Consider the following 243,443-nt stretch of genomic DNA (forward strand, 5'->3'; position numbering starts at 1 on the left):
TGTCTCCATACGAGGGGTGGAGCTATGCTAATTAGGTAGGGCTTAAGAATTATACCCAGTGTGTAATTGTCCCTGTGATTTTTCCCTTTGTTCTTATAAAATTGACTCGGCCAGCCATGCATTCGGCACATTGCCACAACCACACCGACAAGCCCGACAGAAACCCAGCACATTGGCCGATCAGTCAGGGAGCCCCACCCCCAAACATTCTCGATGGGCAGTCAAGAATGGTCATGAGGTCAGGCCCTGAATGAGGATTGGTTGAGGAACAATGGGGTGATTGAATCACGCTTGGTGATTGGAGCGAGCGTGACGTCAGATTAACGATCGAGAAAGGAGGAAGAAAAGCGAAGGGATCGCCATTGTTCTCTCTCTCTTGTCCGGAGTTTGGTGGCAGGTGGACGTTGTTGTCTCTGGCTCTCGGGGCTGGCTCGTGTGCGCTTTTTGTAAAGAGAACATTTTCGGAGCTTTGGGGAGCCTTTGCCACATTGGAGGAGGGGAGGTTGTTCGACTTGGTGCTTTTTGGGGGAGCTGGGGACTGTGTTGTGCTGGCTGGCCCAGGATTGAGCGCTGAGACGTTTGGCTGCATGCTGCACAGCTCGGTGTGCCCTGGTGATTGACCGGCGCCATTGTTCGAGTGCTTCGACGTGCGGTCCTCTCGTTGACTCACCCCAGCAAAGTCCTCTTCGAGACCAGAACTGAGTACTGGCCAAAAGGGGGGATTTTATTTTATTTTATGTTTGCATTCCCCTGTCTGTTTTCGTGTCTGAGTGGAAACGTCTCACATTAGTAAATATTCAATTTACCTCACTGTTCATTTTTATTCTTTGCTTAATTTCATTAAATTCATCTGTGTTGCATTTTCAATTGTTTTTCGTGTTCTGTGTTCATGGTTTCGGATAAACCCTTGTCACACCCGTCCGTTCAGGTAGGGACCTCGTTATCTCTCTCCCGCGCATGCCAAAGAGATAGCACCGCCATATTTTTGGGTATACGCCTCGGAGTTAAGGCTCGTTTGGTCATCCGTCGCCTTGAGGTCCTCACTACAAGGTCGACACTACAATATTCACATTCTGTTACCTCCTGCCAAGTTATTTCAAGCTATCCACAGCACTTCCTCCATTCTTTCAAGCGATAAGTACCCTAACACTTTCAACAACAAAAAATGTTTTCAAAACAACAATTCGAACAGTTATGTTCAAAAGGCAACTTTGCATGTTATAATGATGGTCACATGTCTATGTGATAATGATCTTCACACCATTATGAACAATACTCACTTGAAAAAGATCACGTCCATCAGATTTGTGTCCAACAAATAATTGCGTGGACAGAATGCCGAGTGCCCACACGTCGGCTGGGGGACCTTCATATATCTCCTTGTTGAATATCTCGGGTGCCATGTAAGCAAATGTTCCGCAGTGGGTATTAAGCTTTTCATGTGGCTTGCAAATTCTGGCCAAGCCAAAGTCAATGACCTTCACCAACCACTGATTATCACAAAGCACATTGCCAAGCTGGAGAATAAACAGAAATCAATATATATTTAAAAAAGGTGAAACCTTTGATGATAAAACATGTTAAAATCAAAATTCAAAGTTTAATGAGAAGGGCATGCAGGAAAATAAAATTCCAGGAAGAGAGAAAAAAAAACATCCTCTATAAATATTAGGAGTTTATCTATAATAATAATAATAATAATAATAAAAGGCAGTGTGGTGTGTCTCTGTGTGTGTGCGTGTGTGTGTGTGTGTGTGTGTGTGTGTGTGTGTGTGTGTGTGTGTCTCCTCCATAACTCCAAAACCATGAAACCTAACGGCCCCATTCTCTGCATGCACATTTCTTCAACTCAAAGGGTGTGCACGAATGAAAACTGGGTGTTTGCGTGTGTTAAAACACCCTTATTGAAGACAATTACCGGCCTTGTTTAATTTAAACAAAAACAGGCTTTATCTTTGGTCAGTACCCTATCCCTCACAGGGGTCTTGTGCTTTTTCAACCTGCTCAAAAACGCCTTTCCTTGGAACAGGCCACAACAGTTTCTGCACAATTACGCGCTCAAAATTTATGTTTTCACTCTCCTCACTCACATCATCGAATGTCTGGTCTTCATACCTACAAATCGTTGTTTACATCACCATTGTAGCTGCTATCGTTTTCAAATTGGGAGCTTCAAATGATTTGATGCATTATAATATTATATGATGCGATTTTCAACAATGGCCTCTCACGGACGAATTAAAGCACATTATCAAAGTTCTGGTATTTAAAAAAGAGAGCGGGAAATCGATATAGTATTACATATTACATAAAGGCTCATTTGTTCACCACTGTTATGTCTGGCTGTGTAGCGTATATAGACACGTGAAATAATGCCGTAAAAGCAAGCACGATGTTTGGACACTATGGCAATAGTCACAAGTGGTGTAATTGTCTTTTTATCACAGCAGATGTCGTTTTTAAAATTAAAATTACAAATGCCTTTTTGATTTTAGATGGAATACCCCCTGCTCCCTCCTCCTGAGTATATTTTATTTATTTCCTTCCTTTAAAAAGGACATCAATTGACGAACAAAGGCCTGCTTTCCCACTTGCATGCATTGGGAGCTGCGGGCGGTGCCACGTCTGCTAAAAACGTGCTATTTTATTTGCCCTTTTTGTGCAATTTGCTTTCATTATGTCAATAGTTATATTAATATAACTTATAACTATCCTTATATTAATATAACTTATAAATTATAACTATAACTATATTAATATAACTATCGGGACTTCCGCTCCGGGTTTTGCTGGCGAGGTCGTGTGTTTTTCCAAGCTCTCCACGCTACCTAAGTTAATAATTTTTGCCATTTGTATTTTTGTCAAAACTGTATTTTTATTTTATGGTGTGAGTGCCGACTGTGTGTTTCTTGTTAGATATTGGTGTGAATCATGCATACCTGTGTATCATCATCGGTTGGTTCCCGCTGCATTTTCAGGCCTGGTTTTCCAGGCCTCGAGGCTTTGTTGTCTCCTCTCGGCGGTCGTTTGTGGTCCATTTACTTTCGTTCTTTCACTGTTTTTTCCAGTCTTTTTTTCACCCTACACATCTTACCCTTTGCCCGAACATCTTACCCTCTGTTTAAAGTCTTAATTAAAAAAAATATATGTCTAATTTCTTTCTTCAGTGTTCGTTCATTCTTCGACCACATGTTTCGCCCCACCCGTTTTTTTTCTCTCCTTCCTCCATAACTCAATCCTCTCCAGCCGACACCTTTCCAATTCCAGTTCTCACCATACTTCTTCAACTTTATCCTTCTCACTCTGATCCACTTTCACCTAACCTTCAAAAAACATATTAACGAAGAATTTAAAAAGCAGACCTCTCCTCCCGTACTAACACATTTGCTTATACACCTGCCTGTTCCTTCGCTCTCTGCTCTCCAGGCTGTCAATCTTCTATTCTTCTGAACCTGTGCTGGATTTCCTCAATCCCCCTTAGGAATCCTTCATGCCCTCATTTAGGGAACTAGGGCATGCCCGTACTATATCTATATCTAAAATTATATCCCCCCCTCTATTTACATGAAATGGTTTGGTCCATGAAATGTTTTGGTCCATTCGCAACGCCAAAGCGAACGGCGAACGCTTTACATGAAATGGTTTGGTGCATGAAATGTTTTGGTCCATTCGCAACGCCAAAGCGAACAGCGAACGGCTTGCGAGTACAGTGACAATCCCCCCCCCTCTATTTAGATGAAATGGTTTTTATTAGTTTTAAAACATTTAATTTGCAATTTAAGCGCAAGGAATCAATCAATTCAATAAAAAAAATGAAAAGGAAAAACACGCAACAACGTGTCCCGTGATTGGCTTCGGGAAGTGAGGTCTTTGGCTGATGGGTGATTGGCTGCCGGAGGAAGGTCGTATATCGCAGTTACGATGAATCGCAAATTCGTTTTTATTAGTTTTAAAACATAGTTTAACGCCAACATAGCGCCAACATAGTTTGCAAACGTGAAATAAATGAATACGCTCTCAAATGTGCCATCCGAGGCAGAGTGTGTCCGCCACGTTCGGCACACGCGATAGTTCGCTGCTCTCTGATTGGTTGAATCGTTTTTTGGACATAGCTCGGTAAGTAATTGTCCGATTAATATGAAACCTTGAAAAGGCACATCCTCGGGTCCCCAGCAATATACCTGGCAAGTTAAAAGTATATCGGACCCGTGGTTGTCGAGAAACAGCGGTCACAGACAAACGTACAAACAGAGATTACTGGAATTATAGATAGATTTCCCCAGAAAGTTTTCACTGTTTAGTTTTTTAATGTTTAAACTTTCCCCTGAAGTGTTATATTCTGTTGTATTTTATAACACACTTTTCTTCTTCTTCTTTAAAAGGCTGTTTTCGATTTGCTCACCAAATCTCTTCATTTGAAATAAAAATTCAATCTATTACAGTTTTTCCTTCCTACATTCCCAAAACTCACCTGCATTCCACCCCTCATCTAACGTTTTTAAACAGATCTCTGACTTGAAAATCACAAGAAAGTAATTTTGCAATAATTGTTCGGTTTCTATTCATCGTCCAACACTTTTTAAAATCCAAACTCATCCTTCCCCTCCTAAACTCCCCCCTCACCCATCCCTTTCAAATCTCCTCCCTTGCCCCGCCCCTCTTAAACTACCCCTTCCCCTCCTAAACGACCCCTCCTCTCCTCCTCCTCTCACATCACCTCATCCTGGGAAGAAAGCTTGCAGAATCATTGGAATCTCTTGCGATGAAGCTGATTCTGGGGGCCTTTCACTCACTCACTGCGTGTCTGCCCTCAGGAGAGCCAGGAAACAATATCTCTCCACTCTCAAGAGTGAGCTCTCAAACCTGTCTCCCTCTTCCAAATCCTGGTGGTGTCTTGTCAAATCCGTTTCTGGTGTTTGTTCCCCCTCCATCCCCTCCCTTACCTCAAATGGCTACACAGTGAACACCGCACGTGACAAAGCCAAATGCCTCAACTCTGTGTTTGCCTCAAAATCTTGTGTCCCAAACCCATCTCTCTCTGTTCCCACCTTTCCCAGTCGAACCCAACTGCTCCTGGACTCTGTGTCCATCTCTCCTGACAAGGTGGATAAGTTTTTGTCAAACCTCGACTCTGATTCTGCAACTGGACCAGACGGCATCAGCCCACCGGTCCTAAAATCCTGCTCTGCCACTCTATCTCACCCTCTCTCTGTTCTTTTCACCCTCTCTTTTGCTCAAGGTCATCTGCCAGCATCTTGGAAATCAGCAAACATTACCGCTTTACACAAAAAATGTGCAAAAACAGATCGTTGCAACTACAGACCAATCAGCCTGCTCCCAATTATCAGCAAAGTCTTGGAATCCATCAGTGCTTCGGATATCAAATACTTCCTCTTCTCCAATGGCTTGATCTCCGATCATCAATTTGGATTCAGACCAGGTCATTCCACTCTGGACATGCTGCTTCTGCTGTCTCAACAATGGATGGAGGTCCTCAATGCCAAACAGGAAATTAGAGCTGTCTCCCTTGACATATCACGTGCCTTCGATACGGTTTGGCACCCCGCTCTGCTCACCAAACTCTCCTCCTATGGTATCCCTGGAAATCTCCACGCATGGCTTGCGGACTTCCTCTCTGGTCGTAGTCAACGTGTGGCCCTGAATGGATTTCTCTCATTTAATGTTAGCTCTTTCACGAGCCTCGATGTTGTATGCCAAAAAAAAGAAAAGAAAAAGGAATGGAGTGTTAGACCTGTCATGTGTGGTGGAGAACTCGAATGTGGTGGAGATGGTTGAGGTAGAACCGCCTTAATGGACAGGTGACCATAACATAGCGTGTGCAAGGGAATTCGGTTTGAGATTGCAGAATGAGGATAGTAGATGTGAGGAAGGCCAATTTTGAGAGTGCAGGGAGAGAGGTGCAAAAGATGAGCAGGAGGGGAATCATTAGCAGAGAAATGGGCAATCCTCATGGAGAAAATGTGCAATAACATGTTCACAATGTCGCCATGAATCGAGATGTAAAGATGAAATACACACTCCGACAGTGGGTGGTTCAGTGTGGCACACACCTTCACAGAAAGGTCTAATGAATTGTGTGATGAGCAGAAATGGGGTGGACATGTGACCGCCCTCCCACCCCCCCCCCCCCTTGTTGGTAATTATACAAAGATATACATTTTGTTATTTCCTCCCGTCTCCACTTCCCACTCCATTCCTTCCTTCCTGTGCTGCCCAAAGGAAATATATATTTCATCGCAGTGTTACACAGGACATATCACGGTCCATGGTGGTGCCGTTGGTTACCTTTATATCCCGGTGCACAATGTTCTTGTTGTGCAAGTACGTAAAAGCAGAAGCCATCTGGAAGGTGGAGGTAGAATATCAAAACATGGAGACAGATTTTACAATTTCGAGTTCAATGTTTTCTGTCATATTTAAAAACACGTCAACATTACACTGAGGCTGAAAGATGTGTCAGCTCACCTGCTTCATGACACACCACGCTTTAGGTGAAGAGAATGTTTTCTGCAACTTAAGTTGGCGAGAGAGCGAACCTGCACGCATCGAACACAAACATACAAGGGCAATGAGATCATTGATTTTTAACAAAACACGAGAAGAGGAACAAGGGGAGGAACGATAAACAAAACAATAAAGATAAATTTTGTTTGCAAAATCGAAGGTCATGGAAAAGAAAACTGACAGACAGTCACAATTGGACATAAGAAGGAGCGAATGAAGAGGAAGAGGAGTGAGGGAGAACAAGAGAGGAAGAGAAAGGGGAGGAACTGGAAGAGAGTGGAGTGAAAAGAGGGTTCACGGAGATAGGAAAAGGAAGGTGGAGGATGACTCGAGATGGAGGTGCATCCCTGCTTGAGGTGTTGGAGGGGAGAATGTGTTTGAATCGTTTTCCGGAAACACAACTCCATAAACATTGTAAAATAGCTACTTCTTATACATTTGGTGGCCATCTTGGAAATGGTGGCCAATTAGATGCGGTTCTCATTGGTTGCTCTCCTGGGTACCAGTCATTTGTAGTTCTACATATAATAATGAACATTTCCACCAAATTTCATGTTTCTATCATGATTTTACCAATTAGGGTGAATTTGGCCAGGTAACCGCTGTACTACCATGGCTGATGGTGAGGCCTATAAAGTCAAGAGACCAAACCACTTCTCATGTGGTTTCCCAAACCAAACTTGTCCAAACCACTTCTCCAAACCACTTCCCAAACCACTTCCCAAACCACTTCTCATGTGGTTTCCCAAATCAAACTTCTCCAAACCACTTCCCAAACCACTTCCCAAACCACCCCCTTCCTGCCACGGCTGCCCTCCCTCTGCTCATGAACTGATCTGCTCGCTGTCGGGCCCAACACCGCGCACCTTCCTGCGCCCCTCCGCCCGCTGCTTGGTCTGCATGTGCACCTTGGTGTTTGTTCTCTGCTCAATGTTCATGCGACTTCTCTATTTTTCTGCACAAACACCATGGATATTCTCTTGGGAATTGTAAGAACTGAAAGAAGTGCCAGATATCAGAGTAACAGGCCTCAACTTCAAATGCAATTTATTTACTTTGCTCCTCTGATCAACACTCATGGTTGAGCTCAATACACCTGGTTATCGGGACATCAGATTGAGAACACGAGAAGATGAAACAAAACATGTTCACATGATCTTTTCTGCTCTTTTTGTTCCCATAACAAATATTCATGGTCGAGCATGAACCTAAAAAGTCCCAACAATCAAGACATTATAATTCAAGTTTGCCAATTACTAAGTTATTTGTCTCCTCAAGTAAAAGTGATGGACACAAACAGCGGAGTTTCAGCACAACAACTTCAGCAACCTCACCTGCAGCGACATAATCCATGGCGATGACCACTTCCTTCGAGATCTGATCTTGATGAACGCCAATCAGCTTCACTGTCAGGAAACAACATGGCGGAGCACAAGTTAAGATGGCATAAAGAAACTCGTCCAAAGTTAAACACCTTTAAACATTCATGATGAACACATGAATTTAGTGTGACCCTTCCGATGACAACTGATCAACAGTGTGACAAGTTCGTGTTTCACAGGTGATTCTGTGTGCTGTCCCTCGGATGGACGTCAAACCGGCATCCCATCTGCGGACATGAGTCCGTGTGCGTTGAGGATCCCACGGTGTCCTTCATGAAGAGTGGGCGAGTTATCACTGGCACTGGTGTTGGCCTAATGGTTCGGGCGGTGGCCTTGGGATCCTGAGGTCTTTTTTTGATTCTTTTTAGTGAAGATCCGGATCCAGATACGAGAATTTTAATTTCTAAAGCGATTCTTCATCATTGATAGAAATGGCCAAAAATATGTACCGGATATTGCTGTGGATTTGGAAAATGTATCGATGAGGGAGCGCATCCATGTGCACTATAGGAATCCCAAGATAGTTATTTCTTCATCCAGGTAAAGGTACACCTTTGCCCATTGTCTAAGGGGTTCAGGTTATGGGAACATGTGTTGAAGTTAGTTTGTCGATGTATTCCCAGTGTGGTGTCTCCCCAATTCAAACTGTCTGTTTCTTTCAATTCCCATTCGGTTCGTTCCAACAATTCCCACTCCGTCCGTTCCAGCAATCTTTATTCAATCCACATTTGGTCGATGCTTCAATCCACGGACACATTTGGACAAAACTTGGTGGATGAGTTGGGTTGGTGACAAGAACAAGCTCATTCGATTTTGGAGGTCTGGATCCAGATCGGGCCTATCAATGGAATAGAAAATGTAAAAGGTTCAACCTGGCGGAGGTATGCACTCACTCGAGTGACGTCATAGTGCATATTGCAATAAGTTTGAGTGAAATCCAAACTTACGAATGTGTGGATGGTCAAGTCGCCGCAACATCTCAGCTTCTTCCAACAGCTACAAAAGAAGAAAAGAAAACCTGTATAAAAGGTAAACTTACCCCGTAGCTGCACCCACAAAGTTGTAACTCACACAGTGGGACTCACATCATCATGGGCCAATCGACAAGGATCCAGCACATCAAAAGTTCTATCAAGACAGTTCCGAGTTACATTAAACTGTTGGTTCAGCAGTTAAAACATAGTTATCTCCACATTCACACAAACTTACGTCATCGTTCCCCTTCACATATATCGCTTTCTTCAAAGCAACCTGGAAGAGAAAACAAAAGGTCCACATGATAACACCTTCGACCTTTCTACAATGCGCAAAAACGATTACAACATATGATATTTGTGCAGCAGCCAAGGAGTTTATGTTATTATTCTTAATCAAATGTGTAATTCAAATTACCTCTAAAATACCAAAACACCTCAATGCACTGGAAAAGGTGGGGACAGGAACACGACTGTACTATACTGTACTGCAAAGAGTGGGACTTGTAATACCCTCTCCCACCTGAAGGTGGCGCTGCATGACACACATTTACATTGAGGATTTGCATCATCTCCACGAGAAGATGGAGGTGATGTGGGACGGGCAGCAGAGAAGATAATTGAATATCAGGTTGGAAGAGAAAGAGATCAGATCAGGAAATAGGTTTGAGTATCCGGGGGGAACAGTGAGCGGGGATGGTAAGTCAGAGGCAGAGGTGCGGAAGAGGATTCAGGTGGGTACGAATGCGTGGAGGAGGATGGAGCGTGGAATGGCAGACAGGAATATTTTAAGAAGAGTGAAAGGGAAGGTTCTGATGTCGTGTGTAACGCCGGCCTACCTTCACTGTCTTTACATCTTTCTTGTTTGTTACTTGTGAAAATCGAAGATTTTTCAAGTACAGCACTGTATATTGGCTGGTCGCGTACGTTAATCTTTCTGTCTGTCTGCCTGTCTATCAATCATCTGCAGGTCACAATTTTAAGCCGATCTTCACAAAACTTCACGAATGGTACGGGTTCGTCCTAAGCAATAAGCCTATTGTTTTTGAGGTCAAAAGGTCAAAATATGCCAAAGATCAACAACTTAGGTCCAATTTTGAAAAATCTTCAATTTTCCTCTGATTGATTTTGAATTTCAAGAGGATTTGTCACTGAATTTGATTTCATAATAGGTCACTGAACTCAACCACCAATTCTTTATGAGGTCAACAAAGGCCAAAAGGTCAACATACACCGCATTTCTAAAATCATCAATTTTCATCTAATGTGATTATTTGGTCATTGAATTCAACAACCAATTATTTTTGAGGTCTCAACACAAACTAAAAGGTCAACATAGGCCAAATATCAACTCATTGGATTGACTTGAAATTTGAAGAGGACTTGAATATCAAGTCAATTAATTCAACAACCAAAATATTTTTGAGGATAAATTTGTTTCATGGATTTTGCAAGTATTGTGCTGTCCATGACATCATTCTTGTTTGTTTGTCTGTAAGCAGGATATCTCTAAAAAGTTAGAGCTGTATTTGGACGAAACTTTGTGGACAAGTTGGGTGTGTGCCAAGGACTAATTGATTCAATTTCGGTGAAGATCCGAATCCAGATATGGATACCAGATTTTAAGTGATTCATCACCACTGAGAGATGGGGCCAAAAACGATGTGGAGAACGATATTTCAAACACCTGGTGGATGAGTTGGTTTGGTGAGAAGAACAAGCAAATTATATTTTGGTTCAGGTCCGATCCGGCCGATCAATGGGCCTGGTGAAGGTGGGCGCTCTGTCGAGTGCCGTTCTGGTTTGTTCATTGTAATTACATCTTTGATGGAATCTTCCACAGGAATTATGTGGAGCTGCAAGTCGAAGGAAAAAGCATCTTTCATCGAGACAGAAATGAAGGAGACAAATTCAGATGCAGGAGAATCTCCCCATTCCCTTCTTCCGTTTACCCTCCGTCGTGTCCCTCCACGGTGTTCTATCTAGCTCTCCCACGAACTGTTCCAGCTCCCAGAAAGTGAAAGGAAGACAGAAAGTATACCACAAGTTTGTACCTCCACTGCAGACTTGATGTCCTTTGCTTGATAAACTTTCCCAAGGCCGCCTTGTGCAATTTTGGAGATGACCTCCCAGTCCCCAATCTGATAAAGGCACAAACAAAACTTCACAACAATGCTTCTGTTATAATAATAAAAGGCAGTGTGTGTGTGTGTCCACGCGCGTATGTGTGTGTGTGTGTGTGTGTGTGTGTGTGTGTGTGTGTGTGTGTGTGTGTGTGTGTGTGTGTGTGTGTGTGTGTGTGTGCGCGTGTGTATGTGTGCGCGTGTGTGTGTGTACACGCGCATGTGTGTGTGTGTGTGCACGCGCACGTGTGTGTGCGCGTGTGTATGTGTCCTTCATAACTCCAAAACCATGAAACCTAGCGGCCCCAAGCTTTGTATGCATACATCTCGACCTCCAACAGAGTGCAGCGGAAGGGAAGGGAATGGAGAGAGGGGAGGGAGGAAGGGGAGGATGGGTGGAGTGTAAGAGAATCAATCCCACCACAAATAAAAGGTTACTCCCGCCGTTTACCCGCCCTTCTGTTAATTTCTACACGAGCCCGAAGTATGATACCTCAAGGATTTAACATGGGAAATACTGACGATCATTGTCCATTTTCCTTCAATTCTTTGAATAGGTTCCCGGCAGTTCCTGATTTGTGGAAAATTCACGAATCTCTCGGCAAATCCCATAGATGTCGAGGAAAATCCCACGAATGTCGAGGAAAATTCCGTGAATGTCAAGGAAAATTCAGTGAATGTCAAGGAAAATCCCGTGAATGTCGAGGAAAATCCCGTGAATGTCGAGGAAAATCCCGTGAATGTCGAGGAAAATCCCGTGAATGTCGAGGAAAATCCCGTGAATGTCTCGGAAAATCCCGTGAATGTCTCGGAAAATCTGCGCTTGTCTGGTAAATGTTTCAATGGAGAAAATGGGGATAGCTAATTGCACAAATACATGTGGTGGAATGTTTTAATTCTGTGCAGTAACTCATGGGGGATTACGTGTTAAGCAGCTGGTGGGATACTCCCATGAAGCAGTTTACAGTGTGAATGTTGGAACATCCTGCAAAGCTACGTTTACAGTGTGAATGGTGGGATATCCCGCAAAGCTTGCTTCTAAGTACTGTAATGAAGTACTCTAAGTATTCTAAAAAAAGTACTCCAATGAAAAAAAGTTTCCTCAAACCTCAACATTTATTTAAATTTTTGTCTCATCATAAAAATCCAATTGAATGAATAACACATGAATGAATGAATATGAATGAATAGCAGAAATTGCATGCAATTAAACAAGTGACATAATGATCAAAACAAATCAATGTCTGACATATTGAACATGATTTGACATGGTGGAAGTAACCTTCAATCAGAATTATGGTTTTGCGGTTACATGTTGAACTGTTACAATGTTGAACGTTTGAAACACATATGTTGAACGCTATGGTCAACATCAGCTGTGGTTTGAGGAATACCGGGTGATCCCACCTCAACACATGTGAAAAAAAAAGATCGCTTTTTATTGGAGGTGAGGTATTTGTGGGGGGAGGCGGCCCAGGTGTGCCCCACCCTACTGGATTCGCCCCTGCATATCTTATATAATATGACAAATTAGTGTTTGCATTTGCGATTGTAGAATGTTTGGCATCGATTTAAGTGGACTCATACTTTTGCACAACACTGTAGGAGATCCAAAATCTTGCTTACCAGGTGATGATCCTGAAATTCCTCAGTCTTTGTTTTCCGCTTGGAGGAAGGACCCAAATCACCTTCAAAAATGAAGCAAAAGTCAACACAATAGTGATATTGTGACGGAACATCAATGGAGAGAATATCAACATGTTCAGATGTGCGCGTGTGTACGTGTGTGTGCGTGTGTGTGTGTGTGTGTCTGTGTGAGTGTGTGTATGTGTGCATGTGCATGTGCGTGTGTGCGTGCGTGTGTGTGTGTGTGCGTGTGCATGGGTGTGTGTGTGTGTGTGTGTGTGTGTGTGTAAGCGTGCACGTGTGTTTGTGTGTGTGTGTGTGTGTGTGTGTGTGTGTGTGTGTGTGTGTGTGTGTGTGCGCGCATGCTATTGTGGAAATTAGACGTCATTTTCATTATTTAATCATCTTCTTCTTCTTCTTGGCCAGGTAGCTGCTCATATACCATGTCACCGAGTGAGAAGTCCAGTGCTCAGAACATGCAATATTGGCTCGAGTCTTTCAGGAACCAGTTTGCTAGGCCTGACATGATTGAAGTTGGTAAAGACAGGAATTTGTAACTTGTTGAGGGTGTCGGTGAAAATTTGCCAACTCTTCATGAAAGACACCGAGAGATGTCTAATGTCTCCAAAATAATGCCATCAGACGGGAAATCCAGCAAAAGTTTCATTTTATGGACTGCACACCTGTGACCAAACGCCCGACCTGTGAAGCACCAATTTGATTTTATGAAACATGGATGGAACATGGATTCTTCAAGCAGCCATCAAACATCTGAACTGTTCTCTGATCTCTACTGCCTCTGACATCAACTCATTCTGGGAATTCTTTAAAAGAAATTTGCTCTCTCTCATGCACAGATTCATCCCATCTCGTCTTCCCTTGTCGTACCCTTCCTCCCGTCCATGGTACACTGAAACTTGTGGTGAGGCAGTTGCCCAGAAACAACTTGCCTTCTCCTCATGGAAGGCAAATCCAACGGAAGGCAATCTCCGTTCCTTCCACAAAGCTCAGATCAAGTGTATGTCTACCCTCAGGAGAGCGAGGAAACAATATCTCTCCACTCTCAAGACTGAACTCTCAAACCTGTCTCCCTCCTCCAAATCCTAGTGGTGTCTGGTCAAACCCATCGCTCTCTGTACCCACTTACCCAGTCAAACCAGCTGCTCCTGGACTCTGTGTCCTTCTCTCCTGACAAGGTGAAGAAGTTTCTGCCAAACCTCGACTGGTTCTGCAACTGGACCGGGCGGCATCGGCCCACGGGTCCTAAAATCCTGCTCTGCTTTCTCTATATAGAGCTCTGGAAGCTCTATCTCACCCTGTCTCTGTTATCGTCAGCTTCTCTTTTGATCAAGGACTTCTGCCAAAAGCACATTTCGAAGCTGGCCTCCAAAGCAAGTCGCCGACTGGGCATCCTCCGTTGTGCAGTCTTTTCTTGGCACACCTGAGCTCCTCACCACATACAAAGTTTTCATCCCCAGCTCAATGGAATACTGCTCTCCCCTCTGGGCTGGTGCTCCTGCCTCACACCTCGCTCGGCTTCACGCTGTTGAAACGAAAGCTTTCAGAATCATTGGAATCTCCCATGATGAAGCTGATTCTGAGGGCCTTTCTCTCTCTCTCACCGCAGGCAGGTTTGTGGTCTTTCTGTCTTCCACCGACTCCATCTACCTTCAGTGGCGGAGGTAACAGCAACCATTTCCATGTCTCTCCTCCTAAAGGTGCTTAAACATCCAAATGCATGCAAAATACTTGCAACCGAGATAACTAATTTATTAGAAGGAAATATTTATTTTCAACACTCACCAGATCGCTGCTGTTTCTCAACCGGTTGTATTGACATTTCAGACACATCATTCCTGTAAAAATGAGAAAGATTTTGTGAAGCTGAAGTTAAAAAAAGTTACAAAAAGAAACAATGTAAAAATAAAAATGCAATGGGTCGGACTGCATCAGTTTTTTATTTATTTTCTGCATTGAGAGAGCAAACAAGACTGGACTGCTCCCTTCTAAGTACCTTCACCCACAGTTGGCAATGAAGAGAAGAAATGTGACGTGGTGAAGAGGGTGTGAAGTTCACAAAAACCACAATTTTGTTTCCCCTTGGTTTCCCAATCTTCCACACTCGCCTCCAATCAGTCTAGCCAGGGTTTGAATCCCGACCCAGCTATAAAATGTCATCCTGGTGTTTCACAGGTAGGGCAATTCATCAATGTGTGTGCTCTCCTTCAGATGGCAGTTTGCTCCTTTGAGAAAAGTAGGTGAGCTATCGCAGACTCCCTGAACAAATTCCTACCCTGACCAGCAGAGGACATTGCACCAGCGGCACATCCACGCTTCCAGCAATGATGCAAACCAGCAGCTCCCATGAAATGATGATGGCTGAGCCTCAAGAGGAAAAGCGGTCAAATAGGGAGTGGAAACAGCCCAACATGTCATCAAAATGGGAAATTCAAATCCTCACTTTCAGGAATCCGCCACGTCTGTGTACACTGAGTTTGAAAGTTAAAGAATACGTGGATGAGGGAAGCGCAGTGGAAGTTGTGTATCCAAACTTTCAGAAGCCAAAGAACTAACCGGATGTGTGATCGAAACCAGCACCACAAGGTGGTATCCGGTATTGGAAATCATCGTTTTCTTATTTAAAAAGTTTAAACAATTTCTGAGTTGGAGTAAATCTGAGTAAGAAAATGTTTAAGTTCATTTATTTTAAGCAGAGGTTCATCCCAAAGCACCCAACGCAGCTTTGCAGGGAAGGAAAAGAGATTTTTGAAAGCTCCAAATATAAGCAGCAAGATTGTCTGACAAAGGTGATGGAAGCTGACTTTGAAGAAGATAGAAGATGCCATAAGATATGACAAGATCAGCTTCCATTCTCTTTGAGGAATGCCATTATATCGTTACCACAAATCTTGTCATGACATCCTGAAAAGGGATTCTTCTTTTACTTACATATGTGGAATGTCGCCACATGTAAACATGTAACGTCGCTTCTTCTTCTTCCCAGTTCCTCCGAGGATGCGCCTAAGTTGAAAAAGATTGAAAAGTCAATTTATTGTACATTCCCTGAGGTAGATATATCCAAAATCAAGTTTTCAAAAGTACAGATGGGGGGTGAATGAATTTATTTACTTCACACGCTTCCACGGCGTGGTTTTCTTCTTCCTCTGTGGTGAATCGTGCGGTGGACCCTCCATGAAAACCGCGTTTTCATAACTTCGTCCACGTGACGGGTTCGCGCACTTCGCTTGAGAATCAGGAGACTTGTTCTTGTTTGTTTTCCTGGTAAAATAACATCCACAAGTTGTTGCAAGTTTGTTATACCAAATAACATAAATACATTCTCAATTTCAACAAATCTTTTCTTTTCACAACTGACGCTGCAATGTCCCCAACACAACACGCCACAGAATATAAAACATGATCAGGAAAAGGAGTAAAATGTACAAAAGTAATTTGGTCGAGACGAGTGAATGCGCTTTCGATGTCGGGGATGTACCTGTACCTCCTCCTCCTTCACAGCCACAACTCAGTCCTCCCCTCCTCACGCTCATAAAAGCAAAAGGGCATTCCACACTTCGATTATAACACATTTCTTCATAACCTCCTCGAAAGAGCAGAATATTTAACGCTTTTCCCTTCCTCTATCATGCTGTCATGGATTTCACATAAAGCATGTTCAAAAAACAGCTCTTACATGTCATGGGCCACCACAGTCACCTGTCCAACTGATAATCCCGCGAGATACGCGGAAACCCCGTGGAGTTGGGTTTTATGGTCCTTGTTCGAGTTTTTTTTAGACAAAATAGTCGGAAATAATAGTATTGACCCACATAAGGTCCACGGTAAAAGCCCTGCTTGAGGGAATGCCAGTTATTTGGGCGGTGTATAGACGACAGAGCCCTGCCTGGTTCGCTGAGGCTGATACGGACCGTGATCTTCATATGGCTTGGGATACATATCAGCCCCAATCTTTGGATATTTGATGATCCTTTTAATGGTCACTTTGCTCATTTTTAAAACATCATTGTCTGAGACACCATTGTTTGTCTGATTCATCATTCATCATTGTCTGAGACATCATTCATCATTGATCATGAGACATGAGATATCATCATTCATCATGAGACATTCATCATTGTATGAGACACCATTGTTTAAAACATCATTGTCTGAGAGGGTCTGTGGGGGGTTTGAGTGATTGTAGCTCGTGATCCAGGTGAGCTTCAGGACCCACGGTCCTACTTTTATGATTATTATACAAGCAGGGACAGGTAGAAAAGATATGCAACAATAAATGACCAAAAAACAATTATCTTCTTCCTGATGTACATATAGTGGGTGGCGGTAATATGGACCCCAGGGGAATATGGACCCCACTGAATTTCCCATGATGCACTGCATCAACCCTCGTCTCCATATCACGGGATGAACAAGTATGGCCGACCAGCAAGTGACCAACTGCAGTTGATTCAAACTCTTTAATGATGGTAAGTGCAAACTTCCAAAAGTTTTCATCTCAAATTTTACAATTCATAAGCATGCAGTACTGTGTATGTACATGTAGTCACTAGCTTGTTTGATGAGTGGTGTCCCTGGCTGAGTACACGTGAGAGCTGTCTACAGCACCACTGTGTGTAGAAAACTCCATCCCAGCCCATATGTACTGGGCATGCTGACATGATCGAGAGGCATGGTGTGGGGAATATGGACCCTTTGGTAGTGTCTAATATGGACCCATGTCCATATTCCCCACGGTCAATGTCCATATTCCCCACACAGGAAGCTTATCGAATAAGTCCACAAAACAGCATGTTCACTGTCAAAATTTGAATCAAATAAATTTTTCTGCACCGAAATATGTGACTAAGCAAAACTAGGCATGGTCCAAGTAGCCGTCAAGTATCGGCTGTTTGTTAACAGCCGATAACATGTACACTTGATTCTGTATAAAAATCCGACAGTGACTATGCACTGTCGGAGATTTAACTCGCCCCGAAAACGCGTAATCATCACATCCTCTCCTTCTAAAAGACGTTTCATCGTGGAACATCAAGAACAAGAGAGAAGGGCATTGAAGAAAGGGCCAACACGCGAGAAGCAGAATCCTATATCCCCAACTAATTTGAAAGCGAAAAAAGGCAACAGACCACGAACAAAGCGCGGTCCTCCAGTTCGAAAGCAGGTTACCAAGTCTGCCAAGCAACACAGAAAAGGTCCTGAAAACTGCATGAGTAATGTCTCCTGCATATATTGCTATGAGTTATTTGTTGATCCACCTGAATTTTCTTGGATCCAATGCAGTGAATGCAAGCAATGGGCCCACGAAAACGAAACTGACAATGAGGGTACAGGTGCTTTCGTCTGTGACGAGTGTCGCTAAGGTTGTTGTTCACTGAAAATTCCGAAAGTCACATTTGTGCCAGGGAACATTTGTCTAAAATAAACTAGACTTACCACATTGAGGTAATATGGACCCGAGGTCCATATTACCCCATAGGGGGCGTCCATATTCCCCACGTTGTTTGGAATATGGACACTGATGGCATATTTTTATTTGTCCCCTCAATCATATGTCTTTGATTTTATTCAACCCAAACTGCACGGGGATGTAGTCTGTCTGGTTGTCGAAATAAACCATTATTTGGAAATATTCCTTATCTATTTGTATAGTCTCTATCGGGACTTTGGCTTAGGGGGTCCATATTACCCCCACCTACCCTATATACAGTCACGTGAAAAAGTAAGTACACCCCATGTAAAGTTTTGACTTTTTCAACATATTTCAACATACAGCTATTTGATCTTCATTTCAACAATATTGAGAGATAAAGGTGATATAATATAACAAATATCATGAAACATTTACATTTTGTAGTCCATTGTATAATTTAAATAAACATAAATGCAAATTTCGCATGTGGAAAAAGTAAGTACACCCTTGGCTCTAATAGGTGGTATTGATCTAATTGGATGATCTCGCGAGATCTTGGAGACGGCGGCAGGGATTTTCGAAGCTCCACACGGTCTCCACGTTTTTCGAAGTTAAGTCTGTTCACAATTGTATTTTGTCGAAACTGTATTTATCTTTCGGTGTGTGAAGTTATTGTGTGCAACTTTGGTTGTTTCTCGGTGTTTATCTTGCATAAATTGATCGTCTGTTTGCCGTGTCGCGAGCAAGGCCTTGTACAGTGTGCACTGTACAACCTTGAGGCTTTGTTTTTCTCTCAGTGGTCCGTCGTTTGTGATCCAATAACTTTCGTTCTCTGTATTCCCAGGCTTTTCACCCATAGCCTACTTCCTTGTGTAAATCTCAACTCAAAAAAAAAAAAAAAAAAAAAAAAAAAAAACATTTCCTTCTCTGTTCTCATTCGTTTATTCATTCGTATTCGTTCGTTCGTTCTTCGACCACGTGTTTCTCCCCCATTTCCCCAGATAGTTTTCACTCATTAACCTTCAATGTTTACACTTTCCCCTCAAGTTATGTATTCCGTCATATTTTATAACACCTTTTTCTTCTTCTTCTTTAAAAGGCTGCTTTCGACTTGCTCACCAAATCAATTCATCCCCAAAAAAATATCCATCTCCTATAGTGCCTTTTTTCTACATTCCCTAAACTCTCCTGCACTCCATCCTCCATCCAGCGTCCTTAAACGTATTTTTAACTCGAAGGTCACAAGAAACTCATTTTGCAATAAATGTTCGTTTCCCATAAATCGTACACTTTCAAAAATCCAATCTCACCCCTCCCCTCCAAATCTTCCCCATAACCCCTCCCCTCCAAATCTTCCCCATCACCCCTCCCCTCCAAATCTTCCCCATCACCCATCCCTTTCAAATCTCCCCCCTTGCCCCCTCCCTCCTAAACTACCCCCTCACCCCTCCCCGCCAAGACGCCCCCTCGCCCCTCCCCTCCTAGACTCCTGCCTCACCCCTCCCCTCCAAATCTCCCCCATATCCCATCCCTTTCAAATCCCTCCCCTTGTCCCTTCCCTCCCAAACTCCCCCCTCACCCCTCCCCTTCAAATCTCCCCACCCTCATTGCTTCTCAATTTCCCCCCGCTCACTCCCCCTCCTCAAAGCGTCCTCCCCGCTTCTTCCCCCTTCAAACTCTCACCTCCATCTCCCCCAACCTTCTGCCTCGCTCTTCCCCCTCCTCAAATAACACCTCATTGTGACTCACCCAATCACCATCAAACCTTTTGTCCGCCCCATCCTTCCCTTTCTCCAAGCTATTCTGAAATCTCTGACACACCTTCAACAGCTCTCCCTACCTCTTCCACCTCTTCCACATCTTACCCTACCCCTCCTCCCCCCTGTTCTGTATCTGATGCTCCCCCTTCCTCTTCATTAACGGAATGGACCTCAAACATCCGGGGCCTTCGTTCAAACTTAACTGATCTCTCCATACAGGTTGCTTCTGTCAAACCAGACGTGATCTGCTTAACAGAAACTTTCCTCCTTTATGATGTCTCTGATTCCATAGTATCTCTCCCGGGCTACTCCCTCCTCCGGTATGATAGACCTGAGCCTCGTCCTGGAGGCGGGGTTGCTATCTTTATCAAAAACTCTCTTCCTCACTCGCCCTGCACTGCACTCTCTCCACCTCACCCCCAGGAATACCTCTGGCTACGGCTTCCCCTTCGCTCCCACCTCTTGTTCATATGTGTGTTGTACCGTCCACCAAACAGTGATGACTCCATCTACATCTCGCTGTCTGATGATATGGACCAACTTCTATCTACTCATCCCAACTCTCTCTTCCTCATATGTGGTGATTTCAACTGTCATCATGCCAGTTGGCTGGGTGTGGGTACCTCTCTCACCAGCCATGGCTCCTCAGCAAAGGACTTCTGCGACTCACTGGGACTGACACAATCTGTCAATTTCCCGACCCGGATCTCAGTCAACGGAACATCTTCTCTTCTGGACTTGGTTATGACTAACTTCCCTGAAAATGTCTGCTGCTCTTCTTCTGCTCCGATCGGATCATCTGATCATGTCCTTGTTAAAGTGGACATCTCTCTGACCATCCTCAGGGAGCCTGCTCAGCGTCGACGAGTCTGGCATTTCACTCAGGCCAACTGGCACGGTCTTCAAGCAGCCATCAATCATCTGGACTGGTCTCCCATCTCTACCACCTCTGACATCAACTCATCCTGGGAATTCTTCCAAAGTAAATTGCTCTCTCTCATGCACAGATTTATCCCATCTCGTCTTCAGTTGTCATACCCTTCCTCCCGTCCATGGTACACGGAATCTTGTGGTGAGGCTGTTGCCCAGAAACAACTTGCCTTCGTCTCCTGGAAAGCAAATCCAACGGAAGGAAATCTCATTTCCTTTCACAAAGCCCGAAACAAGTGTGTGTCCACCCTCAGGAGAGCCAGGAAACAATATCTCTCCGTTCTCAAGACCGAACTCTCTTATCTGTCTCCCTCTTCCAAATCCTGGTGGCGTCTGGTCAAATCCGTTTCTGGTGTTTGTTCCCCCTCCATCCCCTCCCTTACCTCAAACGGCTACACAGCTGACTCCGCACGTGAAAAAGCTGAATGCCTCAACTCTGTGTTTGCCTCTAAATCTTGTGTCCCAAACCCATCCCTCTCTGTACCCACCATACCCAGTCGTACCCTGCTGCTCCTGGACTCCGTGTCCTTTCCTCCTGACAAGGTGGAAAAGTTTCTGTCAACCCTCGACTCTGATTCTGCAACTGGACCCGACGGCATCAGCCCACGGGTCCTAAAATCCTGCTCTGCTGCTCTATCTCACCCTCTCTCTGTTCTCTTCACCCTCTCTTTTGCTCAAGGTCAACTGCCATCTGCTTGGAAATCAGCCAACATCACCGCTTTGCACAAAAAAGGTGCAAAAACAGATCCTAGCAACTACAGACCAATCAGCCTTCTCCCAATTATCAGCAAAGTCATGGAATCCATCATTGCTTCTGATATGAAATCTTTCCTCTTCTCCAATGGCTTGATCTCTGATCATCAATTTGGTTTCAGACCAGGTCACTCTACTCTGGACATGCTGCTTCTGCTGTCTCAACAATGGATGGAGGTCCTCAATGCCAAACAGGAAATTAGAGCTGTCTCCCTCGACATATCACGTGCCTTCGACACGGTCTGGCACCCCGCTCTGCTCACCAAACTCTCCTCCTTTGGTATCCATGGAAATCTCCACGCATGGCTGGCGGACTTCCTCTCTAGTCGTCGTCAACGTGTGGCCCTGAATGGGTTTCTCTCATCTCCTCTTCCTGTTCAGGCTGGAGTTCCCCAAGGCAGTGTTCTGGGCCCCGTGCTTTTTCTGGTCTTCATCAATGATCTCTCTGACTCTCTCGAAAATCCTCTCTATCTCTTTGCTGATGACTCCACTCTCTGCCGCTCCATTCCTCTTCCCTCAGATCGGCAGTCTGCTGCCTCCTCACTCTCTGAAGACCTGGACAAAATCACAGACTGGTCAAACAAGTGGAACATGTCTTTCAATCCTGACAAATCTCACACTCTTACTATGTCTCTCCGAAAAGATCGACTGGACAACCCTCCCATCTACTTTCTCAACAATCCTCTCCAAGAAGTTCTGTCGCTCAAGATTTTGGGTCTCACTATCTGCCATGATCTTTCTTGGGAAAACCACATTTCCAAGCTGGCCTCCAAAGCCAGTCGCCGACTGGGCATCCTCCGTCGTGCGAAGTCCTTCCTCGGCACACCTGAGCTCCTCACCACATACAAGGCTTTCATCCGCAGCTCAATGGAATACTGTTCTCCCCTATGGGCCGGTGCTCCTGCCTCACACCTAGCTCGGCTTCACGCTGTTGAAACCAAAGCTTTCAGAATTATTGGAATCTCCCGCGATGAAGCTATCTCTGAGGGCCTTTCACTCACTCACCGCAGGCAGGTAGGTGGTCTTTCTGTCTTCTACCGACTCCTCTCCGGCCTTGCACCCCCAGCTCTCTCTGTGCTCTGTCCCCCAAATATTCCTACAGGTCGCACAAGATCTGCCAGCAACCCTCTGATGGTTAAACTGCCGAAATCTCGGCTCTCCGCTCACCTTCACTCTTTCATTCCTCTTTTCTCCCGCCTCTGGAACAAACTCCCTCACTCCCTTCAATCCCACTCCTCCCTCCAGGTCTTTAAAACAGCTGTTCACCACCATCTCTTATCTTCCCCCATCCAAAACCTTGATCTTTTCTACCCCCGCTAATTCACCCCAGATCCACCTTGTTTGAAATTCCAACTTCTTTCCTGGAAGTCCTGGCAGTGTCCATATGTTTTATACCTCTCCCACTGCCCCCTTCCCACGCCCCCCCCCCCCAAAGCCCTCGCCCTCTCTCAGATCTCTCGATGTCTCCATGTCTCTCGGTCCCTGCTCTCAAATGTTGTGTTTGTGTCCTTCCCCCTCTCTCCCCATCTTGTCTACCGCTCCCTATGTTATATGTTTTATGTGTCGGTTTGTCTTTCTGTGTGATTAATGTTCGCTCTTTCACGAGCCTCGATCTTGTATACAAAAAATAAAAAAAAAAATAAAAAATTGCCCCCTTTGGCAGAAACAACCTCAATTAGGCGTTTCTTATAACTGTCTACCAGTCTCTGACATCGACGAGGAGAACTTTTTGCCCTCTCCTCCATGCAGAATTCTTTCAGCTGTGCAATGTTTGAGGGGTTTCTTGCATGCACAGCTCGTTTCAAATCCCCCCACAACATCTCAATGGGATTTAGATCCGGGCTTTGACTTGACCATTCCAGAACCCTCCATTTCTTTCTTTTCAGCCATTCCTTGGTGTATTTACTGGTATGTTTAGGGTCATTGTCATGTTGCAAGGTCCACCTTCGGTTGAGCTTCAACTTTCCGACAGATGGCCTCACATTATCCTCAAGCACCCTCTGGTACAATGAAGAATTCATAGTGGATTCTATGATGGTGAGCTGCCCAGGCCCTGATGCAGCAAAGCTGCCCCAAACCATTATATTTCCACCACCATGCTTTACAGTTGGTATCAGGTTCTTGTGGTCAAATGCTGTCTTTGGTTTTCGCCAAACATGTCTTCTGGTACTGTGGCCAAATAGCTCCACCTTTGACTCATCTGTCCAGAGCACATTGTTCCAGAAGTGCTGGTCTTTGCCAGGGTGTTCATTGGCAAACGTTAGTCTTGCCTTGATGTTCTTTCTGGACAGCAAAGGTTTCCTCCTGGCACACCTCCCATGTAGATCAAATTTGTGCAGCCTCTTTCTAATGGTAGACTCGTACACTTTGACATCAACCGTGGCAAACGCTACCTGTAGGTCCCGTGATGACATTCTGGGGTTCTTGGAGACTTCTTTCAGCATCTTGCGGTCTGCTCTCGGGCTGAACTTGCTCGGGCGGTCTGGCCTGATCAAGTTGGCAGTTGTTTGGATCTTCTACACTTGAAGATGATCTTCCGGACAGTCGATTGATTGATTTCAAATTATTTGGAGATGTTTTAAAATCCCTTCCCAGACTGGTAGGCATCTATAACCTTCTTTCTGAAGGCCTCAGAGAGCTCTTTTGATCTAGCCATGGTGACGCCGCACACTTCAACAACAAAGAGCAAACCAAACGAAATGTCTGAGGTTTAAATAAGACAGGTTCCTCCAAGATCCTTTCCAACGATGTTCTAATCATTTGCACCTGAGCTGGTGCACCTGATTCTAATTTTAGGTATTTGAAGTAGTGATAAATGTAGGGGTGTACTTACTTTTTCCACATGCGAAATTTGCATTTATGTTTATTTAAATTATACAATGGACTACAAAATGTAAATGTTTCATGATATTTGTTATATTATATCACCTTTATCTATCAATATTGTTGAAATGAAGATCAAATAGCCGTATGTTGAAATATGTTGTAAAAGTCAAAACTTTACATGGGGTGTACTTACTTTTTCACGTGACTGTATATATATACATATGATAAACTCGCTCTTCATACAAAACACCCGCATGACCCTTTATATCTGGATCAAGATTCCCACCCCAGGTAAACAACTCGATGGAGGCACGTCAAAGAAATCCCACAGCGGTGAAACCTCCAATCGATAATATAGAAAATAATTATGGATCAAAATGTGATCGAAACACGACAAGATTCACATTAGTTTCCTCAAAGGAATACCATTTCTATTGCGAGCACAATGAATGTCATGACGTCCTGAAAGGTGATTCTCTTACTTACACGGAATGTGAAACGTCCGCACAACGCTCCTTGTTGTTGTCTCTTCCGAAGATGTGTCTAAGTTGAAAGAGATTGAAAAGTCAATTTATTGTACATTCCCTGAGGTAGATATATCCAAAATCAAGTTTTCAAAAGTGCAGATGGGGGTGAATGAAATTATTTACTTCACACGCTTCCAAAGGGTGTTTTTCTCCTTCTTTGGTGAATCGTGTGGAGGTGAGGAGTTCACATCAACGTCTTCGATTGATGATGACGGAAACATCTCTGATTCCCTGAAAAAGAACATTTTCTTTCATCCACAGCTTAATACAGGTGTGCTCGACCGGAAAACATGAACACATTCTCCATTTGAACAAATCTTTTCTTTCATTTAGACACCATAATGACACATAAAACCAGGTAAAACAAAACTATAACGGCACTCGGTAGAGCGCATACCTCCATATCCGGATTCGGACCTTCACTAAAATATCATCAATTCGTCCTTCACAGCACCAACCTGTCCAACATGTTTCGTCTGACTTGTTCTAACTCCCTCACTCACTCTCTTCAATCCCACTCTTCCCTCCAGGTCTTTGAAACACCTGTTCACCCCCATCTCTTATCTTCCCCAATCCAAAACCTTGATCTTTTCTACCCCCATTAATTCACCCCAGATCCACTTTTTGAAATACCGACTTCTTTCCTGGAAGTTCTAGCAGTGTCCATGTGTTTTACACCTCTCCCACCTGAGTTATGGTTAAACTCGACATTAAAAGATTAAATTCATTTGATGATGAGAAACAAAACCGTGTGAGGCACGTTACCTTCGTTGCATTCTCTTTCGTAATCGAAAAATAACAGGTGCTTCAGGAAAACCGTCCAATACCTGCTCACGTTCAAAGAACGAGTAACGTAACCAGCTGTTTGTTGCATTAAAGCCGATTATTGTGACGTCATACATCATGTGGGATTATTGCTAGGTTACCAGTTTTAAGTTGAACCAAACCTGATTATTGTGTCGTCACATCTCCGTTGTTATCACGTGGTGCATTGTCGTCAAGGAAGACTCCATCGTACAGTACATCAACAATAACGTTGTTAAAGTAAAAACCACAACATAATTTACTGAATTCGCAACATAATTATCTCTTCCCTTTCACATCATAATTATCATAAAAAAGGGGCGTACCTGTGCTGAAAACTTCCTGTCAATCAGACCAACGGTTGCAGAGAAAAGCAAGGCACTCGGTGGAGGGCATACCTCCACAGGTGAACAGTTTACGTTTTGTATCCACTGATAGGCCGGATCTGGATTCAGACCTGAACAAAAATCAAATCGGCTTGTTCTTGTCACCGAACCCACTCATCCATCGAGTTTTGTCATAACTCGTCCACGACTTTTTGAAATACCAGGCTACATATCGTTTTTGGCCCAATCACTCATGGGTGAAGAATTACAGAGAGAATGAAAAAATTCCCAGATCCCGATTCGGACCTTCAACAAAATAGAATCAGTTCGTCCTTCACAGCACCAACCTGTCCACCATGTTTCGTCTGACTTGTTCTAACTCCCTCACTCTCTTCAATCCCACTCTTCCCTCCAGGTCTTTGAAACACCTGTTCACCCCCATCTCTTATCTTCCCCCATCCAAAACCTTGATCTTTTCTACCCCCATTAATTCACCCCAGATCCACTTTTTGAAATACCGACTTCTTTCCTGGAAGTTCTAGCAGTGTCCATGTGTTTTACACCTCTCCCACCTGAGTTATGGTTAAACTCGACATAAAAAGATTAAATTCACTTCATGTTGAGAAACAAAACCGTGTGAGGCACGTTACCTTCGTTGCATTCTCTTTCGTAATCGAAAAATCACAGGTGCTTCAGGAAAACTGTCCAATACCTGCTCACGTTCAAAGAAAGAACTAGTAACGTAACCAGCTGTTTGTTGCATTAAAGCCGATTATTGTGACGTCATACATCATGTGGGATTATTGCTAGGTTACCAGATTTTTGTTGAACCAAACCTGAGTATTATGTCGTCACATCTCCGTTGTTACCACGTGGTGCATTGTCGTCAAGGAAGACTCCATCGTACAGTACATCAATAATAACGTTGTTAAAGTAAAAACCACAACATAATTAACTGAATTCGCAACATAATTCTCTCTTCCCTTTCACATCATAATTCTATAAAAAGGGGCGCACCTGTGCTGAAAACTTCCTGTCAATCAGACCAACGGTTGCAGAGAAAAGCAAGGCACTCGGTGGAGGGCATACCTCCACAGGTGAACAGTTTACGTTTTGTATCCACTGATAGGCCGGATCTGGATTCGGACATGAACCAAAATCTATTACCGAACCAACACCTTGTTCTTGTCACCGAACCAACACGTCCACCAAGTTTATTCATAACTCGTCCATAACTTCTTTTGATATCATGTTATACAAGAGAAATACCCGTGCTACGCACAGGTGGGAGGCCAGAGGCAAACAGGCGATGCAGATACGGTGAATGCTAAAGCATGAAATCAATAAATTCCACATTCCTGTAGCACCTTCATTCGCACGTCAGACATGGACAGCAAGTTCGTGAAGGACTTCCATGAAAAACGTACCTGTTCGCAAACAAACGGGCACGTTCACGTAGAGAAACATCGATCGTGGGTCCGTGGCGAATCTGGATATGGCGATGGGAAAATATCAGAAATTGAAGGCTTTTTTTGTTTTAAACGATTCATATAAACATTCGTTGAATCATATCACACGCGAATCATCAAAATCTAAACAGTATCTTGAGAATTTCAATAAAAGCCACATCACTGTTCATATCGGTAAATATTATTTCATCGTGTTTCAAATAGTAATCGATACACTGTGATCGTGATGATCGTGATGATCGTGATCGTGAATCGTGATCGATAAGTGTTCACATCCGCCATGTCGTATGTACTCCCGATACGTGTACCAAATGCCCGATACGTGTAACTGTACCAAATCAACAGTGAAAAGGATTTTGAGCCGATCGGTGTTACGGCCTTGGCAAGATCGATGGAGACAGCGATCTGTTAGATCTGATCCTCCTTCATGCCGAAGTGCAGATCCTCCTTCACGCTACATCCGATCAATGCAGCTGTGCAGCGATCGGTGCAGTCGTTTGTGCGGCACACGGTGCAGCCGTTTGTGCGGAACACAGTGCAGCGATCGGTGCAGTCGTTTGTGCGGCACACGGTGCAGCAGTTTGTGTGGCACACGGTGCAGCGATCGGTGCAGCCGTTTGTGCGGCACACGGTGCAGCAATCGGTGCAGTCGTTTGTGCGGCACACGGTGCAGCGATCGGTGCAAACGTGGGCTGCCACACTGCCACATCCTGCTGATACTTGCTCCCGCATGACGTTTCCGCATGGCGGATGTTTATAAAAATCATTTAAAAGAAAAAAAGGCTTCAATTTCCGATATTTCGCCTTTTCATTTGGGCCTCCCAATTGAAGCCCCGCCCATAGGGTGGGTGCCGTTGCTAGTTTTACAAATTTGACCGATGTTGACATTTTGGCGGATGTTGACCTTTTGGCCTATGTTAACCTTTTGGCCTATGTTGATCAAAAAAATAGTTGGTGGTTGGTTGGTACCGTTGGTACAAAACGGTGGTTGGTACAAAAAATAGTTGGTACCGTTGCTCGACGTAAGAAGACGTCGCAATGAACGTCATGCAAACGCGAATGTTATGCGGGCGTCCAAACCTGAGAATGCTGGAGACGAAAGCTGAAATTGGGAAAACTAAATAGCCTATTTTACTCCTGGGAATCCCAGGATTATACACCCAAAATATCTTTGCGATCGTTTCAGCAGTTTTTACGGTACCCTCGAACAGACAGACAGACAGACATTTGGTGAAATATAGTAAGATATCTGTTTTCACCCGATCTCTCAATGGTGAAGAATCCACCTTCGGTGTCGGAAGTAAACAAACAAACAGACAGACAAATGAAAAATCACTCAAAGAGCGACACTTGGTAAAAGAGAACAAAGTAGAATGGCGCTCGGAAAAGCATCCTTTTGACTTCACAAATAGTTAGTGGTTGAATTATGTGATCTGATATGCAAATCTTATTCAAATTAAGTTAATCGGTTGAAAATTGACTGAAATTGCTGAAATTGGGAAAACTAAATAGCCTATTTTACTCCTGGAGATCCCAGCATTATCCACCCAAAATATCGTTGCGATCGGTTCAGCAGTTTTTACGGTACCTTCGAACGGACAGACAGACGACGGACAGACATTTAGACAGACGAAAGACAGACGTGGCCTGTCACACAGACGGACGGACATTTGGTTAATTACATTAAGAATTTACCTTTCCATTTGGGCCTCCCATTTGAAGCCCCCGCCCATAGGGTGGGTGCCGTTGCTAGTTTTACAAATTTGACCGATGTTGACATTTTGGCGGATGTTGACCTTTTGGCCTATGTTAACCTTTTGGCCTATGTTGATCAAAAAAATAGTTGGTGGTTGGTTTCAGTTGGCGGACATGAAAATCCTATTCAGATTTCAAGTCAATCGGATGAAAATTGAGGATTTTAGAAATTTGAAAAAAGTTGTTGACCTTTGACCTATCTTGACGGTTTGACCTATGTTGATCAAAAAAATAGTTGGTGGTTGAATTCTGTTCGATGATATGTAAATCCCATTCAATTTTCAAGTCAACCGGGTGAAAATTGAGGATTTTAGAAATTTGAAAAAAGTTGTTGACCTTTGACCTATCTTGACGGTTTGACCTATGTTGATCAAAAAAATAGTTGGTGGTTGAATTCTGTTCGATGATATGTATATCCCATTCAATTTTCAAGTCAATCGGATGAAAATTGAGGATTTTAGAAATTTGAAAAAAGTTGTTGACCTTTGGCCAATGTTGATCAAAAAAATAGTTTGTGGTTGAATTCTGTTAGCTGATATGTAAATCCCATTCAAGTTTCAAGTCAATCGGATGAAAATTGAGGATTTTAGAAATTTAAAAAAAGTTGTTGACCTTTGGCCTATGTTGACCTTTTGACCTATGTTGACCTCAAAATAGCTGTTCATTTCATTCAGTTCGCTGATATATAAATCCCATTCAATTTGCTAATCACTCGGATGAAAATTGTGGATTTAAAAATTTTGAAAAAAGTGGTTGACCTTTGGCCTATGTTGACCTTTTGACCTCAAAAATATATAGTATTTTGTGGGACCACAAACTCTACCATTTAGTGAAGTTTCGTGAAAATTGGTTTAAAATTGTGACCTGTAGACAAGTATAAGTGAGCGAACAGACAAACAAACACACAAACCGGAGTGATCAACATCGTTGTCAAAATGTTTTTTTTTTTTCCAAGTCACAAATTGACTCAAATTCAATACCTTCCTTGATAGTGTAGGCTGTTATGTCATTGAAGCAACTTTCGTGTCTATTGTTTGTTTAAAGCAAATTATCACTTGATTCTGTATTAAGGTATTATTGAGGTCTAAAAAAGGGAGGGTGGCATTTTTTCCAAATCCAAGATGGCCACCAAAACAAAGATGGCAACCACTATAAAGTTAAATCCATTGCTCCGGGAACATGGGGAGCCTTTAATTCCTTGTTGTCTTCCACCAACTTCCAGACCAATGTTGCACTAGTACCACCTTTGATAAGATCACGTCCTACAGATTACGGCACTCTGTCGGCCTTCACCGGTCTCATGAGAGCACATGGTGTCACGACTGGTGTAATGGGAAGTGAATCGATCACCGTGATGACCCTTGATCTTCAGTTGCACGATATGGCAATGAAGCTGTGGGTGGAGAGAGATGACATCAGGAAGCAGTTTATATTCTGCCATCTGCTTGGAAATCAGCCAACATCACCGCTTTGCACAAAAAAGGTGCAAAAACAGATCCGAGCAACTACAGACCAATCAGCCTTCTCCCAATTATCAGCAAAGTCATTGAATCCATCATTGCTTCGGATATGAAATCTTTCCTCTTCTCCAATGGCTTGATCTCTGATCATCAATTTGGTTTCAGACCTGGTCACTCTACTCTGGACATGCTGCTTCTGTTTTCTCAACAATGGATGGAGGTCCTCAATGCCAAACAGGAAATTAGAGCCGTCTCCCTTGACATATCACGTGCCTTGGATACGGTCTGGCACCCCGCTCTGCTCACCAAACTCTCCTCCTTTGGTATCCATGGAAATCTCCAAGCATGGCTGGCGGACTTCCTCTCTAGTCGTAGTCACCGTGTGGCCATGAATGGGTTTCTCTCATCTCCTCTTCCTGTTCAGGCTGGAGTTCCCCAAGGCAGTGTTCTGGGCCCTGTGCTTTTTCTGGTCTTCATCAATGATCTCTCTGACTCTCTTGAAAATCCTTTCTATCTCTTTGCTGATGACTCTACTCTCTGTCGCTCCATTCCTCATCCCTCAGATCGGCAGTCTGCAGCCTCCTCACTCTCTGCAGACCTGGACAAAATCACAGACTGGGCAAACAAGTGGAACATGTCTTTCAATCCTGACAAATCTCACTCTTACGATGTCTCTCTGAAAAGACCGACTGGACAACCCTCCCATCCACTTTCTGAATAATCCTCTCCAAGAAGTTCTGTCACTCAAGCTTTTGGGTCTCACGATCTGCCATGATCTTTCCTGGGAGAACCACATTTCAAATCTGGCCTCCAAAGCCAGTCGCCGACTGGGCATCCTCCGTCGTGCGAAATCCTTCCTTAGCACACCTGCGCTCGTCACCACATATAAGGCTTTCATCCGCAGCTCAATGGAATACTGCTCTCCCCTCTGGGCTGGTGCTCCTGCCTCACACCTAGTTCGTCTTCACGCTGTTGAAACCAAAGCGTTCAGACTCATTGGAATCTCCCGCAATGAAGCTTACTCCAAAGGCCTTTCACTCACTCACCGCAGGCAGGTTGGTGGTCTTTCCATCTTCTACTGACTTCTCTCTGGCCTTGCCCCCCCCCAGCTCTCTCTGGTCTCTGTCCCCCAAATATTCCTACAGGTCGCACAAGATCTGCCTGCAACCCTCTTATGGTTAAACTGCCAAAATCAAGACTCTTTGCTCACCTTCACTCCTCTTTTCTCCCGCCTCTGGAACAAACTCCCTCACTCTCTTCAATCCCACTTCACCCTCCAGGTCTATAAAACAGCTGTTCACCACCATCTCTTATCTTCCCCCATCCAAAACCTTGATCTTTTCTACCCCCGCTAATTTCACCCCAAATCCACTTTTTTGAAATACCAACTTCTGTCCTGGAAGCCCTTGGTGTCCTTGTGTTTTATATTTCTCCAACCCCCCCACCCTCCCTTCCCATGCCTCCTCCCCCCAAGCCCTCTCCCTCCCACACATCCCTGCTCTCAAATGTTGTGTTTGTGTGCTTCCCCTTCTCTCCCATCTTGTCTTCCGCTCCCTCTTTTTATATATTTTGTTTGTCTGTTTGATTTGTTTGTGAAATAAATGTCAGCTCTTTCACGAGCCTCGATTCTGTATACAAAAAAAAAAAAAAAAAAAAATTCGTCCCGGTGAACTGCATGTTGTGTTCTGGGCACTGCCTGCATTGGGAAAATATGTGGAAGGGAGTAGAATTGATTAGGCTTGAGCAGAAGCTGGGCTCTAAGCAGATGGTTGTATCTGCTTTTATTTCAACACAATGGAAAGGGAACTAATCTTTACATTTAATAAGAAATAACTGACTAATGCAGGCTACATGTTGTCGTGTAATTCACTTGAGGGATGTCCTTCATTGCAAACCCATAACACTTCCCCCTCCTCTCACCCAGACTCGTCCCAAGTCGTCCACACAGGAGCGGCTGGGGGAGCTGGCACTCATTTAACATTACCATTAGTGTGACACGAAGATGTAATTCCCCTAACATTTTAAACTCTAACCCCAATGTGTGCGACTATTTAAACTAATACGTATGTCCCGCCGAATGCGTTGACAAACTACAGTACAGATTCACACCCACAACCTTATACTGTTCGCGTATTGCCGAAATTTTGAAACAAAACACATATCCAGTGAGCAACATTTTTACTTTTACACACGACACGATTTATTTACAAAAACTAAGACCCAGGACCTGGACTCAAGGAATAAAGAATGGAGGACTTGTTGCTGGAGTCATCTTGTGGCTTCTTGCCTTGGTCGGCTTCCTAACAAAACCAGCTGGCCCTGACCGGTATACAGGCCATGTCAAGATCATAAGGCCATCTAATTTTCGCCTTTCCACACATGGGTCATTTTATTTTGTGAACAGGGCCACTGACACGTGGTCCAAAGGTGTGGCATCAATGCCACCCAACAGGTAGGCCATCCAGCAAGATGATGGGGGCAGCGAGGAGCTGCAACAGCAGGAAGGTGTGGCCACAGGGCGAGTGGTCCATAATGTGATGGATGGCAGCAAGACGCTGCGACAGCAAGGTGAGACCTCATGATGGTCCTGGGGCGGGGAGGAAGACAAAGCGCAAGGAGCACAAGGAAAGGGCACTGTGGCACATGCAAAACAAGGCAAATGGAACGGGTGAGAGGAATGCCGGCAGAGTGAACTCGAGCCTGGCCCTAACCTTACGTACCCCCACCGTCTACTACACTACCCTAGCCCTCCTTGTATTTACAATTCGTCTCGACGTCTTGTCTCCCACGTCCCCTCTTTATTGCCAAATTCGTCCAACTCCCCCCAGGTTCTCCCAGGAAGGAAAGACGGAATGAACACAATGTTTTGCACCCACGTCATGATGCATCTCACCCATCAAACTTCGAGCCCCGTGGTGCAAAATGTTTCCCCTTGTGGATGGTTGTAGGTGGTACGAAGGGGTCTTCACAAATTCTAACTACACCAACATCATTTACACATTTAACCTCCCCGGGGTCGTACCCTGCCAATCGGCCTTATTTAAACGATGTGGTTCTAAGAACCCGAATTCCCATTGCCCACACAGTAGTGCCCCCTCCCCCCCCGAATTTGGGTCTCACCCCACGACTTTTCTATCTGTGCCCTTACACAATTTCAGGGCTGGGTCGTGTGGCTTAACCTGGCAGGTCTACCTGCCTACGACCCCTCGTCCACCGGAGCTGCCTCCCAGGCTTGCCTACTCCTCGCCCTTACCTATTTGGGGAAGGCCCTCATTGGCACTTAGCACCCGATGCCCACCTTGGCATTTGGCACCCGAGTAATCTCCCTGGATTCTCGGGCCCCACTCACACACTAACCTAACTGGCTTCCTGAGCCTACCTACAGCCTTACCTGGCCGACGAGCTCCCAGTGCCCGGGGTGCCTCGGTCAACCATCTCTCCCAACCAAACCACACGCCCAGCCATTCTACTGCCTCCTGCATCTCACAAAACACTACATTCTACAATCAGCACCACAGGTGTCAATATCCATTTAAATTTACCTGCACCCTCGATCTAACTTTAAACAACCCCCCCTCCCCCCCCCCCCCCCCCCCCCCCGCGGGCGTCCGTCTCCACGAGAGTGACCATCCCCCCCAGTAGGGTGACCATCTTTATGGGAGCGACCATCCCCCCCAATAGGGTGACCATCCACTCCCCCCCCCCCCCCCCCAGAAGGGTGACCATTCCCACTAGAGCGACCATCTCCCATCTCCCCCCCACCCCCCAGTAAGGTGACCATCTCCATGAGAGCGGCCATTCACCCCCCCCCCCCCCCCCAGTAGGGTGTTGTTGATACTGTTTGTGGTGAAATTGTCATCTAATTTACGACTCTGGTGTAAATGGGAAGCCCTCAGAGATAGCCACTACGCGACTCCCACGCGGCTCATCTAAAAGAGACTGCCGTTCAGCGCAGAAGGTAGTTCTGTGCTATGTAACCCGAGAGCACCTCTGGGCTTCCGGAGAATGGTAAGGATTCTGCATTGTGTGCTGCATGCTCACTTGACGAGATATCAACTGTATGCACCTGTATGCACCTGTATGTGCCTGCAGTAACACTAATACTATGATTGCTGGTTCTCTCTTTCGATGCTGTCTAAGATCGATCATGATTCAACTCTACTCTGAGACAATGTTGTATCTCTGATGATTACAACAATTAATCGTGATCCTCTCCTGACATCGTTCTGAATCGAGATGATGCCCACGCTCCTGCGACTACCCCTCCTCAGGGAAGAACGTCAAGCGGAGGACCCGCCGAGCCAGCTCTAGCCACGGAGCGCCAACTACCCTCGCTACCAGTCTGCCACGAAGAGACCGGATGCATTGGAACCCCTCAAGCATTTCGTTCAGAAACTACGTCGTCTGAGCACGTGATGGTCACCGAGGTCCGAACGCCGGAGCAGTTGTGACGAACTCCGGCAAGACGCCTGGAAAACGATGCTACTGGGAAACGTCCTGCAGCTGAAACCCCCTCGGGTCGATGGACGTGCTCGGAGCCAAAGGTTCGAGTCTAGCTGTGACTGCCTTGGTTGCGGGAAACGCAAACGGCTACTTATGCGAGAATCCTCCTGGATTTTTGTTGTTGTTGTTGTTGTTGTTGTTGTTGTTGTATACAAGATCGAGGCTCGTGAAAGAGCGAACATTAATCGCACAGAAAAACAAACCGACACATAAAACATATAACATCGGGAGCGGTAGACAAGATGGGGAGAGAGGGGGAAGGACACAAACACAACATTTGAGAGCAGGGACCGAGAGACATGGAGACATCGAGAGATCTGAGAGAGGGCGAGGGCTTTGGGGGGGGGGGGGCATGGGAAGGGGGGGTGGGAGAGGTATAAAACATATGGACACTGCCAGGACTTCCAGGAAAGAAGTTGGAATTTCAAACAAGGTGGATCTGGGGTGAATTAGCGGGGGTAGAAAAGATCAAGGTTTTGGATGGGGGAAGATAAGAGATGGTGGTGAAAAGCTGTTTTAAAGACCTGGAGGGAGGAGTGGGATTGAAGGGAGTGAGGGAGTTTGTTCCAGAGGCGGGAGAAAAGAGGAATGAAAGAGTGAAGGTGAGCAGAGAGCCGAGATTTCGGCAGTTTAACCATCAGAGGGTTGCTGGCAGATCTTGTGCGACCTGTAGGAATATTTAGGGGACAGAGCACAGAGAGAGCTGGGGGTGCAAGGCCGGAGAGGAGTCGGTAGAAGCCAGAAAGACCACCTTCCTGCCTGCGGTGAGTGAGTGAAAGGCCCTCAGAGATAGCTTCATCGCGGGAGATTCCAATAATTCTGAAAGCTTTGGTTTCAACAGCGTGAAGCCGAGCTAGGTGTGAGGTAGGAGCACCGGCCCATAGGGGAGAACAGTACTCCATTGAGCTGCGGATGAAAGCCTTGTATGTGGTGAGCAGCTCAGGTGTGCCGAGGAAGGATTTCGCACGACGGAGGATGCCCAGTCAGCGACTGGCTTTGGAGGCCAGCTTGGAAATGTGGTTTTCCCAAGAAAGATCATGGCAGATAGTGAGACCCAAAAGCTTGAGCGACAGAACTTCTTGGAGAGGATTGTTGAGAAAGTAGATGGGAGGGTTGTCCAATCGATCTTTTCGGAGAGACATAGTAAGAGTGTGAGATTTGTCAGGATTGAAAGACATGTTCCACTTGTTTGACCAGTCTGTGATTTTGTCCAAGCCTTCAGAGAGTGAGGAGGCTGCAGACTGCCGATCTGAAGGAAGAGGAATGGAGCGGCAGAGAGTGGAGTCATCAGCAAAGAGATGGAGGATTTTCAAGAGAGTCAGAGAGATCATTGATGAAGACCAGAAAAAGCACAGGGCCCAGAACACTGCCTTGGGGAACTCCAGCCTGAACAGGCAGAGGAGATGAGAGAAACCCATTCAGGGTCACACGTTGACGACGACTAGAGAGGAAGTCCGCCAGCCATGCGTGGAGATTTCCATGGATACCAAAGGAGGAGAGTTTGGTGAGCAGAGCGGGGTGCCAGACCGTATCGAAGGCACATGATATGTCGAGGGAGACAGCTCTAATTTCCTGTTTGGCATTGAGGACCTCCATCCATTGTTGAGACAGCAGAAGCAGCATGTCCAGAGTAGAGTGACCTGGTCTGAAACCAAATTGATGGTCAGAGATCAAGCCATTGGAGAAGAGGAAAGATTTCATATCTGAAGCAATGATGGATTCCATGACTTTGCTGATAATTGGGAGAAGGCTGATTGATCTTGAGCAAAAGAGAGGGTGAAGAGAACAGAGAGAGGGTGAGATAGAGCGGCAGAGCAGGATTTTAGGACCCGTGGGCTGATGCCGTCGGGTCCAGTTGCAGAATCAGAGTCGAGGGTTGACAGAAACTTTTCCACCTGGTCAGGAGGAAAGGACACTGAGTCCAGGAGCAGCTGGGTACGACTGGGTATGGTGGGTACAGAGAGGGATGGGTTTGGGACACAAGATTTAGAGGCAAACACAGAGTTGAGGCATTCAGCTTTTTCACGTGCGGAGTCAGCTGTGTAGCCGTTTGAGGTAAGGGAGGGGATGGAGGGGGAACAAACACCAGAAACGGATTTGACCAGATGCCACCAGGATTTGGAAAAGGGAGACAGATAAGAGAGTTCGGTCTTGAGAACGGAGAGATATTGTTTCCTGGCTCTCCTGAGGGTGGACACACACTTGTTTCGGGCTTTGTGAAAGGAAATGAGATTTCCTTCCATTGGATTTGCTTTCCAGGAGACGAAGGCAAGTTGTTTCTGGGCAACAGCCTCACTACAAGATTCCGTGTACCATGGACGGGAGGAAGGGTATGACAACTGAAGACGAGATGGGATAAATCTCCGAAAGGTAGGGTAAGATGTGGAAGAGGAGGAAGAGGTAGGGAGAGCTGTTGAAGGTGTGTCAGAGATTACAGAATAGCTTGGAGAAAGGGAAGAATGGGGCGGACAAAAGGTTCAATGGGTTGACCCATCAATTGATGGGTTTCAACCATTGATGGGTTTCAACCCATCAATGGGTTGACCATATAGAGCACAGAAGAGGGCCTGTCCTGCTTCCATAAGTTCTGCATAGGTGGCATCAAGTTCACCCAAAATTGAGTACAGGCCAGGGACGTCACCAGCTCGAAGTGTCTTCAAAGCTGACGCTTTTCCCTTGCCATACATGTATGAGGTGGCATCTGCGCCAGTAAGATAGTGCATCCCCAGAATTTGTAGGCATTTCGAGCTGAGTTGTGCACAGGTCGCGTTAATGTCCCAAACTGCTCCATCCCAACGCTACATCTGCACTGTGGCCTGGATCCTGTTCAGCAACGTCAAGGAGCATATCTTTCATAGTAGGGAGGGGATTGCCTTCTTTGTCAAAACGATCGTTCGTCAAACACTGACGAACACGGTTCCATCTATCAGGGTGTCTTTCATCAATGGGCAAACATTCCTCGGCACAGAAAATACAATCCCGTGTGTACTCAAACGTACCTTTGTCAGCTACCTTACTTTGAGATCTTGTCGTTGTCTTAACACCCTCATCTTCCGTTTTTCTTTTCTTTGACTTCTGAACCCTTGCCATTTTCTCTTTTGATTTTGAGCAACTTTTGTGGCAGACGATACAATATACCTGCACTATTAGTATTACTACCACCATTAACAATGTTCTGCAGCTTCGCCTGCAGATCTCCATCACCACGGATTTTGGCGCGTGAGATCAGCTTCTTGATTCAGACTTAAGTGAATTTATTTTCTTCTCCACCTCCGTGACACAATGGGACGATGCACTTTGAGGTAGCCATATAGTATTATGATTCTGTGAATAAAAATAGAGGAATATGGGTATGGTGTCTATATAAATGAATATATATATATTATTCCTAATAGGAATCTATCGTCAAGTCTTTACTAATCCAGTTGTCAGAATGATGGCCTTGTTTATGTGAAATCTATCGTTTCTATTTTTGGCTGCAAATGTTTGAATTTGAACTTTTACCCTGAATTTTATCCCAAATCACAAAACTGCCTCCAGATATCCGATTCCTGAGGTGAAAAATATATGGAAAACACATCATATGCGATTGTAAGTTAGTTGGTTAAAAAGTCATAACTCATAATCCACCGCCATCCGAGGCGGCCATTTTGGATTTATGCAAATTACGGGATTTCCCCAAGGGTGCCGATCTGGCAACCAAACTAAATTTTCTCTTCAGATCCGTATTCCTAAGAAACCATAAAAAATAATGCACTTCTCACAACAACAAGGTCATCAATCTGGCAACGAGACGAGAAGGCAAATGGCGGTCCGAGCGATCTTAGGGCGTGAGGTCAAAGCGCGACACACGAACACTCATCCAGGTTCTTACCGGCGGCGGAAGCAGCCGCGAAGCGACGATATTCGGTCGGGCTGTTCGATCCGGGCCGATCCGCAGCTTCCACCTCCGCGGCGAGCTGAACATGCGGCGCGTTGCAGAGATTCGACCTCATCGCAGGGAGCACAGCCGAGAACATCGCGATCCTTCTTTCCTGTCAAGAGATGAAGAAAGGCTCCTCAGTGAGAATACCAAACAAACCAACGTAACGGAAAGATCCAAGTAAAAGTAAACGGTCCCAACCCGGTGACTTCCCATTGACCGGAATGTCCAATCGCCAAGATGGCGGATGTTATGTTAGCCACGTTCGAGCCCGGGTAAGCGATTTATAATTTATAGAACACCTGAAACATTACTTCCTGATTTTACCACAACATTTATCTTTTTAATCAAATAACTTTAAATCTGTAAAACCAAAGTGTAGACAAAAAAAAAAAAATATATATATATATAAAATATCCCATTCATATTGAGGCAGCACGAACTCCACAATATGGAGAAACTACCCGGTCCGAAGTGTGCATCTGCTGATGAAGCCACGCGGCCGCCATATTTGGACTCCCAACCGGCCCAGGAGAGTGTGTTTGCTGATGTCGGCACGTGGCCGCCATATTTGAACTCCGTACCGGCCCAGGAGAGTGCGTTTGCTGATGAAGCCACGCGGCCGCCATATTTGGACTCCCAACAGGCCCAGGAGAGTGTGTTTGCTGACTTCGGCTCGTGGCCGCCATATTTGAACTCCGTACCGGCCCATGAGAATGCGTTTGCTGATGAAGCCACTCGGCTGCCATATTTGGACTCTCAACCGGCCCAGGAGAGTGTGTTTGCTGATGATGCGACGCGGCCGTCCCAAGAGCAGGTTTTAAAATAAACGGAGTTGTTGTTTTTTTAAAAATAGGACTTTTCCATGTTGTGGTGAGTACCAAGATGCTTCTTCTTCTTCCGTTGCAATGTCATCGACGCAATGTTACTGTTGCTAGGTTACATTTGATCAGTCGGCGAAGTGATCGTTATTTCTTCACAAATCCAACGGATTTCAGAGGAGCCGGTTGTGTTTTTAACGACTCCGCGATATTCGTGAAGTTTGTTCACTTTTTCCTTCGAGATGGGAAACAACGAAACGAGGCAGCGGGAGCCGGCGCGTTCCGTGTGGAGGAATCTCAGCACCAGGTTCCGAACAAACCGGGTGCAGTAACATCCATTTCTCTTCACCTTTTGCTAATATTTGTGATGAAGTAACCGTGAGGAGAATGAATATAAAAATAGGTGATGAAGCTCGGTTATTGTTGTGAAGACTCCCACAATGCAATGAATGATTATATAATAACACATGTATTTATTATCTGACTATAATCCACCAAATGTCCGTCCGATTGTCCGTTCGAATTTACCGCAAAAACGGCTCAACCGATCGCAGCGATATTTTTGGGCGGGAATTCCTGGGACCCCCCACCCCCTACCCCCCCGGAGTAAAATAGCCTAGATGTATATTGTTTTTCAAATTTTTCCAAATTTTCCAATTTTCCAAACACGTAGGAATAATATTTACCGATATCAACAGTGACGTGGGTTTTATTGAAATTTTACAAATACCGTTTAGATTTTGATGAGAACTCCGAACCTGCAGCGGATCCGGAAGTGGGCAGATGGCGGCAATGCGCCGGTTTGATAATATCCAAACACAACCGTCATCATTCGGAATGTTAAATCGTTAAACGTTAATCGTGTTAATCGTTTTGTGAAAGTACCAATTGATGATTGGAATGGAGTGAATACAATTGCGATTTTGAATTCGTAACGGCGCTCACACAACCGGAAGGAAGTTCACATCTATGATGGTCTCACGCCAGTTGTGTGGACCCGGAAGTGCTCGCTCGCGTTTTGGAGAATGAAGAGGACTTCCGGCCAGGGGGCAGGCGGTGTGTGCACGGGGTCGTCGCCATGAACCTCATTCCGGGTGCTGCAACAAATGATTGTTCTCTTTGTCGTCGCCTCGTGATCGATTCCACATCAGAACTTTACATGGTGGCGGCGGTTTTACGAGGCATATTCGAGGTACAAAGCCGGTGTTTCCCGTCCCTCTTGTAATCGGTTCATTCCTCGTCGACCTCGCACCCCCGTTCACAATGGCGGACCTGGCGGGAACTCCGTGCATGGATTGGACCGCGCCGAACACAGCGGCGGCTTTTTAAAGATGTTTAGGCAGCGATTGGAGCTCTACTTTGACACCGAACTCCTCCCTCATTTTTGGTCCTATCGAGGGGAAGCTTCACAGGTGTGTTCAGCATATCAGTCTCTACTAAAATGACCTTTTGGAATTTGCGATAGGTGACGTGGTTTGGCAGATATAAATAATTAAACGAAAATATTAGAAAATTTTTATAACTCTTGAACCGCTTCATTGATCGACGTGAAACTTCATATTATATTCGAGGTAATGAAGTGCCTCGACTATAATATAGCGACATAAATTAAAATAAATGTATGTCACGTGGTCTGGCAGCCATATTGGATCAAAACAACAGAAACTTTCAAAAATCGAAGAGTTGGCTCACACCAAGTTGACTGCGCAGGGTAAGTATTCTATGAATACCATCGAGTTGATGAATAAAGGAATGACGATTCTTGGTTTATTTGAACCTGAAGTTTTATATTTCCTAATATTTCACATTTATGACGACACATGAGCTGTATTATTTTATTATGTTGAACTAGATTTGTTAATTAACGACAGATAAATTGTACATTCGTGTTTAATACACGGAGTGCGGGGTTTGCTTGGGACAGAATACTACAGCAGTCGAGTCGTCGTAGTAGAGTACCTTGCAGATGAATAACTTTGTTTACTGAGCTGGGACAGACTCACTCCTCTCTCCTCTTCTTAAAATGTCATCACTGAAAGCGCCGAGCAGCCATCTCTCTTCAGGACTGGTCTCCCACATCTATTGTTGCTGACGTCAACTCAACTTGGGAATTCTTCCACAGAAACCTGCTATCTCTCGTGGACAGATTTATCCCATGTCATCGTCGGCTATCCTCCCCTTCTTCCTCCTCATAGTACACTGAATCCTGTGGTGCCCCCAGGAAATGATGCAGCCCAGCAGCCACTGGCTGCATGCAAATAAATAATAATAATATCTCTCTGACTCTCTGGAAAATCCTCTTTATCTATCCTGATGACTCCACCCTCTGCCGTGACATCCCTCATCCTTCAGACAGGCAGGCTACATCCTCTTCCCTCTCTTCAGATATTGAATAATATCACAAAATGGTGAAGCACTTGGACTACAACTTTCAAACCTGACAATTCTCACACTCTCACCATCTCTCTACGAAAGGACCGTCTGGCAACCTCTCCATCTGCTTTCTCAACATTATTTTCAATACCATAATCAAACTCTTGGATTTCACAATGTGCCATGATCTTTGTTAAGCAGATCATGTTTATAAGCCTTCATCCTTCAAGGTTATTGGAATCTCCCACGATGAAGCTGAGTCCACAGGCCTATCACTTTCCCATCGCAGACAGATCGGTGGTTTCTGTCCTCTACCGCCTCCTTTCTGGTCTTGCACCCTCTGTTCTTTTCATACTCTTAACACTTCCCCACCCAGCTTTTTGCATGGAGCACACGGTCCGCCATCAACCCCCTTCTGGTGAAACTCCTAACATCCAGAATCACTCCTCACCTCCACTCATTCATTCCTCTTTTTCCCCACTTGTGGAACCAACTTCTACATTCTCTTCAATCTCATTCTTCCTTCCAGATCTTTAAGACAGCTGTTCACCACCATCTCAGATCATCCCCCATCCAAAGCCATAATCTTTTCTATCCCATTAATCCCCCACATTCCCCCCAACTCCCCAAAGCCCACCTCTGTCCTTCCTCAGATTTTGCTTCTGTATCCATGTTTTCCACCCCATGCATGTGGAGGACGTGACTTCATATTTTGAACACCACATGGGATTTTTCGACACCCGGTAACATCGCATTGTATGGTATTCATACGGTTTACATGTAACATGTTTATATGTTTTATACCCAGTTATTATCATGATATTTTTCCCACCAGTCCATAAATTGTTGTAATTATTGAAATTGTGTGTTTGTTGCAGAATATTCCATCAACAGAAGCTGTGACTGAAGTTGAGCATGTGACGTCTGATAATGAGGTTTGTGTGCAAACATAACACCCATGACAGTAACACACTGAACACTCGTTCACAAACAAGAGGACAATGTTTCATGTGGACGGATCAATGTGGCCGATAAAGAGCCATGCTTCCCAACACCGAGTGAGGAGAGAGGGTGGAGGGATGTTGGGATTTGGGGTCGTGATTATATTGGATACTTGCAGGGATACCCGGCGTTACTCGGTGCTGTTCTCATCCTGTTGGTATTTTGACGAAATAAAAAAAAAAAAATCTATATTTTGTGGGGGCCTAAAACATCTCGCTGCACCCTCTAAGGAATGGGGTCAGGGGTCTAATGGGGTCAGGGTAAACAAACGTTTTGACACTATCGAGTGATTAAAAAGAAAATCTTGTATTTTATTTATTGTTGTTATTTATTTATGTTGTTATTAATCTGTTGTTTTATTTTTCAACACAAAACAGTGCATTCATTGGTTCGTGTACAAATTCATTACAAAGACTAATCCACTCTCTGAACAAATACAGCTGAGCTCCACAGTCTGTACCTTTAGCCAATGACTAAAATACATGTATCCATTCGGCAAATGCAGACATATTGTGGTGAACCAGAACACATCTGATTGATTTTTCTCTATGACAAAGCACATGCATTGTACACGTGCCATGTTGAGGGACACATGCTCTTTGTTCCACATTGCTCCAAAACATATATATATATTGTTACGGATCCGGGGGACGGCACTCCCGTTAACAAGGGGGAGGGGGGGTTAATCCCCGTGTCCTGTTAAGCTGGCCGTCCGACCGGTCCTGGGGGTATGACGTCACTTTCCGAAGAAACTTTCCTTGTCAAATATAGGACAAGACGTCAAAGTGCGTCATCAGCACCTTCAATTCCGTTAGCAACGAAATACTCGTCCAGTCTCTCGCAAAAATCAACCGTCATCTGAACTCTGATTGAATTCACTCAAAATCCCGATCCTAGCGACTGCCATCGTGAAAATAAAACACCACACGTGAGCTCAAACACACCACACGTGACCTCGAACACACCACACGTGAGCCGGAACACACAGTCCAGCTCCTCGTCGCCACTGTAAAGTCCTTACGAGACTGATGGCATCACAAATCGAAGGATTCAGAGAGACAGAGCAAACGTCCAAACAGCGTTTTATTCCCGGAAGTGACGACACAGGAAAAAGCCCTCGGGGTGCTCAACCACTGATCTCTATAATAACTGGATGGGCGGAGACGCCTCATTAGATGATGCAAAACCGCCGCCATCTTGGAACCCCCAAAAAGAGCGATGCCTTGTACTAACTATACGATGACCGTCACCAAACACTGCACGCAAATGACAATAACTATTATTATAATAAACATAAAAGATATATAATATTGTTATAGATCGCGGTTAGGATGTTATAGACCGAGCGGTGGTTTAAAACCGCGACCTAACAAAACTCACCCGATTCCACCCGAACGTTGGTTGTATCGCACCCTAGCTGCTCAATGAGGGAAAAGACAAAAGCGACGCAATGCAAGAGGAAAACGGAGACAAAAAAAAAGGTTTGAAATATTACTACTGAATTTATTTCTACTATTTACACACAAGCAACAAAAAGCAATTCAGTTTATTTACAAGTACAAGACGCAGGTGACACAGTGCAAATTTAGCTTATCTACAGACTTAACTTATTACCCAGGACAGAACAAACAAAGACGACTCACACGGGGAATGCCAGGGATGGCAGAAGGTGGATGGCTGGCGGGAGAGGAAAGGTCCAAGGGGGGGTCTTGCAGCACAACCGGCGCGTTCAGCAGCCGCCGTTCCGTTTCGGCCCTGCTCCGAACCGCCGTTCAGGCCCCCTTTGGCGGTGGGGTGGCGCGGCTGCGGCGGCCTCCGTCCGCTGCGTTCCCAGGACTTGTCTCACTGGTCTGGTCCCTCAACCCTCAACCCTCAACTCTTTCTTGCTTCTCTCACTTCTCACCACCGACTCCCCTCTCTGGCAACCGACTGTGACCAACTCCTTGCAACCAACTCCTCCTCTCTTCACAACCCTTCTTTTTCCAACCCAGAGTGCATCTCTCTTTCTTCTTCTCCTCTCTCCACTTCCGGTTGCGCCCTTTTATAGCGCCCCCCAGCGATCACGCCCCCGGCGCTTTGGACACGCCCATCGGGGCGCTCACCTCGGCCCTGGCTGGTCGCACGACCCTCGGGCTCCGCCCCGGACGACGACGGGCGGGCGCGCCCCTCCCCTCCTCTGACGAGGTGGAGACACGCCTTTCTTCCCTGACTCGAGCCTCGTGGTCAATGGCGGTTATTGGAGGGGAGGTGATTGGGAATCGAGGCTCAGCAATGACGAGAGGGGATGTAATATGGCAATCGAGGGTCGGCAATCACGAAAGGGGGGATGTGAAGGAAATGGGGATTTTTGGGGATGGGAATGGAAGGGGATCTATTCTCTCTCACTGGTGCAATGGAGTATTTCAATTAATGGGAGACACAGCCTTATCTTAAAACACAGAATAAGATATAACTATCGAATATGAATATCCTATGATTGGCTGACGTGTATGCTTGTGGACTATGGGACGCCCTTTTGATCTTACACAGCTCCGGAGGCAGGAGGCACAGCACAACAACAATAATAATAATCATACAGCACACAATAAAAAAAAATATATATACAGTCCTCATATCCACAACACTGCACTCTCCTCCTCTTAGGCACGTCCCGGGCCTACAACTTTTAGCTTTAGCGTGACACGTAGGTGTAGTTCCCTCTATTTTTAACCTGACCCTGAGTGCGACAGTTTAAACATAAATAAATGTGTCCCGCTGCTCCATTGCACCCTGCCTAACAGACTTTCGCCCACAGTTATCCGAATTGCGGAATGGTCTTCAAACTATACACTGACGGTGGGGAGCATTATTTACAATGACTCTGCTTTTATTTACAAAACTAACCCAGGACCTGTAATTGTTCTTTCTGGGGGGAGGACAGTCTGCTCTGCATCAATGCACCATTAAAGCACCCAAAAACGCACCAATACACACCCAAGCACCAATCGGTGCAGTCCCCATTGTTCAATGAATAAAATAAAACCAACAAACCCAACCCTGCAGGTGTCTCTTGCTCTTCGGCTCCCTCTGCTGGTTATCATTATTTCTTCCAGTTGTTGTCATTTTCTTTGCTTTGCTTACTGGCGGCCTATTTTCAATAAAACTTGCACCCAATGTGTCCTTTTTATTTATTTATGGCCCACCAGGCCGACTATGTGTATGGTTCACCTGTGGGGCATTGGTGCCCTGTGGCCAAGGTCCGCCAGCAAGATTTCGGGCCCTCATGGCCGGTTCCAGCAGAGGGGCCATGCCCCAACCCATGGGGTCCATAAGTGGTGCTCGGCCACTGACATGTGGTCCATAATGTGGTGCATCGATGCAGACAGCTGGTTCTGGGAATTTCGGGCGCACAATGGCCGACCCACGCACGCTCCCCTCGGCGCCCAACGGCGCTCAGGTCCTCATGTGGGAGACAAAAAAAGGGGGGACAAGACAGATGAGCGAGGGGTAAGGTCTCAAGGGTACACATCAAAAAGGCAATGCAAGGCGAAATGCGTACGGAGGGCGAAGTGAGAAAGCTCGTCCCTACCGTACGTCACCCCCCTGTTACCTAGCCCACCCTTGCCCTTACCCCATATGTACAAAACCTACACATTACCAATTCGTCACTACTGTCACGTCTTCCCCATATTTCCCCTATATCAAATTCGTCACCACAATCCCTCTACTTCAAAAATTTGCCATCATCAATTCATCATCAATCCTCATAAGGAGGCAGAGATGGAACATCAAAGCACAATGTCACACCCACGTCATGATGCGTCTCACATTCCAAACATTTGCACAATAAAAAATAATAAAACATGGCATGGTGTGGAGTTACCTGTCACCTCCGGTGAGTGGGTGCAGATGGTGCGAGGAGATCCTTCATCCTAACTATCCTCTAAATGACTTTAACACACTTTACACTACCCGGGGTCTTTCTCCGGCCAAACCATTGGCCCTCTTACACTATGGGTTCTAAAAACCAATTCCCATTGGCCAAACTGTGGTGCTTTTCAATTTGGGGTCTCACTCCCCCGATTCATCTCCCGGTGCCCTCGCACAATTTCTGGGCCGCGACGTGTAGCTCTCCCAACAGGTCTACCCACCTGCACACCTCCACCACTGTAGTTGCCACCCGAGCTTACCTAGCTCCTCACCCTAACCTATCTAACTGGGGGCAGCCCCTCTCCTGGCTCTGTCACCCCATGGTGCCCTCTGGCACTGGGCTACCCGGGTCCGTCCTCCGGATCCTCGGGCCCCATCCACAACAACTACTACTGGCTCCCAGAGCCCACCTGCGGCCTCACCTGGCCGACATCCTCACAGTGGTGGAGTGCCCAAACCAACTACACACACTAACAGGCTACACGCCCAGCCATTTCCACAACACTAATGCACCCATCCAAATACCATTCTTTCACCTCGCACCACAGATGCCAATATCCAAACCACAATTTACCTGTACCCTCTACCTAACACTTACACTACCCGCCCCGGGTATCCGTGATGGGGGTCCACTCTTCCCCCATTCACACCTTCGCACCATCCACTCCACTCCACAATTTCCACCCTACTCACTCCACGACCATCCATTCCAATACTCCACACCATTTATTCCAGACTCCTGTCTTTCATTCACCTGTCGTTGCACACCTGTGCAATCCTACCTGGTGCCACCTGCACCCTCCTCCTCTTCCTGGACCAGTTGGTCAACACAACACACAATCACCACTACTCACTCATACATTGCTCCATCCACCTGTTCAGTTGCACACCTGTGCAATCACACCTGTTCCATCCTCACACACACGGCATCATCTCAGCTAACTACTCCCCTCTGAAACTTGCGCTTCCCAGTCGTCCCTTTAAACTATTGCGCTCCCACGTCATTATCATCCATACTAATCTACCTGCGTCCCCACTACAGGTATCAGTCACTAACTAAACTTAACGTTACCTAATGTCAATCTTCGCTAGATCCCTACACACCATATCCTAACCCACCCGGGCTAGTTTTCACTGCCATACACCCCATAATCTAGTGCTCCTTTGCCCCCACCTGTGAGGGATGGTGGATTTGCCATCCCACCACATCGGGGGTCTCTCACTACCAATTTCGCTCGTCCAAATCCAACAATTCAAAAATTTTCCATTTACTGCCAATTCTATTCACTTTTCTAAATTTCGTTTTAAATCACTATCACTATCACCATCACCCGTCTACTTATTACATCCTCTCGGTGCGCCAATTTCCTTCGAAAGCTCGGCTTCGTACAGCCGAGCCATGAACGCGGGTTCTTTTGTGCCAGCGGCTGGATACGTCCCGCATTCGTGGCAGGGATGGGGGCTTACCCGGGCCGAGATCCCACGCATCACCTCGGCGTGGAGCCATCCAATGTCCCGATCTCGACCTGCCGGCACGTCTCAACAAAACGTGGTCGCCATAGCGACCCTTCCTATCCAGCCGCCCGCTCCGCTTAGTGGAGCCCGGCCGCGGCCGTTCAAAGCGAGGCCCAGCACGCACCGAGGGCCCGATTCGGCTATAAGTCGTTCTAAACTCTACCCCGTCTAACGTCGATGCTTCACCTGGACGCTTACACCCCGCAGCCCGTTCCTTGCTCACACATCCAGCTGTGCCCATGCTCCTCGTACCTTTCCTTACACACCCAGGTACACCCATTCCACTCACAGCCTTGGTCACACACCTGACCACCGAACACTTTGGCACACATTCGTTGCTCGCACACCTCACCAATACACCGCTTCGCGCCCCCTCCTCGGTCACCTCCTCTGTGACAATCACAGGTGTGCCCTCATTCGCACACCCAACCACGTGCCTCACCACCAACTCCAGCGCGCATTCCCACTCACGCTCTACCATTCCAGGTGTGCATCCTTCTATTCCAGGTGTACATCCTCGCTCACCTGCCACAACCAACTCACGCTCCGTTTCACTCTCACTACTCTCACCTCCACTCTCGGTCGCGCACTCACCCTTACTCTTGACAGCATGCGCTTTCCCCATGCACCCGTCCGTTACACACCTTTCTCGCGCATCCTCCCGCGCACACTTCTTCGTTACTTCCTCCGTAACACTCACCACACCGCGCTTCCCTGCGCTCCCTCGCACACGCGCTTCGACCAACTCACTCTTGACGGCACACTCACTCCTCGGCGTGCACTTTTTTCTCACACACCCCATGGTCGGACATTCTCGCACACCTCTTTTTTCGCACACCAGACCTGTCGCACACTTCACCAACGGCCTCTCACGAACACCCGGATCCAAACCAATCCCCAAGCCGACTGAAGCTTTCCTCACATCATATACATTGCCACTCACCTCCGTACTTCGTCTCACCTCCTCCGCCACCTGCAAACTTTTTATTTGGTTAGTGAGCATCACATCATGATTTGAACACAGACCTTGTACATATTCCATGACTTCCTCCTTTATCTCCCTCTTAGTTTCTGTCCGTCCCTTCTTAATTTCACTCACCTCTTCTCCCACTTCCTCTAGTTTTTGTTTAACCTCTTTTATTTCTCGGTGCGTCTCCTCAAGTTCGTCCTCTAAGGCTACCGTGACCGTTTCTACGTGCGTCCTTACCTCCCGGTCCTTCGTCTCCATTGCTTCTGTCACCTCTTCCACCCTCATTGTCAGTTCCTCCCGTACCATCTGACATTGCCTCTGCGTCGCTATTAATTCGTTTTTAATTTCTTTTTGTGTCGCCTTTAACCCTCCTAGTACCGCAGTGTTCTTTTGAACCTGCTCCACTAACTTAGTTTGTCCCTCTGTCAGCTGCTCCACCTCCTCCGTCAGATCTTCTATTCCCCCTTGTAACTTAGCCGTATTATTCCTCACTTCTTTCTCTATACGCTTTTCGCCTCGCTTTACCTCCTCGCGTAGCCCCGAGACCTCCTCACTCACCCCTCGTCGTATTTCCTCCATCTGGTTCCCCATCTGTTCGATTTCCCGGGCGGATTGTTCCCCTATTTCCCGCAATTTGTCCTCCATCCTATTTTCTAACCCCATTAACCCATTTTTTACCCCCTCTAACTGATTCTCCTGGGCAGCCATTCTGTTTTCCACCCCCGTTAACCCATGTTTCACCCCTTCTATCCCATTGTCTAACCCCTCAAATTTCTTGTCTAATCCCTCAAATTTCTTTTCTAATCCCTCACCGGTACCCCTCGCTTCGTCCCTCATTACCCCCATTTCGTTTCCCATTACCCCCATTTGGTTCCCCATTACCCCCAATTGCTCACTCTGAGCATCCATCCGGTTCCCCATTACCCCCAATTGCTCACTCTGAGCATCCATCCGGCCCTCCAATCGCTCACTATTCTGGGCCATAAGGGCCTTCATTTGTATAAAAAAAAGGTTCAAATCCATTGGCATCTCCGGTTCGACTACCGCGACCATGGGCGTGGCTAAATGTGGCGCCGCTGTAATCACGTGCGCTAGAGCGCCATTTTGTGCACCTGAAATTCCCGCAACCACATTGCCATTTTCCTCCTCCCTTTCTTCCCCGAAGTCCTGGGTTACTTCTAACCCCTCTATCTCTCCCACCGGCATCCCGTCGCCTTGGACAGCCATGGCGCGATTTCAAAATTCGGGCTCTTCCTTTAAAACAAAACAAATTTCGTACTTTATAATTTTGAGCGCGTGAAGCGCGCTCCGGGTCGATCTCACTCCCCGACACCAATTGTTACTCTAATAGTACAATTGGTGTTCCAAAATTTGGGCTAAATAAATTTAGTCCCAGGTTCGAATCCAACTCCTGACAACCAATTGTTATAGATCGCGGTTAGGATGTTATAGACCGAGCGGTGGTTTAAAACCGCGACCTAACAAAACTCACCCGATTCCACCCGAACGTTGGTTGTATCGCACCCTAGCTGCTCAATGAGGGAAAAGACAAAAGCGACGCAATGCAAGAGGAAAACGGAGACAAAAAAAAAGGTTTGAAATATTACTACTGAATTTATTTCTACTATTTACACACAAGCAACAAAAAGCAATTCAGTTTATTTACAAGTACAAGACGCAGGTGACACAGTGCAAATTTAGCTTATCTACAGACTTAACTTATTACCCAGGACAGAACAAACAAAGACGACTCACACGGGGAATGCCAGGGATGGCAGAAGGTGGATGGCTGGCGGGAGAGGAAAGGTCCAAGGGGGGGTCTTGCAGCACAACCGGCGCGTTCAGCAGCCGCCGTTCCGTTTCGGCCCTGCTCCGAACCGCCGTTCAGGCCCCCTTTGGCGGTGGGGTGGCGCGGCTGCGGCGGCCTCCGTCCGCTGCGTTCCCAGGACTTGTCTCACTGGTCTGGTCCCTCAACCCTCAACCCTCAACTCTTTCTTGCTTCTCTCACTTCTCACCACCGACTCCCCTCTCTGGCAACCGACTGTGACCAACTCCTTGCAACCAACTCCTCCTCTCTTCACAACCCTTCTTTTTCCAACCCAGAGTGCATCTCTCTTTCTTCTTCTCCTCTCTCCACTTCCGGTTGCGCCCTTTTATAGCGCCCCCCAGCGATCACGCCCCCGGCGCTATGGACACGCCCATCGGGGCGCTCACCTCGGCCCTGGCTGGTCGCACGACCCTCGGGCTCCGCCCCGGACGACGACGGGCGGGCGCGCCCCTCCCCTCCTCTGACGAGGTGGAGACACGCCTTTCTTCCCTGACTCGAGCCTCGTGGTCAATGGCGGTTATTGGAGGGGAGGTGATTGGGAATCGAGGCTCAGCAATGACGAGAGGGGATGTAATATGGCAATCGAGGGTCGGCAATCACGAAAGGGGGGATGTGAAGGAAATGGGGATTTTTGGGGATGGGAATGGAAGGGGATCTATTCTCTCTCACTGGTGCAATGGAGTATTTCAATTAATGGGAGACACAGCCTTATCTTAAAACACAGAATAAGATATAACTATCGAACATGAATATCCTATGATTGGCTGACGTGTATGCTTGTGGACTATGGGACGCCCTTTTGATCTTACACAGCTCCGGAGGCAGGAGGCACAGCACAACAACAATAATAATAATCATACAGCACACAATAAAAAAATATATATATACAGTCCTCATATCCACAACAATATGATGTTTTATATAGCGCTTGAATCATACTTGAAGATCAAAACGCTTTGGAAGGATATATTTTAGGCTTTTAGTGAGAACTGTCCAACTCACTTTGCGGATGTTCATTAGCAACGCATTCAAATACGTGTTTCATAACAACCAATGCTATATTAAAACATAAATTGCACCTACTTCATATGGTGTATATAGTGTATAATAGTTATGGTTACTATAGGTTGTTTGTTCTTGCCAACTCCAGGTTATCCTCATTAATAATTGTCTAAGTTTCAGTTAAATGAGGAGGTGCATTTTGGTTTCTATTCAGCGTCAGATATCTGAAAATTTATCATAATGATGTATACATGGATTGAGAAGATGTTGTTATTCTGTGTATCCGAAGTGAATTACAAGGTTAAGTTCAGCTTAAAACGCCATTCAAACAAGCATTTTAACATACTTTTGAACAATCTTGGAAAATGCAGCAACAAAACTTAATTATTATTTATAACAAATTTATTGTATGATTTATTGTGCAAAAGAATTTGTCTTGTAGATATAGTACCAATACATCAAGAGCGAGATTCCAACAATTACAAAATGAAACAAAGTAATTACAAAACACATGTATAGGAATTATTAATAAATTTGGCAAGATGCAACTTTCACTGAAACAATAATAACAAACCCAAATATTTGTGCAAATAAAAATTACATGTGCAAAAATGATGTCACGATATTAACTAGGTAAGTAATAACAAACATATACAACATCCATGTCACATTTGACAGTATATAAACAGGACTTGTGGACATTAATGTTCCACAAAATACTGAAGTTCACAATGATGAACACTACATGGACGCAAACCACTGATCTCTATAGTTATTATAGAGATCAGTGCACAAAACACACAACTAGATTCAATTCACTGATGCTTGAACAGCACTAATCTTGACATTTGCTTTCGCACTTTTATCACCAGTAATAATTTCTGTGTGTTCTTTTCCCATGTGGAAAAGCTTTATTTTGCTGTAGCAGGATGAAGCCATGGTCACCAGCTTGTGGATGTGGTTGTCTTCCACTGCTGTATCGAACTGGTGCGAATGGAGATCAGGAAAAAGATTCATTGCAGATGAGTTTTTTAGTACACTCCTTGCCACTGCGGAACAGATTCCTTGACCTTGTGGAAGTTTTCCATCCGATATTTTCATCATACGTTGAAAACATTTCTCAGTTTCCATGCATACGGAGACGATGCTTGAGGATGCCTTCTCCAGGCCTCCACGGTCCTTAATGGCCACAAAACTGGTGGCTCTCTACATTGATAGCACCCAATGCTTTCGTGCACTGCATGCAACTTGTTCTTTTCCACATCATGCGCACCACAAAACCAGCAATGTAGTTGACAGCAGCTTCTTTGTACTCTGACACCTCCTCAAAATTCGGTGTATCTGCATAATCATGTTCATCTGCAGTGGGATCTCTGATGAGCAGGTCATATTTTCTTGCCACGTTAACTGTGGATTGCGATACGTTGTCAATGTGGAGAACATCAGTTCTGTCCAAGATTGCACAATTTCCTGTTCCGTTCTTGACTGCATGTCGGACCAGAAGGCGCTTGTACGCCGCCTTGAACTGTCTCGCTGTGGGATTGTTGTTGAAGCCACCTCGTGCCCGTACAGCTGCAAAGAATAGTTCGATGTGATCCTGACTGAATTTGTATGTCAGGAGATATGTCAGAGGGGCATTTGGTGAATCAACAAGTTCAGAGAACAAGTTGATTGTGCTCTCCATGCTAACAATAAAACCAATGAACCCTGTCTTCCGAGGACCGAGATGCATCGGAGAGCCTGATCTATCTTTCAGACTGAGGAGGAATTTTTTGGCTCCTTCCATTATTTTCCACCATCTGTCTTTGTTGGTTTTCCTCATAGGTGCTTTGAAGCCTTTCCCAAGGGGATTTCTGCTGTTCAACACATCAAAGGCACTGTCGATGTGCCTGATAAATTCCACTGTCGCTTCACATCCCTTGAACTGTGGCAGTTGGAGACCCTCATTGCAGTATTGCAATGCATCAGCAACACTGGCACTGAAAACTTGCGCAGCAAGATTTACCTTCATCTTCTGCTTCTTCCACTGTATGTGAGCACTCCTCAGTTTATTTCCAAGACGAAGTCCTTCGGATTTTTGGAGAGCGTTCAACTCTTCAATGTACTGCCACCTTACAGTCCTGCAATCACTGGTCTGGAAAAGTCCACCGTCTGCCAATGCATTCCGCAACAGCTTCAACATGTGGCAGGCATCCAGAATCACATGCACTCTTTGGGTTGGATCAGCTGGATGGGCGAAAGATGGATCCAATGCAGTGACATCGATTTTTGCACCCAAACAACGCATCATGGCCAGGTGACAAGAAGGTCCATCACATGTAAGCGAGACGGCTCGAACACCTGCCTCATGTAGACGGTGAAAGCATTCCGTGACAACATTAGCGCGGTGCTCGCCATTCATGGCAACTATGAGGAAATATCCCAAGGGTATTTTCCAAGATTCATTCACCGATACGGCCATGAACACCAGAGCATCTCTTGCCACCGGTGTAGAATCATCAAATTTCCCACTACCGATGTCGACATATCCATGGTATCTTCCATTGGCGAATTCAACATGCTTGCGAATTGCAATCTCATCAAACATGATGGCACACACAACCTCCTTCCCTTGGCTTGCGTAGTCTTTGGTGCGCATTTGTAGGGCATTAAATGCAGCCTTGGTGAAACCTGGATCTCCTTCGATGCCCTTGTACCATGACCTAATTTGACGTGGATGTGGCAAGGCCAAATCAAAAGACTCACATAGTCATATGCTTTACTGGAGTAAAACTGAAGAGTCATAGCAAATGATCTTAGTTCCTCTGGATAGGATGCAGATTTATTCGTATTGCTCAGAATTCTCTTCATGACTTCTTTTGGAATACCACTGAATGTTGTCTCCAACATTTCTGCACAATTTGTGGTGATCAAGTTCTTATCACGCAAAGATGTCACAACCACACTCATATCATTCACTTTTTGCAACAAACGCCTTGTTTTCTGCTTTTCAAGTTTTAGTTTCTTATTGCAACTTTGCAGCTGAGCACTGGCGTCATCCAATTTGTGTTTCAATTTTCTTGGAGATGCCATCGTGGCATAGGAGTGGTCTTGGTGGCACATGGACTCAGATGTTGGATCAGGTTGAGTGGACTCTGTGCTGGAGCCTGGTTCAGTGGTGCAGTCGTTCTTGACTTTGGTTTGTCTGCGAGTTGTAGCTTTCTGGAAATTAAATATTAAAAATAATTATATTCCAGTATATATCTATCCAGAACAACTTTACAAATGCTCTGGTGCTTTATAATACGAGCTGTACGAGATCAGGATCTCAAAAAACCTTAGAATCACATTTTGCGTAATATCTCAGGAACTAATTGACATAGAAACACAAGGCTGATTGCGTTGGAATCGTCTCAAGAAGGCATCCTGAGACTGCTGAAATCACATCGTCTTGTGTAATGCAGTGAAATCGATAGCAATTACATCAGCTAACATCAAATGACAAAAGACATGAAACTTAATTTGTTGTTGAAAATGTACTCATGAGATTATGACATTTGCATTTACCTTCTGAAGATGGTCAGGAAATCCAAAAATGGTGGGAACTGCATTTGGCCTCAGACGAACTGTTTGACCAGTCCTGTCAAAACTGTCGTCTGTGAAATGGTCGGAACAGAGACGTGATCTTGAATTAGGTAGCCACTTGTCCCTCTTTGTGTTCAACACCCACCTCCGTAGCCTTTCTGGATCACAGTGTGGGAACCTGCATGCCAAATACATTCTGTTAACGTCATCCTTGCATTGGTTGACAGATGTTGTCATGAAATATAACAATAGTCGGTCATGATAAAATGAAAATGGGAATTCCCACACAGGGAGAACAAAATTTACTATAAACAATACTTGTCGGTTGACATAAAAATAAAAGTAAAATTTGAAATTATAGTCTGTATTTTTGTTTGCTGCTAGGCCAAAATTATTTTGTTCTTTGCCTGATTATCAACAGCAGTTCTGCGAGTTGAAGATCTGTTATAACAAGTTAAAACAGACCAGGGATAAACCCATGCAATTAAATATTTCCTGCTCTAATATGTGCCTCTGTGCGCTGATACATTGAGATCACTGTCAACGAGTCATTCCACAAATGAATAAACAGTCAACAATTACATTTTAGTGCATAAATTATACAATTGCTGGTCAACTTAGTCCTAGCGAACTAGCAGACCCGGGCATTGTCACTGTAAAAAAAAAAAACACCTTTAGAGGCCATTTTTCCCCGCAAGCGGGGGTTGGCCTTTTTCGGGAACCGTGGTTGTTGTTGTTTTTGGTCCCCTTTTTGAAGCAATGTTTTACGGCCGGATGCCCTTCCTGACGCCAACCCTTTTTGCCGCCTTTAGCGACAAACAGGGAATTACCAGTGAACTGGTACTCAATTAGCCGACCTCGGAAGGATGACAGGCTGAGTCAACCCCCCTGGCGTTAATTCAGCGATCGACCGGGATTCGAACCCAGGATCCTGGGATCCTAAGCCGGCACCCTAGCCGCTAGCCCAACACCAGGGATTGTCACTGTCAATTTTGTCACATTGTCACTGTGCAGGTTAATATTTCATCAATGACAATTCACAATATGCGGTCCGCTAGGGCTACGTGAGCCTGACGACAAGGCCCGACAGACATTGAAAATCAAAGTCATGAAGAAAAAATTTAAAACTTACTGATGGAAAGTCACTCCTTTCTCTCTTTTGTTGCGCTCATCGCGGTTTGTACAACCAAACGAAACCCACGCAGGCATCCTGTCGCTTGTCACAATAAAATTCTTAAAAGAGTTGATTTGCAATTCAAAATTACTATAAATATCTAGCTTTTATGGCAGCATTCACCAGGTCCGCAAGCACGCGACAAGTCGAATGAACGATTGTTTTGGGGGTGTCAAGATGGCGCCAGGTCACTTCCTGTTGCCTCAACGAGAATAGGCCAATCACCATTAGTCCACCCATCCAGTTATTATAGAGATCAGTGCGCTCAACAGGTGGGAACCCGGAAAAGGATATGACATCACAGTATATAACAAGATCTGAATGTGGGATTCGGATGTGAGAATTATTTAATCATTACGTGTTTCTTCACCATTGAGTGACGGGGCTAAAAACGACACATAGCAGATATCTCAAAAGGTTATGTACGGATTTGGACGAAACTTGTTGGACAGGTTGGGTGTCTGACAAGGACGATTCGATTCGATTTTGGTGAAGATCTGAATATGGATTCGGATACGAGTATTATTTAATTTTGCTAATGATTCGTCACCATTGAGAGATTGGGCCAAAAGTGATATGTAACATAATATTTTAAAAAGCTGTGGATGAGTTATGCCTAAACTTGGGGGACGAGTTGGTTTGGCGACAACAACAAGGTGATTAGATTTTGGTTCAGGTCCGAATCCAGATCCGGCCTATCAGTGGGATACAAAAGTGAACCATTCAGCCTGGTGGAGGGATACGCTCTACCAAGTGCCGTTCTGGTTTGAATTGTGTTTGACCTGACACTGCAAATTGTCTTGTAAAAAAAAAAGTTTTCATGGTCGATGGTAGGTCATTAAAAATGTGGGGGAGGAATATATCCACTATGAAGATGCAATGATAAGAATTTTCATGTTATTGAGTTGAATGGTTGTTACTTTGTGTATTTCTTCTAGTTTGGAATTCCCAATTTGAAAATTCTCCATCGTCTTGGAAGTGGGGCATGTGGGACCGTCTGGTTTGCGCAGAATATGCTGACTGGAGAAGAGGTACGTACACGCGTGTAGTTCTACTTTTCACGGGAATGAAGAATGAAAGGTTTGTTGACCTTTTCAGCAAATTTTGCTATTCGGGGTAAAAAATGAAAAAGATATAACAGCAAGATGAGAACAATCGGTCATGTTGAATTGTAAGTTTGAGTTTTAATACAGTGCTGTTAGTGTAAATTCAAGGAGATGAGCAAACCACATATGATGCTGTGAAAAACTGGGAATTTTTAACCCTCTCCTTTTCCCCTCGTGTGCTTTACCTCCCATTGGATGTTGATGTATAAGCACGTCCTCGAACTCACAAACTGCCTTCTCGAGCGCGATGGGATTCTTCTTCAGGTTTTTGCTGCAAACAATCTCAAATCTCATACGATGGTGCTGAAGAAGCTCATTGTGAACCAGACGTATGGTGGGGGTGGGGTTTGTGTGGCTGACAACAGGTCCATCCAATGGTCGAAGCTCTATGCATAAGCGGATCAGAGCATCACACAGTGCGTCATCACATTCGTTATCCACGGTGTGGTGTATGAGGTGCTGCATTCCCCTATGAGGAGTATCAACTGGCGGTTCATTTTTATGACATTAGTTGCAAAAGGCACACCAACAGCATCATGGGAGTCTCCAGCTGATTGTTTGATGATGGTGTGTGCTGCGCATTGCAGCACAGTGGTGACGACCAGACGTCACTTGTTTGGAACGACATAAATAGTTAAAAGAATAGATATAAATTACGTTTCCTTTAGAACTGTTAGACCTTTTTCAGAGCTTCACACCCTTCAAACCTTTTAATACCCCTTTGACACTTTTGACTCGTTTGACCTCTCGACCTCTTAATACAATTCAGACCCTTTAGTCCTTAAATTACACCATCGGAGACCCCTTAGATATTGTCGCATCCGTAGCAAGTGAACACCAGCCTTGGATGGATGAGCCGAACCAGCCTTAACTCCTGAGGCGACCTCCCGATTATGGCATTTATTGCGCGCGTGAAAGGGAAGAGACACGAAGCGTTTGACGACAGAAACACGGGTTTAATCCGAAACCCAAACCAATAAGACAAATAACATGCAACAATAAGGATTTATATTTTTAAAAAGGCGCGCAAGGCAAAATAAGGCTGAGGTAAAAATGGTAACTTGAGGTACCTCCACGCAGTTACACAAACAAACGCAGTTACAAACACACACACACACACACACAGAGAGGTAAGAAAATAAAAGTTGACGATCCGGCACACACAACTGGCCCCAAAATGGATCCTGTAGTATTGGAAGTTGGCGAAGCCTCAGGGCCACCAAGCGGGCAGCGGCAAAGAATGGTGGCAACGCCGTGCGTGCGAAGGCATGCCCGGGATAAGGCGAGTCATGAAGACGGCCCTCTTTGTGTCTCCACTTCGGAAAAGACAGGGCAGCCTCCAGCCATTGGACGTAGTTCGACTTCTCTATTTTTGGGTGGGGCGGGGGGGGGAGGGGGGGGCAAGGGCTTAAAATTAATAATAATACCAAGGTCTGACTTCTAGGTAGCTGGGTCTGACTTCCAAAATTACCGTTTGTTGGTGTAGTTACAATGTACGTGAAATCATAAATGCAGTTTACATTCATTATTGTTACCCACGTTTAAATACGGGATGTTTTTATCTTAATTGTAAACTACTGAAAAAATAAAGGTGGGGGCATTGCTCCCCCCTGCCCCTCCCCAAACTCTGCCGGTGCCTCCAGCCCACCAAAGAGCCCACCAGTCGAAGCTCCCTCACGATCCCGTCGCACCAACCACTCTTTTCAACCAGAAACGATCCCGTCGCACCAACCAAAAATTAACCGTGAACCCTACTCTAATTAACATGGCATCATCCCCCGTATGATGACATTTAAACACAACCTTAAGCTAAGCTACATTTTTCCTACTTAGTACATCAAAATGCTCCTACACGTCACACGGCCCATACTATTTCTATATAATTCCACCTTTCCTGCTGTATTTTCTTACTTAACCCAATAATCTTAACAGTATTTTAAGACCCTTTCGACCCTTTAGATCACTTCATACCTTTTCAACCTTTACCCTTCACACCCTTTCAAACGTTTGCCCTTTAGACCATTTTATGCTTCATTTGCAATCAATTAGCTTTCATCCTTCCATTTATATGCCACACAAAATACACCAATACATCCCCAGTGAGGGTCTGCAATATCTGATTGCGTTTTCTACTTATTTAACTGAAATAACCCTGGAAACACTTTTCTCACAGGTGGCTTTGAAAATAATCCATAAAGACGATGCATCGGATGCACAAAAGGAAAGTGTAAGTCAATACTGTAATGATGTGTTATTTCATATGTACACTACAAGTCAAAAGTTTTAGAACACCTCAATTTTTCCAGTTTTTATTGAAATTTATGCAGTTTAATGTCTCAATGTTCTCTGAAATTAAGCATGGAACAAACAAACAATTGGAGACAAAAAAAAGAAATCAAAGAATCATTTTGTTTAACAAAATTTAATTTAAAATTTTGACTCGGCAAAGTAGCCACCTTTTGCAGATATAACCACCGAACACACTGGCATTCTTTCTCCAATGGAAATAAAATATTGTTCGGGAAGTTTTTCAAGAAAGGGAAGGATGGGGAGGACGAAAGGTTTTTTTTTTGGTTTTTCGAGGCTCGTGAAAGAGCTAACATTTATTTCACAAACAAATCAACCAGACAAACAAAATATTTAAAAAGAGGGAGCGGCAGACAAGATGGGGAGAGGAGAAGCACACAAACATAACATTTGAGAGCAGGGAGATGTGTGGGAGGGAGAGGGCATGGGGGGAGGAGGTGTGGGAAGGGGTGGGGGGTTTCTGAACGCTTTGGTTTCAACAGCGTGAAGACGAGCTAGGTGTGAGGCAGGAGCACCAGCCCAGAGGGGAGAGCAGTATTCCATTGAGCTGCGGATGAAAGCCTTGTATGTGGTGAGGAGCTCAGGTGTGCCAAGGAAGGACTTCGCACGACGGAGAATGCCCAGTCGGCGACTGGTTTTGCAGGCCAGATTTGAAATGTGGTTTTCCCAGGAAAGATCATGGCAGATAGTGAGATCCAAAAGCTTGAGTGACAGAACTTCTTGGAGAGGATTATTCAGAAAGTGGATGGGAGGGTTGTCCAGTCGGTCTTTTCGGAGAGACATCGTAAGAGTGTGAGATTTGTCAGGATTGAAAGACATGTTCGACTTGTTTGCCCAGTCTGTGATTTTGTCCAGGTCTGCAGAGAGTGATGAGGCTGCAGACTGCCGATCTGAGGGATGAAGAATGGAACGACAGAGAGTAGAGTCATCAGCAAAGAGATAGAGAGGATTTTCAAGAGAGTCAAAGAGATCATTGATGAAGACCAGAAAAAGCACAGGGCCGAGAACACTGCCTTGGGGAACTCCAGCCTGAACAGGAAGAGGAGATGAGAGAAACCCATTCAGGGCCACACGTTGACTACGACTGGAGAGGAAATCCGCCAGCCATGCGTGGAGATTTCCATGGATACCAAAGGAGGAGAGTTTGTTGAGCAGAGCGGGGTGCCAGACCGTATCGAAGGCACGTGATATGTCAAGGGAGACAGCTCTAATTTCCTGTTTGGCATTGGAGAGGATGGACAAGGAGGGAGATTTGGAGGGGAGGGGCAAGGGGGGAGTTTAGGAGGGGAGGGGCAAGGGGGGAGTTTAGAAAGTGGATGATTAATGAAAGATGAACATTAATAACAAATTGGGTTTATTGTGATTTTCAAGTTAGCGATCCGTTTAAGAACGATGGAGGAGGGGTGGAATGAATGAGAATTTAGAGCATGTAGTGAGAAAGAATTATAAGAGATTGAATATTTTTTTGAAATGGAATGAGTTGAAGAGGAAATTGAAAGGAGCCTTTTAAATCGGAAGAAAAACAGCGTGTTGTAATAAACCACAGAAATACAACACTGCAGGGGAAAGTTTAAACATATTTAAACAGAACCGTGAAGAACAGTCTTATATTCACAAAAATACCAACAGGGAGAAGGAGCCTTGAGGGACAACCATGAGTCACTTGAACAGGGCAAAAGGTGGAAGGCAAGGCGATAATGGGGGCGGGCGGGACAGCGCATGTGGACAGAGGCGCACGATGGGACAAAAGCACACGAGGAGAAAGGGAAATGTTTTTTTGGGGGGAGGGGATGGGGGGTTACAACGTTAGACAAAGAGTAGATGTCCGGGAAGTTTGGGGGAGAAGGGAAAATCAAAAATCCTCGCAAAAACAGCGAAGGAAGGAACAAACTTTGATGGGGGAAGCCTGAGGCAAGGCCGCACACGCGCGGCAAACATGAACGATTAATTTATGAAAGATAAACACCGAGAAACTTCCAAGGGGCACACTATAGGTTCACACACCGAAAGATAAATACAGTTTCGACAAAACGTAATTGTGAACAGTGACTTAACTTTGAAAACGTGGAGACCGGGTAGAGCTTCGAAAATCCGTGACGTCGTCTCCAAGATCTCCCTTGACAATCAGTCATTCCAAAGTCATGTGGGCTTTATTTCAGTAACTCGCAAAGGTGCCTGGCGTTACTGGGCAATGCAGTCGCTTCGCTGATGGGAATATTAAGAGATGGGCAAGAGACAGGAGGGAGATGGGGGCGGGGAGAGAGGAGGGGAGGAAAGGGGAAAGGGGGGAGGGGATAGGCAGTGAGAGGAGGGGCAGGGGAGAGGGAGTGAGAATAGGGGTCGGGGGTGGGAGTGAGAATAGGGGGAGGGGTTGGGCAGTGAGAGGAGGGGGAGGGGAGAGGGAGTGAGAATCGGGGGAGGGGAGAGGGAGTATGAATAGGGGGAGGGGAGAGGGAGTGAGAATAGGGGGAGGGGAGAGGGGGTAAGAATAGGGGGAGGGGATGGGCAGTGAGAATAGGGCGAGAGGATGGGCAGTGGGGGGAGGGGAGAGGGAATGAGAATAGTGGGAGGGGTTGGGCAGTGAGGGGAGGGGAGAGGGAGTGAGAATAGGGGGAGCGATGGGCAGTGAGGGGAGGGGAGAGGGAATGAGAACAGGGGGAGGGGAGAGGGAGTGAGAATAAGGGTAGGGGAGAGGGAGTGAGAATAGGGGTCGGGGATGGGCAGTGAGAATAGGGGGAGAGGATGGGCAGTGGGGGGAGGGGAGAGGAATGAGAATCGGGGGAGGGGTTTGGCAGTGAGGAGAGGGGAGAGTGAGTGAGAATAGGGGGAGTGAGGGGAGGGGAGAGGGAATGAGAATATGGGGAGGGGAAGGGCAGTGAGATGAGGGGGAGGGGAGAGGGAGTGAGACATGTAAATTAATTGTCACCATCTGGTGTAGTGATGATGTTGAGCTGTGTTTAGTTTTCATCTTGTCTAAAATACATGCCCACATCTTTATTCACAGTTTCACAAAGAGGTCCGAATTCTCCAGAATCTCTCTCATCAGAACATCGGTGAGTTCATGGCACTCATTATATAACAGCTGAGAAAGGACATTCACGTCGTTTTTATTACATTCGTCATGAGCTGCTAATTGTTTGCACCAAATCACAACACCTCTGCAGCTGGTGTTATTACCTAGAAAAAGATATCATCATCTTTGTCCGAAATATAACCTCCACCAATAAAACTAATCCACACTTGTGAAAGAGCTCCATTGGAAGTTTAAATGCTGATCTCATGACTTGTTTCTACAATTTTACCTTCTGTCCACAGTGCGACTTATCGACTATGGAGAAAATGACATGGTCTTTTACATTGTCCTTGAGTTCGCAGCGAAAGGTTCGTTTTCATCTCGTGATTGACGACATATTGAAGTCCACAAAAATGGAGAAAAAAACATTATGTTGCAGTCTTTCCAACATTTTCCTGTCTCATTTACAGTGATTCTTTAACTTCTCAATGTTTATTTTGTTGTATTTTTACCTCCGGCACCGAAGCTGGATGGAGGTTATGTTTGGATTAGACTGGGCCAAATCGGAGGTGATTTTCCTAATTCAATGTAATTTACCTAAAAGTTGTGAGTGAGTATCAGGAACAAAATCATGAAAAAGAATTTCAAAAATATTGACGTTTTACGGTCAGACAGCCCGTTACCATAGCAACAGTTACAGACGACTCAAAAAATGCCTAAATTGACGATTTCTCAAGCTGTGTTTGACCCCCAGAGTTGATTCTGGTACCAAAAGATGCAGAATTGAAAGCCAAGGATGATTGGATAGCTTAACAATGTCTGTGACACAATTCAATACCACTTTTATCCAAAAAACTGATTTTTGTCTGAAATTTCAAGCATATTTATGGAAAAAAATTGAAAATTTTGCTTTTTAATCATAGGATAACCATTAATCAGATTAAATTTACTTTAAATTGTCTTTTACAACCTTGTATTGTCCAGTTTTTATAACTGTTATAACATTGTTTAAATTTGGCCATCTTAATTTCAATAAAAAAAAGTTAACAAAAGCAGCTTACAATCATTAATGTTAATGCCTGCTTTCGGTTGTTACTGTAACCATTCATCAGGCAAGTATGCTGTTTTTGTTTACTTTTCTCATTCAAACATTATATTAATAATTGTTTTTTTTATTGCAGTGCATCACATAGGCAATTAGGCATGGATACAAAAGCTAAGACCGTGTTGTGGCTCTTCGAAAAGTGTCCCCCCATCTTCAATCTACCAGGAAACCAGGGATTCACTGGCCCTTATCCACCAACAGGGGAACTGGTTGTTCTCCAGTACCATGGGTATCACAGACATCTGCAGGAAACCAGCCACCTTCAGTCTAGCAAAAAGGATGCAGTCAAGCTTGTAGTGAAGGACTTGCAGGACTGGTGGGGAAATACCGGTTTTACCCTCAAGTCGTGGTAAGCCATAGAGAAGATGATATTTAGGGATATTGAGGAGTTCAAACTAAGGAAGAGTAAGAAGAGTAGGACGACAGATGCAGAGACCAAGAAAAGGAAGGATTTCTTAGCAAATATGAGGCAGACATTTTGGGTCGTTCAACCTGACGTTGAGAAGAAATTGGAAGCAGCACAAGCTGTGGAGAAGCAAGACAAGAGAGATAAAGAAGACTGGCTTTACCTAAAAGGTGTATGTGGGGATAGCTGTACACGTACAGCAACGCTTGGGTCTAGCGATGAGAAATTAGCAAATAGGAGGAAGCGCAAGTTTCTTGATCAGCAGGCAGAGCAGGTGAGAAGAGATAAGGATTGTCTGCGCACTGCCCCTAATGTAGATGTATCAGAAGATACTGATGACTCTGAGGAGACCACTGACACACCACTCTACACTGTTCCTGTGCAATCCCCAAAGGTCATCAAGAAGCTGGAAGGAGTTCCAAAGGATGCCTGCTTGATTGCAGGCAAGTACGCAATTTCAAATAGGGCAATCACAGAACTGGCTGCTGCCTTTCACAAAGACGACGGGAAGAACCTGGAGCAGTACAACCTATCAGTGAACACAACGGGGAGGAGGAGACAGTCTGTGAGGGTGGAGAAGGCGGGAGACATCGCTAAGTGGCAACTTGGTGACAGCACTTCCAAAATGTATGCTCTGCACTGGGACGGGAAGCTGATCAAGTCCCTAACCCATGTGGGCAAGGACATGGAGCGAGTGGCCGTGATACTGACAGGGACAGATGGCCAGGAGGTACTGCTGTCAATTGTTGGGATGGAAGGGAGGTCAACTGCTGAAAATGAGGCGGCAAAGATTATTCAGGTATTTATGCTCTACAGTTCTGTTAAGTTAATAACAATCCTTATTTTTCGCTTTTTAGTTATACAATTTAGATTTGAGTTTTGTAAATTTTGGAAGTTTCTTATGTTTGTTCATTGAAGACAGTAAAACTGTCCAACTTGAAATATCCAAAGTCTAAAAGTGAAGTAACAGTAGCGGTGTAGTTGTAGGTACCACAGCCAAAGGGTGTTGTGGATTTTGTTTAATTATACAAAAAGAACTACTTGTAAGTAGCTACATCAAATTAAGAATTTACTTGGAATATGTTAGTTATTTTTAATATAATAATGAAGCAAATTAGCAATTTGGCATTCCACACTAATTTGATCAATGATAAAATTGATATTAGTCTATAAAGTATATTCTAACTTATGTTCTATTATTAGTAGAATATAAGTTATCATTTGTGTCTTTACCTTATTCTATTTATTTTCTATCCAGGTCCTCAATGAGCACCCAATCGACACATCAAGGATAGGCGCTCTTGTCTTCGATATAACGGCAGTGAACTCTGGGGTCAAGAGTGGAGTCGTAGTAAGACTGGAGACTGAGTTTGGCAGGAGTCTTCTGCAACTGGCGTGTCGGCACCACATCCACGATTTGGTTGGAGGGGCGTCTTGCTCAATAGTGTATGGCCCCACCACAGGACCTAATGAACAGCTGTTCAAGCGACTGCTCAACACTTGGAGTGAATTGGACCGGGGCAACTACACATTGGTCGAGGTGTCTGCTCAACAGAGAGAGCTGGCTGGCCATGTACATGCCACCATCACCTTCCTTCAGACGTGGATGGAGAATAGCACAAAGGAGACTCTTCGACACGACTACCTGGAGCTGGCACACCTCACACTGCTGTTTCTTGGAGGGACTGTCCCTGATGGTATGAGGACCATCACTATCAAAGCTCCTGGGGCATTCCACCACGCCCGTTGGATGAGCAAGACTTTATACACTATAAAGGTGGCACTCTTCCGTCAGCAGCTGGGAGATATCTACACACCCGAAGAGCTGGAAGACATAACCAGTCTCGCTGCATTCATGTCAGTCTTCTACACTAAAGCGTGGTTGACATGTACCAGTGCTGCAGATGCACCATCTAACGACCTGTACCTGATGAAGAACCTCCTCAAGGCTGAGGCCAGTATTGCAAAGAATCCAACAAAGTGGCCTGCCAAATTTCTGTCCTTTGTGACTGTGGCCCGAGAGAAGCTACAAAACCATTTGTGGTACCTCTCAGAGAGATTGGTCTCTTTGGCACTCTTCTCGGACAGAACGTCATCTGACAAGCAGACTATGAGAAGGGCTATGCTCAGGTACCATGGGACTGCACATAACATGATACAGGAGATGCCAGCCTCACAGCAATTGGGGAGTAAAGCCCTCAAAGACTTTGTTGGTTACGACTCTTGGAGCATGTTTGAACTCTTGGGTATTGACTCCAGTTTTGTCAAGCTCCCCGTTGCACAGTGGCCCACCTCAGACAGCTATCATCATGGCAAGGAAGTTGTGGCCAACCTCCCAGTTGTCAATGACGCAGCAGAGCGGACACTTGGACTCGCCACAGATTTGAACACTAACAAGGCCCCCACATCTGAGGCGCAGCTCCAGGCTCTATACAGGGTTGTGAAGGGCGTCAGGGAGAAGCTGCATGGACTGGCAACATCCACTGAGGTTGTGACTAAGAAGTCATTGGCCTCCATTGATTACAATTGGGACTAGGTTTTTTATTTTGTTATCAATGTTCAATGTCAGACCTTAAATTTGAGACAAAAAAGCTTAATCAATGACAAAAGTTAATTTAAAGTACATTTCATTTGACTATAGCTCTGATTAATGATTATCCTATGATTAAAAAGCAAAATTTTACATTTTATTTTTCAAACAAATGCCTTAAATTTGAGATGAAAATGAGTTTTTGGGATAAAAGTTGTATTGAATTGTGTCACAGACATTGTTAAGCTATCCAATCATCCTTGGCTTTCAATTCTGAATCTTTTGGTACCAGAATAAACTCTGGGGGTCACACACAGCCTGAGAAATCATCGATTTTAAGAATTTTTTGAGTCGTCTGTAACGGTTGCTATGGTAACGGGCTGTTTTACCGTAAGACGTCAATATTTTCGAAAAAATTTTTCATGGTTTTGTTTCTGTTACCCAGCCACAACTTTTAGGTAAATTACAACCTTGTAGTATGAAAAATTGAGAATCACCCCTGATTTGGCCCAGTCTAGTTTGGATGGATGGATGCAAAAAGCGATATATAACATAGTTAAACAAGAACGGCACTCTTCGACGTCACGACATCGACTGATATGCCTCCGCCCACATTATTACATCATCATAATACTTTTATCAAATTTGATTTAAATCCATTCAGCTGTGCTCCAGTTAGCACATTTTTACCTGACATGACAACTGACCTTTGACCTATTGACCCCAAAATTTAATCATTTAATGTTTACATCATTATACATACCTGTACCAAGTTTTAATTTAAAGCCCTTCAGCTGTTCACAAGTTCTCACATTTTTACCTGACAAGACCTGTGACCTTTGGCCTTTGACCTCGGCACCCCCAAAATCTAATCGGTTAATCTTTACATCATTATACATACCTGTACCAGGTTTGAATTTGATCAGTTCAGCCATTCTCGAGTTATAGACCTATCACAGACTTTGACCTTTGACCTCTTGACCCCAAATTCTAATCAGTTAATCTTTACAACATTATACACTACCGGTCAAAAGTTTTAGAACATCTCAATTTTTCCAGTTTCTATTGAAATTTATGCAGTTTAATGTCTCAATGTTCTCTGAAATTACGCATAGAACAAATAAACAATTGGAGATAAAAAAGAAATCATAGAATCATTTTGTTTCACAAAATTTAATTTAAATTTTTGACTCAGCAAAGTAGCCACCTTTTGCAGGTAAAACCACCGAACACACTCGTGGCATTCTTTCTGCAATGGAAATCAAATATTGTTCGGGAAGTTCTTCCCATCACTGTTGCAGAAGTTCCCACAAATGTGTTGCACTTGTAAGTTGCTTTGCTTTCACCTTCTGTCCAGTTCATCCCAAACCAGGTCGATGGGGTTTAAGTTTGGAGACTGTGCTGGCCATTCCATGATTTGAAGCCTACTGTCTTGTTCTTTTCCTCGAAGTTAGTTTTGACATAGCCTGGAGGTGTGTTTAGGGTCATTATCTTGCTGTAGCATGAACCCATGACCAACTCGGCGTATACAACAACAACAACAACATGCATTTTAAAGGCCATTTTCCCTGCAAAAGCGGGGGTTAGCCTTGCTGTCCCCATGACAATCTTCTCCATTTTGCCCTATTTTCTGCATCTCTCCTTGTTAACTCCCTTGCGCGCATTTCTTTTTCCACCATCTTTAGCCAAGTCTTTCTCGGTCTTCCCCGTCCTCTGCTTACTTCTACATTCATTTCCATCACTCTTCTCAACCAGTCACTTTCATCCTTCCTCAACACATGACCAAACCATCTCAACCTGTTCCTCTTCACAGCATCAATCACAGGCTCTATTCCCATCATCTTTCGCAATTCATCATTTGTCTTCCTCTCTCTCAACGATACTCCACACATCCACCGAACCATTCGCATTTCCACCCTTTCCAACCTTCGTTGCTGCTCTACGTTCATTACCCATGTCTCGCTCCCATAAATCATAACACTTCTCACACATGCAGCATACACCTTTCCCTTCAGCTTCAACGACACTCCCCTCATCATCAGCACGCCACTCAATTCCCGAAACTTCTTCCATGCACATCTCACTCGAGCAACCGTTGCCGAGTCGGATCCACCTTCTCCATTCAGCATGTCTCCGAGGTAGCAAAATGTTTTCACACCTTCCAGCTTCACGCCGTCTCCAAGATCCAACTCAACATTTCCTCCATCTGCAGCTCCCTCTGTGCACACCTTACATTTGAATGTAGCTGCCACACTGGTTAATGACCCTCTCAGACCACTACATTTTTGATGAACCCACTCAGCGCACATTGTACATTGAATGGAGTTCACTCCGACACCCTTCCTACACACAGCACAGGGCCACTTCCCAGTTCTTTCCACCTCACCACATGCTTTACCACTTGCCATAACCTTCGTCTTTCCGATATTCACCTTCAGACCTTTTGTCTCCATACATTCCTTCCACGTGTTCATCTTTTCCATCAGTCCATCCATACTTTCCGCAATCAACACTAGATCATCTGCATACAACAACTCCCACGGTAAACCCTCCTTTACGTTCTGAGCCAGCACCTCCATCACAGCTACAAATAGTAGTGGACTTATTACCGACCCCTGATGCACTCCCACCTTCACCTCAATACCAGAGGGTATTGCATGGTGCTGCAAAATGCTGTGGTAGCCCTTTTTGTTCAGGGTGCCAGTCATTCTGTGCAAGTCGCCGACTGGATCCAGCAAAAGAGCCCCAGACCATCACGCTTCCTCCTCCATGTTTGACAGTTGGTGTCACACACTGAGGAACCATCCTTTCGCCTCCTCGACAACGAACAAAACCCCTGCGTGATGAACCAAAGATTTCAAATTTTGATTCATTGGTCCAGAAATCCTTCTTCCAGTCTTCAGTAGTCCACTGGCGGTGTTTCATGGCCCAGGCAAGCCTCTTTTTCTTATTTTGCCATCTTAGCAATGGCTTTCTTACTGCCACTTGACCTGTCAAACCTGCAGCTCAACGTCTTCTCTTCACAGTTGAAACTGAGACTTCCTTACTTCGACCAGTGTTAAGCTGTGCTTGAAGCTGTTGTCCTGTGAGCTGCCTATCACGCAAGCTGTTGACTCTCAAAAACTTGTCTTCTGATTCTGTTGTGGCTTTGGGTCTGCCAGACCTCTTCCTGTCAGAGTTTCCTCCAGTTTACAATATACGACTTTCTGTAGTGCAATATTGTCCAAATAATGCTTCAGAGGGTGTAATAACAGTCTGTTGCAATACTGCTTTTATACAGACAGGGGGTTTGTAATGAAGTAATCAGCAGAGGTTGGGACACCTGTAGGAATTGTTTGCATCAACTTTCAAGGTTTAATTTACTTACATTGCTGCAGAACAGTTGTAAGTTGTTAACCCATTACTTGTTCCCTGACGAAGGCCTTTTTTTACAATATAACTGTGCAATTTATATTATTTTCCCGTTTTTGCAAACCTAAACTTTTTTTTTTTTTTTACCTCGAGCAGTTTTCTGTTTCCCTTTGTACCATTTCAGGTTATTCACTGGACATTAAACTGCGTAAATTTCAATAAAAACAGGAAAAATTGAGGCGTTCTAAAACTTTTGCCCGGTGGTATACATACCCATACCAAGTTTGAATGAGATCACTTCAGCCATTCTCGAGTTATAAACATATTACAGACTTTGACCTTTGACCTCTTGACCCCAAATTCTAATCAGTTAATCTTTACAACATTATACATACCCGCACCAAGTTTGAATTTCATCACTTCAGCCGTTCTCAAGTTACAGACCTATTACAGATTTGACCTTTGACCCCAAAATCTAATACGTTAATCTTTACATCATTATATATGCCTGTACCAAGTTTGAATAAGATCACGTCAGCCGTTCTCAAGTTATAAACCTATTACAGACTTTGACCTCTTGACCTCAGAATCGAATCAATTAATCTTTACATTATTCCACATAATTGTACCAAATTTGGTCAGAATCCCATCACTGGTTCACAAATTGTTGCGGTAACAGTATCCAACATGACCTCTGACCATTGACCTCGTCACCCCAAATCTATTCTGTTTATCTTTACCTAATTATACATACCTGTGCCAAGTTTGACTAAGATCCCTTTAGCCGTTCTCAAGTTATCGCGGGAACAAAAACCTATAACGGACGGACGGACAGCCGGACGGACAACCTGAAAACATAATGCCTCTGGCGACTTTGTCGGCAGAGGCATAAAAGGTTGCGGACGAGTTATGACAAAACTTGGTGGAAGAGTTGGTGAGGTGACAAGAAGAAGCCGATTCGATTTTGGTTCAGGTCCGAATCCAGATCCGGCCTATCAGTGGGATAGAAACCATCAACTGTTGAGCCTGGCGGAGGAGGAATGCGCTCTTCCGAGTGCCGTTCTAGTTCGTTATTTTTCCTTCCATACCCATTCCTTATCTGTCTGTTTGTGAACGGGATATCTCAAAATGTTGTGTGCGGATTCGGACTAAACTTTGTGAACAGGTTGTGCGAGGTTTGTGTGGTATATTATTACCACACACTTCCTTCCCCCATTCCTCTTATCTTCCCCCATCCAAAACCTTGATCTTTTCTACCCCCGTTAATCCACACCACATCCACTTTTTTGAAATTCCGACTTCTTTCCTGGAAGTCCAAGCAGTGTCCATGTGTTTATACCTCTCCCATCACCCCCCCCCCCCCCTTCCCGTGCCTCCTCCCCCAAAGCCCTCTCCCTCCCACAGATCTCCCGATGTCCCTGTTCTCTACTGTTGTACTTGTGTGCTTCCCTCTCTCTCCCCATCTTGTCTCCCGCTCCCTTTATTGTATGTTTTGTGTGTCCGTTTGTTTGTTTCTGAAAAACACACTTTGCACTTTCATCTCTTACTGTGTAGGTATCCTCATATTTATCTCTGTACAACACGTGTGTTTCATACGTTTCACCTCCAGGTTCTCTGTGTGAGCTATTGGATGAGCCAGAAGGGGTGACGGACAGCATGGCAAGATCCATCATTAAACAGGTGAGGTAACATGAAACAGGTGAACACAAGGTCGAACTGTCTGGGTTCGATTATTATTTAACCAACGAGAAACTTTCAGACTGGTTCTTCGTGGGCACGATGTTGCATCAAGGAACCTGGTGTCCCCCAGGAGGAACCTTAAGTTTAGGATCCATCTGCGAGCATTAGCTGATGGATGTTTAATCTCACATGGTCTCTGGATTCTTGGCCAAATTGCAAATTCCTGCCCTCGTTTGTCGAGGGGAATTGTACCAACAGCGTCGACACGAATCAGTTATGATGTTCAAATTTGGGATCGAATCCGTGTTGCATTACACACAACCGAAGTACAACTGTGGTGACGTGATGTCAGCTCTCCCATCTGTTCGCATTCACCTATGGATGTTAAAGATTGCACAACACCTTTCAAAAAGAGTCGAACATTGAGACCCTGAACAAACTCTCCATTCCTGCCCTAAAGGAAGGGGAGGAACACTGCATGAGTGCTGTTACTTTAGCCTCAGCAAGTACGCAACCACCACCCATGTGCTACCTGTGAGAAAGCACAATATGGGATTTGATGTGGTACACCTGCTCCACTCTTTTCCTTCCACACCCATCAGGATCTCAAACTTTTAGCGGAAGATTTTGTGAATGATAAATTGTGCAATGAGTTGAATGAGTTGTTTGTTGTTTATCAATGAGCTGTTTTCTGACACTTTTATTCATTCTTTCACTCAGGCTGTCGATGCATTGTCTTACCTTCATGAGAAAAAGATCTGTCACGCTGATATCAAGGTAATCTCGTGAGTTGATCATCACTGTTACTCGTACCAGGTAGACCGACCAAAAGACCCACCGATCATCCGTCCATGTACTATTGTGTCCGTGATATTTGAAAAACCGTTGAACATTTAGCTTTCATATTGGAAATATCTATTCCTCATGACGTCATCTCAACCTTATTTTATCACGAGCTGTGATTGCTCGAGTTCTGTTGCCATGGCAACCATCTCGGTAATTTGGCTTATGTACGATATCTGCGATGTTCTTCTTACCTTGTTTCTTTTTAAAGTGTGTGTGTGTGTGTGTGTGTGTGTGTGTGTGTGTGTGTGTGTGTGTGTGTGTGTGTGTGTGTGTGTGTGTGTGTGTGTGTGTGTGTGTGTGTGTGTGTGTGTGTGTGTGTGTGTGTGTGTGTGTGTGTGTGTGTACCACCCAAAAGGTAGGACACCTGGAGTATCAGCTCTTCTCCTTTCCCTTCTCTTCTCTCTTTTCTCTCTCCCTTGTTCTTTCATACCCTCTGCCTCCTGGAGACTTTTTTTGCTGAAAAGTTCGAAAAAGTTACGGCCAGACTTGACTCTACCTCAACTGATGGACCCAGGTGGCTTAAACACCTGTGTTCTCATAGGCCTATCCAAAAGGTGCAGAACTAGATCCTCTCAACTAAAGGCCAGTTATTTTACTCCCAATTATTAGCAACATCATTGAATCCATCATCTTTCATTTTCTTAAATGTCCTGATCTATGACCATTGCTTTGGATGATATCCGAGCCACTCAACTCCGGAGTAGCTGCTGCTGCTCTCTCAACAACGGAAGGCTATCTGAATCTTAAGCAATAGGCCATTGCAGTATCTCTGGACATACATTGGGGATTCGACAAAGTTCAGCTCTCTGCTCTGTTAACCGAGATTTTTGTTTGTGGAATACAAGGCCACCTTCTTTTTCGTCTCCTTCCACCCTCCACTCATGCACTCGGCACATGACTCCCAACAGAATCCTTATCTTCCCTCTCAATGGAGGCTGGAGTGCCTTAATCAAGCATCTTCGGGCCATCCCATTTGTTCATAACAAACATGAAAGACCAAAGCAATGCCTTGAAAACGCCTCTTTTCCTCTTGACAGATGACTCCACATTTTCTGCACAATGCCACATCTCACAGGCAGCAACAGCAGTTTCCCTCTCAGCTGACCAGAAAAATATCAGATGATGCTCTAACACTTGGAACTTGTTTTTGAATCCAAGCACATCTCACGTTCTCATCCTGTATCTCGGGAAAGATCAAAATAACCACCGATCTATTTCCACAATGAACCACTGTTCGAGGTTCAGTCTCTCAAACCTCTGGGTCTCATGCTCAGCTAGACCTTTCCAGGGCACACCATGTATGAAAAGTGGCCTCCAAAGATAGCTGGAGTCAGAGATTCCTCGGTTGTCTCAAGTCCTTCCTTGGGAAATCTGAAGTTCTCAAAGGGCACAAGCCCTTTGTCCGTATCCCTTAGTACTACCTTGCCTTGCAAGCTGGTGCCCCTGTTTCATGCCTTTCTTTCCTGAATGCCGACGAATTGAAAGATCTCAATTTCATTGTCATCTCCAATAAAGGGGCTGAAGCACATCCTGCTCTTTCAGATTAGTTTTCTGCTCCTCCTCCACATATTGTTCCCCCTCTCTCTTTCATAAAGCCATACCTCCCCAATCATTCCAGGGTGCATTAATTTTTCCAGCTACTCCCTCACTGTTGAAATCCCAAAATTCAGGGGCTGCACATTACTCACCTCTGCTTCTTAGATCTGCTCTTCTCCACCTGTGGAACCTCCTTCCTCGATACAAAAAAGCTGGATGTGTATACTTTACCTGGTTTTGGGAAAGCAATTGGTAAAATAATATTGGTCCATCTCCTTCTAATTCCCTGTTTTCTTTCCTGCAATCCCCTGTGGTGTCCATCTTGCTTATCCCATGTACCCCACCCTAGCCCTCTCCCTTCCACAGATCTCCTGATGTCCCAGTTCCCTACTGTTTCTGCGCTTCCCTCTCTCTCCCCCTGTTGTCTCCCGCTCTCTTTATTATATGTTCTATGTGTTAGTTCTCATGCGAGCCAAGGCTAAGTATACAAAACAAACAAACAAGGCTGTTGTCCCAGGTTATAACCATGATATATCACAGCGCCTTCAGAAAGTGTTCACACACCTTGCTTTTTTCACACTTTGTTGTGTTACAGCCTGAATTAAAAATGCATTAAACTGATAATTTTTTTGTCACTGATTGACACATAAGACCCTATAATGACAAAATGTGATTTTACTTTTAGAAATTTTCGCAAACTAATTAAAAATGAAAAGCTTAAATGTCTTGAGTCAATAAGTATTCAACCCCTTTGCTATGACACTCCAAATTGAGCTCAGGTGCATCCAATTTCCTTTGATCATCCTTGAGATGTCCCCACAACTTGATTAGAGTCCAGCTATGGGCAATTCAATTGACTGGACATGATTTAGAAAGAAACACATCTTTCTATAGAAGGTCCCACAGTTGGCAGTGCATGTCAGAGTCGAAACCCGACCATGAAATCCAAGGAACTGTCCGTAGAACCCCGAGATAGAACTATGAGGAGACATACATCTGAGGAAGGGTATAAAACAATTTCTAGTGTGTTGAAAACTCCCCAACACGTCCCCGGTAAACGTTACAAGACTTAACTACCGACAAGCGCGTTCAACATTGAGAGCACAGTCGTATAACTCTGTTACTCACGAAATACGTCACAAGTTGGCGGATGCAGCGTAAACCAAAAATGACCGAGAATGGATTCTAAGTCCGACTGTACCCAGTGCCGTCAATAAACACGGCACTTACTGTACCCTGGGAGCCCCAAAGTAGCCAATTGGCACACGCGGAAGATTTTGGCCAATCCACGAGGAAAAAATTCCCTTCTTATTTCCAAAATACCTCGGTATAGGAGTTGGTGCGTTTTCAAAATTAATGAAGGCCAAACATCCAGTTACTTTTCAATCAAACTCTCTCCTCACTCTCTGCAGACCTGGACAAAATCACAGACTGGGCAAACATGTGGAACATGTCTTTCAATCCTGACAAATCTCACACTCTTACTATGTCTCTCCGAAAAGATCGACTGGACAACCCTCCCATCTACTTTCTCAACAATCCTCTCCAAGAAGTTCTGTCGCTCAAGCTTTTGGGTCTCACTATCTGCCATGATCTTTCTTGGGAAAACCACATTTCAAATCTGGCCTCCAAAGCCAGTCGCCGACTGGGCATCCTCCGTCGTGCGAAGTCCTTTCTTGGCACACCTGAGCTCCTCACCACATACAAGGTGTGAAAGGTGTGAAAAGGTGTGAAAGGTGTGAAAGCTGGAAGGTGTGAAAACATCTCGCTACCTCGGAGACATGCTGAATGGAGAAGGTGGATCAGACTCGGCAACGGTTGCTGGAGTGAGATGTGCATGGAAGAAGTTTCGGGAACTGAGTGGCGTGCTGATGAGGAGGGGAGTGTCGTTGAAGCTGAAGGAAAGGTGTATGCTGCATGTGTGAGAAGTGTTATGATTTATGGGAGCGAGACATAGGTAATGTACGTAGAGCGGCAACGAAGGCTGGAAAGGGTGGAAATGCGAATGGTTCGGTGGATGTACGGAGTATCGTTGAGAGAGAGGAAGACAAATGATGAATTGCGAAAGATGATGGGAATAGAGCCTGTGATTGATGCTGTGAAGAGGAACAGGTTGAGATCGTTTGGTCATGTGTTGAGGAAGGATGAAAGTGACTGGTTGAGAAGAGTGATGGAAATGAATGTCGAAGGATGTAGAGGACGGGGAAGACCGAGAAAGACTTGGCTAAAGATGGTGGAAGAAGAAATGCGGGCAAAGGGGTTAACAAGGAGAGATGCAGAAAATAGGGCAAAATGGAAAAGATTGTCATGGGGACCGCAAGGCTAACCCCCGCTCTGGCAGGGAAAATGGCCTTAAAATGCATGTTGTTGTTGTTGTAGTAGTAGTACACCGAGAGTTTGCCAAAGGCAAATTAGACTTTTCGAGCATGAGGCAAAAGATTCTGTGGTCTGATGAGACTGCAATTGAACTCCTTGGCCTGAATGCAAAGTGCTACGTCTGGCGGATATTGAGCAAAGCTCATCATCCATTTAACATCATCTCTACCTTGAAGCATGGTGGTGGCGGCATCATGCTGTGAGGATGCTATTCAGCGGCAGGGACTGGGAGACTTGTAAGGCTAGAGGGAACAATGAATGGAGCTAAATACAGGCAAATCCTTTTGGAGAACCTGCTTCAGAGTGCAAAAGATCTTAGATTGTGGCGAAGATTTATGTTCCAACAGGACAATGACCACAAGCATACAGTCAAAGCAACACTGGAGTATAGCTTCAGAACAAGAATGTGAAAGTCCTTGAGTGGCCCAGCCAAAGCTCAGACTTGAATTCCATTGAAAATCTGTGGAAAGACTTGAAGATTGCTGGTCACCGACACTTCCCATCCAAGTTGACAGAACTTGAGCAAATTTGCAAGGAAGAATGGGAGAAACTCCCAAAATGCAGATGTGCAAAACTGATACAGACATCCCCAAGAAGATTCGAAGCTGTAATCACTACCAAACGTGCTTCTACGAAGTATTGACTCAGGGGGTTGAATACTTATGTAAATTAGATGTTTCTGTCATTCATTTTTAATTATTTTGTTAAAATTTCTCAGAAAATAATTCCGCTTTGAGATTATGGGGTATTATGTGTGAATTTCTGACAAAAATTCTCAATTTAATCCGTTTTAAATACACGCTGTCACAACAAAATGTGAAAAAAGTCAAGGGGTATGAATACTTTCTGAAGGCACTGTAATATATGCACATAAGCCGTAAACACGTTTTTGCTCTATGGATGTATATCGGGCTCTATGGATGTATTATTTGCAGCACCGTACGCGGCAACATTCATTCATTGGGACCTGTAGGGACATGTATTGCAAAGAATAATTCTCACTGCGTCTTGTTTATTTTATTTTTTGGCAGTTTTGCATGTAACTATGTAACATGCCTCAACATGTTTTGCATGTAACATGCCTCAACTCTGTGTTTGCCTCAAAATCCTTAGTCCCAAACCCATCTCTCTCTGTTCCCACCTTTCCCAGTCGAACCAAACTGCTCCTGGAATCTGTGACCTTCTCTCCTGACAAGGTGGAGGAGTTTTTGTCAAACCTCGACTCTGATTCTGCAACTGGACCAGATGGCATCAGCCCACGGGTCCTAAAATCCTGCTCTGCCGCTCTATCTCACCCTCTCTCTGTTCTTTTCACCCTTTCCTTTGCTCAAGGTCATCTGCCAGCATCCTGGAAATCAGCAAACATTACCGCTTTACACAAAAAAGGTGCAAAAACAGATCCTTGCAACTACAGACCAATCAGCCTGCTCCCAATTATCAGCAAAGTCATGGAATCCATCATTGCTTCGGATATGAAATCTTTCCTCTTCTCCAATGGCTTGATCTCTGATCATCAATTTGGTTTCAGACCAGGTCACTCTACTCTGGACATGCTGCTCTTGCTGTCTCAACAATGGATGGAGGTCCTCAATGCCAAACAGGAAATCAGAGCTGTCTCCCTTGACATATCACGTGCCTTCGATACGGTCTGGCACCCAGCTCTGCTCACCAAACTCTCCTCCTATGGTATCCATGGAAATCTCCATGCATGGCTTGCGGACTTCCTCTCTGGTCGTAGTCAACGTGTGGCCCTGAATGGATTTCTCTCATCTCCCCTTCCCGTTCAGGCTGGAGTTCCCCAAGGCAGTGTGCTGGGCCCTGTGCTTTTTCTGGTCTTTATCAATGATCTCTCCGACTCTCTGGAAAATCCTCTGTATCTCTTTGCTGATGACTCCACTCTCTGCCGCTCCATTCCTCTTCCCTCAGATCGGCAGTCTGCAGCCTCCTCACTCTGAAGACCTGGACAAAATCACAGACTGGTCAAACATGTGGAACATGTCTTTCAATCCTGACAAATCTCACACTCTTACTATGTCTCTCCGAAAAGATCGACTGGACAACCCTCCCATCTACTTTCTCAACAATCCTCTCCAAGAAGTTCTGTCGCTCAAGCTTTTGGGTCTCACCATCTGCCATGATCTTTCTTGGGAAAACCACATTTCCAAGCTGGCCTCCAAAGCCAGTCGCCGACTGGGCATCCTCCGTCGTGCGAAGTCCTTCCTAGGCACACCTGAGCTCCTCACCACATACAAGGCTTTCATCCGCAGCTCAATGGAATACTGTTCTCCCCTATGGGCTGGTGCTCCTGCCTCACACCTGGCTCGGCTTCACGCTGTTGAATCCAAAGCTTTCAGAATCATTGGAATCTCCCGCGATGAAGCTATGTCTGAGGGCCTTTCACTCACTCACTGCAGGCAGGTAGGTGGTCTTTCTGTCTTCTACCGACTCCTCTCCGGCCTTGCTCCCCCAGCTCTCTCTGTGCTCTGTCCCCCAAATATTCCTACAGGTCGCACAAGATCTGCCAGCCACCCTCTGATGGTTAAACTGCCGAAATCTCGGCTCTCTGCTCACCTTCACTCTTTCATTCCTCTTTTCTCCCGCCTCTGGAACAAACTCCAGAGGTAAATATACAAGGTCATACTCACTTCAATCACACTCCTCCCTCCAGGTCTTCAAAACAGCTGTTCACCACCATCTCTTATCTTCCCCCATCCAAAACCTTGATCTTTTCTACCCCCACTAATTCAACCCAGATCCACCTTGTTTGAAATTCCAACTTCTTTCCTGGAAGTCTTGGCAGTGTCCATATGTTTTATACCTCTCCCACCCCCCCCCCCCCCTTCCCATGCCTCCCCTCCAAAGCCCTCTCCCTCCCACAGTTCTCTCGATGTCTCCATGTCTCTCGGTCCCTGCTCTCAAATGTTGTGTTTGTGTCCTTCCCCCTCTCTCCCCATCTTGTCTACCGCTCCCGATGTTATTTGTTTTGTGTGTCTGTTTGTCTTTCTGTGTGATTAATGTTCGCTCTTTCACGAGCCTCGATCTTGTATACAAAAAAAAAACAAAAAAAAAAAACTATTTATTATCTGCATTTTGATTAATTTGGTCTTGTTATTTGTATTGATTCAGGTGAAGGTTCTTCCATGTGACTAGTCTTCCATGTATTATTTTCATGTCATATTTTCTTTATAGTTAATTTGAATCCCAAAACTTCCCAAATGATGTTTTATTTCTTGTTTTTTCCTGACCCATTTGTTTTCTTCTTAGCTCGACAACTTGCTCCGGGATTATTGTGGCAGATTACTTCTTGCTGACTTTGGAGCTTCTTCGTTTTATGGACCTGACAACCTTGTGGAACCAACCAGTGGCACCACACAATATCTTGCCCCTGAGCAAATGGACCCTCGAAGATATTGTGGGATATCTGGAGATATCTTTAGTCTCGGAGTTGTTTTGCATCTCCTCCTCACAAAAGATTTCCCTTTTATCTATTTTCGCAGAGTGAGTCACAGAGAATGTTTTTTTTGTTTGTTTGTTTTTGCTATATTCATCGTTGTGTTGAGTTTACCAATTTTCACCGATCCAAATGTTTAGCTTCCATCCTCGTGTGAATGCAGCCTCAAAAGACAAGCCACAAGCACTCTTATGACATCATTAAGGAGTGTGCCTCATGATTGATTCTTCAATGCACCAGTGTCACATTATAACGTACACACTTCTGAGGAGGAGCCTGGACTAACTAAATAAAGCTCAAACCTTTTTAGGGTGGAGGAATTCAGTGTTGGAAAAATTGTTTCACACTCCTTAATTTCAATGGTTTATAGATCCATCTCACATATTCCATTGAGAAATTACATTATAATCTTAGAGAATTTATAAATGGCTCAATAAAAGAGTTGATGAGAGCCCCACTGGTTTGTTTGTCAATATATATTGTTGTTTTTTTGCCTTTACGATTGGTGGAAAGGAGGGAAGTTATCATAAGGGAAAAACTTAATCAACTGTCTTCATTTTTACACAGTATGAGAGTGGAGGACACGATTATACTCCTCCTGCGAGCGCCACGCATCATGCCCAAGACTTGTTAAGCAAAATGCTGCAAAAAGATCCGAAAGAAAGGATTACCTTGACGGTAAGTGGCAGTTTTTATCTTTGAATCTGCAGGAGAGATTTCTCATGGCATGGTCATATGGAGGTAAGAAGACAAACAAGACAATGGCTAAAACGACATGCTTCTTGGGCTATATCGCAACGATGAGAGTTAGAAAACGAGATCAAAACGAGTGAAGATACAAGCAAGTATTCACAATATAAATTACATGACAATACTAGAACGTCACTTGGTAGAGCACATACCTCCGCCTGGTGAACAGTTTACGTTTTGTATCCCAATGATAGGCTGGATCTGGATTCGGACCTGAACCAAAATCGAATCGGCTTGTTCTTGTCACCAATCAAACTTGTCCACCACGTTTAGTCAAAACTCGCCCATAACCTTTTTAAATATCATGTTATGTATCTCAATGGTGAAGTCCCGATCTCTCGATGGTGAAGAATCACTTAAACAATTCTAGTGGCCGGATCTGGATCTTCACCAAAATCGATTAATTTCGTCCTTGTTGCATAAGCTACCTCTCTGCCAAATTTGCTGTGATTCCGTCCACAACTTTTTGGGATATCTTGCTCACATACAAACAAACAAACAATAAGTATGTCGTATATAGCACGATAGTTGCGAAATCCCTAAAATAAGTTGTTGGTCTATGATGACCTCAAAAATAATTGGTGGTTGAATTCAGTAACCTGGTATGCAAATCCTCTTAAAATTTCAAGTCAATCAGATGAAAATTGAGGAATTTAGAAATTTGGCCTATGTCGACCTTTTTGCCTATGTTGACCTCAAAAATAGTTGGGGGTTGAATTCAGTGACAACATATGCAAATCCTCTTCAAATTTCAAGTTAATTGGATGAAAATTGAGCATTTTAGAAATTTGGCCTATGTTGACCTGAAATATAATTGGTGATTGAATTCAGTGACCAGATGTGCAAATCCAATTCAAATTTCAAGTCAATCGGATGAAAATTGAGCATTTTAGAAATTTGGCCTATGTTGACCTGAAATATAATTGGTGATTGAATTCAGTGACCAGATGTGCAAATCCAATTCAAATTTCAAGTCAATCGGATGAAAATTGAGCATTTTAGAAATTTGACAAAGTTGGTGACCTTTGGCCTATGTTGACCCCAAAAACAATATGTTTCTTGCTTATGACCGACTCTACCATTTGGTGAAGTTCTGTGAAGATCGGTTTAAAATTGTGACCTGCAGGCGAGTGACAAACAAGAAGACAGAAAAACAAACAAGACGACATCGTGCAGAGCACAAAACTTGCAAAATCAAATCCCCCCTCCCCTCCCCCCCCCCCAAAGGTTTCCATCGATCCAGCAAATTGGCCATTTCATGAAGATTAAAATTGACAATTTTGATCAATGCTTGGGTCAATAGGATGAAAAGTGATGATTTTAAAAGTTTGACCTTGATGCTTGTTCATTTTCAAGTCAATTGGATGAAAATTGATGATTTTTCAGATGAAAATTGATGATTTTGGAAGTTTGACTTTGAGTTAGTTGACCTTTGACTTTTTGACCTCAAAAATAGTTGGTTTCCCTATTTAGTGACTCGATGTGCAAATGCGGTTCAATTTTCAAGTCAATCGGATGAAAAATGGCAATTGTAGAAATTTGACCTCCACTTTGCCGTGACCTTTGACCTCAAAATCAATAGGCTTCTCAATTGTGACGACGTCTACAACATGGCGAATGTTTCATGACGAACAGTTTAGAATTGTGACCTGTGCAAACAGTGACAAACAGACAAACAAACAAACAGAATAACAAACGCAACCGACCAATATACGTACTTGAAAAATCTTCAATTTTCGCAAGTAACAGACAGACAGACAAGGGTGAAAACATAACCTCCACCCACCTTCGGTGGCGGAGGTAATAATTGGCAGAAGAAAAAGCAAGAAAACAAACTATTTGAAAAAAACTATTGTTACAACCTGTAATGATAGTGTTCCAAAAAGACCCGGACAACTTTGGTTAATATATTTGGAACCACAAATTATGCAACAATACCCTTTGGTTTACATGATACAGAAACTCATAAAGTTTTGTGCACACCATCAATACACTTCAATGTGAACTACATTTGTCATGCGCAGGACATCGAGGTGGTACCATGGTCTCCTTTTTGAAGCAATGTTTTATGGCTGGATGCTCTTCCTGCCGCCAACCCCGTTGGTCGCCTTTTGCGACACACAGGAAATTACCAGTGAGCTGGTGCTCAATTTGCCAACCTTGGAATGATGACAGGCTGAGTCAACCCCCCTGGCGTTAATTCAGCGATCGACCGGGATTCAAACCCAGGATCCTAGGATCCCAAGACGGCACCCGAACCGCGAAACCAACACCAGTTATGGTTTAGATGATATGTGGCCTCTGAAGGTGGTTGGTATCATCTAAACCAAAGTGTATTGTTGTATCATTTGTGGTTCTAAATATATTAACAACCAAAGTTATCCAGATCTTTTTGGAACACCCTGCAGTATAATCTTTAAAGAACTATAATCTTCAAGGAAAATTAGGGCGGCCTTCTATGACACAGGCAAAAAGCTTATTTGATATGAACACACAGCTTTCCTGCCTTTTAAATCTTAAACTAAATTGTGGGCCAAATTAATTCTGGTTTTTTCCTCTTATACTGTAAATCCAAGAGCACATTTTTAGATGTTTTGTCTTTGGAATGCTGAACTATCTCCACCCAATAAACAAGAATGACTTTGCTTTTTTCAATAAATATCTTTCCCTGTTCGTCACAATTAAGTTCATGAAGAGGGAAAATGTTGAGTGTTATTGTTTCACTCTGTTTTATTTTTTAGTCTTGCTTGCCGCTACTGTATAATATTTCTTGCCCCAACTTTATTGTGCGTTTTCCATATTTTCTCGAAGGAAACAAAATGGTTAGCAGCAAAATATCCAGGAGAAGCCAACATTGAGTGTGCACAACAGAGAAATAACTAATTGACTGATGTGTTGTCCTGCAGGGAATAGTCCAGCATCCATGGATTAACTTACCAGAGCTCAATATTGCCATGAAATCACAGTCTGAAACAGGTAGGTCTAACTTCAAATCAATGAAAGTTTTATTTTGATCTTGTATGGGACATGGCACAGTGAAAGGTGAAGTTGTGATCCGTTCTTGACAAAACATTTTTTTTTTTCAAATATTTCTACATTAATGAATAAAGAATCGAAAAAATACATTTTTCACATTTTCAGAGAATTTCACAAAGAAAAGCAGCAGCCTTCTTTCAATGATTGACGAGATGATGTCTGACTCAAGCTTCTTTCTGCACAACACCAGTTCTCAAATCCAAGCAGGCACAACTGTAAATCCAGAGCACGACAGCAATCAGGTATGCATCGAACTTGTACTTGTAGAGGTAAATATACAAGGTCATACTAATCATCAGTGACTGGTGCATTTTTAAAGTATTGCATATATTTGGGTTGAGTAAACATCTTTGAGGTCACTTTTCACCCAGTCATGCATCCCAGTTAAAAACTGAACATCTGGGATCACAAAACGATTGCCTCGGGTAAGCCAACCCCAGCGCACACGAGCCAATGATGGCCATATGATTTTCTGACCACCATGTGACCTTGATCTTCAACATTTAGTGATGGAGTGTAAATTAAGAAAATGTGTCCCCATCTACAAACCATCCAGAACACCTAACATCATGAAAACCGGAGGAAGATTATTCAAGTCATGATCAAAAAGGTGTTTTTTGTTAATTATGTCAATCCGAAAAAGTAGGTCAAGGATTCAAATCATATATCAGGTGAACAACATCGGTGCAGGAACACTATTATTTTGCAAGAACATCTTCGAAGGCCAAGTTGTCTTTGAGATTCTGCATTAGCAAAATTGAGTGATGACAAAAAACGTCGTGTTTTTAAGCGGTGAAGCCACTTCAATATGTCACCGTACGTCCGTCAAAAAATGAAGAAGAAGATCCTTTATAACCCACCGTGTTTAATTCTAAAGCGATCCAAAGGGCAATTATAATGGGTTCTACACGGTAATTCAAAAGGGTAATTCTAATGGCTTCTAAAGGGTAATTCCAAAGAGTTCTAAAGGGCAATTATATTGGGTTCAAAAGAGCAATTCTAATGGGTTTTATTTGTTTCTAAACTTTGCCTATTTCATATTAACATTTCAAACAACTGCTTCCTTCGGACATGGGTGCAATTTGTTTTTCAGACCGCCATTTGACATTGACCTTTAACTTGGTGGGTATGATGCAAATCAAGTGTAAATGCATCTTACTCGAGGTTATCTCGAGAGGGCAGTCGTTCTTATTGGACAAATATGAGTCGAGTTGTGGTGAAAAATGTTAAATTTTCGATAATTAGGTATTGGCCTTAAGCATGAGGTCAAGGTCAAAATATTTTCCTGTCAACTTCCAAAAGTCCCAGCTGGCTTGGAGATGCAGTTCAGACATTGGCAGTAAAAAAAGGAAGAAAAAAACCCTTGATGGTGGTTTAGTACTCCAATGGGTCGAATAAACTCTTGAGGTTCCATTAAAAACTCAAGGCACTAATATTCATACAAGTATAACACAAGAAAGAAAGAAAATATGAAGGTGGTGGAGAAAAGAAAGAAAAAAAGAAAAGAAAAAAAATGAGAGAAAAAGAAAAGAAGAAATCACAAGTATAATTCTCCCTCCATCATATCGGGGGAGGCTTAAAAAAGGCAGTCACAATAACAAATTATCATATACATACTGTCTAACCAAAAACTTAATCAACTGGAATGGCACTCGGTAGAGAGCGTATTGATCAGTTTATTAGGCTGACCAGTATACGTTTTGTATCCCACTGATAGGCTGGATCTGGATTCGGAATGAGTGAATGAATGAATGATCGTTTTAAGGCCATTTTTCCCCGCTAGAGCAGGGGTTAGCCTTGCGGGCCCCATGACAATCATGGTTCCCTGTTTGCGGCAATCTTTTTATGGCAGGACTTGCGGGCCCCATGACAATCATGGTTCCCTGTTTGCGGCAATGTTTTTATAGCCAGATGCCCTTCCTGGCACCAACCCTTGGTCGCTTCTTACGATGCGCAGGGATACGGTGCACCTATTCTAAGCCGGGGTACACACCGGGATCATTCATCCCAGCAAGCTGGTACTCAATTTGCCGACCTCGGAAGGATGACAGGCTGAGTCAACCCCCCTGGTGTTAATTCAGCGATCGACCGGGATTCGAACCCAGGATCCTAGGATCCCAAGCCGGCATCCTAACCGCTAAGCCAACACCAGGCTACGATTACTATGGATACGGACGATTACTATGGATTCGGACCTGAACCAAAATCGAATCGGCTTTTTCTTGTCACGTAACCCACTCATCCACCGAGTTTTGCATAACTCGTCCACACCTTTTTGAAAAATTATGCTATGTATGGTTTGCGGCCCCATCTCTCAACTGTTAAGAATCATTTATTCAATTAAAAAATTATCGTGTCCAGATCCGGTTTCGGATCTTCACCAAAATCGAATCCATTTGTTCTTGTGACAAATCCAACCTCTCCTCCAAGCTTCGCCAACACCAGACTAAACGGAGCTCAAACTGAAGTATATCAATGGTGTGCACAAAACTTTGAGTTTCTGTATCATCTAAAGTCTAAACCATAACTGGTGTTGGCTTAGCGGTCAGGGTGCCGGCTTGGGATCCTTGGATCCTGGGTTCGAATCCCGGTTGATTGCCGAACTAACACCAAGAGGGTTGACTCAGCCTGTCACCCTTCCGAGGTCGGCAAATCGAGTACCAGTTGACTGGTAATTCCCTGTGTGTGGCAAGAGAGCAACTAACAGGGTTGGCGGCAGGAAGGGCATCCGGCTGTAAAACATTGCTTCAAAAAGGAGACCACGGTGCCCAAAATAGGCCAACCCCCACTTTGCGGGGAAAAATGGCCTCTGAAGGTGGTTGGTATCATCTAAACCAAACTGTATCGTTGTATCATTTGTGGTTCTAAATATATTGTTGCGGATCTCGGGTTCGGCGCTCCCCTTACCGAGGGGGGGTTAAACCCCTCGTCTATTAAGCTGGCCGACTGAGCCCTGAAGCTATGACGTCACTTCCGGTCAGCGCTGAATAGGGTGGTAGGCCAATTGCTCCTATTACCGAATTACCAGCGCCTCCCGGTAAGCAAGGAAATGAGCCCCGCCCGAGCCGCGGCTGTAATGGACACGCCGAGCGAAGCGAGCCACGATTCAGGCCGTTAACAAAGACTAGACCCGATTACAGCGGTTCCTAATCGTGCCACAGGTATTCAATCAGGGAAAAGACTAAAGCGACCAGATGAGAGGAAAACCCAAAGAACAAGAAGGAACAGGTGTAATTTATTAATGATATACAAAACCAAAGAAGAAACGAAAGGGACGAATGTACAGGAAGAAGAAGAAGCAGATACACAGGGCAAACCTTATACAGTCTTATATTATCACACGCCCAGGACATTACAAACGGACTTACACATATGGGGAATAGCAGGCAGAAAGGTCCAGCCGATCAGCGTGGGCACCGGTCCGGTGCTCGTCCACGCTCACTCCGGCTCACATCTCTGGTGCCGCGGCGAAACTCCGGCAGGCAGCACGGTTGGTATGGTCGTTATTGAACGCCAGCGGACCATCTCTCTCCAGCTCTGCCAAGCAGTCCCTTTCACCAGCTCTGACATGTCGCGCCAACCCTCTCTCCTCTCGGCTGCCACGAACCACCACGCTCTGCGTTGCCCGAAGCCACGAAGCACCAAATCACTTCTCTCTGCGACCCTGCCGCTCTGCCACTCTCTCCGAAGCAGTCCCATACGAGCGCTTATGTAGTGCGCTCGCGTATTAAGCTGGATACACCCACCGAGGCGCTGGCCTTGGCCCTGGTTGGGTGATGAGGGCTCCTTGGCTCCACCCTTAACAGGGATCCGCCTCGCTCGATAGCCCCTCCCCCCTTCTTGTCCGGACTTGACCGCGTGCTTAATGGCGTCTTGTGCAGCAAAACGCGGCCAACAAAAGGCAGGGGAGGGCAGGAAAATGAGCAACCCCGACTGTTGGTGTTAATGGATGGCTGGAGAGAGAGAGATTGGGAATAATTGAAGGGGCCTATCTTATTTGATCAATGCAAATGCAGAGTCAAACGATTGGGAACAGATCCTTAACTAGAACACATACCAAGGAGATATCTAAAGAGGTTTCTATGTGTCCTATGTGTTGCAATATGGACTAGCTTGGGTGCGACCTTTGACCTTTACACAAAAATGGGAATATTTACAGGGGATTATTTACAAGGATTATTATTTTCAAAGTGAGGGTTCTAAAAACCCGAACAATATTAACAACCAAAGTTATCCAGATCTTTTTGGAACACCCTGCAGTATAATCTTTAAAGAACTATAATCTTCAAGGAAAATTAGGGCGGCCTTCTATGACAGGCAAAAAGCTTATTTGATTTGAACACACAGCTTTCCTGCCTTTTAAATCTTAAACTAAATTGTGGGCCAAATTAATTCTGTTTTTTTCCTCTTATACTGGAAATCCAAGAGTACATTTTTAGATATTTTGTCTTTGGAATGCTGAACTATCTCCACCCAATAAACAAGAATGACTTTGCTTTTTTCAATAAATATCTTTCCCAGTTCGTCACAATTAAGTTCATGAAGAGGGAAAATGTTGAGTGTTATTGTTTCACTCTGTTCTATTTTTTAGTCTTGCTTGCCGCTACTGTATAATATTTCTTGCCCCAACTTTATTGTGCGTTTTCCATATTTTCTCGAAGGAAACAAAATCGTTAGCAGCAAAATATCCAGGAGAAGCTAACATTGAGTGTGCACAACAGAGAAATAACTAATTGACTGATGTGTTGTCCTGCAGGGAATAGTCCAGCATCCATGGATGAACTTACCAGAGCTCAATATTGCCGTGAAATCACAGTCTGGAATAGGTAGGTCTAACTTCAAATCAATTAGTTTTATTTTGATCTTGTATAGGACACGGCACAGTGAAAGGTGAAGTTGTGATCCGTACTTGAAAAAACATTTTTTATTTTTTTTTAAATATTTCTACATTAATGAATAAAGAATCGAAAAAATACATTTTTCACATCTTCAGAGGATTTCAAAAAGAAGAGCAGCAGCCTTCTTTCAATGATTGATGAGATGATGTCTGACCCAAGCATCTTTCTGCACAACACCAGTTCCCAAGCAGGCACAACTGTGAATCCCGAGCACAACATCACAGAAAGTGGTGTTGTAAATCCAGAGCACAACAGCAATCAGGTATGCATCGAACTTGTACTTGTAGAGGTAAATATACAAGGTCATACTAATCATCAGTGACTGGTACATTTTTAAAGTATTGCATACATTTGGGTTGAGTAAACATCTTTGAGGTCACTTTTCATCCAGTCATGCATCCCAGTTAAAAACTGAATATCTGGGATCACAAAGCGATTGCCTAGGGTAAGCCAACCCCAGCGCACACGAGCCAATGATGGCCATATGAATTTCTGACCACCATGTGACCTTGATCTTCAACATTTAGTGATGGAGTGTAAATTAAGAAAATGTGTCCCCATCTACAAACCATCCAGAACACGTAACATCATGAAAACCGGAGGAAGATTATTCAAGTCATGATCAAAAAGGTGTTTTTTGTGAATTAGGTCAATCCGAAAAAGTAGGTGAAGGACCTAAATCATATATCAGGTGAACAACGTCAGTGCAGGAACACTATTATTTTGCAAGAACATCTTAGAAGGCCAAGTGGTTTTTGAGATTCCGCATCAGCAAAATTGAGTGATGACAAAAAACGTCGTGTTTTTAAGCGGTGAAGCCACTTCAATATGTCACCGTACGTCCGTAAAAATTGAAGAAGAAGATCCTTTATAACCCACCGTGTTTAATTCTAAAGCGTTCTAAAGGGCAATTCTAATGGGTTCTAAAGGGTAATTATATTGGGTTCTAAAGGGTAATTCAAAAGGGTAATTCCAATGAGTTCTAAAGTGTAATTCTTAAGGGTAATTATATTGGGTTCCAAAGAGCAATTCTAATGGGTTTCATTTGTTTCTAAACTTTGCCTATTTCATATTAAAATTTCAAACTGAACTGCTTCCTTCGGACATGGGTGCACTTTGTTTTTCAGACCGCCATTTGACATTGACCTTTAACTTGGTGGGTATGATGCAAATCAAGTGTAAATGCATCTTACTCGAGGTTATCTAGAAAGGGCAGTCGTTCTTATTGGACAAATATGAGTCGAGTTGTGGTGAAAAATGTTAAATTTTCGATAATTAGGTCTTGGCCTTAAGCATGAGGTCAAGGTCAAAATATTTTCCTGTCAACCCCGTATACTTTTTATTCCCATTATTTATGCAAAATTTAATTCCAAAAGTCCCAGCTGGCTTGGAGATGCAGTTCAGACATTGACAGTAACAAAAGGAAGAAAAAAACCCTTAATGGTGGTTTAGTCCTCCAATGGGTCGAAGAAACTCTTGAGGTACCATGAAAAACTCAAGGCACTAATATTGATACAAGTATAATACAAGAAAGAAAGAGAATATGAAGGTGGTAGAGAAAAGAAAGAAAAAAGAAAGGAAAAAAAAAAAGAAAAGGGGGAAAAAAGGAGTGAAAAAGAAAAGAAAGAAATCATACAAGTATAAATCTCCCTTTATCATATAGGAGGAGGATTAAAAAAGGCAGTCACAAGAACAAATTATCATATACGTACTGTATAACCAAAAACTTGCATAGAGAGCGTATTGATCAGTTTACCAGGCTGAGCAGTTTATGTTTTGTATCCATCTGATAGGCTGGATCTGGATTCGGACCTGAACCAAAATCGAATCGGCTTTTTCTTGTCACCGAACCCACTCATCCACCGAGTTTTGTCATAACTCGTCCACACCTTTTTGAAATATCATGCTATGTATCGTTTGTGGCCCCATCTCTCAATTGTTAAGAATCATTTCTTCAATTAAAAAATTATCGTATCCAGATCCGGTTTCGGATCTTCACCAAAATCGAATCCATTTGTCCTTGTCACATACCCTACCTGTCCAGCAAATTTCGTCTGAATCCATCCATGGTGTTCTGAGATATCCTGGTCACAGACAGACAGACAGACAAACACACAAACAGACTGGGGTGTAAATACAACTTACGTCCACCATCGGTGACGTTGGCAAAAAAGATATTATTATAATAATAATAATAAGAATAATAATAATAATAACGAGCAAGCATATTGGAGACTCCCGGTTCCGGTTCCTTGAGCTCGGTTGGTCGTTTTTGGACTCTGCCAAATTCCTGAAAGATTCGTACTCCCGGTGGTTTTGCTGTTTATTTTGCCGTCTCTGGGTTTACTGTATGCTTCTCATTCGGTTTTTGTTTTAAAACTTGTGCAAATTTGTAAATATTCGTCGGACTTTCCGTGCCGGGTTTTAAGGCCTACATTTTCCTAGCTTGAGTCCACAGTTGTGTTTTGTCCCTGCTATCTTCAGCCCTTTTGTTTTCTCCCAGTTCCCTTATTTCTCCTTCAAATCCTTCCAATTATAACCCCTGTTTGGTGTCTAAATAAAAATTCCTTATCACCTCCAAAGCTTTCACCTTCCCGAACCACCCTACTTACCCCACTTCCACTTCCTCTTCCGGCCTCCCCTCAATTTTTGCCGTTTTCCACTCTGCATTCCCACTCTGATAATAATAATAATAATAATTCATTTATTTTGTATAGCGCTTTTCCAGAAGCCCAAAGGCGCTTTGACAGAGTGGAAAACATAATGCATAACAATACATGAAAACAACAATTGCAAAAAGACAAGAATCAAGAAAACAAACAGCAGCGATATACGGCATATATATAAGACAAGAATCAAAAAGACAAGACAAGAATCAATAGGGAAATATTTAAAGCAAAAGGAGGGAGAAGGAGAAGAGATAGTCAGGGGTTAAATGCTGTGGGTTGAATGTTGAATGCAGCGTTGAACAGGTGGGTCTTTAGTGATGTTTTGAATGTGGTGAGTGAGGAGGAGTCTCTGATGGTGTGAGGTAGTGAGTTCCAGAGGGTGGGAGCAGCGATGGAGAAGGCCCTGTCCCCCCAGGATCTGAATTTGGTCCGGATGGAGGGGGTCAGGAGGTTGGTACCAGCAGAGCGGAGGTTGCGGGTGGGAGTGTGTCTGGAGAGGAGGTCAGCCAGGTAGGATGGGGCCAGGTTATGGAGGGCTTTGTATGTCAAGAGGAGGATTTTGTACTGGATTCTCTGGGGGATGGGGAGCCAGTGAAGCTTGTAAAGGACGGGGGTGATGTGGTCACGGGTCCGGGAATGAGTGAGTAGACGGGCAGCGGAGTTCTGAATGTATTGGAGTTTATTGGTGATTTTTGAGGGTGAACCATAGAGGAGGCTATTGCAGTAGTCCAGACGGGAGGTGATGAAGGCGTGGATGAGGGTTTCTGCAGCCGTGGAGGAGAGGGATGAGCGGAGACGGGCAATGTTTTTCAGGTGAAAGAAGGCTGACTTTGTGATCTGTTTAGTGTATTTGTCGAAGGAAAGGGTTTGGTCAAAGATGACGCCAAGATTCCGGATGTGAGGGGAGGTGGATACTGGGAAACCGTCGATGTTGAGGGCAAAGTTATGGGTGGATTTTGTGAGCGTTTTTGGGCCAATGATGATTATTTCAGATTTATCACAGTTAAGCTTGAGGAAGTTGATTTGAAGCCAGGATTTTATTTCAGTGATGCAGTTTGTCAGGATAGAGTGGGTGTCGGTGGAGACGGACTTGGTGGAGATGAAAAGCTGGATATCATCGGCGAAGCAGTGGAATTGGAGACCATGACGGCGGATTAAGTGACCGAGCGGGGACAGGTAAAGGATGAAGAGGAGGGGGCCAAGAACTGAACCTTGGGGGACACCTTGGGGGAGGGGAGCAGTGGGGGATTTGCAGTTATTGATGGAGATGAACTGGCATCTGTCAGAGAGGTATGATTTAATCCAAGAGAGGGCAGTGCCGGTGACGTTAAAGGTGGATTCAAGTCGGGTGAGGAGGATAGTGTGATCGATGGTGTCAAAGGCAGCGCTGAGGTCGAGGAGGACGAGAATGTTGAGGTTGCCAGCGTCAGAGGAGAGGAGAAGGTCGTTGGTGATTTTGAGGAGAGCAGTTTCAGTACTGTGGTTGGAGCGGAATCCGGATTGGAATGTTTCATACAAGTTATTGGCAGAGAGATGATGTTTGAGTTGAGTGGCTACAGCGCGTTCCAAAACTTTTGACAGAAAGGGTAGGTTGGAGATGGGTCTGAAGTTGTTTAGGGTGTCAGGGTTTAGACCAGGTTTTTTTAGAATGGGGGTAACAGCAGCAATTTTGAGGGAAGGTGGGACGATGCCTGTAGACAGGGAGGAGTTTATTGTTGCAATGATAAGTGGAGAGAGAGCAGGGAGGGAGGCTTTGACAAAGCTGGAGGGGATGGGGTCAAGAGTGCAGGTGGCAGTTTTCATTCCTATGAGGAGTTCAGAGAGGTCAGTAGGAGAGATTGGGGAGAACCGAGACAGGGGATGGCAGGACAAGGGGGGGCAGGTGGTTGGAGGGGGAGCGGGTGCGGCGGTGGTCAAGCTGTTGTAGATGTTGTCAATTTTGCGTTGGAAGAAAGAGAGGAAGGAGATGCAGTTGTCTACTGTGAATGACTGGGTGGTGGTGTTCAGGGGGCGGAGGAGTTTGTTTATTGTCGAGAAGAGTGCTTTTGGGTTTCCGGAGCCAGAGTGGATAATTTGAGAGTAGTAGGCAGAGCGGGCGCGGGAGAGGGCATCTTTGTAGTGTTGTATGTGGTCCTTGTAGGCTTGGGAGTGAACTGTGAGACCCGTTTTATTGCGGAGTCTTTCAAGTTGGCGAGCACGAGTTTTCATCAGGTGGAGTTCAGGGGTAAACCAGGGAGCAGAATGGGTGAAAGAAACTGTTTTGGTTTTTGCAGGCGCAAGCTGGTCAAGGCAGGAGGAGAGAGTGTGGTTGTAGTAGTCAGTGAGGTCGGAAGGGGTGTGGAGGTCAATGAAGGGAGAAGTGGACATTTTTTCAGAGAGGGTGGATGAGAATGAGGTAGGTGAAAGAGCGTTTAGCTTACGGAAGTTGATTGTGCGATAATGCCTTGGTGTTGGGGCGGGGATGTTGATGGTCAGAGTGATGGCTAAGTGGTCAGAGAGGGTGAGGTCGGAGCCATAGAGATGGTGCAAATTTAATCCAGTGGAGCAGACAAGGTCCAAAATGTGACCACGGATATGGGTAGGAAAGTCGACATGTTGAGTGAGGTTAAAGCAGGTGAGTAAATCAGTGAAGTCAGTGGTTATTGTGGAGTCAGTGGAGTCCATGTGGATATTGAAATCACCAAGGAGGAGGATTGAGGGGGAGAGGGAACATAGCTGGGTCAGAAAGTAGGAGAAGTCAGACAGGAATGATGGGTGTGGTTTGGGAGGGCGGTAGACGACAGCCATGACTGACTGCGTGTGACCAGAGAGTTTTAAAGCCAGGTGTTCAAATGATGGAGCAGATGAGATGGAGATGAGGTTGGTCTTGATGTCTTGACGGTGGATAACGGCAATTCCACCACCTCGGCCCTCCGAGCGTGGTTTATTGACGTAGGAATATCCACTGGGTGTGGTGAGGTTGAGTGTGTAGTAGTCCAGAGGTTGTTGCCAGGTTTCGGTGAGACAGAGAAAGTCCAGTTTGTTATCCAGGATGTATTCGTTCAGGATGAGGCATTTATTGTTGAGGGACCGGGTGTTGAACAGGGTGAGCTTGATGTTGTTTTGAACAGCAGGGATGAATTCAGGTGATTTAGCCAGGGTTCGTAGGCAAGAGGTGCGATCGTGTGGGTTGCTGTGACCAGGTGCGCTGGGACGAAGAGTGAGAGTGCGCTGAGCCGACCAGAGGACGGGGATGGAGTGACCTGATTGCAAATAAACAAACTTGCGACCGGAGCCACGGTGAATGTACCTGGGTCGTCGGAGGAGTCCATTTGATTTGATGGCAGAGATGCATGATGGGGTGGAGCGGGTATTGAGCAGAAGAAGCCTTGCGGCGGAGTACTTCAGAGCCATGCCAGGCAGGAGCGAAGGGACGAGTACGAGGCCAAGGTCGAGGAGGCAAAGCGGCAAACGCAGCGGCAAACGACTGCAGCCGCTAATCAAGACCACAGCGGCAAACAAGGCCACAAGGCCACCGGCAAACAAGGCCACGGACACAAACAACGGGAGCGGGCCTTTCGAATTCCGTATTCCGTACCATCAAAAGCAGATTCCGTTATCCAGCCGGAGAACACGCGGCACGTGCGGGTGTGAAAAGGCAGGACAGGTGTGAGATGTCAGGTCAGAAAGGTAGAAGCAGATCCTGTACATCCATCCAGTCGGAGAAGCGGCGAATATGCAACGCCAGCGTCCTCTCGCAACCGAACCCGGAACATTAATTGATCATGAGGTATTCACCAAACAGCTCTAAATTATTTTCTTCAAGCTTTTACTTCACTCTTCTTCTTCCTAACTCTCAATAATAATAATTTTTTTTTAAAGAACAAAAAGGTAATTGCTCCCAATGTACCTATCAACTGCTGATATACACCTCAACGTATCACCCTGACGGTCTTCACGGTGCCATTTCGCATGTTTCAATTTCCTTTTTGTTCTGTGTTGAATTCTCTATTCTATTATGATTCACTCTTCTCTTTCCTCTTCAAAAGTTTGTTTTCAAATAAATCCTTCACCCATACCAACACATACAGTTCTTCCTTTCTACATTCTCTAAACTCACCTTTATATCACCTTCCTCGAACGTTTTCAAATGTATATCCAACTTGAAAATTTCAAGAACCACAACTTGCAAGGGATGTTTGTATTTCATGAATCATTCCTTTTGTACAACACACCAGCTTTCTTTAATACAACACAATCAAGAAATGACTTTCAAACCTGTCTCCCTCCTCGAAAATTCGGTGGCGCCTTATTAATCTGTTTCTCGTGTGTGCTCCCCCTCCATCCTCTCCCTCTCTTCAAATTTCCGTCATCTTCATCAACGATCTTTCTGACCCTTTGGAAAACTCCCTTTTTCAATTTGCTGATGACTTCACCCTCTCTGCTTCACCCTTTTTTTTTTTCTTTTTTTTTTTTCCACCCTCTGCTGTGACATCCTTCAGACAGACGTGTTGCAGCCTCTTCCCTCTCTTCAGACCTTGAAAAACATCACAAGCTGGTCAAACACTTCATGTCTTTCAATCCTGACAGGTCCCACTCTCGCTCTCTCTTCCTCTCTCTTCCTCTCTCTTCCTCTCTCTCTCTCTCGTCTGATAAACCCTTCCATATATTTTCTTTACAATCCTCTCGAAGAAGTTCAGTCAGTCAAACTCCTGGGTCTCACTATCAGCTATGAACTTTCTTGGGAAAACCCCACTTCCAAGTTGGCCTCCAAACCTAGTCGCGGAATGGGCATCCTCTGTTGTAAAAAGTCCTTCCTCGGCATTCACTTACAAGGCCTTCATCTGCAGCTTGATGCCCTCTCTTCAGGACTGGCACCCCTGCCTCACACCTTACTCAGCTCAATGCTGGCAAAACAAGGCCTTCAAGATCATTGGAATCTCCCGCGATGAAGCTGAGTCTATAGGCCTATCACTTTCCCATTGCAGACAGATCGGTGGTCTCTCTGTCTTCTTCCGCCTCCTTTCTTGTGTTGCACCCTCTGCTTTTTGTGCACCCCTCCCCCAGGTTGATGCAGAGCACACACGGTCCATGAGCAACCCCCTTTTGGTTAAACCCCCAAAATCTAGAATTGGAAGGAAAATGTGACTTAATGTTTTTCAAATCCATTAGTTCCTGTGTTGTCTTGCTATTTAGGATGACCAATGTCTCGTGATATTGGAGAAAGGGTTAAGTTGGCAAATAGTCTTTCTTATTTTGGTGTCCTTATGCGTCTTCACAATGTTTTTTTGGTGCTCCATAAAAAGGAATTGAAAAACAATGTTGAGACGTGTGCACTGTTTCTGCAAAAATCATTGTGAATTGTATTCTGTTTGTCCCAAGCAGGTTCTGACTGAGGAAAGTACCTTTTCGATAAGGGCGAGAATTGCCTCTGCCGCACGCAACATTCTGCATTCGATGGGTTCCTGTTGCCATTCAAACGAAGATTAGCTTCTTCCAAGATAACCCATGAGCTGGTACGCGTGTTTACAGTCTGGCTATGTTGAGTCGTTGAAATGATCTATGTTTTAAAATCTAAAGTACTGTGTGCATGAGCTGCTGAGTCTGGCATCTTTAACAGGAATGCATCTTTTCCATGCTCCAAACTTCTCAATACTTACATGCTCCACATGTGCCACCTCTCTTACAATTATCCTGCTCCTCCATCAACACCGGTTGCTCTTTCCTTATGCTCCGCTATCCCACCTATACCTTCTTTTCTCCGTCACCTTTTCTTGTTGCCATCTCCTCTGCAAATTGCTTCCTCCAACCTGGTGATGCAATCTGAATAGTGCATAATGTAACTAGAACAGCACTTGGTAGAACGCATCCCTCCAGTTATACTGCACAGTTTATACGTTTTGTATCCCACTCATAGGTCGGATCTGCATCCGTACCTGAACCAACATCTAATCACCTTGTTCTCGTCACCAAATCAACTCATCCACCAAGTTTTGTCATAACTCGTCCACAGATTTTTTTACATATCATGCTACATATCGTTTTTGGAACCATATTTCAATGTAAAAGAATCCTCCCAGACTCAGAATGGACGCTCTGATCATTATGTCACCGGGTCTGAGTAAAGGTACGTTTGAAGGTGGTCTCGAATGCCACAGGCAGTGGGCGTGGAAGGCAGCACAGGGTCTCAGGCCATGTCACACGGATGCCATCTTGTCTGCTGTCAAGGCTGGACATACCTTTCTCAAATTTCTCGGATGAGGACACTTCCAAGAGTCCAGTAGACAGAGGGCACAGCGTCGTCGAATGGGGACAGAGCTGGTGAGATTGGATGCATGAGATTTGGAGGCAAATACTGAGCACCGAGTGGAGTCATTCTGCATTAGCTTCAGCAGAATCTCTGGTGATGTATTTTGAGGTGAGGGGGAGGACAGTTTAAGGTGGCGCCATCACGACTTTGACAAAGTAGACTGCTTGTGGAGTTCAGCCGTGAGATTTTACAATTACGTTTTCTGGCTTGCCGAAGGATCAACACAGTCTTACAGAATGATCGAACATTCCTCTCAGTCTGATTTGCCTTCCATGTTGAGAAACCGAGTTGTGTCCGCACAATCTTTCCCTCACACAGGCTGCAGTAACATCCCTCTCTGACGATGTTTAAAAACATGTAAATTGTCACCTGTCTGTGAACATTCATCCTGAGGCAGGAATGGCATAACTGTCACCTCGTGCTGCTGTAATGTTGAGCTGTCAAGCCCCAAATTTATTTCTGTGGCCATCCAATCAGAGATGTCGTCTCTGGAGCTCCTGGGTCTCACCGTCAGTTATGAGTGGTGTTGGGGAGATCATATCTCAAAGCACACCTCCAAAGTCACCATCTGCCTCTGAAATCTTGACAGGTTCAATTCCTCTTCCGACTGTCTTTATAGCTTATCATGATGTTTAATTCCTTCACCTGAAATACTGCCTCATCTCCCTCTCACTACTCCCCCACTCTCTCACCATCTCGCTCTTGCCTCTCTCCCTCTCTCTGCCCCACCTCTCTCCCTCTCTCTGCCCCGCCTCTCCCCTCTCTCTGCCCCGCCTCTCTCCCTCTCTCTGCCCCGCCTCTCTCCCTCTCTCTGCCCCGCCTCTCCCCCTCTCTCTGCCCCGTCTCTCCCCCTCTCTCTGCCCCGCCTCTCCCCCTCTCTCTGCCCCGCCTCTCCTGCTCTCTCTGCCCCGCCTCTCCTGCTCTCTCTGCCCCGCCTCTCTCCCTCTCTCTGCCCCCACTCTCTCACCATCTCGCTCTTGCCTCTCTCCCTCTCTCTGCCACCACTCTCTCCCTCTCTCTGCCCCGCCTCTTTCCCTCTCTCTGCCCCGCCTCTCTCCCTCTCTCTCTGCCCCGCCTCTCTCCCTCTCTCTGCCCCGCCTCTCTGCTTCTCTCTGCCCCACCTCTTTACCTCTCTCCCTCTCTCTGCCCCGCCTCTCTGCTTCTCTCTGTCCCGCCTCTCTGCTTCTCTCTGCCCCGCCTCTCTGCCCCGCCTCTTTCCCTCTCTCCCTCTCTCTGCACCGCCCCTCTCCCAATTATCTGAAGCCACCTGTCTGCATCATGGCTGCTTTTAGACACATCGCTCCTTAATTTGACCCCTTCTATCTCTTCCCAAATATCTGTCAATGTTTCTCTACTTGTGGTGCTCTTCCTCTGCTCTTTTCCGGAAATTTATCTGAGGCCGCCTACCTGCATCATGGCGGCCTTGGGATAAATATCTCTTCTACCGACTCCTCTCCGGCCTTGCACCCCTGCTCTGTCCCCCAATATTCAAGGTGGATGCGCAAGATCTGGCAGCAACTTCTGGTGAAACAGCCAAAACCAACTCACTACTCACCTTCACTCTTTAATTCCTCTTTTTTCCCCGTAGGTCTTAAAATGAACACACACACACATAGACAAACACACATACAGACACACACACACACACACACACACACACACACAATGTACACACACACACTGTACACCCACACACAGAAACACATACACACACACACACACACACACACACACATATATTGTTACAGACACGACTTTGATGTTATGGTGGGCCGAGCGGAATGGCCGCCGTGTCCGCACAAGTTACCCGATTATACTCGAACCTTGGCCGAGTCGCGCTACGCTAGATCAATGAAGGAAAAGGACACAACGGCTGGGATTAAAATGACACGACACCAGGGATACGGTTCTCAAGACCTCCGGAGGAGGTTATAATATGGCGGAAGGTTAGATTACAGGAATGAGAGGGACAGCATAGAAAGATAGGCACTTAGACACACTTATCTTATTCCCGACAGACCACAGATAAACGGGACAAAACTGACTCACACGGGGATTGATGGCAAGGAGGGGCAGGTCTTCGATGGCTCAAGGTGCACCTTGGCTCAGGGGCAAAATCGACCCGGTCCGGTTCAAAGATGCGGGGAGGTCGCTCGGAGGTCGCGACTTGTCTTTCCAAGCTGGGGGCGCATCTGATCTCACATCCGGTAAGTCGCTGCGCATATCCGGCGGGGAGTGACACGCCCTCGGCTCGTTAGCTCCGCCCCAGATGGAATCGGCCCGCCGCTTCTCACTGGGTGCGGGGGGTTACCGGGCTCCGCCCCTGACGAGGAGCTGACAGCCAGCCCCTTCGTGGTAACCCCGTGGAGCGCATGGGCAATGGCGGCTAACCGAGCCGGAGTGAGGACGCACACTCCCCGCGCCGCGCCCCTCTGTTGTTGTTGTAGTTGTTGTTGTAGTTGTTGTGGTTGTTGTTGCATGGGGAAGATGGGAGGAGGTATGGGGAGGTCCTAAACTCACTACTGGTGCCATACAATCACATTCTGGTGCAACGAAGAGTCAGAATTAATGGAAACGAGTCCTTAACTGACATAGACTAAGAATAACTAGCAAGATGTCCGAAAGTTGTCTACGTGAGATGCGGTGGACCTGGGCACGACATTTAATGGGGGAAAAAGGGGAAGGTCGGTTCTACAGAGTGTTATTTACAGGCAATGGGACTAGGGAATGGGGGATTGGGGATAGTTGGGGAGTATTGGGGAAATAGGGGAATATTTACAAGCGGATATGGAGGCCAAATGCCATATCCGCAACATTGCACCCTTCTCTACCCTCGGGGCGTCCCGACCCGATAAATTTTTACCTATTTTAGTGTGGCACTCAGATGTAGTTCCCTCTACTATTAACTCTACCCTGAGTGCGACAGTTTTACAGATATTCACAAATAAGTAAATATGTCCCCCTGCGACGTTGCACCCTTCTCCTCACAGAAACACGCCCACAGGATAACCGAACCGCGGAAAGAATTCGCAAACTAAACATACAGCCGGTAGGGAGCATTATTTACATAAGACTACGCTGCTATTTACACTACGATCCAGGACCTGTTTTTGGAGGAACACATGCAGATGTTATGCATAGAGAGAGCACGCATGCCAGCATCGATACACCAACCCACGAGTGCTCTGTGGCCTTACGGCCTTTAATAATGTGCAGAGCACCCCATCCAAGCACCAAAAGCACCACCCCATCATGTACAGTCAGCACCATCCGGTGCACCAATAAAGTGTCTATAAATCACGGTGTGGTGTCGCAGCCGGCCGATGGTCTGCCGCTGGTCTTGCCTTCGTGTGGTGCACTTGGCCTTCTTACTGCTTTCAAAAATAAAGAAAGGCGCCAACCGCGTCCATTTCTTTATTGTGGCCGTCAGGGGGCCAACTATAAGTGGTTCACCTGTATGGCATAGGTGCCACGTTGACCCATAGGTCCATCCACGGGTGGTGCTTGGCCGCAAAAGAACTGCGGTCCATTGTGGGTGGCCACCAAAATTGCGGTCCATATGGTGTATCGATCCAGGCAGCAAGCAGCGAAAGTGCAGGCCCACAACTGCGGAACCAGCACCTCTCTCTCCTCTCTCTCTGCCCCAAAGCCAGATCCTCGGAGGTGGGAGACAAAAGAAGAAGACAAGTGAGTAAGGTGGTAAGGGCGCAAAAGTGCACGCAACATAAGGTAATGCACACTGGGGGCACATGGGAACCAGGTGAGACAGGTACGTTCCTACCGTACGCCCCCCCCCCCCCACCAGGTAACCTACATGGCCCCTCCCTTACCCCTTACTGTATCCACAAAACACAACACTACCCATAAACATCTACTTTACAAATCAACAAACGTCCCTACTGTCTTCCCCGTTTCTCCCATAAACCAAATTCGTCTTCTCTCCCTCCTAACCCATCAAATTTGCCATTTTCAACTCTCATCAAAATTTGCCATCTCCAACTCAACATCATAATTTGCCATCACCAATTCATCATCAGTCCCTCCTAAGGAGGGAGAGATGGAATCACCCCAATGTCTCATCCACGTCGTGATGCGTCTCACCAATCCACAGCAATCTCATTTCCTGCAACAAAACAAAGAAAACACAGGTGTGGAGTCATCATCACCACAGGTAAGTGGCTGCGTATGGTGCGACAGGTTCATCAATCCTAACTATTTCCTAAGTGACTTTAACAACTTTACATTACCCGGGGTCTTTCTCCTGCCAAACCATTGGCCCTCTTACACTATGGGTTCTAAAAACCAATTCCCATTGACCAAACTGTGGTGCTTTTCAATTTGGGGTCTCACTCCCCCGATTCATCTCCCGGTGCCCTCGCACAATTTCTGGGCTGTGGCGTGTACCTCTCCCAGTGGGTCTACCCACCTGCACACCTCCACCACTGCAGTTGCCTCCGAGCTTACCTGCTCCTTACCCTAACCTAACTACCTGGGGAAGGCCCTCTGGCGCTCTCCCCACTCGGTGCCCTCTCTGGCACTGGGCTGCCCGATCCACACCCGGGATCCTCAGGCACCCACTCACAACTACCGGCTCCCAGAGCCCACCTGCGGCCTCACCTGGCCGACATCCTCACAGTGGTGGAGTGCCCAACCAACTACACGCACTAACAGGCTACACGCCCAGCCATTTCCACAACACTAATGCACCCATCCACAATACCATTCTGCAACCGCACCACAAATGCCAATATCCAACCACAATTTACCTATACCCTCTACCTAACACTTACACTAACCGCCCCGGGTACTCGTGAAAGGGGTCCACTCTTCCCCCATCCACACCGTCGCACCATGCACACCACTTCGTACCACTTACTCCAACTCTCTCCACACACCTGTACCTGCACACCTGGTGCCACCTGCACCCTTCTCTCCCCAAGCGCATTCGCGCTGATCCACAACACTCACTACTCACACACTGCTCCACACACCTGTCCAGTTGCACACCTGTGCAATCACACCTGTTCCATCCTCACACAGCATCATCTCATCTAACTACTCCCCTCGGAAACTTGCGCTTCCCAGTCGTCCCTTACACTCAGCGCTCCCACGTCATTATCAACCATACTAATCTACCTGCGTCCCCACTACAGGTATCAGTCACTAACTAACCTTAACGTTACCTACTGTCATCTTCGCTAGATCCCTATCAATATCCTAACCCACCCGGGCTAGTTTTCACTGCCATACACCCCATAATCTAGTGCGCATTTGCCCCACATGGGAAGGGCGGCAGGGATGATGCCAGCCTTACCCACCGGGCCCATCGCTCACTACCAATTTTGCACATCAAATTTCAACAAATCAAAAATTTGCCAATCACTACCCATCATCTGCCAATCACTACTGCCAATCCCTTGCCAATCATCAAATTTTGTTTTTCTCTAATTTTGGGTCCAAAACACTAACCTCATCACCCAGTCTACTCACTAATGCCTCTCGGTGCGCCAATTCCTGTCCAAAGCCCGGCTTCGTAAAGCCGAGCAATGAATGCGGGTTGTTTGGTGCCAGCGGCTGGACACGTCCGGCACTCGGTGCAGGGACGGAGGTTTACCCGGGCCGAGATCCCACGCACCACCTCGGCGTGGAGCCATCCAATGTCCCGATCTCGACCTGCCGGCACGTCTCAACAAAACGTGGTCGCCATGACGACCCTTTCTATCGGGCTGCCCGCTCCGCCTAGTGGAGCACGGACGCGGCCGTTCAAAGCGAGGCCCAGCACGCACCGAGGGCCCGATTCGGCTAAAAGTCGCTCTAACCTCTAAACCGGTTACCGTCGATGCTTCACCTGGACGCTTACACCCCGCAGCCCGTTCCTTGCTCACACATCCAGCCGTTTCCATGCTCCTCGTACCTTTCCTTACACACCCAGGTACACCCATTCCACTCACAGCCTTGGTCACACACCTGACCACCGAACACTTTGGCACACATTCGTTGGTCGCACACCTCACCAACACACCTCTTCGCGCCCCCTCCTCTGTCACCTCTGTGACAATCACAGGTGTGCTCTCATTCGCACACCCAACCACGTGCCTCACCACCAACTCCAGCGTGCATTCCCACTCACGCTCTACCATTCCAGGTGTGCATCCTTCCATCCCAGGTGTACATCCTCGCTCACCTGTCACAACCAACTCACTCTCCTTGTCACTCTCACTACTCTCACCTCCATTCTTGACAGCGCACTCACCCTTACTCTTGACAGCGCACTCTTTCCTCATGCACCTGTCCGTCACACACCTTTCTCGCGCACACTCTCCCGTTACACCCTCTGTAACACTCACCACAGGTGTGCATTCTTCCTTGCCTTTGACAGCGCACTCTTTCCCCATGCACCCGTCCGTCACACACCTTTCTCGCGCACACTCCTGCGCACACTCTCCCGTTACACCCTCTGTAACACTTACCACACCGCGCTTCCATGTGCTCCCTCGCACACGCGCTACGACCGACTCACTCTCGCCAGCACCCTCACTCCTTGGCACGCACTTTTTCCTCACACACCCCAGAGTCGGACTTTCTCGCACACCTCCTTTTTCGCACACCAGACCTGTCGCACACTTCACCAACGGCCTCTCACGAACACCCGGGTCCATCTCGAACCCCAAGCTCCTTAAATCCCCTGGCGCATCATACGCACGACCATATTGGTCACCACTTACACCGGGTCCTCTTCCTCTTCGCTTCTCCTCCATCACCTGCGAATCCCTCATCCGGTTAATGAGCACATCATCACGATCCAAATACAGACTTTGGACCAATTCTTTTACCTCCTCTTTTATCTTTTTCTTATCCTCTCTCCGTCGCTTCTTAATTTCGCTCACCCCTTCTTCCACTTCTTTTAATTTCTGCTTCACCTCTTTTATGTCCCGGTACGTCTCCTCAAGCTCGTCCTCCAAGGCTACCTTGACCGTTTCCATGTGCGTCCTCACCTGCCGGTCCTTCGTCTCCATTACCTCTATCACCTCGTCCAGCCTCGTTGTCAGTCCCTCACGTACCATCTGACATTCCCTCTTCGTCGCTACCAAGTCATCTTTTAGTTCTTTCTGTGTCGCTTTTAAACCTCCTAATACCGCAGTGTTCCTTTGAACCTGCTCCACTAACTCCGTCTGTCCCACCGTCAGCTGCTCCACCTCCTGCGTCAGGTCCTCTATGCCCCCTTGTAACTTTACAGTCCCCTTTCTCACCTCCTTCTCCATGTGCTCCTTACAGTGCCTCACCTCCTCGCGCACTCCTCCGACCTCCTCACTCACCCCTCTTCTGATCTCCTCTCCCATCACTTGCATCTCCTGCCTCGATGCCACCCTCATCTGCTCCATTTCCTCCCTGTGAGCATCCAGTTTGGTTTCTACCCCCATTCTGACCCCCTCTATCTGCTGCCCCATTTGTTTAACTTCCCTTTCCGCTTGGTCCCTCATGTCCCTCAATTTGCCTTCCATCCTGTTTTCTAACCCCTCTAACCCCTTTTGCATTCCCTCTATCTGATTCTCCTGGGCAGCCATTCTATTTTCTACCCCCGTTAACCCCTCCTGTATTTCCCCTAATCTATTGTCTAATTTCCCAAATTTCTTGTCTAATCCCTTAAAATTATTGTCTAACCCCTCACCGGTACCCCTCGCTTCGTCCCTCATTACCCCCATTTGGTTTCCCATTACCCCCAATTGCTCACTCTGAGCATCCATCCGGTTCCCCATTACCCCCATTTGGTTTCCCATTACCCCCATTTGGCCCTCCAATCCCTCACCCATTTGTTCCATAAAGGTTCTCATTTGCAGGAGGAAAAGGTTCGAATCCACCAGGGGCGCTGCCACGGTCGCGGGCGCGGTCGCCGTGACCAGCGAGGTGCCATTTTGCGCGCCCGCAACGTCAGGCGCAACGACGCTATTTTGTGCGTCTGCTACCCTCACTGCTTCGCTCTCCTTATGTCCCTCATTTTGGTCCTGGACCGACCCTGCCTCACTCTCCTCTACCGGACCCCAGCCGACTTGGTCTGCCATAGCGCGACTTTCAAAATTCGGGTTTTTATATTTTGTAAAACAAAATCAAATTTCGCCGTTATAATTTCGAGCGCGGGAAACGCGCTCCGGATCGAATTCTACTTCCCAACACCAAAATGTTACCCTAATGGTACACTTGGTGTTCCAAAATTTGGGCTAAATGAATTTAGTCCCAGGTCCGAATCCGACACTCCTGACACCAATTGTTACAGACACGACTTTGATGTTATGGTGGGCCGAGCGGAATGGCCGCCGTGTCCGCACAAGTTACCCGATTATACTCGAACCTTGGCCGAGTCGCGCTACGCTAGATCAATGAAGGAAAAGGACACAACGGCTGGGATTAAAATGACACGACACCAGGGATACGGTTCTCAAGACCTCCGGAGGAGGTTATAATATGGCGGAAGGTTAGATTACAGGAATGAGAGGGACAGCATAGAAAGATAGGCACTTAGACACACTTATCTTATTCCCGACAGACCACAGATAAACGGGACAAAACTGACTCACACGGGGATTGATGGCAAGGAGGGGCAGGTCTTCGATGGCTCAAGGTGCACCTTGGCTCAGGGGCAAAATCGACCCGGTCCGGTTCAAAGATGCGGGGAGGTCGCTCAGCGCTCGGAGGTCGCGACTTGTCTTTCCAAGCTGGGGGCGCATCTGATCTCACATCCGGTAAGTCGCTGCGCATATCCGGCGGGGAGTGACACGCCCTCGGCTCGTTAGCTCCGCCCCAGATGGAATCGGCCCGCCGCTTCTCACTGGCTGCGGGGGGTTACCGGGCTCCGCCCCTGACGAGGAGCTGACAGCCAGCCCCTTCGTGGTAACCCCGTGGAGCGCATGGGCAATGGCGGCTAACCGAGCCGGAGTGAGGACGCACACTCCCCGCGCCGCGCCCCTCTGTTGTTGTAGTTGTTGTTGTAGTTGTTGTGGTTGTTGTTGCATGGGGAAGATGGGAGGAGGTATGGGGAGGTCCTAAACTCACTACTGGTGCCATACAATCACATTCTGGTGCAACGAAGAGTCAGAATTAATGGAAACGAGTCCTTAACTGACATAGACTAAGAATAACTAGCAAGATGTCCGAAAGTTGTCTACGTGAGATGCGGTGGACCTGGGCACGACATTTAATGGGGGAAAAAGGGGAAGGTCGGTTCTACAGAGTGTTATTTACAGGCAATGGGACTAGGGAATGGGGGATTGGGGATAGTTGGGGAGTATTGGGGAAATAGGGGAATATTTACAAGCGGATATGGAGGCCAAATGCCATATCCGCAACAATATATACAGACTTGGCATTTAATATGGAATATTTTTTTTTCTTGACTTGGGTTTACTTTCTTAACTCAGTATATCAATCTGGTGAGTTTCTTTCACACTTTGGTGATTTATTTGTTGAAAGAACCACGTCACTGATTGTCTGTCGCAGCAAGAAGTCAACAACAAGATTATATCACAGGGGGCGTGGCAAAATCTCCGGACAGGTGCATTTGATGATTGGCTTCACAGTCGGGCATACAAGGGTTGTTGCGTTCTGTATTAGTGGAAAACAACTGCTGCACGTCTCCAAAACTTATTGCCGCTTCCTCTGGAGATGGTCCGTCAACTCGATAATGCTGTTTGTCATGGAGTGGTGGCTTTACGAAATTACGGCATGAAACAGCGTGCTATTGCTCGGCAGTATGGCATCACTCAAGGTCAGGTGTCAAAGATCCTGAAATGAAATGCTCAGAGGGGTGTCCCTACTCCAATACCGAGGCCAGGACGTCCCCGCAGAACCACAAGGAGGGATGATCGCCAGCTGCACCGGTTAGTCCGCAATGGCCGTACCAAGTCGGCTAATCGGCTTAGGGCTGAGTGGCAGCAACTGACAAATGTACCTGTATCCAGAAGGCTAGTCAACCAACGACTGGTTCAAGCAGGCTATCGTGCCAGGCGTCCCCTGAGAAAGCCACGCCTGACCAGACAACACCGCCAGCGCCGATTGCAGTGGGCCAGAGAGCACCGTCAATGGCAGCCAGGACACTGGAATCACGTGATCTTCAGTGATGAGTCTCGATTTCTGGTCTATCGTCAAGATGGCCGTGTCCGAGTGCGCAGACAAGTGCATGAAGCCTACAACAAAGATTGTATAGTGCCAAGAGTCAAAGCTGGAGGTGGTGGGGTGACCGTTTGGGCTGCTTTTCATGCAGGGGGCAAAACTGACCTGGTTGTTCTGAATGGAAACCTGAAACAGTTCAAGTACAGGGCCATTCTGGAAGAAACATTGCTTCCATTTGCTCGTGCAGCCTTTCGTGGAAACTTTGTCTTCCAAGATGACAATGCACGGCCTCATCGTGCTCGCATGATCCAACACTTTCTTGCTGACCGTGGTGTGGAGCATATGGAGTGGCCTGCCATGTCCCCGGATATGAATCCGATAGAGAACTTGTGGGCAGAATTAACGCATCAAATCGACCACTTGGACCAGCAGCCGACCTCTGTGCGTGAATTGCAGCAGGCTATTGTCACTGCATGGCAAGCGATTCCTGTCCGAACCTTGGCAAATCTCATGAACAGCATGCGTCAACGTGTACGTGCTCTCCTGAATGCTCGTGGGGGTTACACGAAGGACTGAACTGTAATTTTACTGTCCGTAATCCCAGTCGTAATTTAACTTTTGTTTTTGTTAAAAATTTTTTTGGCTAATGTGCAAAATAAAGAGATACTTCTGGAAAACGTACAGAAGTTTAACACAGTACTGTCCATGAATTGAGTTCGATGTCAGCTTACATCACTTTCAAGGATCAATTTATTTGCTTCGAAATGTCAACTGTGGTTTTTGTTTCTTTTGAAGGTCACATTAACAAAATCTAGAATAATTTCAACATAATTCCAATGAACGTTTGGTTCTAAGACATCTTGAAAAGTAAGTTCACCCCCACAAAAAAAATATTCCATATTAAATGCCAAGTCTGTATATATGTATATATATTGTTACGGGTCGCGGACAAGATGTTATTTTGACCGAGCGGTGGTGTATTACCGCGACCTAACAGTTCCCCCGATTCTTCCCCAACTCACCCGATTCACCCCAAACTTTGGCGTATCGCACCGCAGCTGCCCAATCTGGAAAACTCTAAAACGACCGAATGCAAAGAGGAAAAGGAATAAGACGATAAGACGTACAGAAGAGTAATTGGATTTATTATACACACAAGCAAAAAGAAAGCAGTCACGTTTATTTACAGACGAGATTAGATACACAGTGCAACGCTAGCTTACCTACAGTCTTAATTAACCCAGGGACAGAACAAACAAAAGACAGACTCACGCGGGGAATGATGACAGGAATTGGCTGGAAGGAGAGGATGGCTAGGAGTTGTATTGTGCAGCACGATCGGCGCGTTTAGCAGCCGCCGTTCCTTCGCGGCCCTGCTCAAAACCGCCGTCCAGGCCCCAAGCGGCTGTTGAGTGTGGTTGCTGCTGTGGCCGCCGCTGCTGCTGCTGCTGTGGACGTCGCGTGCTTTTCCAGGATTACAGCAGGCTTTGTGCTTTCTGGGATGTCCTCTCCTTGGATGTTCTCTATGTTCTCTTGGTCCAATCACTCCTCACCACCGACAACTCAACGCAACTAACGCAACCACTGACCACCACAACGCAACCACTGACGACCAAAACCACACAACTCAGCTCTGCTTCTTGGACCCTCTCTCTTCTCAACGGCTTGGGCTCCCTTTTCTCTCCCGGTAAAAGCTCATCTCTGCCAAAGCTTGTCTCAGCTTCTCTTTTGGGAGCGTCGCGCTGCGGATTTTAGCTGCGGTCACGCCTGCTCATTCCCTCCTCTCAGCGCCTCTCTCTAAAAGCGCAGCCTCTTTTCATCTCAATGCTCAGTACTCATCTCTTTCTTCTTCAAAGCTCGACTGCCTGGGGAGCGTCGCGCTGCGGGTTATATAGGCCCCGCCCCTCAACCTTTGCGAACCTCCCCGATAGCTCTTCCTCCGCCCTCCCTAGCCAAACCCCTGGCTCATGGTTGGTCGAGTGGGGCTGGCTCACTCCTCCCCTCTATGACGAGGTGGAGACACGCCTTTCTTCTCCGACCCTGCCTCGTGGTCAATGGCGGTAATTGGAGCGGAGGTAGTTTCTAATCGACGAAAAGGGGGAATGGAGGTTTTGGGAATGGGAATGAAGGGAATCTATCTCTTTCACTTGGTGCAATGGAGTACTTCTATTAATGGGAGACACAGCCTTACCCTAAAACACAGAATATGATATAACTATTGAACAGGGGTATTCTATGATTGGCTGTGGCGTGGATGCTTTATGGACTAATTATGGGATGCCCTTTGACCTTTACACAGCTCCGGAGGCAGGAGGCGCAGAATAACCAATAATAATAATTCACACAATCAAAAAAATATACAGTCCTCATATCCGCAACACTGCACCCTCCTCCTCTTAGGCACGACCCGGGCCTACAACTTTTATTTAGTGTGACATGTAGGTGTAGTTCCCTCTACTTTTAACCTGACCCTGAGTGCGACAGTTTTAAAACATAAATAAATGTGTCCCGCTGCTGCATTGCACCCTGCCTAACAGACTTACGCCCACAGTTAACCGAATTGCGGAATGGTCTTCAAACTACACACTGACGGTGGGGAGCATTATTTACAATGACGCTATTTTTATTTACAAGACTAACCCAGGACCTGTAATTGTTCTTTCTGGGGGGGAGACAGTCTGCTCTGCATCAATGCACCATGAAAGCACCTAAAAACGCACCAATACACACCCAAGCACCAATCGGTGCAGTCACCATGGTTCAAGAAAATAAAACCAACAACCCCTAACCCTGCAGGTGATCTCTTGCTCTTCGGCTCCCTCTGCTGGTTGTTATTATTTGTTCTTCCAGATGTTGTCTTTCTTTCATTTTCTTACTGGCGGCCTATTTGCAATAAAGTGTGCCCAACGTGTCCATTTTATTTTCTTTATTTATGGCCCACAGGGTCGACTACGTGTGGTTCACCTGTGGGGCATCGGTGCCCTGTGGCCAAGGTCCGCCAGCAAGATTTCGGGCCCTCATGGCCGGTTCCAGCAGAGGGCCATGCCCCAACCCATGGGGTCCATAAGTGGTGCTCGGCCACAGACATGTGGTCCATAATGTGGTGCATCGATGCAGACAGCTGGTTCTGAGAGTTCCGGGCGCACAATGGCCGACTCACGCACGCTCCCCTCGGTGCCCCATGGCGCACAGGTCATGTGGGAGACAAAAGGGGGACAAGAGAAATGAGCGAGGGGTAAGGTCACAAGGGTACACGTCAATAAGGCAATGCAAGGCGAAATGCGCACGGAGAGCGAAATGAGAAAGCTCGTCCCTATCGTACGTCACCCCCGTCACCTACACTACCCTTGCCCTTACCCCATATGTACAAAAATCTACACATTACCAATCCGTCGCTACCGTCACATCTTCCCCTTATTTCCCTTATACCAAATTCGTCTTCACTCCCCCACTATCCAAAATTTGCCATCACCCAATTCGTCATCAATCCTCATAAGGAGGGAGAGATGGAATTACGCACAATGTCACACCCACGTCATGATGCGTCTCACAATCCAAACATTTGCATCATAAAAAAATAATCAAAACATGGCATGGTGTAGAGTACCTGTCACCTCAGGTGAGTGGATGCAGATGGTGCGAGGAGATCCTTCATCCTAACTATCCTCTAAATGATTTTAACACACTTTACACTACCCGGGGTCTTTCCCTGCCAATCCATTGGCCAACTTACACTATGGGTTCTAAAAACCAATTCCCATTGACCAAACTGTGGTGCTTCTCAATTTGGGGTCTCACTCCCCCGATTCATCTCCCGGTGCCCTCGCACAATTTCTGGGCTGCGACGTGTAGCTCTCCCAGCAGGTCTACCCACCTGCACACCTCCACCACTGCAGTTGCCACCCGAGCTTACCTAGCTCCTCACCCTAACCTATCTAGCTGGGGAAGGCCCCTCCTGGCTCTGTCACCCCACTCGGTGCCCTCTGGCACTGGGCTACCCGGGTCCGTCCTCCGGATCCTCGGGCCCCATCCACAACAACTACTACCGGCTCCCAGAGCCCACCTGCGGCCTCACCTGGCCGACATCCTTACAGTGGTGGAGTGCCCAAACCAACTACACACACTAACAGGCTACACGCCCAGCCATTTCCACAACACTAATGCACCCATCCAAACATCATTCTTCCACTCGCACCACAGATGCCAATATCCAACCACAATTTACCTATACCCTCTACCTAACACTTACACTACCCGCCCCGGGTATCCGTGATGGGGGTCCACTCTTCCCCCATTCACACCTTCGCACCATCCACTCCACTCCACAACTTCCACCATACTCACTCCACGACCATCCATTCCAATACCCCATATATTCCACACTCCATGTATTCCACACACCTGTTGGTGCACACCTGTGCACTCACACCTGGTGCCACCTGCACCCTCCTTCCTTCCTGGACCAGTTGGTCAACACAACACACCTCACCATTACCATCACTCAAACACTGCTCCATACACCTGTTCAGTTGCACACCTGTGCAATCACACCTGTTCAATCCTCACACACACGGCATCATCTCATCTAACTACTCCCCTCTGAAACTTGCGCTTCCCAGTCGCCCCTTTAAACTATTGCGCTCCCACGTCATTATCATCCACTCTACTCTACCTGCGTCCCCACTACAGGTGTCATTGTCACTAACTAATCTTAACGTTACCTAATGTCATCTTCGCTAGATCCCTACACACAATATCCTAACCCACCCGGGCTAGTTTTCACTGCCATAAACCCCATAAACTAGTGCTCCTTTGCCCCCCCCTTCTGTGGGGGGATGGTGGACTGCCCATCCCACCACATCCGGGAGGTCCCACTATCAATTTGGCACACCAAATTTCAGCCAATCAACTGCCAATCACCGTACCAATCATCAAATTTTACTTTTTTTCTAATTTCGGGGCCAAAACACTATCCTCATCACCCGTCTACTTATTAGATCCTCTCGGTGCGCCAATTCCCTTCTAAAGCTCGGCTTCGTACAGCCGAGCAATGAATACGGGTTGTTTTGTGCCAGCGGCTGGATACGTCCCGCATTCGGGGCAGGGACGGGGGCTTACCCGGGCCGAGATCCCACGCACCACCTCGGCGTGGAGCCATCCAATGTCCCGATCTCGACCTGCCGGCACGTCTCAACAAAAAGTGGTCGCCATGACGACCCTTCCTATCGAGCTGCCCGCTCCGCCTAGTGGAGCACGGATGCGGCCGTTCCAAGCGAGGCCCAGCGTGGATCGCGTACGGCGGTCCTTTCGAACCCGCCGTGGCTCGGATCCCCGCTGGTTCTCGCGGCACGCGAAGCCCGGCACGCACCGAGGGCCCGATTCGGCTAAAAGTCGCTCTAACCGCTAACCCGGTTACCGTCGATGCCTCACCTGCATGCTTACACGCATACGCTACCCCTTTCTTGCTACTACCTCCAGCTGTTCCCATGCTCCTCGTACCTTTCCTTACACACCTCGGTACACTCATTCCGCTCACCGACTTGGTCACACACCTGACCACCGAACACCTTGGCACACATTCGTCGCTCGCACACCTCACCAACACACCTCTTCGCGCCCCTTCCTCGGTCACCTCCTCTGTGACCATCACAGGTGTGCTTTCACTCGCACACCCAACCACGTGCCTCACGACCAACTCAAGTGTGCATTCCCACACACGCTCTACCATTCCAGGTGTGCATCCTTCCATTCCAGGTGTACATCCTCGCTCACCTGTCACAACCAACTCACGCTCCGTGTCACTCTCACTACTTTCACCTCCATTCTTGACAGCGCACTCACCCTTACTCTCGACAGCGCACTCTTTCCTCATGCACCTGTCCGTTACACACCTTTCTCGCGCACACTCTTGCGCACACTCTCCCGTTACACCCTCTGTAACACTCACCACAGGCGTGCATTCCCCCTTACTCTTGACAGCGCACTCTTTCCCAATGCACCTGTCCGTTACACACCTTTCTCGCGCACACTCTTGCGCACACTCTCCCGTTACACCCTCTGTAACACTCACCACAGGCGTACACTTTCTAGTTACATCCTCTGTAACACTCACCACAGGTGTACACTCTCTTGTTACTTCCTCTGTAACACTCACCACAGGTGTACACTCTCTCGTTACTTCCTCCGTAACACTCACCACACCGCGCTTCCATGTACCCCCTCGCACACGCGCTACGACCGACTCACTCTCGACAGCACACTCACTGGTCGGCGCGCACTTTTTCCTCACACACCCCATGGTCGGACATTCTCGCACACCTCTTTTTTCGCACACCTGACCTGTCACACACTTCACCAACGGCCTCTCACGAACACCCGGGTTTAAATCAATCCCCAAGCCGACTGAAGCTTTCCTCACATCATGTACATTTCCGATTATATCGCCACTCACCTTGGCACCTCGTCTCCGCACCTCTTTTGCCACCTGCAAACTCTTTATTTGGTTAGTGAGCAGCACATCATGATTCGAGCACAGACCTTTTACCAATTCCATTACTTCCTCCTTTATCTCCCTCTTAGTTTCTGTCCGTCTCTTCTTAATTTCACTCACCTCTTCTTCCACTTCCTCTAATTTTTGCTTCACCTCTTTTATTTCCCGGTGCGTCTCCTCAAGTTCGTCCTCTAAGGCTACCGTGACCGTTTCTATGTGCGTCCTTACCTGCCGGTCGTTCGTTTCCATTACCTCTGTCACCTCGTCCACCCTCATTGTCAGTCCCTCACGTACCATCTGACATTGCCTCTGTGTCGCTATTAATTCGTTCTTAATGTCTTTTTGTGTCGCTTTTAACCCCCCGATTATTGCCGTGTTCTTTTCCACTTGGTCCGCTAATTCCCTTTGTCCTACTGTCAGCTGTTCTACTCCCTCCGTCAGATCTTCTATTCCCCCTTGTAACTTTGCCGTCCCATTTCTCACCTCTTTCTCCATACGCTTCTCACCTCGCTTTACCTCCTCGCGTAGCCCCGAAACCTCCTCACTTACACCTCGTCGTATCCCCTCTTTCATCTCCTCCATCTCTTTTGTAGATGCCACCCTCATCTGTCCCAATTCATCCCTCTGAGCATCCAGTTTACTTTCTAACCCGATTTGCACCTCCTCTATCTGGTTCCCCATTCGTTTGATTTCCCTGGCAGATTGTTCCCCTATTTCCCGCAATTTGTCCTCCATCCTATTTTCTAACCCCATTAACCCATTTTTCACCTCTTTTATCCCGTTGTCTAACCCCTCAAAATTATTGTCTAACTTCCCAAATTTCTTGTCTAACTCCTCAAAATTATTGTCTAACTTCCCAAATTTCTTGTCTAACTCCTCAAAATTATTGTCTAACTTCCCAAATTTCTTGTCTAACCCCTCACCGGTACCCCTCGCTTCGTCCCTCATTACCCCCAATTGCTCACTCTGAGCATCCATCCGGTTCCCCATTCCTAAAATTTGGTTTCTCATCCCCCTGTTCTCTTCCCTCTCCTCATCCGCCTTGACCATGAAGGCCTGCATCTGCTGCATGAATAGGCCCCAGTTCATTGGTGCTGCGGCCGCTGCTACGGTCACGGGCGCGGCAAAATTTGGTGCCGCTACACCCACGTGCGCGAGGACGCCATTTTGCGCGCCTGAAGCCCCGTGCGCGAGGACGCCATTTTGTGCGTCTGATACTCCCTCAACCGCCTCCTCATTGCTCCCCTCCATTTGATCCTGGGTTACTCCTAACCCCTCCTCTAGCTCACCCACCGGCATCCGATCGCCTTGACCAGCCATGGCGCGATTTCCAAAATTCGGGTTTTTGTAAAACAAAACATTTCCTTCTCTGTTCTCATTCGTTTATTCATTCTTATTCGTTCGTTCGTTCTTCGACCACGTGTTTCTCCCCCATTTCCCCAGATAGTTTTCACTCATTAACCTTCAATGTTTACACTTTCCCCTCAAGTTATGTATTCCGTCATATTTTATAACACCTTTTTCTTCTTCTTCTTTAAAAGGCTGCTTTCGACTTGCTCACCAAATCAATTCATCCCAAAAAAAATATCCATCTCCTATAGTGCCTTTTTTCTACATTCCCTAAACTCTCCTGCACTCCATCCTCCATCCAGCGTCCTTAAACATATTTTTAACTCGAAGGTCACAAGAAACTCATTTTGCAATAAATGTTCGTTTCCCATAAATCGTACACTTTCAAAAATCCAATCTCACCCCTCCCCTCCAAATCTTCCCCATAACCCCTCCCCTCCAAATCTTCCCCATCACCCCTCCCCTCCAAATCTTCCCCATCAGCCATCCCTTTCAAATCTCCCCCCTTGCCCCCTCCCTCCTAAACTACCCCCTCACCCCTCCCCGCCAAGACGCCCCCTCGCCCCTCCCCTCCTAGACTCCTGCCTCACCCCTCCCCTCCAAATCTCCCCCATATCCCATCCCTTTCAAATCCCTCCCCTTGTCCCTTCCCTCCCAAACTCCCCCCTCACCCCTCCCCTTCAAATCTCCCCACCCTCATTGCTTCTCAATTTCCCCCCTCTCACTCCCCCTCCTCAAAGCGTCCTCCCCGCTTCTTCCCCCTTCAAACTCTCACCTCCATCTCCCCCAACCTTCTGCCTCGCTCTTCCCCCTCCTCAAATAACACCTCATTGTGGCTCACCCAATCACCATCAAACCTTTTGTCCGCCCCATCCTTCCCTTTCTCCGAGCTATTCTGAAATCTCTGACACACCTTCAACAGCTCTCCCTACCTCTTCCACCTCTTCCACATCTTACCCTACCCCTCCTCCCCCCTGTTCTGTATCTGATGCTCCCCCTTCCTCTTCATTAACGGTATGGACCTCAAACATCCGGGGCCTTCGTTCAAACTTAACTGATCTCTCCATACAGGTTGCTTCTGTCAAACCAGACGTGATCTGCTTAACAGAAACTTTCCTCCTTTATGATGTCTCTGATTCCATAGTATCTCTCCCGGGCTACTCCCTCCTCCGGTATGATAGACCTGAGCCTCGTCCTGGAGGCGGGGTTGCTATCTTTATCAAAAACTCTCTTCCTCACTCGCCCTGCACTGCACTCTCTCCACCTCACCCCCAGGAATACCTCTGGCTACGGCTTCCCCTTCGCTCCCACCTCTTGTTCATATGTGTGTTGTACCGTCCACCAAACAGTGATGACTCCATCTACATCTCGCTGTCTGATGATATGGACCAACTTCTATCTACTCATCCCAACTCTCTCTTCCTCATATGTGGTGATTTCAACTGTCATCATGCCAGTTGGCTGGGTGTGGGTACCTCTCTCACCAGCCATGGCTCCTCAGCAAAGGACTTCTGCGACTCACTGGGACTGACACAATCTGTCAATTTCCCGACCCGGATCTCAGTCAACGGAACATCTTCTCTTCTGGACTTGGTTATGACTAACTTCCCTGAAAATGTCTGCTGCTCTTCTTCTGCTCCGATCGGATCATCTGATCATGTCCTTGTTAAAGTGGACATCTCTCTGACCATCCTCAGGGAGCCTACTCAGCGTCGACGAGTCTGGCATTTCAATCAGGCCAACTGGCACGGTCTTCAAGCAGCCATCAATCATCTGGACTGGTCTCCCATCTCTACCACCTCTGACATCAACTCATCCTGGGAATTCTTCCAAAGTAAATTGCTCTCTCTCATGCACAGATTTATCCCATCTCGTCTTCAGTTGTCATACCCTTCCTCCCGTCCATGGTACACGGAATCTTGTGGTGAGGCTGTTGCCCAGAAACAACTTGCCTTCGTCTCCTGGAAAGCAAATCCAACGGAAGGAAATCTCATTTCCTTTCACAAAGCCCGAAACAAGTGTGTGTCCACCCTCAGGAGAGCCAGGAAACAATATCTCTCCATTCTCAAGACCGAACTCTCTTATCTGTCTCCCTCTTCCAAATCCTGGTGGCGTCTGGTCAAATCCGTTTCTGGTGTTTGTTCCCCCTCCATCCCCTCCCTTACCTCAAATGGCTACACAGCTGACTCCGCACGTGAAAAAGCTGAATGCCTCAACTCTGTGTTTGCCTCTAAATCTTGTGTCCCAAACCCATCCCTCTCTGTACCCACCATACCCAGTCGTACCCTGCTGCTCCTGGACTCCGTGTCCTTTGCTCCTGACAAGGTGGAAAAGTTTCTGTCAACCCTCGTCTCTGATTCTGCAACTGGACCCGACGGCATCAGCCCACGGGTCCTAAAATCCTGCTCTGCTGCTCTATCTCACCCTCTCTCTGTTCTCTTCACCCTCTCTTTTGCTCAAGGTCAACTGCCATCTGCTTGGAAATCAGCCAACATCACCGCTTTGCACAAAAAAGGTGCAAAAACAGATCCTAGCAACTACAGACCAATCAGCCTTCTCCCAATTATCAGCAAAGTAATGGAATCCATCATTGCTTCGGATATGAAATCTTTCCTCTTCTCCAATGGCTTGATCTCTGATCATCAATTTGGTTTCAGACCAGGTCACTCTACTCTGGACATGCTGCTTCTGCTGTCTCAACAATGGATGGAGGTCCTCAATGCCAAACAGGAAATTAGAGCTGTCTCCCTCGACATATCACGTGCCTTCGACACGGTCTGGCACCCCGCTCTGCTCACCAAACTCTCCTCCTTTGGTATCCATGGAAATCTCCACGCATGGCTGGCGGACTTCCTCTCTAGTCGTCGTCAACGTGTGGCCCTGAATGGGTTTCTCTCATCTCCTCTTCCTGTTCAGGCTGGAGTTCCCCAAGGCAGTGTTCTGGGCCCCGTGCTTTTTCTGGTCTTCATCAATGATCTCTCTGACTCTCTCGAAAATCCTCTCTATCTCTTTGCTGATGACTCCACTCTCTGCCGCTCCATTCCTCTTCCCTCAGATCGGCAGTCTGCTGCCTCCTCACTCTCTGAAGACCTGGACAAAATCACAGACTGGTCAAACAAGTGGAACATGTCTTTCAATCCTGACAAATCTCACACTCTTACTATGTCTCTCCGAAAAGATCGACTGGACAACCCTCCCATCTACTTTCTCAACAATCCTCTCCAAGAAGTTCTGTCGCTCAAGATTTTGGGTCTCACTATCTGCCATGATCTTTCTTGGGAAAACCACATTTCCAAGCTGGCCTCCAAAGCCAGTCGCCGACTGGGCATCCTCCGTCGTGCGAAGTCCTTCCTCGGCACACCTGAGCTCCTCACCACATACAAGGCTTTCATCCGCAGCTCAATGGAATACTGTTCTCCCCTATGGGCCGGTGCTCCTGCCTCACACCTAGCTCGGCTTCACGCTGTTGAAACCAAAGCTTTCAGAATTATTGGAATCTCCCGCGATGAAGCTATCTCTGAGGGCCTTTCACTCACTCACCGCAGGCAGGTAGGTGGTCTTTCTGTCTTCTACCGACTCCTCTCCGGCCTTGCACCCCCAGCTCTCTCTGTGCTCTGTCCCCCAAATATTCCTACAGGTCGCACAAGATCTGCCAGCAACCCTCTGATGGTTAAACTGCCGAAATCTCGGCTCTCTGCTCACCTTCACTCTTTAATTCCTCTTTTCTCCCGCCTCTGGAACAAACTCCCTCACTCCCTTCAATCCCACTCCTCCCTCCAGGTCTTTAAAACAGCTGTTCACCACCATCTCTTATCTTCCCCCATCCAAAACCTTGATCTTTTCTACCCCCGCTAATTCACCCCAGATCCACCTTGTTTGAAATTCCAACTTCTTTCCTGGAAGTCCTGGCAGTGTCCATATGTTTTATACCTCTCCCACCGCCCCCTTCCCATGCCCCCCCCCCCCAAAGCCCTCGCCCTCTCTCAGATCTCTCGATGTCTCCATGTCTCTCGGTCCCTGCTCTCAAATGTTGTGTTTGTGTCCTTCCCCCTCTCTCCCCATCTTGTCTACCGCTCCCGATGTTATATGTTTTATGTGTCGGTTTGTCTTTCTGTGTGATTAATGTTCGCTCTTTCACGAGCCTCGATCTTGTATACAAAAAAACAAAAAAACAAAACAAAAAAAGCAAATTTCGGCTACTTTGTAATTTTGAGCGCGTTAAACGCTTCAGGTCCGAATCCGACACTTCTGACACCAATTGTTACGGGTCGCGGACAAGATGTTATTTTGACCGAGCGGTGGTGTATTACCGCGACCTAACAGTTCCCCCGATTCTTCCCCAACTCACCCGATTCACCCCAAACTTTGGCCGTATCGCACCGCAGCTGCCCAATCTGTAAAACTCTAAAACGACCGAATGCAAAGAGGAAAAGGAATAAGACGAGAAGACGTACAGAAGAGTAATTGGATTTATTATACACACAAGCAAAAAGAAAGCAGTCACGTTTATTTACAGACGAGATTAGATACACAGTGCAACGCTAGCTTACCTACAGTCTTAATTAACCCATGGACAGAACAAACAAAAGACAGACTCACGCGGGGAATGATGACAGGAATTGGCTGGAAGGAGAGGATGGCTAGGAGTTGTATTGTGCAGCACGATCGGCGCGTTTAGCAGCCGCCGTTCCTTCGCGGCCCTGCTCAAAACCGCCGTCCAGGCCCCAAGCGGCTGTTGAGTGTGGTTGCTGCTGTGGCCGCCGCTGCTGCTGCTGCTGTGGACGTCGCGTGCTTTTCCAGGATTACAGCAGGCTTTGTGCTTTCTGGGATGTCCTCTCCTTGGATGTTCTCTATGTTCTCTTGGTCCAATCACTCCTCACCACCGACAACTCAACGCAACTAACGCAACCACTGACCACCACAACGCAACCACTGACGACCAAAACCACACAACTCAGCTCTGCTTCTTGGACCCTCTCTCTTCTCAACGGATTGGGCTCCCTTTTCTCTCCCGGTAAAAGCTCATCTCTGCCAAAGCTTGTCTCAGCTTCTCTTTTGGGAGCGTCGCGCTGTGGATTTTAGCTGCGGTCACGCCTGCTCATTCCCTCCTCTCAGCGCCTCTCTCTAAAAGCACAGCCTCTTCTCATCTCAATGCTCAGTACTCATCTCTTTCTTCTTCAAAGCTCGACTGCCTGGGGAGCGTCGCGCTGCGGGTTATATAGGCCCCGCCCCTCAACCTTTGCGAACCTCCCCGATAGCTCTTCCTCCGCCCTCCCTAGCCAAACCCCTGGCTCATGGTTGGTCGAGTGGGGCTGGCTCACTCCTCCCCTCTATGACGAGGTGGAGACACGCCTTTCTTCTCCGACCCTGCCTCGTGGTCAATGGCGGTAATTGGAGCGGAGGTAGTTTCTAATCGACGAAAAGGGGGAATGGAGGTTTTGGGAATGGGAATGAAGGGAATCTATCTCTTTCACTTGGTGCAATGGAGTACTTCTATTAATGGGAGACACAGCCTTACCCTAAAACACAGAAGAAGATATAACTATTTAACAGGGGTATTCTATGATTGGCTGTGGCGTGGATGCTTTATGGACTAATTATGGGATGCCCTTTGACCTTTACACAGCTCCGGAGGCAGGAGGCACAGAATAACCAATAATAATAATTCACACAATCAAAAAAATATACAGTCCTCATATCCGCAACAATATATATATATATATATATATATATATATATATATATATATATATCTATATACGTATATATATGGTACCACCCCCACAACATCTCGATGGGATTTAGATCCGGGATTTGACTTGGCCATTCCAGAACCCTCCATTTCTTTCTTTTCAGCCATTCCTTGGTGGATTTACTGGTATGTTTAGGGTCATTGTCATGTTGCAAGGTCCACCTTCGGTTGAACTTCAATTTTCCGACAGATGGCCTCACATTATCCCCAAGCATCCTCTGGTACAATGAAGAATTCATCGTGGATTGTATGATGGTGAGCTGCCCAGGCACTGATGCAGCAAAGCTGCCCCAAACCATAATATTTCCACCACCATGCTTTACAGTTGGTATCAGGTTATTGTGGTCAAATGCTGTCTTTGGTTTTCGCCAAACATGTCTTCTGGTATTGTGGCCAAATAGCTCTTCCTTTGACTCATCTGTCCAGAGCACATTGTTCCAGAAGTGCTGGTCTTTGCCGAGGTGTTCATTGGCAAACTTTAGGCTTGCCGCAAAAGGTTTCCTCCTCGCACACCTCCCATGTAGATCAAATTTGTGCAGCCTCTTTCTCATGGTAGACTCGTGCACTTTGACATCAACAGTGGCAAGAGCTACCTGTAGGTCCCATGATGGCATTCTGGGGTTCTTAGAGACTTCTTTCAGCATCTTGCGGTCTGCTCTTGGGCTGAACTTGCTGGGGCAGCCTGGCCTGAACAAGTTGGCAGTTGTTTGGAATCTTCTCCACTTGTAGATAATCTTCCGGACAGTTGAATGATTGATTTCAAATTGTTTGGAGATCTTTTTAAATTCTTTCCCAGACTCGTAGGCATCCATAACCTTCTATTTGAAGGCCTCAGAGAGGTCTTTTGATCTAGGCATGGGGACGCCGCACACTTTTTTTCCTTTTTTTTTGTATACTGAATCGAGGCTCGTGAAAGAGCTTTTTACTTCACAAACAAATCTACCAGACAAACAAAATACATAAAAAGAGGGAGCGGAAGACAAGATGGGGAGAGAAGGGGAAGCACACAAACACAACATTTGAGAGCAGGGAGATGTGTGGAAGGGAGAGGGCTTGGGGGGAGGAGGCGTGGGGAAGCGGGGGGGTGGGGGGGGGGGGGGGAGGGAGAAGTATAAAACACAAGGACACCAAGGACTTCCAGGACAGAAGTTGGCACTTCAAAAAAGTGGAACTGGGGTGAAATTAGCGGGGGTAGAAAAGATCAAGGTTTTGGATGGGGGAAGATAAGAGATGGTGGTGAACAGCTGTGTTAAAGACCTGGAGGGTGGAGTGGGATTGAAGAGAGTGAGGGAGTTTGTTCCAGAGGCGGGAGAAAAGAGGAATGAAGGAGTGAAGGTGAGCAGAGAGTCTTGATTTTGGCAGTTTAACCATAAGAGGGTTGCAGGCAGATCTTGTGCGACCTGTAGGAATATTTGTGGGACAGAGCCCAGAGAGAGCTGGGGGGGCAAGGCCAGAGAGGAGTCGGTAGAAGATGGAAAGACCACCAACTTGCCTGCGGTGAGTGAGTGAGAGGCCCTTGGAGTTAGCTTCATCGTGGGAGATTCCAATGATTCTGAATGCTTTGGTTTCAACAGCGTGAAGACGAGCTAGGTGTGAGGCAGGAGCACCAGCCCAGAGGAGAGAGCAGTATTCCATTGAGCTGCGGATGAAAGCCTTGTATGTGGTGAGGAGCTCAGGTGTGCCAAGAAAGGACTTCGCACGACGGAGGATGCCCAGTCGGCGACTGGCTTTGGAGGCCAGATTTGAAATGTGGTTTTCCCAGGAAAGATCATGGCAGATAGTGAGACCCAAAAGCTTGAGTGACAGAACTTCTTGGAGAGGATTATTCAGAAAGTGGATGGGAGGGTTGTCCAGTCGGTCTTTTCGGAGAGACATCGTAAGAGTGTGAGATTTGTCAGGATTGAAAGACATGTTCCACTTGTTTGCCCAGTCTGTGATTTTGTCCAGGTCTGCAGAGAGTGAGGAGGCTGCAGACTGCCGATCTGAGGGATGAAGAATGGAGCGACAGAGAGTGTAGAGTCATCAGCAAAGAGATAGAGAGGATTTTCAAGAGAGTCAGAGAGATCATTGATGAAGACCAGAAAAAGCACAGGGCCCAGAACACGGCCTTGGGGAACTCCAGCCTGAACAGGAAGAGGAGATGAGAGAAACCCATTCAGGGCCACACGTTGACTACGACTAGAGAGGAAGTCCGCCAGCCATGCGTCGAGATTTCCATGGATACCAAAAGAGGAGAGTTTGGTGAGCAGAGCGGGGTGCCAGACCGTATCGAAGGCACGTGATATGTCAAGGGAGACTGCTCTAATTTCCTGTTTGGCATTGAGGACCTCCATCCATTTTTGAGAAAGCAGAAGCAGCATGTCCAGAGTAGAGTGTCCAGGTCTGAAACCAAATTGATGATCAGAGATCAAGCCATTGGAGAAGAGGAAAGATTTCATATCTGAAGCAATGATGGATTCCATGACTTTGCTGATAATTCGGAGAAGGCTGATTGGTCTGTAGTTGCTGGGATCTGTTTTTGCACCTTTTTTGTGCAAAGCGGTGATGTTGGCAGATTTCCAAGCAGATGGAAGATGACCTTGAGCAAAAGAGAGGGTGAAGAGAACAGAGAGGGAGTGAAAGAGCGGAAGAACAGGATTTTAGGACCCGTGGGCTGATGCCGTCAGGTCCAGTTGCAGAATCCGAGTCGAGGGTTGACAGAAACTTTTCCACCTTGTCAGGAGGAAAGGACACAGAGTCCAGGAGCAGCTGGGTACGACTGGGTACGGTGGGTACAGAGAGGGATGGGTTTGGGACACAATATTTCGAGGCAAACACAGAATTGAGGCATTCAGCTTTTTCACGTGCGGAGTCAGCCGTTTGGCCATTTGAGGTGAGGGAGGGGATGGAGGGGGAACAAACACCAGAAACAGATTTGACCAGATGCCACTAGGATTTGGAAGAGGGAGACAGATAAGAGAGTTCGGTCCTGAGAACGGAGAGATATTGTTTCCTGGCTCTCCTGAGGGTGGACACACACTTGTTTCGGGCTTTGTGAAAGGAAATGAGATTTCCTTCCATTGGATTTGCTTTCCAGGAGACGAAAGCAAGTTGTTTCTGGGCAATAGCCTCACCACAAGATTCCGTGTACCATGGACGGGAGGAAGGGTATGACAACTGAAGACGAGATGGGATAAATCTGTGCATGAGAGAGAGCAATTTACTTTGGAAGAATTCCCAGGATGAGTTGATGTCCCACTTCAACAACAAAGAGCAAACCAAACGAAATGTCTGAGGTTTAAATACGACACGTTCCTCCAAAATACTCTCTAACGATGTTCTTATCATTTGCACCTCAGCTGGTGCATCTGATTCTAATTTTAGGTATTTGAAGTAGTGATAAATGTAGGGGTGTACTTACTTTTTCCACATGCAAAATTTGCATTTATGTATATCTAAATTATACAATGGACTACAAAATGTTAATGTTTCATGATATTTGTTATATTATATCACCTTTATCTGTCAATACTGTTGAAATGAAGATCAAATAGCAAATTGTTGAAATATGTTGAAAAAGTAAACTTTACATGGGGTGTACTTACTTTTTCACGTGACTACATATATATATATATATATACATACATATATATATATATATATATATATATATATATATATATACAGTATATATATATATATATATATTATATACACACGCTCAACCCTCGGCTATCGCGCCTAATTGGTGCTGCGTTCGGTGCGCGTTAGCCGAAATCGCGATAGCCGAACTGAAGAACGTATGGTAATAAGTCTAATTGGTGCCAGGACCCCCAAGTTGACCACATATTTAACCTATTTTTGCCACTTTTTTACCAAGTGATTCTACCATATAAAGAAACATTAACATATAAAGAAACATTAAAACAAGATTCACAATATGTAAATAAAAATAAAATGGTAAAAAAAGTACTTTTTTACCATTTTATTTACCTTTTTGGGGACAATGAGGGGCTTAGGTGGTTGGGTAGGTTCCGAGGCTTGGGTGGAGTCTTATTGACCACCACTACGTGCCTCTAACTTGTCCAGGATTGTGTCAGCTGAAGCACCAGAGAAGCGCTCAACGTCAGAGGGCTCGTCAAAGACAGAGTGCTGTGCCTCGTTGCGACGCCGTAAGCAGGGTCGGTGTCATGGGGGGGGGGGGGGCATTCGTGGGCCATGCCCACCCAAATGAGTTATTGTGCCCCCCCCCCCCACACCCACCCGCAGGCTAAGCCTTTGGCGCCAAACTTGCACGTCGGCTATATTTTGTGCAGTGTGTGTGTGTGTGTGTGTGTGTGTGTGTGTGTGTGTGTTTGTGTGAAAGAGAGAGACTTTGCAGCATGTTTTTAAATTGGAACTGGGTTGGTGTGTTGGTTGTTCACGGCAAACTCTTATTATCAAGCATTTACATCATAGATTGAGGTCTCGAACGGCAGTTTGTACCCCCCCCCCCCTGCGGTTACCCTAATGTCCCCCCGATTAGACTTGTTCTGACGCCGAATCTGGCCGTAAGAATTCGGTGATCTGGCGTTGGCGGAGGGTGTTGACGTGGGCATGATTCTGCTCCTCGTAACCTGCCAGTGCCGTATTAATAAAGGAGCACCTTGCTTCACTGTTGAATGTTAAATCGTATCTACGTTTCTACGATAATCACGGTTTTGGTAAATACCTCGCACTGTTGACTCATTTTTTCCCAAATTTCTTTCCAACACTTCGCTTTGTTTCACCATTGTCTATCAACTTCACAATTTCGAATTTCTGAGCGTAAGTTAAGTTCTTCCTCTTCTTGATTTCCCTTTCCCCACGCTCGGTGATGACGTAGCACCCTTTCCGCCATTTCCGGTGCACTATAGCGCGTATTTGGGGCGCGATAGTCGTGTGTTGTGCAGTTTTTTCGGTAGCCGCGATAGCAAAGAAACGCGATAGCTGAGTTTGCGATAGCCGAGGGTTGAGTGTATGTATATATGTATGTATATATATATATATATATATATATATATATATATATATATATATGTATGTATATATATATGTATATATATATTGTTACAGACGTGGCTTGGATGTTATTTACCGAGCGGTTTTATGGTATGACCACGTCTGCACAAGTTACCCGATTGTGCCCGAATGTTGACTAATCGCGCTACGCTGGCTCAATAGGAAAGAGAAGACACCCGGCTGGGTTATAATGACACAATACGACACCAGGGGTTCAGTTCTCAAGACCTCCGGAGGAGGTTATATTCGTGCGGAAGGTCAGATTACAGGGACGAGAGGTACATCATAGGAAGACAGGCACTTAGACACAACCTTATATTAACCCCGGACAGACGACAGACACACGGGACAAAATGCTGACTCACACGGGGGTTGATGAAAAGGAACAGCAGGTCGCGATGGCTCAAGGTGCACTCTTGGCTCAAGGCAGAATCGACCCGGTCCGGTCCAGAGATGCGGGAGGTTTCACAGCGCTCGGAGGGGACGTTCTTTCACAGGCGGGCCTTTCTCTCTCAGCGCTCGCAGGTGGCGTCTTTTCGTCTCAAGCTGGGGGCGCATCTCACGTCACGTCCGGCAAGCGGCTGCGTATATCCGGCGGGGAGTGACACGCCCTCGGCTCGTTAGCTCCGCCTCGTGGAATCGGCACGTTGCTTCTCATTGGGTGCGTGCGGGGGGGGTTACTGGCTCCGCCCCTGACGAGGAGCTGACAGCCAGCCCCTTCGGGGTAACCCCGTGGAGCGCATGGTCTGGAGCTAATCGAGCCGGTGTGAGGACGCATCCTCCCCCGCTCCGCCGCCATCTCCTCTGTTGTTGTTGTAATTGTTGTTGTAGTTGTTGTTATTGTTGTTGTTTGGGGAAGAAGATGGGAGGAGGTATGGGAAGGTCCTAAACTCACTACTGGTGCCATATAATCACATTCTGGTGCAACGAAGAGTCATAATTAATGGAGACGAGGCCTTAACTGACATAGAATAAGAATAACTAGGAAGATGTCCGAAAGTTGTCTACGTGTGGTGCGGTGGACCTGGGCACGACATTTAATGGGGGAATAAGGGGAAGGTCGGCTCTACTGATTGTTATTTACATGCAATGGGACTAGGGAATGGGGGATCGGGGAAAGTTGGGGAGTATTGGAGAAAATAGGGGAATATTTACAAGCGGATATGGAGGCCAAATTCCATATTCGCAACATTGCACCCTTCTCTACCCTCGGGGCGTCCCGACCCGATAAATTTTTACCTACTTTAGTGTGGCACGCAATGTAGTTCCCTCTACTATTAACTCTACCCTGAGTGCGACAGTTTTACAGATATTCACAAATGAGTAAATATGTCCCCCTGCGACGTTGCACCCTTCTCCTCACAGAAACACACCCACAGGATAACCGAATCCGGAAAGAATTCTCAAACTACACATACAGCTGGTAGGGAGCATTATTTACACGACTACGCTGCTATTTACACTACGATCCAGGACCTGTTTTTGGAGGGACACATGCAGATGTTATGCATAGAGAGAGCGCGCTTGCCAACATCGATACACCAACCCACGAGTGCTCTGTGGCCGACGGCCTTTAATAACGTGCAGAGCACCCTTCCCGAGCATCAAAAGCACCACCCCACCACCAATCGGTGCAGTCACCATTGTTCATTGGAATAAAAATAAATTCGACAACCCCTAACCCTGCAGGTGTCTCTTGCTCTTCTTGTGGTGCACTTGGTGTTAATTAACAGTGGTTCACCTTTATGGCATAGGTGCCACGTTGACCCATAGGTCCTTCCACGGGTGGTGCTTGGCCGCAAAAGAGCTGCGGTCCATTGTGGGTGGCCACAAACATTGCGGTCCATATGGTGTATCGATCCAGGCAGCCAACAGCGAAAGTGCAGGCCCACAACTGCGTAGCCAGCACCTCTCTCTCCTCTCTCTCTACCCCAAAGCCAGATCCTCGGAGGTGGGAGACAAAAGAAGAAACAAGTGAGTAAGGTGGTAAGGGCGCAAAAGTGCACGCAATGTAAGGTGATGCACACTGGGGGCACATGGGAACCAGGTGAGACAGGTACGTTCCTATCGTACGCCCCCCCCCCCACCAGGTAACCTACATGGCCCCTCCCTTACCCCTTACTGTATCCACACAACACAACACTACTCATAAACATCTACTTTACAAATCAACAAACATCCCTACTGTCTTCCCCGTTCCTCCCATAAACCAAATTCGTCTTCTCTCCCTCCTAACCAATCAAATTTGCCATTTTCAACTCTCATCAAAATTTGCCATTACCAATTCATCATCAGTCCCTCCTAGGGAGGGAGAGATGGAATCACCCCAATGTCTCATCCACGTCGTGATGCGTCTCACAAATCCTCACAGCAATCTCATTTCCTGCACAAAACAAAGAAAACACAGGTGTGGAGTCATCATCATCACCACAGGTAAGTGGCTGCGTATGGTGCGACAGGTTCATCAATCCTAACTATTTCCTAAATGACTTTAACAACTTTACACTACCCGGGGTCTTTCTCCGGCCAAACCATTGGCCTTCTTACACTATGGGTTCTAAAAACCAATTCCCATTGGCCAAACTGTGGTGCTCTTCAATTTGGGGTCTCACTCCCCCGATTCATCTCCCGGTGCCCTCGCACAATTTCTGGGCTGCGGCGTGTACCTCTCCCAGTGGGTCTACCCACCTGCACACCTCCACCACTGCAGTTGCCTCCGAGCTTACCTGCTCCTTGCCCTAACCTAACTACCTGGGGAAGGCCCTCTGGCACTCTCCCCACTCGGTGCCCTCTCTGGCACTGGGCTGCCCGATCCACACCCGGGATCCTCAGGCACCCACTCACAACTACCGGCTCCCAGAGCCCACCTGCGGCCTCACCTGGCCGACATCCTTACAGTGGTGGAGTGCCCAAACCAACTACACACACTAACAGGCTACACGCCCAGCCATTTCCACAACACTAATGCACCCATTCACAACACCATTCTGCAACCGCACCACAAATGCCAATATCCAACCACAATTTACCTGCACCCTCTACCTAACACTTACACTACCCGCCCCGGGTATCCGTGATAGGGGTCCACTCTTCCCCCATCCACACCTTCGCACCATGCACACCACTCCGTACCACTTACTCCAACTCTCTCCACACACCTGTACCTGCACACCTGTGCTCTCACACCTGGTGCCACCTGCACCCTTCTCTCCCCAAGCGCATTCGCGCTGATCCACAACACTCATTACTCACACACTGTTCCTCACACCTGTCCAGTTGCACACCTGTGCAATCACACCTGTTCAGTTGCACACCTGTGCAATCACACCTGTTCCATCCTCACACACACGGCATCATCTCAGCTGACTACTCCCCTCTGAAACTTGCGCTTCCCAGTCGTCCCTTTAAACTATTGCGCTCCCACGTCATTATCATCCACACTAATCTACCTGCGTCCCCACTACAGGTATCAGTCACTAACTAAACTTAACGTTACCTAAGGTCATCTTCTCTAGATCCCTACACACAATATCCTAACCCACCCGGGCTAGTTTTCACTGCCATACACCCCATAAGCTATTGCTCCTCTGCCCCCCCACATGGGAAGGATGGTGGATTTGCCATCCCACCACATCGGGGGTCTCTCACTACCAATTTTGCACATCAAATTTCAACAAATTAAAAATTTGCCAATCACTGCCCATCATCTGCCAATCACTACTGCCAATCCCTTGCCAATCATCAAATTTTGTTTTTCTCTAATTTTGGGTCCAAAACACTAACCTCATCACCCAGTCGACTCACTAATACCTCTCGGTGCGCCAATCCCTGTCCAAAGCCCGGCTTCGTGAAGCCAAGCAATGGATGCTGGTTGTTTTGTGCCAGCGGCTGGATGCGTCCGGCACTCGGTGCAGGGACGGGGGCTTACCCGGGCCGAGATCCCACGCATCACCTCGGCGTGGAGCCATCCAATGTCCCGATCTCGACCTGCCGGAATGCCTCAACAAAAAGTGGTCGCCATGACGACCCTTTCTATCGGGCCGCCCGCTCCGCCTAGTGGAGCAAGGACGCGGCCGTTCAAAGCGAGGCCCAGCACGCACCGAGGGCCCGATTCGGCTAAAAGTCGACCTAACCTCTAACCCGTTTAATGTCGATGCTTCACCTGCATGCTTACACCCCGCAGCCCGTTCCTTGCTCACACATCCAGCTGTGCCCATGCTCCTCGTACCTTTCCTTACACACCCAGGTACACCCATTCCACTCACAGCCTTGGTCACACACCTGACCACCGAACACTTTGGCACACATTCGTTGCTCGCACACCTCACCAATACACCGCTTCGCGCCCCCTCCTCAGTCACCTCCTCTGTGACAATCACAGGTGTGCTCTCATTCGCACACCCAACCACGTGCCTCACCACCAACTCCAGCGTGCATTCCCACTCACGCTCTACCATTCCAGGTGTGCATCCTTCCATCCCAGGTGTACATCCTCGCTCACCTGTCACAACTAACTCACGCTCCATGTCACTCTCACTACTTTCACCTCCATTCCTGACAGCGCACTCACCCTTACTCTTGACAGCACACTCTTTCCCCATGCACCTGTCCGTCACACACCTTTCTCGCGCACACTCTCCCGTTACACCCTCTGTAACACTCACCACAGGTGGACACTCTTCCTTACTTCTGACAGCGCACTCTTTCCTCATGCACCTGTCCGTCACACACCTTTCTCGCGCACACTCTCCCGTTACACCCTCTGTAACACTCACCACAGGTGGACACTCTTCCTTACTTCTGACAGCGCACACTTTCCTCATGCACCTGTCCGTCACACACCTTTCTCGCGCACACTCTTGCGCACACTCTCCCGTCACACCCTCTGTAACACTCACCACAGGTGGACACTCTTCCTTACTTCCGACAGCGCACTCTTTCCTCATGCACCTGTCCGTCACACACCTTTCTCGCGCACACTCCTGCGCACACTCTCCCGTCACACCCTCTGTAACACTCACCACACCACGCTTCCATGTGCTCCCTCGCACACGCGCTACGACCGACTCATTCTCGCCAACACCCTCACTCCTGGGCACACACTTTTTCCTCACACACCCCAGAGTCGGACTTTCTCGCACACCTCCTCTTTCGCACACCAGACCTGTCACACACCTCACCAACGGCCTTTCACGAACACCCGGGTCTATCTCGACCCCCAAGCTTCTTAAATCACCTGGCGCATCATACGCACGACCATATTGGTCACCACTTACACCGGGTCCTCTTTCTCTTCGCTTCTCCTCCATCACCTGCGAATCCCTCATCCGGTTAATGAGCACATCATCACGATCCGAACACAGACTTTGGACCAATTCTTTTACTTCCTCCTTTATCTCTTTCTTATCCTCTCTCCGTCGCTTCTTAATTTCGCTCACCCCTTCTTCCACTTCTTCTAATTTTTGCTTCATCTCCTTCATCTCTTCGTGCGCCCCTTTAAGTTCTTCCTCTAACTCCACTTTATTTTTTTCTATGTGCTCCCGCACCTCCCGCTCTTTAACCTCCATTACCTCTACCACCTTGTCCATTTTCCTCGTCAGGTCCTCATGTACCGTCTGGCACTCTTTTTTAATTACCCCTACGTCCTTTTTCATCTCCTTCTGTGTCGATTTTAAACCCTCTATTACCGCTGTGTTCTTCTTTACCTGGTCCCCCAACTCCTTTTGTCCCACTGTCAGTTGTTCTACTCCCAGCGTCAACTCCTCTATACCACCTTGCAATTTTACAGTCCCCTTTCTCACCTCTTTCTCCATGCGCTCCTTACAGTGCCTCACCTCCTCGCGCACTCCTCCGACCTCCTCACTCACTCCTCTTCTGATCTCCTCTCCCATCACTTGCATCTCCTGCCCAGATGCCACCCTCATCTGCTCCATTTCCTCCCTGTGAGCATCCAGTTTGGTTTCTACCCCCATTCTGACCCCCTCTATCTGCTGCTCCATTTGTTTAACTTCCCTTTCCGCTTGGTCCCTCATGTCCCTCAATTTGCCTTCCATACTGTTTTCTAACCCCTCTAACCCATTTTTCACTCCCTCTATTTGATTCTCTTGAGCGGCCATTCTGTTTTCTACCCCCGTTAACCCATGTTTCACTCCCTCTATCTGATTCTCTTGAGCGGCCATTCTGTTTTCTACCCCCGTTAACCCATTCTTTACTTCTTTTATCCCGTTGTCTAACCCCTCAAATTTCTTTTCTAATCCCTCACCGGTACCCCTCATTTGGCCCTCCAATCGCTCACCCTGAGCATCCATCCGGTTCCCCATTACCCCCATTTGGCCCTCTAATCGCTCACCCTGAGCCCTCATTCCCACAATTTGGTCTCCCATTCGTTCCATAAGGGCCCTCATTTGCAACATAAAAAGGTTCGGATCCACCAGGGGCGCTGCCACGGTCGCGGGCGCGGTGATCAGCGAGGCGCCATTTTGCGCGCCCGCTTCTTCGTGCGTGACGGCGCTATTTTGCGAACCTGCCGCCCTCACTGCTTCGCTCTCCTCCTGTCCCTCATTTTGGTCCTGGATCGACCCTAACTCACTCTCCCCTACCGGACCCCAGCCGTCTTGATCCGCCATAGCGCGACTTTCAAAATTCGGTTTTTATTTTTTATTTTCGTAAAACAAATTGAAATTTCGCCGTTATAATTTCGCGCGGGAAACGCGCTCCGAATCGATTTTCCCTCCCAAAATTTGGGCCTAACTAATTTAGTCCCGGGTTCGAATTCCACTCCTCGACACCAATTGTTACAGACGTGGCTTGGATGTTATTTACCGAGCGGTTTTATGGTATGACCACGTCTGCACAAGTTACCCGATTGTGCCCGAATGTTGACTAATCGCGCTACGCTGGCTCAATAGGAAAGAGAAGACACCCGGCTGGGTTATAATGACACAATACGACACCAGGGGTTCAGTTCTCAAGACCTCCGGAGGAGGTTATATTCGTGCGGAAGGTCAGATTACAGGGACGAGAGGTACATCATAGGAAGACAGGCACTTAGACACAACCTTATATTAACCCCGGACAGACGACAGACACACGGGACAAAATGCTGACTCACACGGGGGTTGATGAAAAGGAACAGCAGGTCGCGATGGCTCAAGGTGCACTCTTGGCTCAAGGCAGAATCGACCCGGTCCGGTCCAGAGATGCGGGAGGTTTCACAGCGCTCGGAGGGGACGTTCTTTCACAGGCGGGCCTTTCTCTCTCAGCGCTCGCAGGTGGCGTCTTTTCGTCTCAAGCTGGGGGCGCATCTCACGTCACGTCCGGCAAGCGGCTGCGTATATCCGGCGGGGAGTGACACGCCCTCGGCTCGTTAGCTCCGCCTCGTGGAATCGGCACGTTGCTTCTCATTGGGTGCGTGCGGGGGGGGTTACTGGCTCCGCCCCTGACGAGGAGCTGACAGCCAGCCCCTTCGGGGTAACCCCGTGGAGCGCATGGTCTGGAGCTAATCGAGCCGGTGTGAGGACGCATCCTCCCCCGCTCCGCCGCCATCTCCTCTGTTGTTGTTGTAATTGTTGTTGTAGTTGTTGTTATTGTTGTTGTTTGGGGAAGAAGATGGGAGGAGGTATGGGAAGGTCCTAAACTCACTACTGGTGCCATATAATCACATTCTGGTGCAACGAAGAGTCATAATTAATGGAGACGAGGCCTTAACTGACATAGAATAAGAATAACTAGGAAGATGTCCGAAAGTTGTCTACGTGTGGTGCGGTGGACCTGGGCACGACATTTAATGGGGGAATAAGGGGAAGGTCGGCTCTACTGATTGTTATTTACATGCAATGGGACTAGGGAATGGGGGATCGGGGAAAGTTGGGGAGTATTGGAGAAAATAGGGGAATATTTACAAGCGGATATGGAGGCCAAATTCCATATTCGCAACAATATATATATGTATATATATATATATATATATATATGTATATGTATATATATGTATATGTATATATATATGTATATATATATATGTATATATATATATGTATATATATATATATATGTATATATATATATGTATATGTATATATATATATATATGTATATATATATATGTATATATATATATGTATATATATATATATATATATGTATATATATATATATATATATATATATATATGTATGTATATATATATATATATATATATATATATATATATTTATATATATATATATATATATATATATGTATATATATATACATATATATATTTATATATATTTATATATATATATATATATATATATATATATATATATATATATATATATATATATATATATATATATATATATATATATATATATATATATATACAGTGGTACCTCGGCTTACGAGTTTAATCCGTTCCGTGACGGAGCTCGTAAGCCAAATCGCTCGTAAGTCAAAGCAAATTTTCCCATTCAAATGCATTGAAATGCTATTAATCCGTTCCAGCCTCAAAAAAAAAACACCAATTTTTTTTGTTAGGTGCTTTTAAATAACAAAAATGTACTTTATAAATAACAAATAATGTATAAACAAGCACGACCTCGTATATACTGTACATAATACAAGAGAATGTAAAGAAATAAACTGGTTTTATTAAGCAGAGGAGAAGAGCATGCCAGGTGAGGTGTGCGTGTTGTCGACTTGGCGAGGCAGTACGATCGTACTCCTTCTACGATATGTACGATTTTGAAGCAGAAGGAGTCCATAAAGGCTATAACGCCAGCCAAGGGCGTTACGATTATTTCAAAGCTCCGGACCTCTATCCATGAAGATATGGAGAAGTTGTTGTTTGTGTGGTTGAAGGAGAAGCAGCTCGCAGGAGATACCGTGACCGAGAGCATCATGTGTTTGAAAAGATTGAAACTCGGATATCGAGCACGGACCACGAGGTGTTTTTTCTTTTTTCTTAATCTCGGTTTCAGTGAACTTTTGCTCTGTGCTCACGTGTACTGTACCTGTACCTGTAATGGTACGTCAGAGGATGGCACCTGTTGTCATCATATTAAGTGCAAGATGTTCTGCATCGTAAGTTGGTACACCGTGGTCTTTCGGCGGTGTTTAAGCCGGCCGTCTTGGCTTCTGTCACCATTGGCATTGAGTCTTTCGATGTAGGTAGGTCGTTGTGTGCCGGTGCCTTGGCCGAATTCCTTCATTGCTGCATTGTTAGCTCACCTGGTTTTTTATACCACATCTTTGGTTATCGGACCAGCGAATGACGTCATCTCCAAAGTATGGCTTATTCTCACTTGTCTTGGACGATCTTCTACTTCTAGCCTTCCACCGTGCATTTGGTGTCCACTGTACTTACTGTACAGTGCCTGGTAAAATTGATGTAATGGGTTTTTGACCGTCAACGCCATGAACCGTCATGAACCGTCATGAACCGTCATGAACCGTCAACGCCATGAACCGCTAACACTCAAAAGCCCATTTATCGCGCCTTATAAAGCAAAACGCAAACCGAAAGCCATGCCTCAAGCGAGGCGTGCTTCCGTGGTCACGTGATCCACAGGTGTAGCTCATTATACCCGCACGCGCGACACGCTTTGGCGGTCACGTGACCAGCCACTCTGGAGGCGGGGATCCCCGCCGATGACGTCACCGGCTGGAGCAAGGAGATTCCTCGCTCATGTATTTCGACGATTGCGTGTTTTATATCCAAGCAGAGATGCTTTCACGGCAAGATAACCACGTGACCGGAACCGGAAGCCACAACCGGAAAATTCAAAAAATAAATTTTTTGAGCTCGTACATCGGATCTCGGCTCGTATCCCAAAGCAACAAACCGCCCGAGCGACGGCTCGTATCCCGAAAAACTCGTACGTTGGGGCACTCGTAAGCCGAGGTACCACTGTATATATATATATATATATATATATATATATATATATATATATATATATATATATATATATATATATATGTTGTTACATGTGTGGGGTTAGGTAATGAAATACCTTAGTCAAGATAGAACTGTATCGATTGGCGTACCCCGAATGTCGCGACGGAGAAGAACATTCGTGTATCTAACGAGGCCGAATGTCCGAGTAAGATCGCATATGTCTCCATACGAGGGGTGGAGCTATGCTAATTAGGTAGGGCTTAAGAATTATACCCAGTGTGTAATTGTCCCTGTGATTTTTCCCTTTGTTCTTATAAAATTGACTCGGCCAGCCATGCATTCGGCACATTGCCACAACCACACCGACAAGCCCGACAGAAACCCAGCACATTGGCCGATCAGTCAGGGAGCCCCACCCCCAAACATTCTCGATGGGCAGTCAAGAATGGTCGTGAGGTCAGGCCCTGAATGAGGATTGGTTGAGGAACAATGGGGTGATTGAATCACGCTTGGTGATTGGAGCGAGCGTGACGTCAGATTAACGATCGAGAAAGGAGGAAGAAAAGCGAAGGGATCGCCATTGTTCTCTCTCTCTTGTCCGGAGTTTGGTGGCAGGTGGACGTTGTTGTCTCTGGCTCTCGGGGCTGGCTCGTGTGCGCTTTTTGTAAAGAGAACATTTTCGGAGCTTTGGGGAGCCTTTGCCACATTGGAGGAGGGGAGGTTGTTCGACTTGGTGCTTTTTGGGGGAGCTGGGGACTGTGTTGTGCTGGCTGGCCCAGGATTGAGCGCTGAGACGTTTGGCTGCATGCTGCACAGCTCGGTGTGCCCTGGTGATTGACCGGCGCCATTGTTCGAGTGCTTCGACGTGCGGTCCTCTCGTTGACTCACCCCAGCAAAGTCCTCTTCGAGACCAGAACTGAGTACTGGCCAAAAGGGGGGATTTTATTTTATTTTATGTTTGCATTCCCCTGTCTGTTTTCGTGTCTGAGTGGAAACGTCTCACATTAGTAAATATTCAATTTACCTCACTGTTCATTTTTATTCTTTGCTTAATTTCATTAAATTCATCTGTGTTGCATTTTCAATTGTTTTTCGTGTTCTGTGTTCATGGTTTCGGATAAACCCTTGTCACACCCGTCCGTTCAGGTAGGGACCTCGTTATCTCTCTCCCACGCATGCCAAAGAGATAGCACCGCCATATTTTTGGGTATACGCCTCGGAGTTAAGGCTCGTTTGGTCATCCGTCGCCTTGAGGTCCTCACTACAAGGTCGACACTACAATATTCACATTCTGTTACCTCCTGCCAAGTTATTTCAAGCTATCCACAGCACTTCCTCCATTCTTTCAAGCGATAAGTACCCTAACACTTTCAACAACAAAAAATGTTTTCAAAACAACAATTCGAACAGTTATGTTCAAAAGGCAACTTTGCATGTTATAATGATGGTCACATGTCTATGTGATAATGATCTTCACACCATTATGAACAATACTCACTTGAAAAAGATCACGTCCATCAGATTTGTGTCCAACAAATAATTGTGTGGACAGAATGCCGAGTGCCCACACGTCGGCTGGGGGACCTTCATATATCTCCTTGTTGAATATCTCGGGTGCCATGTAAGCAAATGTTCCGCAGTGGGTATTAAGCTTTTCATGTGGCTTGCAAATTCTGGCCAAGCCAAAGTCAATGACCTTCACCAACCACTGATTATCACAAAGCACATTGCCAAGCTGGAGAATAAACAGAAATCAATATATATTTTAAAAAGGTGAAACCTTTGATGATAAAACATGTTAAAATCAAAATTCAAAGTTTAATGAGAAGGGCATGCAGGAAAATAAAATTCCAGGAAGAGAGAAAAAAAAACATCCGCTATAAATATCAGGAGTTTATCTATAATAATAATAATAATAATAAAAGGCAGTGTGGTGTGTCTCTGTGTGTGTGCGTGTGTGTGTGTGTGTGTGTGTGTGTGTGTGTGTGTGTGTGTGTGTGTGTCTCCTCCATAACTCCAAAACCATGAAACCTAACGGCCCCATTCTCTGCATGCACATTTCTTCAACTCAAAGGGTGTGCACGAATGAAAACTGGGTGTTTGCGTGTGTTAAAACACCCTTATTGAAGACAATTACCGGCCTTGTTTAATTTAAACAAAAACAGGCTTTATCTTTGGTCAGTACCCTATCCCTCACAGGGGTCTTGTGCTTTTTCAACCTGCTCAAAAACGCCTTTCCTTGGAACAGGCCGCAACAGTTTCTGCACAATTACGCGCTCAAAATTTATGTTTTCACTCTCCTCACTCACATCATCGAATGTCTGGTCTTCATACCTACAAATCGTTGTTTACATCACCATTGTAGCTGCTATCGTTTTCAAATTGGGAGCTTCAAATGATTTGATGCATTATATGATGCGATTTTCAACAATGGCCTCTCACGGACGAATTAAAGCACATTATCAAAGTTCTGGTATTTAAAAAAGAGAGCGGGAAATCGATATAGTATTACATATTACATAAAGGCTCATTTGTTCACCACTGTTATGTCTGGCTGTGTGGCGTATATAGACACGTGAAATAATGCCGTAAAAGCAAGCACGATGTTTGGACACTATGGCAATACAGTCACAAGTGGTGTAATTGTCTTTTTATCACAGCAGATGTCGTTTTTAAAATTAAAATTACAAATGCCTTTTTGATTTTAGATGGAATACCCCCTGCTCCCTCCTCCTGAGTATATTTTATTTATTTCCTTCCTTTAAAAAGGACATCAATTGACGAACAAAGGCCTGCTTTCCCACTTGCATGCATTGGGAGCTGCGGGCGGTGCCACGTCTGCTAAAAACGTGCTATTTTATTTGCCCTTTTTGTGCAATTTGCTTTCATTATGTCAATAGTTATATTAATATAACTTATAACTATCCTTATATTAATATAACTTATAAATTATAACTATAACTATATTAATATAACTATCGGGACTTCCGCTCCGGGTTTTGCTGGCGAGGTCGTGTGTTTTTCCAAGCTCTCCACGCTACCAAAGTTAATAATTTTTGCCATTTGTATTTTTGTCAAAACTGTATTTTTATTTTATGGTGTGAGTGCCGACTGTGTGTTTCTTGTTAGATATTGGTGTGAATCATGCATACCTGTGTATCATCATCGGTTGGTTCCCGCTGCATTTTCAGGCCTGGTTTTCCAGGCCTCGAGGCTTTGTTGTCTCCTCTCGGCGGTCGTTTGTGGTCCATTTACTTTCGTTCTTTCACTGTTTTTTCCAGTCTTTTTTTCACCCTATACATCTTACCCTTTGCCCGAACATCTTACCCTCTGTTTAAAGTCGTAATTAAAAAAAATATATGTCTAATTTCTTTCTTCAGTGTTCGTTCATTCTTCGACCACATGTTTCGCCCCACCCGTTTTTTTTCTCTCCTTCCTTCATAACTCAATCCTCTCCAGCCGACACCTTTCCAATTCCAGTTCTCACCATACTTCTTCAACTTTATCCTTCTCACTCTGATCCACTTTCACCTAACCTTCAAAAAACATATTAACGAAGAATTTAAAAAGCAGACCTCTCCTCCCGTACTAACACATTTGCTTATACACCTGCCTGTTCCTTCGCTCTCTGCTCTCCAGGCTGTCAATCTTCTATTCTTCTGTTCCTGCTTCTGAACCTGTGCTGGATTTCCTCAATCCCCCTTAGGAATCCTTCATGCCCTCATTTAGGGAATTTCCCCAGAAAGTTTTCACTGTTTAGTTTTTAAATGTTTAAACTTTCCCCTGAAGTGTTATATTCTGTTGTATTTTATAACACACTTTTCTTCTTCTTCTTTAAAAGGCTGTTTTCGATTTGCTCACCAAATCTCTTCATTTGAAATAAAAATTCAATCTATTACAGTTTTTCCTTCCTACATTCCCAAAACTCACCTGCATTCCACCCCTCATCTAACGTTTTCAAACAGATCTCTGACTTGAAAATCACAAGAAAGTCATTTTGCAATAATTGTTCGGTTTCTATTCATCGTCCAACACTTTTTAAAATCCAAACTCATCCTTCCCCTCCTAAATTCCCCCCTCACCCATCCCTTTCAAATCTCCTCCCTTGCCCCGCCCCTCCTAAACTACCCCTTCCCCTCCTAAACGACCCCTCCTCTCCTCCTCCTCTCACATCACCTCATCCTGGGAAGAAAGCTTGCAGAATCATTGGAATCTCTTGCGATGAAGCTGATTCTGGGGGCCTTTCACTCACTCACTGCGTGTCTGCCCTCAGGAGAGCCAGGAAACAATATCTCTCCACTCTCAAGAGTGAGCTCTCAAACCTGTCTCCCTCTTCCAAATCCTGGTGGTGTCTTGTCAAATCCGTTTCTGGTGTTTGTTCCCCTTCCATCCCCTCCCTTACCTCAAATGGCTACACAGTGAACACCGCACGTGACAAAGCCAAATGCCTCAACTCTGTGTTTGCCTCAAAATCTTGTGTCCCAAACCCATCTCTCTCTGTTCCCACCTTTCCCAGTCGAACCCAACTGCTCCTGGACTCTGTGTCCATCTCTCCTGACAAGGTGGATAAGTTTTTGTCAAACCTCGACTCTGATTCTGCAACTGGACCAGACGGCATCAGCCCACCGGTCCTAAAATCCTGCTCTGCCACTCTATCTCACCCTCTCTCTGTTCTTTTCACCCTCTCTTTTGCTCAAGGTCATCTGCCAGCATCTTGGAAATCAGCAAACATTACCGCTTTACACAAAAAATGTGCAAAAACAGATCGTTGCAACTACAGACCAATCAGCCTGCTCCCAATTATCAGCAAAGTCTTGGAATCCATCAGTGCTTCGGATATCAAATACTTCCTCTTCTCCAATGGCTTGATCTCCGATCATCAATTTGGATTCAGACCAGGTCATTCCACTCTGGACATGCTGCTTCTGCTGTCTCAACAATGGATGGAGGTCCTCAATGCCAAACAGGAAATTAGAGCTGTCTCCCTTGACATATCACGTGCCTTCGATACGGTTTGGCACCCCGCTCTGCTCACCAAACTCTCCTCCTATGGTATCCCTGGAAATCTCCACGAATGGCTTGCGGACTTCCTCTCTGGTCGTAGTCAACGTGTGGCCCTGAATGGATTTCTCTCATTTAATGTTAGCTCTTTCACGAGCCTCGATGTTGTATACCAAAAAAAAGAAAAGAAAAAGGAATGGAGTGTTAGACCTGTCATGTGTGGTGGAGAACTCGAATGTGGTGGAGATGGTTGAGGTAGAACCGCCTTAATGGACAGGTGACCATAACATAGCGTGTGCAAGGGAATTCGGTTTGAGATTGCAGAATGAGGATAGTAGATGTGAGGAAGGCCAATTTTGAGAGTGCAGGGAGAGAGGTGCAAAAGATGAGCAGGAGGGGAATCATTAGCAGAGAAATGGGCAATCCTCATGGAGAAAATGTGCAATAACATGTTCACAATGTCGCCATGAATCGAGATGTAAAGATGAAATACACACTCCGACAGTGGGTGGTTCAGTGTGGCACACACCTTCACAGAAAGGTCTAATGAATTGTGTGATGAGCAGAAATGGGGTGGACATGTGACCGCCCTCCCACCCCCCCCCCCTTGTTGGTAATTATACAAAGATATACATTTTGTTATTTCCTCCCGTCTCCACTTCCCACTCCATTCCTTCCTTCCTGTGCTGCCCAAAGGAAATATATATTTCATCGCAGTGTTACACAGGACATATCACGGTCCATGGTGGTGCCGTTGGTTACCTTTATATCCCGGTGCACAATGTTCTTGTTGTGCAAGTACGTAAAAGCAGAAGCCATCTGGAAGGTGGAGGTAGAATATCAAAACATGGAGACAGATTTTACAATTTCGAGTTCAATGTTTTCTGTCATATTTAAAAACACGTCAACATTACACTGAGGCTGAAAGATGTGTCAGCTCACCTGCTTCATGACACACCACGCTTTAGGTGAAGAGAATGTTTTCTGCAACTTAAGTTGGCGAGAGAGCGAACCTGCACGCATCGAACACAAACATACAAGGGCAATGAGATCATTGATTTTTAACAAAACACGAGAAGAGGAACAAGGGGAGGAACGATAAACAAAACAATAAAGATAAATTTTGTTTGCAAAATCGAAGGTCATGGAAAATAAAACTGACAGACAGTCACAGTTGGACATAAGAAAGAGCGAATGAAGAGGAAGAGGAGTGAGGGAGAACAAGAGAGGAAGAGAAAGGGGAGGAACTGGAAGAGAGTGGAGTGAAAAGAGGGTTCACGGAGATAGGAAAAGGAAGGTGGAGGATGACTCGAGATGGAGGTGCATCCCTGCTTGAGGTGTTGGAGGGGAGAATGTGTTTGAATCGTTTTCCGGAAACACAACTCCATAAACATTGTAAAATAGCTACTTCTTATACATTTGGTGGCCATCTTGGAAATGGTGGCCAATTAGATGCGGTTCTCATTGGTTGCTCTCCTGGGTACCAGTCATTTGTAGTTCTACATATAATAATGAACATTTCCACCAAATTTCATGTTTCTATCATGATTTTACCAATTAGGGTGAATTTGGCCAGGTAAACGCTGTACTACCATGGCTGATGGTGAGGCCTATAAAGTCAAGAGACCAAACCACTTCTCATGTGGTTTCCCAAACCAAACTTGTCCAAACCACTTCTCCAAACTACTTCCCAAACCACTTCCCAAACCACTTCTCATGTGGTTTCCCAAATCAAACTTCTCCAAACCACTTCCCAAACCACCCCCTTCCTGCCACGGCTGCCCTCCCTCTGCTCATGAACTGATCTGCTCGCTGTCGGGCCCAACACCGCGCACCTTCCTGCGCCCCTCCGCCCGCTGCTTGGTCTGCATGTGCACCTTGGTGTTTGTTCTCTGCTCAATGTTCATGCGACTTCTCTGTATTTTTCTGCACAAACGCCATGGATATTCTCTTGGGAATTGTAAGAACTGAAAGAAGTGCCAGATATCAGAGTAACAGGCCTCAACTTCAAATGCAATTTATTTACTTTGCTCCTCTGATCAACACTCATGGTTGAGCTCAATACACCTGGTTATCGGGACATCAGATTGAGAACACGAGAAGATGAAACAAAACATGTTCACATGATCTTTTCTGCTCTTTTTGTTCCCATAACAAATATTCATGGTCGAGCATGAACCTAAAAAGTCCCAACAATCAAGACATTATAATTCAAGTTTTCCAATTACTAAGTTATTTGTCTCCTCAAGTAAAAGTGATGGACACAAACAGCGGAGTTTCAGCACAACAACTTCAGCAACCTCACCTGCAGCGACATAATCCATGGCGATGACCACTTCCTTCGAGATCTGATCTTGATGAACGCCAATCAGCTTCACTGTCAGGAAACAACATGGCGGAGCACAAGTTAAGATGGCATAAAGAAACTCGTCCAAAGTTAAACACCTTTAAACATTCATGATGAACACATGAATTTAGTGTGACCCTTCCGATGACAACTGATCAACAGTGTGACAAGTTCGTGTTTCACAGGTGATTCTGTGTGCTGTCCCTCGGATGGACGTCAAACCGGCATCCCATCTGCGGACATGAGTCCGTGTGCGTTGAGGATCCCACGGGGTCCTTCATGAAGAGTGGGCGAGTTATCACTGGCACTGGTGTTGGCCTAATGCTTCGGGCGGTGGCCTTGGGATCCTGAGGTCTTTTTTTGATTCTTTTTAGTGAAGATCCGGATCCAGATACGAGAATTTTAATTTCTAAAGCGATTCTTCATCATTGATAGAAATGGCCAAAAATATGTACCGGATATTGCTGTGGATTTGGAAAATGTATCGATGAGGGAGCGCATCCATGTGCACTATAGGAATCCCAAGATAGTTATTTCTTCGTCCAGGTAAAGGTACACCTTTGCCCATTGTCTAAGGGGTTCAGGTTATGGGAACATGTGTTGAAGTTAGTTTGTCGATGTATTCCCAGTGTGGTGTCTCCCCAATTCAAACTGTCTGTTTCTTTCAATTCCCATTCGGTTCGTTCCAACAATTCCCACTCCGTCCGTTCCAGCAATCTTTATTCAATCCACATTTGGTCGATGCTTCAATCCACGGACACATTTGGACAAAACTTGGTGGATGAGTTGGGTTGGTGACAAGAACAAGCTCATTCGATTTTGGAGGTCTGGATCCAGATCGGGCCTATCAATGGAATAGAAAATGTAAAAGGTTCAACCTGGCGGAGGTATGCACTCACTCGAGTGACGTCATAGTGCATATTGCAATAAGTTTGAGTGAAATCCAAACTTACGAATGTGTGGATGGTCAAGTCGCCGCAACATCTCAGCTTCTTCCAACAGCTACAAAAGAAGAAAAGAAAACCTGTATAAAAGGTAAACTTACCCCGTAGCTGCACCCACAAAGTTGTAACTCACACAGTGGGACTCACATCATCATGGGCCAATCGTCAAGGATCCAGCACATCAAAAGTTCTATCAAGACAGTTCCGAGTTACATTAAACTGTTGGTTCAGCAGTTAAAACATAGTTATCTCCACATTCACACAAACTTACGTCATCGTTCCCCTTCACATATATCGCTTTCTTCAAAGCAACCTGGAAGAGAAAACAAAAGGTCCACATGATAACACCTTCGACCTTTCTACAATGCGCAAAAACGATTACAACATATGATATTTGTGCAGCAGCCAAGGAGTTTATGTTATTATTCTTAATCAAATGTGTAATTCAAATTACCTCTAAAATACCAAAACACCTCAATGCACTGGAAAAGGTGGGGACAGGAACATGACTGTACTATACTGTACTGCAAAGAGTGGGACTTGTAATACCCTCTCCCACCTGAAGGTGGCGCTGCATGACACACATTTACATTGAGGATTTGCATCATCTCCACGAGAAGATGGAGGTGATGTGGGACGGGCAGCAGAGAAGATAATTGAATATCAGGTTGGAAGAGAAAGAGATCAGATCAGGAAATAGGTTTGAGTATCCGGGGGGAACAGTGAGCGGGGATGGTAAGTCAGAGGCAGAGGTGCGGAAGAGGATTCAGGTGGGTACGAATGCGTGGAGGAGGATGGAGCGTGGAATGGCAGACAGGAATATTTTAAGAAGAGTGAAAGGGAAGGTTCTGATGTCGTGTGTAACGCCGGCCTACCTTCACTGTCTTTACATCTTTCTTGTTTGTTACTTGTGAAAATCGAAGATTTTTCAAGTACAGCACTGTATATTGGCTGGTCGCGTACGTTAATCTTTCTGTCTGTCTGCCTGTCTATCAATCATCTGCAGGTCACAATTTTAAGCCGATCTTCACAAAACTTCACGAATGGTACGGGTTCGTCCTAAGCAATAAGCCTATTGTTTTTGAGGTCAAAAGGTCAAAATATGCCAAAGATCAACAACTTAGGTCCAATTTTGAAAAATCTTCAATTTTCCTCTGATTGATTTTGAATTTCAAGAGGATTTGTCACTGAATTTGATTTCATAATAGGTCACTGAACTCAACCACCAATTCTTTATGAGGTCAATAAAGGCCAAAAGGTCAACATACACCGCATTTCTAAAATCATCAATTTTCATCTAATGTGATTATTTGGTCATTGAATTCAACAACCAATTATTTTTGAGGTCTCAACACAAACTAAAAGGTCAACATAGGCCAAATATCAACTCATTGGATTGACTTGAAATTTGAAGAGGACTTGAATATCAAGTCAATTAATTCAACAACCAAAATATTTTTGAGGATAAATTTGTTTCATGGATTTTGCAAGTATTGTGCTGTCCATGACATCATTCTTGTTTGTTTGTCTGTAAGCAGGATATCTCTAAAAAGTTAGAGCTGTATTTGGACGAAACTTTGTGGACAAGTTGGGTGTGTGCCAAGGACTAATTGATTCAATTTCGGTGAAGATCCGAATCCAGATATGGATACCAGATTTTAAGTGATTCATCACCACTGAGAGATGGGGCCAAAAACGATGTGGAGAACGATATTTCAAACACCTGGTGGATGAGTTGGTTTGGTGACAAGAACAAGCAAATTATATTTTGGTTCAGGTCCGATCCGGCCGATCAATGGGCCTGGTGAAGGTGGGCGCTCTGTCGAGTGCCGTTCTGGTTTGTTCATTGTAATTACATCTTTGATGGAATCTTCCACAGGAATTATGTGGAGCTGCAAGTCGAAGGAAAAAGCATCTTTCATCGAGACAGAAATGAAGGAGACAAATTCAGATGCAGGAGAATCTCCCCATTCCCTTCTTCCGTTTACCCTCCGTCGTGTCCCTCCACGGTGTTCTATCTAGCTCTCCCACGAACTGTTCCAGCTCCCAGAAAGTGAAAGGAAGACAGAAAGTATACCACAAGTTTGTACCTCCACTGCAGACTTGATGTCCTTTGCTTGATAAACTTTCCCAAGGCCGCCTTGTGCAATTTTGGAGATGACCTCCCAGTCCCCAATCTGATAAAGGCACAAACAAAACTTCACAACAATGCTTCTGTTATAATAATAAAAGGCAGTGTGTGTGTGTGTCCACGCGCGTGTGTGTGTGTGTGTGTGTGTGTGTGTGTGTGTGTGTGTGTGTGTGTGTGTGTGTGTGTGTGTGCGCGCGCGCGCGCGCGTGTGTATGTGTGCGCGTGTGTATGTGTGCGCGTGTGTGTGTGCGCGTGTACACGCGCATGTGTGTGTGTGTGTGTGTGTGTGTGTGTGTGTGTGTGTGTGCACGCGCACGTGTGTGTGCGCGTGTGTATGTGTCCTTCATAACTCCAAAACCATGAAACCTAGCGGCCCCAAGCTTTGTATGCATACATCTCGACCTCCAACAGAGTGCAGCGGAAGGGAAGGGAATGGAGAGAGGGGAGGGAGGAAGGGGAGGATGGGTGGAGTGTAAGAGAATCAATCCCACCACAAATAAAAGGTTACTCCCGCCGTTTACCCGCCCTTCTGTTAATTTCTACACGAGCCCGAAGTATGATACCTCAAGGATTTAACATGGGAAATACTGACGATCATTGTCCATTTTCCTTCAATTCTTTGAATAGGTTCCCGGCAGTTCCTGATTTGTGGAAAATTCACGAATCTCTCGGCAAATCCCATAGATGTCGAGGAAAATCCCACGAATGTCGAGGAAAATTCCGTGAATGTCAAGGAAAATTCAGTGAATGTCGAGGAAAATCCCGTGAATGTCGAGGAAAATCCAGTGAATGTCGAGGAAAATCCAGTGAATGTCGAGGAAAATCCAGTGAATGTCGAGGAAAATCCCGTGAATGTCGAGGAAAATCCCGTGAATGTCGAGGAAAATCCCGTGAATGTCTCGGAAAATCTGCGCTTGTCTGGTAAATGTTTCAATGGAGAAAATGGGGATAGCTAATTGCACAAATACATGTGGTGGAATGTTTTAATTCTGTGCAGTAACTCATGGGGGATTACGTGTTAAGCAGCTGGTGGGATACTCCCATGAAGCAGTTTACAGTGTGAATGTTGGAACATCCTGCAAAGCTACGTTTACAGTGTGAATGGTGGGATATCCCGCAAAGCTTGCTTCTAAGTACTGTAATGAAGTACTCTAAAAAAAGTACTCCAATGAAAAAAACGTTTCCTCAAACCTCAACATTTATTTAAATTTTTGTCTCATCATAAAAATCCAATTGAATGAATAACAGACATTGCAATATGAATGAATGAATGAATATGAATGAATAGCAGAAATTGCATGCAATTAAACAAGTGACATAATGATCAAAACAAATCAATGTCTGACATATTGAACATGATTTGACATGGTGGAAGTAACCTTCAATCAGAATTATGGTTTTGCGGTTACATGTTGAACTGTTACAATGTTGAACGTTTGAAACACATATGTTGAACGCTATGGTCAACATCAGCTGTGGTTTGAGGAATACCGGGTGATCCCACCTCAACACATGTGAAAAAAAAAGATCGCTTTTTATTGGAGGTGAGGTATTTGTGGGGGGAGGCGGCCCAGGTGTGCCCCACCCTACTGGATTCGCCCCTGCATATCTTATATAATATGACAAATTAGTGTTTGCATTTGCGATTGTAGAATGTTTGGCATCGATTTAAGTGGACTCATACTTTTGCACAACACTGTAGGAGATCCAAAATCTTGCTTACCAGGTGATGATCCTGAAATTCCTCAGTCTTTGTTTTCCGCTTGGAGGAAGGACCCAAATCACCTTCAAAAATGAAGCAAAAGTCAACACAATAGTGATATTGTGACGGAACATCAATGGAGATAATATCAACATGTTCAGATGTGCGCGTGTGTACGTGTGTGTGCGTGTGTGTGTGTGTCTGTGTGAGTGTGTGTATGTGTGCATGTGCGTGTGTGCGTGCGTGTGTGTGTGTGTGTGTGTGTGAGTGTGCATGTGTGTGTGTGTGTGTGTGTGTGTGTGTGTGTGTGTGTGTGTGTAAGCGTGCACCTGTGTTTGTGTGTATGTGTGTGTGTGTGTGTGTGTGTGCATGCTATTGTGGAAATTAGACGTCATTTTCATTATTTAATCATCTTCTTCTTCTTCTTCTTGGCCAGGTAGCTGCTCATATACCATGTCACCGAGTGAGAAGTCCAGTGCTCAGAACATGCAATATTGGCTCGAGTCTTTCAGGAACCAGTTTGCTAGGCCTGACATGATTGAAGTTGGTAAAGACAGGAATTTGTAACTTGTTGAGGGTGTCGGTGAAAATTTGCCAACTCTTCATGAAAGACACCGAGAGATGTCTAATGTCTCCAAAATAATGCCATCAGACGGGAAATCCAGCAAATGTTTCACTTTATGGACTGCACACCTGTGACCAAACGCCCGACCTGTGAAGCACCAATTTGATTTTATGAAACATGGATGGAACATGGATTCTTCAAGCAGCCATCAAACATCTGAACTGTTCTCTGATCTCTACTGCCTCTGACATCAACTCATTCTGGGAATTCTTTAAAAGAAATTTGCTCTCTCTCATGCACAGATTCATCCCATCTCGTCTTCCCTTGTCGTACCCTTCCTCCCGTCCATGGTACACTGAAACTTGTGGTGAGGCAGTTGCCCAGAAACAACTTGCCTTCTCCTCATGGAAGGCAAATCCAACGGAAGGCAATCTCCGTTCCTTCCACAAAGCTCAGATCAAGTGTATGTCTACCCTCAGGAGAGCGAGGAAACAATATCTCTCCACTCTCAAGACTGAACTCTCAAACCTGTCTCCCTCCTCCAAATCCTAGTGGTGTCTGGTCAAACCCATCGCTCTCTGTACCCACTTACCCAGTCAAACCAGCTGCTCCTGGACTCTGTGTCCTTCTCTCCTGACAAGGTGAAGAAGTTTCTGCCAAACCTCGACTGGTTCTGCAACTGGACCGGGCGGCATCGGCCCACGGGTCCTAAAATCCTGCTCTGCTTTCTCTATATAGAGCCCTGGAAGCTCTATCTCACCCTGTCTCTGTTATCGTCAGCTTCTCTTTTGATCAAGGACTTCTGCCAAAAGCACATTTCGAAGCTGGCCTCCAAAGCAAGTCGCCGACTGGGCATCCTCCGTTGTGCAGTCTTTTCTTGGCACACCTGAGCTCCTCACCACATACAAAGTTTTCATCCCCAGCTTAATGGAATACTGCTCTCCCCTCTGGGCTGGTGCTCCTGCCTCACACCTCGCTCGGCTTCACGCTGTTGAAACGAAAGCTTTCAGAATCATTGGAATCTCCCATGATGAAGCTGATTCTGAGGGCCTTTCTCTCTCTCTCACCGCAGGCAGGTTTGTGGTCTTTCTGTCTTCCACCGACTCCATCTACCTTCAGTGGCGGAGGTAACAGCAACCATTTCCATGTCTCTCCTCCTAAAGGTGCTTAAACATCCAAATGCATGCAAAATACTTGCAACCGAGATAACTAATTTATTAGAAGGAAATATTTATTTTCAACACTCACCAGATCGCTGCTGTTTCTCAACCGGTTGTATTGACATTTCAGACACATCATTCCTGTAAAAATGAGAAAGATTTTGTGCAGCTGAAGTTAAAAAAAGTTACAAAAAGAAACAATGTAAAAATAAAAATGCAATGGGTCGGACTGCATCAGTTTTTTATTTATTTTCTGCATTGAGAGAGCAAACAAGACTGGACTGCTCCCTTCTAAGTACCTTCACCCACAGTTGGCAATGAAGAGAAGAAATGTGACGTGGTGAAGAGGGTGTGAAGTTAACAAAAACCACAATTTTGTTTCCCCTTGGTTTCCCAATCTTCCACACTCGCCTCCAATCAGTCTAGCCAGGGTTTGAATCCCGACCCAGCTATAAAATGTCATCCTGGTGTTTCACAGGTAGGGCAATTCATCAATGTGTGTGCTCTCCTTCAGATGGCAGTTTGCTCCTTTGAGAAAAGTAGGTGAGCTATCGCAGACTCCCTGAACAAATTCCTACCCTGACCAGCAGAGGACATTGCACCAGCGGCACATCCACGCTTCCAGCAATGATGCAAACCAGCAGCTCCCATGAAATGATGATGGCTGAGCCTCAAGAGGAAAAGCGGTCAAATAGGGAGTGGAAACAGCCCAACATGTCATCAAAATGGGAAATTCAAATCCTCACTTTCAGGAATCCGCCACGTCTGTGTACACTGAGTTTGAAAGTTAAAGAATACGTGGATGAGGGAAGCGCAGTGGAAGTTGTGTATCCAAACTTTCAGAAGCCGAAGAACTAACCGGATGTGTGATCGAAACCAGCACCACAAGGTGGTATCCGGTATTGGAAATCATCGTTTTCTTATTTTAAAAGTTTAAACAATTTCTGAGTTGGAGTAAATCTGAGTAAGAAAATGTTTAAGTTCATTTATTTTAAGCAGAGGTTCATCCCAAAGCATCCAGCGCAGCTTTGCAGGGAAGGAAAAGAGATTTTTGAAAGCTCCAAATATAAGCAGCAAGATTGTCTGACAAAGGTGATGGAAGCTGACTTTGAAGAAGATGGAAGATGCCATAAGATATGACAAGATCAGCTTCCATTCCCTTTGAGGAATGCCATTATATCGTTACCACAAATCTTGTCATGACATCCTGAAAAGGGATTCTTCTTTTACTTACATATGTGGAATGTCGCCACATGTAAACATGTAACGTCGCTTCTTCTTCTTCCCAGTTCCTCCGAGGATGCGCCTAAGTTGAAAAAGATTGAAAAGTCAATTTATTGTACATTCCCTGAGGTAGATATATCCAAAATCAAGTTTTCAAAAGTACAGATGGGGGGTGAATGAATTTATTTACTTCACACGCTTCCACGGCGTGGTTTTCTTCTTCCTCTGTGGTGAATCGTGCGGTGGACCCTCCATGAAAACCGCGTTTTCATAACTTCGTCCACGTGACGGGTTCGCGCACTTCGCTTGAGAACCAGGAGACTTGTTCTTGTTTGTTTTCCTGGTAAAATAACATCCACAAGTTGTTGCAAGTTTGTTATACCAAATAACATAAATACATTCTCAATTTCAACAAATCTTTTCTTTTCACAACTGACGCTGCAATGTCCCCAACACAACACGCCACAGAATATAAAACATGATCAGGAAAAGGAGTAAAATGTACAAAAGTAATTTGGTCGAGACGAGTGAATGCGCTTTCGATGTCGGGGATGTACCTGTACCTCCTCCTCCTTCACAGCCACAACTCAGTCCTCCCCTCCTCACGCTCATAAAAGCAAAAGGGCATTCCACACTTCGATTATAACACATTTCTTCATAACCTCCTCGAAAGAGCAGAATATTTAACGCTTTTCCCTTCCTCTATCATGCTGTCATGGATTTCACATAAATCATGTTCAAAAAACAGCTCTTACATGTCATGGGCCACCACAGTCACCTGTCCAACTGATAATCCCGCGAGATACGCGGAAACCCCGTGGAGTTGGGTTTTATGGTCCTTGTTCGAGTTTTTTTTAGACAAAATAGTCGGAAATAATAGTATTGACCCACATAAGGTCCACGGTAAAAGCCCTGCTTGAGGGAATGCCAGTTATTTGGGCGGTGTATAGACGACAGAGCCCTGCCTGGTTCGCTGAGGCTGATACGGACCGTGATCTTCATATGGCTTGGGATACATATCAGCCCCAATCTTTGGATATTTGATGATCCTTTTAATGGTCACTTTGCTCATTTTTAAAACATCATTGTCTGAGACACCATTGTTTGTCTGATTCATCATTCATCATTGTCTGAGACATCATTCATCATTGATCATGAGACGAGACATGAGACATCATCATTCATCATGAGACATTCATCATTGTATGAGACACCATTGTTTAAAACATCATTGTCTGAGAGGGTCTGTGGGGGGTTTGAGTGATTGTAGCTCGTGATCCAGGTGAGCTTCAGGACCCACGGTCCTACTTTTATGATTATTATTATACAAGCAGGGACAGGTAGAAAAGATATGCAACAATAAATGACCAAAAAACAATTATCTTCTTCCTGATGTACATATAGTGGGTGGCGGTAATATGGACCCCAGGGGAATATGGACCCCACTGAATTTCCCATGATGCACTGCATCAACCCTCGTCTCCATATCACGGGATAAACAAGTATGGCCGACCAGCAAGTGACCAACTGCAGTTGATTCAAACTCTTTAATGATGGTAAGTGCAAACTTCCAAAAGTTTTCATCTCAAATTTTACAATTTATAAGCATGCAGTACTGTGTATGTACATGTAGTCACTAGCTTGTTTGATGAGTGGTGTCCCTGGCTGAGTACACGTGAGAGCTGTCTACAGCACCACTGTGTGTAGAAAACTCCATCCCAGCCCATATGTACTGGGCATGCTGACATGATCGAGAGGCATGGTGTGGGGAATATGGACCCTTTGGTAGTGTCTAATATGGACCCATGTCCATATTCCCCACGGTCAATGTCCATATTCCCCACACAGGAAGCTTATCGAATAAGTCCACAAAACAGCATGTTCACTGTCAAAATTTGAATCAAATAAATTTTTCTGCACCGAAATATGTGACTAAGCAAAACTAGGCATGGTCCAAGTCGCCGTCAAGTATCGGCTGTTTGTGAACAGCCGATAACATGTACACTTGATTCTGTATAAAAATCCGACGGTGACTATGCACTGTCGGAGATTTAACTCGCCCCGAAAACGCGTAATCATCACATCCTCTCCTTCTAAAAGACGTTTGATCGTGGAACATCAAGAACAAGAGAGAAGGGCATTGAAGAAAGGGCCAACACGCGAGAAGCAGAATCCTATATCCCCAACTAATTTGAAAGCGAAAAAAGGCAACAGACCACGAACAAAGCGCGGTCCTCCAGTTCGAAAGCAGGTTACCAAGTCTGCCAAGCAACACAGAAAAGGTCCTGAAAACTGCATGAGTAATGTCTCCTGCATATATTGCTATGAGTTATTTGTTGATCCACCTGAATTTTCTTGGATCCAATGCAGTGAATGCAAGCAATGGGCCCACGAAAACGAAACTGACAATGAGGGTACAGGTGCTTTCGTCTGTGACGAGTGTCGCTAAGGTTGTTGTTCACTGAAAATTCCGAAAGTCACATTTGTCCCAGGGAACATTTGTCTAAAATAAACTAGACTTACCACATTGAGGTAATATGGACCCGAGGTCCATATTACCCCATAGGGGGCGTCCATATTCCCCACGTTGTTTGGAATATGGACACTGATGGCATATTTTTATTTGTCCCCTCAATCATATGTCTTTGATTTTATTCAACCCAAACTGCACGGGGATGTAGTCTGTCTGGTTGTCTAAATAAACCATTATTTGGAAATATTCCTTATCTATTTGTATAGTCTCTATCGGGACTTTGGCTTAGGGGGTCCATATTACCCCCACCTACCCTATATACAGTCACGTGAAAAAGTAAGTACACCCCATGTAAAGTTTTGACTTTTTCAACATATTTCAACATACAGCTATTTGATCTTCATTTCAACAATATTGAGAGATAAAGGTGATATAATATAACAAATATCATGAAACATTTACATTTTGTAGTCCATTGTATAATTTAAATAAACATAAATGCAAATTTCGCATGTGGAAAAAGTAAGTACACCCTTGGCTCTAATAGGTGGTATTGCCCCCTTTGGCAGAAACAACCTCAATTAGGCGTTTCTTATAACTGTCTACCAGTCTCTGACATCGACGAGGAGAACTTTTTGCCCTCTCCTCCATGCAGAATTCTTTCAGCTGTGCAATGTTTGAGGGGTTTCTTGCATGCACAGCTCGTTTCAAATCCCCCCACAACATCTCAATGGGATTTAGATCCGGGCTTTGACTTGACCATTCCAGAACCCTCCATTTCTTTCTTTTCAGCCATTCCTTGGTGTATTTACTGGTATGTTTAGGGTCATTGTCATGTTGCAAGGTCCACCTTCGGTTGAGCTTCAACTTTCCGACAGATGGCCTCACATTATCCTCAAGCACCCTCTGGTACAATGAAGAATTCATAGTGGATTCTATGATGGTGAGCTGCCCAGGCCCTGATGCAGCAAAGCTGCCCCAAACCATTATATTTCCACCACCATGCTTTACAGTTGGTATCAGGTTCTTGTGGTCAAATGCTGTCTTTGGTTTTCGCCAAACATGTCTTCTGGTACTGTGGCCAAATAGCTCCACCTTTGACTCATCTGTCCAGAGCACATTGTTCCAGAAGTGCTGGTCTTTGCCAGGGTGTTCATTGGCAAACGTTAGTCTTGCCTTGATGTTCTTTCTGGACAGCAAAGGTTTCCTCCTGGCACACCTCCCATGTAGATCAAATTTGTGCAGCCTCTTTCTAATGGTAGACTCGTACACTTTGACATCAACCGTGGCAAATGCTACCTGTAGGTCCCGTGATGACATTCTGGGGTTCTTGGAGACTTCTTTCAGCATCTTGCGGTCTGCTCTCGGGCTGAACTTGCTCGGGCGGTCTGGCCTGATCAAGTTGGCAGTTGTTTGGATCTTCTACACTTGAAGATGATCTTCCGGACAGTCGATTGATTGATTTCAAATTATTTGGAGATGTTTTAAAATCCCTTCCCAGACTGGTAGGCATCTATAACCTTCTTTCTGAAGGCCTCAGAGAGCTCTTTTGATCTAGCCATGGTGACGCCGCACACTTCAACAACAAAGAGCAAACCAAACGAAATGTCTGAGGTTTAAATAAGACAGGTTCCTCCAAGATCCTTTCCAACGATGTTCTAATCATTTGCACCTGAGCTGGTGCACCTGATTCTAATTTTAGGTATTTGAAGTAGTGATAAATGTAGGGGTGTACTTACTTTTTCCACATGCAAAATTTGCATTTATGTTTATTTAAATTATACAATGGACTACAAAATGTAAATGTTTCATGATATTTGTTATATTATATCACCTTTATCTCTCAATATTGTTGAAATGAAGATCAAATAGCCGTATGTTGAAATATGTTGTAAAAGTCAAAACTTTACATGGGGTGTACTTACTTTTTCACGTGACTGTATATATATACATATGATAAACTCGCTCTTCATACAAAACACCCGCATGACCCTTTATATCTGGATCAAGATTCCCACCCCAGGTAAACAACTCGATGGAGGCACGTCAAAGAAATCCCACAGCGGTGAAACCTCCAATTGATAATATAGAAAATAATTATGGATCAAAATGTGATCGAAACACGACAAGATTCACATTAGTTTCCTCAAAGGAATACCATTTCTATTGCGAGCACAATGAATGTCATGACGTCCTGAAAGGTGATTCTCTTACTTACACGGAATGTGAAACGTCCGCACAACGCTCCTTGTTGTTGTCTCTTCCGAAGATGTGTCTAAGTTGAAAGAGATTGAAAAGTCAATTTATTGTACATTCCCTGAGGTAGATATATCCAAAATCAAGTTTTCAAAAGTGCAGATGGGGGTGAATGAAATTATTTACTTCACACGCTTCCAAAGGGTGTTTTTCTCCTTTGGTGAATCGTGTGGAGGTGAGGAGTTCACATCAACATCTTCGATTGATGATGACGGAAACATCTCTGATTCCCTGAAAAAGAACATTTTCTTTCATCCACAGCTTAATACAGGTGTGCTCGACCGGAAAACATGAACACATTCTCCATTTGAACAAATCTTTTCTTTCATTTAGACACCATAATGACACATAAAACCAGGTAAAATAAAACTATAACGGCACTCGGTAGAGCGCATACCTCCATATCCGGATTCGGACCTTCACCAAAATATCATCAATTCGTCCTTCACAGCACCAACCTGCCCAACATGTTTCGTCTGACTTGTTCTAACTCCCTCACTCTCTTCAATCCCACTCTTCCCTCCAGGTCTTTGAAACACCTGTTCACCCCCATCTCTTATCTTCCCCAATCCAAAACCTTGATCTTTTCTACCCCCATTAATTCACCCCAGATCCACTTTTTGAAATACCGACTTCTTTCCTGGAAGTTCTAGCAGTGTCCATGTGTTTTACACCTCTCCCACCTGAGTTATGGTTAAACTCGACATTAAAAGATTAAATTAATTTGATGATGAGAAACAAAACCGTGTGAGGCACGTTACCTTCGTTGCATTCTCTTTCGTAATCGAAAAATAACAGGTGCTTCAGGAAAACCGTCCAATACCTGCTCACGTTCAAAGAACGAGTAACGTAACCAGCTGTTTGTTGCATTAAAGCCGATTATTGTGACGTCATACATCATGTGGGATTATTGCTAGGTTACCAGTTTTAAGTTGAACCAAACCTGATTATTGTGTCGTCACATCTCCGTTGTTACCACGTGGTGCATTGTCGTCAAGGAAGACTCCATCGTACAGTACATCAACAATAACGTTGTTAAAGTAAAAACCACAACATAATTTACTGCATTCGCAACATAATTATCTCTTCCCTTTCACATCATAATTATCATAAAAAAGGGGCGTACCTGTGCTGAAAACTTCCTGTCAATCAGACCAACGGTTGCAGAGAAAAGCAAGGCACTCGGTGGAGGGCATACCTCCACAGGTGAACAGTTTACGTTTTGTATCCACTGATAGGCCGGATCTGGATTCGGACATGAACCAAAATCTATTGTTCTTGTCACTGAACCAACACGTCCACCAAGTTTATTCATAACTCGTCCATAACTTATTTTGACATCATGTTATACGAGAGAAATACCCCTGCTACGCACAGGTGGGAGGCCAGAGGCAAACAGGCGATGCAGATACGGTGAATGCTAAACCATGAAATCAATAAATTCCACATTCCTGTAGCACCTTCATTCGCACGTCAGACATGGACAGCAAGTTCGTGAAGGACTTCCATGAAAAACGTACCTGTTCGCAAACAAACGGGCACGTTCACGTAGAGAAACATCGATCGTGGGTCCGTGGCGAATCTGGATATGGCGATGGGAAAATATCAGAAAGTGAGTTTTTTTGTTTTAAACGATTCATATAAACATTCGTTGAATCATATCACACGCGAATCATCAAAATCTAAACAGTATCTTGAGAATTTCAATAAAAGCCACATCACTGTTCATATCGGTAAATATTATTTCATCGTGTTTCAAATAGTCATCGATACACAATGATCGTGATGATCGTGATCGTGAATCGTGATCGATAATAGTGTTCACATCCGCCATGTCGTATGTACTCCCGATACGTGTACCAAATTCCCGATACGTGTAACTGTACCAAATCAACAGTGAAAAGGCTTTTGAGCCGACAGGTGTTACGGCCTTGGCAAGATCGATGGAGACAGCGATCTGTTAGATCTGATCCTCCTTCACGCCGAAGTGCAGATCCTCCTTCACGCCACATCCGATCAATGCAGCTGTGCAGCGATCGGTGCAGTCGTTTGTGCAGCACACGGTGCAACCGTTTGTGCGAAACACAGTGCAGCGATCGGTGCAGTCGTTTGTGCGGCACACGGTGCAGCGATCGGTGCAGCCGTTTGTGCGGCACACGGTGCAGCGATCGGTGCAGTCGTTTGTGCGGCACACGGTGCAGCGATCGGTGCAGTCGTTTGTGCGGCACACGGTGCAGCGATCGGTGCAGCCGTTTGTGCGGCACACGGTGCAGCGATCGGTGCAGCCGTTTGTGCGGGACACGGTGCAGCGATCGGTGCAACCGTTTGTGCGGCACACGGTGCAGCGATCGGTGCAGTCGTTTGTGCGGCACACGGTGCAGCGATCGGTGCAAACGTGGGCTGCCACACTGCCACATCCTGCTGATACTTGCTCCCGCATGACGTTTCCGCATGGCGGATGTTTATAAAAATCATTTAAAAGAAAAAAAGGCTTCAATTTCCGATATTTAGCCTTTTCATTTGGGCCTCCCAATTGAAGCCCCACCCATAGGGTGGGTACCGTTGCTCGACGTAAGAAGACGTCGCAATGAACGTCATGCAAACGCGAATGTTATGCGGGCGTCCAAACCTGAGAATGCTGGAGACTAAAGCTGAAATTGGGAAAACTAAATAGCCTATTTTACTCCTGGGAATCTCAGGATTATACACCCAAAATATCTTTGCGATCGTTTCAGCAGTTTTTACGGTACCCTCGAACAGACAGACAGACAGACAGACAGACATTTGGTGAAATATAGTAAGATATCTGTTTTCACCCGATCTCTCAATGGTGAAGAATCCACCTTCGGTGTCGGAAGTAAACAAACAAACAGACAGACAAATGAAAAATCACTCAAAGAGCGACACTTGGTAAAAGAGAACAAAGTAGAATGGCGCTCGGAAAAGCATCCTTTTGACTTCACAAATAGTTAGTGGTTGAATTATGTGATCTGATATGCAAATCTTCTTCAAATTAAGTTAATCGGTTGAAAATTGACTGAAATTGCTGAAATTGGGAAAACTAAATAGCCTATTTTACTCCTGAAGATCCCAGCATTATCCACCCAAAATATCGTTGCGATCGGTTCAGCAGTTTTTACGGTACCTTCGAACGGACAGACAGACGACAGACAGACATTTAGACAGACGAAAGACAGACGTGGCCTGTCACACAGACGGACGGACATTTGGTTAATTACATTAAGAATTTACCTTTCCATTTGGGCCTCCCATTTGAAGCCCCCGCCCATAGGGTGGGTGCCGTTGCTAGTTTTACAAATTTGACTGATGTTGACATTTTGGCGGATGTTGACCTTTTGGCCTATGTTAACCTTTTGGCCTATGTTGATCAAAAAAATAGTTGGTGGTTGGTTTCAGTTGGCGGACATGAAAATCCTATTCAGATTTCAAGTCAATCGGAGGAAAATTGAGGATTTTAGAAATTTGAAAAAAGTTGTTGACCTTTGGCCTATGTTGACGGTTTAACCTACGTTGATCAAAAATATAGCTGGTGGTTGAATTCTGTTCGCCGATATGTAAATCCCATTCAATTTTCAAGTCAACCGGTTGAAAATTGAGGATTTTAGAAATTTGAAAAATGTTGTTGACCTTTGGCCTATCTTAACGGTTTGACCTATGTTGATCAAAAAAATAGTTGGTGGTTGAATTCTGTTCGATGATATGTATATCCCATTCAATTTTCAAGTCAATCGGATGAAAATTGAGGATTTTCGAAATTTGAAAAAAGTTGTCGACCTTTGGCCTATGTTGATCAAAAAAATAGTTTGTGGTTGAATTCTGTTAGCTGATATGTAAATCCCATTCAATTTTCAAGTCAATCGGATGAAAATTGAGGATTTTAGAAATTTAAAAAACGTTGTTGACCTTTGGCCTATGTTGACCTTTTGACCTATGTTGACCTCAAAATAGCTGTTCATTTCATTCAGTTCGCTGATATATAAATCCCATTCAATTTGCTAATCACTCGGATGAAAATTGTGGATTTAAAAATTTTGAAAAAAGTGGTTGACCTTTGGCCTATGTTGACCTTTTGACCTCAAAAATATATAGTATTTTGTGGGACCACAAACTCTACCATTTGGTGAAGTTTCGTGAAAATTGGTTTAAAATTGTGACCTGTAGACAAGTATAAGTGAGCGAACAGACAAACAAACACACAAACCGGAGTGATCAACATCGTTGTCAAAATGTTTTTGTTTTTTCCGAGTCACAAATTGACTCAAATTCAATACCTTCCTTGATAGTGTAGGCTATGTCATTGAAGCAACTTTCGTGTCTATTGTTTGTTTAAAGCAAATTATCACTTGATTCTGTATTAAGGTATTATTGAGGTCTAAAAAAGGGAGGGTGGCATTTTTTCCAAATCCAAGATGGCCACCAAAACCAAGATGGCAACCACTATAAAGTTAAATCCATTGCTCCGGGAACATGGGGAGCCTTTAATTCCTTGTTGTCTTCCACCAACTTCCAGACCAATGTTGCACAAGTACCACCTTTGATAAGATCACGTCCTACAGATTACGGCACTCTGTCGGCCTTCACCGGTCTCATGAGAGCACATGGTGTCACGACTGGTGTAATGGGAAGTGAATCGATCACCGTGATGACCCTTGATCTTCAGTTGCACAATATGGCAATGAAGCTGTGGGTGGAGAGAGATGACATCAGGAAGCAGTTTATATTCTGCCATCTGCTTGGAAATCAGCCAACATCACCGCTTTGCACAAAAAAGGTGCAAAAACAGATCCGACAACTACAGACCAATCAGCCTTCTCCCAATTATCAGCAAAGTCATTGAATCCATCATTGCTTCAGATATGAAATCTTTCCTCTTCTCCAATGGCTTGATCTCTGATCATCAATTTGGTTTCAGACCTGGTCACTTTACTCTGGACATGCTGCTTCTGCTTTCTCAACAATGGATGGAGGTCCTCAATGCCAAACAGGAAATTAGAGCTGTCTCCCTTGACATATCACGTGCCTTGGATACGGTCTGGCACCCCGCTCTGCTCACCAAACTCTCCTCCTTTGGTATCCATGGAAATCTCCAAGCATGGCTGGCGGACTTCCTCTCTAGTCGTAGTCACCGTGTGGCCCTGAATGGGTTTCTCTCATCTCCTCTTCCTGTTCAGGCTGGAGTTCCCCAAGGCAGTGTTCTGGGCCCTGTGCTTTTTCTGGTCTTCATCAATGATCTCTCTGACTCTCTTGAAAATCCTCTCTATCTCTTTGCTGATGACTCTACTCTCTGTCGCTCCATTCCTCATCCCTCAGATCGGCAGTCTGCAGCCTCCTCACTCTCTGCAGACCTGGACAAAATCACAGACTGGGCAAACAAGTGGAACATGTCTTTCAATCCTGACAAATCTCACTCTTACGATGTCTCTCTGAAAAGACCGACTGGACAACCCTCCCATCCACTTTCTGAATAATCCTCTCCAAGAAGTTCTGTCACTCAAGCTTTTGGGTCTCACTATCTGCCATGATCTTTCCTGGGAAAACCACATTTCAAATCTGGCCTCCAAAGCCAGTCGCCGACTGGGCATCCTCCGTCGTGCGAAATCCTTCCTTAGCACACCTGCGCTCCTCACCACATATAAGGCTTTCATCCGCAGCTCAATGGAATACGGCTCTCCCCTCTGGGCTGGTGCTCCTGCCTCACACCTAGTTCGTCTTCACGCTGTTGAAACCAAAGCGTTCAGACTCATTGGAATCTCCCGCAATGAAGCTTACTCCAAGGGCCTTTCACTCACTCACCGCAGGCAGGTTGGTGGTCTTTCCATCTTCTACTGACTTCTCTCTGGCCTTGCCCCCCCCCAGCTCTCTCTGGTCTCTGTCCCCCAAATATTCCTACAGGTCGCACAAGATCTGCCTGCAACCCTCTTATGGTTAAACTGCCAAAATCAAGACTCTTTGCTCACCTTCACTCCTCTTTTCTCCCGCCTCTGGAACAAACTCCCTCACTCTCTTCAATCCCACTTCACCCTCCAGGTCTATAAAACAGCTGTTCACCACCATCTCTTATCTTCCCCCATCCAAAACCTTGATCTTTTCTACCCCCGCTAATTTCACCCCAAATCCACTTTTTTGAAATACCAACTTCTGTCCTGGAAGCTCTTGGTGTCCTTGTGTTTTATATTTCTCCAACCCCCCCACCCCCCCTTCCCATGCCTCCTCCCCCCAAGCCCTCTCCCTCCCACACATCCCTGCTCTCAAATGTTGTGTTTGTGTACTTCCCCTTCTCTCCCATCTTGTCTTCCGCTCCCTCTTTTTATATATTTTGTTTGTCTGTTTGATTTGTTTGTGAAATAAATGTCAGCTCTTTCACGAGCCTCGATTCTGTACACAAAAAAAAAAAAAAAAAAAAAAATTCGTCCCGGTGAACTGCATGTTGTGTTCTGGGCAGTGCCTGCATTGGGAAAATATGTGGAGGGGAGTAGAATTGATTAGGCTTGAGCAGAAGCTGGGCTCTAAGCAGATGGTTGTATCTGCTTTTATTTCAACACAATGGAAAGGGAACTAATCTTTACATTTAAGAAGAAATAACTGACTAATGCAGGCTACATGTTGTCGTGTAATTCACTTGAGGGATGTCCTTCATTGCAAACCCATAACACTTCCCCCTCCTCTCACCCAGACTCGTCCCAAGTCGTCCACACAGGAGCGGCTGGGGGAGCTGGCACTCATTTAACATTACCATTAGTGTGACACGAAGATGTAATTCCCCTAACATTTTAAACTCTAACCCCAATGTGTGCGACTATTTAAACTAATACGTATGTCCCGCCGAATGCGTTGACAAACTACAGTACAGATTCACACCCACAACCTTATACTGTTCGTGTATTGCCGAAATTTTGAAACAAAACACATATCCAGTGAGCAACATTTTTACTTTTACACACGACACGATTTATTTACAAAAACTAAGACCCAGGACCTGGACTCAAGGAATAAAGAATGGAGGACTTGTTGCTGGAGTCATCTTGTGGCTTCTTGCCTTGGTCGGCTTCCTAACAAAACCAGCTGGCCCTGACCGGTATACAGGCCATGTCAAGATCATAAGGCCATCTAATTTTCGCCTTTCCACACATGGGTCATTTTATTTTGTGAACAGGGCCACTGACACGTGGTCCAAAGATGTGGCATCAATGCCACCCAACAGGTAGGCCATCCAGCAAGATGATGGGGGCAGCGAGGAGCTGCAACAGCAGGAAGGTGTGGCCACAGGGCGAGTGGTCCATAATGTGATGGATGGCAGCAAGACGCTGCGACAGCAAGGTGAGACCTCATGATGGTCCTGGGGCGGGGAGGAAGACAAAGCGCAAGGAGCACAAGGAAAGGGCACTGTGGCACCACTGGCACATGCAAAACAAGGCAAATGGAACGGGTGAGAGGAATGCCGGCAGAGTGAACTCGAGCCTGGCCCTAACCTTACGTACCCCCACCGTCTACTACACTACCCTAGCCCTCCTTGTATTTACAATTCGTCTCGACGTCTTGTCTCCCACGTCCCCTCTTTATTGCCAAATTCGTCCCCAACTCCCCCCAGGTTCTCCCAGGAAGGAAAGACGGAATGAACACAATGTTTTGCACCCACGTCATGATGCATCTCACCCATCAAACTTCGAGCCCCGTGGTGCAAAATGTTTCCCCTTGTGGATGGTTGTAGGTGGTACGAAGGGGTCTTCACAAATTCTAACTACACCAACATCATTTACACATTTAACCTCCCTGGGGTCGTACCCTGCCAATCGGCCTTATTTAAACGATGTGGTTCTAAGAACCCGAATTCCCATTGCCCACACAGTAGTGCCCCCTCCTCCCCCCCCCCCCCGAATTTGGGTCTCACCCCATGACTTTTCTATCTGTGCCCTTGCACAATTTCAGGGCTGGGTCGTGTGGCTTAACCTGGCAGGTCTACTTGCCTACGACCCCTCGTCCACCGGAGCTGCCTCCCAGGCTTGCCTACTCCTCGCCCTTACCTATTTGGGGAAGGCCCTCATTGGCACTTAGCACCCGATGCCCACCTTGGCATTTGGCACCCGAGTAATCTCCCTGGATTCTCGGGCCCCACTCACACACTAACCTAACTGGCTTCCTGAGCCTACCTACAGCCTTACCTGGCCGACGAGCTCCCAGTGCCCGGGGTGCCTCGGTCAACCATCTCTCCCAACCAAACCACACGCCCAGCCATTCTACTGCCTCCTGCATCTCACAAAACACTACATTCTACAATCAGCACCACAGGTGTCAATATCCATTTCAATTTACCTGCACCCTCGATCTAACTTTAAACAACCCCCCCCCCCCCCCGCGGGCGTCCGTCTCCACTAGAGCGACCATCCCCCCCCAGTAGGGTGACCATCTTTATGGGAGCGACCATCCCCCCCAGAAGGGTGACCATTCCCACTAGAGCGACCATCTCCCATCACCCACCCCCCCCCCCCAGTAGGGTGTTGTTGATACTGTTTGTGGTGAAATTGTCATCTAATTTACGACCCTGGTGTTATTCTACGCATTGCCACTACGCGACTCCCACGCGGCTCCTCTAAAAGAGACTGCCGTTCAGCGCAGAAGGTAGTTCTGTGCTATGTAACCCGAGAGCACCTCTGGGCTTCCGGAGAATGGTAAGGATTCTGCATTGTGTGCTGCATGCTCACTTGACGAGATATCAACTGTATGCACCTGTATGCACCTGTATGTGCCTGCAGTAACACTAATACTATGATTGCTGGTTCTCTCTTTCGATGCTGTCTGAGATCGATCATGATTAAACTCTACTCTGAGACAATGTTGTATCTCTGATGATTACAACAATTAATCGTGATCCTCTCCTGACATCGTTCTGAATCGAGATGATGCCCACGCTCCTGCGACTACCCCTCCTCAGGGAAGAACGTCAAGCGGAGGACCCGCCGAGCCAGCTCTAGCCACGGAGCGCCAACTACCCTCGCTACCAGTCTGCCACGAAGAGACCGGATGCATTGGAACCCCTCAAGCATTTCGTTCAGAAACTACGTCGTCTGAGCACGTGATGGTCACCGAGGTCCGAACGCCGGAGCAGTTGTGACGAACTCCGGCAAGACGCCTGGAAAACGATGCTACTGGGAAACGTCCTGCAGCTGAAACCCCCTCGGGTCGATGGACGTGCTCGGAGCCAAAGGTTCGAGTCTGGCTGTGACTGCCTTGGTTGCGGGAAACGCGAACGGCTACTTATGCGAGAATCCTCCTGGATTTTTTGTTGTTGTTGTTGTTGTTGTTGTTGTTGTTGTATACAAGATCGAGGCTCGTGAAAGAGCGAACATTAATCACACAGAAAAACAAACCGACACATAAAACATACAACATCGGGAGCGGTAGACAAGATGGGGAGAGAGGGGGAAGGACACAAACACAACATTTGAGAGCAGGGACCGAGAGACATGGAGACATCGAGAGATCTGAGAGAGGGTGAGGGCTTTGGGGGGGGGGCATGGGAAGGGGGGGTGGGAGAGGTATAAAACATATGGACACTGCCAGGACTTCCAGGAAAGAAGTTGGAATTTCAAACAAGGTGGATCTGGGGTGAATTAGCGGGGGTAGAAAAGATCAAGGTTTTGGATGGGCGAAAATAAGAGATGGTGGTGAAAAGCTGTTTTAAAGACCTGGAGGGAGGAGTGGGATTGAAGGGAGTGAGGGAGTTTGTTCCAGAGGCGGGATAAAAGAGGAATGAAAGAGTGAAGGTGAGCAGAGAGCCGAGATTTCGGCAGTTTAACCATCAGAGGGTTGCTGGCAGATCTTGTGCGACCTGTAGGAATATTTAGGGGACAGAGCACAGAGAGAGCTGGGGGTGCAAGGCCGGAGAGGAGTCGGTAGAAGCCAGAAAGACCACCTTCCTGCCTGCGGTGAGTGAGTGAAAGGCCCTCAGAGATAGCTTTATCGCGGGAGATTCCAATAATTCTGAAAGCTTTGGTTTCAACAGCGTGAAGCCGAGCTAGGTGTGAGGTAGGAGCACCGGCCCATAGGGGAGAACAGTATTCCATTGAGCTGCGGATGAAAGCCTTGTATGTGGTGAGCAGCTCAGGTGTGCCGAGGAAGGATTTCGCACGACGGAGGATGCCCAGTCAGCGACTGGCTTTGGAGGCCAGCTTGGAAATGTGGTTTTCCCAAGAAAGATCATGGCAGATAGTGAGACCCAAAAGCTTGAGCGACAGAACTTCTTGGAGAGGATTGTTGAGAAAGTAGATGGGAGGGTTGTCCAGTCGATCTTTTCGGAGAGACATAGTAAGAGTGTGAGATTTGTCAGGATTGAAAGACATGTTCCACTTGTTTGACCAGTCTGTGATTTTGTCCAAGCCTTCAGAGAGTGAGGAGGCTGCAGACTGCCGATCTGAAGGAAGAGGAATGGAGCGGCAGAGAGTGGAGTCATCAGCAAAGAGATGGAGGATTTTCAAGAGAGTCAGAGAGATCATTGATGAAGACCAGAAAAAGCACAGGGCCCAGAACACTGCCTTGGGGAACTCCAGCCTGAACAGGAAGAGGAGATGAGAGAAACCCATTCAGGGTCACACGTTGACGATGACTAGAGAGGAAGTCCGCCAGCCATGCGTGGAGATTTCCATGGATACCAAAGGAGGAGAGTTTGGTGAGCAGAGCGGGGTGCCAGACCGTATCGAAGGCACGTGATATGTCGAGGGAGACAGCTCTAATTTCCTGTTTGGCATTGAGGACCTCCATCCATTGTTGAGACAGCAGAAGCAGCATGTCCAGAGTAGAGTGACCTGGTCTGAAACCAAATTGATGATCAGAGATCAAGCCATTGGAGAAGAGGAAAGATTTCATATCTGAAGCAATGATGGATTCCATGACTTTGCTGATAATTGGGAGAAGGCTGATTGGTCTGTAGTTGCTAGGATCTGTTTTTGCACCTTTTTTGTGCAAAGCGGTGATGTTGGCTGATTTCCAAGCAGATGGCAGTTGACCTTGAGCAAAAGAGAGGGTGAAGAGAACAGAGAGAGGGTGAGATAGAGCGGCAGAGCAGGATTTTAGGACCCGTGGGCTGATGCCGTCGGGTCCAGTTGCAGAATCAGAGTCGAGGGTTGACAGAAACTTTTCCACCTTGTCAGGAGGAAAGGACACTGAGTCCAGGAGCAGCTGGGTACGACTGGGTATGGTGGGTACAGAGAGGGATGGGTTTGGGACACAAGATTTAGAGGCAAACACAGAGTTGAGGCATTCAGCTTTTTCACGTGCGGAGTCAGCTGTGTAGCCGTTTGAGGTAAGGGAGGGGATGGAGGGGGAACAAACACCAGAAACGGATTTGACCAGATGCCACCAGGATTTGGAAGAGGGAGACAGATAAGAGAGTTCGGTCTTGAGAACGGAGAGATATTGTTTCCTGGCTCTCCTGAGGGTGGACACACACTTGTTTCGGGCTTTGTGAAAGGAAATGAGATTTCCTTCCGTTGGATTTGCTTTCCAGGAGACGAAGGCAAGTTGTTTCTGGGCAACAGCCTCACTACAAGATTCCGTGTACCATGGACGGGAGGAAGGGTATGACAACTGAAGACGAGATGGGATAAATCTCCGAAAGGTAGGGTAAGATGTGGAAGAGGAGGAAGAGGTAGGGAGAGCTGTTGAAGGTGTGTCAGAGATTACAGAATAGCTTGGAGAAAGGGAAGAATGGGGCGGACAAAAGGTTCAATGGGTTGACCCATCAATTGATGGGTTTCAACCATTGATGGGTTTCAACCCATCAATGGGTTGACCATATAGAGCACAGAAGAGGGCCTGTCCTGCTTCCATAAGTTCTGCATAGGTGGCATCAAGTTCACCCAAAATTGAGTACAGGCCAGGGACGTCACCAGCTCGAAGTGTCTTCAAAGCTGACGCTTTTCCCTTGCCATACATGTATGAGGTGGCATCTGCGCCAGTAAGATAGTGCATCCCCAGAATTTGTAGGCATTTTGAGCTGAGTTGTGCACAGGTCGCGTTAATGTCCCAAACTGCTCCATCCCAACGCTACATCTGCACTGTGGCCTGGATCCTGTTCAGCAACGTCAAGGAGCATATCTTTCATAGTAGGGAGGGGATTGCCTTTTGTCAAAACGATCGTTCTTCAAACACTGACGAACACGGTTCCATCTATCAGGGTGTCTTTCATCAATGGGCAAACATTCCTCGGCACAGAAAATACAATCCCGTGTGTACTCAAACGTACCTTTGTCAGCTACCTTACTTTGAGATCTTGTAGTTGTCTTAACACCCTCATCTTCCGTTTTTATTTTCTTTGACTTCTGAACCCTTGCCATTTTCTCTTTTGATTTTGAGCAACTTTTGTGGCAGACGATACAATATACCTGCACTATTAGTATTACTACCACCATTAACAATGTTCTGCAGCTTCGCCTGCAGATCTCCATCACCACGGATTTTGGCGCGTGAGATCAGCTTCTTGATTCAGACTTAAGTGAATTTATTTTCTTCTCCACCTCCGTGACACAATGGGACGATGCACTTTGAGGTAGCCATATAGTATTATGATTCTGTGAATAAAAATAGAGGAATATGGGTATGGTGTCTATATAAATGAATATATATATATTATTCCTAATAGGAATCTATCAAGTCTTTACTAATCCAGTTGTCAGAATGATGGCCTTGTTTATGTGAAATCTATCGTTTCAATTTTTTGGCTGCAAATGTTTGAATTTGAACTTTTACCCTGAATTTTATCCCAAATCACAAAACTGCCTCCAGATATCCGATTCCTGAGGTGAAAAATATATGGAAAACACATCATATGCGATTGTAAGTTAGTTGGTTAAAAAGTCATAACTCATAATCCACCGCCATCCGAGGCGGCCATTTTGGATTTATGCAAATTACGGGATTTCCCCAAGGGTGCCGATCTGGCAACCAAACTAAATTTTCTCTTCAGATCCGTATTCCTAAGAAACCATAAAAAATAATGCACTTCTCACAACAACAAGGTCATCAATCTGGCAACGAGACGAGAAGGCAAATGGCGGTCCGAGCGATCTTAGGGCGTGAGGACAAAGCGCGACACACGAACACTCATCCAGGTTCTTACCGGCGGCGGAAGCAGCCGCGAAGCGACGATATTCGGTCGGGCTGTTCGATCCGGGCCGATCCGCAGCTTCCACCTCCGCGGCGAGCTGAACATGCGGCGCGTTGCAGAGATTCGACCTCATCGCAGGGAGCACAGCCGAGAACATCGCGATCCTTCTTTCCTGTCAAGAGATGAAGAAAGGCTCCTCAGTGAGAATACCAAACAAACCAACGTAACGGAAAGATCCAAGTAAAAGTAAACGGTCCCAACCCGGTGACTTCCCATTGACCGGAATGTCCAATCGCCAAGATGGCGGATGTTATGTTAGCCACGTTCGAGCCCGGGTAAGCGATTTATAATTTATAGAACACCTGAAACATTATTTCCTGATTTTACCACAACATTTATCTTTTTAATCAAATAACTTTAAATCTGTAAAACCAAAGTGTAGACAAAAATATATATATATATATATAAAAAAAATATCCCATTCAGATTGAGGCAGCACGAACTCCACAATATGGAGAAACTACCCGGTCCGAAGAGTGCATCTGCTGATGAAGCCACGCGGCCGCCATATTTGGACTCCCAACCGGCCCAGGAGAGTGTGTTTGCTGATGTCGGCACGTGGCCGCCATATTTGAACTCCGTACCGGCCCAGGAGAGTGCGTTTGCTGATGAAGCCACGCGACCGCCATATTTGGACTCCCAACAGGCCCAGGAGAGTGTGTTTGCTGACTTCGGCTCGTGGCCGCCATATTTGAACTCCGTACCGGCCCATGAGAATGCGTTTGCTGATGAAGCCACTCGGCTGCCATATTTGGACTCTCAACCGGCCCAGGAGAGTGTGTTTGCTGATGATGCGACGCGGCCGTCCCAAGAGCAGGTTTTAAAATAAACGGAGTTGTTGTTTTTTTTAAAATAGGACTTTTCCATGTTGTGGTGAGTACCAAGATGCTTCTTCTTCTTCCGTTGCAATGTCATCGACGCAATGTTACTGTTGCTAGGTTACATTTGATCAGTCGGCGAAGTGATCGTTATTTCTTCACAAATCCAACGGATTTCAGAGGAGCCGGTTGTGTTTTTAACGACTCCGCGATATTCGTGAAGTTTGTTCACTTTTTCCTTCGAGATGGGAAACAACGAAACGAGGCAGCGGGAGCCGGCGCGTTCCGTGTGGAGGAATCTCAGCACCAGGTTCCGAACAAACCGGGTGCAGTAACATCCATTTCTCTTCACCTTTTGCTAATATTTGTGATGAAGTAACCGTGAGGAGAATGAATATAAAAATAGGCGATGAAGCTCGGTTATTGTTGTGAAGACTCCCACAATGCAATGAATGATTATATAATAACACATGTATTTATTATCTGACTATAATCCACCAAATGTCCGTCCGTTTGTCCGTTCGAATTTACCGCAAAAACGGCTCAACCGATCGCAGCGATATTTTTGGGCGGGAATTCCTGGGACCCCCCATCCCCTACCCCCCCGGAGTAAAATAGCCTAGATGTATATTGTTTTTCAAATTTTTCCAAGTTTTCCAATTTTCCAAACACGTAGGAATAATATTTACCGATATCAACAGTGACGTGGGTTTTATTGAAATTTTACAAATACCGTTTAGATTTTGATGAGAACTCCGAACCTGCAGCGGATCCGGAAGTGGGCAGATGGCGGCAATGCGCCGGTTTGATAATATCCAAACACAACCGTCATCATTCGGAATGTTAAATCGTTAAACGTTAATCGTGTTAATCGTTTTGTGAAAGTACCAATTGATGATTGGAATGGAGTGAATACAATTGCGATTTTGAATTCGTAACGGCGCTCACACAACCGGAAGGAACTTCACATCTATGATGGTCTCACGCCAGTTGTGTGGACCCGGAAGTGCTCGCTCGCGTTTTGGAGAATGAAGAGGACTTCCGGCCAGGGGGCAGGCGGTGTGTGCACGGGGTCGTCGCCATGAACCTCATTCCGGGTGCTGCAACAAATGATTGTTCTCTTTGTCGTCGCCTCGTGATCGATTCCACATCAGAACTTTACATGGTGGCGGCGGTTTTACGAGGCATATTCGAGGTACAAAGCCGGTGTTTCCCGTCCCTCTTGTAATCGGTTCATTCCTCGTCGACCTCGCACCCCCGTTCACAATGGCGGACCTGGCGGGAACTCCGTGCATGGATTGGACCGCGCCGAACACAGCGGCGGCTTTTTTAAGATGTTTAGGCAGCGATTGGAGCTCTACTTTGACACCGAACTCCTCCCTCATTTTTGGTCCTATCGAGGGGAAGCTTCACAGGTGTGTTCAGCATATCAGTCTCTACTAAAATGACCTTTTGGAATTTGCGATAGGTGACGTGGTTTGGCAGATATAAATAATTAAACGAAAATATTAGAAAATTTTTATAACTCTTGAACCGCTTCATTGATCGACGTGAAACTTCATATTATATTCGAGGTGATGAAGTGCCTCGACTATAATATAGCGACATAAATTAAAATAAATGTATGTCACGTGGTCTGGCAGCCATATTGGATCAAAAAAACAGAAACTTTCAAAAATCGAAGAGTTGGCTCACACCAAGTTGACTGCGCAGGGTAAGTATTCTATGAATACCATCGAGTTGATGAATAAAGGAATGACGATTCTTGGTTTATTTGAACCTGAAGTTTTATATTTCCTAATATTTCACATTCATGACGACACATGAGCTGTATTATTTTATTATGTTGAACTAGATTTGTTAATTAACGACAGATAAATTGTACATTCGTGTTTAATACACGGAGTGCGGGGTTTGCTTGGGACAGAATACTACAGCAGTCGAGTCGTCGTAGTAGAGTACCTTGCAGGTGAATAACTTTGTTTACTGAGCTGGGACAGACTCACTCCTCTCTCCTCTTCTTAAGATGTCATCACTGAAAGCGCCGAGCAGCCATCTCTCTTCAGGACTGGTCTCCCACATCTATTGTTGCTGACGTCAACTCAACTTGGGAATTCTTCCACAGAAACCTGCTATCTCTCATGGACAGATTTATCCCATGTCATCGTCGGCTATCCTCCCCTTCTTCCTCCTCATAGTACACTGAATCCTGTGGTGCGCCCAGGAAATGATGCAGCCCAGCAGCCACTGGCTGCATGCAAATAAATAATAATAATATCTCTCTGACTCTCTGGAAAATCCTCTTTATCTATCCTGATGACTCCACCCTCTGCCGTGACATCCCTCATCCTTCAGACAGGCAGGCTACATCCTCTTCCCTCTCTTCAGATATTGAATAATATCACAAAATGGTGAAGCACTTGGACTACAACTTTCAAACCTGACAATTCTCACACTCTCACCATCTCTCTACGAAAGGACCGTCTGGCAACCTCTCCATCTGCTTTCTCAACATTATTTTCAATACCATAATCAAACTCTTGGATTTCACAATGTGCCATGATCTTTGTTAAGCAGATCATGTTTATAAGCCTTCATCCTTCAAGGTTATTGGAATCTCCCACGATGAAGCTGAGTCCACAGGCCTATCACTTTCCCATCGCAGACAGATCGGTGGTTTCTGTCCTCTACCGCCTCCTTTCTGGTCTTGCACCCTCTGTTCTTTTCATACTCTTAACACTTCCCCACCCAGCTTTTTGCATGGAGCACACGGTCCGCCATCAACCCCCTTCTGGTGAAACTCCTAACATCCAGAATCACTCCTCACCTCCACTCATTCATTCCTCTTTTTCCCCACTTGTGGAACCAACTTCTACATTCTCTTCAATCTCATTCTTCCTTCCAGATCTTTAAGACAGCTGTTCACCACCATCTCAGATCATCCCCCATCCAAAGCCATAATCTTTTCTATCCCATTAATCCCCCACATTCCCCCCAACTCTCCAAAGCCCACCTCTGTCCTTCCTCAGATTTTGCTTCTGTATCCATGTTTTCCACCCCATGCATGTGGAGGACGTGACTTCATATTTTGAACACCACATGGGATTTTTCGACACCCGGTAACATCGCATTGTATGGTATTCATACGGTTTACATGTAACATGTTTATATGTTTTATACCCAGTTATTATCATGATATTTTTCCCACCAATCCATAAATTGTTGTAATTATTGAAATTGTGTGTTTGTTGCAGAATATTCCATCAACAGAAGCTGTGACTGAAGTTGAGCATGTGACGTCTGATAATGAGGTTTGTGTGCAAACATAACACCCATGACAGTAACACACCGAACACTCGTTCACAAACAAGAGGACAATGTTTCATGTGGACGGATCAATGTGGCCGATAAAGAGCCATGCTTCCCAACACCGAGTGAGGAGAGAGGGTGGAGGGATGTTGGGATTTGGGGTCGTGATTATATTGGATACTTGCAGGGATACCCGGCGTTACTCGGTGCTGTTCTCATCCTGTTGGTATTTTGACGAAATAAAAAAAAAAATCTATATTTTGTGGGGGCCTAAAACATCTCGCTGCACCCTCTAAGGAATGGGGTCAGGGGTCTAATGGGGTCAGGGTAAACAAACGTTTTGACACTATCGAGTGATTAAAAAGAAAATCTTGTATTTTATTTATTGTTGTTATTTATTTATGTTGTTATTAATCTGTTGTTTTATTTTTCAACACAAAACAGTGCATTCATTGGTTCGTGTACAAATTCATTACAAAGACTAATCCACTCTCTGAACAAATACAGCTGAGCTCCACAGTCTGTACCTTTAGCCAATGACTAAAATACATGTATCCATTCGGCAAATGCACAGACATATTGTGGTGAACCAGAACACATCTGATTGATTTTTCTCTATGACAAAGCACATGCATTGTACACGTGCCATGTTGAGGGACACATGCTCTTTGTTCCACATTGCTCCAAAACATATATATATATATTGTTACGGATCCGGGGGACGGCACTCCCGTTAACAAGGGGGGGGGGGGGGGGGGGGGGTTAATCCCCGTGTCCTGTTAAGCTGGCCGTCTGACCGGTCCTGGGGGTATGACGTCACTTTCCGAAGAAACTTTCCTTGTCAAATATAGGACAAGACGTCAAAGTGCGTCATCAGCACCTTCAATTCCGTTAGCAACGAAATACTCGTCCAGTCTCTCGCAAAAATCAACCGTCATCTGAACTCGGATTGAATTCACTCAAAATCCCGATCCTAGCGACTGCCATCGTGAAAATAAAACACCACACGTGAGCTCAAACACACCACACGTGACCTCGAACACACCACACGTGAGCCGGAACACACAGTCCAGCTCCTCGTCGCCACTGTAAAGTCCTTACGAGACTGATGGCATCACAAATCGAAGGATTCAGAGAGACAGAGCAAACGTCCAAACAGCGTTTTATTCCCGGAAGTGACGACACAGGAAAAAGCCCTCGGGGCGCTCAACCACTGATCTCTATAATAACTGGATGGGCGGAGACGCCTCATTGGATGATGCAAAACCGCCGCCATCTTGGAACCCCCAAAAAGAGCGATGCCTTGTACTAACTATACGATGACCGTCACCAAACACTGCACGCAAATGACAATAACTATTATTATAATAAACATAAAAGATATATAATATGATGTTTTATATAGCGCTTGAATCATACTTGAATATCAAAACGCTTTGGAAGGATATATTTTAGGCTTTTAGTGAGAACTGTCCAACTCACTTTGCGGATGTTCATTAGCAACGCATTCAAATACGTGTTTCATAACAGAACCAGTGCTATATTAAAACATAAATTGCACCTACTTCATATGGTGTATATAGTGTATAATAGTTATGGTTACTATAGGTTGTTTGTTCTTGCCAACTCCAGGTTATCCTCATTAATAATTGTCTAAGTTTCAGTTAAATGAGGAGGTGCATTTTGGTTTCTATTCAGCGTCAGATATCTGAAAATTTATCATAATGATGTATACATGGATTGAGAAGATGTTGTTATTCTGTGTATCCGAAGTGAATTACAAGGTTAAGTTCAGCTTAAAACGCCATTCAAACAAGCATTTTAACATACTTTTGAACAATCTTGGAAAATGCAGCAACAAAACTTAATTATTATTTATAACAAATTTATTGTATGACTTATTGTGCAAAAGAATTTGTCTTGTAGATATAGTACCAATACATCAAGAGCGAGATTCCAACAATTACAAAATGAAACAAAGTAATTACAAAACACATGTATAGGAATTATTAATAAATTTGGCAAGATGCAACTTTCACTGAAACAATAATAACAAACCCAAATATTTGTGCAAATAAAAATTACATGTGCAAAAATGATGTCACGATATTAACTAGGTAAGTAATAACAAACATATACAACATCCATGTCACATTTGACAGTATATAAACAGGACTTGTGGACATTAATGTTCCACAAAATACTGAAGTTCACAATGATGAACACTACATGGACGCAAACCACTGATCTCTATAGTTATTATAGAGATCAGTGCACAAAACACACAAATAGATTCAATTCACTGATGCTTGAACAGCACTAATCTTGACATTTTCTTTCGCCCTTTTATCACCAGTAATAATTTCTGTGTGTTCTTTTCCCATGTGGAAAAGCTTTATTTTGCTGTAGCAGGATGAAGCCATGGTCACCAGCTTGTGGATGTGGTTGTCTTCCACTGCTGTATCGAACTGGTGCGAATGGAGATCAGGAAAAAGATTCATTGCAGATGAGTTTTTTAGTACACTCCTTGCCACTGCGGAACAGATTCCTTGACCTTGTGGAAGTTTTCCATCCGATATTTTCATCATACGTTGAAAACATTTCTCAGTTTCCATGCATACGGAGACGATGCTTGAGGATGCCTTCTCCAGGCCTCCACGGTCCTTAATGGCCACAAACTGGTGGCTCTCTACATTGATAGCACCCATTGCTTTCGTGCACTGCATGCAACTTGTTCTTTTCCACATCATGCGCACCACAAAACCAGCAATGTCGTTGACAGCAGCTTCTTTGTACTCTGACACCTCCTCAAAATTCGGTGTATCTGCATAATCATGTTCATCTGCAGTGGGATCTCTGATGAGCAGGTCATATTTTCTTGCCACGTTAACTGTGGATTGCGATACGTTGTCAATGTGGAGAACATCAGTTCTGTCCAAGATTGCACAATTTCCTGTTCCGTTCTTGACTGCATGTCGGACCAGAAGGCGCTTATACGCCGCCTTGAACTGTCTCGCTGTGGGATTGTTGTTGAAGCCACCTCGTGCCCGTACAGCTGCAAAGAATAGTTCGATGTGATCCTGACTGAATTTGTATGTCAGGAGATATGTCAGAGGGGCATTTGGTGAATCAACAAGTTCAGAGAACAAGTTGATTGTGCTCTCCATGCTAACAATAAAACCAATGAACCCTGTCTTCCGAGGACCGAGATGCATCGGAGAGCCTGATCTATCTTTCAGACTGAGGAGGAATTTTTTGGCTCCTTCCATTATTTTCCACCATCTGTCTTTGTTGGTTTTCCTCATAGGTGCTTTGAAGCCTTTCCCAAGGGGATTTCTGCTGTTCAACACGTCAAAGGCACTGTCGATGTGCCTGATAAATTCCACTGTCGCTTCACATCCCTTGAACTGTGGCAGTTGGAGACCCTCATTGCAGTATTGCAATGCATCAGCAACACTGGCACTGAAAACTTGCGCAGCGAGATTTACCTTCATCTTCTGCTTCTTCCACTGTATGTGAGCACTCCTCAGTTTATTTCCAAGACGAAGTCCTTCGGATTTTTGGAGAGCGTTCAACTCTTCAATGTACTGCCACCTTACAGTCCTGCAATCACTGGTCTGGAAAAGTCCACCGTCTGCCAATGCATTCCGCAACAGCTTCAACATGTGGCAGGCATCCAGAATCACATGCACTTTTTGGGTTGGATCAGCTGGATGGGCGAAAGATGGATCCAATGCAGTGACATCGATTTTTGCACCCAAACAACGCATCATGGCCAGGTGACAAGAAGGTCCATCACATGTAAGCGAGACGGCTCGAACACCTGCCTCATGTAGACGGTGAAAGCATTCCGTGACAACATTAGCGCGGTGCTCGCCATTCATGGCAACTCTGAGGAAATATCCCAAGGGTATTTTCCAAGATTCATTCACCGATACGGCCATGAACACCAGAGCATCTCTTGCCACCGGTGTAGAATCATCAAATTTCCCACTACCGATGTCGACATATCCATGGTATCTTCCATTGGCGAATTCAACATGCTTGCGAATTGCAATCTCATCAAACATGATGGCACACACAACCTCCTTCCCTTGGCTTGCGTAGTCTTTGGTGCGCATTTGTAGGGCATTAAATGCAGCCTTGGTGAAACCTGGATCTCCTTCGATGCCCTTGTACCATGACCTAATTTGACGTGGATGTGGCAAGGCCAAATCAAAAGACTCACATAGTCATATGCTTTACTGGAGTAAAACTGAAGAGTCATAGCAAATGATCTTAGTTCCTCTGGATAGGATGCAGATTTATTCGTATTGCTCAGAATTCTCTTCATGACTTCTTTTGGAATACCACTGAATGTTGTCTCCAACATTTCCGCACAATTTGTGGTGATCAAGTTCTTATCACGCAAAGATGTCACAACCACACTCATATCATTCACTTTTTGCAACAAACGCCTTGTTTTCTGCTTTTCAAGTTTTAGTTTCTTATTGCAACTTTGCAGCTGAGCACTGGCGTCATCCAATTTGTGTTTCAATTTTCTTGGAGATGCCATCGTGGCATAGGAGTGGTCTTGGTGGCACATGGACTCAGATGTTGGATCAGGTTGAGTGGACTCTGTGCTGGAGCCTGGTTCAGTGGTGCAGTCGTTCTTGACTTTGGTTTGTCTGCGAGTTGTAGCTTTCTGGAAATTAAATATTAAAAATAATTATATTCCAGTATATATCTATCCAGAACAACTTTACAAATGCTCTGGTGCTTTATAATACGAGCTGTACGAGATCAGGATCTCAAAAAACCTTAGAATCACATTTTGCGTAATATCTCAGGAACTAATTGACATAGAAACACAAGGCTGATTGCGTTGGAATCGTCTCAAGAAGGCATCCTGAGACTGCTGAAATCACATCGTCTTGTGTAATGCAGTGAAATCGATAGCAATTACATCAGCTAACATCAAATGACAAAAGACATGAAACTTAATTTGTTGTTGAAAATGTACTCATGAGATTATGACATTTGCATTTACCTTCTGAAGGTGGTCAGGAAATCCAAAAATGGTGGGAACTGCATTTGGCCTCAGACGAACTGTTTGACCAGTCCTGTCAAAACTGTCGTCTGTGAAATGGTCGGAACAGAGACGTGATCTTGAATTAGGTAGCCACTTGTCCCTCTTTGTGTTCAACACCCACCTCCGTAGCCTTTCTGGATCACAGTGTGGGAACCTGCATGCCAAATACATTCTGTTAATGTCATCCTTGCATTGGTTGACAGATGTTGTCATGAAATATAACAATAGTCGGTCATGATAAAATGAAAATGGGAATTCCCACACAGGGAGAACAAAATTTACTATAAACAATACTTGTCGGTTGACATAAAAATAAAAGTAAAATTTGAAATTATAGTCTGTATTTTTGTTTGCTGCTAGGCCAAAATTATTTTGTTCTTTGCCTGATTATCAACAGCAGTTCTGCGAGTTGAAGATCTGTTATAACAAGTTAGAACAGACCAGGGATAAACCCATGCAATTAAATATTTCCTGCTCTAATATGTGCCTCTTGTTGAGCGCACTGATCTCTATAATAACTGGATGGGTGGACTAATGGTGATTGGCCTATTCTCGTTGAGGCAACAGGAAGTGACCTGGCGCCATCTTGACACCCCCAAAACAATCGTTCATTCGACTTGTCGCGTGCTTGCGGACCTGGTGAATGCTGCCATAAAAGCTAGATATTTATAGTAATTTTGGATTGCAAATCAACTCTTTTAAGAATTTTATTGTGACAAGCGACAGGATGCCTGCGTGGGTTTCGTTTGGTTGTACAAACCGCGATGAGCGCAACAAAAGAGAGAAAGGAGTGACTTTCCATCAGTAAGTTTTAAATTTTTTCTTCATGACTTTGATTTTCAATGTCTGTCGGGCCTTGTCGTCAGGCTCACGTCGCCCTCGCGGACCGCATATTGTGAATTGTCATTGATGAAATATTAACCTGCACAGTGACAATGTGACAAAATTGACAGTGACAATCCCTGGTGTTGGGCTAGCGGCTAGGGTGCCGGCTTAGGATCCCAGGATCCTGGGTTCGAATCCCGGTCGATCGCTGAATTAACGCCAGGGGGGTTGACTCAGCCTGTCATCCTTACGAGGTCGGCTAATTGAGTACCAGTTCACTGGTAATTCCCTGTTTGTCGCTAAAGGCGGCAAAAAGGGTTGGCGTCAGGAAGGGCATCCGGCCGTAAAACATTGCTTCAAAAAGGGGACCAAAAAACAACAACAACCACGGTTCCCGAAAAAGGCCAACCCCCGCTTGCGGGGAAAAATGGCCTCTAAAGGTGGTTTTTTTTTTTACAGTGACAATGCCCGGGTCTGCTAGTTCGCTAGGACTAAGTTGACCAGCAATTGTATAATTTATGCACTAAAATGTAATTGTTGACTGTTTATTCATTTGTGGAATGACTCGTTGACAGTGATCTCAATGTATCAGCGCACAGTGGGAACCCGGAAAAGGATATGACATCACAGTATATTACAAGATCTGAATGTGGGATTCGGATGTGAGAATTATTTAATTATTACGTGTTTCTTCACCATTGAGTGACGGGGCTAAAAACGACACATAGCAGATATCTCAAAAGGTTATGTACGGATTTGGACGAAACTTGTTGGACAGGTTGGGTGTCTGACAAGGACGATTCGATTCGATTTTGGTGAAGATCTGAATATGGATTCGGATACGAGTATTATTTAATTTTGCTAATGATTCGTCACCATTGAGAGATTGGGCCAAAAGTGATATGTAACATAATATTTTAAAAAGCTGTGGATGAGTTATGCCTAAACTTGGGGGACGAGTTGGTTTGGCGACAACAACAAGGTGATTAGATTTTGGTTCAGGTCCGAATCCAGATCCGGCCTATCAGTGGGATACAAAAGTGAACCATTCAGCCTGGTGGAGGGATACGCTCTACCAAGTGCCGTTCTGGTTTGAATTGTGTTTGACCTGACACTGCAAATTGTCTTGTAAAAAAAAAAGTTTTCATGGTCGATGGTAGGTCATTAAAAATGTGGGGGAGGAATATATCCACTATGAAGATGCAATGATAAGAATTTTCATGTTATTGAGTTGAATGGTTGTTACTTTGTGTATTTCTTCTAGTTTGGAATTCCCAATTTGAAAATTCTCCATCGTCTTGGAAGTGGGGCATGTGGGACCGTCTGGTTTGCGCAGAATATGCTGACTGGAGAAGAGGTACGTACACGCGTGTAGTTCTACTTTTCACGGGAATGAAGAATGAAAGGTTTGTTGACATTTTCAGCAAATTTTGCTATTCGGGGTAAAAAATGAAAAAGATATAACAGCAAGATGAGAACAATCGGTCATGTTGAATTGTAAGTTTGAGTTTTAATACAGTGCTGTTAGTGTAAATTCAAGGAGATGAGCAAACCACATATGATGCTGTGAAAAACTGGGAATTTTTAACCCTCTCCTTTTCCCCTCGTGTGCTTTACCTCCCATTGGATGTTGATGTATAAGCACGTCCTCGAACTCACAAACTGCCTTCTCGAGCGCGATGGGATTCTTCTTCAGGTTTTTGCTGCAAACAATCTCAAATCTCATACGATGGTGCTGAAGAAGCTCATTGTGAACCAGACGTATGGTGGGGGTGGGGTTTGTGTGGCTGACAACAGGTCCATCCAATGGTCGAAGCTCTATGCATAAGCGGCTCAGAGCATCACACAGTGCGTCATCACATTCGTTATCCACGGTGTGGTGTATGAGGTGCTGCATTCCCCTATGAGGAGTATCAACTGGCGGTTCATTTTTATGACATTAGTTGCAAAAGGCACACCAACAGCATCATGGGAGTCTCCAGCTGATTGTTTGATGATGGTGTGTGCTGCGCATTGCAGCACAGTGGTGACGACCAGACGTCACTTGTTTGGAACGACATAAATAGTTAAAAGAATAGATATAAATTACGTTTCCTTTAGAACTGTTAGACCTTTTTCAGAGCTTCACACCTTTCAAACCTTTTAATACCCCTTTGACACTTTTGACTCGTTTGACCTCTCGACCTCTTAATACAATTCAGACCCTTTAGTCCTTAAATTACACCATCGGAGACCCCTTAGATATTATCGCATCCGTAGCAAGTGAACACCAGCCTTGGATGGATGAGCCGAACCAGCCTTAACTCCTGAGGCGACCTCCCGATTATGGCATTTATTGCGCGCGTGAAAGGGAAGAGACACGAAGCGTTTGACGACAGAAACACGGGTTTAATCCGAAACCCAAACCAATAAGACAAATAACATGCAACAATAAGGATTTATATTTTAAAAAAGGCGCGCAAGGCAAAATAAGGCTGAGGTAAAAATGGTAACTTGAGGTACCTCCACGCAGTTACACAAACAAACGCAGTTACAAACACACACACACACACACAGAGAGGTAAGAAAATAAAAGTTGACGATCCGGCACACACAACTGGCCCCAAAATGGATCCTGTAGTATTGGAAGTTGGCGAAGCCTCAGGGCCACCAAGCGGGCAGCGGCAAAGAATGGTGGCAACGCCGTGCGTGCGAAGGCATGCCCGGGATAAGGCGAGTCATGAAGACGGCCCTCTTTGTGTCTCCTCCACTTCGGAAAAGACAGGGCAGCCTCCAGCCATTGGACGTAGTTCGACTTCTCTATTTTTGGGTGGGGCGGGGGGGGGGGGGGGGGGGGTGAGGGCAAGGGCTTAAAATTAATAATAATACCGAGGTCTGACTTCTAGGTAGCTGGGTCTGACTTCCAAAATTACCGTTTGTTGGTGTAGTTACAATGTACGTGAAATCATAAATGCAGTTTACATTCATTATTGTTACCCAGGTTTAAATACGGGATGTTTTTATCTTAATTGTAAACTACTGAAAAAATAAAGGTGGGGGCATTGCTCCCCCCTGCCCCTCCCCAACCTCCGCCGGTGCCTCCAGCCCACCAAAGAGCCCACCAGTCGAAGCTCCCTCACGATCCCGTCGCACCAACCACTCTTTTCAACCAGAAACGATCCCGTCGCACCAACCAAAAATTAACCGTGAACCCTACTCTAATTAACATGGCATCATCCCCCGTATGATGACATTTAAACACAACCTTAAGCTAAGCTACATTTTTCCTACTTAGTACATCAAAATGCTCCTACACGTCACACGGCCCATACTATTTCTATATAATTCCACCTTTCCTGCTGTATTTTCTTACTTAACCCAATAATCTTAACAGTATTTTAAGACCCTTTCGACCCTTTAGATCCCTTCATACCTTTTCAACCTTTACCCTTCACACCCTTTCAAACGTTTGCCCTTTAGACCATTTTATGCTTCATTTGCAATCAATTAGCTTTCATCCTTCCATTTATATGCCACACAAAATACACCAATACATCCCCAGTGAGGGTCTGCAATATCTGATTGCGTTTTCTACTTATTTAACTGAAATAACCCTGGAAACACTTTTCTCACAGGTGGCTTTGAAAATAATCCATAAAGACGATGCATCGGATGCACAAAAGGAAAGTGTAAGTCAATACTGTAATGATGTGTTATTTCATATGTACACTACAAGTCAAAAGTTTTAGAACACCTCAATTTTTCCAGTTTTTATTGAAATTTATGCAGTTTAATGTCTCAATGTTCTCTGAAATTAAGCATGGAACAAACAAACAATTGGAGACAAAAAAAAGAAATCAAAGAATCATTTTGTTTAACAAAATTTAATTTAAAATTTTGACTCAGCAAAGTAGCCACCTTTTGCAGATATAACCACCGAACACACTGGCATTCTTTCTCCAATGGAAATAAAATATTGTTCGGGAAGTTCTTCAAGAAAGGGAAGGATGGGGAGGACGAAAGGTTTTTTTTTTTTTTTTTTTTTGTATACTGAATCGAGGCTCGTGAAAGAGCTAACATTTATTTCACAAACAAATCAACCAGACAAACAAAATATTTAAAAAGAGGGAGCGGCAGACAAGATGGGGAGAGGAGAAGCACACAAACATAACATTTGAGAGCAGGGAGATGTGTGGGAGGGAGAGGGCATGGGGGGAGGAGGTGTGGGAAGGGGTGGGGGGTTTCTGAACGCTTTGGTTTCAACAGCGTGAAGACGAGCTAGGTGTGAGGCAGGAGCACCAGCCCAGAGTGGAGAGCAGTATTCCATTGAGCTGCGGATGAAAGCCTTGTATGTGGTGAGGAGCTCAGGTGTGCCAAGGAAGGACTTCGCACGACGGAGAATGCCCAGTCGGCGACTGGTTTTGCAGGCCAGATTTGAAATGTGGTTTTCCCAGGAAAGATCATGGCAGATAGTGAGACCCAAAAGCTTGAGTGACAGAACTTCTTGGAGAGGATTATTCAGAAAGTGGATGGGAGGGTTGTCCAGTCGGTCTTTTCGGCGAGACATCGTAAGAGTGTGAGATTTGTCAGGATTGAAAGACATGTTCCACTTGTTTGCCCAGTCTGTGATTTTGTCCAGGTCTGCAGAGAGTGATGAGGCTGCAGACTGCCGATCTGAGGGATGAAGAATGGAACGACAGAGAGTAGAGTCATCAGCAAAGAGATAGAGAGGATTTTCAAGAGAGTCAGAGAGATCATTGATGAAGACCAGAAAAAGCACAGGGCCGAGAACACTGCCTTGGGGAACTCCAGCCTGAACAGGAAGAGGAGATGAGAGAAACCCATTCAGGGCCACACGTTGACTACGACTGGAGAGGAAATCCGCCAGCCATGTGTGGAGATTTCCATGGATACCAAAGGAGGAGAGTTTGTTGAGCAGAGCGGGGTGCCAGACCGTATCGAAGGCACGTGATATGTCAAGGGAGACAGCTCTAATTTCCTGTTTGGCATTGGAGAGGATGGGCAAGGAGGGAGATTTGGAGGGGAGGGGCAAGGGGGGAGTTTAGGAGGGGAGGGGCAAGGGGGGAGTTTAGAAAGTGGATGATTAATGAAAGATGAACATTAATAACAAATTGGGTTTATTGTGATTTTCAAGTTAGCGATCCGTTTAAGAACGATGGAGGAGGGGTGGAATGAATGAGAATTTAGAGCATGTAGTGAGAAAGAATTATAAGAGATTGAATATTTTTTTGAAATGGAATGAGTTGAAGAGGAAATTGAAAGGAGCCTTTTAAATCGGAAGAAAAACAGCGTGTTGTAATAAACCACAGAAATACAACACTGCAGGGGAAAGTTTAAACATATTTAAACAGAACCGTGAAGAACAGTCTTATATTCACAAAAATACCAACAGGGAGAAGGAGCCTTGAGGGACAACCATGAGTCACTTGAACAGGGCAAAAGGTGGAAGGCAAGGCGATAATGGGGGCGGGCGGGACAGCGCATGTGGACAGAGGCGCACGATGGGACAAAAGCACACGAGGAGAAAGGGAAATGTTTTTTTGGGGGGAGGGGATGGGGGTTACAACGTTAGACAAAGAGTAGATGTTCGGGAAGTTTGGGGGAGAAGGGAAAATCAAAAATCCTCACAAAAACAGCGAAGGAAGGAACAAACTTTGATGGGGGAAGCCTGAGGCAAGGCCGCACACGCGCGGCAAACATGAACGATTAATTTATGAAAGATAAACACCGAGAAACTTCCAAGGGGCACACTATAGGTTCACACACCGAAAGATAAATACAGTTTCGACAAAACGTAATTGTGAACAGTGACTTAACTTTGAAAACGTGGAGACCGGGTAGAGCTTCGAAAATCCGTGACGTCGTCTCCAAGATCTCCCTTGACAATCAGTCATTCCAAAGTCATGTGGGCTTTATTTCAGTAACTCGCAAAGGTGCCTGGCGTTACTGGGCAATGCAGTCGCTTCGCTGATGGGAATATTAAGAGATGGGCAAGAGACAGGAGGGAGATGGGGGCGGGGAGAGAGGAGGGGAGGAAAGGGGAAAGGGGGGAGGGGATAGGCAGTGAGAGGAGGGGCAGGGGAGAGGGAGTGAGAATAGGGGTCGGGGGTGGGAGTGAGAATAGGGGGAGGGGTTGGGCAGTGAGAGGAGGGGGAGGGGAGAGGGAGTGAGAATCGGGGGAGGGGAGAGGGAGTAAGAATAGTGGGAGGGGAGAGGGAGTGAGAATAGGGGGAGGGGAGAGGGGGTAAGAATAGGGGGAGGGGGTGGGCAGTGAGAATAGGGCGAGAGGATGGGCAGTGGGGGGAGGGGAGAGGGAATGAGAATAGTGGGAGGGGTTGGGCAGTGAGGGGAGGGGAGAGGGAGTGAGAATAGGGGGAGCGATGGGCAGTGAGGGGAGGGGAGAGGGAATGAGAACAGGGGGAGGGGAGAGGGAGTGAGAATAAGGGTAGGGGAGAGGGAGTGAGAATAGTGGTAGGGGATGGGCAGTGAGAATAGGGGGAGAGGATGGGCAGTGGGGGGAGGGGAGAGGAATGAGAATAGGGGGAGGGGTTTGGCAGTGAGGGGAGGGGAGAGTGAGTGAGAATAGGGGGAGTGAGGGGAGGGGAGAGGGAATGAGAATATGGGGAGGGGAAGGGCAGTGAGATGAGGGGGAGGGGAGAGGGAGTGAGACATGTAAATTAATTGTCACCATCTGGTGTAGTGATGATGTTGAGCTGTGTTTAGTTTTCATCTTGTCTAAAATACATGCCCACATCTTTATTCACAGTTTCACAAAGAGGTCCGAATTCTCCAGAATCTCTCTCATCAGAACATCGGTGAGTTCATGGCACTCATTATATAACAGCTGAGAAAGGACATTCACGTCGTTTTTATTACATTCGTCATGAGCTGCTAATTGTTTGCACCAAATCACAACACCTCTGCAGCTGGTGTTATTACCTAGAAAAAGATATCATCATCTTTGTCCGAAATATAACCTCCACCAATAAAACTAATCCACACTTGTGAAAGAGCTCCATTGGAAGTTTAAATGCTGATCTCATGACTTGTTTCTACAATTTTACCTTCTGTCCACAGTGCGACTTATCGACTATGGAGAAAATGACATGGTCTTTTACATTGTCCTTGAGTTCGCAGCGAAAGTTTCGTTTTCATCTCGTGATTGACGACATATTGAAGTCCACAAAAATGGAGAAAAAAACATTATGTTGCAGTCTTTCCAACATTTTCCTGTCTCATTTACAGTGATTCTTTAACTTCTCAATGTTTATTTTGTTGTATTTTTACCTCCGGCACCGAAGCTGGATGGAGGTTATGTTTGGATGGATGGATGCAAAAAGCGATATATAACATAGTTAAACAAGAACGGCACTCTTCGACGTCACGACATCGACTGATATGCCTCCGCCCACATTATTACATCATCATAATACTTTTATCAAATTTGATTTAAATCCATTCAGCTGTGCTCCAGTTAGCACATTTTTACCTGACATGACAACTGACCTTTGACCTATTGACCCCAAAATTTAATCATTTAATGTTTACATCATTATACATACCTGTACCAAGTTTTAATTTAAAGCCCTTCAGCTGTTCACAAGTTCTCACATTTTTACCTGACAAGACCTGTGACCTTTGGCCTTTGACCTCGGCACCCCCAAAATCTAATCGGTTAATCTTTACATCATTATACATACCTGTACCAGGTTTGAATTAGATCAGTTCAGCCATTCTCGAGTTATAGACCTATCACAGACTTTGACCTTTGACCTCTTGACCCCAAATTCTAATCAGTTAATCTTTACAACATTATACACTACCGAACAAAAGTTTTAGAACATCTCAATTTTTCCAGTTTCTATTGAAATTTATGCAGTTTAATGTCTCAATGTTCTCTGAAATTACGCATAGAACAAATAAACAATTGGAGATAAAAAAGAAATCATAGAATCATTTTGTTTCACAAAATTTAATTTAAATTTTTGACTCAGCAAAGTAGCCACCTTTTGCAGGTAAAACCACCGAACACACTCGTGGCATTCTTTCTGCAATGGAAATCAAATATTGTTCGGGAAGTTCTTCCCATCACTGTTGCAGAAGTTCCCACAAATGTGTTGCACTTGTAAGTTGCTTTGCTTTCACCTTCTGTCCAGTTCATCCCAAACCAGGTCGATGGGGTTTAAGTTTGGAGACTGTGCTGGCCATTCCATGATTTGAAGCCTACTGTCTTGTTCTTTTCCTCGAAGTTAGTTTTGACATAGCCTGGAGGTGTGTTTAGGGTCATTATCTTGCTGTAGCATGAACCCATGACCAACTCGGCGTATACAACAACAACAACATGCATTTTAAAGGCCATTTTCCCTGCAAAAGCGGGGGTTAGCCTTGCTGTCCCCATGACAATCTTCTCCATTTTGCCCTATTTTCTGCATCTCTCCTTGTTAACTCCCTTGCGCGCATTTCTTCTTCCACCATCTTTAGCCAAGTCTTTCTCGGTCTTCCCCGTCCTCTGCTTACTTCTACATTCATTTCCATCACTCTTCTCAACCAGTCACTTTCATCCTTCCTCAACACATGACCAAACCATCTCAACCTGTTCCTCTTCACAGCATCAATCACAGGCTCTATTCCCATCATCTTTCGCAATTCATCATTTGTCTTCCTCTCTCTCAACGATACTCCACACATCCACCGAACCATTCGCATTTCCACCCTTTCCAACCTTCGTTGCTGCTCTACGTTCATTACCCATGTCTCGCTCCCATAAATCAAAAACCACTTTTCGCACTTGTGTTAGTGTTGAAAAACCACTTTTTGCACTTGTGTTAGTGTTGAAAAACCACTTTTCGCACTTGTGTTGGTGCAGGAAACCACTTTTGCACTTGTATTAGTGTGGAAAAACCACTTTTCGCACTTGTGTTAGTGTTGAAAAACCACTTTTCGCACTTGTGTTAGTGTTGAAAAACCACTTTTCGCACTTGTGTTAGTGTTGAAAAACCACTTTTCGCACTTGTGTTGGTGCAGGAAACCACTTTTGCACTTGTATTAGTGTGGAAAAAACACTTTTTGCACTTGTGTTAGTGTTGAAAAACCACTTTTCGCACTTGTGTTAGTGTTGAAAAACCACTTTTCGCACTTGTGTTAGTGTTGAAAAACCACTTTTCGCACTTGTGTTGGTGCAGGAAACCACTTTTGCACTTGTATTAGTGTGGAAAAAAACACTTTTTGCACTTGTGTTGGTGCAGGAAACCACTTTTGCACTTGTATTAGTGTGGAAAAACCACTTTTCGCACTTGTGTTAGTGTTGAAAAACCACTTTTCGCACTTGTGTTAGTGTTCAAAAACCACTTTTTGCACTTGTGTTAGTGTTGAAAAACCACTTTTCGCACTTGTGTTAGTGTTGAAAAACCACTTTTCGCACTTGTGTTGGTGCAGGAAACCACTTTTGCACTTGTATTAGTGTGGAAAATACACTTTTCGCACTTGTGTTAGTGTTGAAAAACCACTTTTCGCACTTGTGTTAGTGTTGAAAAACCACCTTTCGCACTTGTGTTGGTGCAGGAAACCACTTTTGCACTTATATTAGTGTGGAAAAACCACTTTTCGCACTTGTGTTAGTGTTGAAAAACCACTTTTCGCACTTGTGTTAGTGTTGAAAAACCACCTTTCGCACTTGTGTTGGTGCAGGAAACCACTTTTGCACTTGTATTAGTGTGGAAAATACACTTTTCGCACTTGTGTTAGTGTTGAAAAACCACTTTTCGCACTTGTGTTAGTGTTGAAAAACCACTTTTCGCACTTGTATTAGTGTTGAAAAACCACTTTTCGCACTTGTGTTAGTGTTGAAAAACCACTTTTCGCACTTGTGTTGGTGTTGAAAAACCACTTTTCGCACTTGTGTTAGTGTTGAAAAACCACTTTTCGCACTTGTGTTGGTGCAGGAAACCACTTTGGCACTTGTATTAGTGTGGAAAATACACTTCGCACTTGTGTTAGTGTTGAAAAACCACTTTTCACACTTGTGTTAGTGTTGAAAAACCACTTTTCGCACTTGTGTTAGTGTTGAAAAACCACTTTTCGCACTTGTGTTAGTGTTGAAAAACCACTTTTCGCACTTGTGTTAGTGTTGAAAAACCACTTTTCGCACTTGTATTAGTGTTGAAAAACCACTTTTCGCACTTGTGTTAGTGTTGAAAAACCACTTTTCGCACTTGTGTTGGTGTTGAAAAACCACTTTTCGCACTTGTGTTAGTGTTGAAAAACCACTTTTCGCACTTGTGTTGGTGCAGGAAAACACTTTTGCACTTGTATTAGTGTGGAAAATACACTTTTCGCACTTGTGTTAGTGTTGAAAAACCACTTTTCGCACTTGTGTTAGTGTTGAAAAACCACTTTTCGCACTTGTGTTAGTGTTGAAAAACCACTTTTCGCACGTGTTGGTGCAGGAAACCACTTTTGCACTTGTATTAGTGTGGAAAAAACATTTTTGCACTTGTGTTAGTGTTGAAAAACCACTTTTCGCACTTGTGTTAGTGTTGAAAAACCACTTTTCACACTTGTGTTAGTGTTGAAAAACCACTTTTCGCGCTTGTGTTGGTGCAGGAAACCACTTTTGCACTTGTATTAGTGTGGAAAATACACTTTTCGCACTTGTGTTAGTGTTGAAAAACCACTTTTCGCACTTGTGTTAGTGTTGAAAAACCACTTTTCGCACTTGTGTTAGTGTTGAAAAACCACTTTTCGCACTTGTGTTAGTGTTGAAAAACCACTTTTCGCACTTGTGTTAGTGTTGAAAAACCACTTTTCGCACTTGTATTAGTGTTGAAAAACCACTTTTCGCACTTGTGTTAGTGTTGAAAAACCACTTTTTGCACTTGTGTTGGTGTTGAAAAACCACTTTTCGCACTTGTGTTAGTGTTGAAAAACCACTTTTCGCACTTGTGTTGGTGCAGGAAACCACTTTGGCACTTGTATTAGTGTGGAAAATACACTTCGCACTTGTGTTAGTGTTGAAAAACCACTTTTCACACTTGTGTTAGTGTTGAAAAACCACTTTTCACACTTGTGTTAGTGTTGAAAAACCACTTTTCGCACTTGGGTTAGTGTTGAAAAACCACTTTTCGCACTTGTGTTAGTGTTGAAAAACCACTTTTCGCACTTGTGTTAGTGTTGAAAAACCACTTTTCGCACTTGTATTAGTGTTGAAAAACCACTTTTCGCACTTGTGTTAGTGTTGAAAAACCACTTTTCGCACTTGTGTTGGTGTTGAAAAACCACTTTTCGCACTTGTGTTAGTGTTGAAAAACCACTTTTCGCACTTGTGTTGGTGCAGGAAAACACTTTTGCACTTGTATTAGTGTGGAAAATACACTTTTCGCACTTGTGTTAGTGTTGAAAAACCACTTTTCGCACTTGTGTTAGTGTTGAAAAACCACTTTTTCGCACTTGTGTTAGTGTTGAAAAACCACTTTTCGCACTTGTGTTGGTGCAGGAAACCACTTTTGCACTTGTATTAGTGTGGAAAAAACATTCTTGCACTTGTGTTAGTGTTGAAAAACCACTTTTCGCACTTGTGTTAGTGTTGAAAAACCACTTTTCGCACTTGTGTTAGTGTTGAAAAACCACTTTTCACACTTGTGTTAGTGTTGAAAATCCACTTTTCGCGCTTGTGTTGGTGCAGGAAACCACTTTTGCACTTGTATTAGTGTGGAAAATACACTTTTCGCACTTGTGTTAGTGTTGAAAAACCACTTTTCGCACTTGTGTTAGTGTTGAAAAACCACTTTTCGCACTTGTGTTGGTGCAGGAAACCACTTTTGCACTTGTATTAGTGTGGAAAAAACACTTTTCGCACTTGTGTTGGTGTTGAAAAACCACTTTTCGCACTTGTGTTAGTGTTGAAAAACCACTTTTCGCACTTGTGTTGGTGCAGGAAAACACTTTTGCACTTGTATTAGTGTGGAAAATACACTTTTCGCACTTGTGTTAGTGTTGAAAAACCACTTTTCGCACTTGTGTTAGTTTTGAAAAACCACTTTTCGCACTTGTGTTGGTGCAGGAAACCACTTTTGCCCTTGTATTAGTGTGGAAAAACCACTTTTCGCACTTGTGTTAGTGTTGAAAAACCACTTTTCGCACTTATGTTAGTGTTGAAAAACCACTTTTCGCACTTGTATTAGTGTTGAAAAACCACTTTTCGCACTTGTGTTAGTGTTGAAAAACCACTTTTCGCACTTGTGTTGGTGCAGGAAACCACTTTGCACTTGTATTAGTGTGGAAAAACCACTTTTCGCACTTGTGTTAGTGTTGAAAAACCACTTTTCGCACTTGTGTTAGTGTTGAAAAACCACTTTTCGCACTTGTGTTAGTGGTGAAAAACCACTTTTCGCACTTGTGTTGGTGCAGGAAACCACTTTTGCACTTGTATTAGTGTGGAAAAAACACTTTTCGCACTTGTGTTAGTGTTGAAAAACCACTTTTCGCACTTGTGTTAGTGTAGAAAAACCACTTTTCGCACTTGTGTTGGTGCAGGAAACCACTTTTGCACTTGTATTAGTGTTGAAAAACCACTTTTCGCACTTGTGTTAGTGTTGAAAAACCACTTTTCGCACTTGTGTTGGTGCAGGAAACCACTTTTGCACTTGTGTTTGTGTTGAAAAACCACTTTTCGCACTTGTGTTGGTGCAGGAAACCACTTTTGCACTTGTATTAATGTGGAAAAAACACTTTTTGCACTTGTGTTAGTGTTGAAAAACCACTTTTCGCACTTGTGTTAGTGTTGAAAAACCACTTTTCGCACTTGTGTTGGTGCAGGAAACCACTTTTGCACTTGTATTAGTGTGGAAAAACCACTTTTCGCACTTGTGTTAGTGTTGAAAAACCACTTTTCGCACTTGTGTTAGTGTTGAAAAACCACTTTTCGCACTTGTGTTGGTGCAGGAAACCACTTTTGCACTTGTATTAGTGTGGAAAAAACACTTTTCGCACTTGTGTTAGTGTTGAAAAACCACTTTTCGCACTTGTGTTAGTTTTGAAAAACCACTTTTCGCACTTGTGTTGGTGCAGGAAACCACTTTTGCCCTTGTATTAGTGTGGAAAAACCACTTTTCGCACTTGTGTTAGTGTAGAAAAACCACTTTTCGCACTTATGTTCGTGTTGAAAAACCACTTTTCGCACTTGTATTAGTGTTGAAAAACCACTTTTCGCACTTGTGTTAGTGTTGAAAAACCACTTTTCGCACTTGTGTTGGTGCAGGAAACCACTTTGCACTTGTATTAGTGTGGAAAAACCACTTTTCACACTTGTGTTAGTGTTGAAAAACCACTTTTCGCACTTGTGTTAGTGTTGAAAAACCACTTTTCGCACTTGTGTTGGTGCAGGAAACCACTTTTGCACTTGTATTAGTGTGGAAAAAACACTTTTTGCACTTGTGTTAGTGTTGAAAAACCACTTTTCGCACTTGTGTTAGTGTTGAAAAACCACTTTTTGCACTTGTGTTGGTGCAGGAAACCACTTTTGCACTTGTATTAGTGTGGAAAAACCACTTTTCGCATTTGTGTTAGTGTTGAAAAACCACTTTTCGCACTTGTGTTAGTGTTGAAAAACCACTTTTCGCACTTGTGTTGGTGCAGGAAACCACTTTTGCACTTGTATTAGTGTGGAAAAAACACTTTTCGCACTTGTGTTAGTGTTGAAAAACCACTTTTCGCACTTGTGTTAGTTTTGAAAAACCACTTTTCACACTTGTGTTGGTGCAGGAAACCACTTTTGCACTTGTATTAGTGTGGAAAAACCACTTTTCGCACTTGTGTTACTGTTGAAAAACCACTTTTCGCAATTATGTTAGTGTTGAAAAACCACTTTTCGCACTTGTATTAGTGTTGAAAAACCACTTTTCGCACTTGTGTTAGTGTTGAAAACCACTTTTCGCACTTGTGTTGGTGCAGGAAACCACTTTGCACTTGTATTAGTGTTGAAAAACCACTTTTCGCACTTGTGTTAGTGTTGAAAAACCACTTTTCGCACTTGTGTTAGTGTTGAAAAACCACTTTTCGCACTTGTGTTAGTGTTGAAAAACCACTTTTCGCACTTGTGTTGGTGCAGGAAACCACTTTTGCACTTGTATTAGTGTGGAAAAAACACTTTTTGCACTTGTGTTAGTGTTGAAAAACCACTTTTCGCACTTGTGTTAGTGTTGAAAAACCACTTTTCACACTTGTGTTAGTGTTGAAAAACCACTTTTCGCACTTGTGTTGGTGCAGGAAACCACTTTTGCACTTGTATTAGTGTGGAAAAAAACACTTTTTGCACTTGTGTTGGTGCAGGAAACCACTTTTGCACTTGTATTAGTGTGGAAAAACCACTTTTTGCACTTGTGTTAGTGTTGAAAAACCACTTTTCGCACTTGTGTTAGTGTTCAAAAACCACTTTTTGCACTTGTGTTAGTGTTGAAAAACCACTTTTCGCACTTGTGTTAGTGTTGAAAAACCACTTTTCGCACTTGTGTTGGTGCAGGAAACCACTTTTGCACTTGTATTAGTGTGGAAAAACCACTTTTCGCACTTGTGTTAGTGTTGAAAAACCACTTTTCGCACTTGTGTTAGTGTTGAAAAACCACCTTTCGCACTTGTGTTGGTGCAGGAAACCACTTTTGCACTTGTATTAGTGTGGAAAATACACTTTTCGCACTTGTGTTAGTGTTGAAAAACCACTTTTCGCACTTGTGTTAGTGTTGAAAAACCACTTTTCGCACTTGTGTTAGTGTTGAAAAACCACTTTTCGCACTTGTATTAGTGTTGAAAAACCACTTTTCGCACTTGTGTTAGTGTTGAAAAACCACTTTTCGCACTTGTGTTGGTGTTGAAAAACCACTTTTCGCACTTGTGTTAGTGTTGAAAAACCACTTTTCGCACTTGTGTTGGTGCAGGAAACCACTTTGGCACTTGTATTAGTGTGGAAAATACACTTCGCACTTGTGTTAGTGTTGAAAAACCACTTTTCACACTTGTGTTAGTGTTGAAAAACCACTTTTCGCACTTGTGTTAGTGTTGAAAAACCACTTTTCGCACTTGTGTTAGTGTTGAAAAACCACTTTTCGCACTTGTGTTGGTGCAGGAAAACACTTTTGCACTTGTATTAGTGTGGAAAATACACTTTTCGCACTTGTGTTAGTGTTGAAAAACCACTTTTCGCACTTGTGTTAGTGTTGAAAAACCACTTTTCGCACTTGTGTTAGTGTTGAAAAACCACTTTTCGCACGTGTTGGTGCAGGAAACCACTTTTGCACTTGTATTAGTGTGGAAAAAACATTTTTGCACTTGTGTTAGTGTTGAAAAACCACTTTTCGCACTTGTGTTAGTGTTGAAAAACCACTTTTCACACTTGTGTTAGTGTTGAAAAACCACTTTTCGCGCTTGTGTTGGTGCAGGAAACCACTTTTGCACTTGTATTAGTGTGGAAAATACACTTTTCGCACTTGTGTTAGTGTTGAAAAACCACTTTTCGCACTTGTGTTAGTGTTGAAAAACCACTTTTCGCACTTGTGTTAGTGTTGAAAAACCACTTTTCGCACTTGTGTTAGTGTTGAAAAACCACTTTTCGCACTTGTGTTAGTGTTGAAAAACCACTTTTCGCACTTGTATTAGTGTTGAAAAACCACTTTTCGCACTTGTGTTAGTGTTGAAAAACCACTTTTTGCACTTGTGTTGGTGTTGAAAAACCACTTTTCGCACTTGTGTTAGTGTTGAAAAACCACTTTTCGCACTTGTGTTGGTGCAGGAAACCACTTTGGCACTTGTATTAGTGTGGAAAATACACTTCGCACTTGTGTTAGTGTTGAAAAACCACTTTTCACACTTGTGTTAGTGTTGAAAAACCACTTTTCACACTTGTGTTAGTGTTGAAAAACCACTTTTCGCACTTGGGTTAGTGTTGAAAAACCACTTTTCGCACTTGTGTTAGTGTTGAAAAACCACTTTTCGCACTTGTGTTAGTGTTGAAAAACCACTTTTCGCACTTGTATTAGTGTTGAAAAACCACTTTTCGCACTTGTGTTAGTGTTGAAAAACCACTTTTCGCACTTGTGTTGGTGTTGAAAAACCACTTTTCGCACTTGTGTTAGTGTTGAAAAACCACTTTTCGCACTTGTGTTAGTGTTGAAAAACCACTTTTCACACTTGTGTTAGTGTTGAAAATCCACTTTTCGCGCTTGTGTTGGTGCAGGAAACCACTTTTGCACTTGTATTAGTGTGGAAAATACACTTTTCGCACTTGTGTTAGTGTTGAAAAACCACTTTTCGCACTTGTGTTGGTGCAGGAAACCACTTTTGCACTTGTATTAGTGTGGAAAAAACACTTTTTGCACTTGTGTTAGTGTTGAAAAACCACTTTTCGCACTTGTGTTAGTGTTGAAAAACCACTTTTCGCACTTGTGTTGGTGCAGGAAACCACTTTTGCACTTGTATTAGTGTGGAAAAAACACTTTTCGCACTTGTGTTAGTGTTGAAAAACCACTTTTCGCACTTGTATTAGTGTTGAAAAACCACTTTTTGCACTTGTGTTAATGTTGAAAAACCACTTTTCGCACTTGTGTTGGTGCAGGAAACCACTTTTGCACTTGTATTAGTGTGGAAAAACCACTTTTCGCACTTGTGTTAGTGTTGAAAAACCACTTTTCACACTTGTGTTACTGTTGAAAAACCACTTTTTGCACTTGTGTTTGTGTTGAAAAACCACTTTTCGCACTTGTGTTGGTGCAGGAAACCACTTTTGCACTTGTATTAATGTGGAAAAAACACTTTTCGCACTTGTGTTAGTGTTGAAAAACCACTTTTCGCACTTGTGTTAGTGTTGAAAAACCACTTTTCGCACTTGTGTTGGTGCAGGAAACCACTTTTGCACTTGTATTAGTGTGGAAAAACCACTTTTCGCACTTGTGTTAGTGTTGAAAAACCACTTTTCGCACTTGTGTTAGTGTTGAAAAACCACTTTTCGCACTTGTGTTGGTGCAGGAAACCACTTTTGCACTTGTATTAGTGTGGAAAAAACACTTTTCGCACTTGTGTTAGTGTTGAAAAACCACTTTTCGCACTTGTGTTAGTTTTGAAAAACCACTTTTCGCACTTGTGTTGGTGCAGGAAACCACTTTTGCCCTTGTATTAGTGTGGAAAAACCACTTTTCGCACTTGTGTTAGTGTTGAAAAACCACTTTTCGCACTTATGTTAGTGTTGAAAAACCACTTTTCGCACTTGTATTAGTGTTGAAAAACCACTTTTCGCACTTGTGTTAGTGTTGAAAAACCACTTTTCGCACTTGTGTTGGTGCAGGAAACCACTTTGCACTTGTATTAGTGTGGAAAAACCACTTTTCGCACTTGTGTTAGTGTTGAAAAACCACTTTTCGCACTTGTGTTAGTGTTGAAAAACCACTTTTCGCACTTGTGTTAGTGTTGAAAAACCACTTTTCGCACTTGTGTTGGTGCAGGAAACCACTTTTGCACTTGTATTAGTGTGGAAAAAACACTTTTTGCACTTGTGTTAGTGTTGAAAAACCACTTTTCGCACTTGAGTTAGTGTTGAAAAACCACTTTTCGCACTTGTGTTGGTGCAGGAAACCACTTTTGCACTTGTATTAGTGTGAAAAAACCACTTTTCGCACTTGTGTTAGTGTTGAAAAACCACTTTTCGCACTTGTGTTAGTGTTGAAAAACCACTTTTCGCACTTGTGTTGGTGCAGGAAACCACTTTTGCACTTGTATTAGTGTGGAAAAAACACTTTTCGCACTTGTGTTAGTGTTGAAAAACCACTTTTCGCACTTGTGTTAGTGTAGAAAAACCACTTTTCGCACTTGTGTTGGTGCAGGAAAAAACTTTTGCACTTGTATTAGTGTTGAAAAACCACTTTTCGCACTTGTGTTAGTGTTGAAAAACCACTTTTCGCACTTGTGTTGGTGCAGGAAACCACTTTTGCACTTGTATTAGTGTGGAAAAAACACTTTTCACACTTGTGTTAGTGTTGAAAACCCACTTTTCGCACTTGTGTTAGTGTTGAAAAACCACTTTTCGCACTTGTGTTGGTGCAGGAAACCACTTTTGCACTTGTATTAGTGTGGAAAACCACTTTTCGCACTTGTGTTAGTGTTGAAAAACCACTTTTCGCACTTGTGTTAGTGTTGAAAAACCACTTTTCGCACTTGTGTTAGTGTTGAAAAACCACTTTTCGCACTTGTATTAGTGTTGAAAAACCACTTTTCGCACTTGTGTTAGTGTTGAAAAACCACTTTTGCACTTGTATTAGTGTGGAAAAACCACTTTTCGCACTTGTGTTAGTGTTGAAAAACCACTTTTCGCACTTGTGTTAGTGTTGAAAAACCACTTTTCGCACTTGTGTTAGTGTTGAAAATACACTTTTCGCACTTGTGTTAGTGTTGAAAAACCACTTTTCGCACTTGTGTTGGTGCAGGAAACCACTTTTGCACTTGTATTAGTGTGGAAAAAACACTTTTTGCACTTGTGTTAGTGTTGAAAAACCACTTTTCGCACTTGTGTTAGTGTTGAAAAAACACTTTTCGCACTTGTGTTGGTGCAGGAAACCACTTTTGCACTTGTATTAGTGTGGAAAAAACACTTTTCGCACTTGTGTTAGTGTTGAAAAACCACTTTTTGCACTTGTGTTAGTGTTGAAAAACCACTTTTCGCACTTGTGTTAGTGTTGAAAAACCACTTTTCGCACTTGTGTTGGTGCAGGAAACCACTTTTACACTTGTATTAGTGTGGAAAAAACACTTTTCGCACTTGTGTTAGTGTTGAAAAACCACTTTTTGCACTTGTGTTAGTGTTGAAAAACCACTTTTCGCACTTGTGTTAGTGTTGAAAAACCACTTTTCGCACTTGTATTAGTGTTGAAAAACCACTTTTCGCACTTGTGTTAATGTTGAAAAACCACTTTTCGCACTTGTGTTGGTGCAGGAAACCACTTTTCACTTGTATTAGTGTGGAAAAACCACTTTTCGCACTTGTGTTAGTGTTGAAAAACCACTTTTCACACTTGTGTTACTGTTGAAAAACCACTTTTTGCACTTGTGTTTGTGTTGAAAAACCACTTTTCGCACTTGTGTTGGTGCAGGAAACCACTTTTGCACTTGTATTAATGTGGAAAAAACACTTCGCACTTGTGTTAGTGTTGAAAAACCACTTTTCGCACTTGTGTTACTGTTGAAAAACCACTTTTCGCACTTGTGTTGGTGCAGGAAACCACTTTTGCACTTGTATTAATGTGGAAAAAACACTTTTCGCACTTGTGTTAGTGTTGAAAAACCACTTTTCGCACTTGTGTTAGTGTTGAAAAACCACTTTTCGCACTTGTGTTGGTGCAGGAAACCACTTTTGCACTTGTATTAGTGTGGAAAAACCACTTTTCGCACTTGTGTTAGTGTTGAAAAACCACTTTTCGCACTTGTGTTAGTGTTGAAAAACCACTTTTCGCACTTGTGTTGGTGCAGGAAACCACTTTTGCACTTGTATTAGTGTGGAAAAAACACTTTTCGCACTTGTGTTAGTGTTGAAAAACCACTTTTCGCACTTGTGTTAGTGTTGAAAAACCACTTTTCGCACTTGTGTTAGTTTTGAAAAACCACTTTTCGCACTTGTGTTGGTGCAGGAAACCACTTTTGCACTTGTATTAGTGTGGAAAAAACACTTTTCGCACTTGTGTTAGTGTTGAAAAACCACTTTTCGCACTTGTGTTAGTTTTGAAAAACCACTTTTCGCACTTGTGTTGGTGCAGGAAACCACTTTTGCCCTTGTATTAGTGTGGAAAAACCACTTTTCGCACTTGTGTTAGTGTTGAAAAACCACTTTTCGCACTTATGTTAGTGTTGAAAAACCACTTTTCGCACTTGTATTAGTGTTGAAAAACCACTTTTCGCACTTGTGTTAGTGTTGAAAAACCACTTTTCGCACTTGTGTTGGTGCAGGAAACCACTTTGCACTTGTATTAGTGTGGAAAAACCACTTTTCGCACTTGTGTTAGTGTTGAAAAACCACTTTTCGCACTTGTGTTAGTGTTGAAAAACCACTTTTCACACTTGTGTTAGTGTTGAAAAACCACTTTTCGCACTTGTGTTGGTGCAGGAAACCACTTTTGCACTTGTATTAGTGTGGAAAAAACACTTTTTGCACTTGTGTTAGTGTTGAAAAACCACTTTTCGCACTTGAGTTAGTGTTGAAAAACCACTTTTCGCACTTGTGTTGGTGCAGGAAACCACTTTTGCACTTGTATTAGTGTGAAAAAACCACTTTTCGCACTTGTGTTAGTGTTGAAAAACCACTTTTCGCACTTGTGTTAGTGTTGAAAAACCACTTTTCGCACTTGTGTTGGTGCAGGAAACCACTTTTGCACTTGTATTAGTGTGGAAAAAACACTTTTCGCACTTGTGTTAGTGTTGAAAAACCACTTTTCGCACTTGTGTTAGTGTAGAAAAACCACTTTTCGCACTTGTGTTGGTGCAGGAAACCACTTTTGCACTTGTATTAGTGTTGAAAAACCACTTTTCGCACTTGTGTTAGTGTTGAAAAACCACTTTTCGCACTTGTGTTGGTGCAGGAAACCACTTTTGCACTTGTATTAGTGTGGAAAAACCACTTTTACACTTGTATTAGTGTGGAAAAAACACTTTTCGCACTTGTGTTAGTGTTGAAAAACCACTTTTCGCACTTGTGTTAGTGTTGAAAAACCACTTTTCGCACTTGTGTTAGTGTTGAAAAACCACTTTTCGCACTTGTATTAGTGTTGAAAAACCACTTTTCGCACTTGTGTTAGTGTTGAAAAACCACTTTTGCACTTGTATTAGTGTGGAAAAACCACTTTTCGCACTTGTGTTAGTGTTGAAAAACCACTTTTCGCACTTGTGTTAGTGTTGAAAAACCACTTTTCGCACTTGTGTTAGTGTTGAAAATACACTTTTCGCACTTGTGTTAGTGTTGAAAAACCACTTTTCGCACTTGTGTTGGTGCAGGAAACCACTTTTGCACTTGTATTAGTGTGGAAAAAACACTTTTTGCACTTGTGTTAGTGTTGAAAAACCACTTTTCGCACTTGTGTTAGTGTTGAAAAACCACTTTTCGCACTTGTGTTGGTGCAGGAAACCACTTTTGCACTTGTATTAGTGTGGAAAAAACACTTTTCGCACTTGTGTTAGTGTTGAAAAACCACTTTTTGCACTTGTGTTAGTGTTGAAAAACCACTTTTCGCACTTGTGTTAGTGTTGAAAAACCACTTTTCGCACTTGTGTTGGTGCAGGAAACCACTTTTACACTTGTATTAGTGTGGAAAAAACACTTTTCGCACTTGTGTTAGTGTTGAAAAACCACTTTTTGCACTTGTGTTAGTGTTGAAAAACCACTTTTCGCACTTGTGTTAGTGTTGAAAAACCACTTTTCGCACTTGTATTAGTGTTGAAAAACCACTTTTCGCACTTGTGTTAATGTTGAAAAACCACTTTTCGCACTTGTGTTGGTGCAGGAAACCACTTTTCACTTGTATTAGTGTGGAAAAACCACTTTTCGCACTTGTGTTAGTGTTGAAAAACCACTTTTCACACTTGTGTTACTGTTGAAAAACCACTTTTTGCACTTGTGTTTGTGTTGAAAAACCACTTTTCGCACTTGTGTTGGTGCAGGAAACCACTTTTGCACTTGTATTAATGTGGAAAAACCACTTTTCGCACTTGTGTTAGTGTTGAAAAACCACTTTTCGCACTTGTGTTAGTGTTGAAAAACCACTTTTCGCACTTGTGTTGGTGCAGGAAACCACTTTTGCACTTGTATTAGTGTGGAAAAAACACTTTTCGCACTTGTGTTAGTGTTGAAAAACCACTTTTCGCACTTGTGTTAGTTTTGAAAAACCACTTTTCGCACTTGTGTTGGTGCAGGAAACCACTTTTGCCCTTGTATTAGTGTGGAAAAACCACTTTTCGCACTTGTGTTAGTGTTGAAAAACCACTTTTCGCACTTATGTTAGTGTTGAAAAACCACTTTTCGCACTTGTATTACTGTTGAAAAACCACTTTTCGCACTTGTGTTAGTGTTGAAAAACCACTTTTCGCACTTGTGTTGGTGCAGGAAACCACTTTGCACTTGTATTAGTGTGGAAAATACACTTTTCGCACTTGTGTTAGTGTTGAAAAACCACTTTTCGCACTTGTGTTAGTGTTGAAAAACCACTTTTTCGCACTTGTGTTAGTGTTGAAAAACCACTTTTCGCACTTGTGTTGGTGCAGGAAACCACTTTTGCACTTGTATTAGTGTGGAAAAAACATTTTTGCACTTGTGTTAGTGTTGAAAAACCACTTTTCGCACTTGTGTTAGTGTTGAAAAACCACTTTTCGCACTTGTGTTAGTGTTGAAAAACCACTTTTCACACTTGTGTTAGTGTTGAAAATCCACTTTTCGCGCTTGTGTTGGTGCAGGAAACCACTTTTGCACTTGTATTAGTGTGGAAAATACACTTTTCGCACTTGTGTTAGTGTTGAAAAACCACTTTTCGCACTTGTGTTGGTGCAGGAAACCACTTTTGCACTTGTATTAGTGTGGAAAAAACACTTTTTGCACTTGTGTTAGTGTTGAAAAACCACTTTTCGCACTTGTGTTAGTGTTGAAAAACCACTTTTCGCACTTGTGTTGGTGCAGGAAACCACTTTTGCACTTGTATTAGTGTGGAAAAAACACTTTTCGCACTTGTGTTAGTGTTGAAAAACCACTTTTCGCACTTGTATTAGTGTTGAAAAACCACTTTTCGCACTTGTGTTAATGTTGAAAAACCACTTTTCGCACTTGTGTTGGTGCAGGAAACCACTTTTGCACTTGTATTAGTGTGGAAAAACCACTTTTCGCACTTGTGTTAGTGTTGAAAAACCACTTTTCACACTTGTGTTACTGTTGAAAAACCACTTTTTGCACTTGTGTTTGTGTTGAAAAACCACTTTTCGCACTTGTGTTGGTGCAGGAAACCACTTTTGCACTTGTATTAATGTGGAAAAAACACTTTTCGCACTTGTGTTAGTGTTGAAAAACCACTTTTCGCACTTGTGTTAGTGTTGAAAAACCACTTTTCGCACTTGTGTTGGTGCAGGAAACCACTTTTGCACTTGTATTAGTGTGGAAAAACCACTTTTCGCACTTGTGTTAGTGTTGAAAAACCACTTTTCGCACTTGTGTTAGTGTTGAAAAACCACTTTTCGCACTTGTGTTGGTGCAGGAAACCACTTTTGCACTTGTATTAGTGTGGAAAAAACACTTTTCGCACTTGTGTTAGTGTTGAAAAACCACTTTTCGCACTTGTGTTAGTTTTGAAAAACCACTTTTCGCACTTGTGTTGGTGCAGGAAACCACTTTTGCCCTTGTATTAGTGTGGAAAAACCACTTTTCGCACTTATGTTAGTGTTGAAAAACCACTTTTCGCACTTGTATTAGTGTTGAAAAACCACTTTTCGCACTTGTGTTAGTGTTCAAAAACCACTTTTCGCACTTGTGTTGGTGCAGGAAATCACTTTTGCACTTATATTAGTGTGGAAAAAACACTTTTTGCACTTGTGTTAGTGTTGAAAAACCACTTTTCGCACTTGTGTTGGTGCAGGAAACCACTTTTGCACTTGTATTAGTGTGGAAAAAACCACTTTTCGCACTTGTGTTAGTGTTGAAAAACCACTTTTCGCACTTGTGTTAGTGTTGAAAAACCACTTTTCGCACTTGTGTTGGTGCAGGAAACCACTTTTGCACTTGTATTAGTGTGGAAAAAACACTTTTCGCACTTGTGTTAGTGTTGAAAAACCACTTTTCGCACTTGTGTTAGTGTAGAAAAACCACTTTTCGCATTTGTGTTGGTGCAGGAAACCACTTTTGCACTTGTATTAGTGTTGAAAAACCACTTTTCGCACTTGTGTTAGTGTTGAAAAACCACCTTTCGCACTTGTGTTGGTGCAGGAAACCACTTTTGCACTTGTATTAGTGTGGAAAAAACACTTTTCACACTTGTGTTAGTGTTGAAAAACCACTTTTCGCACTTGTGTTAGTGTTGAAAAACCACTTTTCGCACTTGTGTTGGTGCAGGAAACCACTTTTGCACTTGTATTAGTGTGGAAAAACCACTTTTCGCACTTGTGTTAGTGTTGAAAAACCACTTTTCGCACTTGTGTTAGTGTTGAAAAACCACTTTTCGCACTTGTGTTAGTGTTGAAAAACCACTTTTCGCACTTGTATTAGTGTTGAAAAACCACTTTTCTCACTTGTGTTAGTGTTGAAAAACCACTTTTGCACTTGTATTAGTGTGGAAAAACCACTTTTCGCACTTGTGTTAGTGTTGAAAAACCACTTTTCGCACTTGTGTTAGTGTTGAAAAACCACTTTTCGCACTTGTGTTAGTGTTGAAAATACACTTTTCGCACTTGTGTTAGTGTTGAAAAACCACTTTTCGCACTTGTGTTGGTGCAGGAAACCACTTTTGCACTTGTATTAGTGTGGAAAAAACACTTTTTGCACTTGTGTTAGTGTTGAAAAACCACTTTTCGCACTTGTGTTAGTGTTGAAAAACCACTTTTCGCACTTGTGTTGGTGCAGGAAACCACTTTTGCACTTGTATTAGTGTGGAAAAAACACTTTTTGCACTTGTGTTAGTGTTGAAAAACCACTTTTTGCACTTGTGTTAGTGTTGAAAAACCACTTTTCGCACTTGTGTTAGTGTTGAAAAACCACTTTTCGCACTTGTATTAGTGTTGAAAAACCACTTTTCGCACTTGTGTTAATGTTGAAAAACCACTTTTCGCACTTGTGTTGGTGCAGGAAACCACTTTTCACTTGTATTAGTGTGGAAAAACCACTTTTCGCACTTGTGTTAGTGTTGAAAAACCACTTTTCACACTTGTGTTACTGTTGAAAAACCACTTTTTGCACTTGTGTTTGTGTTGAAAAACCACTTTTCGCACTTGTGTTGGTGCAGGAAACCACTTTTGCACTTGTATTAATGTGGAAAAAACACTTTTCGCACTTGTGTTAGTGTTTAAAAACCACTTTTCGCACTTGTGTTAGTGTTGAAAAACCACTTTTCGCACTTGTGTTGGTGCAGGAAACCACTTTTGCACTTGTATTAGTGTGGAAAAACCACTTTTCGCACTTGTGTTAGTGTTGAAAAACCACTTTTCGCACTTGTGTTAGTGTTGAAAAACCACTTTTCGCACTTGTGTTGGTGCAGGAAACCACTTTTGCACTTGTATTAGTGTGGAAAAAACACTTTTCGCACTTGTGTTAGTGTTGAAAAACCACTTTTCGCACTTGTGTTAGTTTTGAAAAACCACTTTTCGCACTTGTGTTGGTGCAGGAAACCACTTTTGCCCTTGTATTAGTGTGGAAAAACCACTTTTCGCACTTGTGTTAGTGTTGAAAAACCACTTTTCGCACTTATGTTAGTGTTGAAAAACCACTTTTCGCACTTGTATTACTGTTGAAAAACCACTTTTCGCACTTGTGTTAGTGTTGAAAAACCACTTTTCGCACTTGTGTTGGTGCAGGAAACCACTTTGCACTTGTATTAGTGTGGAAAAACCACTTTTCGCACTTGTGTTAGTGTTGAAAAACCACTTTTCACACTTGTGTTAGTGTTGAAAAACCACTTTTCGCACTTGAGTTAGTGTTGAAAAACCACTTTTCGCACTTGTGTTGGTGCAGGAAACCACTTTTGCACTTGTATTAGTGTGGAAAAACCACTTTTCGCACTTGTGTTAGTGTTGAAAAACCACTTTTCGCACTTGTGTTAGTGTTGAAAAACCACTTTTCGCACTTGTGTTGGTGCAGGAAACCACTTTTGCACTTGTATTAGTGTGGAAAAAACACTTTTCGCACTTGTGTTAGTGTTGAAAAACCACTTTTCGCACTTGTGTTAGTGTAGAAAAACCACTTTTCGCACTTGTGTTGGTGCAGGAAACCACTTTTGCACTTGTATTAGTGTTGAAAAACCACTTTTCGCACTTGTGTTAGTGTTGAAAAACCACTTTTCGCACTTGTGTTGGTGCAGGAAACCACTTTTGCACTTGTATTAGTGTGGAAAAAACACTTTTCACACTTCTGTTAGTGTTGAAAAACCACTTTTCGCACTTGTGTTAGTGTTGAAAAACCACTTTTCGCACTTGTGTTGGTGCAGGAAACCACTTTTGCACTTGTATTAGTGTGGAAAAACCACTTTTCGCACTTGTGTTAGTGTTGAAAAACCACTTTTCGCACTTGTGTTAGTGTTGAAAAACCACTTTTCGCACTTGTGTTAGTGTTCAAAAACCACTTTTCGCACTTGTGTTGGTGCAGGAAATCACTTTTGCACTTATATTAGTGTGGAAAAAACACTTTTTGCACTTGTGTTAGTGTTGAAAAACCACTTTTCGCACTTGTGTTGGTGCAGGAAACCACTTTTGCACTTTTATTAGTGTGGAAAAACCACTTTTCGCACTTGTGTTAGTGTTGAAAAACCACTTTTCGCACTTGTGTTAGTGTTGAAAAACCACTTTTCGCACTTGTGTTAGTGTTGAAAAACCACTTTTGCACTTGTATTAGTGTGGAAAAAACACTTTTCGCACTTGTGTTAGTGTTGAAAAACCACTTTTCGCACTTGTGTTAGTGTTGAAAAACCACTTTTCGCACTTGTGTTGGTGCAGGAAACCACTTTGCACTTGTATTAGTGTGGAAAAACCACTTTTCGCACTTATGTTAGTGTTGAAAAACCACTTTTCGCACTTGTGTTAGTGTTGAAAAACCACTTTTCGCACTTGTGTTAGTGTTCAAAAACCACTTTTCGCACTTGTGTTGGTGCAGGAAATCACTTTTGCACTTATATTAGTGTGGAAAAAACAGTTTTTGCACTTGTGTTAGTGTTGAAAAACCACTTTTCGCACTTGTGTTGGTGCAGGAAACCACTTTTGCACTTGTATTAGTGTGGAAAAACCACTTTTCGCACTTGTGTTAGTGTTGAAAAACCACTTTTCGCACTTGTGTTAGTGTTGAAAAACCACTTTTCGCACTTGTGTTGGTGCAGGAAACCACTTTTGCACTTGTATTAGTGTGGAAAAAACACTTTTCGCACTTGTGTTAGTGTTGAAAAACCACTTTTCGCACTTGTGTTAGTGTAGAAAAACCACTTTTCGCACTTGTGTTGGTGCAGGAAACCACTTTTGCACTTGTATTAGTGTTGAAAAACCACTTTTCGCACTTGTGTTAGTGTTGAAAAACCACCTTTCGCACTTGTGTTGGTGCAGGAAACCACTTTTGCACTTGTATTAGTGTGGAAAAAACACTTTTCACACTTGTGTTAGTGTTGAAAAACCACTTTTCGCACTTGTGTTAGTGTTGAAAAACCACTTTTCGCACTTGTGTTGGTGCAGGAAACCACTTTTGCACTTGTATTAGTGTGGAAAAACCACTTTTCGCACTTGTGTTAGTGTTGAAAAACCACTTTTCGCACTTGTGTTAGTGTTGAAAAACCACTTTTCGCACTTGTGTTAGTGTTGAAAAACCACTTTTCGCACTTGTATTAGTGTTGAAAAACCACTTTTCGCACTTGTGTTAGTGTTGAAAAACCACTTTTGCACTTGTATTAGTGTGGAAAAACCACTTTTCGCACTTGTGTTAGTGTTGAAAAACCACTTTTCGCACTTGTGTTAGTGTTGAAAAACCACTTTTCGCACTTGTGTTAGTGTTGAAAATACACTTTTCGCACTTGTGTTAGTGTTGAAAAACCACTTTTCGCACTTGTGTTGGTGCAGGAAACCACTTTTGCACTTGTATTAGTGTGGAAAAAACACTTTTTGCACTTGTGTTAGTGTTGAAAAACCACTTTTCGCACTTGTGTTAGTGTTGAAAAACCACTTTTCGCACTTGTGTTGGTGCAGGAAACCACTTTTGCACTTGTATTAGTGTGGAAAAAACACTTTTCGCACTTGTGTTAGTGTTGAAAAACCACTTTTTGCACTTGTGTTAGTGTTGAAAAACCACTTTTCGCACTTGTGTTAGTGTTGAAAAACCACTTTTCGCACTTGTATTAGTGTTGAAAAACCACTTTTCGCACTTGTGTTAATGTTGAAAAACCACTTTTCGCACTTGTATTAGTGTTGAAAAACCACTTTTCGCACTTGTGTTAATGTTGAAAAACCACTTTTCGCACTTGTGTTGGTGCAGGAAACCACTTTTCACTTGTATTAGTGTGGAAAAACCACTTTTCGCACTTGTATTAGTGTTGAAAAACCACTTTTCGCACTTGTGTTAATGTTGAAAAACCACTTTTCGCACTTGTGTTGGTGCAGGAAACCACTTTTCACTTGTATTAGTGTGGAAAAACCACTTTTCGCACTTGTGTTAGTGTTGAAAAACCACTTTTCACACTTGTGTTACTGTTGAAAAACCACTTTTTGCACTTGTGTTTGTGTTGAAAAACCACTTTTCGCACTTGTGTTGGTGCAGGAAACCACTTTTGCACTTGTATTAATGTGGAAAAAACACTTTTCGCACTTGTGTTAGTGTTGAAAAACCACTTTTCGCACTTGTGTTAGTGTTGAAAAACCACTTTTCGCACTTGTGTTGGTGCAGGAAACCACTTTTGCACTTGTATTAGTGTGGAAAAACCACTTTTCGCACTTGTGTTAGTGTTGAAAAACCACTTTTCGCACTTGTGTTAGTGTTGAAAAACCACTTTTCGCACTTGTGTTGGTGCAGGAAACCACTTTTGCACTTGTATTAGTGTGGAAAAAACACTTTTCGCACTTGTGTTAGTGTTGAAAAACCACTTTTCGCACTTGTGTTAGTTTTGAAAAACCACTTTTCGCACTTGTGTTGGTGCAGGAAACCACTTTTGCCCTTGTATTAGTGTGGAAAAACCACTTTTCGCACTTGTGTTAGTGTTGAAAAACCACTTTTCGCACTTATGTTAGTGTTGAAAAACCACTTTTCGCACTTGTATTACTGTTGAAAAACCACTTTTCGCACTTGTGTTAGTGTTGAAAAACCACTTTTCGCACTTGTGTTGGTGCAGGAAACCACTTTGCACTTGTATTAGTGTGGAAAAACCACTTTTCGCACTTGTGTTAGTGTTGAAAAACCACTTTTCACACTTGTGTTAGTGTTGAAAAACCACTTTTCGCACTTGAGTTAGTGTTGAAAAACCACTTTTCGCACTTGTGTTGGTGCAGGAAACCACTTTTGCACTTGTATTAGTGTGGAAAAACCACTTTTCGCACTTGTGTTAGTGTTGAAAAACCACTTTTCGCACTTGTGTTAGTGTTGAAAAACCACTTTTCGCACTTGTGTTGGTGCAGGAAACCACTTTTGCACTTGTATTAGTGTGGAAAAAACACTTTTCGCACTTGTGTTAGTGTTGAAAAACCACTTTTCGCACTTGTGTTAGTGTAGAAAAACCACTTTTCGCACTTGTGTTGGTGCAGGAAACCACTTTTGCACTTGTATTAGTGTTGAAAAACCACTTTTCGCACTTGTGTTAGTGTTGAAAAACCACTTTTCGCACTTGTGTTGGTGCAGGAAACCACTTTTGCACTTGTATTAGTGTGGAAAAAACACTTTTCACACTTCTGTTAGTGTTGAAAAACCACTTTTCGCACTTGTGTTAGTGTTGAAAAACCACTTTTCGCACTTGTGTTGGTGCAGGAAACCACTTTTGCACTTGTATTAGTGTGGAAAAACCACTTTTCGCACTTGTGTTAGTGTTGAAAAACCACTTTTCGCACTTGTGTTAGTGTTGAAAAACCACTTTTCGCACTTGTGTTAGTGTTGAAAAACCACTTTTCGCACTTGTATTAGTGTTGAAAAACCACTTTTCGCACTTGTGTTAGTGTTGAAAAACCACTTTTGCACTTGTATTAGTGTGGAAAAACCACTTTTCGCACTTGTGTTAGTGTTGAAAAACCACTTTTCGCACTTGTGTTAGTGTTGAAAAACCACTTTTCGCACTTGTGTTAGTGTTGAAAAACCACTTTTCGCACTTGTGTTAGTGTTGAAAAACCACTTTTCGCACTTGTGTTGGTGCAGGAAACCACTTTTGCACTTGTATTAGTGTGGAAAAAACACTTTTTGCACTTGTGTTAGTGTTGAAAAACCACTTTTCGCACTTGTGTTAGTGTTGAAAAACCACTTTTCGCACTTGTGTTGGTGCAGGAAACCACTTTTGCACTTGTATTAGTGTGGAAAAAACACATTTCGCACTTGTGTTAGTGTTGAAAATCCACTTTTTGCACTTGTGTTAGTGTTGAAAAACCACTTTTCGCACTTGTATTAGTGTTGAAAAACCACTTTTCGCACTTGTGTTAGTGTTGAAAAACCACTTTTCGCACTTGTGTTGGTGCAGGAAACCACTTTTGCACTTGTATTAGTGTGGAAAAACCACTTTTCGCACTTGTGTTAGTGTTGAAAAACCACTTTTCGCACTTGTGTTACTGTTGATAAACCACTTTTCGCACTTGTGTTTGTGTTGAAAAACCACTTTTCGCACTTGTGTTGGTGCAGGAAACCACTTTTGCACTTGTATTAATGTGGAAAAACCACTTTTCGCACTTGTGTTAGTGTTGAAAAACCACTTTTCGCACTTGTGTTAGTGTTGAAAAACCACTTTTCGCACTTGTGTTGGTGCAGGAAACCACTTTTGCACTTGTATTAGTGTGGAAAAAACACTTTTTGCACTTGTGTTAGTGTTGAAAAACCACTTTTCGCACTTGTGTTAGTGTTGAAAAACCACTTTTTGCACTTGTGTTGGTGCAGGAAACCACTTTTGCACTTGTATTAGTGTGGAAAAACCACTTTTCGCATTTGTGTTAGTGTTGAAAAACCACTTTTCGCACTTGTGTTAGTGTTGAAAAACCACTTTTCGCACTTGTGTTGGTGCAGGAAACCACTTTTGCACTTGTATTAGTGTGGAAAAACCACTTTTCGCACTTGTGTTAGTTTTGAAAAACCACTTTTCACACTTGTGTTGGTGCAGGAAACCACTTTTGCACTTGTATTAGTGTGGAAAAACCACTTTTCGCACTTGTGTTACTGTTGAAAAACCACTTTTCGCACTTATGTTAGTGTTGAAAACCACTTTTCGCACTTGTATTAGTGTTGAAAAACCACTTTTCGCACTTGTGTTAGTGTTGAAAACCACTTTTCGCACTTGTGTTGGTGCAGGAAACCACTTTGCACTTGTATTAGTGTTGAAAAACCACTTTTCGCACTTGTGTTAGTGTTGAAAAACCACTTTTCGCACTTGTGTTAGTGTTGAAAAACCACTTTTCGCACTTGTGTTAGTGTTGAAAAACCACTTTTCGCACTTGTGTTGGTGCAGGAAACCACTTTTGCACTTGTATTAGTGTGGAAAAAACACTTTTTGCACTTGTGTTAGTGTTGAAAAACCACTTTCGCACTTGTGTTGGTGCAGGAAATCACTTTTGCACTTGTATTAATGTGGAAAAACCACTTTTCGCACTTGTGTTAGTGTTGAAAAACCACTTTTCGCACTTGTGTTAGTGTTGAAAAACCACTTTTCGCACTTGTGTTAGTGTTGAAAAACCACTTTTCGCACCTGTGTTGGTGCAGGAAACCACTTTTGCACTTGTATTAGTGTGGAAAAAACACTTTTTGCACTTGTGTTAGTGTTGAAAAACCACTTTTTGCACTTGTATTAGTGTTGAAAAACCACTTTTCGCACCTGTGTTGGTGCAGGAAACCACTTTTGCACTTGTATTAGTGTTGAAAAACCACTTTTCGCACTTGTGTTAGTGTTGAAAAACCACTTTTTGCACTTGTGTTAGTGTTGAAAAACCACTTTTCGCACTTGTGTTAGTGTTGAAAAACCACTTTTCGCACTTGTGTTGGTGCAGGAAACCACTTTTGCACTTGTATTAGTGTGGAAAAAACCACTTTTCGCACTTGTGTTAGTGTTGAAAAACCACTTTTCGCACTTGTGTTAGTGTTGAAAACCACTTTTCGCACTTGTGTTCTTGCAGGAAACCACTTTTGCACTTGTATTAGTGTGGAAAAAACACTTTTTGCACTTGTGTTAGTGTTGAAAAACCACTTTTCGCACTTGTGTTAGTGTTGAAAAACCACTTTTCGCACTTGTGTTGGTGCAGGAAACCACTTTTGCACTTGTATTAGTGTGGAAAAACCACTTTTCGCACTTGTGTTAGTGTTGAAAAACCACTTTTCGCACTTGTGTTAGTGTTGAAAACCACTTTTCACACTTGTGTTAGTGTTGAAAAACTACTTTTCGCACTTGTGTTGGTGCAGGAAACCACTTTTGCACTTGTATTAGTGTGAAAAAACAATTTTTGCACTTGTGTTAGTGTTGAAAAACCACTTTTCGCACTTGTGTTAGTGTTGAAAAACCACTTTTCGCACTTGTGTTGGTGCAGGAAACCACTTTTGCACTTGTATTAGTGTGGAAAAAACACTTTTCGCACTTGTGTTAGTGTTGAAAAACCACTTTTCGCACTTGTGTTAGTGTTGAAAAACCACTTTTCGCACTTGTGTTGGTGCAGGAAACCACTTTTGCACTTGTATTAGTGTGGAAAAACCACTTTTCGCACTTGTGTTAGTGTTGAAAAACCACTTTTCGCACTTGTGTTAGTGTTGAAAAACCACTTTTCGCACTTGTGTTAGTGTTGAAAAACCACTTTTCGCACTTGTATTAGTGTTGAAAAACCACTTTTCACACTTGTGTTAGTGTTGAAAAACCACTTTTTGCACTTGTGTTGGTGCAGGAAACCACTTTTGCACTTGTATTAGTGTGGAAAAACCACTTTTCGCATTTGTGTTAGTGTTGAAAAACCACTTTTCGCACTTGTGTTAGTGTTGAAAAACCACTTTTCGCACTTGTGTTGGTGCAGGAAACCACTTTTGCACTTGTATTAGTGTGGAAAAAACACTTTTCGCACTTGTGTTAGTGTTGAAAAACCACTTTTCGCACTTGTGTTAGTTTTGAAAAACCACTTTTCACACTTGTGTTGGTGCAGGAAACCACTTTTGCACTTGTATTAGTGTGGAAACACCACTTTTCGCACTTGTGTTACTGTTGAAAAACCACTTTTCGCACTTATGTTAGTGTTGAAAAACCACTTTTCGCACTTGTATTAGTGTTGAAAAACCACTTTTCGCACTTGTGTTAGTGTTGAAAACCACTTTTCGCACTTGTGTTGGTGCAGGAAACCACTTTGCACTTGTATTAGTGTTGAAAAACCACTTTTCGCACTTGTGTTAGTGTTGAAAAACCACTTTTCGCACTTGTGTTAGTGTTGAAAAACCACTTTTCGCACTTGTGTTAGTGTTGAAAAACCACTTTTCGCACTTGTGTTGGTGCAGGAAACCACTTTTGCACTTGTATTAGTGTGGAAAAAACACTTTTTGCACTTGTGTTAGTGTTGAAAAACCACTTTTCGCACTTGTGTTGGTGCAGGAAACCACTTTTGCACTTGTATTAGTGTGGAAAAAACACTTTTCGCACTTGTGTTAGTGTTGAAAAACCACTTTTCGCACTTGTGTTGGTGCAGGAAACCACTTTTGCACTTGTATTAATGTGGAAAAACCACTTTTTGCACTTGTGTTAGTGTTGAAAAACCACTTTTCGCACTTGTGTTAGTGTTGAAAAACCACTTTTCGCACTTGTGTTAGTGTTGAAAAACCACTTTTCGCACCTGTGTTGGTGCAGGAAACCACTTTTGCACTTGTATTAGTGTGGAAAAAACACTTTTTGCACTTGTGTTAGTGTTGAAAAACCACTTTTCGCACTTGTGTTAGTGTTGAAAAACCACTTTTCGCACTTGTGTTGGTGCAGGAAACCACTTTTGCACTTGTATTAGTGTGGAAAAAACACTTTTCGCACTTGTGTTAGTGTTGAAAAACCACTTTTCGCACTTGTGTTGGTGCAGGAAACCACTTTTGCACTTGTATTAGTGTGGAAAAACCACTTTTCGCACTTGTGTTAGTGTTGAAAAACCACTTTTCGCACTTGTGTTAGTGTTGAAAAACCACTTTTTGCACTTGTATTAGTGTTGAAAAACCACTTTTCGCACTTGTGTTAGTGTTGAAAAACCACTTTTCGCACTTGTGTTGGTGCAGGAAACCACTTTTGCACTTGTATTAGTGTGGAAAAAACCACTTTTCGCACTTGTGTTAGTGTTGAAAAACCACTTTTCGCACTTGTGTTAGTGTTGAAAAACCACTTTTCGCACTTGTGTTAGTGTTGAAAAACCACTTTTCGCACTTGTGTTCTTGCAGGAAACCACTTTTGCACTTGTATTAGTGTGGAAAAAACACTTTTTGCACTTGTGTTAGTGTTGAAAAACCACTTTTCGCACTTGTGTTAGTGTTGAAAAACCACTTTTCGCACTTGTGTTGGTGCAGGAAACCACTTTTGCACTTGTATTAGTGTGGAAAAACCACTTTTCGCACTTGTGTTAGTGTTGAAAAACCACTTTTCGCACTTGTGTTAGTGTTGAAAAACCACTTTTCACACTTGTGTTAGTGTTGAAAAACTACTTTTCGCACTTGTGTTGGTGCAGGAAACCACTTTTGCACTTGTATTAGTGTGGAAAAAACACTTTTCGCACTTGTGTTAGTGTTGAAAAACCACTTTTCGCACTTGTGTTAGTGTTGAAAAACCACTTTTCGCACTTGTGTTGGTGCAGGAAACCACTTTTGCACTTGTATTAGTGTGGAAAAACCACTTTTCGCACTTGTGTTAGTGTTGAAAAACCACTTTTCGCACTTGTGTTAGTGTTGAAAAACCACTTTTCGCACTTGTGTTAGTGTTGAAAAACCACTTTTCGCACTTGTATTAGTGTTGAAAAACCACTTTTCACACTTGTGTTAGTGTTGAAAAACCACTTTTCGCACTTGTGTTGGTGCAGGAAACCACTTTTGCACTTGTATTAGTGTGGAAAAACCACTTTTCGCACTTGTGTTAGTGTTGAAAAACCACTTTTCGCACTTGTGTTAGTGTTGAAAAACCACTTTTCGCACTTGTGTTAGTGTTGAAAAACCACTTTTCGCACTTGTGTTGGTGCAGGAAACCACTTTTGCACTTGTATTAGTGTGGAAAAAACACTTTTTGCACTTGTGATAGTGTTGAAAAACCACTTTTCGCACTTGTGTTATTGTTGAAAAACCACTTTTCACACTTGTGTTGGTGCAGGAAGCCACTTTTGCACTTGTATTAGTGTGGAAAAACCACTTTTCGCAGTTGTGTTAGTGTTGAAAAACCACTTTTCGTACTTGTGTTAGTGTTGAAAAACCACTTTTCGCACTTGTGTTAGTGTTGAAAAACCACTTTTCGCAATTGTGTTAGTGTTGAAAAACCACTTTTCGCACTTGTGTTGGTGCAGGACACCACTTTTGCACTTGTATTAGTGTGGAAAAAACACTTTTCGCACTTGTGTTAGTGTTGAAAAACCACTTTTCGCACTTGTGTTAGTGTTGAAAAACCACTTTTCGCAGTTGTGTTGGTGCAGGAAACCACTTTTGCACTTGTATTAGTGTGGAAAAAACACTTTTCGCACTTGTGTTAGTGTTGAAAAACCACTTTTCGCACTTGTGTTAGTGTTGAAAAACCACTTTTCGCACTTGTGTTGGTGCAGGAAACCACTTTGCACTTGTATTAGTGTGGAAAAACCACTTTTCGCACTTGTGTTAGTGTTGAAAAACCACTTTTCGCACTTGTGTTAGTGTTGAAAAACCACTTTTCGCACTTGTGTTAGTGTTGAAAAACCACTTTTCGCACTTGTGTTGGTGCAGGAAACCACTTTTGCACTTGTATTAGTGTGGAAAAAACATTTTTTGCACTTGTGTTAGTGTTGAAAAACCACTTTTCGCACTTGAGTTAGTGTTGAAAAACCACTTTTCGCACTTGTGTTGGTGCAGGAAACCACTTTTGCACTTGTATTAGTGTGGAAAAACCACTTTTCGCACTTGTGTTAGTGTTGAAAAACCACTTTTCGCACTTGTGTTAGTGTTGAAAAACCACTTTTCGCACTTGTGTTGGTGCAGGAAACCACTTTTGCACTTGTATTAGTGTGGAAAAAACACTTTTCGCACTTGTGTTAGTGTTGAAAAACCACTTTTCGCACTTGTGTTAGTGTAGAAAAACCACTTTTCGCACTTGTGTTGGTGCAGGAAACCACTTTTGCACTTGTATTAGTGTTGAAAAACCACTTTTCGCACTTGTGTTAGTGTTGAAAAACCACTTTTCGCACTTGTGTTGGTGCAGGAAACCACTTTTGCACTTGTATTAGTGTGGAAAAAACACTTTTCACACTTGTGTTAGTGTTGAAAAACCACTTTTCGCACTTGTGTTAGTGTTGAAAAACCACTTTTCGCACTTGTGTTGGTGCAGGAAACCACTTTTGCACTTGTATTAGTGTGGAAAAACCACTTTTCGCACTTGTGTTAGTGTTGAAAAACCACTTTTCGCACTTGTGTTAGTGTTGAAAAACCACTTTTCGCACTTGTGTTAGTGTTGAAAAACCACTTTTCGCACTTGTATTAGTGTTGAAAAACCACTTTTCGCATTTGTGTTAGTGTTGAAAAACCACTTTTGCACTTGTATTAGTGTGGAAAAACCACTTTTCGCACTTGTGTTAGTGTTGAAAAACCATTTTTCGCACTTGTGTTAGTGTTGAAAAACCACTTTTCGCACTTGTGTTAGTGTTGAAAATACACTTTTCGCACTTGTGTTAGTGTTGAAAAACCACTTTTCGCACTTGTGTTGGTGCAGGAAACCACTTTTGCACTTGTATTAGTGTGGAAAAAACACTTTTTGCACTTGTGTTAGTGTTGAAAAACCACTTTTCGCACTTGTGTTGGTGCAGGAAACCACTTTTGCACTTGTATTAGTGTGGAAAAAACACTTTTCGCACTTGTGTTAGTGTTGAAAAACCACTTTTTGCACTTGTGTTAGTGTTGAAAAACCACTTTTCGCACTTGTGTTAGTGTTGAAAAACCACTTTTCGCACTTGTATTAGTGTTGAAAAACCACTTTTCGCACTTGTGTTAATGTTGAAAAACCACTTTTCGCACTTGTGTTGGTGCAGGAAACCACTTTTCACTTGTATTAGTGTGGAAAAACCACTTTTCGCACTTGTGTTAGTGTTGAAAAACCACTTTTCACACTTGTGTTACTGTTGAAAAACCACTTTTTGCACTTGTGTTTGTGTTGAAAAACCACTTTTCGCACTTGTGTTGGTGCAGGAAACCACTTTTGCACTTGTATTAATGTGGAAAAAACACTTTTCGCACTTGTGTTAGTGTTGAAAAACCACTTTTCGCACTTGTGTTAGTGTTGAAAAACCACTTTTCGCACTTGTGTTGGTGCAGGAAACCACTTTTGCACTTGTATTAGTGTGGAAAAACCACTTTTCGCACTTGTGTTAGTGTTGAAAAACCACTTTTCGCACTTGTGTTAGTGTTGAAAAACCACTTTTCGCACTTGTGTTGGTGCAGGAAACCACTTTTGCACTTGTATTAGTGTGGAAAAAACACTTTTCGCACTTGTGTTAGTGTTGAAAAACCACTTTTCGCACTTGAGTTAGTTTTGAAAAACCACTTTTCGCACTTGTGTTGGTGCAGGAAACCACTTTTGCCCTTGTATTAGTGTGGAAAAACCACTTTTCGCACTTGTGTTAGTGTTGAAAAACCACTTTTCGCACTTATGTTAGTGTTGAAAAACCACTTTTCGCACTTGTATTAGTGTTGAAAAACCACTTTTCGCACTTGTGTTAGTGTTGAAAAACCACTTTTCGCACTTGTGTTGGTGCAGGAAACCACTTTGCACTTGTATTAGTGTGGAAAAACCACTTTTCGCACTTGTGTTAGTGTTGAAAAACCACTTTTCGCACTTGTGTTAGTGTTGAAAAACCACTTTTCGCACTTGTGTTAGTGTTGAAAAACCACTTTTCGCACTTGTGTTGGTGCAGGAAACCACTTTTGCACTTGTATTAGTGTGGAAAAAACACTTTTTGCACTTGTGTTAGTGTTGAAAAACCACTTTTCGCACTTGAGTTAGTGTTGAAAAACCACTTTTCGCACTTGTGTTGGTGCAGGAAACCACTTTTGCACTTGTATTAGTGTGGAAAAACCACTTTTCGCACTTGTGTTAGTGTTGAAAAACAACTTTTCGCACTTGTGTTAGTGTTGAAAAACCACTTTTCGCACTTGTGTTGGTGCAGGAAACCACTTTTGCACTTGTATTAGTGTGGAAAAAACACTTTTCGCACTTGTGTTAGTGTTGAAAAACCACTTTTCGCACTTGTGTTAGTGTAGAAAAACCACTTTTCGCACTTGTGTTGGTGCAGGAAACCACTTTTGCACTTGTATTAGTGTTGAAAAACCACTTTTCGCACTTGTGTTAGTGTTGAAAAACCACTTTTCGCACTTGTGTTGGTGCAGGAAACCACTTTTGCACTTGTATTAGTGTGGAAAAAACACTTTTCACACTTGTGTTAGTGTTGAAAAACCACTTTTCGCACTTGTGTTAGTGTTGAAAAACCACTTTTCGCACTTGTGTTGGTGCAGGAAACCACTTTTGCACTTGTATTAGTGTGGAAAAACCACTTTTCGCACTTGTGTTAGTGTTGAAAAACCACTTTTCGCACTTGTGTTAGTGTTGAAAAACCACTTTTCGCACTTGTGTTTGTGTTGAAAAACCACTTTTCGCACTTGTATTAGTGTTGAAAAACCACTTTTCGCACTTGTGTTAGTGTTGAAAAACCACTTTTGCACTTGTATTAGTGTGGAAAAACCATTTTTCGCACTTGTGTTAGTGTTGAAAAACCACTTTTCGCACTTGTGTTAGTGTTGAAAAACCACTTTTCGCACTTGTGTTAGTGTTGAAAAACCACTTTTCGCACTTGTGTTAGTGTTGAAAAACCACTTTTCGCACTTGTGTTGGTGCAGGAAACCACTTTTGCACTTGTATTAGTGTGGAAAAAACACTTTTTGCACTTGTGTTAGTGTTGAAAAACCACTTTTCGCACTTGTGTTAGTGTTGAAAAACCACTTTTTGCACTTGTGTTGGTGCAGGAAACCACTTTTGCACTTGTATTAGTGTGGAAAAAACACATTTCGCACTTGTGTTAGTGTTGAAAAACCACTTTTTGCACTTGTGTTAGTGTTGAAAAACCACTTTTCGCACTTGTATTAGTGTTGAAAAACCACTTTTCGCACTTGGGTTCGTGTTGAAAAACCACTTTTCGCACTTGTGTTGGTGCAGGAAACCACTTTTGCACTTGTATTAGTGTGGAAAAACCACTTTTCGCACTTGTGTTAGTGTTGAAAAACCACTTTTCGCACTTGTGTTACTGTTGAAAAACCACTTTTCGCACTTGTGTTTGTGTTGAAAAACCACTTTTCGCACTTGTGTTGGTGCAGGAAACCACTTTTGCACTTGTATTAATGTGGAAAAAACACTTTTTGCACTTGTGTTAGTGTTGAAAAACCACTTTTCGCACTTGTGTTAGTGTTGAAAAACCACTTTTCGCACTTGTGTTGGTGCAGGAAACCACTTTTGCACTTGTATTAGTGTGGAAAAACCACTTTTCGCACTTGTGTTAGTGTTGAAAAACCACTTTTCGCACTTGTGTTAGTGTTGAAAAACCACTTTTCGCACTTGTGTTGGTGCAGGAAACCACTTTTGCACTTGTATTAGTGTGGAAAAAACACTTTTCGCACTTGTGTTAGTGTTGAAAAACCACTTTTCGCACTTGTGTTAGTTTTGAAAAACCACTTTTCGCACTTGTGTTGGTGCAGGAAACCACTTTTGCCCTTGTATTAGTGTGGAAAAACCACTTTTCGCACTTGTGTTAGTGTTGAAAAACCACTTTTCGCACTTATGTTAGTGTTGAAAAACCACTTTTCGCACTTGTATTAGTGTTGAAAAACCACTTTTCGCACTTGTGTTAGTGTTGAAAAACCACTTTTCGCACTTGTGTTGGTGCAGGAAACCACTTTGCACTTGTATTAGTGTGGAAAAACCACTTTTCGCACTTGTGTTAGTGTTGAAAAACCACTTTTCGCACTTGTGTTAGTGTTGAAAAACCACTTTTCGCACTTGTGTTGGTGCAGGAAACCACTTTTGCACTTGTATTAGTGTGGAAAAAACACTTTTTGCACCTGTGTTAGTGTTGAAAAACCACTTTTCGCACTTGTGTTAGTGTTGAAAAACCACTTTTTGCACTTGTGTTGGTGCAGGAAACCACTTTTGCACTTGTATTAGTGTGGAAAAACCACTTTTCGCATTTGTGTTAGTGTTGAAAAACCACTTTTCGCACTTGTGTTAGTGTTGAAAAACCACTTTTCGCACTTGTGTTGGTGCAGGAAACCACTTTTGCACTTGTATTAGTGTGGAAAAAACACTTTTCGCACTTGTGTTAGTGTTGAAAAACCACTTTTCGCACTTGTGTTAGTTTTGAAAAACCACTTTTCACACTTGTGTTGGTGCAGGAAACCACTTTTGCACTTGTATTAGTGTGGAAAAACCACTTTTCGCACTTGTGTTACTGTTGAAAAACCACTTTTCGCACTTGTATTAGTGTTGAAAAACCACTTTTCGCACTTGTGTTAGTGTTGAAAACCACTTTTCGCACTTGTGTTGGTGCAGGAAACCACTTTGCACTTGTATTAGTGTTGAAAAACCACTTTTCGCACTTGTGTTAGTGTTGAAAAACCACTTTTCGCACTTGTGTTAGTGTTGAAAAACCACTTTTCGCACTTGTGTTAGTGTTGAAAAACCACTTTTCGCACTTGTGTTGGTGCAGGAAACCACTTTTGCACTTGTATTAGTGTGGAAAAAACACTTTTTGCACTTGTGTTAGTGTTGAAAAACCACTTTTCGCACTTGTGTTGGTGCAGGAAACCACTTTTGCACTTGTATTAGTGTGGAAAAAACACTTTTCGCACTTGTGTTAGTGTTGAAAAACCACTTTTCGCACTTGTGTTGGTGCAGGAAACCACTTTTGCACTTGTATTAGTGTGGAAAAACCACTTTTTCGCACTTGTGTTAGTGTTGAAAAACCACTTTTCGCACTTGTGTTAGTGTTGAAAAACCACTTTTCGCACTTGTGTTAGTGTTGAAAAAAAACCACTTTTCGCACTTGTGTTGGTGCAGGAAACCACTTTTGCACTTGTATTAGTGTGGAAAAACACTTTTCGCACTTGTGTTAGTGTTGAAAACCACTTTTCGCACTTGTGTTAGTGTTGAAAACCACTTTTCGCACTTGTGTTGGTGCAGGAAACCACTTTTGCACTTGTATTAGTGTGGAAAAAACCACTTTTCGCACTTGTGTTAGTGTTGAAAAACCACTTTTCGCACTTGTGTTAGTGTTGAAAAACCACTTTTTGCACTTGTATTAGTGTTGAAAAACCACTTTTCGCACTTGTGTTAGTGTTGAAAAACCACTTTTCGCACTTGTGTTGGTGCAGGAAACCACTTTTGCACTTGTATTAGTGTGGAAAAAACCACTTTTCGCACTTGTGTTAGTGTTGAAAAACCACTTTTCGCACTTGTGTTAGTGTTGAAAAACCACTTTTCGCACTTGTGTTAGTGTTGAAAAACCACTTTTCGCACTTGTGTTCTTGCAGGAAACCACTTTTGCACTTGTATTAGTGTGGAAAAAACACTTTTTGCACTTGTGTTAGTGTTGAAAAACCACTTTCGCACTTGTGTTAGTGTTGAAAAACCACTTTTCGCACTTGTGTTGGTGCAGGAAACCACTTTTGCACTTGTATTAGTGTGGAAAAAACACTTTTCGCACTTGTGTTAGTGTTGAAAAACCACTTTTCGCACTTGTGTTAGTGTTGAAAAACCACTTTTCACACTTGTGTTAGTGTTGAAAAACTACTTTTCGCACTTGTGTTGGTGCAGGAAACCACTTTTGCACTTGTATTAGTGTGGAAAAAACACTTTTTGCACTTGTGTTAGTGTTGAAAAACCACTTTTCGCACTTGTGTTAGTGTTGAAAAACCACTTTTCGCACTTGTGTTGGTGCAGGAAACCACTTTTGCACTTGTATTAATGTGGAAAAAACACTTTTCGCACTTGTGTTAGTGTTGAAAAACCACTTTTCGCACTTGTGTTAGTGTTGAAAAACCACTTTTCGCACTTGTGTTGGTGCAGGAAACCACTTTTGCACTTGTATTAGTGTGGAAAAACCACTTTTCGCACTTGTGTTAGTGTTGAAAAACCACTTTTCGCACTTGTGTTAGTGTTGAAAAACCACTTTTCGCACTTGTGTTGGTGCAGGAAACCACTTTTGCACTTGTATTAGTGTGGAAAAACCACTTTTCGCACTTGTGTTAGTGTTGAAAAACCACTTTTCGCACTTGTGTTAGTGTTGAAAAACCACTTTTCGCACTTGTGTTAGTGTTGAAAAACCACTTTTCGCACTTGTATTAGTGTTGAAAAACCACTTTTCGCACTTGTGTTAGTGTTGAAAAACCACTTTTCGCACTTGTGTTAGTGTTGAAAAACCACTTTTCGCACTTGTATTAGTGTTGAAAAACCACTTTTCGCACTTGTGTTAGTGTTGAAAAACCACTTTTCACACTTGTGTTACTGTTGAAAAACCACTTTTTGCACTTGTGTTTGTGTTGAAAAACCACTTTTCGCACTTGTGTTGGTGCAGGAAACCACTTTTGCACTTGTATTAATGTGGAAAAAACACTTTTCGCACTTGTGTTAGTGTTGAAAAACCACTTTTCGCACTTGTGTTAGTGTTGAAAAACCACTTTTCGCACTTGTGTTGGTGCAGGAAACCACTTTTGCACTTGTATTAGTGTGGAAAAACCACTTTTCGCACTTGTGTTAGTGTTGAAAAACCACTTTTCGCACTTGTGTTAGTGTTGAAAAACCACTTTTCGCACTTGTGTTGGTGCAGGAAACCACTTTTGCACTTGTATTAGTGTGGAAAAAACACTTTTCGCACTTGTGTTAGTGTTGAAAAACCACTTTTCGCACTTGTGTTAGTTTTGAAAAACCACTTTTCGCACTTGTGTTGGTGCAGGAAACCACTTTTGCCCTTGTATTAGTGTGGAAAAACCACTTTTCGCACTTGTGTTAGTGTTGAAAAACCACTTTTCGCACTTATGTTAGTGTTGAAAAACCACTTTTCGCACTTGTATTACTGTTGAAAAACCACTTTTCGCACTTGTGTTAGTGTTGAAAAACCACTTTTCGCACTTGTGTTGGTGCAGGAAACCACTTTGCACTTGTATTAGTGTGGAAAAACCACTTTTCGCACTTGTGTTAGTGTTGAAAAACCACTTTTCGCACTTGTGTTAGTGTTGAAAAACCACTTTTCGCACTTGAGTTAGTGTTGAAAAACCACTTTTCGCACTTGTGTTGGTGCAGGAAACCACTTTTGCACTTGTATTAGTGTGGAAAAACCACTTTTCGCACTTGTGTTAGTGTTGAAAAACCACTTTTCGCACTTGTGTTAGTGTTGAAAAACCACTTTTCGCACTTGTGTTGGTGCAGGAAACCACTTTTGCACTTGTATTAGTGTGGAAAAAACACTTTTCGCACTTGTGTTAGTGTTGAAAAACCACTTTTCGCACTTGTGTTAGTTTTGAAAAACCACTTTTCGCACTTGTGTTGGTGCAGGAAACCACTTTTGCCCTTGTATTAGTGTGGAAAAACCACTTTTCGCACTTGTGTTAGTGTTGAAAAACCACTTTTCGCACTTATGTTAGTGTTGAAAAACCACTTTTCGCACTTGTATTAGTGTTGAAAAACCACTTTTCGCACTTGTGTTAGTGTTGAAAAACCACTTTTCGCACTTGTGTTGGTGCAGGAAACCACTTTGCACTTGTATTAGTGTGGAAAAACCACTTTTCGCACTTGTGTTAGTGTTGAAAAACCACTTTTCGCACTTGTGTTAGTGTTGAAAAACCACTTTTCGCACTTGTGTTGGTGCAGGAAACCACTTTTGCACTTGTATTAGTGTGGAAAAAACACTTTTTGTACCTGTGTTAGTGTTGAAAAACCACTTTTCGCACTTGTGTTAGTGTTGAAAAACCACTTTTTGCACTTGTGTTGGTGCAGGAAACCACTTTTGCACTTGTATTAGTGTGGAAAAACCACTTTTCGCATTTGTGTTAGTGTTGAAAAACCACTTTTCGCACTTGTGTTAGTGTTGAAAAACCACTTTTCGCACTTGTGTTGGTGCAGGAAACCACTTTTGCACTTGTATTAGTGTGGAAAAAACACTTTTCGCACTTGTGTTAGTGTTGAAAAACCACTTTTCGCACTTGTGTTAGTTTTGAAAAACCACTTTTCACACTTGTGTTGGTGCAGGAAACCACTTTTGCACTTGTATTAGTGTGGAAAAACCACTTTTCGCACTTGTTACTGTTGAAAAACCACTTTTCGCACTTGTATTAGTGTTGAAAAACCACTTTTCGCACTTGTGTTAGTGTTGAAAACCACTTTTCGCACTTGTGTTGGTGCAGGAAACCACTTTGCACTTGTATTAGTGTTGAAAAACCACTTTTCGCACTTGTGTTAGTGTTGAAAAACCACTTTTCGCACTTGTGTTAGTGTTGAAAAACCACTTTTCGCACTTGTGTTAGTGTTGAAAAACCACTTTTCGCACTTGTGTTGGTGCAGGAAACCACTTTTGCACTTGTATTAGTGTGGAAAAAACACTTTTTGCACTTGTGTTAGTGTTGAAAAACCACTTTTCGCACTTGTGTTGGTGCAGGAAACCACTTTTGCACTTGTATTAGTGTGGAAAAAACACTTTTCGCACTTGTGTTAGTGTTGAAAAACCACTTTTCGCACTTGTGTTGGTGCAGGAAACCACTTTTGCACTTGTATTAGTGTGGAAAAACCACTTTTCGCACTTGTGTTAGTGTTGAAAAACCACTTTTCGCACTTGTGTTAGTGTTGAAAAACCACTTTTCGCACTTGTGTTAGTGTTGAAAAACCACTTTTCGCACCTGTGTTGGTGCAGGAAACCACTTTTGCACTTGTATTAGTGTGGAAAAAACACTTTTTGCACTTGTGTTAGTGTTGAAAAACCACTTTTCGCACTTGTGTTAGTGTTGAAAAACCACTTTTCGCACTTGTGTTGGTGCAGGAAACCACTTTTGCACTTGTATTAGTGTGGAAAAAACACTTTTCGCACTTGTGTTAGTGTTGAAAAACCACTTTTCGCACTTGTGTTAGTGTTGAAAAACCACTTTTCGCACTTGTGTTGGTGCAGGAAACCACTTTTGCACTTGTATTAGTGTGGAAAAACCACTTTTCGCACTTGTGTTAGTGTTGAAAAACCACTTTTCGCACTTGTGTTAGTGTTGAAAAACCACTTTTTGCACTTGTATTAGTGTTGAAAAACCACTTTTCGCACTTGTGTTAGTGTTGAAAAACCACTTTTCGCACTTGTGTTGGTGCAGGAAACCACTTTTGCACTTGTATTAGTGTGGAAAAAACCACTTTTCGCACTTGTGTTAGTGTTGAAAAACCACTTTTCGCACTTGTGTTAGTGTTGAAAAACCACTTTTCGCACTTGTGTTAGTGTTGAAAAACCACTTTTCGCACTTGTGTTCTTGCAGGAAACCACTTTTGCACTTGTATTAGTGTGGAAAAAACACTTTTTGCACTTGTGTTAGTGTTGAAAAACCACTTTTCGCACTTGTGTTAGTGTTGAAAAACCACTTTTCGCACTTGTGTTGGTGCAGGAAACCACTTTTGCACTTGTATTAGTGTGGAAAAACCACTTTTCGCACTTGTGTTAGTGTTGAAAAACCACTTTTCGCACTTGTGTTAGTGTTGAAAAACCACTTTTCACACTTGTGTTAGTGTTGAAAAACTACTTTTCGCACTTGTGTTGGTGCAGGAAACCACTTTTGCACTTGTATTAGTGTGGAAAAAACACTTTTTGCACTTGTGTTAGTGTTGAAAAACCACTTTTCGCACTTGTGTTAGTGTTGAAAAACCACTTTTCGCACTTGTGTTGGTGCAGGAAACCACTTTTGCACTTGTATTAATGTGGAAAAAACACTTTTCGCACTTGTGTTAGTGTTGAAAAACCACTTTTCGCACTTGTGTTAGTGTTGAAAAACCACTTTTCGCACTTGTGTTGGTGCAGGAAACCACTTTTGCACTTGTATTAGTGTGGAAAAACCACTTTTCGCACTTGTGTTAGTGTTGAAAAACCACTTTTCGCACTTGTGTTAGTGTTGAAAAACCACTTTTCGCACTTGTGTTGGTGCAGGAAACCACTTTTGCACTTGTATTAGTGTGGAAAAACCACTTTTCGCACTTGTGTTAGTGTTGAAAAACCACTTTTCGCACTTGTGTTAGTGTTGAAAAACCACTTTTCGCACTTGTGTTAGTGTTGAAAAACCACTTTTCGCACTTGTGTTAGTGTTGAAAAACCACTTTTCGCACTTGTATTAGTGTTGAAAAACCACTTTTCGCACTTGTGTTAGTGTTGAAAAACCACTTTTCGCACTTGTGTTAGTGTTGAAAAACCACTTTTCGCACTTGTATTAGTGTTGAAAAACCACTTTTCGCACTTGTGTTAGTGTTGAAAAACCACTTTTCACACTTGTGTTACTGTTGAAAAACCACTTTTTGCACTTGTGTTTGTGTTGAAAAACCACTTTTCGCACTTGTGTTGGTGCAGGAAACCACTTTTGCACTTGTATTAATGTGGAAAAAACACTTTTCGCACTTGTGTTAGTGTTGAAAAACCACTTTTCGCACTTGTGTTAGTGTTGAAAAACCACTTTTCGCACTTGTGTTGGTGCAGGAAACCACTTTTGCACTTGTATTAGTGTGGAAAAACCACTTTTCGCACTTGTGTTAGTGTTGAAAAACCACTTTTCGCACTTGTGTTAGTGTTGAAAAACCACTTTTCGCACTTGTGTTGGTGCAGGAAACCACTTTTGCACTTGTATTAGTGTGGAAAAAACACTTTTCGCACTTGTGTTAGTGTTGAAAAACCACTTTTCGCACTTGTGTTAGTTTTGAAAAACCACTTTTCGCACTTGTGTTGGTGCAGGAAACCACTTTTGCCCTTGTATTAGTGTGGAAAAACCACTTTTCGCACTTGTGTTAGTGTTGAAAAACCACTTTTCGCACTTATGTTAGTGTTGAAAAACCACTTTTCGCACTTGTATTACTGTTGAAAAACCACTTTTCGCACTTGTGTTAGTGTTGAAAAACCACTTTTCGCACTTGTGTTGGTGCAGGAAACCACTTTGCACTTGTATTAGTGTGGAAAAACCACTTTTCGCACTTGTGTTAGTGTTGAAAAACCACTTTTCGCACTTGTGTTAGTGTTGAAAAACCACTTTTCGCACTTGAGTTAGTGTTGAAAAACCACTTTTCGCACTTGTGTTGGTGCAGGAAACCACTTTTGCACTTGTATTAGTGTGGAAAAACCACTTTTCGCACTTGTGTTAGTGTTGAAAAACCACTTTTCGCACTTGTGTTAGTGTTGAAAAACCACTTTTCGCACTTGTGTTGGTGCAGGAAACCACTTTTGCACTTGTATTAGTGTGGAAAAAACACTTTTCGCACTTGTGTTAGTGTTGAAAAACCACTTTTTGCACTTGTGTTAGTGTAGAAAAACCACTTTTCGCACTTGTGTTGGTGCAGGAAACCACTTTTGCACTTGTATTAGTGTTGAAAAACCACTTTTCGCACTTGTGTTAGTGTTGAAAAACCACTTTTCGCACTTGTGTTGGTGCAGGAAACCACTTTTGCACTTGTATTAGTGTGGAAAAAACACTTTTCACACTTCTGTTAGTGTTGAAAAACCACTTTTCGCACTTGTGTTAGTGTTGAAAAACCACTTTTCGCACTTGTGTTGGTGCAGGAAACCACTTTTGCACTTGTATTAGTGTGGAAAAACCACTTTTCGCACTTGTGTTAGTGTTGAAAAACCACTTTTCGCACTTGTGTTAGTGTTGAAAAACCACTTTTCGCACTTGTGTTAGTGTTGAAAAACCACTTTTCGCACTTGTATTAGTGTTGAAAAACCACTTTTCGCACTTGTGTTAGTGTTGAAAAACCACTTTTGCACTTGTATTAGTGTGGAAAAACCACTTTTCGCACTTGTGTTAGTGTTGAAAAACCACTTTTCGCACTTGTGTTAGTGTTGAAAAACCACTTTTCACACTTGTGTTAGTGTTGAAAAACCACTTTTCGCACTTGTGTTAGTGTTGAAAAACCACTTTTCGCACTTGTGTTGGTGCAGGAAACCACTTTTGCACTTGTATTAGTGTGGAAAAAACACTTTTTGCACTTGTGTTAGTGTTGAAAAACCACTTTTCGCACTTGTGTTAGTGTTGAAAAACCACTTTTCGCACTTGTGTTGGTGCAGGAAACCACTTTTGCACTTGTATTAGTGTGGAAAAAACACATTTCGCACTTGTGTTATTGTTGAAAAACCACTTTTTGCACTTGTGTTAGTGTTGAAAAACCACTTTTCGCACTTGTATTAGTGTTGAAAAACCACTTTTCGCACTTGTGTTAGTGTTGAAAAACCACTTTTCGCACTTGTGTTGGTGCAGGAAACCACTTTTGCACTTGTATTAGTGTGGAAAAACCACTTTTCGCACTTGTGTTAGTGTTGAAAAACCACTTTTCGCACTTGTGTTACTGTTGATAAACCACTTTTCGCACTTGTGTTGGTGCAGGAAACCACTTTTGCACTTGTATTAATGTGGAAAAACCACTTTTCGCACTTGTGTTAGTGTTGAAAAACCACTTTTCGCACTTGTGTTAGTGTTGAAAAACCACTTTTCGCACTTGTGTTGGTGCAGGAAACCACTTTTGCACTTGTATTAGTGTGGAAAAAACACTTTTTGCACTTGTGTTAGTGTTGAAAAACCACTTTTCGCACTTGTGTTAGTGTTGAAAAACCACTTTTTGCACTTGTGTTGGTGCAGGAAACCACTTTTGCACTTGTATTAGTGTGGAAAAACCACTTTTCGCATTTGTGTTAGTGTTGAAAAACCACTTTTCGCACTTGTGTTAGTGTTGAAAAACCACTTTTCGCACTTGTGTTGGTGCAGGAAACCACTTTTGCACTTGTATTAGTGTGGAAAAAACACTTTTCGCACTTGTGTTAGTGTTGAAAAACCACTTTTCGCACTTGTTAGTTTTGAAAAACCACTTTTCGCACTTGTGTTAGTTTTGAAAAACCACTTTTCACACTTGTGTTGGTGCAGGAAACCACTTTTGCACTTGTATTAGTGTGGAAAAACCACTTTTCGCACTTGTGTTACTGTTGAAAAACCACTTTTCGCACTTATGTTAGTGTTGAAAAACCACTTTTCGCACTTGTATTAGTGTTGAAAAACCACTTTTCGCACTTGTGTTAGTGTTGAAAACCACTTTTCGCACTTGTGTTGGTGCAGGAAACCACTTTGCACTTGTATTAGTGTTGAAAAACCACTTTTCGCACTTGTGTTAGTGTTGAAAAACCACTTTTCGCACTTGTGTTAGTGTTGAAAAACCACTTTTCGCACTTGTGTTAGTGTTGAAAAACCACTTTTCGCACTTGTGTTGGTGCAGGAAACCACTTTTGCACTTGTATTAGTGTGGAAAAAACACTTTTTGCACTTGTGTTAGTGTTGAAAAACCACTTTTCGCACTTGTGTTGGTGCAGGAAACCACTTTTGCACTTGTATTAGTGTGGAAAAAACACTTTTCGCACTTGTGTTAGTGTTGAAAAACCACTTTTCGCACTTGTGTTGGTGCAGGAAACCACTTTTGCACTTGTATTAATGTGGAAAAACCACTTTTCGCACTTGTGTTAGTGTTGAAAAACCACTTTTCGCACTTGTGTTAGTGTTGAAAAACCACTTTTCGCACTTGTGTTAGTGTTGAAAAACCACTTTTCGCACCTGTGTTGGTGCAGGAAACCACTTTTGCACTTGTATTAGTGTGGAAAAAACACTTTTTGCACTTGTGTTAGTGTTGAAAAACCACTTTTTGCACTTGTATTAGTGTTGAAAAACCACTTTTCGCACCTGTGTTGGTGCAGGAAACCACTTTTGCACTTGTATTAGTGTTGAAAAACCACTTTTCGCACTTGTGTTAGTGTTGAAAAACCACTTTTTGCACTTGTATTAGTGTTGAAAAACCACTTTTCGCACCTGTGTTAGTGTTGAAAAACCACTTTTCGCACTTGTGTTGGTGCAGGAAACCACTTTTGCACTTGTATTAGTGTGGAAAAAACCACTTTTCGCACTTGTGTTAGTGTTGAAAAACCACTTTTCGCACTTGTGTTAGTGTTGAAAAACCACTTTTCGCACTTGTGTTAGTGTTGAAAAACCACTTTTCGCACTTGTGTTCTTGCAGGAAACCACTTTTGCACTTGTATTAGTGTGGAAAAAACCCTTTTTGCACTTGTGTTAGTGTTGAAAAACCACTTTTCGCACTTGTGTTAGTGTTGAAAAACCACTTTTCGCACTTGTGTTGGTGCAGGAAACCACTTTTGCACTTGTATTAGTGTGGAAAAACCACTTTTCGCACTTGTGTTAGTGTTGAAAAACCACTTTTCGCACTTGTGTTAGTGTTGAAAAACCACTTTTCACACTTGTGTTAGTGTTGAAAAACTACTTTTCGCACTTGTGTTGGTGCAGGAAACCACTTTTGCACTTGTATTAGTGTGGAAAAAACACTTTTTGCACTTGTGTTAGTGTTGAAAAACCACTTTTCGCACTTGTGTTAGTGTTGAAAAACCACTTTTCGCACTTGTGTTGGTGCAGGAAACCACTTTTGCACTTGTATTAGTGTGGAAAAAACACTTTTCGCACTTGTGTTAGTGTTGAAAAACCACTTTTCGCACTTGTGTTAGTGTTGAAAAACCACTTTTCGCACTTGTGTTGGTGCAGGCAACCACTTTTGCACTTGTATTAGTGTGGAAAAACCACTTTTCGCACTTGTGTTAGTGTTGAAAAACCACTTTTCGCACTTGTGTTAGTGTTGAAAAACCACTTTTCGCACTTGTGTTAGTGTTGAAAAACCACTTTTCGCACTTGTATTAGTGTTGAAAAACCACTTTTCACACTTGTGTTAGTGTTGAAAAACCACTTTTTGCACTTGTGTTGGTGCAGGAAACCACTTTTGCACTTGTATTAGTGTGGAAAAACCACTTTTCGCATTTGTGTTAGTGTTGAAAAACCACTTTTCGCACTTGTGTTAGTGTTGAAAAACCACTTTTCGCACTTGTGTTGGTGCAGGAAACCACTTTTGCACTTGTATTAGTGTGGAAAAAACACTTTTCGCACTTGTGTTAGTGTTGAAAAACCACTTTTCGCACTTGTGTTAGTTTTGAAAAACCACTTTTCACACTTGTGTTGGTGCAGGAAACCACTTTTGCACTTGTATTAGTGTGGAAAAACCACTTTTCGCACTTGTGTTACTGTTGAAAAACCACTTTTCGCACTTATGTTAGTGTTGAAAAACCACTTTTCGCACTTGTATTAGTGTTGAAAAACCACTTTTCGCACTTGTGTTAGTGTTGAAAACCACTTTTCGCACTTGTGTTGGTGCAGGAAACCACTTTGCACTTGTATTAGTGTTGAAAAACCACTTTTCGCACTTGTGTTAGTGTTGAAAAACCACTTTTCGCACTTGTGTTAGTGTTGAAAAACCACTTTTCGCACTTGTGTTAGTGTTGAAAAACCACTTTTCGCACTTGTGTTGGTGCAGGAAACCACTTTTGCACTTGTATTAGTGTGGAAAAAACACTTTTTGCACTTGTGTTAGTGTTGAAAAACCACTTTTCGCACTTGTGTTGGTGCAGGAAACCACTTTTGCACTTGTATTAGTGTGGAAAAAACACTTTTCGCACTTGTGTTAGTGTTGAAAAACCACTTTTCGCACTTGTGTTCGTGCAGGAAACCACTTTTGCACTTGTATTAATGTGGAAAAACCACTTTTTGCACTTGTGTTAGTGTTGAAAAACCACTTTTCGCACTTGTGTTAGTGTTGAAAAACCACTTTTCGCACTTGTGTTAGTGTTGAAAAACCACTTTTCGCACCTGTGTTGGTGCAGGAAACCACTTTTGCACTTGTATTAGTGTGGAAAAAACACTTTTTGCACTTGTGTTAGTGTTGAAAAACCACTTTTCGCACTTGTGTTAGTGTTGAAAAACCACTTTTCGCACTTGTGTTGGTGCAGGAAACCACTTTTGCACTTGTATTAGTGTGGAAAAAACACTTTTCGCACTTGTGTTAGTGTTGAAAAACCACTTTTCGCACTTGTGTTAGTGTTGAAAAACCACTTTTCGCACTTGTGTTGGTGCAGGAAACCACTTTTGCACTTGTATTAGTGTGGAAAAACCACTTTTCGCACTTGTGTTAGTGTTGAAAAACCACTTTTCGCACTTGTGTTAGTGTTGAAAAACCACTTTTTGCACTTGTATTAGTGTTGAAAAACCACTTTTCGCACTTGTGTTAGTGTTGAAAAACCACTTTTCGCACTTGTGTTGGTGCAGGAAACCACTTTTGCACTTGTATTAGTGTGGAAAAAACCACTTTTCACACTTGTGTTAGTGTTGAAAAACCACTTTTCGCACTTGTGTTAGTGTTGAAAAACCACTTTTCGCACTTGTGTTAGTGTTGAAAAACCACTTTTCGCACTTGTGTTCTTGCAGGAAACCACTTTTGCACTTGTATTAGTGTGGAAAAAACACTTTTTGCACTTGTGTTAGTGTTGAAAAACCACTTTTCGCACTTGTGTTAGTGTTGAAAAACCACTTTTCGCACTTGTGTTGGTGCAGGAAACCACTTTTGCACTTGTATTAGTGTGGAAAAACCACTTTTCGCACTTGTGTTAGTGTTGAAAAACCACTTTTCGCACTTGTGTTAGTGTTGAAAAACCACTTTTCACACTTGTGTTAGTGTTGAAAAACTACTTTTCGCACTTGTGTTGGTGCAGGAAACCACTTTTGCACTTGTATTAGTGTGGAAAAAACACTTTTTGCACTTGTGTTAGTGTTGAAAAACCACTTTTCGCACTTGTGTTAGTGTTGAAAAACCACTTTTCGCACTTGTGTTGGTGCAGGAAACCACTTTTGCACTTGTATTAGTGTGGAAAAAACACTTTTCGCACTTGTGTTAGTGTTGAAAAACCACTTTTCGCACTTGTGTTAGTGTTGAAAAACCACTTTTCGCACTTGTGTTGGTGCAGGAAACCACTTTTGCACTTGTATTAGTGTGGAAAAACCACTTTTCGCACTTGTGTTAGTGTTGAAAAACCACTTTTCGCACTTGTGTTAGTGTTGAAAAACCACTTTTCGCACTTGTGTTAGTGTTGAAAAACCACTTTTCGCACTTGTATTAGTGTTGAAAAACCACTTTTCACACTTGTGTTAGTGTTGAAAAACCACTTTTCGCACTTGTGTTGGTGCAGGAAACCACTTTTGCACTTGTATTAGTGTGGAAAAACCACTTTTCGCACTTGTGTTAGTGTTGAAAAACCACTTTTCGCACTTGTGTTAGTGTTGAAAAACCACTTTTCGCACTTGTGTTAGTGTTGAAAAACCACTTTTCGCACTTGTGTTGGTGCAGGAAACCACTTTTGCACTTGTATTAGTGTGGAAAAAACACTTTTTGCACTTGTGATAGTGTTGAAAAACCACTTTTCGCACTTGTGTTATTGTTGAAAAACCACTTTTCACACTTGTGTTGGTGCAGGAAGCCACTTTTGCACTTGTATTAGTGTGGAAAAACCACTTTTCGCAGTTGTGTTAGTGTTGAAAAGCCACTTTTCGTACTTGTGTTGGTGTTGAAAAACCACTTTTCGCACTTGTGTTAGTGTTGAAAAACCACTTTTCGCACTTGTGTTGGTGCAGGAAACCACTTTTGCACTTGTATTAGTGTGGAAAAAACACTTTTCGCACTTGTGTTAGTGTTGAAAAACCACTTTTCGCACTTGTGTTAGTGTTGAAAAACCACTTTTCGCACTTGTGTTGGTGCAGGAAACCACTTTTGCACTTGTATTAGTGTGGAAAAACCACTTTTCGCACTTGTGTTAGTGTTGAAAAACCACTTTTTGCACTTGTGTTAGTGTTGAAAAACCACTTTTCGCAATTGTGTTAGTGTTGAAAAACCACTTTTCGCACTTGTGTTGGTGCAGGACACCACTTTTGCACTTGTATTAGTGTGGAAAAAACACTTTTTGCACTTGTGTTAGTGTTGAAAAACCACTTTTCGCACTTATGTTAGTGTTGAAAAACCACTTTTCGCACTTGTGTTGGTGCAGGAAACCACTTTTGCACTTGTATTAGTGTGGAAAAAACACTTTTCGCACTTGTGTTAGTGTTGAAAAACCACTTTTCGCACTTGTGTTAGTGTTGAAAAACCACTTTTCGCAGTTGTGTTGGTGCAGGAAACCACTTTTGCACTTGTATTAGTGTGGAAAAAACACTTTTCGCACTTGTGTTAGTGTTGAAAAACCACTTTTCGCACTTGTGTTAGTGTTGAAAAACCACTTTTCGCACTTGTGTTGGTGCAGGAAACCACTTTGCACTTGTATTAGTGTGGAAAAACCACTTTTCGCACTTGTGCTAGTGTTGAAAAACCACTTTTCGCACTTGTGTTAGTGTTGAAAAACCACTTTTCGCACTTGTGTTAGTGTTGAAAAACCACTTTTCGCACTTGTGTTGGTGCAGGAAACCACTTTTGCACTTGTATTAGTGTGGAAAAAACATTTTTTGCACTTGTGTTAGTGTTGAAAAACCACTTTTCGCACTTGAGTTAGTGTTGAAAAACCACTTTTCGCACTTGTGTTGGTGCAGGAAACCACTTTTGCACTTGTATTAGTGTGGAAAAACCACTTTTCGCACTTGTGTTAGTGTTGAAAAACCACTTTTCGCACTTGTGTTAGTGTTGAAAAACCACTTTTCGCACTTGTGTTGGTGCAGGAAACCACTTTTGCACTTGTATTAGTGTGGAAAAAACACTTTTCGCACTTGTGTTAGTGTTGAAAAACCACTTTTCGCACTTGTGTTAGTGTAGAAAAACCACTTTTCGCACTTGTGTTGGTGCAGGAAACCACTTTTGCACTTGTATTAGTGTTGAAAAACCACTTTTCGCACTTGTGTTAGTGTTGAAAAACCACTTTTCGCACTTGTGTTGGTGCAGGAAACCACTTTTGCACTTGTATTAGTGTGGAAAAAACACTTTTCGCACTTGTGTTAGTGTTGAAAAACCACTTTTCGCACTTGTGTTAGTGTTGAAAAACCACTTTTCGCACTTGTGTTAGTGTTGAAAAACCACTTTTCGCACTTGTATTAGTGTTGAAAAACCACTTTTCGCACTTGTGTTAGTGTTGAAAAACCACTTTTGCACTTGTATTAGTGTGGAAAAACCACTTTTCGCACTTGTGTTAGTGTTGAAAAACCATTTTTCGCACTTGTGTTAGTGTTGAAAAACCACTTTTCGCACTTGTGTTAGTGTTGAAAATACACTTTTCGCACTTGTGTTAGTGTTGAAAAACCACTTTTCGCACTTGTGTTGGTGCAGGAAACCACTTTTGCACTTGTATTAGTGTGGAAAAAACACTTTTTGCACTTGTGTTAGTGTTGAAAAACCACTTTTCGCACTTGTGTTAGTGTTGAAAAACCACTTTTCGCACTTGTGTTGGTGCAGGAAACCACTTTTGCACTTGTATTAGTGTGGAAAAAACACTTTTCGCACTTGTGTTAGTGTTGAAAAACCACTTTTCGCACTTGTGTTAGTGTTGAAAAACCACTTTTCGCACTTGTGTTAGTGTTGAAAAACCACTTTTCGCACTTGTATTAGTGTTGAAAAACCACTTTTCGCACTTGTGTTAATGTTGAAAAACACTTTTCGCACTTGTGTTGGTGCAGGAAACCACTTTTCACTTGTATTAGTGTGGAAAAACCACTTTTCGCACTTGTGTTAGTGTTGAAAAACCACTTTTCACACTTGTGTTACTGTTGAAAAACCACTTTTTGCACTTGTGTTTGTGTTGAAAAACCACTTTTCGCACTTGTGTTGGTGCAGGAAACCACTTTTGCACTTGTATTAATGTGGAAAAAACACTTTTCGCACTTGTGTTAGTGTTGAAAAACCACTTTTCGCACTTGTGTTAGTGTTGAAAAACCACTTTTCGCACTTGTGTTGGTGCAGGAAACCACTTTTGCACTTGTATTAGTGTGGAAAAACCACTTTTCGCACTTGTGTTAGTGTTGAAAAACCACTTTTCGCACTTGTGTTAGTGTTGAAAAACCACTTTTCGCACTTGTGTTGGTGCAGGAAACCACTTTTGCACTTGTATTAGTGTGGAAAAAACACTTTTCGCACTTGTGTTAGTGTTGAAAAACCACTTTTCGCACTTGAGTTAGTTTTGAAAAACCACTTTTCGCACTTGTGTTGGTGCAGGAAACCACTTTTGCCCTTGTATTAGTGTGGAAAAACCACTTTTCGCACTTGTGTTAGTGTTGAAAAACCACTTTTCGCACTTATGTTAGTGTTGAAAAACCACTTTTCGCACTTGTATTAGTGTTGAAAAACCACTTTTCGCACTTGTGTTAGTGTTGAAAAACCACTTTTCGCACTTGTGTTGGTGCAGGAAACCACTTTGCACTTGTATTAGTGTGGAAAAACCACTTTTCGCACTTGTGTTAGTGTTGAAAAACCACTTTTCGCACTTGTGTTAGTGTTGAAAAACCACTTTTCGCACTTGTGTTAGTGTTGAAAAACCACTTTTCGCACTTGTGTTGGTGCAGGAAACCACTTTTGCACTTGTATTAGTGTGGAAAAAACACTTTTTGCACTTGTGTTAGTGTTGAAAAACCACTTTTCGCACTTGTGTTGGTGCAGGAAACCACTTTTAAACTTGTATTAGTGTGGAAAAACCACTTTTCGCACTTGTGTTAGTGTTGAAAAACAACTTTTCGCACTTGTGTTAGTGTTGAAAAACCACTTTTCGCACTTGTGTTGGTGCAGGAAACCACTTTTGCACTTGTATTAGTGTGGAAAAAACACTTTTCGCACTTGTGTTAGTGTTGAAAAACCACTTTTCGCACTTGTGTTAGTGTAGAAAAACCACTTTTCGCACTTGTGTTGGTGCAGGAAACCACTTTTGCACTTGTATTAGTGTTGAAAAACCACTTTTCGCACTTGTGTTAGTGTTGAAAAACCACTTTTCGCACTTGTGTTGGTGCAGGAAACCACTTTTGCACTTGTATTAGTGTGGAAAAAACACTTTTCACACTTGTGTTAGTGTTGAAAAACCACTTTTCGCACTTGTGTTAGTGTTGAAAAACCACTTTTCGCACTTGTGTTGGTGCAGGAAACCACTTTTGCACTTGTATTAGTGTGGAAAAACCACTTTTCGCACTTGTGTTAGTGTTGAAAAACCACTTTTCGCACTTGTGTTAGTGTTGAAAAACCACTTTTCGCACTTGTGTTAGTGTTGAAAAACCACTTTTCGCACTTGTATTAGTGTTGAAAAACCACTTTTCGCACTTGTGTTAGTGTTGAAAAACCACTTTTGCACTTGTATTAGTGTGGAAAAACCATTTTTCGCACTTGTGTTAGTGTTGAAAAACCACTTTTCGCACTTGTGTTAGTGTTGAAAAACCACTTTTCGCATTTGTGTTAGTGTTGAAAAACCACTTTTCGCACTTGTGTTAGTGTTGAAAAACCACTTTTCGCACTTGTGTTGGTGCAGGAAACCACTTTTGCACTTGTATTAGTGTGGAAAAAACACTTTTTGCACTTGTGTTAGTGTTGAAAAACCACTTTTCGCACTTGTGTTAGTGTTGAAAAACCACTTTTCGCACTTGTGTTGGTGCAGGAAACCACTTTTGCACTTGTATTAGTGTGGAAAAAACACATTTCGCACTTGTGTTAGTGTTGAAAAACCACTTTTTGCACTTGTGTTAGTGTTGAAAACCACTTTTCGCACTTGTATTAGTGTTGAAAAACCACTTTTCGCACTTGGGTTAGTGTTGAAAAACCACTTTTCGCACTTGTGTTGGTGCAGGAAACCACTTTTGCACTTGTATTAGTGTGGAAAAACCACTTTTCGCACTTGTGTTAGTGTTGAAAAACCACTTTTCGCACTTGTGTTACTGTTGAAAAACCACTTTTCGCACTTGTGTTTGTGTTGAAAAACCACTTTTCGCACTTGTGTTGGTGCAGGAAACCACTTTTGCACTTGTATTAATGTGGAAAAAACACTTTTTGCACTTGTGTTAGTGTTGAAAAACCACTTTTCGCACTTGTGTTAGTGTTGAAAAACCACTTTTCGCACTTGTGTTGGTGCAGGAAACCACTTTTGCACTTGTATTAGTGTGGAAAAACCACTTTTCGCACTTGTGTTAGTGTTGAAAAACCACTTTTCGCACTTGTGTTAGTGTTGAAAAACCACTTTTCGCACTTGTGTTGGTGCAGGAAACCACTTTTGCACTTGTATTAGTGTGGAAAAAACACTTTTCGCACTTGTGTTAGTGTTGAAAAACCACTTTTCGCACTTGTGTTAGTTTTTGAAAAACCACTTTTCGCACTTGTGTTGGTGCAGGAAACCACTTTTGCCCTTGTATTAGTGTGGAAAAACCACTTTTCGCACTTGTGTTAGTGTTGAAAAACCACTTTTCGCACTTATGTTAGTGTTGAAAAACCACTTTTCGCACTTGTATTAGTGTTGAAAAACCACTTTTCGCACTTGTGTTAGTGTTGAAAAACCACTTTTCGCACTTGTGTTGGTGCAGGAAACCACTTTGCACTTGTATTAGTGTGGAAAAACCACTTTTCGCACTTGTGTTAGTGTTGAAAAACCACTTTTCGCACTTGTGTTAGTGTTGAAAAACCACTTTTCGCACTTGTGTTGGTGCAGGAAACCACTTTTGCACTTGTATTAGTGTGGAAAAAACACTTTTTGCACCTGTGTTAGTGTTGAAAAACCACTTTTCGCACTTGTGTTAGTGTTGAAAAACCACTTTTTGCACTTGTGTTGGTGCAGGAAACCACTTTTGCACTTGTATTAGTGTGGAAAAACCACTTTTCGCATTTGTGTTAGTGTTGAAAAACCACTTTTCGCACTTGTGTTAGTGTTGAAAAACCACTTTTCGCACTTGTGTTGGTGCAGGAAACCACTTTGCACTTGTATTAGTGTGGAAAAAACACTTTTCGCACTTGTGTTAGTGTTGAAAAACCACTTTTCGCACTTGTGTTAGTTTTGAAAAACCACTTTTCACACTTGTGTTGGTGCAGGAAACCACTTTTGCACTTGTATTAGTGTGGAAAAACCACTTTTCGCACTTGTGTTACTGTTGAAAAACCACTTTTCGCACTTGTATTAGTGTTGAAAAACCACTTTTCGCATTTGTGTTAGTGTTGAAAACCACTTTTCGCACTTGTGTTGGTGCAGGAAACCACTTTGCACTTGTATTAGTGTTGAAAAACCACTTTTCGCACTTGTGTTAGTGTTGAAAAACCACTTTTCGCACTTGTGTTAGTGTTGAAAAACCACTTTTCGCACTTGTGTTAGTGTTGAAAAACCACTTTTCGCACTTGTGTTGGTGCAGGAAACCACTTTTGCACTTGTATTAGTGTGGAAAAAACACTTTTTGCACTTGTGTTAGTGTTGAAAAACCACTTTTCGCACTTGTGTTGGTGCAGGAAACCACTTTTGCACTTGTATTAGTGTGGAAAAAACACTTTTCGCACTTGTGTTAGTGTTGAAAAACCACTTTTCGCACTTGTGTTGGTGCAGGAAACCACTTTTGCACTTGTATTAGTGTGGAAAAACCACTTTTCGCACTTGTGTTAGTGTTGAAAAACCACTTTTCGCACTTGTGTTAGTGTTGAAAAACCACTTTTCGCACTTGTGTTATTGTTGAAAAACCACTTTTCGCACCTGTGTTGGTGCAGGAAACCACTTTTGCACTTGTATTAGTGTGGAAAAAACACTTTTTGCACTTGTGTTAGTGTTGAAAAACCACTTTTCGCACTTGTGTTAGTGTTGAAAAACCACTTTTCGCACTTGTGTTGGTGCAGGAAACCACTTTTGCACTTGTATTAGTGTGGAAAAAACACTTTTCGCACTTGTGTTAGTGTTGAAAAACCACTTTTCGCACTTGTGTTAGTGTTGAAAAACCACTTTTCGCACTTGTGTTGGTGCAGGAAACCACTTTTGCACTTGTATTAGTGTGGAAAAACCACTTTTCGCACTTGTGTTAGTGTTGAAAAACCACTTTTCGCACTTGTGTTAGTGTTGAAAAACCACTTTTGCACTTGTATTAGTGTTGAAAAACCACTTTTCGCACTTGTGTTAGTGTTGAAAAACCACTTTTCGCACTTGTGTTGGTGCAGGAAACCACTTTTGCACTTGTATTAGTGTGGAAAAAACCACTTTTCGCACTTGTGTTAGTGTTGAAAAACCACTTTTCGCACTTGTGTTAGTGTTGAAAAACCACTTTTCGCACTTGTGTTAGTGTTGAAAAACCACTTTTCGCACTTGTGTTCTTGCAGGAAACCACTTTTGCACTTGTATTAGTGTGGAAAAAACACTTTTTGCACTTGTGTTAGTGTTGAAAAACCACTTTTCGCACTTGTGTTAGTGTTGAAAAACCACTTTTCGCACTTGTGTTGGTGCAGGAAACCACTTTTGCACTTGTATTAGTGTGGAAAAACCACTTTTCGCACTTGTGTTAGTGTTGAAAAACCACTTTTCGCACTTGTGTTAGTGTTGAAAAACCACTTTTCACACTTGTGTTAGTGTTGAAAAACTACTTTTCGCACTTGTGTTGGTGCAGGAAACCACTTTTGCACTTGTATTAGTGTGGAAAAAACACTTTTTGCACTTGTGTTAGTGTTGAAAAACCACTTTTCGCACTTGTGTTAGTGTTGAAAAACCACTTTTCGCACTTGTGTTGGTGCAGGAAACCACTTTTGCACTTGTATTAGTGTGGAAAAAACACTTTTCGCACTTGTGTTAGTGTTGAAAAACCACTTTTCGCACTTGTGTTAGTGTTGAAAAACCACTTTTCGCACTTGTGTTGGTGCAGGAAACCACTTTTGCACTTGTATTAGTGTGGAAAAACCACTTTTCGCACTTGTGTTAGTGTTGAAAAACCACTTTTCGCACTTGTGTTAGTGTTGAAAAACCACTTTTTGCACTTGTGTTAGTGTTGAAAAACCACTTTTCGCACTTGTATTAGTGTTGAAAAACCACTTTTAACACTTGTGTTAGTGTTGAAAAACCACTTTTCGCACTTGTGTTGGTGCAGGAAACCACTTTTGCACTTGTATTAGTGTGGAAAAACCACTTTTCGCACTTGTGTTAGTGTTGAAAAACCACTTTTCGCACTTGTGTTAGTGTTGAAAAACCACTTTTCGCACTTGTGTTAGTGTTGAAAAACCACTTTTCGCACTTGTGTTGGTGCAGGAAACCACTTTTGCACTTGTATTAGTGTGGAAAAACCACTTTTCGCACTTGTGTTAGTGTTGAAAAACCACTTTTCGCACTTGTGTTAGTGTTGAAAAACCACTTTTCGCACTTGTGTTGGTGCAGGAAACCACTTTTGCACTTGTATTAGTGTGGAAAAAACACTTTTCGCACTTGTGTTAGTGTTGAAAAACCACTTTTCGCACTTGTGTTAGTTTTGAAAAACCACTTTTCGCACTTGTGTTGGTGCAGGAAACCACTTTTGCCCTTGTATTAGTGTGGAAAAACCACTTTTCGCACTTGTGTTAGTGTTGAAAAACCACTTTTCGCACTTATGTTAGTGTTGAAAAACCACTTTTCGCACTTGTATTAGTGTTGAAAAACCACTTTTCGCACTTGTGTTAGTGTTGAAAAACCACTTTTCGCACTTGTGTTGGTGCAGGAAACCACTTTGCACTTGTATTAGTGTGGAAAAACCACTTTTCGCACTTGTGTTAGTGTTGAAAAACCACTTTTCGCACTTGTGTTAGTGTTGAAAAACCACTTTTCGCACTTGTGTTAGTGTTGAAAAACCACTTTTCGCACTTGTGTTGGTGCAGGAAACCACTTTTGCACTTGTATTAGTGTGGAAAAAACACTTTTTGCACTTGTGTTAGTGTTGAAAAACCACTTTTCGCACTTGTGTTAGTGTTGAAAAACCACTTTTTGCACTTGTGTTGGTGCAGGAAACCACTTTTGCACTTGTATTAGTGTGGAAAAACCACTTTTCGCACTTGTGTTAGTGTTGAAAAACCACTTTTCGCACTTGTGTTAGTGTTGAAAAACCACTTTTCGCACTTGTGTTGGTGCAGGAAACCACTTTTGCACTTGTATTAGTGTGGAAAAACCACTTTTCGCACTTGTGTTAGTGTTGAAAAACCACTTTTCGCACTTGTGTTAGTGTTGAAAAACCACTTTTCGCACTTGTGTTAGTGTTGAAAAACCACTTTTCGCACCTGTGTTGGTGCAGGAAACCACTTTTGCACTTGTATTAGTGTGGAAAAAACACTTTTTGCACTTGTCTTTGTGTTTTACTTTTTCTTTTTCTTTTTTTGTTTGCTGCTCATACCTGACTGCTTTAGATCTTTCTGAATTATTTTGAATGATGCAAATGTCTTTGCAAGAGCATTCCAGTGCAAATCTAACCATTTATTAAGTGACCACAATTCTGAGCTATACTTTGTCAGAATTCGGTTTCTTGTCATTTCTTGGTTTAAATAACTGTTTAACTGCAATACAATGTACAAACCTTGGTGGAAACGAATCTGTAATCTTGGGAAACATTCTCTTTGTCACATATGAAACATTATCTCCGTCACCAAAGGCGGATGGAGGTTGTTTTCACCCCTGTCCGTATGTTTGTTACTTGCCGGAAAACATTCCGGCAAGTATATTGGTTGGTTGGTTCGTCTGTTTGTCTGTCTGTTTGTGCACAGTACTACATCTACACCGTTTCACATAGAATCGCCAAACTTTGCACACATATTTGTCTTGCCCTGGAATCGACTGTGCCCAATTTTTAACTCTCTAGGCCCAAGGCCTCAATTATGACGTCATAATTCGATGATTCAACAAGTACAAAACTTCATCCAATCAAGATGCAATTTCTTGATCGCCATGTCGGCATAAACTGGTGGAGAAAAAAAATAAATGATATCAGTCACGTGGTTTGGCTGCCATTTTGGAAAAAACGAACAACTTTGCACCTCTATATCTCCGAAAGTGCTGAATAGAAAAAATT

General features: G+C 43.9%; 2 long non-coding RNA genes across 2 annotated transcripts; one reads left to right on the forward strand and one right to left on the reverse strand.

The window, feature by feature from the left end:
- Positions 1 to 56,165: 56,165 nt before the first annotated feature.
- Positions 56,166 to 179,537, reverse strand: LOC137428968 (uncharacterized). Its single transcript, XR_013623745.1, has 2 exons — positions 179,345 to 179,537; positions 56,166 to 56,258 (listed from the first exon to the last, which is right to left on the reverse strand). It is a non-coding gene; the product is annotated as an uncharacterized LOC137428968 (long non-coding RNA).
- On the forward strand, positions 81,591 to 84,955 carry LOC137429300 (uncharacterized). Its single transcript, XR_013623744.1, has 3 exons — positions 81,591 to 81,639; positions 84,618 to 84,687; positions 84,853 to 84,955. It is a non-coding gene; the product is annotated as an uncharacterized LOC137429300 (long non-coding RNA).
- Positions 179,538 to 243,443: the final 63,906 nt, after the last annotated feature.

The sequence above is a fragment of the Myxine glutinosa genome, chromosome 6, assembly GCF_964187855.1.
Source record: "Myxine glutinosa chromosome 6, kmMyxGlut1.1, whole genome shotgun sequence".
Classification (NCBI taxonomy): Eukaryota; Metazoa; Chordata; class Myxini; order Myxiniformes; family Myxinidae; genus Myxine; species Myxine glutinosa.